The sequence below is a fragment of the Melanotaenia boesemani genome, chromosome 14 (genome assembly GCF_017639745.1).
Source record: "Melanotaenia boesemani isolate fMelBoe1 chromosome 14, fMelBoe1.pri, whole genome shotgun sequence".
NCBI classification, from domain to species: domain Eukaryota; kingdom Metazoa; phylum Chordata; class Actinopteri; order Atheriniformes; family Melanotaeniidae; genus Melanotaenia; species Melanotaenia boesemani.
In genome coordinates this window covers 15,529,031-15,817,388 of record NC_055695.1, presented here as the reverse complement: position 1 = coordinate 15,817,388, position 288,358 = coordinate 15,529,031, and the positions used below count along the sequence as shown (strand labels likewise).

General features: G+C 39.3%; 10 protein-coding genes and 1 long non-coding RNA gene across 18 annotated transcripts in view; 4 read left to right on the top strand and 7 right to left on the bottom strand.

Annotated features, from left to right (window-relative positions):
• Positions 1-6,269, bottom strand: part of LOC121653732 — a 12,980-nt gene extending 6,711 nt beyond the window's left edge. Inside the window, exons 1-2 of the long non-coding RNA XR_006012846.1 lie at positions 6,259-6,269; positions 5,140-5,143 (exon numbers count right to left, since the gene is read on the bottom strand). This is a non-coding gene — a long non-coding RNA (uncharacterized LOC121653732). The remainder of the gene's footprint in view (positions 1-5,139; positions 5,144-6,258) is intronic.
• Positions 6,270-28,120: 21,851 nt separating this feature from the next.
• Positions 28,121-31,534, bottom strand: LOC121653052 (zinc finger MYM-type protein 1-like). The gene is made up of 3 exons (XM_042006260.1): positions 31,264-31,534; positions 31,054-31,134; positions 28,121-30,871 (listed from the first exon to the last, which is right to left on the bottom strand). The coding sequence occupies exons 1-3, from the start codon at positions 31,298-31,300 to the stop codon at positions 28,599-28,601; spliced, it is 2,391 nt and encodes a 796-aa protein (XP_041862194.1). The 5' UTR covers positions 31,301-31,534; the 3' UTR covers positions 28,121-28,598.
• A 4,400-nt stretch (positions 31,535-35,934) lies between these two features.
• Positions 35,935-37,718, top strand: her6 (hairy-related 6). Its single transcript, XM_042005240.1, has 4 exons — positions 35,935-36,271; positions 36,420-36,515; positions 36,626-36,713; positions 36,865-37,718. Exons 1-4 carry the CDS (start codon positions 36,164-36,166, stop codon positions 37,404-37,406), a joined length of 834 nt encoding a protein of 277 aa, XP_041861174.1. The 5' UTR covers positions 35,935-36,163; the 3' UTR covers positions 37,407-37,718.
• Positions 37,719-103,986: 66,268 nt separating this feature from the next.
• LOC121653502 lies at positions 103,987-106,727 on the top strand. Its single transcript, XM_042007035.1, has 4 exons — positions 103,987-104,806; positions 105,224-105,330; positions 105,840-105,929; positions 105,963-106,727. The coding sequence occupies exons 1-3, from the start codon at positions 104,077-104,079 to the stop codon at positions 105,873-105,875; spliced, it is 873 nt and encodes a 290-aa protein (XP_041862969.1). The 5' UTR covers positions 103,987-104,076; the 3' UTR covers positions 105,876-105,929; positions 105,963-106,727.
• A 341-nt stretch (positions 106,728-107,068) lies between these two features.
• On the top strand, positions 107,069-141,815 carry psmd1 (proteasome 26S subunit, non-ATPase 1). The gene is made up of 25 exons (XM_042005903.1): positions 107,069-107,256; positions 108,233-108,276; positions 108,886-108,959; positions 109,247-109,416; positions 109,611-109,819; positions 110,374-110,517; positions 111,359-111,585; positions 112,079-112,139; positions 112,250-112,378; positions 112,522-112,610; positions 112,721-112,799; positions 112,892-113,065; positions 113,218-113,329; positions 113,491-113,687; positions 114,095-114,190; positions 114,573-114,637; positions 128,576-128,690; positions 131,257-131,373; positions 132,028-132,130; positions 136,873-137,042; positions 138,288-138,380; positions 138,731-138,817; positions 139,834-140,001; positions 140,707-140,872; positions 141,636-141,815. The coding sequence occupies exons 1-24, from the start codon at positions 107,241-107,243 to the stop codon at positions 140,851-140,853; spliced, it is 2,886 nt and encodes a 961-aa protein (XP_041861837.1). The 5' UTR covers positions 107,069-107,240; the 3' UTR covers positions 140,854-140,872; positions 141,636-141,815.
• Positions 115,961-128,251, bottom strand: htr2b (5-hydroxytryptamine (serotonin) receptor 2B, G protein-coupled). Of its 2 annotated transcripts, none has more exons than XM_042005905.1 (4): positions 128,074-128,251; positions 122,402-123,019; positions 118,961-119,161; positions 115,961-117,700 (listed from the first exon to the last, which is right to left on the bottom strand). In XM_042005905.1, the coding sequence occupies exons 2-4, from the start codon at positions 122,661-122,663 to the stop codon at positions 116,748-116,750; spliced, it is 1,416 nt and encodes a 471-aa protein (XP_041861839.1). In that variant the 5' UTR covers positions 122,664-123,019; positions 128,074-128,251; the 3' UTR covers positions 115,961-116,747. The 2 variants fall into 2 exon arrangements, with proteins under 2 accessions (XP_041861839.1, XP_041861838.1); XM_042005904.1 differs by lacking the exon at positions 128,074-128,251 and adding an exon at positions 123,471-123,916.
• Positions 141,816-158,612: 16,797 nt separating the features above from the next.
• Positions 158,613-202,398, bottom strand: LOC121652866 (arf-GAP with coiled-coil, ANK repeat and PH domain-containing protein 2-like). 4 transcript variants are annotated; one of them, XM_042005938.1, is made up of 26 exons: positions 201,985-202,398; positions 191,424-191,481; positions 188,675-188,794; positions 188,042-188,095; positions 184,272-184,330; positions 182,660-182,843; positions 180,537-180,581; positions 180,344-180,439; positions 176,098-176,172; positions 174,914-174,925; positions 172,164-172,226; positions 169,726-169,838; positions 168,967-169,018; positions 168,422-168,522; positions 168,151-168,256; positions 167,594-167,802; positions 166,231-166,300; positions 166,005-166,099; positions 165,589-165,791; positions 164,757-164,858; positions 164,091-164,183; positions 163,383-163,609; positions 163,062-163,171; positions 162,861-162,971; positions 162,606-162,667; positions 158,613-159,251 (listed from the first exon to the last, which is right to left on the bottom strand). In XM_042005938.1, exons 1-26 carry the CDS (start codon positions 202,035-202,037, stop codon positions 159,148-159,150), a joined length of 2,577 nt encoding a protein of 858 aa, XP_041861872.1. In that variant the 5' UTR covers positions 202,038-202,398; the 3' UTR covers positions 158,613-159,147. The 4 variants fall into 4 exon arrangements, with proteins under 4 accessions (XP_041861872.1, XP_041861875.1, XP_041861873.1 ...); XM_042005941.1 differs by lacking the exon at positions 164,757-164,858; XM_042005939.1 differs by lacking the exon at positions 172,164-172,226.
• Positions 202,399-207,175: 4,777 nt separating this feature from the next.
• On the bottom strand, positions 207,176-220,837 carry ppp1r2 (protein phosphatase 1, regulatory (inhibitor) subunit 2). The gene is made up of 6 exons (XM_042006644.1): positions 220,457-220,837; positions 213,782-213,889; positions 213,451-213,534; positions 211,618-211,727; positions 210,399-210,566; positions 207,176-208,831 (listed from the first exon to the last, which is right to left on the bottom strand). The coding sequence occupies exons 1-6, from the start codon at positions 220,585-220,587 to the stop codon at positions 208,812-208,814; spliced, it is 621 nt and encodes a 206-aa protein (XP_041862578.1). The 5' UTR covers positions 220,588-220,837; the 3' UTR covers positions 207,176-208,811.
• A 643-nt stretch (positions 220,838-221,480) lies between these two features.
• Positions 221,481-228,199, bottom strand: LOC121653258 (protein ANKUB1-like). 3 transcript variants are annotated; one of them, XM_042006602.1, is made up of 7 exons: positions 228,122-228,199; positions 226,263-226,407; positions 225,782-225,925; positions 224,029-224,245; positions 223,697-223,811; positions 222,699-223,592; positions 221,481-222,324 (listed from the first exon to the last, which is right to left on the bottom strand). In XM_042006602.1, the coding sequence occupies exons 2-7, from the start codon at positions 226,365-226,367 to the stop codon at positions 222,171-222,173; spliced, it is 1,629 nt and encodes a 542-aa protein (XP_041862536.1). In that variant the 5' UTR covers positions 226,368-226,407; positions 228,122-228,199; the 3' UTR covers positions 221,481-222,170. The 3 variants fall into 3 exon arrangements, with proteins under 3 accessions (XP_041862536.1, XP_041862535.1, XP_041862537.1); XM_042006601.1 differs by having other exon boundaries at positions 226,263-226,467; positions 228,122-228,196; XM_042006603.1 differs by having other exon boundaries at positions 222,176-222,329; positions 226,263-226,467; positions 228,122-228,196.
• Positions 228,200-228,345: 146 nt separating this feature from the next.
• Positions 228,346-265,080, top strand: rnf13 (ring finger protein 13). The gene is made up of 10 exons (XM_042005552.1): positions 228,346-228,550; positions 231,453-231,689; positions 231,965-232,045; positions 239,766-239,888; positions 255,125-255,212; positions 255,933-256,023; positions 256,692-256,797; positions 257,136-257,229; positions 262,803-262,883; positions 263,121-265,080. The coding sequence occupies exons 2-10, from the start codon at positions 231,576-231,578 to the stop codon at positions 263,495-263,497; spliced, it is 1,155 nt and encodes a 384-aa protein (XP_041861486.1). The 5' UTR covers positions 228,346-228,550; positions 231,453-231,575; the 3' UTR covers positions 263,498-265,080.
• On the bottom strand, positions 264,956-272,164 carry LOC121652667 (profilin-2-like). Of its 2 annotated transcripts, none has more exons than XM_042005554.1 (3): positions 271,804-272,159; positions 269,254-269,446; positions 264,956-266,957 (listed from the first exon to the last, which is right to left on the bottom strand). In XM_042005554.1, the coding sequence occupies exons 1-3, from the start codon at positions 271,930-271,932 to the stop codon at positions 266,860-266,862; spliced, it is 420 nt and encodes a 139-aa protein (XP_041861488.1). In that variant the 5' UTR covers positions 271,933-272,159; the 3' UTR covers positions 264,956-266,859. The 2 variants fall into 2 exon arrangements, with proteins under 2 accessions (XP_041861488.1, XP_041861489.1); XM_042005555.1 differs by lacking the exon at positions 264,956-266,957 and adding an exon at positions 267,174-267,349 and having other exon boundaries at positions 271,804-272,164.
• Between the last annotated feature and the right edge of the window lie 16,194 nt (positions 272,165-288,358).

Below are 288,358 nucleotides of genomic sequence, written 5' to 3'. Positions count from 1 at the left end.
AAAATGACTTTCTGGAAATAATGAACAAAAAGTGCTCTGATGCAGCATCTTTTAAAGAAAACACAATGAATGCAACTGAAGTTTATACACACATACATCTTTAAAGTGTCATGTGAAACATTGCCTGAAATAGTGGACTTTCTTGCGCAACATAGTAGACTTTATGCCAATCCTTTCATTATCACATCTAAATGGCTAAGTTAAGGGGATATCAGTGGTTTTTGTGTTGGGGAAGATGAGGACTAGGAGATTATACAACCGATTGAAATGTAAAATAGCTATTGCAATTACCCATAACCTCAGTGCGAACCTTGCCTGAAACAATGCATCTAGTTTCAAAGGCTAAGAGGCAGGCGCATCTCTGAGAGGCCCAGCTAGATAACAAGGAGGCATCATTAAAGGTAAAGAATAGGAACAGATATTGCAATGATATGGGGGAACAGAGGAGCTCCCTCCTTCAATCCCTCTTTTGAATCTACTTTAAGTCATTTAGAGTAAAATATGAAGCCAGGTAAGTTCGGGATTTATTCATTTTAACATCAAGGTGGAAAATGGGACTTATTCGGTAAATAAAGAACGGGTTTAATTCTCTTAGCCAGTGAAGTGATACTTATGAAAGAACCTAACAGCAAGTGTGGGATTTATCTGACAAATAGTGTGGAGAAAGCTGATCAAAGTAGGTCTGTCATTTTGGGAGGAGGAGGAGGGTGTCTGGTTTTGCTTTGTGTGGTTTCAAATTATTCTTTTTATTGGTGGTATCAGCTGTGCGTGAAATACCTCTCACTGACCTGTCATGTTCTGCCATTTCATAGAGCTGTGAAAGGTCTGTTTAGTCTCGGACAGAGCTGGATTTAACAGTTATTTGCATGCTAATGTCTCCATTACAATCCAGCCTAGAGAACAGATACGGGATCAGAACAACTGCTACCTTTTAAAAGAGGGCTGTGCCCCTTTTATACCAGGGAGGTCTTTTGACAGTTGAAAGTAGTGGAGCACACTGTTTCAGCCTGTGTGTTGGAGGGGTGGGGGCTGAAACACACAATACAGTACACTGAGGACATCTAATCTCACCCACCTCAATTCAACCAGATGGATGGGTTTCTCTCTCTGTTTTATGTTTGCTGCTGTCCCCTTAATTCCAACTCTTAATCACTCTGCCTGTCGGCGCACTGACCTCAGCTTGCCCTCAACCCACTTGAGAACGACCTCGATCCCTCTTCGAATCTGCTACACCAGCAGCCCCAGTATGAAGGGCAGATGTGGATCATGAGCCAATCTGCTCTCTGATGTGTTTGCAGTCTCCATCCTCTCTGTCAACACATTGCTTTCTCTGCCACTCTGTCACTCTCACAATAAGAGGCAGTGCTCTTTTGTCTAAGAAGAGTTTAGATGAAGAATGCAAACTCCAGATTGAGCTCAGTGGATGGAAAAAGAGTTCGTTTGATGTTTGATCGGCTGATGCCATATGAAAAAGGCCTGACTGTTTGGGTCTGAGTTGTGTCCTAACAAATGTCCTTTGGAACTGTGTTTGCATGGATTTGCATAACAGGCCTGAAGATGAGTTTTAATGAAGAGGTGGGTTTGGGTCTATTTATTTGGAATGAACTGTTCTGCCAATTGATCAGCAGATTTCAAATGTTGAGCCACTTATAGTAAACAAAAATTCTATCTTCAAAATCCATTTTTCCATTTCTTATTTTATTAAAGTGGTCTTATGAGCTGCAGATAACCTGTTAAGGCGGATTTATGCTTGTGCGGCATCTGCGTGTGGCCGGTTACATCATAGCTGATGCTGGTGAGTTTGCTCTTGCACTCGAGCGTAGGGGGTGCGCGTCGTTTTGATGTCATGTTGCAGTTTCTCCTCCTAATCTGAAGGTGGCAGCAGGGGTGATATCGGCCAGTAAACTCACCAGGTCGGAGTTCTTTTGATGGTTCACTTCAGTTCGGTAGGTGTTTTCTGTTTAAAAACAACAATGGAGTTCAGTATGCTTCAGTCTCTTTATTAGCTTATGGAAGAAAACGAAGAAATAATTTGATCAGCCTCTCATCAACTTGATGCATTGGGTGTTGTTTTTAAAAATGGCAGTTACTACATAAATTCAGCAAGAAGATCCAGAAATCCTGAAACTCCTAATCCCACATTGACCAATTATAAGGACTACATCCGTGTAACCATCTACGTAGCTGGGGTTCATGTCAGGTCTGGAAAAGGTGGGCTTCGGGCTTCCGCGTAGCGCGCTACACAGCGCCTATGGTGGTGACGCAGACGCCACAGAGTATAAATCCGCCTTAATGCTCACATTCACTTCCCAAACTACATATTCCATAACCAGGTCACCCACAAGGCCACTTTCTGAAAGGGGATGTTAATTTGTATAAATATGCCTTTTAAAACATGCACGGCTTTCCAGCAATCTGATGGCACCCTACTTGTTTTCTGTAACATTTTACAATGGTGTTCTTACTTAATCAAACCCATTAAACTTATAACTGTGAGAAAACTGTTAAGCAGCATGTTTTTCCCTCTGGTAGTTACTTGTATCACCTGGAGGCTATTAGGTTGTTATGAGAATACTGTAACTTTATGAGGAATTGCAGAATTTTTGGAGGTGTTGTACTGTCTCACATACAGTGGTGAGAGTGCAGATGGTGTCCTAAATTCATGTAAAAGATCCCATTTTTCTCAAGCTGAAAACAACATTGTCACTGTAAATGTAATTAAATCCTTACAAGTATATTAGGTGTTCAACAAGGGATATTTTTAACTTCTTTCATCCACCACTGCTATATTTCACACAGCCATTATATGCTTCACATAATAATATCTGTTTTTGGAATATCACATGTTTCTAATGAATCCTGTGACTTTATGGAGACTCTAGGGATTTACTCCACTTGACATATGGTTTAATCTCACGCAAATGACAAATATTGCTCACATACTGTACCTCTCTCTATCACTTTCCACAGGTTTTTCTGAGAGGAGCACCAAAACAAAAGTGAATAAAATATGAATGGCTAAAAACCATTGCTTTATCTGACTAATTAAGCTATCAACGTAAAGTAGCTTAGGCTGAAAATGGGTTTATTTTATTCATTCTTTCATTAAGACCTCATTGCAATTCATTGCTAGAAGGCATTCATGGATTACTGAAAACTTCACTTTTGAAGAAATTTTAGTTAAACGCAGTGATGTCTACATCATAAGATCATGGCTATAAATTCTGGTGAAGACAGACAGTCGAGCAAACAACGGTGGATCCTCCCTTTCTGGGCAGCCTGAAGGCCTTTTTGAGGTGAACAATGCCTCACTTGAGGAGATGGGTGCCACTGTTTGCAAAAGGAAGCTGTGACGCAAACCACTGCCTTTAGCTTCAAGGTGTGAAACACATTAACATCTCTTAAGCCCAGTAACACCTTACCTGATGTATTTGAAGTCTATAGAAGCAGCAGGAGCTCTCATTCAGGCCATTCACCATTCAGCTATCTCGCACAGCAACAGCGCATCAGCTGACCTCCATTTTATGGTAACGTGACAGGCAGGGGTTTGTGTGTGATAACATCTGCGATAATGAGCGTTTAGATGATGAGCCCAGTCCTGTGACCCATGTGGCTACTTTATGGTCTTCCCCTGGCTATGCTTCAATTTGAGGTTCACTTCAACAATGGCTAAAGGCAATAAGGTCTGGTCATGCGGTTGGGTGTTGTGATGCAGGCAGGCAAGAGGATGGTGGGGGCTGAGATAACAGTAAAAAAGCAATATCACTATAGGGTCCTCTCAAACAAGAGGACTAGTTGTTGAAATTTTATGAACTAAGGGGATGATCATAATACACTTTCATGCCAACATGTTTATTGCAGAGACCAGGTGTGTGTGACAAACAGATGTTAGGAACATAGCTGGTATGAATTCATGCACAGATGTCGGCTGTGTGTCAGTGCAAATAGAAAAAGCCATAAATCTGAAATAAAATTAGAGCATATTGGAACATACAGTAACATGAAGAGGAAACATTCAAGACATTAAAGCAGCAGGATATCAGATCAACAGCTTGATGTGATTGAAGTGTGCTGATGTTTCTTTCATGTTTTAAGTAAGTCCATGTGGTATGAAATGTCATACATAACAAGGGTATTTTATTTTATTTTTCATTTTGGTTGATACAAGGAACACGTATAAGCATCTGATGATCAATACATGCCAGAGTTTTGCTGTATAACATACTTATCTTGTAGAAGTTTTTCCTCAAGTTGACTTTCTGTGTTCATGCCTGGTCAGGGTGCCACATTGCAGTTTTGCCATTTCCACATCTTTAATTGCACCGTTCAGCTTGTGGCTTCCTGTAGCAGGCGTAGGTGTGCCACGTGTTCGTAAGGAAGCTGCAGGAACCAAGGCAATGAGATGCACCTGCAGCAATTAAACCTCACCTAAATACATGGCTGCCACCACATACTGAGTGCATGTGCTTTTTAAACAAGTTGAAAAGATTTCCAACATCCTCAGAATGTACTTACATAGCTAAGGTCAGTCTATCTACGTTTTTAAGTCTTAAATTGCAAATACTTTATTGTTATGAACCTAAAATATCACTATAGAAATGCTGACTATATTTTAGTAGGGAAAGCCAGCAATAGAATTTACTGTACACTGATAAATGTACTTGTAAAGAGCTTTAAAGTTCGTTTCTTACTTACATACACACTATGAATGAGCAATGGTGAACCAATGTGGCTTAACAAAGTAATATTTTCCCCACTCATACAGCATGACTGTTGTTGAGAGCTTACACTTTTACTTCTCTGACCTGTAAAACTGAAGCATCTAGTTTTGGATCATCCTGACAATCTTAAATAACTAATTTATCACACGTTAAGTTGACAGTTGTAGCAATGCACATTTGTCACCTCTTAACTAGACGCGCTCAGTCAGAGCTGCTGTTCATCGTGGTTATGGTTGGTCATTAAAGTGGTGATAAGTACAATTTTATATTGCAGCACATATATACTATTGATGTAATGGCTGTTTAATGTCTGTGTCCACTCCAGGTTTACTGTGTAAATGGGTGCTGATCGCCAAATGCAGGCCAGGTCTCTTCCCCATGGACACATCTAAGGACTAGTCTAACACAAGGTCAAGACCTGGCTGCATATACACCGTCTGTACCCACTTTTTCCTCCCCTGTGACTCTTTTATCTCTTTTCATCCATTTCTTTGTCCTGTCATTATTTTATGAGGTAGTGAGAAAGTGGTCATTTTGGGCGAGAGGTGGTTGGATCACAAGGGGAGTGGAGTGTGCCGTCCATCAGACTGCTCGGCCCTCGCTGTCTCCTAATGATGATATCACTGGAGCCAAGCATGCAGCGCACACACTCATCTTGTGTCGCCTCACCTCGAGCTGCTTGTCTACCAATCTGTGCAGGTGACTCACTGTGGCCCTGATAGAGTATGTCACCACTGAGTCTGGTGCCTGTCGCAGTCTGGGTGTATGTTGCGTCAGTGTGCATAAGCACAGCTGAATGCACTGGTGAAACAGAGCATGATTTACCCGATGACCCCCATGAAGTGCGTCTTCCTTATGAACTCATCTGTGACTCAACTAATAGCTAAACCTGCCATGAATTTAGCTGTGGCCTCATCACCCCTTGACCCTGCTGCAGGTTTATTGAGGCACGGCAGAGTGTGCATCACTTAGCTGGCATCTAGAGAGCAGCAGATGCTGAGTAGGTGGGTGTGGGCATGCACTCATGCACATAGTTGTTGCTGACTTTAGGTGAGCTCAGAGTGGACATCCTTTGAAGGAAGAAAAGCCAGCAGATATGAATGATCACTAATAGTCTGTAACTTTCAGCACATGACATTCCTAATGAGTGATCAGGCTGTTTTACAGCCATCTGGTGACAAGACATTCATATGACTGCAGCTCCCTGTTAGCAATGAGTTTGAGCACCAGGCAATGGAATGGGAGAGATATTAGATTTAATTGGGAAGCACAGAAGCATATTTTACTTTATGGCCTGATATTAACATGTGTATGTGTATGTTAAATGGTCGGTTAGGATTGTGAGGGGTCAAAGTTCTGTCTTATCATCTAGTGTGGGTGAACCCACCCACCTGCTGCTGTTGGATGATGTTTATAGTCCTTATCAGGCTCAGCAGCTAACTGCACACACACACACGCACACACACACACACATACATATGCTCTAAACATACCAGCCTCTGCCCTCTTGATTGCTTTGGTGGCTGAAACTAAGAACCCTCACACACACACACACACTCGTAGCCACTTCACATTCATGCACACAAACCTCTGCCCACTTGATCGCTTTAGTAGCAGAAACTGCATACAAGCTAAACAAACATGTGTTCAGACACGCACACGCATTCACATAAACACACATTTCCTCCGGCCTTCCAGTCTTTTCCCACACTGATAGAGATCAGGAGTATGCCATAAAGCCCAATCTTGCAGTGCAGGGCACAACAGAGGCCCTCCTCTTCTCTCTCAGCCCACTTAGATCACTTGCGGCTCGCAGAGCTGATAAGACCGTGGTGCCTCCCTTAACCCCCTCCAGCACCTCCTCCCTTCTCTGCCTCTCCTCATCCATTCCTCCTCCTTCCAGTGCTGCCTTGTCTTCACCTCAATGCCTCGTCATCCTCTTGAAATATTAGATATTTTCTTTTTACAACTTTGCTATAGCCATCACTGCCCACTAGACATTCAGCTATGCTCTAAAATCACAGCTAAATCAATCACCTGGCCAGACATTATTGTGGTAATTCCATATAAAACTGTGCATCATCAGCTATGACTCTCCTGTTTCCCTCATCTCATTGTGAACTAAATCTGCCATGGCCGCAGCTCCAAGACGAAACTTTCTCCCCACACAATCGTGTGCCCTCCTCCTCAGAGCAGATTTCTACATAGAAACATTTCTATGATGTCATGATTTAATGTCCAATTAATGGATAACACTGGAAACTGAGATTGTTAAAACTTCTGCAAATTATTTACTGGTGTTTGAGCATGTCCAGCCCTTTGCACTTGTAAATCATCTCTCCTCTCTTGACCCTGGCAGAACAGCAAAGTAGGCTTTATGGGAGACTGCAGTTCATGTTTTCACCTGTAGATTAGATTTTTTTTTCTTTTTAGCAACAATTATTATTTGATTTTGAGGACAGGAGGAATGATGAACCGTACAGAAGGAATGCAGGATTTTGTTCATTTTTGTTGGTGGTAGATCCTCCCATGCATGGAGCCCAAGGAAAATAGTCACTTATCTAGTACTGCATGCGCAGATACAGACGCATAAATATTTTTATAGTTTTTGGAAATTTGATTTATTCATTAATTTTAGCTATTTTTAGTTTGGGTTTTGAGAAAAGAAATCTCAGCTGTAAGTTAACCACATTTTTTTTCTCAGAACTGCATAAAACTAATGTGCATTTTGCTTAATTATCAGTAAAAAAAGGAGCAGGTGCAGTTAAAATGGAAAGGATTATATATGTATGTATGTTTTTTTTCATTGGTATGTGGGGTGTATATCATTTTATCAGCGCACACAGCATTCAGTATGCAGGTATAGAGGGAGTAGAAGGGAGTGACTTGTGCAGTTATTCACTACAAATTTTTAGATTTTGACACAACATGCAAAGCTGTCCAACAACTGTCAAACAGTGATGTTTTTGTTTTGTTTTTTTTTTATCCTTTTTTTTACACAATGGTGACTCAAGACAGCGTTTTGTCAAATAAATGACAGTCGTAGTTCTGTACAGTTTTCTCGATTTTATCATCATTTACTGATATCATCACAAGTCTTTTAGTATGCTGTACTTGTAGTTTGGAACACATGGAGAATTCCTTCATTTTTAAAACATGCACAATGTAAGCCAAAGAGCTGCTTTGTAAACCGGCATAGAATGTAAAATTACTGATTTATCAACCTGCATTCTGTAAGCATTCACGTTTTCATATGAATTCCCTTAATTTTATGTGTTTTGTTCTGGAAGTACATTCTATAAGACTAAACTATGTGTACTCATTAGTCTCAAGCCTGTTTTTCCAAAACAAAATTGTAAAGTTCTTGCACCACCACCCCTCTAAACTCCTTATGAATACATTGGTTGGTAGCATCAATTTTTTTCCTACAGCCAGCAGTACCATGTCCCTGCAAGAGAATGACAATTGGTTAGAAAAAGAGATTTTATGCAGATAAAGATCCACCTCTACTTATCTGACAGGTCATAGGAAACTCCAAAGAAACTCAGTCACCCTGTACATTTACATTCATTTCTCTTGTTGAACTTGTAATGATTGGTATGAGACTAGATGAGATAAAAAAGACGGAAAAGACTTGATGAAGAGAAGGGTCAAATAAAGAGAGTTTGTTAGTGACCACCCCAGACTGACTTTGATGAAGGGATGTGTTTGTGTGTGTGAGTGTGTGCCTATGATGATGGGGATTCCCAGCACCAGTCACAGAGCCAGATATGGGAGTGTGGGAATGAGACTGAAGGCTGGCAGGCTAACAAGGTCTTCTACAGGAGGGGGAGGCCCAAACCAGTATAGCACAGAGACTGCTTATTCAACCAGCAGAGAGAGCCAGAATTGTGTGTGTGCGTGCATTTGTGCTTGTGAAACTCTTGGCCACTTATCCTCCCCACTGGTTCAGATAAATTGCACCCATCCAGTGGTATAACATACACACATATACACACATTATTCTGTCTCCTGTCCTTTCCTCTGTCTTTCCCAGGGATATTTGTATTTTATTTCAGCGGGGGTATTTGGCACAATCTGTGTGCTGATGTGCAGCGGGGAAATTTGGACGAGTTGTGGATCTGCATTTGGCGCCTGGCTCAGACCCAGGATTGCTGTAAGAGTTTGTAGCTGACTGCCCAGAGATGGTACTGTGCAGACAGTCAGGAAACCACTTTCAGTAACAATCCTGAATATGCTGATCACACACGTGATGGGATGTGTTTGATGTTTTGTGTTATAATAAGCAGGCCTTAAAATATACAGTTGTCATTTTTTTTCCTATACAGCACTGTTGCTGTTGTTACTACAAGTTAGAGCTGAAATATATACAGAACTTGGATCTATCTCAGCAGTTTCTTCTCTTCCTCTGTCCTTCCTTCATTTGCTAAGTTGATCACCTGATGGATTCTTGAACCTTTTAATTCCCATATGTGTTTGTTTGTCACTCAACTCGAAAGTCAAAAATAATACACAAATGTGATTGTACTGGTGTGTAACCAAAACCTTAAGTGAAATATATTTGGAAAAAAAATTGTTGTGTGGGGGACTTTAATTACATATGTGAGATCCAGAGGTAAATCTGCCTCCTGTCCTCCTCCCTCTCTTTTCTTCCAACACAACCTCCATATATAAGTAAGTAAGTAAACCTTTATTTATACAGCGCCTTTCAAGATAAATAACAAAGTAAAACAACATGAGACTTACTCAGCAGCCACTGATGATGGGCGATCCATTTCACTAAAGTGACATGGGAATGTGTGGTAGTTTGAAAACAGGTTGGGGCAAATGATAGATTTTAAAAAAATCTTTCCCCTTTGCTGTCGTGCGCTATGCCTACCACAAGTGCACACTGAGATCACAGACACATCAGAGGAGGGTATTAAAGATATACTTGACTTGACTGCTGTAAAGGTGAAGAACCTGAAGATCACTGAAGTGTTGAGGTCACCTAAGGTGAATCATCCCTAAGGTCTGATACGCAAGATCTGTGGCTGAAGGAGTTGACCTGAGGTCAACATTTATTTTGTGACACTTTAGATGTCACGCACAGGAAACAGCAGATCTCCTTGTCTTTCTCCAGCTGGAAGAAGGATCAGGAGGGTTGAGGACTGCTCATGTCATCAGCGTAATGTGTCTAAGAGCAAATGTGTGTATCTCTCTTAAATAACATGATTTATGTGGGTAGGCTGGGTGAAGCTCAGCAGGTGTAGGGAGTGTATTTTTAAACCCTGTTGCAGAGGAGAATGGAATCATTGACATACATGCTGTTGTGAAACCTGCTGACCAGAGAAAAAGACAATAACACAGACAAAATTAAAAAAAAAATAAAGACAAAACAGATGTGAAGTCCAAATACCAAAAAGAAATGGGAGTAGTAGCAGATTATTTACTGATGTAAATGTAAATCTTAAAGCATTCATGTGATTTAATGAAAGCAAAAGAGCGGGGAAAGAAGGAATAGGTGATCAGAGGAAAGCCACCATGCAGGATGTAAGGTTGGAGTGTGCAAAAATGTAACTATTTTGTTCTTATGTATTTATTTTTCTTTGGAATATGAACTCCTCACTAAAAGGAAACAGTTGGACGTGTGCTTTTGATATTAAGAAGACTTTTAGTTGTATGCTGAATTAGTCATTTGTAGGAACTCTAATGTTTGTTTTTGGCAAGCAGCAGAGAACTCAGAGAGCAGCACCAGATCCTCAAAGCGATGAAAGCAATGTACACACACAAAGACAAAGATGTCAGTGTTTGTGTTCAAGAGGAAGAGGCAGAGGCAGAACGAGGGAAGCGGGACACAGAGATAAACATGCAGAGCAACAGAGGGTAGGGGCAGCCTTTATCCTTCTGGGGGCATCTTCATGGTTCCTGATGAGGAGTTGAGGCAGTTGCTTGTGTGAGTGTGAATATATGTATGTCTGTGTGTGTTGAGTTGGCAAAGAAACTGTCTGCAGGAAGCGGGAGTTCCATGCCGCTGGCAGACGCTCTCCACTTACTTCCTGTGTGCTGCGAGGCATGCAAGCAGGCACATGCATAAACACACACACATGCATGCACACCCACTCGCACTGGGTTGGAGCAGGTCAGGGCGCTCGCCTGGAGAGTGGACCAACAAACTGAGAGAGCGAGGGAGGGAGGCATGGAGGGAAGAAGAGAGGGAGGGAGGAGGGAGTTCAGCAGAGAGCAGCACTTTCCCACAGTCTGGGGATTTGACACATGGCTCTCACACATTCCTCAGCCCTGCGGCCGGGCGAGCACCAGCACTCAGGGAAGGGAGGGAGAGAAAGAGCAGACTGATAGAGGGAGGCTCCCCCTTCGATGTTTGCAAGCAGTATGGCGTCATGGAAGACAGAGTGTGTGCCCACATGTGTCCTGTGTGTGTGTTTTAACATGTGTTTGCCTCGTGCAGCAGTCAGACAGACACCAGCCGTCTGTTTTACTGACCTACACCTGCTGTGTGGTGTTCAGCCTGTAGCCAGCACTATGAGTGCAAACACGTTAATAACTTTTCAAACTCACTTAGATCTTGTCTGGGTTATTGTTGCAGGGACTGGTGTGCTAATGCATTGTGAGGAAGGGTTTTTGCTTCTGTAAATGCTGAAAAACTTCTGTTCAGGTTGATATAGTGATGCTGTTTAAGATATCAAAAACATGTTTCTTCTTTCTTACAGGTTACAATTCTTTGTACATCTGAGAAAGAAATATACACTGGAGTTGCAAATTTAAGGAAAAACCTGCATTCTTGACTTGTTGTCATATATTCCCCTAGCACATCTGAAGACTCTTTTATACTGCTGCAGACATTTTATTTGCATCATTTGTTTCTATTTAACTCTTTAATCCAGCATTATTCCTAGCATGTTATGCATAGGGTGTAAGAACTGACATTATTGCTGTAGCAGCACATTCTTGTGTTTAATGTGTCCTTGATATCTTTTATCAAATTCTGCTTTTACATTAAAGGTGTCACTGCTCCAAAAACTGTGTTGCTACACTCCTGGAATAGTGAAATGTTACATAATATACAGGAAGTACAAAGCAATCCCTTTGAACAGTTTTCTGTTAAAATGACATCTTTTCCAACTGTTGCAGAGATTTTTCTTCATGAGTTCTGCACCTGACGGAATTGCTATACTCATGGTTGATGGATCCCAGAGACTTGTTCTAGGTTAAAAAAGAAAAAAAAAATCACCTGCAGATGCATGAGCAACTGAAACAGCACCAAGGTGCACCTGACAGTAGCAGTGGTGACATCAGATTTGGATGCCAAACAGTGATCATAAACCAGCTAGTTTGAAGCCTCACTGCAGATCTACACCATATCTTTTACCAAATGGGTTGGCTAGTATGAAAATTATGTGTATCATTGTTTTTGGCTTTTGCATTCACCAGATCTCAGCACAACTGAGCACTTATTGGAGAATGTAAAGTATTATGCTGCGCAGTACTCTTTACTCTTTATCATCTGTCACTTGTCTATACATATTTTTTACAGACTAACATTAAACGTATCTTTTTCTTATAAATGTGGCACAATATTAATCATCATACATACTAATATGTACTGCAAATGCAAACCATTCTTAATAAAAAAGAGTAAATTAGATGTAGCTTATGTCTATTTTTTTTTTTTACCAATTTTAATCATAAATGCTCTCTATAGATTATACATAAACCCAGAGCTGAATTTAAAAAACTAGAAATGTCTTTTATTTGTGGTTCTGTGTCTGTATTGTCTCCGGTCTTTCCCTTGTCTAAATATTTAGCTCTGTGAGACTTTCAAGGGAAGCCAAAGTCACCGTCCTTGACTCGTACAATGCAGGCTGAGAAGAGGTACTTCACAAAGCTGCTTCAGTTGACCACCTGTGCCCACTTATGACTGATTTTGTGCCAATATGTGTGTGTGTGTGTGTGTGTGTGTGTGTGTGTGTGTGTGTGTGTGTGTGTGTGTGTGTGTGTGTGTGTGTGTGTGTGTGTGGGTGGGTGTGTGTGCAACCATCGGAGCTAAAGACCTGACAAGCAGGAAGGAAAATGTTTGCAAGAGAAACCTGTGGTAGAGTGAGGTAGCATGAGGTAAGATAAAAGTACATCTTTTCCTACTTGAGTGCTCATCCGTAATGGAGGATCCCAAATTGCCAATCAGGATGTCCTGTCTCGTTTCTCTTTTCTGCCCCTCCTCTTCTTTTTGTGTTTATACTTAAGATCAAACTAAGCATGCAAGTCTCTCATGACTGTGTTTCTCATTTACAAGACAATCAACACAGTTAGGAGGAAAATGTCTGTGATTCAGGCTGCAAGAACTTTTGATAGTGGGAAAGTGACAACAAAAGCATCCCCTCAAGGAATCAATAGAGGGATGGACCAGCCCTGCTCTTCTGCACTACATGCCTGTGACACCTTGACACTGCAACTTCCTGCTAATTAAGAGCTGGCGGTCTCTTGCCTGTCAGCACATCCTCAGCCTGCCTGTGTTTACGTGTGTGTGAGTGTTTCTGGGGCTGAAGAGGTCAACTGGACTGATGAGCCAGGGGAGTCGAGATAGGAAGGGATGGGTGGGAATGAAAATTTGAGCTTGAGTGTTTGTGTGAGGCAGCAGGTTTCTGTATGACTGTTGTGATGGCTAATCTAGGTGGAGTTTAATCAGCCTCTTATAGTTTGCCAGTTTTTGTGTGTGTTTTTGTCAGTGGAGGCATCAGGGAGCCAGCTGTCAAAAAGCTTAGAGTGTGAATAAAGGGGGAAAAGGAGATAACAGAATAAGTATAAATAAGATCCTGTAAATGCCTTAAAGCACCAAGAAAAAGGACTACAGATGTTGCGGCATAACATAACATACATATTATACACAGACATAAATATTAAAGGTCTTACTGTCACTAAAAAAAATTAAAAGTGAGAGGTGCTCATAAACTGAATAAAGGCTTAGAAAAAAGTGAACTCATTCATGTTTGGACTGTAAAAACTCACACTTCTAATAATCCCATTTTGTGTTGCAGCTTCTCCCTGATTCTTCAAACTGGGAGAATATCCCTCTAAATGCTGTTCCTGTATAGTGTCTACATTTACTGTATGTTCACACTGTGTGCTGAATATTCATTATGACATAAATAGAGAAGACAGTCTTCTCTATGTGAGAAACTTTGCACGCTGGAATGTGATGCTCTTATTCCCATCATGCAAGTTCGGACTTCATAGTGGACTCACTGGGACAGAGTGGCAGCTGCTTCCTGGTAATGTCTGATTTCAGGGGCAGCCCAAAGTGGTCTTTTGTTTCCAGATGACTTGCTGGCAAAGAAAACGTCTGTCCTGCTCAGCCATCACCATGAGCAGATAGCAGTGGCATAATGACTCGCATACACATGAGTTTAAGTTCGAGGGACTTGAACTAGGAGGGCTTTGATGTTTTCTCAAGATGTTTTGTTCGACGTGGCAGACGCCGTGGACCACAAAATCATTCTACCCCCTGTGTGTGAAAGCAAGGGATTAGCAGTTTCTGGAGTCCCCCTAATGAAGCCTGTTTGATGTGAGGGTCCAATTATCGTATGGGAGCTTAGAAAAAGGGCGGGGTGTGTGTTTGTGTTGGAAAGGGTCCATCCACTGTGACAGCTCAGATGACCTCATCATCTATCCATTGACTCACATTTACACCATCCCCCAATGTTAAGGTTTCAAAAAAGATTTGAAAAAAGCCTGAGATATCCGTCCATCCATCCATCCATCCATCCATCCATCCATCCATCCGTCCATCCATCCATCCATCCGTCCATCCATCCATCCGTCCATCCATCCATCCATCAATGATCATAGAAGGCATTCTTCCCACTTTAAAATAACTATAGAAAGAAATCTGATTAAAATCCAGATGACCCGGCTTTCCACCCGTACTTAAACACACCATGTATGTGGTAAACTGTGAGACGTCCAAGAAACATGAATGAAGTCTCAAAATCCCACATGCACTCATAAACTGATTTATGTGTTAATATAATCTTGTCCATGAACATCAATTTGTGCTCACACATTTAACAATTTGCATGAACAGGAGCCTTTTGAACAAGTAAATGATCCCATTTGTGAGGTTGAAGATAAAAAAAAATCTGTGTGTAAAATAATAATGTTTGTGCAGGTTATAATCTATGAATGTGTAAATTTATTTTGTGCTCAGAATGGCTTGATATTTGCATGAGCATTTAAATATGAATTTGCAACATATGGTTGACAAATCATGTATTACACTTGATAATGAGTCAGTTGTTTCCCCCCATATATTACAAGCTGATGGCTTCGAGTGGAAAAACATGACCTACTCACAGCATCAGTCTGCACTGTTAAAAAAAAACTTTTTCATTACCTACATGAAGAATTCTCCTCCAAACACCACAAGCTGAAATACATGGCTTTCAAAGTTGTAGATATTATAATGAAAACCATTCATGATTCTTTAACATCTGCATGTTTCGTGCATATTTTGTCCCCTGTATTGCATGAGGCTCACAGAAAAAAAGATATTGCCACAAAATATTCCTGAAATGGTAAAAATTTGTTTTTCGTATTGCTTGTACTTAAAAAAAGATACATTGTCAAAGATCACTTTCAAGGAATTTGTTTGCATACTAATAACTATAAACAATTGTGTTTATGTAGCCTTTTTAATTATACTTTTACAAGTGTATGAGAATGAACGAGACCAAGAACTAAAAGAAACTGCTCTAGCGCTTTCCCACCATTCAAAAGAAAGAAGAGTACATTCTGAAGAAGAGTAAATATTTGGCTTGTGGGAAGGTAAGCGGTTGAATTTGTTAGTGAACATGGAGCGTGTGAGTGCACCTCGCTATGTGTCTAGCGCCAGTCGTGTTTGTGTAAGAGGAGTGTGTGAATATGAGTGCATGACCAAAAACATGCATATGTTTATGAAAGGTTGTGTGTGAGGATGTACAGTATTTTACTAGAAGAATGAAAGATTACAGCTTCACTGTAGCTGAAGACCAGCCTCACTTTGAGTGTTGAACTTGTGATTAAAACAGCACAGCAAAGCCTTTTAATTTTAATACATTTCAGCACATTTCACCAGCATCAAGCTGGATTAAACTTTGTCTGCCGGCACGGCTGACGCTACTGAAGTGAGCTTGGGCATAGGGTTCGCCGTCGCGTTGTAGTTTCTCTTCCTCTGTGAAAAGCTCCAGAAATCAGGAAACACGTAATCACAAACAGACAAATCACAGGGATGTACTTCATGCACCCCTGCTGGATGAGGTGCATGTCAAGTCTCTGCATTCCTATGGAGCATACGGCAGTAATACTGTAACCAACCGCACGCAAAGGCTGCACAAGTATAAAATCCAGCTTTGATTCAGACCCTGATACATCTGATATATCGAACAATGTCTCAACTCTCCAACTATATCTGGAGCTGTAAAAATCAACTCCAGCTTGATCAACTCTGAGGCATCAGAGACAATCTAAGTAGCATGGCAAGATGTTATTTTGGAGTGCGAGAGATAATCTGTGTCCTAAACACTTTACAGACCACCTTTATGTGAACCATGTGACTACAGCTGTTTCATTTTTGAGTGGGTGGTCTTTGAGGAAGCAAGAATGGCTGAAATGAGCAATCTGTGGCGTGGGTGAATTCATAAACAAAGACGAGAGAGGAAGTGAATGACATGCACTCTGTGGCATGGCTGTACTGGGTCAGTGGGGGTTACAGTGGTCAAAGGAGATATGTGTATCTGTGTGTGTGTATGGATGAAGAAAGGGGGGGCGGTTGTGGTGCGGTGCTGCTGCGTGCCAACAGGGTCCTGTTTGCATCTCGAGAGAGGCCCAGAGAGGCGAGATCTTATCTGGCGCGTGCCTGAGCCGCTGTTTCCCACACTCTGCATGCTCTATTGCCAGGAGGGGGGTGAGAGGGGAGTATTATGATTATGTGTGTGTGCATGCGGTGTCAGCAGGGGTCCCATCCTGTCAACTTTACGCTGTTTTGACTGCCATGACATAATGTGCCTCAATACAGTGACACCCCAACCACCCCACCCTCCACCCCCCCATCTAACACACACACTACCCCCACTCCTTTCCATCTTCTCTCTCACATACACACACTCTTTCTGCTTTTTCTTTCTTCAAAGGTTCCGCACATCAACGAGGGCCTCCTTTTCTGTGAATGTCACATATTTGGCTTTTCACCAGTGCCCCCCCCCCCAAACACTGAGCCCCTCCATGTTTTTTTTTCTCTACTGCCTATGTTTTTCCCCTTTGATTGAGGCTTTGCTATGGATTAAGACCCTCTCAGCTTCCTCACCATTATCGCATGCCTTTCTTATGCTTTGTGCTGTGAATGAGGAGCGATAAACCATTACAGGACATTTTGCAAAGATGTGTTGATGATCTTGGCAGCCTTGCTCCTCTAACCCTCAAACAAACGAGCATGCACACACACATTACCACCTCGTTTTTACAGGTTAGTTTTAAAATATGAACTGAAGCATCCTGTCTTTCGACATTTGTCATGTTGCAAATTGCAGACAGTAAGTAGTAAAATGAGGTTACTACTAATGTCCTTAGTTACAAATAATTAAGTAAATGTTGGTAGTTAAAATGCCAAAATACTATTAAACTGAGAATTATCCATGTTTGTTTTATTAGTTTTACCTATATTTATGTAAAGAACAAAGTGCTCTTTGGATTTTACATTTCAATAAATGCTAAAAAAGTATTTTGTCCCTACCAGGTTTTAAAATGAAGTAAATACTGGTGGCTAACAATGCATGACATAATTCATACCGATTCCTGGTGTACTTATTTGTCAAACACGATTTCTATATTTTGACTTAGTTTTCATTTTGTAAATAATGACAGTGTAATATGTGTTGCTGTTGTTGATCTGATGTTATCTATTTACACAATTATAAGAATTTGTAATAAAACATTTTTATTGTGTGAATATTTTCTGATGCATAAAACTCATTTTCACATAACTTTAGACTAGTTTTGCATAATGGCTGCTCTAAAATTCAGTTTTTAAATTAAAATTCATCATGTTAACGATTCACGATTCAAGGTCAACCATATTCCAATCAAAATGACAGCTATATTTACATCTTTCCAAGTATTCCAGGATTTTTGCATTTGTGCAGTTAAGTGCTTTGGACAGCCCTCCAGAGATTAGGAAAGCTAAGCTTGGCAGATTTCATTGAGTCACACCAGGTGATCCCAAGCCTCCTTACAGTACATTCACTGCCACCACTGCAAGGATAAGCTGATGGGTGTATGTGTTTTTGCAGCCACCCCCACAGCTGGGAAAAGATCGATGCAGCCTCAGCCAGCAGGCTGTTGGCCCCTGGTTGCTACTGTCTGAAAATGAGAGGCAGTGCTGTGTGTGTGTGTGTGTATGTGTGTGTGTGTGTGTGTGTGTGTGTCAGGAAGGTTGTGTGGAATGAAGTATGGAGGGAGTGATTCTGTAGCAAGGGGAGGGATGAGGAAACAGAATGTGAGGGTAGGAGAAAGAGAAGGAGGTTGGGTGGGGTGAGATGATATATGCGTTAGCTGGCTGACTCACTCTCTTCTTACATCCCTCCTTTACTCACAAACACATACGTTCTTTCCCCTCAGTACATACGAACATGCAGAGACACACACTTATGAACACACTTCCTTCTCTTGCCAAGTGCTCCTGTGCCCCTGCTCATCTGCGTGGGGGGCCCTGCAGGCAGTCTGGGCCCTTACGTGCCCTCTCTTTACACACACACAGCTGTATGCACACTCACAAGCACAGAGAGGAGCTGATGTGTAAGACACGCTCTGATCCTGTATGCAGATGATGAAAGACAGGCAGCCAGGATCCTGTTTTAGTGCCAGAGGGCAAGACCTGGTAAGAACGCACTGATTCTTGATCCTCCGCTTCCGCCTCCTCCATCTTCACCACCACTGAATTAATTTGAATTTCACCACTATATTTTTTCAATAGCTATTTACCTCTCTCATCATAAATGGCATCCAGTCACGTTCTGCTATTTTCTTTCTAACTGGTAGATGCTCCAAACAAGCGGGTCCAAAAAAGCTAAAGTTCAGGACTTAAGCTATTTCCATGGAAATAAAAGCTGATGTATTTCCTGTTCAGAAACTGTGCAGTAACTAATGAATATTCCCTGTACATATATGGTTTAGCATAATGCTTCGCCCTGTGTTGTGGAGTGCAGTTCTTCATGTTTTTACGTGCATGGCCCCCAGCCTCACACCTGGCCTGGCAGGAAGTCTGGTTCCACCCCTCCTTTCTTGGCTCCTCCATTAAAACCCCACCCCCCCAGCTCCACCACCCTAAATTCAAGAAAGGTAGGGACAGCAGGACCCCTCTTTGGTTCTTCAACCACACATACCACACTCTCAGGTCTAATTTAAACCTGTTGCGCACAATTAAGTGTCGTTAGAGAATGAACTTCACGTATGTGTACGGTACAGATACGTGATGAAGGTATAAATAACTAGTGAAAGGAAAGGAAATCCCCCATTGTTCTGATGGTTTGCACATATACATGTGCACAAAAGCCCTGTCCATCTGGAACAATCAAGAAGATCACACACTCGCTGTCACAGACTTTCAGATCAGACTGCCCAGAGCTTCCTGTAATCCCTCCTCTGTAACATTAATTATAAACTTGTGCTTTGTGCCCTCCGGACCAACCATGACTTTCTCAGGACAATTAAAGTTACTCAGAAGAAGAAGGGGGATTGGGAAGAAAAGGAGGGAAAGGGGATCAGGGAGTGAGTCAGAGGATTTCACTTGAACTGCATCTAACAGTGCTGAAGTAATTCAGTGGGTGAGATGAGAGTGGGAGTTTTGGGGCAGGGTGTACAGAATGTCTAACTTCAGTCGAAAAAGGGATAAGTCATAGGTACTGGAGTCTTATATTGTTCCGTAAGTGAGGCTTTTAGCATAAGCTTTGGCCTCCGAGTGGAAAGTTGAACAGGGTAGGGTCTGGGTGGGCAAATGCCTGGTGGGGGTGGAGGTAGATTAGCTGCCATCTCAGGGGAGTAATTGGCCAATGTGTGGAAAACATGACCTGGTTATGCTTCTACATCTTAATCATTTATTGGGAAGGTGAAAATTTTTTTAAAGAATTTGTTATTTCTGTGTTTTTTTTAACACTCCTCAACAATTTTTTGTACCATGCCAAAATTACTGCAGCATACTACCTGTTTTTTGGGGGGCTTGCTATAATTGCCTGAGCATTTTTCCCACTGGTCACTGACCTTTAACAGACCACCGAATCCCTAAATCCTATTTGACTGGCTTTTTATTTCCTGCCAAGCGTGACTTACTCTGCTGAGAGCACCTGCAATGCAATGCACATGCCTTCAACAGGTGGCAAAAAAAAAAAAAAAAAAAACTCTAAAAATATGCCGCTGTTACGTGGCAGCAAACTGTGTCCCTGCCCTGCCCTTTGTCTTCCGGTATGAGATGACTGCACTTCTTTGGCTTTCTGTGCCAAAGGCAAACCCTTTTAACTTGCTCCGGATCTCTTTGCGACATGAGGGTTGAATTCTAGATAAGTAGGGCAGAACAGTTTGTCAGGCCAGCCAGTAAAGTGGTTCATTTGACAGATGTTGTTATCCTAAATGGATCTGATAGACTCCTGTTTAATCCTGTTGAGGCACCTTGCTCCAGGATATGAGCTTCCTTAGTGACGCCCTTTTTCTGAACCCTTGACCTCATGCTTGGGCTAACCAGTTGATCTACTCTGAGCTAAAAGGGCCTGTGCATGTGTGATCAATTGTTATTCTACTTATATATGCAACTATTTTGCATTAGAGATCGATGATATCTGGTAAATGATTTATTTACTGACTTCATTGTAAAGACTAAATTTTATTCAGACTGTTTGCAATTGTTGTTTTTGGATAGATGTGGTTGTTTTTGGACAGACATCAACACTTCATTTCCTTTTTAACTAAAAGTGATTCTGTCCAGCTCAGTGTCTTATTAGCATGAGCTTTGATCTTTGAGATCTTTGAGCTTTGAGAAAGATTTACCCTGGAACTAAGTAGGTATAGCCAATGAATGGATGGAGAGAAGGTTGCATGTTAAGCACAGTAACCAGACTTCAGTTGCATTTTCTTCTGAAAAGTTGGTAAGCAGCTCAGTGAACTAAGGCTAATCAGTTGTGTTATCCCAGTATAAATGAGCAAAATGTGGATTGCCACACAATGAAGTCAGAGGACAATACAGCTAACAGAAACCGGGAGTGCATGCGCCTCCTGAAATACACGCCAAGGGTGCCACAGGCAGAATAACTGCTCAACAACAAATGAGAATATCTTCTTACTTGGCTAAAGAGAGCAAGGACAGGTAGCGCCTCTGTCCACGGAAATATTTTAGAATTGTAAACAAGACCTTGGAATAATATTACAGCTTTCTCGCTTGCTTTTGTTGACATACCCAGGATACTTTGCAATACTAGAGGGAAAGTACAATGTTTTTGTGTTTGCCTTCTTTAGCTCCAGAGAAAAAGGCTCTTGGTCATTATTGTTCTTGATATATATTTTTCCTTCACCCAACCGTCTTTTAAGCATCTCATTTTTCAGTGTCTGTGTTAGCATCCAAGGGCTGTTCTGCAAAGAAGCATAATTAAAGGAACAGTCTGCCACAAAAGAAATCTGTTTCAAATAAATATTTTTCATTCTTACCTTCCCAGTGAAATGCCAGTGAATTATCAAAGACAATAAAACAAATGACAGTGTAACCAGATAATACTGGCTGCATTTCTGAAATTTTCAGAAGTTGCTCTAAGTTTTCTTGGACTTAAATTTAATGTCTTATAAATATGTAAAAGGTTGGCATAAGAAGGTCATGTTTATTTGACCACTTATTTTTGCCCTGTGGACAACTAATTAAGTGCTGTCTGTGACCATTATGTTTTAGTTTTTGCTTGTGATTTAGGCAGGTTTTGAGACAAAAAAAACAAAAACAAAATTTTGATTAAGCTTAGAAAGAGTGAATACACTCTTTTACTGCTGTCTGATAGGCTGGCAATATTTAAATTAAATGTTTGGGCACGCTGTTCCTTTTAGAGGGCCTACAACACAATTTTTTGCTGTATTGTAATCAATCGTGTAAATCAATCGTGTAAATCAACTGTTTGATCACGATACAATATTATATCAATTTAATGTTGATTCAGTGTTTGCCAAATTCTCAAATTCAGTCATGATCCAATTTTAATTTGATTTGATTTAGGATCCACCGATTGATATTAAAGGATATCACAGGTTTTTAAAGACAGCCAATTCCATTCTTATAAAAATCACAAAAAGCAACAAGAATATCATTTAACATTTTTATTCCCAAGCTCTGGGATTTAAATTAATCAATTTAAATAGAAAAACAATCTGTTCTTAAAACAAAGACAGACTAGTAAGAAATTCAGCCATTTTTAAAATAAAAGTGTGCTTGATAAATGGTTATTTATGGTATTGATTTTTTAACGATGTTTACATTTTGGATTGATGTCATTGGCCCATTGACCATATGATCAATGTATCGATGTAGACTGATGTATTAATACACCCCTACTGTAATGAGTTAGGTGTAATTGAGCCCTTTAGTTGATGCGTTTAGATGGCGTAAAAGTAATTTATTATTCAGTGTGCTTTATGGATGGTGGAAAAGCTGCGTTGCATAAATAAAGATATCCACACTACATTTTCTAGTTGTTGTTAGTGCTCAGCATAGAAAATAGTCCCTCTTTTGGCTATTGAGGAGCTCTTTTGAACAAGCAACCCCTTTTTAAATAACTGAAATTAACACACACGGATCAGCATTTAAATCCAACCCAACCACTTACATGTCACTGGCTTTTCCTGCACTCTTCTGCCCGCCGTTGAGGGTTCTAGCCTGAAAGAGTAAAGAGTAGAAACTGATTTGTAAAAGCAGTGGCTCAAAATTTGAGGCTACATACTTTCACTCATCTCCTCGTTGAAAGCTGAGACTGAATCTGAGTTGGGTGTGGCAGTGAGCAGGAGGGGGGGGCGGCAAGGTGAATCCTGGAATGTCGTGCTGATGAGGTCATACTTGTCTGTGTTGGTGTGTGTGTTCACATGTGCAGCCTAAGAAAGGATTTAGTTCACAGCCTCTTGAGGCCCCATCAGTAATGATGTCATGGGAAACTATTACAAAGCCCATCTTAGCTGTTTGTAAACTCTCTCCATTTCCTTGCAGAAATGTGCAGGCCTCATGAAAGCCTCTATTCTCAACTCCTGAATAAAAACACAGACTGTCCAAGAGGAATCTACTGTAACATTAACAGACTGAAGAAGAAAAAAGTGAATGAAAAGGTAATCAATCTTGGACATGATGTAAATCATTACTTCTCTTTTTGATCTTCTTCCTGTCTGTTCCTCCCATTTTTTGTCTTCCTCTTGTCTTCATTACTTATCATTTCTCTTGACTATAAACATTGTGAACTGATCCCTGCTGCCATCCTGCGAGACCACGGGGCCCCTCTCAGAGCTGTGCGTTGAAAAACAGATCAACTTAGAGGAGCTGGGAACATGAAAGAAGGGAGCTAACTACAGGGGATAAACACATTCCTCTGCAACCCGACCTGCTACTGCTGCTGCCAACGCTGACTGGTGGCCGTGCAGGGGAGCTCGCAGCGAGACACATTGTTGCCTCAAAGCAAGGTAGAAGGAGGACGGTGGGGAGGAGGGGTATCCCTGAGCTCCCTCAGATCTCACATGCAGCAAGCAGCACTTGACCTTTCCAGCACTAAAGGAATATGACAGCCGTGAAGCCAACAGAGAGAATGGGGAGAGAGGCGAAGGGGGAGAAGTGAGCAGGAGACAAAAGCTGCACAAAGTGCAGGCTGCCACCTAAACAGTTAGTTTGCAATCAACGTCAGTCATCCCGCCTGTCGGGACAGTTTGATTTTCACTTTTCAAATGAGCCGTTTATTTTTGGCCTGATAACAGGGCTGGCTAAATTGAAATTGGCAGCTCCACAATCTACAGATAATAGTCAACTACGCAGGAGATCATGCGAACAGCCCTTTCTTTCACATTGCTGGAGCCCCCACCCTTTTTCTCCTGTCGAAGATGAGAAAGGAGGAAATGAGGGGGGGTTAAGAGAAAAAGGGCTAATCTTAGCAACAATCAGAGAAGGCTGAGAAGGCAAAAAAGGAGTTTAAAAATGGAGAGAGAATAAGGGGTGCAGGATGTAAAAAGAAAAAAAAAGTAATGTGCGAGTGATCAGGAGGGGGTGCTGGAGGGGCGGTGAGGTGGGGTGGGGGTGTACAGGAGAGGTGAGGATAGAAAGAGAAAAGAAGTGAATTTCTTTAATGTTTCTGGCAGCAGACCAGCTGAGGTCTCAAGGTTATCCTGGCTTTGCAAACTCCCACGGGAAAGGTGGAGTGCTAAGGGCCGAGGGAAGGGAGGGGGATGAGGGCTTGAGGTGAAATAGAGGAGGGAGAAAAAGCTGCCCTTTTTCTCCAGGAGGGAGGCTAATGCTCAGGGGGAGAGTAATCCTCAGGCCCTCTTGTCTGATAAGGTTGGCCTTGGCCCAGGTAGGAGGAGAAAAAATGGCTGTGGGGCCTCCCAAGGCATCTTTACAGCACAGGAACAAAACTTAGTGATTTGATGAATTCTAACTTAAGCCATTATAAGCACATTCGAGTGATAACTATACAATTCCTTTGTGATTCTCAATGAGAAAATCTTTCTGGAGCTGCTATTTGGGATGTGGAAAAAGTCTGACGCTGCCTTGCTCTGGGACATCATAGTTGAGCGTGGCCTTGACAGGCTCTACAAACAGAAAAGCTTAATTATATGTTTCTGTGTTGATTTATGAGCATGTTCTTGTTTTAATGCCAGGTGTCCCTTCTCCTCCAACAATTCATTCCAACATGTTCACAAATGGGGTTGCTATTGTACTTTAAACTCATTCTTTAGCCATTTTCCATCTTCATTAATTTCATTTTCAGATGTAAGATGAAATGCATCTTATACGCTGTTACAAATCTCTCCAATCAAATTTCCTCGCACACTTCCACTGTCAGGAAAAAACCTTTTCATCACTAATATTATTCCCTCACCTCTCTGTTAGCCACAACAATATCTTAACTTGCTACCTTCATGCAAATATAATTAAACCCTAAAATTGACATGTTTTAACTTGCTATGATCATAATGGTGTCATTGACTGAATGGGAGATATCTGCATTGATAGTCTGTTTACATTCAACCAGGCCTATTAGAGATAATGATTTACACCAACATGCTGTCAGTTTTGGAGGCATGTGTGTGTGTGTGTGTGTGTGTGTGTGTGTGTGTGTGTGTGTGTGTGTGTGTGTGTGTGTGTGTGTGTGTGTGTGTGTACTGCCTCCTTAAAGGTTCACTTTTGTATCATCAGTCAGAAAAAGTACCTCCTAAGGAGAAAAGGGGGAAGCTTTATTTACTCAAACGCTCCAGTCTGGTCTGTCTACAGGTTCTCAGACAAAAGGAATTTGAATCATTTACACAAATTATTGTTCTGAATAGTCCTGACAAGTAATTTGCACTGAGTAACTATTAACAAATTTATTACAGGAGTTGTGATTCCACTTCAATTACAAACTAATAATATAACTAAAAATTGTTCATTAAACCATGAACACAGGAATCCACTCATCCATCACTTGACCAGAACCTATGAATAAGGTTTGAAACTGAGGCATGAAAAGTGAACAAACAGCTGTGAAGATAATAAACATCTGACCCAAATCTTGACATATCTTTAATATCTTCTTTCAGTTGACAGTGTGAGCTCTCTACACTTGTATATCCAGTAAATGATGGTTCATTTGCATGAGTGGCCTTCGCCTCTACCGGCATCACTAAAAAGCAGCAGAAGCTATATTCCCAGTTTGCTCCAGCCTCAGGCATGCTAACCAGAGACTCAGGCCAACACACTGGTCCTCTCCCTAACCGCTTCCTCTCCACTGCTGCTGGGTTTGACTCACCATGACCTCTCACCTTTAATGCTTCACCACCTCCCCCACACATGCAAATAGAACTAATCTGCTCCAGGATGCATCGAGGAAAAACAGAGAGATGGAGAGAAAGAAGAGAGAGAAGGAGGGAAGTGGATGGATGGATGTAAGCTTGGGGAACCGGTGGTGAGTATGAGCGAGGGAAGGGCAGAGCAAGGGAGAAAAAGTTATCCCTAAAGGAAGCATCTTGGTCTGTAAAGTGCAGGGAGGCAGTGGCAGCTGTCTGGGGAACCTCTGGTCTGCAGCCCAGCACTGAAGCCTGAAAACATCTCTCCGTTTTTACCAAGCCAAAACGGACCCCTGTGTCTGCGAGGCTTACAGTGACCCATGCTGATCTTTCTCTGTGTGTATGTGCATGATTGTATAGGAAAAGGAAAGTGTGTAAGTGTGAGTACATTCACTGTACTCATTGTTTTCCTTGCTCCCAAGCTGCTCCAGGCTCCTCGTTTTGTGTGTGTGAAGGGAGGGAGCGATGTGTGCGGCTGCATCTGGAGAGCCTCCAAAAAACCCTCATCTCCTCTCGTTTCTCCTCCTTCTGTTCTCTCTGCTCGGAGGATCTGTCAGTTCTCCTTCTCTCTCTTTGTCCCTGCTTTGATCCTGCTCTCCAAACCTTGGCTGGCCTCGCTAACAGCAGCTGAGCACAGGTCCTACTCCACTCCCACTAGCAACACACATTCATTCCAGGATGGGATGATGCTTGTGAATACGCACACACACACACACACACATACACACACACACACACACACACATGCTGTACTCTACTTACTCCCCCTCTCTTGCTAGCTTTCTCTCAAATCAGTAATAACAGACTTGGCTATCATTTTCTGTAAGTTGTTGGAGCTAATCGCTTTCACACAGCTCTCTGTAAACTGTAACCCCGGATTCATACTGCGAGCAGCTTGGGTGATGGGTCACTCTGGTCTAACTGATTGAGTGTTTGAGCTTCCAAGCACAAATTCATGATAATTTCCTATATACAGTGTATTGTTTCTTTTTAGGGAAAGTACAAGCAGATTTATTTTGCTCATCTGACTATTTCTTAGCATGCCTTATGCCTGAATCCCTTAAAAGGTGCCATTTTTAATTTCCATGAGATGGAATGATTGTGTTCAGGGTTTTACACCAAAAGTGTACTTTGCGTAATCCAAAGTCTAATTGTTTTTTCATTTGCAGAGCCTGCTAACAAATGGCTTAAAATCTGTATATCTTTAAGTCATCTTTTTTTCTATTGCAGTGCCATTTTTGAGTCTTATTATAACTAATAACAGTTACTGCCCCCTGCAGTCAGCAGAAACATGTAACACATCACATTTGTTCAGGTTTTGTGCCAGTGTAACCTTGTCTACAATGATGTGCATAACAGCACTGCAGAGATCCCAGTAAAACTGTGAACTTTTAGCTTAGAATATATCTACATGTAATGAAAAAGAGAAAAATAAAGCAACAACTGATTAAAGATTCATTAACTAACTTTTTGTGGTGCTTTCTGTTATATTTTTCTGTTATCTGTTATAAGTATCAATAAAGAATGTGGCCATTAATATGTTTAAAAATAAATCAACACTTCTTGTAGTGAAGACGGTGCCATAAGCCACATCATGCTGTAAAATTGAGTATTGGGCAGAGCAAAAACTAAAAAGAAGAAGAAAAATATGCTTAAAGAAGAGAGAAAGGGACAGAAACAGGCATGTTGGACATATTTAATTATTCCTTCACAATTATACAGCACAACTTAGGAAAAGGAAAAGACTTTAGGAAAGGTTTTTGTCTTCACTAATGAACATGAACTGTTGGAACAAAATTACTGATGGAAACACAACACAACAAAAGATAAGACAACTGAGTATCCTGAAAGTAATGGTACATGTAGCCATACACCCCTGCAGCTTGTATAGGAATTAGTGTTTTAACTTTTGCAGTTGCCAAGCAGAGCTGCAGAATTCCCTCAGTCCTGATCGAGTTGTCTGTGCAGACACTGGCCACACACAAGGGAATGAAAGTATACAACAATTTTGACTAATGGATAAGTCAATCAGTCAACCTGTTGCAGCCCATAGGAAAAGCAGTTTGCATCAACACAGTGCCACCCTCAGTTTGACAGTGACAGTCTGTCTGTCAGGGGCGGAGCCAGACCTGTAAAACACCCGGGGCTTAGACCAGAATGGCCGAAGGGGTTAGGGTAAAAAAAAACAGACTGAAAAAAGTACAGTTGCAGAGTACAATTTTAGATTTATTGCCAGCACAATCTACTCTAGAAAAAAAATATCACATTTGTATCACATAAATAATAATAATAATAATAACAATAAGAAGGAGAATGATAATCAATACAAAAGATGCTGAACATTTTTCAAAATGTATGTAACTTTTAACATTTACACAGTAAGTACTTCAATCCAGGATAAAACCACTGAACTGGCATTAAACAACAATGCAGAACTACAAAAAAAGCAAACAAACAAACAAAATAGGGCTGTATCAGGGCAAATTTTGCACTACACCAGGACTAAATCAAGATTCATCCATACTGCACCAGGACTAACTCAGGATTTATGCAGCACTACACTACATCAGGACTAAACCAGGATTTATCCATACTACACCATGACTAAACCAGTACAAAATTTCCTATAAAACAGAACAAAAACCAGGTCCAAAACCCAGACTGATACAGGATTAAACCAGATATAAACCAGAACCAAAACAGTTTAAAATCAGGACAATTGAGGACTAAACCAAGACAAAACCAGAATAAAAACAATACAATAGTAGCACTGAACATCATCATAGATCTTGACCTGCACTACACTGACAAAACCATTTACTTTGGCAATATAAGACTGTATCTTCGAGGCTTGAGTGTTGCGAACCTATCAATGACATTTTCAGGTTCAATGTTATTAAGGTATTCCTTTTCAATAGATAATATGGCCAAATCATTCAGCCTCTCTTGTCCCATGGTTCTCCTTAGCCATGTGTGGAGACGACGCAGGGCACTAAAAGAACGCTCACAGCTGCAGCTACTGACAGGAATGGTTAACGCAATTCTAAAGATGGCCTTCAGAGTTGGAAACATGTCCTCATCCAGCAAGTGGAAGGCTGTTGTAATGTTGTGAATGTCCTCTTTTTCCATTTTTCTTTTTATGAAGTTTTTTGCCACAAGGAGTTCTTCGGGCTTTATGGTCACATGGTAGTGGGCTGCAATGGGTTTTAAGGCATCTTCAGAGAGGAATGTTGGGGAAGATGGATTGCAGGCCTGAATCCCCTCCATTATTTTCTGTCCTGCCCCTGAAAATCTGTCTGCTAGTTCCTTCAACATTCGGTCAAGACAAGGAAAGAATATCTCACACCTAAACTCTGCTGAGCTTGTGAGACTTGGTGTTGCGCCACAGCTGGACTCCACCACAAAGCCATCGAGTCTCCTCTGCTTGTGCCGCGGTCCCTGAGGAATCTGGATGTTGCAGTCCCTGCAAACATCCATGGCCTTCTTGAATATTTCCTCAGCAGCAGCCTCTGTGCGCAGATTTGTGAGTGTATCAACTACTGACATCTTGTACTCCACAGCTTTGCCCATGTCTAGCCTTTCTCCCTGCAGGTAGCGGTGCAGGCCTTCAGTGACGCCAAGTACCTGTGAGAACATAATCAACATATACACAGTCTTGGGCTTTGACAGTTTGGACAAGATCCCTTTTGCAATAGGGGTATTTGTGGCCTCGAGAGTCGCTAAAACAGCAGAAATGTTGTTAAGAAGGGCTGTAACTGATTTTACTTGGCAGGCCCATCTTGTGTTAGAAAGCTGAACAAGCTCAGAAGGAACCAGTCCAAGGTCCTTTTGCAATTCTTTAAACCTTGTGTGGTTTACCAGAGAGGTGTTGAAAAATGTGTACACATTTTCCAAAAGTCCAAAGAAGTCAGAAGCAGCAGGGATAGCTTTACATGTATGGCAAAGGACAAGGTTAAGCTCATGTGCATAGCAGTGAATGTATACTGCTTCAGGGTGTCGCTGTCTAAAACGGGCCTGCACACCGCCCACCGCGCCACTCATGACAGATGCCCCGTCATAAGATTGAGCAACACAAAGTAAGTCATTGAGTGTGTAATACTGCAATAGCTCCTCAATTGTGTCTGTAATGCACTGTGCATCAAACCTTTCAAGTTTCCGTAAACCAAGAAAACACTCTTTGATATGGCCTTCACCTGACACAAAGCGTACACAAACAGCTAGCTGTTCTGTGTGCCCATCTCTAGCCTCATCAGCCATAACAGAATATATCTTTGCTTCCTTCATCTCTTTAACTATGTTTCCTGTTATTTCATGTGAAATACTAGTGATCATCTCATCTTGTGCAAAATGAGAAAGATAAGTGGTATGTGAGGGAGGTGTGTGATTTTGCAAAAAAGGATCAAATTTTTTTAGGAGCTTCATGCACTCAAGGAAGTTTCCCTGATTATGGCTGGACTCCTGCTCAACATGGCCACGGAATGGTATTCCTTGTTTGCCAAGGAAGCTTGTTACAGCTAAGATCCTGTGGAGGTACTGGCGTCTGTCTGAGATCTCTGCTGCATTTGCTGATCTAAGCTGCTCAAGCACATCACCTTGTTTTTTGGTGGTTTTGAAGCTATGCCAGCATATCATTGATGATGCATGGGTGGAACTTGTTTCGTGCTCCCTAAATGTATCCAAAGCCCTTTTCCAGTTAGAGAACCCTGAACGACTGAGGCCATCTTTTTTTATAGTGTTCTGCTTCCCAAAAAGACGACATGAAAAGCAGAAAGCCAAGTTCCTTGCTACAGAATACTCTAGCCATTTAAATTGTTGGAACCAATTGCTATTAAAAGCTCTCTGTTGGCCTCCAAACTGGCTGAGTGGATACTGTTGGAGTAGAGTTTGTCTTGGACCACTTTCTGCAGTTCCTAAGTCATTTCCTGCTATTCCACCTGCTGCTCCTTGCAGTAATTCCTGTTCTTCCCTTGTCTCATTTTGTACCCTTTCAGCTGTCCCTGGATAACTTCCTGTCATTCGACCTGCTGCTTCTTGCTGTAATGCTGCTGTGTTTTGGTGTTCTCTCTCTCCCCTGACTTCTCCTGACCTATCTAAATGATCAGAAAGAGAGTCATTAGATACGTATCTCTATATTGATCTCTCTAATTACTAGTTGGTATTAAACCATAAATCTAGAATTAGCGTAAAATTATAAATCTAAAAGGACACACTAGTCTAACGTGCTAATGAGATTTTGGCAAAGAACTGTCTCGACTAACATTGTCTTTCTCACCTGGATCTTGTTCCGTCTCTGTGCTGCTGTTCTCATTCTGCTCACTCTCTTTGTCTCCCTCTATGTTCCTCTCTCTTTGTGCTAGCAGTCAAACCAAACATCAAGAACATCAATATAAATCTACTGTTGTAATGAAATTTCACTTATTTCACCTACTACTACAAATATAACGAACTACACATAAAGCTTGATTAATATAATAACATTTACCTGTGTTTTTTCTTTGAAAGAAAACCCTGATGTCCATGGTTGGTTGTTTTCATATCAGTACAGAACTAAAACAGATTTAGATGGTACTTAATTTAGCCATGGCAGGTAGCAACTAAAAATATACAATCTATTTAGTAACACGACAATGATTTTATTAGTATATTAATTGTTTATTAACTCCAATTTCATAGACAACACACATGTAAGCTAGAAAACACAGCATCGTTGATGATTAGCCCCGGCAGAGCTAGCAAAGACTTATACAAGTAACGTAATACGTGTCCGGTAAGGTGAGCAGCGTGACATCAATCTCAACACAACTTTGTGATTCCTCATCATATTTGCGTAATACCCACCCGCTGTACTGTAGTAGTACTTTGGAAGTAGAGCGCTCCTCTATCCGACTCATTCAGCAGGTCACCGGTTTGTTTGTTTAAGCAGCGTCTCTGCCCTACGTGCGCGCGCCGTGCACAAACACTCAAGTGGCGCGCCCGGATTCGGATCATACCAAAATTAGGGGTTAGTTAGGGGTAAGGGGTAAGTTACAACTGTGCACTGTGTGCGTTGTGTCGAGTATGGTGTGTAGTTGGTTTTGTTTTATGCAGTTTGTAAGGCATCTAACTAAAAAAAAAATATCCGGGGCTTTTGAAAAAACTACCCGGGCTTAAGCCCCCAAAGCCACCCCCCCGCTCCGCCAATGCTGTCTGTTTGCAAACTTTGCACTTCTCTTCCCAGTCAGTAATGCCATAATAGGCATTTAAGCTTTAACCCAATCTTCCCATGGCTTAACACACACACACTCACACAGCTGTGTCACTCTTGGTGCACCAGGAGTCCCAGTTGGCAGCAGTGCCATTTGCCAATGGCTTACATATTAAGGCACTGGCACTGGCTGACAGCAGGCCACACTGGTTTTGTTAGAACAGTATCTCATACTCTCTCCCACACACACACACAAAGCCTCACAAGCTCCTGGCCTAATTGCATTATTGCAGTGTGGCGGTACATGGACAAAAGAGCCCAATAAAGATATGAGTCCTGGGAAAGACTTGCAGAGGAATGAAAAAAGAGGAAGAGGGAGATAAAGGGCAAGTGGGATGAGAAGTGGTGATACATGAAATAGATAAAAGCAGAAAATGGATAAGGATGTGGTTTTAGTGCAAATTAGTACAGCCTACATTCAGTCGTGGTAAAGAAAGGAAGTAAAACCCTCACTATGTTCTGAGATTCCATGTATCAATTTATTTAATTATGTTGTCCTTATTAGGAATTATTGTTAGGTAAATACAACTTCATGTGTTTTGGTTAAAACCAAACAAAGCATATCAGCTTTGAGCATGCTAACTTTCAAGCATGGTGGTGGTGGTATGATGATTTTGGCATATTTGACAACCACAGGACTTAGGCACCTTAGAGTCATTTAATCAACAACAAATTCTTCTGCATACCAAATAATTCTAGAGTGACATGTGAGACCATGTGTAACAACTCAAGCTTGACCTACATAGAATCATGGATAAGGTGTCTCCATAGTCCAATCAAAGTATAGACCTCAGTGTAATTCTGAATGCTACAATGGGCTCTTAAAAAGACTGCACATTGGCTCACTTTAAACTAAAGCAATTCTGCAAATCAGGATGGAGAGAAATCCCCAACAACCATGAGAGACTGATAACATCATACAGAAATATATTATTCCAAGTTATTGTTTTTAATGATGGTACAAGTTATCACATCATGGGGTGTACTTACTTTTCCATACACTCCTGCAATTTGGTTTTGTTAATGTTAAATAATGATTATTGTTTTCTGTCTGAGATTGTGCACTTTTTTCCCTTAAAGTCTTTTTTAACCAGATATTTTCTCAAAACTTGGAATAGAAATAGGGTGTGCTTTATTTGTTTGTTTGTTTGTTTGTTTGCAACTTAACCGAATTATTAGTCCTCTTCTGCTGCTGTACAGAGAAGTGCCATACAGGGTTTTTTCGTCAGTTATTTATTTATTTATTTATTTATTTATTTATTTTTATTATTATTTATGTGTTTGTGTGTGTGTGTGTGTGTGTGTGTGTGTGTGTGTGTGTGTGTGTGTGTGTGTGTGTGTGTGTGTGTGTGTGTTTTGTTTTTATTTTAAACAAATGACAGCCCAGAAAGCTTTGATTCACCCTGTTTCCCACAGATATTTTTTTTTTGTAATAAGTTGGTTAAACATTGCAACTGGTTACACTCCGGGGACCGACAGAGGCCAGGTGCGCCCGATAAGACGTTCAATTTGCAGGGAAGAGGGAGGGACAGACAGAGCCAGGGCTCCGTGACTCACTTCACCGCCGGAGACCTCTTGCAACATGAGCGTGAGAAAGTCATTCAGGCGGAGAGTGTTTCAAAACCTACACTCTGTTTGCCGACCATCAATACGTTTGTTTTGGAGCTCTGTCAGTGCCATTGTGTGAGAAAAATGACTCAGGTGCGCAGCTGACAACAATAGGTCATGTTAGTGATGTGTTGTTGCATGAGGGATGTGTGGATTATAGCTGGTTTAGGCGCATGTACAGACCAGCCTCTCTCCTGCCAAATGCAAAGTTTGCAGTTACACACAAGACGCGTGTGTGGCTTCGGAGATGTTTCATGCCAGTTTTTCGGCTGATTGTATAGCTGCTGGATTAGAACCAATTGTAACCTAATTTCTTTACGTTAGAACCTTCAGTTAATCAGTTTATTGATGTGGTCGCATGTTTCAAGGCACACAAAGCACATTCGCCTGTGTTTGTGATATTTTGTAGCTTACTAATTATCGCTGCAGCCTGAAGTGCGGGTTTGGAGAAAACCTAAAATCTTTTAGCGTCCTTCGTGTTTACTCGAGGATCTGAATTTCTGCCTTGCCTATCAGATCCGCGATCTCGCGGCCAGCCGCTGGCGACGCCCCGCCGATCCAGGCGGCAAGCCGGCGAGAGGAGCGCCTTCCCCTGGTCGCCTGCGCGCCACGTGTCGCGGTCTCTGCAGCAGCTGGAGGTGTGTGAGCACAGCAGAGAGCTACGCACTCTTAGTTTGCTGCAGAAAGCATTGAGACTATTTTGGGGGTATTTAAACAATATCATACTTTTGTTTAGCTCATTTACTTTTTATGATTTAACCCCTCTTTCCTTTCATGTACACAATCGGATATCTTTAGGTGATGTTTTCTGGACTTAATGGGAAAAGAGTTTTCTTTTTCTTTCTTGTCTTGTTAAAATCTAGAAACTTTTTTTTAACAGCGGAAAAGGTGATTATCACATTACATACTATAAATAGCTACAAGACTCCTAAACTCAGGTTCATAAACTTTCCTGTTTGTGCCAGAATGTGCCTGAAGAATGCAGAGCTGCTGCTTTTCAGTTAACCTCCAAAAAGCAATCATGGCATCATTTCACTCTTTATGTCAGTCTGCTTTTACATCTATCTAGCTGCAATAAAGATAAGTAAATGAAATTATGACCTGATGTCTACAAAAACCTTGAACGCTGTGGGGCGGCTACAGGCGGTAAAGAGAAGGAAAAGGAGGAGGAGGCGGCGGCATCGGTGTGATCGTGTGAGCTCTCCAGGCTCAGAAATATCTCTGTTCTGGCTCACATTCCGATAAGGGAGCCCGATCCAGCTCTCTCTGTAGGCGTGGTTTTCCCAGGCTTTTAAAACAGCAGCTGCTATTTACCTTCCCCTCTAATGTAAACCACCGCCACCGCCACCACATACCCTCCCCATCGCAACACTCACCCTCCTCCCTGGCCCGGCGGCCCCCCGGCAGCCCGGCGGCCAAACCTCCAACCACCGCGCTCATAAAACATCCTGGCACGTGCTTCACATTCACAACACCGACAGATGATTAAGTGGCAAATTTTGTACCACAGAGTTAGGAACTGAACTGTAATGTGGAAATGGAGTGTGTGGGGTTTTTTTCCCTTCTTCTCCCCTCTTAGGGTCAGCCAAATTACTTTCGAGGAAGTCATGACTGTTTTCTTGTGCTGCGTGCGTGTCAGGACTCGAGTTCATCCTCTCATGTGGTCCGCGTGTGTGGTTTTCAGCTTGTCATGAGTTGTCATCTTAGGTTGTCTCCTTTACGAATTTGATTATAACAGTGACTTAAGTTGGGATGAAAAAAACTGTTAATTCCTGCGCCTCTGATGCCACATGACCGAAACTCATATCACCAGATTCCCAGAAACATTTTCAGTTTCTCAGGTTTGTCTTTGTAAGAAGTTGACAAAAATGTTCAAAATCTTGTGCAACACCTGTTGCTTTGGTTTGGTGTAGAAGTATAATGTTTAATTTGTGTGTTTTTGTTTTACTGTTAAGTAGTTTTACTTCATTTTCTGCTATTTGTCTCGTGTCTGGCTGATATTAAACCCCTCTGCCTGCCTCTGGCGAAGGTGCCCAGTCAGCGGCTCCACTGTTAATATGTAAACGCTGCGATGATTGAAGACTGAAGGCAGTTTACCCGGCTGTGCCCTGAACCCGGGCCGCGCGCCATTGGCCGCCAGCTCCAGCGGCCAAACAACCAATGGGAGGGCGCCGACCACGAGCCGTCCTCCCTCGGGCCGCGTGTCCCTCGCCCTGATTGGTGGAAAGTTACTGTGGGAAAGAAAGTTTGGGAAGTTTCACACGAGCCGTTCGCGTGCAGTGCGAGATATAAATACAAGCCACACGCGGAGAGTTCAACAGAGAGTCTGCATCCGCTCCTGGTAGCTACCGCTGCTGCGCATCGCTGTAACGGATTCTAACTTGATACACATCTCAGGATTCTTTTTCTTTTTTTTTACCCCGAGGGAAAAGGGTTTTTGAATATTACCAGCTGCAAATATTCATCTCCCTTTCCCTTCATTAGTGGATCTTAATTTGTTGTGGTTTTGTGGGATATTTCTACTAAAAAGATGCCTGCTGATATGATGGAAAAAACGTCATCCTCCCCTGTCGCTGCCACTCCGGCAAGCATGAACACAACTCCTGATAAACCCAAGACAGCCTCCGAGCACAGAAAGGTTGGTATTCTAAAATATTTTATGTCATGTAATTATAAGCCTTGGTTATTTCAGCGTGGTCAGAGTTTTTGCTAGAGCTCCTTTGAGAACGGATTTCTTTTTACTTTCACGCACTTATCAAGCTTGTTGTTTTTGTTTTCACTTTTAGTCATCAAAGCCAATTATGGAAAAAAGGAGAAGAGCCAGAATCAACGAGAGTTTGGGTCAGCTAAAAACTCTCATTCTGGATGCTCTCAAAAAAGATGTAAGTCCCCAATTGCCATCCTGGTTATCAATAAGATCTCAAAACTATGCTGTTAAACAGCAAGAAAATGCGCGCGTAATTTTAACCAGGTGTGTTTTCCATCTCCCCAGAGCTCCAGACACTCCAAGCTGGAGAAAGCGGACATTCTGGAGATGACGGTGAAGCATCTCCGGAACCTCCAGAGGGCTCAGATGACTGGTAAGTTAAGTTTTCCCAAGCTGATAAATCTCTGTGATTTCAATCACAATCTGGACTAAAACTCAGTTTCCAGATATTTCTTGATATTTCCAGACAACATCCACTGTGCCCATTTGTGCCCCGACATTAAAAACCTGTCTTTTCTCTTCAGCTGCCCTGAACACTGATCCTACTGTCTTGGGGAAATACCGCGCAGGATTCAGTGAATGCATGAATGAAGTCACTCGATTTCTGTCAACTTGCGAGGGTGTCAACACCGAAGTCAGGACGCGGCTCCTCGGTCACTTGGCCAGTTGCATGACCCAGATCAACGCCATGAACTATCCCAGCCAGCATCAGCACCAGCATCAGCTACCTTCCACCGCCGGGCCGACGCACCCCTCTTTCAGTCAGTCGATGGTGCAGATCCCCAGCTCATCCCCGCAGGTCCTGCCAATGAATCCGGTGTCCTGTAAAGGGGGCTCCTCTCCAGCCACCTTACCTTCAGACGCCACCAAAGTGTACGGTGGTTTTCAGATCGTGCCTGCCACAGACGGACAGTTTGCTTTCCTAATACCTAATGCGGCTTTTGCGCCGAACGGCCCCGTCATCCCCGTGTACGCCAACAACGTCAGCACGCCGGTGCCTGTTCCGGCTGCGGTTTCCCCCGGAGCCCCGTCAGGCAACACAGATTCCGTGTGGCGACCGTGGTGAGAAGTGGAAAAGGACCACAAGAAAGACATTGAAATTACACTTATTAGTTCACTCTTTGGTCAATGATAGAAAGTTGTTTTCAGTATGTTTTTTTTTCTTGTAAAATGAAGAGTATGCACTATATTTGTACAGCCAACAAGGGAGTAAAAGTTCATATTGAAATGGGATTTGTATTGTGGAAGTCCGTTCACTGCATTTTTATATATATTTGAGTTGTCTTTTTTTACTTTGTGACGCCAAAGATATGTTCAACGCTCTTATTCTGTTCTTCGTTTTGGAAGACAAATAAATTTGTAAAGATATTAAAAACAAGTTCTCATTCCTGCGTTTTTTCTCGGAGAAATTAAAAACCCGATAAGCTTCTCAATGCATTTTACAATTCCCACTATGTCCATAAAGCCTTCATTTTAGGAACTTGTGCAAGTCTACATTGTAGTTTCTGTGCGTCAAGGCAAAACTGAGTTTGCCATCAGGCTGTGCATAGTTTTCCCAGTTTTACTCATAAAGTCAACAAGTGTCGAAAAAGTAATTTTCAACCATTTTAAAGCAAAAGAAAACTTTTTAAAAAATTACTTGATCAGCAGTATCAGAGATAACATTCTGTTATAAGTACTTAATCAAAACCTGCTGGCTGAGAAACACCAACCAGTAATGTTTTTGTTTAAGTCGTGCAAAATGAAATTTCATCAAAATGCACCAAATATTCACCAAATATTCTATTTTGAAATTTCAGAGCAGAAAACTTGAACCCCCACTCACTTTAGGTAACACACAAGCTGTCAGTAAACTGCAGTATAAATGTAATACCGTTATCTGAATGAGTGAATGAGGTAAAGAGGCATGGGTGCTGTATGTAATGAGACACATAAGCGAGATCATCTGTTGGTGTTTCGAACTGATACTGCAGCTGTTTGGGCTCTTGAAGCTGTTGAGCTTTCCAGAGGTCACTCACGCCATCTAGCAGCAAAGTTGGACATTGCAGTCTGGATCAGTGAAGTTGAGCAGGGATGGGTGCTGGATTGGGGTTGTCTTGAAGAAACTTGAGAAATAATTTAAGAAAATGTAAAGTTGTCTGATTATTGCTTTCAAAATCAGCACATCAAAGCCTTTTTGTTTCAGGTTCTATTTTGAGTTTTGAGTGAAGTAATTTAGAGAACATCACCAAAACTCCTAATATATATATGTATATATATATATATATATATATATATATATATATATATATATATATATATATATATGTATATATATGGTGGGATATTGTGATTATTTTGTATTATAATATGATATGCAAACAGTCACTTAAAAATGCAAAGGCTCCAATAATCAGTGAGCAGTTTGAAGTCATAATGCCCCCTGAAATAAATTTAAAAAATTTATAATTAAGAGGATTTCTGCTATTTAGTCAGCTTTCACTTCAATAACAGTGTGATCCTCCTGACAGTAAGGAACAGAGAGAAGCCTTAGGCTGTGTCTTTAATCAGAGCTGAGGGATTTCCTTGATGCCAAGGGGTTGACAGAAGAAGGACACGTTGAACACATCATGCTGAGCCATGTGGTAGCGGTCTGCTCTGCCCAGGTGTGTTTGCCCCCTCCAGCTATCCGAGTGTGGCCCCTCTTTGAAGGGTGTGTGTGTGTGTGTGGGGGTGGGGGGGGTATGGGGGGGGGGGGGGGGGGGGTATACAGGTGTTTGCAATTATCAGTGTGCTAAGAGGCACAAAGTGTGGATAAGTGCCATCATTTTGAATTTCCATCACACCTTTTTACAGGGGGCCATACATCCCTGTTTGATTCAAGCCATGTGTGTGCCTGTGCACGTGTATGTTTTGTGTGTGTGTGTGTGTGTGTGTGTGTGTGTGAGTTGGGCTAAAGGCTTAACATGCCTGGCTAAAGGGCACAATGGGTGAATCACTGGGAAGTTTAAAGGAATGAGGGAGTTCAAGGAGAGGACTGCCACACAGGGTAACAGTTAGCGTCCTGTGTATTAGAGCGTCTCCATACACAAGCCGTCACACTCACAGACATGCACAGCAACACATGCATGTACAAAACATTCCCATAGCATTCCAGCTGTGCTCACACCAGTGTCGAGCTTCCTGCCTCGAGCCCTGGGGCCACAGCTGGACACGGGACGTCTGGGAGGCACGTGGTGTGACCCGGACAACACCCAGCTGCTGAGCACCTCCCATCCTGCCTCGCCTCAGACCCCCACAACCACCATCACCACCTTCAGTGGTCGCTTCCCCTCCTGAGAGCAGCTTTACGAGCCTCTCCAATTACCCAGTGCAGTGGCCGAGCTGCCGGAGTGACCGCACACATGTCACAACACGACCGGGGGGGGGGGTTAGCCGCCATGCGTGTCCATTAACTTTTCCCACACTCCGCGTGCATGCAGGGAGCGAAAGAGGGGAAAAAAAGTCCCTCTGCTTCCTCCTTGGCTCCATAAGTGCTACCATATGGTCCACTCTCCCTCTCTGCCTCATAGTCCTTCTTTCTCTCTCTGGCTCTCTCTCCCAGCCCATCACTAGGGCCGTCTTTGATTGCAGCCCAGACAAGCAAGAGCTTTATGATTTAAGCCCAGGGCTTGCTGTACCAAGCCCTGGACTCATTTTCAAGCCAACCCCCCCATCCCCCTTGCACCCCCCTGCCTCCTCTTGCAGTTGCAGGGGAAGGCTGTTCTCTGGCAGGAAATGAATAGCTCCCAGATGAGCGCAGGAACCTGAGAGGTCGTGAGAAAGAGGCGAACCCCCCTCCGCAGGCCCGGCTTGCTGCCAGCCGCCGGGGGAATGTGGGAGAGCGCCTCTCTGACACACGCATCAACCCCTCTGCCCTCCACCACACCGCCTGACTGACTGCCTGCCTGCCTCGGCACTGGGCCCTGAGCCTGGAAATAGACTGACAGACAGGACAACCGCCACTGAGTCAGGCAGCATGGCTTGTCACCCAGCTATAGGCAGGGAAAGGGAAAGCTGTGGGAGGGGAGAAAGACATGTTGGATTTATGTGGGCAGAAGTGGATCACTGTGTTTGTGCACACATTCAAGCGTGTGTTACATCGAAAAGCTAGATCTGTAATTTAAGTTTACTTAGTTTCAACTCATTTATGACCCATTTACAGAGATTTTGTATGCAGACAGACACACGTGTGCACACTTGCTCACATGCTCTGCTCCCTTTGTCCCAGAGGCTAACATTCATTCCACAGTATTCACTCACTCAGACAGGTGTTCCTTGTCAAGAGCAAAGGGTTTTCCCTTTGGTTCTCTGTGTGCTGAACTAACATTTATTCCTCCCAAGGTTGACACTGTTATGGTTGGACGTGGTCAAAAGTTTAACCACAGCTGTCCAGGCATATTTTAGGATCTTTTTAAATCATTGTTTTGTATCAGTGTGACATACTGAGATTATCTAATTAGTAAATGAAGGTCAACTGTTTTATTTGCCAAGTGCGACACATGCAGACAATTGTGTCTAATGACCTAAGATTACAACAGCAGATGTTAGATTTTATTTGCTGATGTATTTGACTTGTGATTTAAACTGAAGCAAAATGGATATCTGATGCCTTGTCTTGACCCTGGTTCACATTTAAGTTGTAAGCAGGTGGACCAAAAATACACTGGGCAGTACTATAAAGTATGCTGACTAGCAGTAGATTTCACACTGTAAAGGCAGATGGTCTCTGATTCTAACATGGAAACTTGTGCACTCATAAAAAGCTGTGAATAAACACCATGTACGACTTGGCTCACGTTTGCCACTTATCCATTAGGCTATAATAGTCACAGACAAGTCAAAGGGCTTGAAATGATGTCTGGTTGCTTAGAAAAGGTCATCCAGATCTCATGGTCTTGATCTTCAGTTCCCTATTATTAGTGCATTACTCATCAAAGTTATTATGCACCTAATGACTCAGTACCCAACTAACTCCACACACTGCCCTCCTCTCCCTTATGCTTCAATTTCCCATAGTCCCCCCCCCCCATACCCTGTCTTTGTCTCTTACGAACTCAGTTTTTGCTGGGCTTCTATGGTAACCTGTGGGCCCAGTAAACAGGACAAGCTGTGTGCCCACTTTACTTGGCTCACCCTGCATGACAACAAAACCCCCACCAGAGGCTCCCACCACCAGCCCATTCAGATGTCAGCCACCTTGTTTGAAGTCGCAGACCACTATGTAAATCCATGCTGTTTCTCACCAGCCCAGCCACTCACACACACTCGAAAACAAGAGGTCCAGCAAAGGTGGTCCTGTGATGCTGGATGATTGTTTCTTTTATAGTTTCCAGCCTTTAGAAGTTCCCTTTTCATCCTTTTTGCCTGTCCTCCCAGTTTTACTTCGTAAACATGTTTTTAGAATCACTTTTAAGCGGATGGTTTCAGGACATGATGGCATGAGGAGAGCAAGACATGGCAACCATACACAGCTGTCAATTACAAAGCTGGCACATCCTCCAGCTCGAGCGGTGACAGTGATGACCCCATCACACGGAGCCTTTGTATGACCTGTCCTTGAACTACTGTAGAGCCCAATGCCAATTGAGTGGGAGGACACCCCACCCCCCCAACTTTCAGAGCCCATCACAACAAACAAATAGACCAGGCAAACAAGTTCCCACCACACTAGAGTCCAAACAACTGCCAATGGTGACAGTTTGGTTGGTTTTGATAATACACAAAGAGTTTCTTCATGAAACACTTCACAGTCTCTCTCTTTCATTCTTTGAAGCCAAGCTTCCCAACCTTGGGGCGCAACCCTCAAGATTTTTTTCCCAGATGAAAAACAAAAAGGAAATTAAGATTAAAAACAGAAATTTATAAAATATTATCTCACTTACATATTCTTTTTATTGTTAATTTGTTCTACATATATGTTCATGTAGTTCTTTAAATACAGCATATTACTAATACTGTATGTACAGTAAGATGTATCTTTAAATTAGATAAATGTCCCTTCTCACCTTCTGTCTATTCACGCAATTGTTCCATTGATTTAATTTTTACTTCTGTCTTCTTTTGAATATATTAAACATGTTTGCAATAGAGAAAATTGTCCAGATATTAGGTCTTATCTGGATTTGGACTGTTTAAGTCCTGCTTTAATCTTCTTTTTCAGCCTCATTTCTTTACTACAAAGCTGGAGCCTGTCCCAGCATCTATTAAGTGAGAGACAAGGTATGTCCTGGAGATGTTACCAGTCCACCGCAGAGACAAACAAGACAAGCAAACATGCATGCTTATACTCGCTCAGAGGGTCAACTTAGTATTACCAGTTAACCCAACATGCATATTTCTGGACTGTGGGAAGAAGCCAGAGTACAAAAAAGAATCCACACATGCAAAAGGGAAAACATGCAATCTCCACACAGAAAGACCTCGGCTGAGACTCTAACCAGGAACCTTCTTGCTGCAAGGTGGCAATAGCTTTTTTCTCTCCTGCCACCAATGAAACTAATGGATAAGGATTGCCAAAAGATCACAGTGCTTCCCTATACCTTGAAGATTTCGCTGTTGTAAATGCAGACGCTGGAACTGATTAATTTCCCATTTGTATGTTTTAGAATATGTTGTAATGATTTGTGTGAGAAAGACAAATTACAGTAGATCACAGTTTATAGGTTTGTTTGCTATGTATCCATTCAGATATGGTTAAGTTTTCTTGCATCTTATGAACTGCTACTTGCATACTGTCATCAACAATCTGTTGGTTTTTGTGTTTCTTTGCCCATGTCAGTGAGGCTGAGATGAATTAATGCGGCCCAGGGAGACTTGTGCACCATGACATGGAGGAACAAACCCCGAAAACACTCAGCTTACTCACTGTTTTGCAGTATGATCTATGAGCTCTGCCCTCGCGTGGCTGGTTTTATTTTCCTGCTTTTAATAGCTCCTGCTTGACACTTGGGCCCCTCTGAGATGAAGGGAAAGAGAAAACAGATTTTTTTTGTTTGACCCATGAAAACATCAAACAGGTCCGGATGTCCTGCTCTTTTTCTCTCTGATGGAGGTTGATGTCAGTAAATCAACATACTTGATATTGTTGTAAAGTCACAATAATTGCATTAATGATGTAATGATGACTTCCAGGCCACACACACATACACAGGAGCATGCAATACAAAGGGAGGTGTCGGCACGGAAACTAATGGATCAAGTCTTGACTGTACAAACAGTTTTGTTTGTTTTCTTTGATTTAATGGTTTTCGCTTCAGCACAGGAAATGATGGTAATATGTTCTGAAAGCGGGAACTTCTCCAATAATAGAGAATCCTGTAGAGACACTTGCTTTGCCGTGTTTGACTATTGGGTGTGTCCAACTATTTGAACTTGTAGTACAAGTTGTGTCCATGCATACTCGGTGGACATTGTAGACATGACTTAAACTATCTTCTGCCTTTTTCTGCTTGCAGTTAAATGTGCACATTATATATACCACAAGCTATTTGACCCATGTTAGACTATAACTCCAAATTGTAAAACGCTGAACAATGTGTAAAATGGAAACAAAAACATAATGCAATCATTTGTAAATTTTATAGACCTATATAGCAATTTTAAATACAACATAGAAAACATGTCATATGATACAAATTAGATATTTTACTTTATTGTCTTGAATTTAATGGCAGAAACTCTTCTCAAAAAAGCTGAGACATGGGAAACAAAAAGCTGAAAAAGTGAGAGAATCTAAAAAAAAAGGCTGGAAGAACTTTTTGCTGTTTATCAGGTTAACTGGTAACAGGTCAGTCACATGACTGGGTATAAAAAGAGCACCTTATAGAGAGTCTCTCAGAAGTATGAATGGGCAGAGGTTAAGCAGTCTGCAAAAATTTGTATGTGGACTGATTTCATAATCATGTTTTTTATCAATGTAAAACTCAGAAGAGTTTTACTATTCCAAAATGTATAGTTCAAAGTATTACCAGAAGATTCAGGGAATCCAGACATCTCTTTTCATAAGAGACATGCTGAGAATGACTATTCGATACCAATGATATTCAGGCTTTTAGGCAGCACTGCATTAAAAACAGGCATTGTTCTGTCATGGGAAACACTGCATGAGGTCAAGAACACTTTCAAAAATCATTGTCTGTGAGCACAGTTTACATTGCCATCTGCAAGTGCAAGTTAAAACTTTATCCATATTCTCTGGGCTAAAACTTATTTAAAATAGACTGAGGCAAAGGGAAAAATCTAGATTTTTTTTTGGAATCATGGACATTGTTTCTCAAGACTAAAGCAGAGCGGGACTATCCTGCTTATTATCATCACAGAAGTTCAGATTATTGCATCTCTGACGATATGTGGGTGCTTTAATGCCTATTGAAGTGGCAACTTACACATTTGAAAAGTCAGTGCAGAAAAGTATATACAGGTTTTAGAGCTATATACGCTGCTACCCAGACAACACGTTTTCAGGAAGACCTTGTACACTGCCTGGCAAAAAAATTGTCTCACCAAAACAAAAGGAAAAAAACGCTGTTTCAGCTGTGGCATTTTTTCAATAAGTTTGGCAAGGTCACAGAATTTATTTCCATCCAGTGTTACATTTGTTTTTCACCAAGATCTTGTATTGATGATGGGAGAGTCCGACCTATGTGTAAAGCCATCTCCAGCACATCTCTAAGGCTCTCAGTGGAGTTCATTTCTGGACTCCGTGGTGGCCAAGCCATGTGTGAAAATGATGTCTCATATTCCCTAAACCTCTTTCACAATTTTAGCCCAATCGTGGAATATGCCCATGCCATCAGGGGGGAAAAAAAATCCATTGATGAAATAACCTGGTCATTCAGTATGTTCAGGTAGTCAGCTGACCTCATTCTTTGGACACATAATGTTGCTGAACCTAGACCTGATCAACTGCAGCAACACAGGCTTGTACAGTAGGCACTTGGCATGATGGCTCCATCACTTCATCTGCCTCTCTTCTTACGCTGATGCTCCCATCATTCTGGAACAGAGTAAACCTGGACTCATCAGACCATATGGCTTTCCATTGCTCCAGAGTCCAGTCTTTATGCTCCTTAACAAATTGAAGTCTGTTTCTCTGGTTAGCCTTACTGATTAGTGGTTTTCTTCTGGCTATAGATCTATTCAGTCCCAATCTTTGAGTTCCCTTTGCATTGTGTGTGTGGAAATGTTCAATTACTTTCACTATTAAACATAACCCTGAGTTCTACTGTTGTTTTTCTTTGTTTTGATCTCACCAAATATTTAAGTGATCACTGACACCCATCATTCAGGATTTTCTTCCTACTATATTTTCTCCTCAAGACAGCGGTTCTCCACTATCCTTTTAGTTGCGTTGGACTTAAATAGTTTCTGTAATCTCCTTAGATGTTTTAACTCCTTGATGCATGCCAGTTTCTTAAACAGATTGACATCTTTTCCATGACAACAGGATATGTCTTTCCACATGGTTGCTTAAGAAATAAGAAGCTATTTATTTAATCAGTTGGGGATAAATAACTTGTTGCCAGCTGTAAGATAATTGCCCATGCAGTAATTATTCAATAGGAGGCTTGTACCTATTTGCTTAGTTAAATCCAGGTGGCAATTTTTGTTTGGCCAGGCAGTGTATATTTCAACTAGACAATGATAAACCGCATGCTACATCTGTTGTAATAGTGTGATTTTGCAGCAGAGCCCCAGGACTGGGCTGCCTACAGTCAAGACCTTTTTACTAAACGAAAACATCTGGAGCATTATGAACCAAAAGTTTGTGCTATTAAATTCAAGATGATTCAGCTGTAGAACATGTAATTGTTTTGACTACTGTTTTATTTTAGAAGCATGGTAGCTTTATAGAAAAAAAATAAATAAAGATACAACTCAGGAATGACAGTTTAGTTTAAGTATATTCTGCAAATGTCAAACAACATTATGCAGTTATCTTTGTCTCACTTGCTACATGTGTATGAGACTAGATATTATTACTATGATCCTACAGTCATACATGAACTTAGAAAAACTAAACAAAAAGCATGTTTGAGTGTGGTTTCTTTTATCTAGCTTTATGTGAAGGGGAGGCTTGCTGTCACAGACTAAAGACCCCTGATTTGATAAGACGTATCAAATCAGATTATTGGAATAATGACGATTCCTACTTCCGCTGTTCTGTGATATTAACTAAAGTGTGAATAATTTAAACATTCTAACGCATAGTGCATTCATGCTTCTCACTTTTTTAAACACGTATTGCAACAACGGTAGCCACCGTACCTCAAAAAGCCTCAACAATACAGGTGAAAACAAAGAACTCACGTCTGAAGTTGAACATTAACTTTATTCACTGCCGCCATGTTCACAACAAAGCAGTTCGCCTACTTCCATTTACTTCACAATACCAGCAACCAGACTTCTGCCCCCTTCACAATAACAGTATACATATGTGACCACCATGAAACTAAAACAGAAGTTTGGATTAACCAGCAACAAAGTTACCATATTTCAAACTTAACACACTCAGATGAAGAAGTTCCCTCTGAATCATAATTGGTCAGGGGGGAAACATCTGGTGGATGGAAATTCACTGTCAGGTATCGTTCCTCTGTGTTTAGAAGGAAGAAGAGGTTCTGACAGGGGGACCAGATCTCGACGGGGAAGCTGTCCTCGACACAACACCGGCCTTTTGTCACAGTAAAAGCCAGCTTATAAAGTCTTCCCACCAGCTTTTTGTCTGCCTTTACTCTGGGAATCACCGTGACTATGAAAGTGACTGAAACCACGTAAACATACACTTCTGTACCAACGAAGCTGGTAGCGAGCAACACTGTCTAAGAAAATGAATAAAAAAAGTTTAGCTTTAGGCTTATTTAGGCAGTACCGTTGACTTACTTGTCGAGGAGAATGCTGGCAACTTCAGCATCTCTTGGCTAGCCTGATGTTTTTCCGTTTTGTATTTGTCCTTTTTGTATTGTCTGGTCATGCTGCCATTTAAGTCCCCATTTTTGCTTTTTTGCCAATGGCATGGTTCTGCATTTTTATGAATAACTATTTAACTGATTTTCTAACTTGCCTGGATGGTAAGCTGCTCTCGTTTATGTTTGCAGGCAAAATGCATAGCTAGTGCTATTTGTCCCTTGCTGGTGGCTGTTTTTTCAAGATGGCAGACCATCATGGCGCTGCCCTACTGGCTTACACGTCATATGTATAAACAAATCTAAAATTCTTTGCTCACGACAATGTGTCAGATCATTAGCAGAGGTCATGATACACCAATGATAAAATGTATGTACATGCATATATGTACATTTTTTGCCAGTAAACAACAGAAAATATTACACAATGTCCCTTTAATGTAACCCTCTATACAAAGCTGTCAGAGTAAACATTTCTGTTGGTAGAGGCTATTTGGATACTGTAATGTTTCCACTTGAATGAGTTACACTTCATTACTAAACAAAAGTTTAATATTTTCACACTTCAAAACATTTTGGATAAACTTACAGGGTGTTATGACTATGTGATCATTTGCAAGCATTCATTTTATGACAACTGTACTCATGTGTGTATATATATATATATATATATATATATATATATACACCTTATCGTGGTGGACAGTTTGTTCGTCCTGACGATCCTAGCGGCTATGTTGTCGGGGGCATATGCCCCTGGTAGGGTCACCCATGGCAAACAGGTGTCTAGGGGAGGGACCAGACGAAGTGCGGCTCAACTCACCCCTATGATGATGAGCAAGCAAGGACCAAGGTTTCCCTTGCCCGGACGTGGGTCAACCCACGCCCCCCTCTGGAGCCAGGCCTGGAGGTGGGGCATGGAGGCGAGCGCCTGGTGGCTGGGCCTTTGCCCATCGGGCCCGGTCGGGCTCAGCCCAAAAGGGTGACATGGGCCTCTCCTCCCATGGGCTCACCACCTGCAGGAGGGGCCATAGGGGTCAGGTGCATTGTGAGCTGGGCGGCTGCCAGAGGCGGGGACCCTGGCGGTCTGATCCTCGGCTGCAAAAGCTAGCTCTAGGGATGTGGAATGTCACCTCTGTGGCGGGGAAGGATCCTGAACTGGTGCGCGAGGTTGAGTGGTTCCGGCTAGATATAGTTGGACTCACCTTGACGCACTCCCGGAGTACCCCGGGGAGTACGCAGGCTTTATACCACTGTCCTTGAGAGGGGCTGGACCCTCTTCCATTCTGGAGTTGCTCCCGGTGAAAGGTGCCAAGCAGGTGTGAGCATGCTCATTGCCCCCCGACTTGGCACCTGTACGTTGGGGTTTACCCCGGTGGATGAAAGGGTAGCCTCCCTCCGCCTTCGGGTGGGGGGACGGGTCCTGACTGTTGTTTGTGCTTATGCACCAAATAGCAGTTCAGAGTACCCACCCTCTTTGGAGTCCTTGGAGGGGGTGTTGGAGAGCACTCCTTCCGGGGAGTCCCTCATTCTGCTGGGGGACTTCAGTGCTCACGTGGGCAATGACAGCAAGACCTGGAGGGGCGTGATTGGGAGGAACAGCCCCCCTAATCTAAATCTGAGTGGTGCTTTGTTGTTGGACTTCTGTGCTCGTCATGGACTGTCCATAACGAACACCTTGTTCAGACATAAGAGTGTCCACATGTGCACTTGGCACCAGGACACTCTAGGCCGCAGTTCGATGATCGACTTTGTAGTCGTGTCGCCAGACTTGCGGCCGCATGTCCTGGACACTCGGGTGAAGAGAGGGGCGGAGCTGTCAACTGATCACCACCTGGTGGTGGGTTGGCTCAGATGGTGGGACAGGATGCCGGTCAGGCCTGGCAGACCCAAGCGTGTTGTGAGGGTCTGCTGGGAACGTCTGGCAGAGTCCCCTCTCAGAAAGAGTTTCAACTCCCATCTCTGACAGAGCTTCAACCATGTCCCAGGTGAGGCGAGGGACATTGAGTCCGAATGGGCTGTGTTCCGTGCCTCTATTGTCAAGGCGGCCAGCCACAGCTGTGGCCATAAGGTCGTCGGTGCCTGTCGTGGCTGTAACCCCTGAACCCCCACAGTAAGGGATGCCGTCAAGCTGAAGAAGGAGTCCTATCAGGCCTTTTTGACCTGTGGGACTCCAGGGGCAGCTGATGGGTATCAGCGGGCTAAGCGGAGCGCAGCTTTGGCGGTCGCTAAGGCAAAAACTCGGGCATGGGAGGAGTTTGGAGAGGCCATAGAGAATGACTTCCGGACAGCTTCGAGGAGATTCTGGTCCACCATCCGGCGGCTCAGGAGGGGAAAGCAGTGCTCCGTCAACACAGTGTACAGTGGGGATGGGGGGCTGCTGACCTCGACTCGGGACATTGTCAGGCGGTGGAGGGAATACTTCGAAGACCTCTTCAATCCCACCAACTCGTCTTCCGATGAGGAAGCAGAGTCTGGGGTAGCTGGTGCTGGCTCTCCTATCTCTGGGGCTAAGGTCGCTGAGGTGGTTAAAAAGCTCCTCGGTGGCAAGGCCCCGGGGGTGGATGAGATCCGCCCAGAGTTCCTTAAGGCTCTGGATGCTGTAGGGCTGTCTTGGCTGACACGCCTCTGCAGCATCGCGTGGACATGAGGGACAGTTCCCCTGGACTGGCAGACTGGGGTGGTGGTCCCCCTCTTCAAAAAGGGGGACCGGAGGGTGTGCTCCAACTACAGGGGGATCACACTCCTCAGCCTCCCCGGTAAGGTCTATTCAGAGGTGTTTGAGAGGAGGGTCCGTCGGATAGTTGAACCTCGGATTGAGGAGGAGCAGTGTGGTTTTCATCCCCGTCATGGAACAGTGGACCAGCTCTACACCCTCTTCGGGGCCTTTGAGGGGGCATGGGAGTTTGCCCAACCAATCTACATGTGTTTTGTGGACTTGGAGAAGACATTCGACCGTGTCCCCCGGGGACTTCTGTGGGGGATACTCCGGGAGTATGCAGTGCCGGACGCGCTTGTACGAGCTGTCCGGTCCCTGTACGACCGGTGTCAGAGCTTGGTCTGCATTGCCGGTAGTAAATCTGAATCGTTTCCAGTGCGGGTTGGACTCCGCCAAGGCTGCCCTTTGTCACCGATTCTGTTCATAACCTTTATGGACAGAATTTCTAGGCGCAGCCGAGGTGTTGAGGGGATCCGGTTCGGTGGCCTCAGGATTGGGTCTCTGCTCTTTGCGGATGATGTGGTTCTGTTGGCTTCATCGGGCCATGATCTTCAGCTCTCACTGGAGTGATTCGCAGCCGAGTGTGAAGCGGCTGGGATGAGAATCAGCCCCTCCAAGTCCGAGACCATGGTCCTTAGCTGGAAAAGGGTGGAGTGCTCTCTCTGGGTCTGCAATAGGGTCCTGGCCAAGTGGAGGAGTTTATGTATCTCGGGGTCTTGTTCACAAGTGAGGGAAGGATGGAGCGGAAGATCGACAGGCGGATCGGTGCGGCATCTGCAGTGATGCGGACTCTGCATCGGTCTGTCGTGGTGAAGAGGGAGCTGGGCCAAAAGGCAAAGCTCAGAGTAGAACTCCTCCACATCGAGAGGAGCCAGATGAGGTGGCTCGGCCATCTGGTTAGGATGCCTCCGGACACCTCCCTGGTGAGGTGTTCCGGGCACATCCCACTGGTGAGAGGCCCCGGGGAAGACCTAGGACACACTGGATGGACTACATCTCTCTGCTGGCCTGGGAACGCCTCGGGATCCCTCCGGATGAGCTGGTGAATGTGGCCGGGGAGAGGGAAGTCTGGGTTTCCCTGCTTAGGCAGCTGCCCCCACGGCCCAACTCCGGATAAGTGGCAGAAAATGGATGGATGGATATATATATATATATATATATATATATATATATGCTTTTATCAGGAACGCCTTACATGCAGGACAAGAAACTGATTGAACTCAGACTTGTAAAACTTTTTACTGACTGCTCTTCATTTTCACTCAAGCATTCCTATGATCTCGACTTCTTTTGTTTCTTTTGGTTGGCTTCAGTTCAGCTACTGATTGTTCTTTTTGCACTTTCTGCCATTGAGGTACATTGCATCATGTTTGTATTCAGAGACATGAAATGGCATTATCCCACTTCCCTCTTTTCTGTCCATGCAAAAGCAGTATAAACTGTGACGTGGACCAGCACTTAATCCTCTTTCCCTTTTTGGAGGCAGTGGCGGGAACTGCAGAGGAGCTGGTCGCAGAGATACGACCACAAGACGCTATAGACACAAAGCAGCCCGTGTGCGTGAGTGTTTGAAGGTCTGCACAAAAAAAGAGTTAGTCCATGTTATTTAGAGTGTGAGTGTGTGATGATGAGTGTTTTTGGGTGTTTTTGCCTGTCTATCTTGCCTTCAAATACATTGACAAAGCCAGAGTGTGGATTTATACTAGACTGAGGGTGTTTTTCTTCTGTGTGTGTGTGCTCCATGCCTCCCACTTCATCTGTCTGTGTAACCTCACCTTTGTGAAGCGTGTTTCCAAACACTCCCACAAGACCCTGTTATCTCAGCTTCAGTTTGCATCATGAATAAGACAAATATGTGTGTGTGTGTGTGTGTGTGTGTGTGTGTGTGTGTGTGTGTGTGTGTGTGTGTGTGCATGTGTGTGTGTCAGTGTGTGTAAGTCTGTATGGGCTTGTTTGTTTGAATTGAGTTGAGGTTCTGGCAAGCTTGTCATGCTGTCTGAACTTGTAAACCCATTTTTTAGGGGGGGGGAGTGGGTCCAAAGTGATTATCCCAGAGGCTGTAATGTAGCCACCTAGTGTGGGCAGAGGAAATAAGACCTCAGAAGAATAACTAGCTATGTTTCTGGTGGTATTGTGTTGTCTGGTCAAATGCACAAAGCATTCAGTTATTTGTTTTCCTCAGTTTTATTTTATTATCTTGAGCATCGGAAACTTTTATGTTGTTTTTATGTTTTCAGCCAAGACTCTGTAGCCTGCTCTACAGTTGCTCAGCTCTTTACAAACCCATTGTTACTGGTTGATACAAAACCCATCACTACTGGTGTGCCAGTGCAGGAATGTTGCCAAAGACTCCAGATTTACAATTACTGAGTACAGCAAAATACAGAAATTTGCTTGGTTTTCAGTCAGCAATGTCTGAGGCTGTTTGACAAGGGCTTAAATGCAACTGAAACACAAATTATGTACAAATATGGGTATGTTCTTGGACGCATTTATATGAATATAGTGTAGTGTAGTGTGTTAAGTGCAACACTGACTCAAAGCTGCCTTATCTTGTAATTCATCAGGAGAGTGGAAGATTTTAAATGGTTTAAATGTTTTTTCCAATATTAATGTGATTGTAAATGTTCAAATTGTGTCATATGCTGATCTGGCTATAAGCAGAAAAACACTTAAAGTAACTAATAAGTAATTGTGAAAATAAAGACCTTAAGTCTGTGATCTTACACAATTTCAATTCACATTTATTCTCAATTCTAAGGATACTTACAATAAATAAGAAACACAAAATGGTAAGTGATTAACATGTATGTTACATTATACATTTAGTAACAGCCTTAGTTTTCATAAAGTTGATTAGTGTCTTTATTTCTTCACATTAATTTTTTTCTGAAGTAGCAGCTAAAGGCTTACAAAGACTCTTTGAAGAGGGTTGTATACGATGGCCGGTAAGTGCAAAACAATGTTACATCAAGTGAAACACTTACATTTCCATTAGTGTTGCAGCAATGCCACCGTAGTCATCTTCTTTCACAGTAAATCTCATGTTTGAGAAAGACCAGCAAATTCTCAATAGGAAGTGGTACTTATAAAAGAGGGGGCAAGGCTATTGTTTGGTCATCTGTAAAGCATTTACTTCTGAAGCAAGCCGTGAATTAGTTGGATGCTTGTGATGCAGCATTACGCTGCATTAGTAGCAACACACATTTGAACATTAAGGCCTTCGTAGTTAAAGAGACGATCTCCAGAAACGTCATCTACCTTCAAACTGACAAGTTGCAGGCATCTACCCTTGAAGTTCCCTTCTTCCATATTGTTGATTCCTCATTTAAATAAGTACCTGTGTCATTTTGTGATCCTGCACAGGCCTATCCATCTGTCCCATGAAAAGCCACTGTCACTTCATCTGCTTCTAAAACCTTTAAAAAAAGTACGTCTTTATTGTTGTTTATCTATATTGTTTATTATTGTTTATTTACAAAATCCTGATGCTTAATCTTGAGTTCTTATTCAGAGGCGATATCGTTTTAGCCTTCTTTATCTCTTTGAACTTGACATCTTGTATTATTGGACATTGAATAGATGAAATATGGTGACACAGGCTCCTGGTGCTTTCACATTCATTCTTCATGTATCTTTGTCATGTATTTTTTTCTGATGAATAGTGGTAACAAAAAAAAAATTATAATAAAAAATCCTGTGTTATGGTTCAATCATTTAACTATTTAAACAGTCCATCTTAAACTGAATTGTCAGTTCAATTTCTATTCTGTCTGATCTGATTTTGCCCAAGGTAAGTAAGACTGTAAACTAAAGGCTGAATTTATTCTTTTTATAGTTTTTATAGTTTGAAGTTTCTCCTATTCTGCATTGTAAATCAGAATTGGATTAAATTTTTCATCTGCTTAATTGTCCCAAGTAAAAACTTTTACATCTATCATTATTATCATGTCTTACATAACCATATAATTTGACTGTATAATACTCTAAAGACCGTGTTTCATTCCTCACTTATCCAGTAGACAGTAGTGTAATTAGTATGTGGCATCTGAGGTGGACATTTTAAATATCATAAAATCTCTCTCTCTGGCTCTCTGGCTCTCTTTCTCACACACATACAAACACACACACATACATACACGTACACTGATTTTGATTTTCTCACATGTTCCACAGATTCAGTGGTGAGCACCCTCTCTTTCCTCCTGCAGCGCTGGCCGCATGCGACCCTCCACAGCCGATATCAGGGTAATTGACAGTGACTGGAAATATGCAGCATCATTGAGTCCCTACCCGTGTGACTAACAGGGTTAGGTCCTCCCCCCTTGGAGACCAGCCCCTTCTACGGAGCCATCAGTGATATTCAATTTGTGTTAAACTTCTCTTTGAGGGGCCCTGAGGGGCCTGATTTGATTAACATATTTTTTGGGGAGCCCTTGGATGTTGCTAGAAGCCTCGTATTAATAATAGTCAGAGCCCATTATGGCTGACCAAGTGACGATAGTGACAGTGAGACCTGACAGTGGTTGACGAACGCCTCTGTAGGGAGATGCAAATAGGGAGAGAAGTGAAGGGGTGTTCAATAGGATGAAGATTCCTGATTTTTTGCAAGACCTCTGGGTGATTGTGCAGCTTCATTGATGCCTTAGCCATGCCAGCTTGAGGCTAATCAGAAGTGATTCTCGTAAGCGAGTCACAATGCTGCAGAGGATTGAATTTGTTTCATCTACGGTTCTCCTCATCACTTATCAGCGCAATGAACCCCTCTGCAAATAAATGGTGGGCAGACAATAGAGGCTGTTTGTAAGGGCACTTTTCCCACAGTCCTATCTGTCATGAAAATGGACACACACTGACACACTGACAAAGCGACAGACAGACGCACACTCAAACCCAACTTCCGAGAGTGTCTACAGTAAGGACATTCCTATGCTCCACACGCCTCGATCATTGTCTGCAGTAGCCTTGCAGCAAACAAAAGAGGCGTCCTCTCTGCCTCAATGCCACAGAGCAGTAAAATGTAGCCATGTTACCCCATAAATGAGACTCCTCTCCCCTCAGTTTTTATAGCTGGTTGATGGAATCTATATGCATGAGGAGTCCTTTTCACTGTCTCCTGTTAAAAAAGTTCTTCAATAAATGCTCCCATGACTTAGTTTATTTGAAATAGGCAGGCAAAGGAAACCCCCCTGTAAATCAGGGTTTTTGTTTAAAAGAAAAAAAAAATCTCCAATATCATTCAGCAGCGGCAACTCTTGTGATGCCTGTGCTGAAACTATAAGACCTATAGAATTCTACAAGATAACCCTTTTCTCTGTGTTTTTAATTTCCTTCAAATGAAGACAGACACATAAGAGGCCTCTGAAAAGAGACTGTATAGGTTCCCATACATGAGGCAGTGAGGGAGAAATTGGTAAAAGCTTAGGTTTCGCCCTGGGCCTGTAATGGTTTGAAAGAATGTAAAGCCCATGACAAAAGCAACTACGAGGAGAAACAGAGAACAGGTGGTCATCGCTGGATCCCCCAGTCTCAGCCAAAAGACATGAAATCAGCCAAGGGGTTTAGATTTCAGTGATAAAGACCCCAAGGTTTGTTTGCTCTTTATGTCTGCAAAGATGTGTGAAAAGACGCCAGACCTCTAACCCCTCCACAAGTCTCCCTCCAGCCTTGGGGCTGAGAACAAGAGGGTACAGATTCCAGTGAACAGGAACTCATCCGTCGGCGGTCATTTGGGAAGGACAGATTGGATACGTGGGTGGACGAGGCCTTGACTTCTGTTCTTTTTAGTATCTACAGTGTTTCTGGGAATCTTAATAGTGTGCTTGGGAGGAAATGAATAAACAATCAAGCCCAGTTGTGTGTAGTTGACTAAAAGGCATGCAATGTAAGATTAAATAAAAAGCTAAATGAAATTTAATCTTAATCATCATCGTGGAAGAAATAAGATAAACAAGGAAAGTCTGTTTAATTATTGCAGTGAATCTGATGCTGAAAACATAATAAACATAAACTTTATTCTGCTTTAAATCCTTCTAACATATTCCCAAATCTTATAATCATGATTTTATGACTTACTGTGTTTTGTTTGCTGCAAAATGACTGTGCATGCTTCATCATGGTGTTGCTTTATATGTGAAACCAAAAACAAAGAAGGGTTTAAAAGACACTGAATGAACAAGTAATTACTCTCTAATACCTGCACACATACAGGCTGAGAGCTGCCATGGGAGGCGTGCAGTGTTTAACTAACTGTGCATGTGTTTGACTTTAAGTGTATGTTTGTGTGTTTAATCATGTGTGTCCTCTGATTATCTGCGAGTGTGCATGTGTATGTGTGTGGTTCAGGGTTGTTGTAACCATAGGAGCATGATGATAGACAAGCAGAAAGGAGGGGCTGCTGACTTATGGGGCAGCAGACAAAGCTTGAGGTGTGACATAAGTGAATTTTATAGCAATGTGTGGTGTGTGAGTGTGTAGTGGAGTTCTGCTTGGGTGAGCTTGAAAAATGCCTAAGTAGATCCTGGCAGGGATAAAGGAGCTATCTCAGTATCTCAGTGCCCCAAACCCCACCCAGATTTTCCTGCTCCATCTTCCAATGAAACCTACCCTCCCTTCTTCATTATAGCTCATGTACACCTCCTCATCACTGCAGACAATTAGGAATAATTTAAATTTTCTCTAATACTTCCCACCCTTCTTCCATCTCTGCTGTAGTGTGGGAGCTGTCAGTGGCATTTGCTTTGACCCCCTCTTAGAGCAAGCAGGTCCCTTTGCTGTAAAGGGCAGTGGCTAATTAGCTATAATGGCTTCCATTTTGTTCTGGCCTTGCGTCATGTCTTTGATGCTGTGATTGGGAGCACCCCAGGGGGAATACCAGACAATTTTCCATGTCTGATTTGTTTGAAGGGGCGGTGAATGCAATAATGATGTCAGGGCAAACAGAAACAATGTTAGTGTTTTCCCACAGAGTGATACACAGACCTTATCCTTAAATCTTTGAAGGTTGTAATTACAGTGGAGTGTGAAAAAGTTTTGAGCCACCTTTCAGTTTTTTATACATAATATTGCCAGGAATCTGAGAAATAGCTGCAGAAATTTATTGAAACGTGCACAAACATAAATGGACAAACAGTTTAAGGCAAAAAAGAGGGGTCTGTTCTAACCAGGTTGAACCCTCTTAGACAAGCTTTTGTGTACTTTCTTTAAGTGGTCTTCATGAATATTTCTCCAGGCTTCTTTATGGACATTTAAAAGCTCTCCTATGTGTGTTTTCTGCCTTTTTTTTACGTTTTCTCTGTTGAGATGATCCCACACGGCTTTAATAAAACAGCGGCTTCTTGACATGAGCCCTTCCATGGAGACTATTTCAGATGAAGCTTCAATGATAAATCAACTAAAAGTCAACATGCATGTCTCAGGTCCTGTGGCAGATCTTTGCTGGAATATATTCTGTATTTCAAAGACATTATTATTTATTATCAGGCACTTTTTATTTGCTATAGATAGTTTTTAGGTCTGACATTTCTTCTTTTATCCCCTACTTGTTTAGTTTTCACAGATTTATAAGGACACACATCACACCATGCTAAAACACAAGTTCTCTGTTAATAGCTCTTTGTGAATGACTTTGCTTGTGTAGAAGTTTTGAAGTTCCTTTGCTCATCAAACTGTTTCATCTTTGGCATTTTTCATTGAAGAAATTGATAAGACTTGAAATAAACAACCTTTATTTACTTACCTAGCTCTGTGATTAAAATTTCTTTAACTGCCCAAAGTTAGGTCCATAGATATTTGAAGTTAGGTCCATAGATCTTCATGTGAGAATTTTATCAAAACATGTTAAAGTTCCAGTTTTATAAAACTCAGAACCAAAGTAATTAGTCCCATTTTTTTCCCCCAAAAGGTAACCTTGTGTACAGCAGGAATACAACACATGGAAAACATTCAACACAAATCACACAACAATTAACACAGCTTTAGCCAGAGTTAAAAAAAATGTTAAAAAGTGTTTAAAAGTGTTAAAATCATTGTTCAAAAGCACTCAGAGTTCTGAAGCAGACGGTAACAGCATATATGCAGCATACAGAGGATAAGTGGGGTCTTGGCTAATGTATTTGGCTAACATCTGATTGTAAAAAATGACAGTCAAACTGCTAAATTTTACATCCACTATTTTACTGATCGCATTAGTGTTCCTTAAAAGTGTACTTTTTTTAAAAGTGCAGACTTTAGCTTTAAATTTAGGGCTATGCAGTAACTACTTGAGAGAAAAGTTTAGGATTTACACTGCTTTAAAACACAGAATCTTTTTTAGGAGCTGAAATGTGAGCGGACAAATGGGCATAAACACAAATGAAGGATAAAGAATGGGTACCTCCTCTGAGATACTCTGTCTGGCCTATTCTGCAGCTGCTTTCAGTGTCTTTAGTCTTTGCCAAATCAAATGCAGCTTGAACTGGATGAAATCAAGTTATTGTAGAACATTCTTCCCCTTCAACAATTTCTGTGTTTGTGCATTATGATTTGGGTCCAGGTCCTTCTGTACTCCAAATCAATCTCCATCCATCTATGCTACATTCTTCTGAATATGAGCAGAAACCATATCCCACTTTTCTGAAATGTCATTGTGTGAGTCCAGTGCCCCAGGACCATTATAAACAATGTTACCATCCACATAGTTTACAGGTTGTTGTATACTTCAAATTGTGAAGTTCAGGAGTTCTAAGTCTGTTATAGTATTTTTCTTTTTCTGTCATTCAGCTTGATCTAAGTCTAATCATGCCTTCCTATTCTTGTTTCTTAATCTAAAGGCACCTTGTGGTGAGCTCTCTGTACTTGCCCTTTTAAAGTTGGCTTTTTAAGATAGACTTGAATGATGATATGCTAACGCTAGAGCCTGCAATTTAAGCTCACATTATGATATAAGTGTAGTTTTAATATATTTGATTGATCAATAATATTTGGATCTATCATAGTGAGGCATAAAAGTTATACCACGGTCTGTAACCTCCACTTGGACCCTACAACTGTCCCCAGCTTCCTCAGATCCCTATGGATAAGGTTGAGTAGTCAACAGAATGCTTTGATCCCTCTTGACACACACGGAAAGACAAACAGACATAGCTACAAAAATACACACACCATTGTGGCGCTAATGGTGCTTGAAGTCCAGTGTAACTCAGCTCTCCCTTGGAGCAAGAAAGCAAGAAATGAAGGAGAAGAGGAGGTGGGGGAGCATCAGGTTCCTCCTCCTCGGCATCTCTGAAATAGGTTTATCTCTGCCAGGGAGGTGTCTCTTTGTGTCGCCACGCCGGGGGCTGAAGAAGGAGAGGATGCAGGCAGCCAGGAGACACAAGAAGCGGCAGCGAGCGAGAGAAAAAGCGTGATAGAGGATGGAGGGGGAGGTGAGTCTTCTCAGAGATGGGACCACCTGCGTCGCCTCCTTTGCTGGGAGATTATGCGGGCACACAAAGCGGTGCCGGGGGGAGAGCAGGGGCACTCGGGGAGCCGTGCATCAGGAGAGTGAGCAGCGTGGAAAGTGGAGGTGGCGTGTGTGCCAGGGGTCTGCCACATAATGTACCACCTCCGCAAATCTACCTCTCATGATGCTCCCATTTCCTCCTCTTGTCCTCCCTCTGCCCTGTTCCCTTGTCTCCCACATCGCAGATAAAACAATAGAAACATCAGATGTAGCTGTAGTTTTATTTACTAATATCTTGACTGCAACTACTGATCCACTATTTACTGTGTAAAGTGTGCAGATAAGGAAATTGAGCTTGAAAGTGACAGATTTGGGTCTGTAAGCAAAATTAGTTACGTTTTATTCAAAATGCTGAATTTTATTTTATCAGCATGTAATTAATGAGTATTTGAAAGTAAATTTTACTAAAGTAAGCCACCAACCTGTCTTGAAAATTCATGTGAGCAGATAAAAACAATGCAGATTTTCTTGCTTACGTTCATTTTTGTACGTGCATTTTGAACTTGAATGTATATTAGATGACACCTTACCTGTGAACAATTTATTTGTCTTTTCCCATTTTTTTCATGTCTTGCTGCAAGCAGTGTTTGTGGATATTAGAGCAGCAAATTTGAACATGTATTATTTTAGATATGGATAAATCAACTTTGTTGTGACACCTGCTTTGTCTGTTCACTTTGTGCAATTATACATTTTACAGTACCAGTCCCTACAGACTGGTGCTGTATTTATACATTACTGTATTTGGTACTGTATGTCAAACATTTGGACACACGTTTCCATCAACTTTTGACTGCTTGAGTACATTTAATGTCATTCTTTAGGATCTTCTGAGCCTAGAATCTCTACCAGACAAATAATTAATGTTTTCTGTAATTTGCATTTAATCTATTTATTTACTTACTTGCTTACTTACTTAATAAATTATTCTTTTCTTAACTCAATTTTTCTCAACTATTTCTCACCCAAACCTATAAAAAAGAAAACATAAAAGAAAAATAAAAGAAGAAAAATACCAGGTAAGAAAACATGATAGATAACTTATTAAGTCCTGAGCCTGAGGACTAATGTTTTGGTTCCCAGGCCAGTTCCTGGTCAAAACAAACATGTTTTTGTTCCCATTTTTTCTTGTTATGTTTGTTAAATTCATTAAATACTCTGATTGTCATTTGCTACTAGAGCAAGGAAATTGCTTCGTCAGCAAAACATTCAAGTTAAATCCATCTCTCTGGCTTTGTGAGGTTTGTCTCTTTATGTCCACACAAAGCTGCAATTCATCCATCACTGTACCCTTTTCTCAGTGAAGCTTATTCAGTGAGGTTAAATTTCTTTGGTCTCTGCTCTTCAGTGTTATGGATAGTCCCACAGCTGTGAGCCCAGGTTTCTTAATGATCGGTCAGTCCTCATTGTTTCAGTTGCTGTCATTGGTTAAGATTAATAGCTGGTTTTGGTTAATTATTCCATGCTTGGGTATTGGTTTGTGGATGATCCTTAGCTAACCCCCAACCTCACCATCAGTAACTTCATTTGGAGTTCCCCATTCAAAGAAGCCAGCTCTTAAATCTAATAATTGCAGTTTCTTTTGTCTTTCTGCTGATGTGGCTGTTAGAGTAGCAGCTAGAGCATCTCAGGCCAGGTCTGGGTCGCGCCAGTTTTGACGAGGCTTTTCTGTAAAAGTCTGCCCCCCGTCTTGTCATCCTGTTTTCCATTTCAAAGGGTTCCTCGAGGAAGCTGCAGACCTCAGCAAATTCTCAGCCCAAGGTGAAGAAGAGAACAGAAGGAACGACAGAACAGTGGAGGACCGACCACAGAGCCAACCTGTGTTTCTCAAGGTCTCTCTGAATGGGGGTTTTTAGGTATTCATTATTGCCCTCTCTTTCACCCAGTCTCTATTCTTCAAAGTGCTGTTGGAGCCCTGGCTTGGCGTGGGTTTAAGCTTGCGTCCTTCCCAGTGAGAGCTCTGCAGGCCACACTGACGTTGTAATCGTAACACTGTGGCAGTAGCTTTGTGTGCCGCGCTGGGGGAACTGAGGACTGGCATCCTGCCGCTCACTATTCCTTTGTCCCACTGGAATATGACGCAGCTGAGATTAAAACCAGCTACAATACAGGTCACTCCAAAAATATATCCCCCTCACTCTTATGTGAACAGCTGAACAGGGTGACAACACTATAAACTGAACTTAACATTTGGATACATAATCAAACAGCAATTATTGTCCAACCAGAAAAATACTGTACCATCAAACTCCAAGTTACAGACCAAACTTAGACCATTGCTAAAAGATATATTGAATTCTTCTTGGTATGTTTGGGAATCTACAGAATCCATGCCTGTCAGTTTAAATGCTTATTGCTGTGCACACGTGTGAACGGGTCTGTGTGTGTACTCAGGTTTCAGACTGCAGATTTTGACTCTTCTCCTCTGTGACTACTTGAAATAAATAATCCCCAACTTATTAGCCTGTTGCTAGGCAAATTTAATATTAAAACAATGTTTCCATGGTAACATTCAGTGATGCCTAATAGACCCTCTCTCTCTGATTTGTGTTTTGCAGTGATTGAGTGTAAGAAAATGTCTTTTGAGTTTTAAGAGGCTAAGATTTAGAATTTATCCATTTGTGCCACAGCTGAGAGGATTGGACACTAAAACCACATGAAACTTTGGAGGTCTTCTGATTTGTCAACTTGGATCTTACAGGAGGAGATGACTCCTCTGCATCTGAAAGTTTCACTTACCGCTTGAGGTTCAAAGTTGTTATGGAATAGTTTATGGAATAGTCCCAGTTCGTCTGTATTTAAGAGAAACCTGAAAACTTTTCTGAGGTCCAATCAGGTGTTCAATCATGTTTAATTTGTAACTGCACGAGTAACACAGTATAATTTGTACTGTGGAATTGACCTTTTTTATTGACTGGTGAAATGCATTTTATAATGGTGAATGTGCAATAATAGGAATCAAACATACTTTGTTAATCTATGTAATTATGTTGTACTTTTTAAGACTGTTGTTGTTTCAACTAACCCAGGGTCAATAGATGGAAAATAGCAAATGGTTAAAATCTAACACATTAACACAAATGTGTAAAATTAATTTGTGCTGTCCCTGTTTTAATAAAAATTAAATTAAATAAAAAAACTTGTACACTTTAAATATAGGAACAGCTTCAACTTTCAGCTTCAGTCTCCCTGCACAGCCAGCATCATGCTGGGCCTGGTTAATAAAACAGTTATCAGTAAAATATAGCAAACAAATCCAAACATTTTTGCAACTGTGTGACTGGCCAACAAAAATAAACTGGTGGAGGTTTTCCTTCCTGTTATAAGAAAGTTTTTCCTTTCCACTGTTGCTCCATGCATGCTCAGGATGTAGGATTGAATTATAGAGAAGTTTCAATCTGTTGGCTTACTTAGCTGGGCAATTTTTTATCATAAAAGCAGGTAGACTAAAAACACCGTTCAGGGACAACGACTAAGAAGAAAGTGAAGGAATAAACATGATGGATTTTTTTTTCTCAGCTGAAGTAGCTTGTTTTCTTCTTAACAGGTATTTTAGTCTTCCAGTATAGGAAGCAGTTTTTTTTCTAAAGTCACAGGTGAACAGCTTTTAAGATTGTTGGCATTTCTAGCTTGTCCATATGTCAGTAGTTATTACACACTGTAACTTTAAAACCACCTCTGTATGTCCCCATAGTGTGACCAAAACACCTCTGACCTTGAGGTGGGCCATATTGTACCCGGGCATTTGCAGCGGAGTCGGTTGGTCTGTGTGGATCAAGTTCTGATGCAAGTTAAAGGAGTAATCTTGGTTTATTTGTGGTGTCGTATCAGCTACTCCTCATCCTTTTTTAGTAGAGCTATTTTGGATTTTACCATTATAGTTTTGTTGTTTGTTGTTAAATTTTCCTTAGTATGAATAAAATATCGATCTATAATTTATCAAGCTCCGTGTGCTTGTATCTACAACAGTGCTGAGAATGGTAGGTGGTATCCATTAACATATGAATGCCAAGACTCAAGATATTTCTGCCAAATATGTCACTGGTACCACATAAACAATGAGAAAGTATTAGTGGTTTTAATGTTTTGGGTGATCCATATATGTTAGAATAAAAGTATTAGTCTAATTTACACAAATAAAAATCAGATTTGAAGTATCACCTCTATGATGTCACATATGGCAACAATAATTAAGTTTATCAAGTTGTAAAACCTTTCATTTTCTGAGAAAGATCCTGCAGATAATCTCTTTAATGTGGTATTACATTGCAGTGACACTGACTAATATCTGCTTGTGTGCAGCAGCCTCAGACTGACAAGTGACAGAAAAGCCCTTGAGAATGTCACTGTTCTCCACTCACACTGTCTCTGGTCTCTGTAGAGACATTCAGAGGAGTCTTAAAACATACTGGTTGAAACAGCCTGTGATGACATTATTACATGAGCTGTACTCAAACTTATTATTTTAGAGACAAAAAGTTTATTGAAGAAAGAAACTATTGTGAACATTTCACATCTTTATCATAGAGAAGAGGATTCAGACCTACACTTGTGTTCAAGGCCATAATTTGTAATGCTTATATTTTGTAATTGACACATCAAAAAATAGATAAAAGTTATTAATAACAACAGATTATTACAGTTACAGTTTATAGCTTTATAATGTCTTCTGAAATTAAAATGCCACTGTATTTCTGATGTTTTTAGTTGTGTGTAGTGACACTGAATCTCTACACTTAATGGGACTGAGTAAGTCATCTGTCTTTATCATTTCTCCACATTTTCTACCAGCTCCTCTTCAAAAGGTGTGCGCAGTCTTCATCCCCTGTGATGCTGACAGCGTGTGATTGTAACGATGACCCGAGGATGAGCCCACATTCCTTTCCACAGCACGCTCCCTCTCTTATGCATCTCTACCATGCAGACCCCCAGCTGTCATGTAATAAATGTTCAGTGCCTTAATCAATTTGCAATGCTTGGGGAGCATCTCTCTTGATTTAGCCTGTAAAAAAAGAGGAATGAGTGAGAGAAAAGGATGAGACAGAAAACAGAAGACAAGAAGGGTTCCTCTGAATGTGGTAAGAGTGCGAGGCAAAGGGGGGTGGGGGGGTGGGGGTATTATTAGAGAAAAGGCTTCCTGTGGTGTAAATAGTATTCATGGATGACAGAGTGGTCATGGAGGATAGACAAGGGTCTTCTTCTCTGCGGAGCTGGAGTTGACTCATTCTTTGCTTGGCTTTTCTTCTTCACATGGCACACCAAGGGGCTTCTTTATGCCGTAGCAGCAGGTAGCGATGGAGTGGCAGGTCAAGTCCTGGACCAGCCTCACAACCCCCTTTTTCCACTGACCCCTGCTGATATTTTCTTTGCACAATAGTGAAAGTGAAATTTTATGTAAGGGTGAGTGACGCAGATGGAAAGAACCCCACTATTTATAAAATGGTCATATCAGAAAACCTTTTCATTTAATTTTCTTTTCTTTTTCTTTTTTTTTATTTTTTTATTTGAGAGCCTCAATCTAGTTTGTGTGAAAGTTTCTGGACAATCATCACAGCAACAACTGAATAAACAAATCTGATTTATTAGATTTCTTTTCTAAAATATTGAAAAGCTCTTTTCCTTCCACCATGCATCATCAGTCAGAGTAGCCATTGCTTTCACATTATAGGTCTTTTAACTGATTTGATCCTTTTTTTTAATCTCAGCTGTTTTCTTTTCTTCCCATGGTAACTCTAATAGTTTTCCCAGTGGGTGGTTCACTCAACCACAGGACTGCAGAAAGGAGTTGCCCACACAGCACGCGGCCTAATCGAATAACTACCTCAGCATGGCGCCCCGCATGAGTGCCGTTCCCCAGAGGGGAGCTTGACCGGAGGCTGCAGGTACTTTTCATTGCTGCCTGGCAAGCCGGCTCCTTTCCCCCAGAGTCCCGCTGCTAGAAATTTGTCGGCCCCCTCTGGCTCTCTTTCTGAAAGTGTCATCTGTGGGGCCCCTGATGGGAGATTTGTTGATATGATAACTCGATTAGACTGCAGGATGGATGACACGGTGGCAGCAGGCCAGTCAGCAGCACACAGGGAGGTGATGACTCCTCTCTTTAACCTCTCCTCAGGAGCCTGGCGTTCAACACCTGCCCTTGGCTAATAAGCCTCACTGCACAGGATGGTGGCTGTAGGAAAGGTTGAGGTCAGGGCCTGTTTACATGTGAGGGATAGTGCAACCAACATGCAGCATGCAGTCTCTTAGCCACAGGGTTGTCAGAAGATTTTCATTTAGTTATTGGCTAAAACCATGGTTATTGCAAATGTCTCTTGCTATGTTTTTGACTAAAACTGGTAGAGTAAATACAGTCATCTACTTAGGTCTATTATATAAATTGTTACAGCTGTAATTGTTAACAATGTGAGGATTGCCTCAGTATTTTCATTATCACTAGTATGGAAAAAGATGCAAAGCTTCTAGCTGAGCTCCTTATATAAAGAAATTTCAGTAAATAGATTTGAAAATCATTTTTATACTCTCTTATTGTTTATTATAGATAACCGTCCACAACTCTGGTGATATTCTTCATCTTGTTATCTCTACAATGATCACAACTGCAGTTTGGCTACATATCTTTGATTAAATCAGATGGCATAAATTCTCCAGGGTTTCATTGGCTGGGAATAGAGAGGCCATAAAACTTTCCTCACAGGTTTTCACCACCCTTTGGACAACCAAGGATACTTCACAATACTTTCTCTGTATCTCCTCCAGGTTATTTGCTACATGGTGTACTGGGACCACTCAAGTCAATTAAGTTCACATCCCCACTTTGGTCAAACAAGAGACTGTGGCAAAATGAGGAGCGCTAAAGACCAACAGGAGCCTCCCTTTCCTAGCCCAGGCATTGAGGAGCAGCAAAAAGGACACCAAACAAAGGGCGGCCCCTCTGTGTCTCAATGACTCCTCTCTTTGTTGCCTTCTTGGGCCCCATAAAGGAAGAGGGACGCTCTTGTTTGCCCAGGAGGTGGTTTAATGGCCCCTGGTAGAACAATGGCAACACATTCAAGCCATCCAGAGGGTCTCATTATATGGGGCCGTCCCAAAACGCACGGTCTCTGGATGTTCCCACTGGAGTGCTGGGTGAATGGTCCTGATGGGCGGGGCGGGCCAAGGAGGGCATACAGGGGGGAGAATGGAGACCATTGAGGTGACAAGCAGGTTCCATCTGCCCCCAGAGCCTCCTCACCTTGCATCACGGCAGCTAGGGGCCTCTCTGTGCACAAAGGGCAAATTTAGTGTGTCGAGGTGGTTTAAAACACTCACTTTAGAAAAGACCATTGAGGGAAATATCAACACTGTAGACCACGGAATGGCGCATTCAGTCTCCGCTGCCCCCTTCCCATTGACAAAGTTCCTTTTCCTTTCACTTCTTTTCTCCTCTTTGCTCCATTCAAACCCCACTTCTCTCATCTCCCAAGCTCTTCAGCTTAGGCCATTTTTCCCATACCTTGCAAAGGGGCGGATGACAAGAATTAAGTTAGTTCTGGCCCGGCCCAAAGGTTTTGTCCTTTCTAAGCAGTGGCAGGTAACTGTGGCTATGATGAAACGAATCATTAATCTCAAGGCAATCTTCTCTGCTGATGTGACACAGGCTCTAGGACTGTTGTGCTGTCCTGTCATAACTACTGCTGCACTTTGCACTCTTTCAAAGTTGGTGCAAATGTTGCATATTAAAATAAATCTGTTTCCCTTTTTCACTTCAGATGTCACACTGAAGTGGCCCTAAGTTTTTAGTAACCTTAACTATTCTGTGTTTTATTTATTTATTCTCTTCATTCTGTTTGCTATTATATGACTGCTGATGCTATCGTGAAGCACTTTGGTCAACTTTGGTTCATCAAAAATATTTGAGTTTTGTGGGATGAACAATAAAGAATCATCATTATACAAAGAAACCTAAAAAAATTATTTAATGTTGCATAAGATTTTGCAATGTCCTTTAACTTGCTAAGGCTCTTCGCTTCCATTTAAAAGTTCAGCCTTTACTACAGCTGGTGGCTTTGCTGTGCCAATATGAAAATAGTTTACTTAACAGGACTCATCACAATTTAGTTTGTTGATATTGTCCATTTTAAAAGTATATTGATAATGACCAGAATGGGCATTGTGTCTTTTGTGATGTAATATTAAACTTCTGTCCTAACTTCTTTGCTTCATTTCAAATTCTGTATATATGGGGTGGCAGCAAATGGTGGGATGGTGCTTTTCTGTTGGACACTTGTGCTGCAGCAACTGGTACACTGAAACATACTGGCTCACTTTTTCATGCATTCTGTGTAATCACTAAGATCATTTCATTTCAGGTGACCAAACAAATTTTTCCATTTTTATGTTCACTAACCAACAACAAAGTTTGCACACTATTAATCTGCATTTCATTTTGCTACAATAGTGGGACTTTTTTGTTTTCTACTTCAGCAGTTTGGGGGGACTGTGTATTCAGTTATAGTCTAACCCCCATTTCTGTAGTTCTCTTTGGCTATGCTCACTCTTTTCTATTTTTCTGTTCAGTTTCCTTCCTCAGTACGCTGGCAGGCCATTGCATTCTTTTTTTCTGACATTTTGGGTTTTCTAGGCAGTTAGCAACTAGCTTGGAGGTGCATTACTGCCAACTAGTAGACTAGTGTGCAGAACAGCAAAAGTAAAAACTGCAACCCAAAAACTGAATAAATTGATTGTTTCTCTATTGTTTACTTCTATTTTTATTACAAGCTTTTATTTTATTCTGGCCAATCAGTGAGCCAGATTTTTTCTTCTTTTGTCTTGGTCAGTGGTCATTTTGGGGAATATCACCCCTAGTGGGCTGTTGTTGTAACTGTGTGATGTTGTACAGGCAGTTTGCTTAGCTTGAGTAATGTGCAGTATGCGCAGCAAGCAATCCAAACCAATGGAAGTTAGAAAAATTCTCTGCATTCCCCATTCAAAAAAAACCAAATTTCCTGGACTATCCTGGTGTGAACACACCCTTAACAGGAAGAGCTCTGTACCAGCTGTAAAGCATAGTGGTGGAAGCTTCATGTTATGGAGCTGTTTTGATGCCAGTGGAATCTAGTAGCCTTCCTGAGAATTTTTCAGTGTATCATTAAACCCTCCAGCTTGTCTGTTAAAACCTGAACACAGAAGGATGTTCCAGCATCACAAAGACCCCAAACACACATCAAATCTGATTGCATAATGTTAACAAAGACTGGCATTAAGAAATGACATTCATTAATTACTGAGCTGCAACCCAAAAAGATGGCATGACATACACATTTGGAAACTTTCCAGGTCAGTGCTTCTATATTTGTATTGCTCACAGACAGCCACTAATGATTAGAGGTAAAATGAGAAGCATGTTTTCTTCTTTTAGAGTTAGGCTGAAAACTAGTTGTCTTTTCTTATTGGGAATGTTTTTCATTTTTTAAATTGTATTGTATAAAGAGTTCCATCTCCAAAAAAAGAAAAATATATTCTCCTCAAACACATGCTGCTCAAAAGTTTAACAAAATTCTTCATGAAAGCCTCTCACATCTAATCTTTGGCAGTTTATCATTGGTCACTTTCATTGTTTATTATAATGACATTGTTAGATGTAAAAATATGCAACAGTTGTCATGAAGCAGACCCTTGTACTTAACAGTTTTTTAGGACCTCTATTACCGTGAACTGAAGCACATTATTCAAACTTTCATGGAGATGACACCACTGTCCAGCATTTGCTCATAGACACATATAAAGTCTATTCAGCAATGTTTTTTGTGTGTGTATGTGTGTGTGTGTGTGTGTGTGTGTTTTTGTTTTTTTTCATGGGCCACTAAAGATGAAAACGATGATTAACAGCGTTGAAATAATTTCTCAGGACCCTTTAGCATAAGGCCATGGGAACAGAGGTTGCAAAGAGATCAACACAATCATCCATGTCTAAAAGCACATATCTGTCTCTAAGAAACGTTGTGTCTTTGCAGCCTGTCTGAGGGACAAGGCCTTCATGGTCACAACACCACTTCTAGCTTTATAGTCTCGAGGGCCGCATCTCCTAGACACCCCACTGTGCAGCTAGCAACTAGCTTTGGAGCTCCCACTGGGCAAACTCAGCAGGGGCCACGGGCGTTGGGCAGACTCTCCAGGGGCCAGATTGCACCCATTTTGCGCCAGGCTTTTGTGTTTATGTCTGCATATGTGAGTACACACTCTTAAATGTAGATCTTAATACACATAAACAAGTATTAGAATTTTGGTACCCATAAGTTACTCTGGGTAAAAAGAAGACAATTCCTACCAGTTGTCTTCATTCCCAGAACTCTTAGCGGGGTGCCAGGGAAGTCCCGCTGGGCCAGCACAGTAGGAACACATATCTCGCCGCAGGGAAGGCCATCGGTCCTAATGATGAGACACATCAGTCTTCCTCTCAGCCTGGCCTGACATGCCCATGTGTCTTGTTCATGGTGGCATATCCATGGCGAATGAATGCATATGGTAGGGGTGCTTTATGAAGCCCTGTGGGAACCTATGTTCCCTCTCAGCGGTGTAGAGTATTTAAGCACTGTTCAGCGCAGTTGGGGCAGTTTACTCGCTTGGCAGGAGGTTGTGATCTTACTTCCCTGCACATGGTGTGTTTTTAGTTGTATAATTGCCTTGTTTACCTCTGAAGCAATGTCCTAAACTCATTTGATTTTGATTTTTTTAATTGGATTTCTGGTTGCTTGCAAACTATAAATCAGTTGTCCTTACTCTTGTGGTTTCAGCAAAGCTGAGTTTGAGAGTTTTGTAAGGTTACCAAAAAGTTCTGTGGTTAGAAGGAATAAAACAGCCTGAAGTACTAGAGTGGAGTTTTGGTTTCAGACAGCCTCCAAACGGACAAAACAGGGTGCCAGGTGTACTTTGAAAACGCCTACGAAGGCGTCGCAGTCTTCAAGCCCTCGAACATGGCTGTTTTCGGTATTTTAGTGATGATACCAGTGAGACTGTGCTTCCTTCCAAAAAAGAGAGGAGCACATCTGAGGTCACTCTGCTCTGCCTCCCTAGCATCTCCCTCCCCCACTGTGCTTTCAACAGATCCATCACTGGGAGCTATCCACTGCTGCAGATTATATAATGATAAGCATTTTACTTCGGGAGCAAAAGCACATCATAAAACAAAGCAAAAAGCGAGATGAAGAAGCAGAAGGAAGAGCACAGAATAAAAAGAGTGAGGCCCATGCGTGGCTGAGGATGACTCCAGAGGTTGTTTTTGCATAAAAGACTGTTTTTCACTCACCCGCTTTTTCTTTCTTTGTCTCCCTTTTTTTTTTTTTTTTTTTTTTTCTTGCTTGCTGTGTGAAGAGCAAGTGGTGCTTTGCTTGCCTCCAGCCAGGAGGTAAAACTGAACTGCAGAGCCAGGCTGCCAAATGATGAAAGACTCTGGCATCCAGGGATGCTCTGTGCCTGGACCAAGAGCTCAGAGCGAGAGAAAATGCTCGCTTTTCAACTTAACACTTTTTCCAAATACATTTCTTCTCTCTTGCTTTTGTGCATATGTGTGTGTGTGTGTGTGTGTGTGTGTGTGTGTGTGTATGTGTGTGCGTGTGTGCGTGTGTGTGTGTGTGTGTGTGTGTGTGTGTGTGTGTGTGTGTGTGTGTGTGTGTGTGTGTGTGTGTGAGTGTGTGTGTGTGTGTGTGTATGTGTCAGTTTTTCCATCATCAGGGCAAGCCATTTTTTTCTTTTTTTTCTGTTCTCATGAGCGCTTGCACCACAGCCTTGGAGCAAAAGCTCCTTGTGGGAGAAGGGTGGATGGATGGGTGGATGGGTGGATGGATGGATGGATGGATGGATGGATGGATGGATGGATGGATGGATGGATGGATGAATGGGAGCAGTGAAGAGGAGGCGGGCAAAAGGAGGGGCAGAAAACTGCGTTTTTATGTAGGTCTCTGTGTGTGTTTGTGTATAATTTAATTTTGGGGAAGCTGGGATGCAGCCTAAATGTGGGTGTGCAGTTGCCCTTCCCCCTCCCATTGTTTTAAAATCATCATTTAAATTTTTCAGAGATTTAATAATATATATATATATATATATATATATATATATATATATATATATATATATATATATATATGTATATATATATGTATATATATATATATATTCTGCTTTTCCCCACTTGATAACAAAGTCATCCCATTTATGATGGTGGCTCATGAATGTAATTAATTGAAAATGAACAGAATGAGCCACGATTAATATTTAATAATTATTAATAATTCACTTCCAAGACACAGACAGAATTATCTTATTCAGAAACACTGATACAAAAATTCATCGGTAGGAAACTATCTGAAGCCCCAGACACTAAATATATAAAATATATAAAATAAATACTAAATATATACTATATACGTGTAATTTTGTGTATTTCAAGATATAGTGATGTTCATTTGTGTCTATTTATTTTCTGATTCATCTGCTGCAAAGACAATGTGTTTGTCAGGTAAGGACCACATATATGGGGTGGTTTTTTAGTAACTTGACATAAAAATGTTTTCATCCTTTACATCTCTTACTTTACAAGGCAGCTGAATTCCTTTGAGGTTTCTGTGATTGTCTTCACAGGAGAATCTATATTTGCCTTGTTCAAGCTTTGTGTTTGCGGCAAAAACACAGTTGTTTCTGACTAATCTCTGTTTTATACAGGCAGCTAATGGTGGGCTTTAGGTATGACATCAGTCAGAAGTATTGACTCCTTGGGGGTAAGAGAGCATAGTTGGTCACAATCAAACATTACAAAGATGCAACAACTTTTTTTTGTTTTCTTGGCAGCTGACATGCAACAATTTGGTGCCATATCAACACCAATTTGTAAGGAGTGTGGACCAGACTGAGTGGTTAACTGTGTGATATATCAAACGAGTCATCCTGCAGCCATCTTCTAAATGTAAGGCTTGGAAATTATCATAGTTTTCAAAACAAAACAAAAACAAAAACAAAAAAAAACAAGGATGAGGTGGTTTTTGGTGAATTCTGTTCACCTCAGTGACAAGGCACTTACTGTACCTACCTCATGTTCTGTTTTTTCCTACTTGTGATTCAGAGATCCTACTGGAGATCCAAACTGGGCATGGTGGTGATGCTAATGGGAGATTCCACTCACCTGCTGCTGTCTGGCTCAGCCAGCCTACATAAGAGCCAGTCTGTAGTCCACTCATTGCCAGATCGTTGCCTTACCGTAGTGGTACAACACCGGCCATGCAGAAATTTTTTTTTTATGTGCGTGTACAGTCTGACTCTTAGTGTTCCTGTTTTTGTCTTGTCAACCTACCTTAACAGAAGAGTTCCAATTCCCAGTCTGGAAGACCCACTACAAGCCGTTGTTTGCCCTGCTGCACCACCACCACCTCTACCTCCATTTTTGTTACTCCTTCAGGGACTCTGGATTCACCAAATAAAACTGTTACCGCTTTTCTGAGTCTGCTGTCTGCTCCTTCCTGGTTCCTGTCTGTCTTCCGGCAAACCATAACACCTATATAACCAAAATCAGTTTCTCCCACAGAGGTGATGCTAAATTTGGGTTTTAAAAATAGCATCAGTAATAGCTTTGTTTCTAGACACTTGATGATAAAAATTCTAAATGTAAGATTTGAAAACCACCAGGAGCCTCTCTCCCATAGATAAAAGCAATTACAGATTTTTAACGTGGCAAAAGTGATATCTTTGTTTATGCATTATTGTGTTACTAAAATTACCACATAAGTGTATTCTAGTTTGTGATAAACTACATATTTATCCCAGATTACTAAAATATCAAAATGAAAATCGATTCTAGAACATAAATAGCTGGTATCGATATTTCAGTATCAATCTGTACATCACTACCAGAGATCCAGAGATCTCAGGACTGTGCTGTCTGTTTTACCAGTGTGCTCCTTCCTCATTCTGCCAGTTTTGTTTTGTTTGTTTTGAACCTTAAGATGTCTGGGAGTTCAGTGGGCTGTCAAATGATGAGCCGGACTTATCTGCCAGTTAGTTTTTATGTTATTTTGGACTGTGACCAAACAAAGTTTTGTTCTTTTGTGCCAGTCTGCCATCATGCGATGTGTTTAGATGCACCTATGCAGCACTGAAAGTTGAATTTGAAGAAAATACTCTTTAGTTTTTAGTTATGAAAAATAAGGACTTACAAACTAAACTTAATTTTAAAAAAGGGATTAAAATTATTAGAATATGCCACATTCTTCTGTTGTTCCTGATTTTATGACACATTGAATGTGTCATAAAATGAATGTGTTTCTTGCAGTGTATGTGGGAAAATGTGGGTGTAAATCATAGCCGAATTCAACCACAAACACAGAGGAATCCCCTCTTACTCAGGTCAGGCTGTGAGCACCCTGCAAAGACTCTGGTTCCCCACTGTAATCCTGTCTCAAACAGAGGGGAAATGTGATGCAAGGTGCCGGCAACACCATCAAGATTGTATTTTTCTGTCTGCACTGTAAAGCTACTCCCTTCAATGTTCCATCCAGGGGTGTAATCCTCCATCTTACACCATTCCCTCTATTCATCACTTTTCATTTTTCATCCCTGTGTGAAGAAGTGAAGGTGAGGAAACTGGAGGAAAGACTTCACTGTGTTTGTATGAGCAACAAAGAGGATGTCGCCAGCAACCTAATCATTGGGTGGGGGGCTCACAGAGACTGTGTCTATATCCTCCAATGCAGATGCAGACATTTAGTCTGCAAGGAAGGTTGTCTGTAGCACATATGATGGACTACTTTTTCTCTGTTAGATTAGATCTGCCACAGCTTTTAATATGTACGTATAACAATCATTTTAAAGCATGTGTAAGTGTGTGTGTATTTGATGTATGTGTGCATACAGAGGAAAAGCATGTATGCATGTTATATTTTGTGCATGTGTGAAAAGGGAGAAAAAAGCTCTGAGCAGAGGCCAGTGTACAGATCCAAAACAAAATCAGTCTCATATGTTGAGGTTGGAAGAGGTGGTGATAGAGTGTCTGTATTATATGTGTGTGTGTGTCTTTGTGTGTGTTTGGATGGTGGGGGGCAGTTTGTCTACCACTTTCTGTCGACGTTGAGGCTTTAAATTGAAACCATGCTACAAGGGATTTGGTCTTTACAGCAACAAATATCTGTCTCACCAAGACTACATCTTGTATCCAGTCTGGAGAACCAATAAAAAAAATGCTAGTTTATTTCAGTAGTAGGACCTGAGTGGGTTCCAATAACAATTTAGAGAATCAGTAAAATCTTGAAAAAAATAATCACATTTTAATCAATTAAAGGATAAATTTTCTCTTTTAAAGCAACTCTCAAAGGAAATATGTTGTTTTGGATCCACTTTGAAACAATTTATATTTAAATTAAATATATAGATATTCCCTCTAGCTATAAAGGGGTTTAGAGTCACTTTCTTCATCTATAGTCTTGATTCTCTTGAACAAGGCACTTTACAATGTGGAGCAAATTCTCAGGAAGTATAATGTTAAATTTTTATCTGTCAACCTTCAAAAAAATGATTAATGGTTAACAGGACAATGTAAATGCTAAAGGCTGCTCAAATTTATGTTTTTGTGACCATTTTCTTGCCTCCTTGTCACACACTACTATTTTTCTCATATCTTACCAATAAAATGTTCCAAAAACTATTTTCAGCAGGTTAAATTTTCGACTTGGATGGGGCATTGAGACATATGTAGTGGTAGTTGGCTCAAATGATGTGTTGATTGGGAAACCGGCAGGCAGTCAATCAGCAAGCCAACCAGCCAGCCAGCAGAGGCCGAAAAGGATCACCACAGTCCTCCATGTGTAGCGGATGTTTTCCACAAGCCAAGCAGCCAGCTTGGCCACAGCTGTCCAAACCGCAGGCCCTGGGAGAAGATGATGATGAGGAGGAGGGACGACTGGGGAAGGAGGAAGAAGGCTGGGAGCCGTGGGGAGGGTGGCGGGCTTGGCAAAGGTCAGACGGGCTGAGGTGGCCGGGAGTGTGGGAACCGTCCGGGAAGGCATGTGCGAAATGCTCAGAGAAGAAGTATCATCTTACAGCCAGACCGCCTGAGGGAGTGGAGTGCACCGTGTGTGTGTGCGTGTGTGTGTGTGTGTGTGTGTGTGTGCCTGTCTTTATGTCATCTGCATACCTCTGTGCATGTGAGTATTTGTCTGCTTACAATCGAGAAACTACCAGGATTCTTGGGAAAAAAGGGTAAGCATTATGATATGAAAAGATAAGGAATGAAAAGGGGAAAGATGCGGTGAAGCATGGAGAGGAGGAAATAACTCTGAAACCCCTATTGCACACACACACAAACACACACACACACACACACACAGCTGTGAACATTCCTGCTGTTAAATTGGGTTTTGAACACAAGTCATTTTATCACTAAAGGCTGTAAACAGAAATATGTAGCACATGTGAGTAACATGATTTCATGTCATGGAAGCACTGATACTATTAACTGCTCTGTCATAGGAAAATTAGCCTGCTGCTCCATTAATACTGTTATGGTTTGCAGTAATGTTTTGTGGTGCTGCTAAACTGTCTCTAGATTATAAATTGCTCTGGACGGACTCAGAGAGCTCCTCAAAGCTGCAATATCAGTCAGATTTCCTCATGTTTTAAAGGAAACTATCTTCATAATTGTCTCTGTTTTGTTGCAGCTGAGATGTGTTGATGGTTTTAATAAAATAAAGACATTCTTTTTTTAATTTTCTTTGCACTCAACACATTGACACACAGATGCACAAGTACAAACACTGTGGCAATCGTTGTATGGTGAGCCTGGCTTGGCTTGACTGAGCGTAAGACTAACACAAAAACAGGTGAGGTGAAGCTTGATCCTGCTGTGTAGATGCCTCAACATGCAGTCCTCATTCTACTACATCTTTTTCCAACCAGTACCCTCACACACACACAGCCACCTTCCTGCTAATGTGCTTGATATTCTATCAAAGAAAAAGTCAAAAACAGCTCAACAAACCCACACCTCAGCTAGATGAGCTGTCATACACTATATGAACTTTCTATGTGTGCGTTTGTTTATGTGTGCGTGCACCACTTACTCCCACCTTTGTCTTCTCCTCCTACTCCTATCTTTCACAGGCCCAGGCCTTTGAAGAGGCCTAATCCGGGTTATTTACTTTCTCATGCATGTGTCAGGTCCCAGTCTGAATTGACTGTGGAGAATACACTCTAGTCTGCCGGCCGCTCCTTGTGTCCCTGATTTATCCGAATAGGATGTGGTGGATGGGCGTACATAAAGCAGGCTGAATAGTGGGTAAATATGATCTCACTGCTACTCTTTTTATCCACAAGGCAACACTCTCACTGTTGCTGCAAAACTTTTATGTAGCCTGACATCCATTCAAAGCTTGTTGCATTCAGACTGGTTCAATGAGAGGTCCCCAAGGAGCTCTCCACTCAAAATTGAGCCTTGCTCATTATAGTAAATAACAGTGGCAGCCGTTGCATTGTTTCCACAATGCAGGCTTATTAAGCATGCTTAAATGGTTAATTGTTTTAGGCCCAGTGGTGCTTTCTTTTGAGTTGGAAGCCCATCACAGATGCTGGTGAGGGTGGTGGAGCACATTAACTATCCTTCCTCACTACTGAGGTATGATGGGAGAAGGAAAGAGGGAACCGCTGCAGGGATGTCAATATCAAGCTGCTTTACAGGAACAAAGTTGAGTCTGGAAAGGATGGATGGATGGATGGATGGATGGATGGATGGATGCACCCTATAAATCCAGCATGTTTGTACAAGATCATTATTTGTGACTCATGTGGACATTTATGTTTAGAAAAATGTCTTTTGTTACTAGACAGGTCATCTCTTTGGTATAGATAGAAATTTTCACTGTTTTGGTCGCTGGTGTTTCACACTTGTCATTCTTCTCCCACAATCACGCAATGGCCATGACTTCCCAGGTCTCCGTGGCCTCCTCAAAGCTGTTTGTTTCCCGTTCCCAGGGGCCCTTGGAGCTCCAGCCTGTCTTGCCCCAGCCTGGCCGTGGCACACCGCTTTTATGTCCTGTGTAATTGCAGACCTCAGCCTGAGCAGGAGGCCAACGTCTGTCAAAATAACTGTGTGTTTGGCTCAAGCAAGACCTAAATCAAATCAACTCCTGCAGTCCAACCACACTGCATACAACCCCCTACCGGAGTAGGCTGGGGGCCCCAGGCCTGTTGATTGGATGAAGAGGAAATGACATGAAAGTTCCAGGAAACTTAAAAATAGTCTTCCTGCACACCAAAACTGAAACTACAGTACACTCATAGGTCACAACACCTTGATACTCAAAAATCCCATGTTTAAAAATACATATTATTTCTGTCATGCCCCCGTTCTTTTAACAACTAAGTCTTGGCCCCACACTTGGTCCCACACCTTGAGCAGGCAGGAGTGAAATGGGACCCTGTTGGGGAACTGTAGGCAGCAATGGTGGAAATAGAAAAAGCGTGGTCCTTGTAAGCACAGATGACGCTAGCTAGCTTGTTGTCTCTAGGGAACATGCTTGGCTGCTGCTGCTACTGCCAGGAGGCTGGAAGAGCAACACTGAAACATAACCAGGTCTGAATCCAAAAACATGAGCAGATACAGTTTCCTTTACTACTTAGATCACTGTAAACCCATTGTATTATTGCAAGTTCATGCTCTGATCTGTGCCCAGATTTTTCTTGTTATTTTATTACACTATCAGCAGCTATGGCAAAATTGATTAAGTCAGAGGTTACCCAACCCACTGACCTGTGCTGACCAAGGAGGCCTGACCACATAATTCACTTGATCTCCAGCAAGTCTTTCCCCTCCCACCACCTTCTTCTTCCTCTGTTGGAAAACAGAGACAGATCAAGGGATGGGTGGGTTGATGGGTGTGATACTGACAGGGGAGCAAAAGGAGAAGGGAAAATTCCTGAGTGCTCAAACCCTTTCACATTCACCCTGGAATCAGAGAATCCAACTCACATTCTGCCCACACAAACCCAGCCCCTGTGACACTCCTGGAATGCCAAAGCCTTTTTTTTCCACCAATTTAGGTAATTACCGCAGCGGTCACAGCACTCAGAGCAGAGACCGTGACCCTGGGCGGTGCAAAGTGACAGCCTCTGTAGCTGAGGCAGCACTCTGCTTTGTGCTGGCGAAACCAGACCTGCCGACAAATTCATCATTGACTCCTCTGCAGCAGCCCATATTTGGTACATATAATGCCTACTGACTGATGTATTGTGTCACGTTATGGATACCTAACATTCCCATGGAATGCACGTCACTCTGTGTGTTCAGTGTGAAATATTTTGGTTGACTTTTTGTGAGCGTGTATGTGTGTGTCACAGGATATTTGGAGCAACTGATCCTTGACTGTTTTTTTTTTTATTTGAGCTGAAATTTTCTATAAAACACTGAACCTGACACAAGGAAGCATGCCATTCAAGTAATTCACATAATTGTCAGAACAGCCAATGATTTGAAATTGATTAACCTGATTGTCAGAGAAAATATGGATTGCTTTATTATTTAGGGCCACTGAGATAATCCCAATATGAAGTATAATTTCAAGAAACTTCTGTCATCTGAATTCAACTCAACTCCTGCCAATGATTTTTTTATGAGAGCATTTCTTGCAGAGCTTGTCCTATCCAAAAAAATGGAAAAATCTGTTGTTGAACCAACCTGTTTGTTTTTGCCTACAGCTATGAACTGCCACAGTAGCTGAAGATATCTTTTGCATCTTTGCTTGCTCATCAGATTCTAAATAAGCAAGCGTTTTTTGTTTGTGTATTAACTGAAAGCTTATATCTGATGTTTTGGTTGTTTTTTTTTTCTTTCTCTCTCCCTCTCTCTCTCTTTCTCTTTCTCTAGATGAAAGCAGTTCGTTATCCCTCTAGAATTTGTATGAAATAAGTACTATTTCATGTCCTAGAGATTGCAGTGTTGAAAAGAGACTTGGCTATATAAAGAGAAAACAGAAGACTAGTTTTAAAGGCAAGGCAAGGCAAGTTTATTTGTATAGCACATTTCATGTACAAGACCATTCAAAGTGCTTTACATAAAACATTAAAAACATTACAGTGATGTGAAGGAATCAATAACAAGTGTTTTAGAAGAAGAAGAAAATAAAAGAAATTAAATACAAACAAAAAGAAAAAAAGCTAAAATAAAATAGATAAAATGTAAGAAATATAAATTCCAGTGTGAGGAAGTGACAGTTGTTTTGATGAAAGGCAGCAAATAAAAAAGTTTTTACCCCTGGTTTAAAACTGCGGAGTCAACAGACCTGCAGTTTTTTTGGGATTTTGTTCCACATGTAAGGAGCATAAAAGCTGAACGCTGCCTCTCCACGTTTAGTTCTGACTCTGGGAACAGAAAGTAAACCTGACCCTGATGACCTGAGGGATCTGGTTGTTTTATAACGAACCAGAAGATCCTAAATGCATTTTGGTCCTAAACTATTCAGTGCTTTGTAAACTAACAGCAGGATTTTAGTCAGTATTTTAACAGACAGGAAGCCAGTGTAAAGATCTGAGGACTGGAGTTATATGATCTGCTTTCTTGGTCTTAGTGAGGACTCAAGCAGCAGCGTTCTGGACTAACTGCAGCTGTCTGATGGACTTTTTAGGGAGACCTGTGAGGACAGCATTACAGTAGTCCAGTCTACTAAAGATAAATGGATGGACGTGTTTTTCTAAATCCTGCTGAGTCATCAGTCCTTTAATTCCAGATATATTCTTTAAGTGATAATAGGCTGACTTCACAACTTACTCAATATAACTGCTAAAATTCAGGTCTGAGTCCATAACAACTCCCAGATTTCTGGCTTAGTTATTAGTTTTGACCTTAGATGTTTGAAGCTGAGTACTGACTTTTAATCTTTCTTCTTTGGCTCCAAAAACTATTATTTCAGTTTTGTCTTCATTTAACTGAAGGAATTTCTGGCACATCCAATCTTTAATTTGACCAATGCAGCTGATCAAAGTTTGGATTGTACTGTAGTCTTCTGGTAAGATGGTTATACAGATTTGTGTGTCATCAGCATAACTGTGGTAACATAATTTGTTGTTTTTCATAATTTGAGTGAGTGGCAGCATGTAGATGTTGAACAGCAGGGGCTCCAGGATGGAGCCTTGAGGAACGCCACAGGTTATTTTGGTTTGCTCAGATTTATAGTTACCTATAGACACAAAGTAGTCCCTGTCTTTAAATAGGACTCAAACTAATTAACTGCAGTGTCAGAAAGTCCTACCCAGTTTTTTTTTTTTTGCCAGTCTATTAAGACGTTCTGGTTCTGGTGCATCCTAAAACATTCTTTGTTAAAAAAAAAAAAAAAAAGAGAGCAAGTGGTGGATTTCAGATGGCTAATGATCTCATCTAGGTTTTTAGGACTGAATGGAGAAAAGTGTGCCATGGTGTTCTCTGGGTGGACACAGAGACATGTGTCCTGCCCCTGGCATGGAAGCACTGACTGACTGCCTGATTTAAATTTTGTCAGTAAAGAAAAGCAAACTCATTACAGACCCAGTTGGATAGAAGTTCTGGGGTTACTGACACAGGATGATTAGTTAGCCTTTCAACAGTAATGAACAAGGCACAAGCATTGTTGCTGTTCTTAGCAGTGATGTCATAAAAGAAAGATGGTCTTACATTTCTCAGCTCCAGATTTGATTTTGCCTCCTGGCTGGAACGGCAGTGACTTAAAGCCATCAACCGCTGAGATGACGATGACCAACGTTTCCTAAACCAGTCCGTACTGTACTTCAAACATATTTTTTGTGAAAAAAATATGTGAACAAATGCGATAAATGGCCAGTATGCCACTGACCAATCAGTAAATGATGAGCTTGCAGTAAAAAAAATATATTGTTTGAGCTGTTCTCAAGTTGACTTATTAGAAATCCAGATGAAACCTCAAACAAAAACAGGTCAGACCTAAACCAGATACAGTTGTTACTCAAAGGTGGTGGTATGGAGGAAAGGTACACCATTACATCCGGCACTGAAATCAACATTAAATTACTCATCAGAATCAAAATCAGATGTACTTTATTAATCCCATCTGGGAAATTTCAGTGTTATATCAGCATTATAGAGTAACAGAGAGAAAAAACTGACGACAGCCACCTGTAGTAATCCTCAAAGCCATCAGCTGTGCAATGTCTGGAGTCCATCAGCCATGCCCTCAACCTTGTGATGGGGTTCTGTAACCCTCAATCTGTGCAAGGTTCAGGTTGCATTCAGTCCAGTAAAGATCCCGTTTCATTGCAGGTGTTCCATCAAAGTGGTAGCTAGTGCACCTCTGGACTCTGTTAAATGCCTGACTGGCTGCAAAGAGTCAGTCGGTGATTAAACTAACACGTGTGCCAAGGCACAATGGTGGGGCCTTCTCTTCAGTACGTCTAAGCCTTTTGGCCAGAGGTGTCATCCAGAGGATTCACTCAAACTTCTCCAGGCCCCTCCGCCTTCCTCTCCTCCTCTTCCTTTTAGTTCCCCAGTGCTTGTAATTGAAAATGTATTTAATGCAGGGCCAGAGGCTGGACCAGGACAGGGAGGCACTGCAGCCCATGAAGATGTGGTTGAGGTGATGTCCAGGGGGTTTGGCTCTTCATCAGCACCACCAACACATTCAATTTTTTCTCCCTTCCTTTTTAGGCTAGTCTCTTTGTTTACTGCTCCCTCACGTACTGTACCTCAAACTCTTTTCTTTTTGCTTGTCTTCTCTTTCAAAACCCCGCCTTTTATTGTTGCTCCCCTGCCTCTTTTATTCTTTGTCTCTTTTTATCATTGTTGATTAGACGTGTATAAGGTTCATTTCCAATGCAAGAAGTGCTGCCTGGAGTGATAGAAGTTTTGTGCTGCCAAAAGCACTTTGTTCAAAGGAAGGTTTTGTCCATTTTAAATCCTGTTTTTCAGCCTTGTTGAGTGTCTCTGAAGACTGTCCATAAAGAAATATACATGTTCAGTGAGAAACATAAAATATTTACAGAAAATTGTAAAAGAGAAATTGTAAGATAGGGTTTTTCCAGTACATGGTACGGTTCCGTACAGCATCCTGTTCTTTTAGTTTTCAGATAAAAGTAGCCTTATATCACTGGTTCTAATTCATACATGTATTTACTGTAAGTACTACTACAAGTGAGATTGCAAGTCAGTCAAGTCAATACTAAAAGGTTGTGTGGAAACACTGCAGACTGGTTAGACTTTTCACCTGTGTGCATGAATAACATCTGTGGAGCAGCTAAAAGACAAGGCACATATTTGTTTTTGAAGATATTTCAAAATGGTGGGATGAGCTAAACCATGAGCCTTTTCTTTCAAGATTTCTTACTTTTTCACTGTGTTCTCACACTTATGGTTGGGGTTAGATATTGAAAGTTGGCATTATAATTCATGTGATTGGTTACACAGTCACAAAACTATAAACGGTTATTGTTTACACATTTTGATGTTCATGTGCAGATTCCAGTTATCTCACATGAATATTGCCCAGCAGTTGCCATTTCACAGTGATCAAAGATTAATTCTGTATGTATGTATGTTTTACACATTTCTGTTGAAACTGAGACACAACTGTAAAGACAAAAATTTCATTGTTCCTCTCTCTGCAACATACATCAGATGTCAAGGCTAAATTCAGTTTAGGATGAAGCAAGTGTAGAACTTACTCAAATTGTTTACAGAGAATATCCTTTTCCTATTTTCCTCTGGGCATTCAGACTGTGATCTTTGGTAGCTCAAGCCCTGTAATCTCCTGTTCCCCATCATACTGGAACTAAACTCCGAGACAGAAGTGTCCTTTTTTTTCAACAAACCTCTTGAATGGCCCTCATAAAGTGTGATTATGTTTTACAAGTTCTTCTCTCATGCCCAGATTTGGTTCATTGGGGAAAGTAGTGCAGCCACTGGGCCTCCCTGTTTTATCAGACGTGTGGATTAGGAAGAAGAAGGAGAGCAGGAGGGAAATGAGGTGCTGGGAACTTTCTTTTCAAAATCATCTCAATATTTGTATAGGTGCTACTTAGAAAGACTTAATTCAAACATAAGTCTGTTGGTTCGATGTTCACCTTTTATATTATGTCTTCAGCAGTTTAATTTTACTTAATTTGATATTTTTTAAGATGGAAAATTCTCAAACTACATTTATCACCTGCAGATATTTGTAAGATGGCTGCCACCTTCTGTTCAATAGCCAGGTAGACTATATTAAAGTATTTCTACTACCAGCAGTGTTGTGCTAGTTACTGAAAAAGTACTGAGTTACAGTTTTTACTCCATTCAAAAAGTAACTCAGTTACTTTGTTGATTACTTACACTAAAAAGTAGTGTACTGCTAAAAGTATTTTTTAGTTACTTTTGTCAAAGAACATTCTTAAAAATGCTTCCATTAATATCCTTATAACTTAATTACAGTTTTATACAAAATATAATCTTTCTCCTACTCTTTATTATATATTTTATTTACATATTTTTTAAGTTACACATGGGTATCGTCACTGTTTCTGTCAACTGAAGTTGTGTGGGTGTGTGGGTAGGACTGCTTTCAAATTTTCCGTTCCGGATCCAGGTTATTGTTTTGTAGACACCTGTGAGAGAAACAGGAGGACTTCACAAAGGGAGCAGAGGAAGCCCAAGTAAGCAACTACACTTAAGAAAACATGACCAAAAACCCGCAGCCCACGACTGACAATATCAAAAAGCGACATCAGAGAAAAATCAGCTCAACAAGCGGACTTTACAAAACACTGCCCATGTCGTGCTGCATCACCGCTGTAAACAGGAAGAAGCTCACAGCTGCTGACCAAAATGTATTAATTTAGCTAGTAACGGAGTAACGCACTATAGGTTAATGGTAACTGAGTTACTTTATTTAAAGAGTAATGCATTACAGTATTAGTTACTGTCAAAAGTAATGGCATTACAGTGACACATTACAGTGACGCGTTACTAGTAACGAGTTACTACCCAGTACTGCTTACTAATTAGAAATTAAAATGCATGTTCTTTCAAGGCAATCTAAAGAGATATTCTCCACAATTTAGATTTGTGTTGTTAGCACTAGGAAGGACTACAGGCTAGCTTTACTATGGCTGATTAACTAACCTTTTCTATGTCTGTCCATGCGTTGCCAGGTCTCTCACGTAAGTGTAAATCATTGGCATGTGTGCCTTACTCCTCTTCTATCATGGAAGTGTTTGCACATTTGCAGTGAAGATTGCAAAATGTGTCTCTTTTGTGCAGATGTAGTTGGAGGGTGGATGGTGAAGGATTGCATGTCTTGAAATCAACCACAAAGAGATTGAAGGCGCAGCAGTAGCCTTTGGCTGAGGATGGTTATTGCTTGCTGGCACAGAGAGACACAGGCTTGGAAAAAAAGAAGGAAAAAAAAACACAGCACTCCTGGATACGGTCAAAATGTTGATGAAGATGAGGTAAGAGTAAAAGAACATTAAGAGCACAGTGGCTAATTGAAAATGGAAATCATCTCAGCAGACGGCTGATGGCTGGCAGAGGGTTCACAATCTGGCAATCAGCAGCATGACAATGGCGTTTCTGAAATGAGATCGAGAGCCTGCACTATGAAGAAATGATAGCCGCTAGCATTGTCTGCAAAGCGATTCTTTGACTTCCCTATGACGAATCCCAGTAATACTGACAATTGGCAGACCAAAGTGGGACGCTCTGTGCTATAGAGGGCTCCTGCACATTAGAAGCCAAAGGAAACCTTTAAAAATGAAGCAAGATGTAATGCAGCTTTTTTATGCTCATTTTGGCCCTGTGATAGCTGCGGTGGCATGGATTTGTATCCCGGCTACACTGAAAGGACGGCTGAACTGGATGGAGCTTTAAAGTGAAGCAAGAAAGCTCTGGAAAATCAGCCCTCAAAGGCACATTTCAACTGGAAAGCATTTCTTTTAAGCTGTCACTCCTTGGTAGTTGACAATCCTATTATGGCACCAACTTATTGTAATTAAGAAGGAGAAGAGATATATGGGCACAAGTACATTCATCGCACCATCTAAGAAACAAAGAACCCTGTTGTTGTCCTCTGTTTGGGGGCAAACAAAATGCTGAACAGCCAGATCACCTTATTTGCATTGACATGTGAGAGGTGTAAACGGTATCCAGAAGCCAATTTTCTTTTCTCTCTCTGTCTCACCGCCCCTTCACTTGCAGGCACTGCTTTTAAAAGACGTAATGGAAAATAGGGTTTATGGCTTTTCTTCTCTTTCATTTTTGGAGGTCAGGGAAATAGAGGCTTCAAAGGAAAAATCCTAAGGAGGTAACGATCCCTCACCTCATCAACCCTTCTGCTAAAGTCCAAATACGTTTTGCAATGAAATTATGTCCAAAGCTCAATATAAAGAAGCTAGGAAAGGATTGTGAGTGCCAAGTCCATATGCTGCCATTTATTTGTGCCATCATAAGAGGATTGTGTTTCTTTCTTCTTTCCACAATGGGCAGCTTTCGAAGCAGCGACAGATGATAGTCCTCAAGAGGGCCATCAGCTGCCATTTAGTAACTGAAAGATGTCCTAAAATTTAGGACTGATGACAGTGTTACAAAGCCCTGTGTGCACTGTGAATAAAGAAAGTGTGTTTTATTTTACATGTGTTTTTTTTTTCTAAAAATGTATTAAAGGCTGATCTCTGAACTGTCATGACAAAGCAGTGATTGTAATGTCTGACAAACTGAATTAAATCCAGATTTAACTGTGTTAGAATTATGGCCTATTTGTTTAACATGTAAAAGTAGTTGGCCAATAAGATCAAGGGTCATGGTCTTGCAGACTGCTCATGATTTCTAGTCTACATATCTTTGCATCTGATACTTTCCATTACCTCTTTGATCTCTATTCTCAGCTCCTTTTCTGTATAGACCTGTCCTGTGTTACAAATGAAGGTGCTGAGAGGGTCAAGATATCAAGGGCCAGATTGCTGACATGCAAAAACACAGATATACTCCCTCAGCGCTTCTCTACACCTTCAGCAGTTGTGCTCTAGGCACTCACCCTCTGAGAACCTGTCTACAGAGACTCAGCAGCTGTGTCATGAATGGTAAATAACCTCATTGCTGCTCAGTGGAGATTTCTCAGTAATCATAATTTCATTTATTTCACGTCACTTTTGTTTTAGGTGATTATTCTGGCATTATATTATCTGTTCTAACATGAAAATTAATTTATACAGTATAATGTTATGATTCATGTCAAGTGGCAGATATTGTGTTCCTCTCTTCATATGGCAGTCCTGCGTTCTAGAAATTACATTTATACAAACTTTCTTTTGCCAGTTACGTTTTATGAGGAGACAAAATTATATCTATGGACTAGATAACTGCCTTAATGACTACATGTTTTCATGATTACATACATATAAATGGTGTCAAAAGGTAATAATAATACCAGCTTTACTATGGGGGCTCATAAAAACTTTAAGAGACTCATTGTGTCTGTTCAGAAAAACACACATCCACACGCGCTAAAGCCTGGCATACACTATTTCTCATCTAATGTTAGTTTTGTGCTAAACTAGCCTTTTGGTTTACTCTTTAGCCAGTGAGTCTCAAATGTCTGTTTCTGTCTGAAGGTCCAGAACTTTCTAGCAAGCCTTTGCACATGTGCATGGACTTGCAGTTTAACAGCAGAAACACGGGTAGTATTTCTCACCAGGAGACTGCATAACTGACTTAGCTTCCCCCTTTGCTGGTGAGTTAGGCTTTAGTGATTTACATTGTGTGTGAAAGAGGGTGGCTGGCTCTGTCTTGCTGCAGAACACCACGAGGGAAGTAGAAGTGGCCCGTAATGAATTGGTGTTAATGAGCTGTTAACTCTGCTCCAACACAAAGCACTGCTGTAACCCTTGCTGCCTGGCTACCAAGACAACAGAAATATATATAATCTTACACTATTGCACAGTGTGGAATGCATACGTTCACTGAGAAAGAAAACAGTCCAACTGCACATACAGACATCACATCATCAGCGCAGAGATTTGGACTCTCACACACACTCCCTCATACTCATGTTCACTGTCAAAAACACACGTGCACAAATGCACCCACACACATACACATCCTCAGTCCCAACACATACTCAATCAATCAGCATCTCACTCCTAGGCATAACGGGCCTTTGGCTCAAAGGCAGTAAATCTTCCTCATGCTGACATGTACTTGTGGATGGCGTACACCCAGCTGAGCTGCTGAGCAGATCAGAGTCAAATAACATTTGCAAAGGATTCTCACTGTTTTTCCCTAACGGGGAGAGCCAGGTGCGGGGGTTTACCACATTTCACTTGAGGTCAAGTGTCAGACACCAGCAGAAAAGTATTTAGAGCTTATTTAAAGTTGTTTCCTGCATGCGCTCAATTTAGGTGTACCTGCTGTACTGTCTATGTTTGGGGGCTTTATGAATGATAGCATCCATCTAGGAAAAAAGGACTGGAGTACTCACCTCATTTTTTATAATCATTATTTAACCAGGAAAAATCTCATTGAGATCAAAGATCTCTTTTGAAAGAATATCCTGTACAAGCAGAAGTTTCATTACACTACACAAACAATCATTTGACAGATGCATAAGAATTATACAAAGTTTATATAAGATTAAATGAGAAATGAAAATGCACTAATAAATCATGTGTTTATGTCTGAGCAAACACAATCAAAATAAATTCCTCTACATTATACTCGGTAATTAAATAACTTTGTTGCTGGGAGCCTGTGGCTGTTGAGACAGGATCCTGCCTGTTCTTTGCCAGGAGCACAAAGGCACTCTCTCTGCACCCGCACAAGGCTGACTGTGAGCAAATCATCCCAGTGCTGATGCTGAGCCAGATTAGCCTGCTTTACACTTCCTCACACTGTCTAACACACACACACAGCCCTGCCACCCGCTGCCTGCTTCTGCTGTGAGAAACAGAGTGTGGAAAAAAAAATCTGCTTTTGATGCATTTTACTCACCTGAGGGTGTGTGTATGCTTGTGGTTTTGAATGAGAGTGTGAGAGCATTTTTCAGTTTTGAATGCGCATGTGTACATTGAAATGTGTGCCCCCACTTAAAGCCTGTTGGAGGCCCATTAATGGAGGATGCTGTTAAGTAATTTTGGAAGCTTCGCTGGAGATTGAGGGGAAGGAAGAAAAAAGGTTGCCTGCGAGGTGCTTTAATAGACCCCGACAGCGCTAGTGCTTTATAGCTAGCAGCTGGACCAGGTGTTAGCCTCTGCCGGAGCACACATACACACCAGTGCACATACACCTCCTGCCTCATTAAGGTTGATCCTAACAGGAGGGCTTTTTGCGGTTTCAAACTGACGCAGTGTGTATTTTCAGCTTGCGTGATCACACTCTATACTGTTAGTGTTAGTTAGTGCCCTGGAAGGGGAGGAAAAGAAAAAAGAGGCAGTGATTGGGCTGGTTGTCATGCTCAGGCATTCAAATTGCCATTTGTTGTGGCATATAAAATACCCCCAGAAACAACTGCCTCGTTTATAGTTTTTCTTCCCAGTGCTATGGAGTTTAACAGTCCACCATTTACACTCATCACAAGCACCAAATTTGTGTTCTTGTGTGAGTGACCTTTTCCTGGGCTGTCAGTCCCCCCCCCCCCCCCAAGGCCACAGTGTTTCGAATTAGCATAAGCACGGAGCATGTTTTTACAGTGTGCAGTTTAACACGTGGAATTCCATGCTCTAAATTTCCTGAATAACCAAACTGGGAGGGGGCTGTTGCTGTGTCATGCGGTCATGCTGTGTTTATGCGTTGTCCTTTTTATTAATCTCTTAATTCTGTGAACAACAAAAAAGTCCCAATGAGTCACCTTAATGAAACACAGTTGATCCAGTTCAAAAGAGCACTGATTAGATGTGTATTAGGGGCAAACTTTTTCCAACTCTGATGGTAGGAACACTTGGTGGGGGAGACCTCCACAAGCAATAATTGTAATTTGGCCTTAAGTAGCTTAACCAACGACGAGATGGAAAGGGGGCAACGTACTGGAAATAAAGAGCACCAAGGGGGAAGGAATACAAGAGATTATCAGTTTGGAGACTGCAGTCTCTCCCTCTCTCTTCATCGCCCAGTATGGGGCTCTCTTTCCTTCTCTGAAGCCAACATTCACCTCAGGTCAGCCATATCTAATATAACCAGACCTCCTCTGGCACAGAGTAGCAGAACAAAGGTGCACCTTGGATTGCATGCGCTTCACTCTCTCCCCAGGTGTGCTAATGAACATTACTGACTGGTTCACTGGGAAGCTGAATACACTAGCCACTGGTCCCACCACCTGCAGTTTCCCAGGAGGATAGCTAACCTCATGGAAAGTGTTTTCTTTTACAGGGTTTCACGTTTTGAAGCCCAAGAAACAGGGAGTTATATTGTTTTGTTTTGGTTTGCTTTTTACCCTATTCATCATCAATCTGAGTTTTTATTTTTTTTTGTCAATTCTGAAAGGATAAAAAATTTTTAATTTTAATCCTCACTAAATTTGTGTTGAAAGCATGCAGCATTGTATAGCCTACCTACCTGAAAGTATTGCCATGGTTTATCCTTCAGTGCTGCTTGCTCTCCTGTCACATTTTCCTCTATGTGAAGACAACATACTTTAAGTGAGATAAGGATTAAACAGGAAATAATTTGTCATTTATGGAAAAGGGGAAAGTGCATGTAAAAGAAGAATTGTCATGATTCCGCATTCATTCATGAGTCAGTTTGTGAAATGATTTAAATTGATGTTTTAAATAACAATTTACACCTTGAAAAATCCTCCAACAGTAAAGATGAGTTTACAAAGCAAACATAAGCCCTCTCTGTCTGCTCAGACGTCCACACAGCTCGCGCTTTGATCCCAGCATAAATGTGTCTATTTGTGACACTTCTGAAACATCTAACAGGAAGTCTGACCCGGGTTATACATTTGTTGCGGCAGTGAAATTTCAGGATGTGGCTTTTCTGCAAGATTTAGATCTGAGATGATACAGTGAGCCATAGTCTGTCTTTTGTTTGTCATTAGCCCATTTTCTTTGATGGCTTTTCAAGTGGTATGCACTTTTGCATTTGGATGTAAAACTCTGTGATTTTCTTAGTGAAGTTAAAAGCAGTAGATAATATCCCAATATTATTATAAGCTGATCAAAAGCACATGTAAGAGAAAAAGTAGGCTAGGAGACTGGTGTAACAGCATTCGGTGCAACCTTGGAGTGTAACTTGCACACTCCAAAGATATTTATGTGCTGCTGGACATTTTGGCTCAACAATACTGCAGAAGCTTCACCGCAGGCATGTCTATATGTAACTGCATGTGTGGGCGTGTGTGTCTGGATGCTGTGTACTGGGGAGAAGCATGGTTTGGCGAAGCCCTTGCAGACGTGCAGGAACATGACACATAGTTCCTCCAGCATATCCTCACAAACCACAAAGAGGCAGCATTAATGATAAGCACCTGGATTCCCACAAGCTCCCAGTTAGGTCCAATTGGCAGTAACTGATAAATTGGGATGAGTAGGAGATAGACTGCAGGGCCTCAGTGAATGAACCCTTTTCACATCAGGATGCAAAAGAGAGCCCAAAAAGAGAGATGAAGAGATCCTTTATACTGGCAGTGTGTTCACATGAGAGGAGACCACACGCTTCAGAGGGAATGAGACAGAAGAGCAGAGAGGGGGACAGTGTCTTTCCCAGACAGCCCATGAGAATCCAATACACTCCCACGCGTCTGAGCTGGTGTGTGGCCTCTGCTCATTCACACACATACACACATGCTACACGCTACGTGTGTCCATTTTCATCCCCTCCTTGCAACATCAACCTTTCACTTTTTCAATCTGGGCCACGCTCCTGCCGACTTTGATGCATTTTTTTTACTTTATGTGTTTGACAATAATCTTTTTCACCCCTCCAAAAGCACGGGCCATGGGAAGAAAGGCTCTACTCTAGAGGCTTTGCTTCATCTTTTGCCCTAGCTCTACAGCGAGACAAAATTGCTTCACCCAACCACAGTGTGGTTCAACTGCAGCTGAAAAGAGACAAGGACCAAATCCGTCTCCTACACAACAAAACAACACTGTAGCCTTTTCAGTGTGACTGCCCACAAGGAAAGGCCCTTTTCTGTCCATGGCGGACACAGCTTCTATCTATCTATCCACTCCCCACAGATGTTGACACTGTTTGTTGCGGGTTAAGATGCCCTCTAAAGACCATTGTTTCCCTTGTATCTTCTCTGTTATTGAGTTTTTCCTCTCTTTCTAGGCGACTGCCGGAGGTAGAGAGGGAGAAAAGCAGTGAAAGACTGTCGGATGGGAGTCGGCGCTCCAGGGGGCCTTTCTGCCCAGAGAGACCCCGGCAAAGGGCTTCATTGTGGGTAGCAGCAGGCAGCCACTGAGGGCTGTATGCTGGAAGTATTGTGTTGCTGGATAGACCCGAGTTCCTCTCCAGAACAGGGTCAGAGGTTATCCCCCCTATGGGCTGCTCCATACCTGCCCTACCCTGTCTCCCCCTTCCATACTCACAGGCCCGCAGACACAGGCCCAAACAATGGAAACCAGTCATCACGCTACTAAGGAGACCCTTAAGATTGAGAGGTAGCAGAGCAGAAAGACCAATTCAGTACACTCTCCACTTGTCGATGAATAGCTAATTCAATTAATGAGCCCATGAGAGGGAACAACAAGCGACCAGGTCATTGGCTCCTCTCTGTTATTTACAAGGCCACATCTCAGCACTTAAGCAAGATTAAAATCTTATCATGGTTTCAAAACAAAAACCTTTTGATTGCATCTCAACTATCAGCTTTGTTGATGCAGGTGAGACTCATAAAGGTGATGTGTACAAGTGATTGTGTGTTAGTGCGTACATAAATATGCAAGTAAGTATGCTTGTGGAGAGCCCGATGAGCCAGATATTGCCCGTATCTCCATATTTTGAAATCCCTGTTGATTCAGGGAATGCTTGCTCTTATGCCTCAGTGTTCTGTCAGCACATCAAGGTCAGACATCCAGTACTGTCTGTCAACTAAAATATGGAATATGATATTTCACCTCCCAAAAGTCTACTTGTTATCTTGTTTTTTACATTTGTGTCTGGGTGTTAATGCAATCCCAAACTGGGTTTGGAAATTTCTGTAGTGGATTTTAAATCCTAAATTCTCCCTAGGAGTGAGTGAGAGCGTGAATGATTGTTTGTCCCTATCTGTGTTGGCTCTGCGATGGACTGGTGATCTGTCCAGGGTGTACTCTGCCTCTCACCTGCTAAATGAGGTTCCATGGGTGATGGACCACCTGTAAGGTGCCATCTTAATGGGGGAAAGTGTTACATTCTGTTAAAGCTAATTCTCTTTGGTGGTACTTTCTGATTTATTGTGGTGCTTCCTGTCTCTAGTTTTAGTTGATTTAGCCTTTTTGGGTTCTGTTTTTGTTTTTGTTGTTGTTTTGCTTTTCATTTTATATTATTAATAAACAAAACTTATCAATCTCATCACTGGTCTGGTGTCCGTTGTTATGTTCCATACTTAAGCCAGCAGTAACACTGGGTTAGACTATAGCTACCCTTCATTAGACAAAGCAATATAGATAATGGATGGATGGATTTGAAATAACTTTGTAAACCAGTCCTTGTGTGCTTCTCTTGAGAGAGGTTGGTTCTTGTGAAATATCTAGTAAAAACTAGAACAGTGGATTTTACCACCTGTGGGTGATTTTTTTATGGTTCCCTAGAACAGTGATTTTGTAAAGTTAAACTCCCCCTTCAAGCAGACCTCAGCCGCTTTCTGTCCAGTCTGCTCTGCTTTTTGAGCTTTGGCTCAACACTGCAGAAGCTTCACCATAGACATGTCTATACGTAAGCATGTGTGGGCGTGTGTGTCTGGATGCTGTGTACTGGGGGGAAGCATGGTTTGGCCCTTGCAGCCCTTTGGTTAAATTCTGAGTGTGAAATTACTGTTATTACAGATAAAGCAAAATCCTGTCTTCTACATAACTGGGTGATGAGATTAAACTTTTATAACAAGTCATGTCGCTGTAGAAAACCATATTTAAGTTATTCATTCAAATTCCCTTATCATTTGTTATGACATTTAAGGGATTCAGGGAAGCTGGAAAACTAATACAGCTAAAGTTTGCATAGAGAAAGTCATTCAGCTATACACTACTGTTTTTACACAGCACTGAGACTGATATTTAGTTTTTATGAATAGATGTATATTCATTATGTATTCTAATGTTCTACACATTGTTTTTGTTTCTGCACTATTGACAATGACAAAACAATTTCCTGCAAAAGATTAAAAAGGTAAAAAAAATAAATAAAATAAAAGTTTATGACAAGGAAGATTGGTGCTTGTAGTCTTCAGTGTTTAGTGCTGTCAGTATTGATGTATGAGTGTGAAGAGGCATCTCTGACCCCAGATTAACAGTACATTAACCCACTCTCTAGGCAAGGCCAGCACTGCTCCTAAAACCTGACCCCTGTCCCCTGACACCACCACAGGGGGCCGCATTCACCACTCTCCCTTTTAAACTCTGCAAGATGCCACATTGAATTTCCTCAGCACTTTTGTGTGCAGCCCTAAATTATGTGCATTCTGAACCCCCTTTGTTCCATGCTAACTTCCAGGGCAAATCCAGAGCTGCAGGACTTGAGTGTCCAGTCTGGATGTCATCCCGAAGGGGAACTCAAGCAGGTAGCCTTCATGACTGCTTTCCTCTAGTGTCCTGCTGCTAGAAATTAGTTGTCCCCCTCTGGGTCTCTCTATGGGAGTGTCAAGCATGGGGCCCCTGATGGGAGATTTGTTGATATGATAACTCGATTAGGCTTCAGCATGGATGACATTTTGGCAGAACCAGTCAGCAGCACCCAGGGAGGCACTGCCTCATCTCCTTAACCTCTCCTCAGGAGGCACCAATTAGCTGTAGTAATTGGTGAATTAGCAGCGTTGTTGCATGTTTTTCCTATTTCCTTTCACTTCTGTGCGTTGTTAGCAGACTTGAAGCCAAGCAGCTGTAGATTTGTGCAATTGGCAGCATCTACGGTCAAAGGTTCTCCCTCAGTAAATTATTTTTCCTGTGTTTCATGAAACTATTTCACCCACTATGAAAACAAGAAGTGACCCGCAAAATATTGTTCTGCAAACAGGTTGGTTGGCCATGGTCACTGCCTTTTCTTATTTCTCTCTGTTGCTTTTCTTTATGTGGCTCCGTGCTTGGAGTTCAGAAGAGATAATTCAATTAATGCGGCCAAGGCCTGCAGTTCAAAACCTGGCTTTTTCATCAGAGAGATTTGCATTATAAAACTCCACCACACAGCTGAAGGCCCTCTGGTGTTTTATCCTTTAAAAACCTTAAGATTGCAAAATTTTCAAACAAGGCTGTTACCTTGACAACAAGATGTTGTCCCAGCATTCTCATGGAAATGTTTAATAACTGCACTGCACAATGTCAGCTCGGCACAAAACAGTTTGTTTGTAGGACTTTAGATTTGTTTTCTTTAAAGTTTGGTCCCTGAAATCAGAGGGACAGCTGACAGAAGATGACTTGTGGAAACACAGAGATGGTTTCTCATGTATGCAGCTGATTAAATTTGACATTTTGCTGAAGAAAGATAGCAGACTGTTAAATGAAAGCTACCATAGCTTTGTTTTCTTGCTATGTTACCAAACAGCAATCAGAGATAATTACAGTTTGTTTAAAGTTTTCAGTGTATTCAGCAAAGTTACTTTCACTCAAGAGTCTATGTTCTTATCTTCATGGTTAGTCTGGTTAAATTAAACTCTGAATACAGTTTGGAAATAGACTGACATTTACATTGACATTATTAAGTTTGACAGAAGATGATGTTAACTAATCATAACGTAAATCTTGTAAAGCTCTTATGTGCAGTTATTTCTGCCTTTTTTTTTTTTTTTTTTGCAGCTGCCTTGCAATCAGGCTTTTCCAGACTCTGAAGTTATCTCACATCATTCTCCACTTGGGTCTGTGGAGCTTGTTGTCCCTGGTGACCCCTGCCCTTTCACGCATTGTGGATTTAGTCTGACGTATTCAAGGTGTAACCATCTGTGCCTCAACCTCCGACCCCTTGTTTCTCCACAGACTAGTAGTCTGTGTCCAGACCCACTGGGCTGGAAAAGTTGCTTACAGTGGACTGTTTGTTTGGCATTGTAAATGTCTTAGTGCAGGAGAGAGGTTGGACAGACAAGTAGCAGGACTCCTGGAGGACATTTGTGCTTTCTTGTTTTCTTGTTCTTTCTTTTTGTTTAACATTGCTGCGCAGAGCTGATGTTCTTCAACTACAGCTTAACTGTTAACACAATGACCTTTGGCACTGTATAAACAACCGCTGTTTAAATAGATAGATAGATAGATAGATAGATAGATAGATAGATAGATAGATAGATAGATAGATAGATAGATAGATAGATAGATAGATAGATAGATAGATAGATAGATAGATAGACAGACAGACAGACAGACAGACAGACAGATAGATAGATAGATAGATAGATAGATAGATAGATAAACTTTATTGTTTTTGTTTGTTTTTTTAGAAAATATTTGCTCATTAACTTTGTTGGGGCAGTCATATTTGTTACTATGTAACATTATAAGATGGGGACAAAGATTTGACTGTACATCAACTGATGGAGATTTCCTGTGTAGATTTAAGTAATGGATAATGCCTAAACATTTAGTTGTTATGGTTGAAGGAAAAGTGGCAAGGGATTCTGTGCAATCCATAGGTAATACTGACCCACAGTCAGTAAAGCTTAGACTGTGCAAGTGTGTGTGTGTGTGTGTGTGTGTGTGTGTGTGTGTGTGTGTGTGTGTGTGTGTGTGTGTGTGTGTGTGTGTGTGTGTGTGTGTGTGTGTGCACCTCTGACTGGCATTTTCAAGAGGCCCAAAGTGTCCCAGGTGACATAATACATGTGCACTTGACATAGATAATCCTGCAGCAGAATTTTGAGCAGCTTTACTGCTAACAACCATTTACATACTTAAAGTTCCCCCAAACAGCAACAGCATCAGCCTGCAGACATGTCAGTAACACTTGAGGTAGCCCATAAAATTGAGAAACATCTTTTGAAGGGGAATCAGTGACGTCTGTGTGGTATGAATCCAGTCTTACTATCAGTGTACAAATCAACAGCTTAATCAGCCAAAGCTTGTCCCAAAGCCTTAGCAGATGGTGCTGCGGTGTCCTCACACCCACCCAGGACGTTCTCTGAGAGTTATGTGTCATGCTGTAGTAATGACACCACAAACTAGATGAGCTGGCCCAAACATTGAGTGTGTGTCCATTTAACTCATATTCATGATCTGTCCTCTCAGAAGAACCAGTTTTTTTATTTATTTTTTTTTTAAATTTTTATTCTTGCAAACGCTTATACACACACACATACACACACACACACACACACACACACACACACACACACACACACACACACACACACACACACGCACATGTTTTTGACATACCGTAAGTAGAGAAATTCTACCATCTAGTGGGTAAAGCGCATGCTAAAATATTATAAACTTCAATATTTTTGACAGCACAAGTTACAAACTTCAAGCTGCATTTTTAGTTTAAAATTTGATTAAATGATTGAATTAACATAAAAGAGTGAAAGTCTGGGCAGTAAAACCTGCTTTGGAAAAAACAGCAGTGTACAGGAAATATACAAAGAAAGTGGAATTACAGTTGTTGTTGTTGTTGTTGTTGTTACAGTAAAACTGTGCATCAACCAGTTTACCTTAACATTGTGGAACAGAAGGAAAAGTTTGTCTTCTGATTTGCATTCATGCTAATTAAATGCAAACCTTTGTATGACTGGTGATCATATCAAGGTAATAATTTCAGTGCAAAAATGTTCTTCTTTGGCCCTTGCAAACTTCTTTTAAAGCTATGAGGTGTGTTTTGAGTAATTATCTAGCTGAATTATGTTCCTTTTCCTGCAAAGACGCAAACCAGTGGGTGTGGCATGCCTCTGAAGAATGAATTTGCACATCTTGATGTTCTGTGGTATGATTCTCTCTTGTCCGTTTGTTGCTATAGGACTTCATTCATTCATTCGTTACCTGTGTGTGTTGTCCATTAAGGGTTTGGGAAGCTGGAGGAAGAGGCAGGGTACACCCTGGACAGGTCACCAGTCCATTGCAGTGCTCCAAGACTTTCTTCCAGTTATTCACTGTAAAATGCTGGCATGTCTTAACTAATCCAATGTGTTTTGCCTTTCTTCCCCTCTTGAAAAGTAGTTTAGAGCTGGTTTTCATCCTCTGAGACCCCTGCAAGACATAATTCTTTTGACATGGCATTTGCTGGTTAGGACTTTACATTATTTATTTAGAGAATTCTCTGCCTGTAATGTTTTCAAGCTGAGAAGTTATATTTTTACTGTTTATTGATTGTCTGATGTGGTTCATCCATTTTCAAAAAAATATATTTATGTGTCTCCTGTAATATCTTTTTAGAAACCTCTGGTTAAACCTCACTTTGCTGCTGGGAAATCCTCTCTTTACTCGAATTTAATAATTTGACATCTGACACTTTCATTTAGTCCTGATGTCACACACCTGTCACACTTCCTCATTTAAACTTTTTATGTCCAACATTTTCCCCAAACATGTCTTTTATAATTACATACAACTGAGCACTGAAATAAAATCTTGTCACTTAGATTTTAGAAGGTTTATTCATGTGAGGTAATTTGCTAAGCAACACTTTAAACAGTGCTTGGATTTTATCATTTGGTTCCTAGGAATTATTTGCTACATTATTCAACAGTGCCCTCTTGAGGAGGTACCTTATAATTACATGCATTTTTATGGATTAATCCAGGGGTCTTCAACCTGTGTCTCTGGAGCCACAAGTTGCTCTCTGGACCTTCCACTTTGGCTCCTAATACATGGCTAAAATGCTAAAGAACTAACTAATGCTTTTACATATAAATATAATAACAAATGCAGGTTTTCAGCAAATTTTCAGTTTGTTTTTATAGAATAATTGCACGGAATTTGAACATCATGAAACTAAAATTACCAGCAATATTTTTTATCTATTTTTCTTGTCTTTAGGTTGGAAACTGTGGGCTTTTTTTTTTAACAGAATTTTCCACAAATATCTACATCCTATAGAAGAAAGTCTGTCTATTCTCTTTTTGCAAAAGTTTTATGTTTTTCTTTATTTTAAAACCTAGAAATAGAAATAAAAATTTGGTTATTCAAAAATGACGGCAAATATTCTATAGTAGATATTTATCAAAAATGATAAGTTTTCTTTTTTCAAAAGGTCTCATAACATTGGCGGCTCTAAACAAGTTTCATTTAGATGGGCTGAGAGAAAACGGCTCTTTGGATTGTAAAGGTTGCAGATTCCTGAATTAATCAAATCTGCCTTTCCTTTAGTTAATCCATTTAGTTTGCTGAGTATTTTTGAGCTTTTGTGAGATGAGAGGCAAATATCTACTATTCTGTTCATTTCTAAACTATACCTACAACATTTCAGAGGTGAGCAGTAGGAATCTTATTCTGTGCCAACAATAGTGTTTCATTTCTTAAAACATAGCCCCTTCCTTACATGACATCCTCATATCTACTGATAAGAATTACACTTATTCAAATGTTCGAAATCAAGAAAAACAATTGTTAAAATGCTTAGATTTACTCTCATTCAACGTTTGAAAAGATACATTCAAAGACATATTTCAAAGGACTAAAACTAAAGAAACAGTTCTCAGTTTTTAACTTCAGTACTAAACCTCATTTCCACACACAAATATACACACAATGCAAAAGATCAGTAATGGAATAAGTTTTCTCATCAACTGTGTTTAGTTTGGTTTTGAAATGCACGTTCTCTGCTTGATTGGATTCATTTTCTGCTATTTAATTCTTCTACTTTTCTACATTTTGGACTCTAGTACTTTATTTGTAGTCCACAACTGTAGGTTACACAGTAAAATTAAAATGTGCCCCACAACAACAGCAAAACCAGTGATGGACTCTTACAGTGTCACTTTTTATTGGTTTTCTGTTGTTTAAAGAAATGTGTTTTGATTATAGTTATATAAGGGAAATGGTCTTAAAGTTTGACTTCAGTTTTAATTTAATGGTATACACATCTGCTTTGAACGAGGGGTTTATTAATTATAGCACTTCTTTTTTTTTCTTTTTTTTTTTTAAACAGGTCCAGTCCAGCTTCATAGCAAGTAGAATGATAGTCTGGCTGCTGTGTTGGGCCAAACAAGTTTGCTTTGCCAAGGGGAGGCTTATGGGTATAAGGCTCCTCTTGGTAGCCACTCATTTATTTATTTACTTTAAATCATGGAATCTATGTAATCTTGCTGGACCTGACCGGAGGGGACAGAAGAAGAAGGAAGACAGCAAAAAGAAGCAAAAAGGGAAAGCAGAAAAACGAAAGAGGAGACAAGAACACCACAGACAGAAGGCAACGACCCTTCAATCCACACTATCACCAGACAACAAACTGCTACACTTGTACATAAACACACCAGAAAATTTCCTACGGCTTTTTATAGAAAAACAGAGCTGCCAGTGATTAAGAGTTCTTAAATAATAACCAAATCAAAAAGACATATCACAAAAGTAGTACAACAATGACCAGATACAAACTCACAGAAAAAAAAGAAAAAGTATCTCTTAGTGTATAAACCCACTGGACAACTCAGTGACTGTGTCAGCATGCAGAGGATGGGGAGCAGGGAGTGATCAGTGATGAGGAGTGATGAGTGAGATCATGCAAATGCATGCACGCCTCTACAGAGGCTAGAGGCAGACCAGGGCAGCCCAGAGACCCGGGCCATCAGCAGCAACCCCACAGCACAAACCCAAGCTACCCCACCCTGAAGGTCCCAGTGGGCCAAAATCAGCAGCCGCCGGCCCTGCCAGGGACCAGCCATCCAGGGCAGCCCGAGCGAAGGGTCCAGGGGCCCAGGAGCCTGGGGACAATCCAAGCAGCTGTTTAATAAAATGCAGCTGGTCTGGTTTGATCAGGTGATTGACTTAACTGTTGTTGAATAAGCCACTTTCTTTATTTCAAAAACATGTGGGTTGATTTCAGTTTTCAGTTTTAATTGTACTCTGAACCTGAATCTTTGAGGACATTATATCCCTTTAAACTGCAGGATTCATCCATCTGTTAGTCGCCCACATCATGAATCTAAAAAATTTGATGGCAAACTTTACAACATAAACAGACCTGGACAAAAAGATAACAGAGGTGAATGATTGCAGATTCCTTGCAACATAAAGAAAATTTAATGAATTCACAACTGTCATTTGGCAAAAATTGAGCTAATTTTGATGCAAAAATTTCAGCTATGAACACTAAATAAAAAAGTTTTCACTATTCAGGAACAATACTTGTCCACAGCTCAGCATATATGAGAGCAGCCCAAACCTGTCTGAAATGTTACACCCATTGTTCTCAGGCTGGTCTATTATGTACTGTTTAAAATTGTGTCGTTATAATTTTTCTTCCCAGGATCACCTTTCTAGTCCTTCATTTGCTTTTGTGCTCACTATGACCAACAGCAAGTTTTGTCTTGGGACTCTGCAGAGAGGACTGCTTTTCCTGCTTTTTGCAGTTGTGTTTGTTGGTAAGTTACAATTTCAAATCAACAATCATTTTTAAGACATGTAATATGATGCAGCCTTATCAGAAGTGTGTTTGAGCAAAACACTGACAGGGCAAGAAAACAATGGTCTGTTTCTAAAAGGCATTCAGTTGAAAGGACACGTTTAACTTTTTGTTTGTTTTTAAGAAAACAGCAATATTGGTTAGAGCAAAGATTCTGGTACCCAGTTAGTCAGTACAACCTCCAGTTTGTATGAAACCCCCTAAAGAGTTTTTGTAGTTCTTGGATTGATTATTTTTGTTAATTCAACCTAAAAACAACTTCTGTGATTTTGCATCTGTTGTTATTTAAAGACTATACATAATCTTTGAACAACAGAAATATTTGATGATGTATAACTCAACTCACCTAAAATTTATTTATCAAGCCCTTTAAAACAAGCACTATTGAAACAAAGTGCTTTACATAAATGGACAAAGCAACACAGAAAATACAATAATCAACAGGGAAATAAATAATATAACAAAATATAATAAAATAGTTGTTCATTTTTTTAAAAAGTTTAAAAACAATAAACAATTTTAAAAGAATAAACAGATTAAAAACAAATAAAACCAATAAATAAAACAAACCACAGCACACTAAAACAGGAACAGAGTCTCATGCTGGGCTGAAAGCCAAAGAATAAAAATGGGTTTTAAGATGCGTTTTAAAAATGGACAATGAGGAAGCTTGTCTAGGGAGAGCTCATTCCACAGTTACTTATAAAAATAATAAGTTACTTAAAAAATGAAGGACCAATTACCTGAAAAATAATTTTACATCACCAGGAGGTTAAGTATCTTCATGTTTTTCTTCTGTTGATGCTTTTCTTTTTCTCATTTATTGTATGAAAATGAAAATTGTTCATCTTTCCATCAGGTCGTTTCCAGTTTGCAGTTATCGGAAATGGTAATAATGTCATTTAAAAATAAACCATGTGTTTCAGGTTCCAGGAAAGAAGATGAGCCATGGAGCAAATCTGCCCCCAGGTCATCAGATCAACTGTCCTTCACCACAGGTTATCAGTGTTTCTCATCACCTGTCTAAAGTTAATATTAGGGCGCAGCAATCACACGTTCAGCACAGTTTAATCTGGGTTAAAATTGAATGATCGCAAGTAAATGACCTTTCTTCTTTGTGTTGTGTCCACAGAAATGCTGGCGCCACCGCAGATTCCACATGACTCCAATGTGACAGCATATAACACCCAGAGAACAAGAAGAAGCTCTGTGTTGACTTCCACTAACATTATAAACTCTGTAAAGATCCTGACTCCTTCTCACCTCTCCTCTCTCAGAGATCTGATGTCAGACAAGAAAATCACAGGTTGTGAAACTGCACCACACCCACAGACTCAGCTCACTGCCTCACAATTAAAAAATAAACAATACATATCTATTCCAAACTGAGCTGGAGCTGCTATATTTTTACTATTTCCACATGCACATCATAACTCAACTTTTATATTTTATACAAAGTGATGGTAAGTAAAGGATTTTTAAAAAAAAAAAAAAAAAAAAAGAACTGCTGATGGGAAAATTTTGAGTAATTTTTGAGTTTTTTGTGTCAGGCCTGATTCTGTGGTCAGGTACAATCTTTAACCACAAGATGGCAGCAAAATTTTAGAATTCCAGCTTCTCTTTTAGGATGAGCAATGAGAGTACCTAAATTTGTGTCAGAGGTTGAAAATTTTTCGGCTTCTGACACAATGAAATTACTCTGTACCCGAGCAATATAGGGATTTTATTGGACTGCTCTTTCTCAGAGTAAATGATTTTGTAGTAACAGAGTAACTGATTAAGGATGACAAGAATTAATAGCTATGATATTTTCTGATATTCTAAAACTGATTTCTTTTTTAGTTCATTTAGGTCTCCATGTTTCTGTCAGTGGTCCAAGTGAGCTTATTGATCCTCAGCACCTCCTTTTGCTCAACAAAGAGGTCAGTGTGTTGACAGAGAACTCGCAAGCAATATGTAACACTTGTTAGAAATATAAAGCCCCACAATAGGAAACTATCAACCCCTACTTTGTAAAATACACATTATTTGCATGCATTGGACTTTATATTGATACAGTTAAATTGTGTCATAAAGATTATGTAAGAGCCTGAAATGTTTTTGAATAACGACTCAAGCACCGCCCAACTAATCAATGCTCAACCAGTCTAAAGGTCAATGGTTGGAACCTCTCTATTGGACTTGGACAGACTTTACTGTTTATCATTAATTTATTAGTCAACATGACAAAACACACACAAAGAGACTTAGCAGTAGAGATAGTTTAAGCTAGATTTCAGTAAAAGACCTAGGTGACATTTCAGACTCACAACACCTTTTAATTACCGATCTAGCATGAGTGGATTAAAGGATTAAGAGTCTGGAAGAACTCTGCAGACTTTTGAAGTAGGGGGTTTCAGGGTGAAAGTCTTTTGATTGTATAGTGAAGTGAGTTTGCACATGATCACAATGTCTTCCTGTCTTTGTTTCTTCCTTCTGTTTCTTTTTTTCCCCCCGAGAAGTCAGAAATTTACAACACTGGAGAGAAGTCCGGACTATTTTCCATGCGAATAGTGGGAATAAAGAAAGTGACCTGAGATTCCATCATCTACCTGAGAAAATACAATTTTTTTTGTTTTGTTTTGTTTTAATAAGATATTCATGTACACATAACTGTAAATTTTCTTCTTTTAGTCTATATGTTGTTATGTGATATACTTAAAGAATGAATTATGTCACTATATATTTTTTTTTCTTTGTGTTTAGTTATCTATTAAAGATTAACTTCATCAACTAAGAACAACTTGTGTTATAAACCCTTATTGACTATTAGACCCGCCCACTTAATACATCGCCCAATAGAAACACGCGGAAAGCCTCACTCTCACTCTCCCTATTGGTGTTGCTGTTGACCGTGGGGAAGTTTCTCCTCATTCACACAGAACCCCAGGTTGTAATTGAAACGGCCTTAATTGCGCGAGAATGGCGGAGTCGGAGACGCTACCCGTAGAGGAAAGGGAATTTCAAACGGTTGTTGCTCATATCGGGGGTAAAGAGAGGATTTATCTGGTTAGTGATGCCTGCAAAAGTAATGGCGTAGACGCGGGTGACGCTGGGATATTGCAGGAGTTCGTGGGAGACATGTTTCACAACGACAACCCTGCGATCAGTAAAGACCAGCTCCGTTGCTCTCCTCAAAGTGATACAATGTGTGAAAGTCCTTGCAAATCAGACACTGGAAAATGCAATGAAATTCCTTTGACAAAAGCGACCAGTGACTTGAGGTTGGAAGTGGACAGAGGGAAGGAGCAACGGCCAACGAGCAACAATCAGAGAACAGCCACGAGGAGGGTTAATATTTACAGCACGAAGCGAGCGATAGACTCTCCGGTCATTATATTCATCTTCAGACAGACATTTATCAGTAAAGTTCCAAACCAGGTGTGCTTAAAAGAAATCTTAAAGGACGTAAAGGCGCGCACGAAATGTGCGTCTATCACTCTACCAGCTCTGATTGGATTAATACGCACCACGCAGGAGAGCGACGAAACACGTCAGTGTGCGCAAGTCCTGGAAAGTGAGATGCGCGCGGTGTTCCACAAACATTCACCAGAGACGATATGGGTCGGCTGTTTCATCCCGAAGACAGAGGCCTCAGTGCTCAACATCAAGAAAAATGCTTGCAAAGTTGTTTGCGCATCTCAAACAGCAGGTGTTACAATGAATTAGTTTCATTTCCACGAGCAAAACGTATTGCAGTTCATGCAGTTTGGAAGTAAAACATGAAATTAGCTTTTTTTTTGCCCACTCATGCACGTCTATTGAACACGTTTATTAACAGGAAGTTATAGTCCTTGTAGATCAAATCGTAATGGAAATAATGCCTATTGTAGGCGTCTGATTAAAAATTCTTGCTACTATAGAGCATATAGAGTATAAAAGTAACGTGCCTGGTAATGATCTGTTGTGCACTCAAGTTTGTGATATTCACAAGACCACATATTTTCTTTTTTTTTCATCCCCCAGAAATGCCCTGGGAACAAAAGAGTCTTTCATGAGGCGCTTCACGAGTTTCATCAAGGGCTTAGAAAAGCTGCCAAATTGTTAAATGCTTGTTATTGCCTTTCAGATAATACCAGGGATAGAGGGGACCAGTATTTGTGGTCATTTCATATCATTTTGGTCATATCATTTGTGGCCAGACCAACAACAAATCTTCAAACTGCAAACAAAAAGGTAGCAGCAACCCCCTGCAAAGTTCATTCTGACAGGGCTGGACACAAGCATTTCCTTTCCCATAAGAGATTTCCTTTTAACTATTGTCTTTTACTTCCTTCCCTCTTTTCTTTCACTCTTGTTTTATTTTTTATTTAATTTTTTTCGCCCATTTACATCAGCCGATAATATTAAGGATTGTGTTGGGACAAAAGATATATACAAAAGTAAATGGAGTCACTTTTCACGTCTTTTTGGATTACATGTCATAAAGTGATGTAAGATTTATATCAGAGAAGCAAAAGGAAATATAAATTCACTTATACCTGTTGTTAGCCTTGTCAAATGAAAATGTTTTGGAAATCACACAGTGTAAAGAAAGATATAAAACAAATAGGCAATATTAGGCAGATAGGAATACAAAATAACTTCTTAATAGCTTAATCCAAATTACATCAAATTTTTGATTATGTATTAACTTAAACTTAGTCCAAGTTTTAAACTTGTTTTATGTTTTTTAATTATTTCAGGTGATGCTGGAAGTGCCGAGGAAGGGATCCCTCTGAAAACCAGCATCTTGGCCTCTTAGCTTCATGTAAACGAATAACCTGATTGAATAGACTTCCCCTGCTGGGACATGTGGCCAGCTGCAGGTCTATTACTGTAGACATCCATATTATCACTGTGAAATGGCCTCATGGTGTAATAGAGCCTTACTACATATTACATTACTATTTGGTGCTCCAAATCCCTACACTGAGTCAAGATTGTTTCTGTCCTGAATGTTGCTGCTTTACGCATTGTCCTGAACAGTGCTTGTGTCCGTGTAGCGATTAATTTAACACCACAGTTCATGTTTTTTACTTTGGACAGAACCAGTCAATTACACAAGTGGAAAAAAGGGCAACTGAAGATCTCCTAACGCACTGTATACCTGCTGCTTGATGCTAATTTGAGTGTGCATTTAATGTGAGAGTATATCAATGAAAGATCATATTAACTGACAGTAAAGGCCTTAACCGAACTAAGATTTATTACTGCAACTGAGTGAAAAGCGTCTACTTAATGTCAAAAGTCTCATTTAAAGACTTACAAAATGTTTGCTTCATATAGTTGAATGGTTTGCAATTGCCACTTTTATTTAGTTGAAATACCTGAAACCAGATGTTCTGCTTTAGAGTAGTCTACCTGTTGTACAGAAAACTGGAACACCAAATCATAAGTGGTGTTTTCCCACATTTTTCAAGAAATGTGACTTTTTATTATATATGTTTTTTCTTTCATTAAATATCAGTCTGTCTTAGATGAGGACTGATGAGATATTTGCCACAGGCATGTAACACACAGTTGTTACTTTTGAAGTATTTATGTAGGTTGTTGTTCTGTCCATTTTTATCAATAAACACATTTGAACTCGAGTCAGTGTGTGTGGCTTCATTAAAAAACGAAATAAAAAAATCGAAAATCTTATTGGTATTTGGTCAGAAAAATAAAACATAAATCTGAAAAAAATCAAATGGCAGTTGGTATGCATTTAACTTCATCCACCGTCACAGGTTGACGGCTGCAAAAATGCCTGCCAATTATTTGTTCGAATAATTTATTTTAAATTAGAATTAAATTTCTTAAAATCATTAATACAGGTAATAATTGTTTAGCTGTTAAGTTTAGAACGAATAAAATATTTATATTAAATATTGTATAAAATTATATCTTTTTGAGCAGGCATAAAACAAGTCAGTCAACTTGAGGGTCCTCGTGAAAGGGGCTTGCGGTGTGAACAAAAAGAAGTTAGCAGCGGCTCCGTCTGGTTCGATTGCTGAAAATTTACTACAAATACCGCAATATTTTAATTAGTATTCCACAGAAACCCTACATAATTTCTCCGTAAAGTCAGGACTGTAGGCTTAGGAGAGATTTGAAAACAAAACATGATAACATCAGCTGGTAAGTCATTCAAAGTGTCTATTTTGGTAGCCGTAACTTTAGCTAGCTGCCATTGATTTAGCTGAGTCACAGAGTGGTGGTTTGTAGAGTTTAGCTGTTGCCAGTCAGCCGTTGACAGGAGACACGATATCTACCGTGTTTACAAATTGAATTTACTTTAATTCAGTTAATGTTATAGTTTAATTATAAACTATAAACGATTAGGATGTTGGAGGCTAAAGTAACCTGAGGTGGTAACGGTCCCACATTAGCTACTAATCAATGCTCTGTAGATGACTTAGCTTGACTTAGCTATGATTGAAATAAAAACACTGAGCTCCCTCCTCGTTTTGGAAGTATTTACCATAAATGTGCGTGTTTGAAATAAGATGACCCATCTGCTGCTGTCAGTTTAAGATGATTAAACTATTGTTTAAACACTGATCTGCGTTTATTACTATGAAATGTAATGTTCTGATTTGTTTTTATTTTGGGGATCGACTGTCATTTGTAAGTGCATTATTATAATCTCAGTGTTCAAATAAAGTAGATAAACTTACAATTGCAAACACCTGACATCAGCATTTAAGTCGGTATGTTTCTTTTACTAAATGACCAGTTAAGAACAAGGGGAAACGGTCGCAGGTTTCAGTAATTAGTTATTTTACTCTTCCTGTTAAGTGTAATTTATGTCTTCTATCTTTGTACATTTCAATGTATTTGATAATGTATTTCAATATATTTGATAAAGTGAAAGTTAAAGTGTCCATCTTATAGTTTGAATGCATCTCCTACTATAAATTTCATTGCTTTAAAACAGTCACCACTAGTGAAAAAAATAAAAACAAATTTGTGCCATATGTTAGGTTTGTGAGATTCCCCAGAAATATAGTTGTTTGTTCCTGTCATAGTTTATATCAGAATTTTGAAAAATCTGATTGTTCTCTCTCTCTCTCTCTCTCTCTCTCTCTCTCTCTCTCTCTCTCTCTCTCTTTAGCTGGTATCATTTCACTCCTTGATGAAGAGGAGCCACAGCTCAAGGTATGAAGTGGTTGCAGAATAGTGGAGCAGATTTAGCTGGAAATGTGTTTTCCCTTAAATGCAAAAATCCGACAACTTTTAGAACAGTGGTTTTTCATATCTTTTATAATGAGCGCCAATGTTAAATACTTGGGAATCCATGAGATACCCAAAGTTAATTCTTTAAACAAAACTTTAACTACTTAAGAGATTGTCCTTGACTTCTCTACAGATTTGCATGGTTTTTCGCTTTGCACAAAAAATGAGTCATATCAGAGGAAGTAAAGTACCCCATAGATTTTTGTGAATGTTTGTGTTGAATAATCTGACCTGCAGTGCATTACAGAACCAAAAAACAAAAGAACAAGATACTGTCATCCCTTCTTTACTTGCATATCAGTGTTCAAATTTTGCTATCGTCTTTAGTCCACTCTTTATAGGACTAAGACCTGAGTAATGGCAATGCCAAAGTTGAATTGTAAAACTGACATCATCTTCAACATTGACCTGAAATAAAGGTGATAAATTAAGTTGTGGCCAATCTAAGTGTGCATTTTTGTCACAGTTACCATTTAATGGTTTAAATGTGTCCAAATAAATGTGTTACCAACATCTCTGCTTCATTTGCAGGAATTTGCTCTGCATAAACTAGACTCCATTGTGAATGACTTCTGGGCTGAAATTTCAGGATCTGTAGATAAAATGTAAGTATTGATGAGCTTGAAAACCACAGTCAAGATAGAAATACAGCATAAGACAGCAATAATAGAAAGCAATATTTCAGTTTTGAATATTTAATTTGATTCTTTTGTACGTGAGGGAAAAAAAATTGGTGATTGGCCTGCTTGCAAACTGGTTATATGATAGAATGTATGATAAAACATTTATTTCGATTCAACTGTTTAAATTCAGCTGTAACTAAAAAAATGCACCAGAGCGTTTATTTTATTCTTTTTACAGTCCTATGTAACCTGGTCTTGTCCTCTCACAGTGAGGTCCTGTATGAGGATGAGACTTTTCGGAGCAGAGAATTTGCTGCCCTGGTTGCCTCAAAGGTGTTTTACCACCTTGGAGCCTTTGAAGAATCTCTAAACTATGCTCTTGGTGCTGGAGATCTCTTTAGTGTTACAGATGACTCAGAATATGTGGAGACCATCATTGGTGAGTAATAACAGGGAATGCCGTTTATTTTTTATGCTGCTGTCTTGTAATCTTTAATAGTGTAAAGAAAGCAACACGATGTCACAATTAAATTACCTTAGGTTTTATTGTCAGAGAAAAACAATTGAATATATATATATATATATATACTAAAGAGGTAGATCAAAGAGTTTCGTTTTCTTTGCCTGTTGCAGCCAAATGCATCGACCACTACACCAAGCTGCGGGTAGAGAATGCTGAGCTGCCAGAGGATGAGGAAAAGAAAAGCATTGACCCTCGTCTCGAGGGCATCGTCAATAAGATGTTCCTGCGTTGCCTAGACGATCACAAGTACAAGCAGGCCATAGGCATCGCCCTGGAGACCAGGCGTCTTGACATCTTTGAAAAAACCATATTAGAATCGGTCAGCATCTTTTGTCTTTCACTAATGTGCCTAGTATTGGATTTGTTTTAAATATTCATTGCAAGTTAAATACCCCATTGAATAGCTCCTAGATCAGGGCTACTCAATTCAGTCTTACGAGTGCCGCAATCTAGCAGGTTTTCTTTCACGTATCCCTGCTTTCAACACTTTAATTTGATCTTACACCTGAATCAAATTATATGGATCCAACATCCTATTAAGTTCTGCACAATGACTTATTAATTTGACTCGGGTGTGTTGAAGCAGGGAAAGATGGAAAACTGCTGGATTGCAGCCCTCGTAGAACTGAATTGAGTAGCGCTGCCCTAGATCTTACAGGGGTTATCGTGATAGTTTGAGTTAATCACTCTGAATGAATAATACTTCAAATTTATTTTGGTGACATTGACTTCATTCAGACTGTATAAGATTAAATAATTTATGGCTGCTTTTGATTGTAGTGTTTTTTTTTTTTTTATTATTATTATTATTATTATTAACAGATTTGTCTCAATCTTGATATGTTTTTCCCCTTTTGTCTTTCCCAAACTTAGAATGATGTAAGTGGCCTCCTTGCTTACAGCCTGAAGGTTTGCATGTCCCTGATGCAGAACAAGAAGTTCCGTAATGAGGTGCTGCGGGTGCTGGTTAAACTGTACATGAACTTGGAGAAACCTGATTTCATCAATGTCTGTCAGGTAATCACTGCAACATGAAAACAATTTTGATGCATCACATTCCTAATAATAGTGGTTTTAATCCCATTCATGTACTCATATTTCTATAAGAGAAAAAAGGACAAAAACACAGATTTTTTTATGCAAGTAAGACAAATGTTGAACTGTCATTTGTTTGGGAAAATGATGCAACTTACCTGGTGCAAAAAATTGTTATGTTGGAGTTTTTAAGGTAAGGTAAAATGTGTCAGGTGTTTGCAGTTAAGTTGCTGCCCACCCGTAGTTTGCTAAGGTTCATGTAAACAAGTCACGAGGCTGTTGGAGGGGACAGACAAAACCAGAATACAACTGTTGGGTTTAAATGAGAAGTAAATGTCATTAAAAGGGAAAACATGAGGTGGTAGTCATGGACCGGTCACTTTCTGTCCTGGGTGACATTAAGCAAATATTTGACATACTAAAGAATGGATTTATAACAAAAAAATGCATAATTTGTATTGGCAAAGTCCTAACCTTATTCCAGGAGTTGTGTGAAGACCTTCAATAAGCTCACCATGTGAGGTGGTAGGATTCTTGAAAGAATCTTAAGAGAGTCAGTCCTTCCAGGCTCCAAACTAACCTTTTTATTTGAAGCACTGTTAAATTTTATATTGATTTCCTCTTGGTTGACTGGTTATTAATCAGTTAACTCAGCTCATCTAGGTTAATTTGAGTCATGCTCTTTGTGTGTTTTATGTTGGAGAACAGTTGCGAGTACTACTCTGTACCAGTCAAGGTTATTGTCTTAATTACACAGGATGTGATTTCATTAAACTGCCAGAGCCTAACACTCTTCCCTGGTTTTCTCTCCTTCCCATTGCAGTGCCTGATTTTTCTGGATGACCCACAGGCTGTGAGTGACATTCTGGAGAAGCTGGTGAAGGAAGATAACCTGTTAATGGCATACCAGATTTGCTTTGACCTGTATGAGAGTGCCAGCCAGCAGTTCCTCTCCTCTGTTATTCAGAACTTGCGCACTGTTGGAACACCTATCCCTGCAGTGCCTGGTTCTACAAATACAGGCACTGTTCCCACCCCAGAGAAAGACAGGTAAGAAGGGATGTAGAAAATAATGACATAACTAATGCCAAGGCTTAAGACCGATTCATGAATTTTTTTTACACTTTTTCAATTCATTTTTTACTGTAATTAGCTCTATTTTAAACTTTAGAAACTTGTGACTTTCTGTGAAGCTACAAATTACCAGTAAAGTAAAATTCCAAATATTTAAAACTTAAAGTAAAAGCCTTTTCTTTAAGTTGTCATTACCGTGTAGAGCTTTGATCTAACTTGAAAAAAGTAAACAATATAATGTGATGTAGTCAGCCTTACACCTTAGGTAAACATCTATTTTAAAAGGTACTGTATCAAAAAAACTTGAAAAGAATGTGAGTGAAATAAATGTATACTCATTACTAAATATTAAATAAATAAATGTCTAGTTTTAGCCCATTTTGGAGAATAATCGGTAGACCTGACGATATTAAGTAACTTCATTTTTACTTCAAATTAAATGATGCAGTTGCATGTGTGTGTATTATAGTGATGCAATGGAGACAGATGAAAAGGCTGGCAGCTCCCCTGCTGGAAAGCCAGCAGAAACGGTACGTCGTTTGAGCTTTTATACTGCAGCATTTTGCATTGCCAGTCAGTTTTTTAGTCTTTTCCAGTCTCTATTTGTTGTAATTGTTGTTTCCTCTCTGACTTCTTGTAGAAAGATGAGCCCAAAGACCAGAACACCAAGATGATCAAGATCCTTAGCGGAGAGATGGCCATTGAACTGCATCTGCAGTTTTTAATCCGAAATAACAACACAGATCTAATGATTCTCAAAAACACAAAGGTAGCAATGACATGAATACCTTAGAGAACAGAAATGAGTAAACAACCATTCATATGGTCAGATGGACAGCAGATTGCTGAATGTCACTCAATTTTTCTTAGATTTCTGAGCTTTCTTTTCTTTCTACTTTCTGTATGCTGCAGGATGCAGTCCGAAATTCAGTGTGCCACACAGCCACGGTCATAGCAAACTCTTTCATGCATACAGGAACCACAAGCGATCAGTTCCTCAGGTAACATTGCTGTCAGGATGGTTTATGATAAATATGCCTAAATAGCACAGGGGAATTGAGAAACGTTCATACTCAAAGTGACTAACCAAAGTTTTTCTTTGTTCTGGTAGAGAAAACTTAGAATGGCTTGCAAGAGCCACCAACTGGGCAAAATTCACAGCTACAGCAAGTCTTGGTGTCATCCATAAGGTAAAGTAATTTTACTCTATAACTAATACAAAACATATTTTTAAAGCTTTTTATTCTAGATGGTTTGAATGTAATATGGTGGTGTTTTTCAGGGGCATGAGAAAGAAGCGCTTCAGTTAATGGCCACTTACCTGCCCAAAGACACCTCCCCTGGCTCTGCCTACCAAGAAGGAGGAGGCCTATATGCTCTGGGACTTATTCATGCCAACCACGGCGGGGACATTATTGACTACCTGCTCAGTCAACTAAAAAATGCCAGCAATGATGTGAGTGGCTATAAACATTTCATGTGAAATACCTAGGCTGAGTTAAACTATTTTTATTATTTTGAATCCAACTGCTAGTTTAAGTTATGAAGCCAGTTTTTCCTTCTTTTTTTCTGATGGTGTGTTTTTTTTTTTTTATTATTGGTTCACAGATTGTGCGTCATGGTGGTGCCCTTGGTCTGGGGTTGGCTGCACTGGGCACAGCAAGACAAGATGTTTATGATCTACTCAAGTCAAACCTTTACCAAGATGATGCTGTCACTGGTAGGCCCCCAACTGATCTAAGAGCTTTTCCTAGTTTTAGCGTGGCTGTCTATTTTGTCATTGCTGTATTGCTTACAGACATTTCTTTTTACCAAAATGACAACTCCATTACATGTACTTCTACAAATGGGGTATGCTGATGATTTCATTTGAATTCCTAGGTGAAGCTGCAGGTTTGGCTCTGGGTCTGGTCATGCTGGGTTCCAAGGCAGCGCAAGCGATCGAGGACATGGTGGGCTATGCTCAGGAGACGCAACATGAGAAGATCTTGCGTGGCCTGGCTGTGGGAATTGCTCTGGTCATGTATGGGCGCATGGAGGAGGCGGATGCCCTCATTGAAAGCCTTTGCAGGGACAAGGTATGACTGAGAAGTCAGAGAGCCAATCACCATAAGGACAAAGTTGCTTTTTTTATGCAGTAAATGTTTATAAAATGAAATAAATAAAGCAAGCTTGATTAATCCCCTGAGAGAATTAAGTGGCAAGAGCATTAAAAGAATCTGTGAATCTTAAAAGACCGTCGTTTTTCATTAAGCTATTAAGCTTCCTGTTGCAGTGCAGATGTTTGATCTATTGGGTCCTCAGTAAACTCTTAGAATAGCTTGTTGTATTTATTTCATGTAACATGAGGCTCTTCCTCTTTAACCCGTGCCAGGATTGCATCTACAAGAGCTAGATTTGGGAAATGACTCAGACTATGTTGATCTTAGCTGTGTATCCAGACTTACAGGCTCAATGCTCTGCTTTCTTTCACTGTCTATGATAGGACCCCATCCTGCGCCGATCTGGTATGTACACTGTAGGAATGGCCTACTGTGGCTCCGGGAACAACAAGGCCATCCGACGCCTGCTACATGTCGCTGTGAGTGTTTCCTTTTGTCCCACTTTCACTAAGAGGAGAGCAGGTTTCTCACACTGATGTTAAAGCAAGTGCCAAGATCCAGGACTTTATGACCATTGGTGACCTTGTAATTAATGATGTTTATTTTAGTAATGTTGGATCTTGATTAAAAAGTGGAAGTAAAAGTAGCCTATGCATTTGCCAGTGGCTATCCCTTTATATTGCAGATGTGATTTGTTTGTTGTCCTGTAGGTGGCGCTGTATGCAAGCTGAATTTTAAAAAAGGGTCACATAGTTATGCTTATTCCTTTCACACAGAGATGAGGGGAACTACATTGTTAAAATTAATTAAAGTCTGTGCGTTAGCTAATTTTATATGACTTCTTTGCTTACCTTGATTAAGGTGAGTGATGTGAATGATGATGTCAGAAGAGCTGCTGTCGAGTCCATTGGCTTCATCTTGTTCAGGTAGGATCCAAACTTAATTCCATAAGCTGTGGACACCCTGTTACCAAGATTCACACAAGGCATTTCTCCTTTTAGTTTTGATGTCTTGGACATTTGTCAGAGATCGTAATAACATGCTGAGACTACTTAAGTACCACTATATTTGTGTCATGTGATCATTATGTCAAATAGACAAAAGCAAAAAAAAAAATTTTGTTTTGTTTGTTCTAACTGTGATGAGATGGTCTTTTAATTATCATCATTGCAAATTAATGTGCCTCCTAATGGCATTAGCTTTCCTGGCTGGCTCAGTTTTATGCAGGGGATAAAACAGGATGTTATATATTATAACTATAAATGTAGTGATAGGTGATGCATAAAGCACACTAAGATTTAATCAAGTTCCATATAAGAAGTAGAAGGCACATCCTTGTGAGACCAATAATGAAATGCTTCTAACTGGATTTACTTTTTATTATTTGATATAAAGTAGGGTTGGGATTCAATTTTAAAAAATCTTATTAATTAGAGGTTTTGTAATTAATCTCAATTAATTGCATAACAATATTTGCCCCAAAATTCACCTTTTTTATCTAAATTAATTGGTTGAGGGGAAAACGCCAGGAAAGAACGTTCTTGTCATTTTCACTCATTTATCCCCCAGCTATTTTGGGGGATTTTTTTATGCTTACATCAACTTGAGTTTATCCACCAGAGACCTAAGCATTCTTTAATGGACCACCTAGCTGGTCCACAAATATCAGAGGGTACATGTTTAAAGCCCAAAAAAGGCTGGGATTGTCTGTGTGATCAATTGGCAGCTAGTTAAACCATATGTTTAGAAAGACTTCTTGAACCAGAGTAATTTATTTCCCCAATGCTTTAATAACCCTATTGTCAAAAGGATAATGCCCTGTGTGCTCCCTTTGCATGCACACACAATCAAAAGTTGAACAAATCCAAGTTTGGATCTTTCTTTTCTGATTTTTGTTACAAGTAAATAGAGCTATTGTTTAAGGAGACAGATTTGGGCTAATCAAAATAAAATAACACACTCCAACTTTGCATGCCAAGTTTATGAAGCTTTATCCAAATCTGATATGTCTTTCTTTATGCAATATATTTGTTAATCTGAATTTGATTTAAATGTTTGTGTTTGCCACATTCTTGCCTAAAAATGACACCAAGATTTCATATCCAATCACAGAAAGCTGCTGAACACACAGCCATTGTCCTTGTCTGTGTAGAACATTTCCATTGGCTTTTGCTTGTGCTGTTTGTTTTGTTTCCTAAAATTAAAAATGCATTAGGGCATAGAAAACAATAATGAATAAAAAGGTATGCTAATAGTAGCAGTCATCTCAGGTCTGCAACACATAAAATATTTTATTAAGTACATTTCAGTTCCATTTAATCTGTACTTGTTTTTTGTATGTACAATCTTTTTTCTTTCTAACATGTCAAAGCAGAATGCGATACACATATGAATGCTTTCCAAAGGTTCAGCAGCTGAAATAAGGATAATTTCAAGAGTGAAATGAATTTCTTTTGTAGAAAAAAGTTTGAAAGATAGAGTAGCATTGTCTTAACAAAATGTAAGCATGTGTTCTGAGATGGTTTACAGCATATTTCAACAGTCCAAGTTAAAAAAGATCAGCGGAGGAATATATTATATACAGCACTCAGAAGTTTTCCAGGTTGTCATGCCCATGGCCTGTATTTTGTGGAATAATAACCTGTCATATAGGATATTCTACTGTCTTCATTTCTAAATAGACCTGGTACAGATTATCTAAAAGTCCCCACCAGACGTCTGAAAACAACTCTTTCTTTTGTGCACGTTGTCATTCTCAAACTAAACATTAATATTTCCTGTTTTAAATGCCCTTAGCCACTATATTTCTGAAACAAATTAACATTTACAGCATAAAACAGTAGGTTTAGTTTTGTATTTGTGCTGACCTTAAATGCAGCAGAAGAAAAGGGAAATCTCCAAGTTCTGCATTTTTAGTATGTTTTTTTTTGTTTTGCGTGTGTGTGTGTGTCAAGCCTTGGTCATAAAATTGAATTTGCACCATTAATCTGATCCACTTTAAGAGCGCCATTCAACTGGGTTATTTTTCTGGTATATCTATACACAGCTTACATGTTCTTCCTGTTTAAAATCTTCATTTTCAGTCAGAGGTATTGTGTTCAACACTACACCACCGGAGGACTGTACAAGTCCTTGACGGCATCTCAGTGGACTTTGGTAGCTCACTGCTCCAATGCCATTCTTCATTCCCTGTTTCATGAACAACTTGGAGTTCTCCGCCATGGAAGATTTAAATGAAATGCTTGTAAGCGTCCAGTCTGTAGTAGTTGCCCCTGGAAGTCGTCCTGGTCCTTGGCTTGTAAAGCTTTTGTAATTGCAGGTGATGTAACGTGTGAACGCTTCCCTGAAAGTTTTGTTAAAAAGGGTGTACACCAGTGGATTAATACCTGATGAAACATAACCTACCCATACAAAGATCTCCATCAGGCGGGAAATTATGTTGATATCACAAGTTTTGCACAATGCTGAAGTGATATTTGTTATGAAAAAAGGGCACCACATGACCACAAAGAGTAGGAAGACTATGCCCAGCACCTTTGAGGCACGCTGCTCGTTGCTCAGAGTCTGCATTGACTTCTTGCCCATCGTTGACATTCTGCGAAAAGAAATCTCATCTTCTGTAGGCAAGTTTACTGGTCCCACATTTGGTTTGTCTTGCTTCCTGGGAAGTCTGATATCCAGCATGTTCAGTTGCTCTACTTGAGGTCCAGTCTGTTCCCTTTGAAACACTGTGGGGATTGTTGGGGAGCTAAAGCGTTGAGTCACCTTTGACCTGAGCAAATAAACCTTTTTGCGCAACACCTGCACAGTAAGTAGATAGATGACCATCATGATGGTCAAAGGGATGAAGAATGCTGTCAAGGAGCCAAATATGATAAACTCCCGGAAGGTGTCTGGTTTTAGCAGGCATGTGTGGTTGTTGTTGAAGGTGATGTTGTTGGGAATATGGTAGTTCTCAAGCCCCATTATTGGAATTGGGATTGCAATACCTGAAAAATGACAGAAGCAAGTTAATATATGCAAACAATGGTAGTTGCATTTATATTTATATATCACTGAACTAGGGCTGAACGATAAATTGCATTTGCGATAATATTGCGATAAGACAAAATGAGATTTTCTAACCGCAAAGGCTGCGATTTGAATGGTCGCGAGATCTGGTCACGTGACTTGCGAGCGGAGAGCAGCATGTACTACACGCCGTGTAGGCAGCGAGAGAAGTCAACACTGCAACCTGTTGCGCAATGGCCTCAGGCTCGACAGAAACTGACACTGCACAAAGTTTTGTACCAAAGAGGAACAGCAAGTCAGTTGTGTGGAATTATTTTGGGTTTAAAAAAGAAGATGCTGCGCAACGTCAGATATTGTGCAGAACCTGCCTTGCTACTGTTGCTACCTCAAGAGGTAACACTACGAACCTTTATCAACATTTGAAAAACCATCACAAAGCCATGTACGATAGTTGCATGACTAAAACGCCATCGACCAGTGCTACTTTAAGTAAGCAAAATACAAGGCGACAGGGATCACTGACCAAATTCTTTGAAAGTGTTACTCCTTACGAACATAATTCAAAGCGGCACGCGGAAATAACTCTGGCAATAACGGAGTTCATAGCTAAAGACATGATGCCCATTGGCACGGTGACCAAGCCTGGGTTTACGGCTTTGGTCAATACAATGGATTGTCTTTCATATTCATTCCTATGTCATGTGTCTTTATCTTAACATCAGCCTAATGTATAAGAAAAAACAATTTATTTACAATAACTCGGTTGTTTATTATAGTACAGATTGATTTATTGTGTTTGTTGAAAAGTACATAAGAGGACGTTGAAAATAATTGCAAAGTAATTGCAATTGCAATATTCAGGGGGAAAATCGCAATTAGATAATTTTTCAAAATCGTTCAGCCCTACACTGAACTAATAAATTCTTGGGTCTTTTTTATAAATAGAAAATTCAAACTCCTGTCTCATGAAATTTGGTTAAATTGTGCTCTTGGTTAGTATGACAGTACCACCCCACCCTTCACCCACCCCATCTCGTTCCCATATGCTGTTTATATAGTTTTTCCTCTTACTACATCTGGCAGATATTTCTGAGTCTATAAATCAGGTCTGCTGTGGATCATCTTTCAAAAAGTTTGACTTTTTCTCAGCAAAGGTTTAATCTTTAAAGAAAAGATTCCTGTTTTGTTTGTTAAATAAACTCGTCACAGATTGAAGAAAGCTGAATTGATATGCTTACAAATGGATATGAGCCACACCAGTGCAATCTTGACCTTTGCTTTGGCTCTGGATTTGTACTGGCTATGCTGGATTGGCTTCTTGATGGCAATGTAGCGATCCAGTGAGATGGCACATAGGTGCATGATGGATGCAGTTGAAAAAAGCACATCCAGGAAGAGCCAAATGGGACAAAGGAACTCCGGAAGAGGCCATCCAGAGTCTAAAAAAAAAAAAAAGATGAGATGGAAATTAAGAGAATCAACTTTTGGCATGCGTCTTTATCTCTGATGGTGTTTCTGTAATTAGTTGTATTTTCATGCCAAGAACTTAGTCCTATTCACCACTAGTTATGGGAGATATAGCACAATGGCAAGTGATTAGAAGTAGCACTCTTGCAAAAGATTGGTGTTTGTTTATCTCTGTGAGGAATGGCATTACTGGAAACAGGAGGCTTCGCTGACTGTTTATGGAGCTCTAAGCTCTTTATGTAGATTGTGGCTAAGACTATGCTCAACAGTAGTGTTTATTTTGAGTTCCAGGCAAAAAACTGGCAAGAAATTGTTCTGGCTTTTCTCTCCTTGTCCATTAACATTCGAAAGACTGTTGCTTTAAACTGTCCATATAATTTTCTTTTAATTTGCTCCCTCCTCTTTTACATGCTCCACTTTGTTGCCTCACTTGGAGGAATTTTTGAGTCACAGATTTGATGAGGTTTCATCTGGAAGGATTATTCATTGATCAATACTTCACTCTCCAAGTAGAACTTTTGTACCTTTTTTTTTGTGAAATGTTTATTCAAATTCAATAAACATTGTAGCTCACAGAGTCTAACTGGCTGCAGATGAGGGCATCTTTTCATTTTGTTTAACTCAAATAAACAGAAAAATTTTGAGCTTCTTTTATCCATTTAGCATGCAAATGTAATAGTTTTTAACGTGTACTGTATAGTTTCAGTTTTATTTTACTTATGCATTTTGTCTGATCCACAGTTCTTTAAAAAGCAGTGGAACTGCTGCGGTTGTTGTTTTTTTTTTTTTTTTATAGCTTGCTCTTGACATTATCCTTGTTTTGCCAAATGCTGCCTCATATAAAATGGTCATGAGTGCAATGCATATCCAGCAGTTGCTGGTTACACAATCTGTGGTGAGGACTTTCCATTGTAATTCATCTGAACAATTTAATATGTTTAGCATATAGACGCAGATGAGAAAACACTGGATAAGAACATTTTTAGTGAAAATGACATTAATTTACATTATACTCACAAATATCAGTCTACAGTATCTGAGTGGAGTTTTGACTTTTTGCAAGCATTGCTTACCATTGTCCAAATAAATTCTGTAACTTTATATTTTAAAATCCCAGCCCATTTAGAGCAGCCTTATCCACTTGGAGCTGACTTAGCTCCAGAGATACTCCTTACTTTGATTTTGTAATGTTATGTTTGGAATTGTTTATGTTCAGAGAGTGAAGATGACCTGCAGTTGTTAATGATGTCAGTGTAACCTTTCCTGTACCATATGACTGCAAGTGTTTAATGTCCTTCAGCTTAGGCACGAGGCACTGATCCTCTTTCTGGCTGTTTGTCTGTCCTCATTGTTGGTAGTCGACTCTGTTATGCTTCACACCAGCCTTACGTAGACACTGAATGTGTATATTTATATCTCCCTGACCACCTCCTTCTCATTACAGTACTCTGATCTCCATCTCTCTTAATTGGTGGATAATGGCAGCTGTCTGGGTCTGACAAAGTAGTAGGGATGGGGAAGTAATCCAATCTTAGATGCATCGAGATGCGAACATGGAAGATTCTGAATCGAATCACACATGTCAAAACTCGATTTTGTAAATGTTGATTGATGAGGTAGCGTTGACTGAACACACAAGGACAAACTTGGGACAAAGCAGCAGTAGATTGACGGGGAACTCTATTGCATGGACATTCTGATATCTGACAAGCACCCTTTGTGTTAAAATTAGTTTATGGAAACACTTTGGCTTCTACAAAATTGGACTAAAATATTTTGGAAATGCAGCAATTATGAGAAACCACATTACACATTTCCAGCCAAAGAAGGATGGAAAAACACGCAGTTGGACCATTGAGCAAGTGGAGCCACACCTTTGTCTAACTTGGAAAAGGCAAATTACAAAGTCAGTTGAAACTTTTATTAACAAAGATTTATGTCAGTATTTAGTCTTAGCACAAAGACGTTTGGACTGTTAGAGCAGAGTTTTAACATCCTATTAGAAGATATTTTATTGAGACAGTGATTCCCTACAACAAGACCACAACATGAAATCACTGAAGAAAGCAGGTAGCATAGCTCAAACATGCCACATTACCATCGGATCCTATGTCACTAACTTCACACTTTTTCTCCGATGCTTGGCAGATAGCTTATTCATGTGCTACAAACAAGATCAGTAAATTTGTCATTACATTACTCATTGCACACGATAAGATGGTATTGGTTAAAATTCTGTTTTTTATTTTATTTAGTGATTCAGAATATGCAGTCGTCTATTAAAATAACTATTAATTAATGCATATTCTTTCAAGGTATTTAGTTAAAGTGGATAGATTGTTATTGGAATTCTGAGATAAAAGTGGATCTATTTCTCTAATGAAGAAATTAACTCTTGTTGCACATCCCCTGTGATGCCCCAGGAAGCAACACACCCATTGAAGGGTTGTGAAGCAAAAAAAACCAAACCAAAAAAAAAGGTAGTTGTGCAAATTATGGAGGAATTTCACAGATTTCTTTTTCTCTAATCTGAATTCCTGAAGTAAAGAAATCTACATACTATACTTAAGGTTTACGTTTCAACTCTTTGATCTTTTTTTTAGCCCATCTGAAACTAGAGCTAAACAAGTTAATTTTAATACCAAAGACTTGCCAACTTAGTAGAAACCCAATCCAGTGTGGGCACTATGTATACAGACATTTATCTTGTCAACATAGGTGCATTTTCAGATTAATTTTATGGCTTTAATACACTAAGGTGGATGACAGATTAAAGCATGACCTATGACCTGTAAGACTTTTGCAAGCCTTTTCAGGGACACCTCCAGTTCTTAGATAAACTGTGATGTTGAGTGGGGCAAGACTACAAACAGTGTGTTACACTGTCCTTTGTTCTTGTGTGTCTGTGTGAGAGACATAATTATGATCTGGCTCGTTATCCTCAAATTGAATTATTGGAGAACAGTGACTTCATCTTCACTCTGAATTTCGTAGCTGTATTAAAACCAGAGGAATTGAAGTGTAAGTCAATTCCCCTGGTTTAGTATTTATTTATTATAAATTACTTGTACTAATGATGAAATTTTGTTGTAATTTTATCAAGAAAACTTATCTGGGCAACAAGCAAAGACATATTTCTCTCCACTGTGTTTAGTATTCATTGTTTTTCCATTCCTCCTTTATTTCAATGCAAGGCCTCTTACTAAACTTACTGTAGAGAACGGTGACAAGCGCAATTGGCATCACCAAGAGTCCCACCAGCAGATCTGCCACAGCAAGTGACATCAGAAAGTAGTTGGTGGCATTTTGCAGTTTTCTTTCAAGCGACACAGCAAGAATAACAAGGATGTTTCCTCCTATAGTGGGGATGATGACCATGACGATGAGCAGGGCAGCCCATCTCAGCTGAATCTCAGGCAGTTCGCCTGTTTGTGAGCTGTTATCATCGAGTTGTGCCACGACTGGCTGAGACATGTTGCTGCTGAAATTACAGCGGGCCTGAGCGTGGGTCGGGGCTCTGATCTTTCTGGTGTTAGACACTCGGTCAGCATTGTCGCTGGGTCCCACAGGCAAAGGTTCAGGTTATAGTGCTCAAGGTTGGTGCATAAAATGCGTCATCCCTTGTGCAGTACACAAATCAAAGTGAAAAGCTCACACTCAGTCAAATATTCACTGGTTTAGAAAGAAAAAAAAAAAAAAAAACATAGGTCCGGTGCAGTAAATTCCAATGCTGAAATAATCCCACCACGAATGGTTTGTCCACAGTAACATGTACACAGGGATCTTCACTTTCCCGCGTAGCTGTCATCCACCTCAAATGAGAATAGTGTCTGTTGAAGGAACAGCGATACCTTGTTAACCTTGCTTTAATTTGTCCTAATGATGACACAATAATGAGACGTTTATAGTAACAAATGAAGAGGCTTTTTCCTGTGTGATTACCCTCCTTCTTCATGGAGAATTTATTTGCCATACTTTTGAAATGATGACTTACAAGCTTTTATAGTTTATTTAATTTAATTTTTATCTGTGAGTGTTGAGAAATTTTATTTTTTATTTTTTCCTTGGGAGATATCTATGTACGTGTGTTAAGTTGATGTTTTACATGAAAATAACCAGATAAAGATGTAACATTATGGAGGGATATATTTGAAATTACAGCTAAATTCTAGATACAGAACATAAGTATTAACATGCTGTAGTAACTTACCTTAAATTTTAGAATGAAATGTAATGTAAATCTGTAAAAATGTGTGTTATGGTCTTTGAAAAGTCTCTTACCTTTTTTCCAAAGTAATATCTGCTGAGCTTCTTTTGCAGGTCAGGTCTTAAGTGTCTTTTGACGCTGTTTGTCGTAACTCTCAGATCTTGTTTGGGAAAACGGTGCAACTTAACGCCCAATACATTTCAGTGTTTGTGCTCCAAGTGGATGGTATCTTCTTCCACGTCTTCAATCTCGTTTTTATACTCTGACGCTTCCTGTGTAAGAATTTAACAGAATGGCCTCGCATAGCAACTAAATGTAAATTTCTCTTAGACTGAAGCAATCCATGATGTGGACTCTGATTTGCTTCTACATGCTGGAAAAAAACCCTACTCTTGCTTTGCATCACCTACCGCAATCGCAGTCAAAACTTTCATATGTTGTGGCCCCTCTGCCTCTATCCCATTCCTGCTCGCTGCCTCTTGTTCACAGCCTGGGATCAGTTCGCACTCTCTCCTGTCTCATTCGCTCTCTCATTTTTACCCCCTCCCTCCCCTCCAGCTTGCAAGTGAGTCAGATTCTATACAAAACAGATGAATGTCTTCTTACTGGCCTCATGCCAGTGGTGCAGGGAGGTAATTTCCTTCAACACAGCCGTCCCACTGTTTATATTTGTCACTCTGTTCTCTCCCCCCTTTGAAATTACGAAGAGCAGGGGGAGGTGTTTGGGGATAACCCTTTCGTGTGGTGGTTGTAATGGATAACGTTTCTCTTTTGTACCCAGCAAGCTCACATATTTAGGCTGAGTGTGTCAGACCTAATCCTGTTGTAATATGGATCCTATATGATACCTCCCAGTATTTCTACATTAATCTAGATATTTGTGTCCCCCTCCTTTGATCTTCCTGCCTGAACACGTCAAACTCGCTGTGCACACTCATTCTTTGCTTTGAAAAGCAGATGCAAGGTATTAAAAGACATTGAAATCCTGAAGTTTTTCAAACTTTACCCCCTACATGGATGTACAATATGTCACATGCTTTTTTTTTTTGTTTTTTTTGTTTACTCTTTGTTGAAAGCTGGTTAAACATAAATTAAATTAGACAAAAAAAGTCTCATCAGCTTTCTAACATGAACATTGTTCAGGTGCTTTAATGATGTATCTGGTAAAATGTTTGTCAGACAGGAAGTGATCAAATGAGAGTTGACCTCTTGTAGTTGGAAGGTGTCCTTGATCTACCACTGTCATATTGCATGGGGTGAAATTCCTCCATAATTTACATAACTACCTTTTCTTTTTTTTTTCTTGCTTCATTTACCTTTCAATGGGTGTGTTGCTTCCCGAGGCATCACAGGGGACGTTAAACAAGAGGGAGTCATTAATCTCTATATGAAAGGTCCCTGTACACGGGGCAACATGAGACGCTTACTGTATAAAAGACCTTTGCATACCGTAGGAAGCACTAATCCTAACATGCAGCATATCAGATTGATAGGGAAAAATCAAGCTATCTCTCATCTATCAAGCACTGGCATCCACACAAAACACAATTCAAACCCTAAACGATTATATGAGAATGGAACAAAAAATAGAACAGCACTGTCCACTTTAGCTTCTGCTAATTTCTCCACTTCAAGAAAACCACACAAACAAGGTGTCATATGAAAGCAGACTCTACTGATTACAAAGATGTCCATCTTATCACTGTGTATTTAAAAAAGTAAAAATAAATAAAACTGGAAGCTAGCAGCCAGAGAGTAAAAAACTGAACCAGAAAGCATGTCTTACTGTTTTGTGGTTAATTGTTTTATTCCACCTCAGAAAATACTGCTGATGTGTTCTGCTATGACTTCTTTATGTTTGAAATGATTCATGAATGTCCTGGTTGGTTTAATGATGATGAAGAGGTTTTAAAATGACATATTCAGCTGTACAGGTTCACTTTAACTTGGATTTTTGCACAGCTACTCATCAGCCATTACTAATTCCCTAGATGACGTGGGCTGCTATCAAGTTTTCACTGAAATAATGTGGTTCTCTTTTAAAAGGACATAACCATTTACATTTTCTACTGTTTCAGTAACACATCTCAATTCTGACACTTCTGTAGTAAGCTTTCGTTTCAGCTTTCTTTTAAGACCAATCAATCAACCAAATTTTATTTGAATAGCTCTTCACAATAACCAAAAGGTCCTCAAAGTGCTTTACAACATAACGTTATAAAAAGTACATAAAAATAATTAAAACAACACATAGAAACACAATTGTAAAGTGCTGCAATGCTGCAGGGTATTAAGATCCTTCCAGAAGTGCATAAAATAAAACGGACGAAATGCACCTAAAAACAAGACTGCCCTAGTTGGAAGTAAAAGCCGATCTAAAAAAGTCTCTTGAGCTTCGATTAAAAGAAAAAAACATTTGTAATTTATTTTAGGCAAGTCTTTTTGGACAGGAAGCAGAAAAAAATGGCCTAGTGAAGAAGAGGTTAAATAGCAGCTGTGTCAGCCTTGCATCCCTCACCCTGTGTAATATAAGGAATGAATATGCAGTCATTCATGAGATAATTTCTGCTTTTCCTCTTTTCTTACTATTTCATTCTGAGGTTAAGTTACTCATTTATCAACAGAATACTAAGTTAAACTGAAAAAAAACATCTTTGCTTCACTTCCTTTCATATTTAACAAATTCTGGATATCAGTTTCTTCTTCTACATCTGCCTTCTTTTATTTTGATGGTGTTTGAAAGTAATTGTTCAGTCTTCTGAAAAGGTTGAAAAGGTTTCAACCTATTTTGAAAACTCATAGCAATGCTTTTTTTTTTTTTTTTTTTTTTTGCTTCAGACTGAAGGTTATAAGTAGCTTTTGGAGTCTGACACGTATAAAATCTCTCATACTTGTACCATGTTTGGCATTTCTTCTTGTAATGTATAGACATCACCTTGTGTTTCAGTGGAATAGGCAAAAACCCTAGATCACAACTAAAGCTAATCTCATCAGTTTTACTGATGGAGGCCAAAATTTGCAAAACTATGAGTAAGGACTATGGAATCTGATCTTTATCCAAGTGTAGATTGAAGGATACCATCAGTCTACCAAAATAGACCAAACTTTATTCCTTAGGTGAAAATAAAAGGCCATCTAGATCTCCTAGTGATTGCTATTACAATCTTGTTAGTCCCCATGTTGTGGTTGAGCTGAGCTTTTAATGCCTGACAGGCCAGTGGGGATTATCCATTGAGAACATGCCAATATATTTATGCACAGCTTTAAAGGAAAAGAAAAAAAACAACTTGTATTTATACATTTATTTGTTTAACTTTGTTAACCATGAGGTAACACTTGTAACAGGTGCCTTTTAAAATAAATTTATGAAACATTTTTACACATACTCAGCATTAATTTATTGTGCAAAATCAGTAAATGGAACCAATTTATTAAAATAACCGAAAAGAGTTTTCGTTTCTTCTCAGCCAAAGGTTTAGTTGCAGTCGTGTGCTGCTGGAACATTGGCTTCATTGTGATATAAAAGTGAGAAGAGATGCAACAAACAGAAATCCATGCCCAGTATTATGAAGTTGGTCTGGACTTTGAGCATTTAAAGCTCTGAGATGTCATGGATAGATTTTATTTTTGGTAATTTGAGTGATCCCCCTGATTAAACCCTTCTATTGAATTCACAGGTATGGTGTTATCTCAGCAATCATCTCATCTGTCAGGTCCAAGCAGCGCTGCTGTTATCAACACCCTCTTTCACAAACCAGTTATCAGATAGCACGTTTGTTATATAAGGAATTACTCCAAGGTTTTTTTTGTTTTTTTTTTTTTTTTTTACTCCTCCGCTTTTTAGAAAAAGTTCATTGCACAAATTCCTGCCCTTTTTCAAAAAGCTGTCAACATTTGGCTTTTTACCGGATGATACAAATAGTCAAAAGTCAAAAATTTCAAAATTTTGGTTTAAGACGTTGCTATTGTGCTCATAGCTTTCATTTACGCACACAAAGTTTTTAGTCTCTCACTTCAGACTACTACTTTTTTTTTTTTTTTTAGCTCCAAGTTGACTTGTTAAAACTTGTGCTGTTTTTTTCTTTTAATGCAGGTACACCCACTGAAACAGGTAAACAAATTAAGCCCAGGCTCTAGAGAGATCAATCTCTGAATCTAAACTTGTTTTATGGTCCATAAATAGTTTCTGTCCAGCCTTCGTGTGAAATCTTACGGGCCAGTAAACATGTTTCTGTAGAGAAAAATTAAGCAGCATTATTTTTTTTTCAGCGTCTTAAGTGAAACTTAGTTTGTACATTCATTTTTATTTTAATTGAAGTTAAGCTGGAACAGATTAAAACCCACAGAATAATTGGGTATGGGACTCAAGCTCAATTAAAAACTTTTCCAAATCATTATTATTGAGTGTGAACTGTTTGTTTTTGTTTTTTGTTTTGTTTTTTTATTTTTTTACTAGTGTATTAAAAGTAAAAAAAAAAAAAAAAAGATCGAAGAAATAATAATAAAAATAAAAAAAAACACTAAAATTAAATCAGGTTATTATGAAAAAATATTTTAAAAAGTAAATGTTTCCCTTTTATAGCTTGTGTCCATTAATTTCCTCTTTGTTTAGTGAAGAAATAATTCCTGAAAGCGGTATAAAGACAACATTTGACACATCTTCAGCAAATGACTTACCTTGAATTGCTTGGTTTGGTGATTTCTATTCCATAGTATCTCCATTGTGAGAAAATGTACTTGCAGAGTTTTGGGACATAAATCAATGTATTTAATATCAACTTGTTTTCCTTTTTCTTTCTATTCCCATTTTGTCAAATTCTGTCACAGAAACATAATTCACCATTACAAATGGTTCCCTTTTGACATGAATATTAGAGCACTGGTACTACTGGAAAAATAGCAGTGGGGAGGGAATAGGATCAGGGTTGAGTGCATATGTGGTATTAAAACATCTATTTAATTTAGTTCCTGGCTCTACAAGTTTATGCTTGTAGATAAAAAATCTTTGTAAAATAATCATCATACATTGTGCAACATTCAGACATGAGACACGGTTGGCTTTCATTAATTTAGCTTTGTTCATTGCTGTATGTGTTCATTTATTTTATTATATTTTGCCTTTCTTGCAATAATGGATTCAAGTGCCTCCTTATGATCTATGATCTTCCGGTTATTTCAGAACCCCAGAGCAGTGTCCTAGTGTGGTGTCTCTCCTGTCAGAGAGCTACAACCCTCATGTGCGCTGTGGGGCTGCCATGGCTCTGGGCATCTGCTGTGCTGGTACAGGCAACAAGGTAAGAACCTATTTCTGTAAAGTTACCTTTAAATCAAAACCATTATCTTACCCTGCATTTCTCTCTCTTTTTTTTTTTTTTTTTTTTTTTTGCTGAGCTGCTGTTTATGAAACTCATCTTTCAAAAATAATTTTTAATAGGAAGCACACTAATTTCACCATTTTTGATGTGACAGTGAGATACAGCTAGCAAAATACCTGATAAAGACATGTTTCTGTCTTCATCTGAGACAAATAAATGTACAGCCACAATTAAGAATTTTTCTAGTTTAAAAACTTGGTGTAAAAAGTACTTGCAGTAGCTGCTCTTTTTGGGCTCAGTACAGTAAATGCTTATTTGCTGTCCTTTTTAACCAAGTGCCCAGCATTGACCTTCCTCCCCTCATTTGTCTTGTGTGCTTTTCTTTCCTCTTGACACAACTTGTGCGTCACTGATGCAAAGATTATCTATGCTGAATGAGGGTTTTTCCTTTAAACAGCTAATTGATGGCCCATCTGTCAGACTTATGAGGTAGAGGAGTACAGATTCACCTCCTGTAACCTATGCAGAAACTGAAGTTGAATGATCCAGCTCAGAATTTCGTGCTACAGTTTGAGCCTTATTTATACCCTTTGATCCCTGTATTTATTCATTTTAACATGGAGAAAGATTACCAGACTTGGCTTACTTCTAATCCATTGTCATTTGCTGTAATTATTACAGAGGGTCATCAGATGAGAAAAGTTCATTGCAGATTAGCTGATAAAATTAGCCAAGTTGGCACTCAGTCATCACTCTGCCTTTGTGTTTGAGTTCATTGATGTCCAAAAAGGAGAGTAGAATTCTGAGGTGCTGCCAATTCCTGCATTGTCTAATTATGTGAGCTGATCAGTCTCAGATGACACAATCACAGCAGCAGTTATGGCTCATTTCTCCCTAAGCCTTAAAGCGCCCAAGTGAATATTTTGGAAAAGATCAGCTCCAGTGCTGTGCTGCTTGGTTTCTCTAGAATAAGACCTTGAGGACATTAGGCCCTAAGTAAGACTAATGATGTTGTGGCAAGAGAACTGGGTCACCTATTTAGAGGTAGAACATTTATTTGCTACACCTGGAGCTTCGTCTATGTTTATTGGACTTTTGTTCCTTATCTGGTTTGTGTACCCGAAATAAAAAGCATGTCAGAAAAGTTGCTTTGACCACAGTTGTAACCTGTTTTTTGCTGACGACTTTACGCTGTAGTGAAATTCTTAAACATGTCGGCTTGTTTGTTGAACTGGAAAAAATGTTGACCAGTGAATTCATGTGGAAATGTAATGTTAAACACCAAGCTGACTCACAGTAAACTTTTCATTGTTTCACCACAGTCATATGATACTGTTTTATAAATGTATATTAAAATGGAATTTTTTGTTGTGGTTAAATATGTTCTGGTTTATTTCATTCATTTAAACAAGCATCCAGATGTTTTTTTTAAGAAAAACTGAATTGAATTTAATCTGTGCATACTAGAGAACTTGATGAAAACAGTCCAGTAATTTACTTGGATTAACATGATCTTAAGCAACCATCTTGCTCTGCTGATTAGGTCTGACAGTAATTACCCCCAATTAGCCCCTCTCCTACAACTTATCATGGGCAGGATGTGATAGATGAGCCCTGGCTTTACACTTTGACTTATCATCCCAGAGCTTGTCTGTCTCAGCCAATTTAGCCAAGAACACTGATGAAACAGCGTTTATTTTACCTTCAATGTCATCATCCTAGTTTGTTTCTCTTTTCTCGGTGGAGCTGCCGCCTCCCTCCGAGCCTGCTGATCTTGATTACAGCCATTACTGTTCAAAAGAAATGAAAGTAACAGGGCAGGGATGGACTAACTGGGAACAGGAGAGGGCAGAATAAAATGAGAGGAGGTGGTCCTCCCTCATTCACTCCTTTCACAATAATCATGGGAGGAGAGTCTTTGTTAACTTGGTTGTCATGGACAACCAGATATGGATGACACTAATGTCATTAATTTGTGAGGTCTGTTTGCCTCTGTTGATAATTCCTTTTCCCTATTTAACCAAACAGAAGTGCCACTGTTGCAGTGATCTGTTTGTTGGGAAGAGAAATGACTTAATAACAGAAAAACTGTTTCATTTCACTCTTGCTCTCTTTAATATGTTTGAAAGAGAAACAAATATAGCATTGGTAATATTGCATGTTTGCTGCTCCATTTTGCAACGTGTTATTTTCCATTTTTTTCTGTGTCAGTATTTGGAACTATCTTTATTTACCAGGCAACATGCCCTATTTAATCTGAAATTGGCTCAGTTTCTCACAGTCTGAACGCTGGATCCACGTGCACAGCTCTTATTTTGCAGTGGCAATGTTCCTGCTTTTTAACCAAAAAAATATGCATTAAACTGTCCATAAAGCTATGTGGAAGAGTACTGAATGATCCTTTATGCTGTTTAAATGACAGTAATCCTTTAACTCAATCATGATGTACAATTTAATTAATCTTTTTTCATTAAAGCAAATCTTTGTTTAAACTTTTTTTTTTTTCTTTTTCTTTTCCTTTCTTCTTCTCTCTGTCCCCTCATAGGAGGCAATCAATCTGCTGGAGCCCATGACAAACGACCCAGTGAATTATGTGAGACAAGGTGCCCTCATTGCCTCTGCTCTTATCATGATCCAGCAGACTGAAGTTACCTGTCCCAAGGTAAGTGGATAGTGAAACTGACTTTCAAGCTGTCAGCCTACACCACAGACTTTTGAGTGTCTCCATAAAGAAACAGAGGAATGTCTTTCCTGAAGAAGCTGGAATCACCTTGTGCTTTATTATAGACGGTTATGAAATGCAGACACATTTTCAATGACTCCTCATCTGCAACAGTCCTTTACAGCAAGTTGGAGTGTAGGATTGTAAAAGCGCTTTGTGTGTGTTTATATGTGTGTGTGTCTGGTTTTTTTCCCTTTTTAAAGAAGTGTTAAATACTTGACTTTCCTAAAGCCATTTTAGTTTCTAGTTCAGCCCCACATGTGTAGACAATTTAAGGCTTAATGCTTGGTAGTGGTAAATTATTATACTTTGTTGATAAATAGCACAGCATTTATCACATTTATCCACTTTAACTGTGTCAGTTTATGCTTAAACTTCTACAGACACTTGTCATTACTACGGCATATGCTAAACTCACCATAGCAATGCTCAAGTGGCTGCACTGTAAATGCTCTGCAAACAGTGGGCCAGTTCGCTAGTGTACCTGGAGAGCATCTGTCAAGTTGGCAATATATTTATCATAGTTCAACTGTTTTTCCTTTCAGTTTTCTTTTTCACTAATAAGATTTTTCAAAATTTCTTGTTCATTTTTAGGTGAACCAGTTCAGGCAGCTGTATGCAAAAGTAATCAATGACAAGCATGACGATGTTATGGCCAAGTTCGGCGCCATCCTGGCCCAGGGAATCCTCGATGCAGGTCAGTCTCCAAACAAAGCTGCAGCACGTTTATCCGTGTCTTTCACTGAGCGAGAGATTAAACGAGTATGTGGTCCTGCATGCCCTATGTGACCTCATCCCTCAGGGGGATATGAAAAGATCTGTATTTCTTAAATTACACAGTAAAACAAGTGAACTCCTCTAAATGTTATTTGGGTTTGTGGTTCTTGTGTGTATGTGTGTGCTCAAATTTGAGTTCCTTTACACTCATGAAAACAGAGTAACTCTCTTATGCTGACCACCCGTGAACTCCATCTCTGGAACAGATCATGCTAAGGTGCATTAGTGCCTGGCGGCCTTACCTCGGCTCTGCTCTGCTCTCTGCCATATGGCCCGTTAGCCTCCTGCTGGTGATTACTGTTTGCCTGATAAGTCTTTGTGTTTGTGTGTCTGTGCATGTGTTTGTGGACACAAGCAAGCAGTCTGTGAGTGTGTGTGAGGTCCTAGAGAGCTGTACATCATCACATAGAGGTACATACATAGCACATCATAGAGTACATACATAAGTTTGCACAAACCTTCCCTGGAGGCAGCTGAAGCACCAACACAAAATTCTGTGTTCAGGAAAGGAGTCTTAAGGAGTGTTTAGTAACCACTTCTCTGTGTCATGGTCATAGTTCGTACATTTTAAGGAGGATTTTTTGTTGTTTGTTTGAAAGTACATAAGGAAGGTTCCTCTCCCAGCACAAGGGGAACTGTTGGTGATCTGACAACCTATCAGCTATGCTTTTTAAAGCAATGGCCAATATGCCTGTACTTGTCTGAACTGGCAGTCAATTATCTGAATGCCAGATATTCGAGTCAGGACTTTCTGTTCCATGCTCCAGTCATTGTTTCAATTCAGACACATTTTAAAGAGCAAGTGAGAACCTGAAATACTACCAAATCCTATGCATTTCCACACAAAACCATACATGGAACTAATGTGAAAAAATCAATTCTCTAATGATCAATTCTAAAATTTAGTATCTAGTTAGATATTGATTAGCATGGGTATCGATACTTAAAGGCCATTTTTGCATCTGCTGGTTCACGGAAAGGACCTCTACCCATTTTAAACAGGCAGTACAGCGGGCAGCCCCGCCGCTACAGCATCTCCCACAAGGACCCGTTGTTTAGTGTTGCCAACTTAGCGAGTTTGTGAGTTATAGACCTCTCTAGCATCTCTGTTTTAATTGTATTCTGTTTTTTTAAGCGACTATCGACAAATTTAGCAACCGTTTCTGGTCATTAGAGACTTTGAGACTGCCGTGAAAACGCCTCGCAGACGCTCGTCCTCGCGCAGTAACATCCCAGTTCTGAGCTGCAGGAAGAGCAGGAGATGTTCTTCCCAGGTCTTCTGCTCCATAACCGGCCTGAAAATGAATTGCGTGAAGCTGCTGCTGGCTGATCACGTCCTGGATTACAGTCAGATAATAATAAACCATTCAAAACATTAATCTTGTAAAATGTTTTTTTTTTTATAAATTAATCTAGTTTTTAAAATAGCTGTTTGTTCCATCATTGATCTCTGATCACATTTTGTGAAGAAAAAAGGACACATCTGTGAATAAGTACACTAACCGTTGAAGTTTTTTTTTTAGTTTTGTCATTTTTGCTCCACAGTGAGCAAACGATGTGGAAACACTGTACGAAACTGTATCTCTGCACAAACTAATATAGTTTATAATTATGCATTTGTTTTAAATTATCTTATATCTATTTATATATATTTTTTGTGTGAATTGTGCTGTTATTTTTTAGGTGTTCTGGCTTCGATTAAAAGACCAATAAAAAATCTTTCCTTTCTGTAGTATCGAGCACCCTCCTTAGTATGGATATTAAGTTTAAAATTTTAGTGTAGTGAAAACCCTACATGGAACAACAGCCTTCTAATTCCCTACAAGAGTGCCAGAAAACAGAAGCAGTTTGGTACCAAATACTTCAGACCTCCAGAATATATGCAGATATGTTTATAAATACTGTAAATAAGGTGTGTGATGCAGTTAGTCAAACACAAGAAAAAAGGACCTCGAAACACCAGCAATACAAGAAAACAAGACCTTGTGTAATTTATATTCCTAAAAAGTGTGCAAAAATGATAATTTGCCAACTGACAAGTCACAAATGTTTTTATTTGAGCATCACCAGTACAAACTGTTGGCCAGTGTCAGCATTTCTGTCAGTCCTGCAAAGTCGAAATGGTTGAAGACTGCATACCACCCATTTAAAAAATCCTCAATCCAGATAGATAACATTGTTTATTTACTTAATAATTGGGCCCCACCTCTAGAAATATTTTCATATTCAAACTTTCTGAATAATCCTACTGACAACAAACAATAACAAAAAACAAGGTATAATAATTTGTAAGCAGGTTCACAGCTTGTAATTACTCTCAAGGAGTTCCCAGAACCCCTTTCTTCAACGCTCCGGTTGTGTGAAACAGAGGCCATTATATTAAAGCACTTGAGTGGTTGAAAATCTTGAGTGTTTTTAATTTGTTCAAACACTTTTGATTCCCTTCCTGCAATGCTGTTAAATTATCCTCTTGAGTAGACAAGATATCATGATCCCAGAGAAGACCTCCATTATGTGTCACATCAGTGCATTTGAGACCAACCAGACAAACCCTGATCACTTGTCTTTTCATTTTCTTCTTCTCTTTCCTCCTTCCATCCAATCTTCAGCCCTCTGTGCTTATCTACATGCTATACAAACACATTCAGACAGGATGCATACATACTACTCTTGTTTGAAAGCCAGACATGCTCAAGCTCACACGGGATAAATGTTTAATTATCCTGGTTCTTGTAGGGTGTTAGGAGTGTTGGAGGTGCACGATAATTGTATTTAATTTGACTGGCGGAAGCGATTAAAGCTCAGTTTCATGATCCCTGGTTCTCACTGCACAGGAAATGTCCGTCTGCAGCTCATTCTCTCTCACTCCGAGTCCATGTCTTCTCTTTCTCACCTCAGCATGTTCAGCCTCATTGATACCATCCATTAGTTAACTGCTTCTACTCAGGTTGGTGCAGAAAAATAGTTCCTGACGTTTTGCTTCTTGGGATTCAGTTATTTACTTTTGAAACACAGGCTGGTTGTTTTTACAGTCACACTACACCTCTGAGGGATCACAGATATCCCACCAACCCCCTTCAACAACTCCTTGGAATGAAAATTGGCCCACCAAACTAAGAGTTGGCAAAAACAGTGGTGGGGGTGGGTACTTTTAGTCAAGTGCACTCAACCTCTTAAGTATTTAAGAGACTCTCAAGCATGCGATTGGGATGCAGAAAACTGACCTCGTTAGGCATTCTGGCCAACATCCAATCTGTGGGACTGACAGGGTTTTAGCTCTGGTTCAAATATCAAGACCAGGCTCTTGTGATTAAGTCATCACTGTGTCCTCAGATCAAAGTGGGTGCTATGCAAGATGGCAGCAGATAATTTAAGTAGCATTCATTTTTAGTTGGAAGAGCTACTCCCTTATAACCTTTTCTATGGAAAGAGACTTTTTCTTTTTATCAGTTTACTTCATCCTTTCCTTCTCTTATCTTCCTTCCCCTCCCTTTGTTTTCTCCTGTCCCTTTCTTCTGTTTGGATGGGTGGATACTCTTATACTGTTGTAGATTTGAACCGGTTAATCACATTTCTAGTCACCTCCATAGCCCACCCAGTGACTGGATATACTTACCAGTTTCCCGAGTGTCATCTCACACAGATCTTCCGTAGTTGGAAAATACCTCATTTTTTTCAAATTAATCATTATAAATCTTTTTAATAGTTTTTTTATGTTCCCAAAATATGTCAAGAGAAATCCAAACTGAGATGATATAACTGGGTTAAGTATTTACTCATTTGCTAGATGGCTCAAAAATGAAACTGACTTGGTCTACTTACAGTGACGTAAAATGACTAAATGTATACTTAAACATGATACTCAATATAAGTTAATATAGTTCCATAATTACACATTAAAATACCTTAAACTTTATCGAAATCTGAACTGACTGACTGACTGAGTCTTTCTAATGAAAGTAATAGAATATTCTCTTAGTCTTGCAACATAAAGTTCAGTTGCAAGTTGATTTAAAAACTGATTTACAGCTTCAGATATATTTGCTAAGCATTGAGTTGAAAATGTATCTGATAATAGCTCATCTGGTGTCCGTGTTTTTTAAACCCACCACTTAGTAATTAGGTATGGTTGTAAACTAGAGAAATAAACTTGAACTAATTAGATCAGTTAAAAATGTATTTTGTTTTTCAAAGTTCATGACAATAAATGGGACCAGGTTTATACATTTTTATACAGGATAATGTAGACAAAGCATTTCTGAGTGTAACTGGCTTGTCATCATGTAGCTATAAATTCTGCTTCACAAGAAACAGATCAGACAGGTTGAAACCAAAAGGCAACCTTCTTTTGGGTGGTGAACATCCTGGTCTGTAATTTTTGTTAACCTTCCACTTCTTGTCTTTGTGTTTCTGTAGCAAGTTGCACACACTGTTTTCCAGTCAGTGAAAGGTACTGCCTCAAAGATAACTGCTTCAACCATCAACGTTTCCTTTTTTCACGTTTTTGCTTGAGATCTTTGACTCATTTATTGTAAAACCTCACATCCATTTTTAACTTGTGTGTGTTTCAGGTATCCACCAGATTTACAGATTATACTAACAGGATTTTTCTTTTGTCTGTGCTAGATGTAACTCTGGTTGTGCTTTCTGTTTTCTGTCCAGGTGGACGTAATGTGACCATCTCTCTGCAATCCAGGACTGGTCACACCCACATGCCGTCAGTTGTCGGCCTACTTGTCTTCACTCAGTTCTGGTTCTGGTTTCCCCTGTCCCACTTTCTGTCACTGGCCTTCACACCAACTGCTATAATTGGCCTCAACAAGGACCTTAAGGTACTCAAATATATTTTATTTATAATTAGTCTTTGAATAGTAATTGTAGTGTATGGTCCCTATACAGACTAATGCAGCAGTGATTATTAAAACATACATTTATATATTTTGTTGCTTTTTTGGTGCAGCAAATATGCAGCTTCTTGCTGTGGTAACAACTGTTAGCAGCAGCCTCTGGGCTGTGAACCCATTCTGGATCCCTGCCACTCGCACGCTGTTGCCAAGGGATCATTGTGACATATTGTAGTATTAGACTGGCTTTAGTTGAACTTTATCTCTGCTTTGCTACCTGAACCAGCAGCACCTGACACCAAGGACACCAATGCAGTTTTATTAGCTGTGCATGCCCAGCTTTACAAAGCACCAGAGAATATGCTTGGTGTAAAGCTCCAAATAATACCCCAGTAATGGAGTGTAGAAGAAATGTGTGTGTGTGTTGGGGGGGCAGTAGGATCAAATACACTTGCTGCATCTGGGCAACGTTTGATGCTGGAAAACAGCACAATCCTCCACAAGCCTGAGCTCTTACAGCTGGACAAAGAGCATCCTTATTTTCAACTTTAGAAAAAACAAAAAGTTGTACCTTCACTTCCAGAGTCTTTCGTATACCAAAAACATCTCTCTCCTGCTCATTTTTCAGTTTTTTTTTTTTCTGCAGTGAATCAGCAGAACTACGAGGTGCTGAGAAATCAGCTCCTGCTCAGTCACTGTGTTGCAGTGATGCTCTTGGAGACAGTTAAATCATTTAGTTTCAGTACGCCGTCATAATCTGAAAGCTTACACTAAACAGAAGGCACCTGGTGCTGCTGTAGCTGGAGATCTTCTTTTATGTTTGTCTCGGTGGAGTTGACAGAGCACTTCTTCATTTTTACATAAGACTGCAGCTATGAGAAGAAAGTCACAGGAGCGACTGTTAAAATACAGTCAGGGTAACAGAACTAGAGCGTTGTCAAAAAACAGAATGAAGCACAGTCGTTTTCTCTTGTTGCTTACTACACATTAGAGCAGGTTAAATAAAGACACATTAAGGGCTCAGAAATGTCTGTGTCATCACGGTGATACATAACTCATACTAAATCATCCATATTTAAATTTTATGAAAATATGTCAAGTACTTTAAAAAATGCTTTACTTATCACCAAAGCGTTTGGCGTCACTACATAGTTATTGTTAACAAGAAGACCCGTCTAGCAAAACATCCATTAAAATGGTTGAATTTCAGGTTTAGTCTTTTTTTCTTTTCAGATGCCTAAGGTGCAGTACCGCTCTAACTGTAAGCCCTCCACCTTCGCCTACCCGCCAGCTTTGGAGGTTCCCAAAGAGAAGGAGAAGGAGAAGGTGAGAACTGAGGCGCCACAACACATCAGCTTGTTTTACTTTCTTTTTTCTGAATTTATTACCCAGGAAAGACGATCTGGCTTCATATTAATTTGCAAATAATTTAAAACCCACCTTGTAAGACTCATCATTTTCTTGCCCATCATGTTTATTATTTTAGCATCTCTGGCCTTTTTTTCTCAGATGCTTCACCTCGCAGCCCTAGATGCTCTCAGAGGATGTAACACAAGACGTTTATTTTGTGGTTGACTAGCTTTTGTACATTTAAAGGCGTGTTTGTGTAAGATCTAAATGTCGACAGTATTGTCTTACGTTGTGGAAATTCTTTGCTCTTTTTGTCTGCGTGGCAGGTATCCACTGCTGTTCTCTCCATCACAGCCAAAGCCAAGAAGAAGGAGAAGGAAAAGAAAGAGAAGGAGGAGGAGAAGATGGAAGTAGTGAGTGCCCCCCCCCCCTTCACTTTTGCTAATCTTATTTTATTTCCTTGATTGTTTTGATTTGTTTAATTTTTGAAACGTTGATTCATTTATTTATTGCTTATTTTAATAACTATAAACAGTTTAGAGAGAGCAGTGTTATCTCAAAAAACCAGAAGATGTGATGTAAATTAAATTATTAGCCTTTGTGGGTGGTCTCGTTAAATTAAAACTTTGGGACTGTGTTTTTATCCTACCCCTATTGGTTTGTGTTTGGTTTAAAGTCTCTGTCGACTCGTTTTTGGCTCCAGCTGAAGCAGCGGCTGCTCGAGGCATTTTTAACTTAAACTTATTTCCTTTTTTTTTTTTCTTGCCTTTTGTCGGCTGCTAAAAATGTAATTGCATGCTTTACTGAATACTGCCTGGTATTCAAATAAAGTCAGGGCTAAATGGAAAGTTATTGGGGTATTTGAGACATAAACCCAGTTATCCATTCTCTTAAGCTCTTTGACACCAAACACACACTTACCTTTATTTCTTTTCTGTCTATCTTGATCCCTGCACTCACCCACACCCAGCGTTTGCAAACACACTGTCAGTCCAGAGCCATTATAACTTTCACTGAGATTTTCTTTGGGCATAGGCAGCACATTTGATCCTCCCCACCATGCTGCACCTAGGCTCTGGTGCTGAGAGACGCACCTGGAAATGTCGGGCTCGTTCACATCTCCAGCTTCTGGTTTTTATTTGGCTCAACTTATTCAAATGGTGGTTGAAGGAAAGGAAAGGTATCCACTGAAAACTGTGGTCGGACAGTTCAGACTCAGCTCTGCTGTGGTTGTTTATGTTTCGATCAATCATTTTATCCAAACGCTTTTCTATCAGCGAATCATTTGTGCTTGTTCTTGATTATCTCATTTGGGGCTTTGCTTTTTGTGTTTGCTGAAAAGCCCAAAAACCACATACCATCAAATTACATTTAAAATACAAAAAATGCAGCAGATCTGATGAAGGAAATTCTGATTCTTTCTTCACAGGAAGTCCAGGAAGGTGAGAAGGAGAAAAAGGATGAAGAGAAGGAGAAAGAAAAGAAGAAAGAGGCAGAGCCAAACTTCCAGCTCTTGGAGAACCCGGCCAGAGTGATGCCAGCTCAGCTCAAAGTCCTGATAATGCCGGAGACCTGCCGCTACCAGCCTTTCAAACCGGTAATTCTACCAGATGATAGAACAGAAAACCATAAAAGATCACTCACATTAGGATTCAGCTTCTTGGTTGATTTTGGCCCTTGTCTAGTACCTAAAAGTCCAGAACCTACCCTCTCCAGAACTATAAAGCAGAGCTCTGGGGTCCCGATGTAAATGTTGACAGTGTTGTCACCCAATGAGCACTGGCCTCAGTCCTGTAAAGAGAACGTTTTGTTTGATTTAGAGTCCAGCAAGGAAAGCTCAGGGTATTACATTGTACGGTGGACCCGATGGAGTGCCAAAATCTTGTCTAAAGTTTGGTAATGCTGCCTTCCTTTTAAGGATTTGTTTTTGATTCAGAGGCGAGTTTAGGAAGAGAGGAGATTTTACAGTCTAAAAGTCTAAATCTGTTCATTGTCAAGGAATTTGTAAAAGTATATTTTATGGAGATTATGTTTCCTGTGGAAATGTCTCTGCTTTGTTTTTTTTTTTCTTCTTCTTTTTCTGGTGTGTCTGACATTTGGGTGTAAAGAAAAAAAAAAAAAACTCATTAAGCTTCACATCTTTGTGTGGGGCTTGATTTATACACCTGGATTTATCAATCCCAGATGAACTGTAGAGACGGGGGTGAGTCGTTTCAAGGCCCCGTCTCTGTGGTTGCCCTGATTAACAAGTATACTTGAATTTTGTTCAGCACTGTTACTAATTCTGTCTGTCTGTCACCAGCTGCATACAGGTGGGATCATCATCTTGAAGGACACCAGCGAGGAAGAGGAGGAGCTGGTGGAGCCCGTCTCAGCTCATGGACCCAAAATAGAGGAGGAAGAACAGGAGCCTGAGCCCCCTGAGCCTTTCGAGTACATTGATGAGTAGAAATGCTCCCAGAGCAAAGGTGTGTTCACACAAATCCTTCCTGTCAGCCATCAGATGTCCCCTTCATAGGAAGTTATGTTGCATGATAATACACGTGTTGCCTGTGCTCTTGTTTAAAAGCTTAACTGTGTTTCACTCATCGTTGCCCAAAGAATGTAAACATCCCTGCCATCTCCAAACGGCAGCTCAGAGGGCAAACCCTCCCACTGAACTGGCCACCAGCACTGGGTGCTAAATGGTTCCTGCCTGCTTGTTGTTTGTGTTGGACTGTCGCCGTCTGCCTCCCACGTTGGCTGTTGTACGTTACGAGACCGATGAGGTGCCAATAACCAAATTAGGGCCCCCGTATATAATACGGTATTTAATTTCTTTGTAAGGTTCAAGTGCTGTTTGACAGATTGAACGCTGCAGAAATCACTGCAGACTGACTTCATGGGTTTGGTTTGGATGCTGCAGACAGTGTAAGGGGCCAGTCGGTTGCAGTTACAGAAGGTTCAGCCTCAGGTCTCCAAATATCTCCAGTCACAGTCCTAAATCTGATGTCTGGTCTGTGAGCAACTTCAAGGGCTTCTGCCTGTCTCTGAAGAGCTGGAGTCAAGACTTATGTGATGTCTTCTGACATGACTGATGGTCCTGTTAGCATTTGTGATTCACTTGTTTTATTAGTAGCTTTAAATTCAGAAACTTTTGTTTCCTGATGTCTGTGGACTTTTTGAAGGAATTTGCTTAGATTATTTTGCTAACATATCACTCCTTTCTCCTTTTTTTTCTTTCCTCTTCAGGCATTTGAAGACATGAGATCCCTTCATCTCGGTCCCCTTTGTGTATCTGTGTATCCATCCACCTCCCTGCTTCACCTCCTTTTACACGTTTATTTTCTGCTCATTTGCCACATAGTGAATGTTTTACACTCTCATATTGTATAATTTTCAGTCTGTTCAATAAAAAAAATATATATATTGGAGGCTGGAGAGTGAGTGTTTATTTCAGTGGATATTTCACCAGGCATGGTGAAACTCCCATACAGTGGAACTGGTTTACATTTTCAGCACTCTGCAGCAGCTGCTGCAGTCTGTCTGCTGTACAAATGCTAAACAGCAGCGGGTGGCAGAGAAGTGTGCTTTAAGGCAAATGGTAAAATATTGTCCTACTACAAAAATGTGCGATCTGTTTGAGCAGAGAAGAAAGCTTCCATTGACGATGGTGTTATACTTGCTGTCCCCTGAGGGTATCATTAGTTTATGTAGTTTCTTAAAACTAAAGAAGCTATTAAAACTATTTCCTGCAGCTCTTGCATTGGTTCTAAATATTTTCAAAATCTGCAAGCTGTAACTGATCTTCTTAAACATTTTTGTCACTGACACATTAACACTCCCTTATACACTCGCTGAATGTCAGCTTGGTGTATAAAGGTCCCTAAATCTAAGTAATCAGTTGGCAGATGCTCTGAGCACCTCCTCTTTCTCATCTGAACTCCCCACGCTGGGTGAAAGAGGATGTTTGGCACATAGCTGACCCGCTTATACTCACCAACAAGATGACGCTGTTCAGAGAGGAGTCGACTATGAACGTCTAACAAATTTGAATTATGAACTAACAGCATTTCTGACATATATGTGTATATATTTTCATACAAAACATTAATGGCTCAATAGTTTGGTCGTTTTTGAATTGTAAAAATATACATAAGATTTTAAAATGATCCATTCATGCACTGTCTATACCTGTTAATTTCAGTACTTGGGAGCTGAAGCCTATACCAGCTGCTGTCAGGTACATCTTGGACAGGTCGCCAGTAATGTTAAGATTATAAATGTGTAAAATAGCAACTGCTAAATACAACACTCAGCCACTGGCTGGTAAATCCACCTGTATCTGAACGACTTTGCACAACACTCACACCTCCATAATGATCACAGTACTCCCCTGCAGCAGCCGCCTCCTCCTCCCCCATCAGGACGCCAGTGGGGGCAGGAAAAAAAAATGGTTCAAAGAATCTGAGTTCACCTCCTAATCGCTCAGTTACCAACCTGATGGCATCTGTGGGAAGCGAGCCCGAGTCACAAAGACTCCACAAGGTCCAAAGAATGTGTTACTAACGTCCTGGTACAAAACGCCTCATTACGCTCTCACACGTTTTATCCAGACCTTCACTGGTCCGATTATGTGCACACAGGTGAAATTCAAAATGCCTTCATAGTTTTTGGGGTTTTTTTTCTACTACAGATAAAAATCACTAAAAATAAACTATTAATACAAGCAACAGAAAAATGCAAAGCTACCCCTCTTAAGTTAAAATTCCTGAAGTGGCCAGCAAAATATTACACTATGTTGGGGAACACTTACCCCAACACCACCTTAACCATTAAAATACCAAAACAAGTTGTCAGCTTAATGGAGGAAATTTGAAAGAGTCATCTAGAGCGCAGGATCGAAGCTGCTTCATGAAACTTGAATCAGTCAGCAGAGGCCTGCTCTCCCTTTGCCACATTAAGCATGTGGTTATGATGTTATGGCTGATCGATGAATACACAAATTTCTTTGTTGTGGAGGTTTTTTTTTTCTGTCCTCCTTAATGTCCCTTAAAATCTGCCTTATAGAAACCAAACATTTGAGGGAGAAATATGTCCCAACTCTCTATCATAGGTAAAAACTTCACCTTGTGAAGAGACTATGCTTTAGAGGAATTTGTTTTATTATATTGTGGTTTTTGGTCTTCAGCATAGGATCAATTTTATTGTCTTCAAACGTTTTCCTGACTCTAAGTGTGATGGTTTTTGGTAAATGAAGCTTCCTGTGGAAAAGTGGTTTGGGAATCATTGAGGAAATAACACAGGCAGTTGTTTTCTGCATCACGTGTTGGAATGCCACTCATTTGACTTTCAGTGCGTAAGGCTGGTGGAAAAACATCTGAACTGAGCGGCTGTCAGACATGATTTGCAGCTTGTTCTCTCCAATCACGCAACTAGCCCATGTACATTTTGGCCAGACATATAGTCTAATCAGTTCCTCCCTTCACATTCCCACAAACTTGGTCATGGCCAACTATTTAACAAGGTTACTGACTCCACAGCATTTCCTTTTTTTCCCCTCATCTTTGTTGTCTGGGATCAAAGTTTTGATGTAGAGCACAGAGAGGAAAACACTCCTCTGAGGTCCAACTTTGACCTTAAACACCAAATCTATCATCACTGTTGCTCGGCATGTAGAGCCTGCTCGGTCACATCCAGCACGTCCTAAATATAGAGTTCACAGCTTTCTGTTACAGGACCACATTCCTAAAGGTGCGGTAACGCTGTGTATCCATACAGGAGGGAATCTTTAGTCATGCTTAAAAACCCTTCCCCCCTTCCCGTTTCCATCCTTGTTTCCAGCTAACATGAGTCGAGGTCCGCCTCCGTCTTCACTTCCAGAACATCTCACTAAATCATAGATGGGGTTATCTGAAGATATGTGGAACATCTGCCTCAGTTCAAAGCTGGATTTCATAGTTTTCATACTTCCCCATACTCCCCCTCATTCCTCAGTTTCTCCACCTGGCAGACAAACAGCTGACATGAATCAGTCACTCAGCCAAGAATGTTTAAAAGTTTCTCCATCAGTTTTAGATGATCCTCTCATCATAAGCATCATACTCACCAGTGCATTAATGTTCAGCGCAATTGTCGCCTGTTTTGACACCACAGATACTGAAATTTCTTTGAATCAAAATTAATATTTTCCTCAGAATTTAAGAATTCTGAATTTTTCTTCTTCTCACCTACCTGGATTTCCTGTGAAGATAGAATCAGAATTTAGGAATTTCTCAGTCATGTGCTCATAAAACAGCATCTTTTAGTAATTTTGCACCTCCAAAATCTTTAAATGAGAACTACAAATCCCCATAAAAGGAAAAAATTGGCTCTCTGGATGTGGAGAGAAGGTAAGTCTGTCAGCAAACCAGTGAACCAGCTGTTTAGGAAGCAGAGAAACCGAGCAGACGGAGCGTGTAGTCACCATCTGTGGATGCCGCGATGGTGACTGTGTTGATGAAAAGGATGGAGGGTCAGCAGCACTGTTAAAGCAAACAAGACCCACCAGAGAGCTCATTGGTCAGGTCAGCCAGTGACTTCCTGGCAGGACTCAAGGGCCAGCGAGTGATGTGCTGGTGGTCCATGATGGAGCCCTGGATGTTCCCCATGAACAAACTGGGGAGGTTGTGGATTTTGGCCTCAGTGGCCAGCAGCACAAATTTTCATCAATCTCTGATGGAGACGAGATAGAGGCCTACAACAATACAGTGTGGAGGATATATGATACAAGTTCCTGTCACAGTAGCTCCCAAATGAATTTCAAAAATACATTTATTGGTTTTTCCCTTTATTACCCTTTGCTTCCTTTTTTTTTTTTAGTATAGTTTTATTTACATCGTTTCATCTCTGTCCTCAAAGAACTCAAAGTAATAAATCCATAGTTGGATTAAACAAAGACATCAAGTCCCTTCATTCAGTTTCCTCCTGCTGCTGCAGAGGAAAGAAACCAATTAGTCAATTCACAGAAACCTCACCAACAGTAGTTTGGATTGATGATAACAAAAACAAAAGACGTGAAAGAAAAATGCTGAACACATCAGTTTCCTAAAACAAATTCTGTCTCACAGGTCTGCAGACAATTTCTTGACCTCATCGAGTATCTACTGTGAGCCTTAAACCTACAGCTGTGTATCCTCTACCTTAACCCCAAATGTCGAAATATGGCAGCCCACTGCTCTCTGGTAAACCTAAACAGGGGACAAATACAGAGGCTAGTTTCTTATTTGGGATGACTAAAGTGTAAATAGTTACTATTTCACTAAATTTAGTGTACGTATAGTGTTGGCTGCTAAAAGGGTTTTTGTTGTTAAAGACGTGGATTTGAGGCTGGAGAACCTGGGTTCATGTCCCTGGACTGGCAACACAGAAGAACCACTGTGGGTCCTTGAGCAAAAACACAAACCCAAACTACTCCATTGAAACCAGAATACCAGGCATCACACTCCTCCTGGTGAAAGCTACAGGACAAATTTCCCAGTTGAGATCAATAAAACATATTTTAGATAAAATGTTTTATTGGTGATTTGTCATTTTATTACATGGCATGATGACTAAATACAAGAATCTCCCATAACATTTTATTACAAAACCAATTAACTAACATCAAATTTCTGTCATTATTAGACTAATACTTTTGTATTTTTGCAGTTGTTGATTGTATCGATGGGTCATTTCATTGTTCATTTATGTGCTAATGCCTTTCATTAAACATTAAAGCCAAAATAAAACAAAAGATCTCATGTGTAAGTAAAGGTATCCTCATTGTGGAACTTTATAACTTGGTTTTTCAAAAAATAAAAAAAATTCACAGTACTTCTCTGGCTCCCCAGCTGATGGAATATGACAGATATTTTACTTTTTTTTTTTTTTTTTACAGTCTGTACTGATGCAGCAGACAGCCTGTAAATGTTAAGTTGTAGGAAGCACTCCATGTCGACGCATCACAGGTTGTTTCTGACTCTTGAAGGGCATCTTTGGGAACATACAGCACGTTCTCAGCCTTGCTGCCACATGGCTGCCTGTTTACTAAATCACACCCGGCTCCTGTGACTACAGTTTACAGCGCTGACATTCGCTTGGCCCTTTTGAACCCAAGACAAATGACTGACGTCAAAACAGTTATGAAGAGTTATATATTGTTCCCTATGGTTGCTGGCAACTGTCAGCAGCAGCTGCTGTGCAGGACAAGTGGCAATTCTGAGCTCTACATTTAAGTCCAAAGCAGCACTTCATTGAATAATTACCTTCTTGAAGCCGTTTTCTGTTTTGTTCTGAGCTGCATGAAACTTTGGAGACAAAGGCAGGAATCTCCCCAACAGATAAAAGAAACTATAACCGATGCCAGAAAACCAGGCAAACGTTTGCAAAGTAAAATCTGTTTCAGACTTTTTACATAATCGTGACTTCATCACACCTAAAATATTTAAGTACGTATGGTTATGAGCTGTTAAATGTGATTCACACAAATACTGAAAGGACTGACGGTAAAGTAGTTTTTGTCTGAAAAATGCATGAATTCCTACAGATTTTAGAACATGGTCTCGTGGTTTTAATAGTCGTTAATTAAGATTTGGCTTTTTGGATTTTTTTTTATTTGAATTTAAATTCAGGTTTTAAGACACTGCTTTGGGCAATTAACCATTAACTAATCATTAGTTGTATAAAGATGGTGTTGGAACTTGATCAACTTGCTCTATGGGCAAAATACTTAGTGTAGAGAGAGCTGAAAATGAACTTAAAAAAGGCAAATTCTTCAGAATTTCTGCACCACAAAATTATTAAATGTTGATATAAAATTTAAAGCAGTTAATTTAAAAAAATTGAAAATAAATTGTGCTACAGCATAAAGTAAAGATTGCTTTAACAATTGTAAATGGTACAGGAAATCATTTGAGGGGACTTTTTCCAGCCACAGATTAAAACTTTTTTTTTAGACAAGTGAGTGTTTCCTTATGAGACAGACTCAAACTGTGGACTGAGTTTTTAGTGGTGAAAGAGCACTATACCTGGAGCAACATGGGGCTCATTCAGTTGTCCCCATAAAGATCAAGACAGAGACAGTTCTGTCATGCAGTATAGGGGGAAAGGGAAGATATGATCATGAAATCATTTATTATGACTTTTGAGTCTGTACATGAATCGTATTAAGTGAAAAAATAAACAGCAACTGTTTCTTCAACTATTAATACCACATATTTGTTAATGGGTTGAATTTAAACTGAGAGTCTACATTTTAATTCCATCTTTTATGCTTTCTAAAATCCAGTGATGTGGTGTGCAGACACCAGACTAGAAAAACTGCTTCACTGTCTAAATACTCAGGGATCTGACTGATTACATGTTGTAGCATCTGGATAACAATGGAGTAAGAACATCAGAATTTGATACAAACACAACATGAGACGTTTTGGCTTCATCATGTGATTTGTTGACAGGAAAGAAAAAAGCTTGTTTAACTGTCTCACAACAGTAGCTGTTTATAGAAACTTGTGTGTAATTTACTTTTATACAAATTTGCAGCTGGTTTGGGGAATTTGGCCAGTTCTGGTCTGTCTACAAAGGTCATTAATCTGACCTCTGGGATCTCGCTGCCTGAACAGACTCATAGTGCATTCAGTCCTGTTAATCTTAGCTCCTCTGGGTGTCAGAACAGCTGGACTCCAGACCTGTTTGAGGAGCAGCAGAAGCTGGGAAACCTGTTGGAAAGCCTGACGGATGACTGCTCACCGTGGCGTGGAGCACTGCCCTCTGGGGAAGCTTCACTTGGGAGGAAAAAAAAATCTAGTGGAGGCATCCAGGTCTGGTCATTCAGGGAATACAGGCTGTTGAGACATAAACTAAACAAGCATAATTTCTGGAGAGTGAAGCGTGGATCTGCAGGCTGGTGAAGGTGGTGCATGGTACAACACACTGGTACACGTTGTCTCACACTTTACTGTGAAGATACTGTGGTACAAACAATGTGTACTCATAACACTGCACCTATTCATGCCGTCTGTCCATTCATCATCAGCATTTAGAAAATACAGGCAGGACTGTTTGGATTTTCATCACAAGGCTGCACCAAAATATGAAACCTGAGCCTTTTTGTTCGATGTGAGTGCAGGCGCCGTAAACATCAGAGCTCTTGGCAGAGGATTTAGAGACCACAATTGTTCCGTGTGGAACAAATGTTTAAGGCATTTCTTTAACAGACAGTGGGGTTTGAGGGGACTCGCTCTCCCCCTGCATTGTTCTTCAAACCTTAAACTACTCTTTCATGCAGCTGTGTTGGATCTTGCACACTTAAGGAAAAATTTGAGATGCTTGTAATTCATTTGAAAGTTTCCTTTCATAGTTTTTACAAACCAGAAGATGAGCTTGTAAAATTTATGGCACCAATCTTAATTAAAATCAGCTAAACATCAGGCAGTAACAACATTAAAGGCTTCTTCCTCATGCACGATTCACTTAAAATTTTGCTCTCACTTGTGTGTTTTCATCTAGGTAGCATGTTTCTCAAGATATATTTCTACACATCAAAAACCATAACTAAGCCTGTTATTAATTAAATTAACAAACTAAATGAAAACCTGAACTGGCTGCTAATAGTAGTATGATGTTTTCCTTTTACTCAAACACATTTATCTGCATTTTCACTGCATGATCTTCTAAGTTGATTATCTCAGTCACTCAGTAGCAGCATAACAAAGGAAACATCTGGACAGGAGCCCTGAACTCAAAGTTATGACCCAACTTGCAGATCACACAGTAAAATATTAATATGTCAGCATGTTGATGTGAAGCAAATCCAAACACCTAAGATGAAATCAATAAAATACTTGTGGCATTGGAAGTAAGTGAAATGATCTCATCCCACAACACCAGCCTTTTTATTTGTTTAAAGAAAATGAGTTTTCAGTCATCACTGGACGTGGGGACTTGTTAACATGAATGTGCTCAACAGTTTGGGCCCTGGCAGTCGAAGCAGCATTAATGGGGCTTGGCCCTCTCAGCGTTTGTTCACATGGTGTTTTTATGAAGGGAAACGTCTCCAGCGGCGGCCCTTCATTTCTCCACAGGCGATCAGACCACAGACTTCCTGGAAAAGGCTTGGAGGCTAACTCATAGAGTCCAGAGTGTTCGATGCACAGCCCAGATGGGAAAGGGTGCCACGCATTGCGTGACCTTTAAAGTCTAATCATATGTATAAACCCCATTTCCAGGAAAATTGGAAAAAAATTTAACCTGTAACATTTTAGATCAAAGAGATTATTTTCTGTGTTCACTGACCAACTTCATAGTACTTAAAAAATTAATATATCTAGACTAATTTAAGATTAAATGCCAAAGCAATACTCAAACAAGGTTGGGAGATAAGCAAAGAAATATTTAATTATATACAAGTAACACAGTCCTGGCAGGTTATCCAATCAGTGGATTAAGATATGACAGGTGAGGGTGTCAGGATTGGGTATAAAAGGAGCTGCCACCAAAGGTTTGGACTTTCCAAGCATGGATGGGTCATGGCTTAATACTTTGTGCCAAGCTCAGTCAGAAAATCATCAAAACATTTAGAAAAAAAAGGGCTTAGTGCAAGATTGCAAAGAAAAGTGGTCTTTCAGCATTTACAGCAGATAATAATCTCAGTGTGTAAAGTTTAACAATGGAAATCACTGTTTCAGCCCTCTGGCAGCTCTGTGTGGGAAACTGCCCTTCCATTATCAACAGCCAAAAAGGCCTTGGAAGTTCTTTTGGAAACCATTTTCATTCAACACAGACCTCAGGTTGATCCAAAAATATAATGTGAATCCATATGACAAGTACAAACCCACATATTGATGGGTATTTTGATATGAACTCTGAACTAAGTTTTTTTGGTGCAAAACACCTTGATGGAAAGAAAAACCCAATGGGCTGCACGGTGATGTGGTGATTAGCACTGCAGCCTCACAGCAAGAGGGTTGCTGGTTTGGGCCTTGGCTGGGGATGGGTTTAAACAGTGGAGTTTGCATATTTGGATGTTTGGATAAATTGGTCACCCTAAATTTTCCCAATGAGTGATCACGAGTGGTTGTTTGTTGGCCCTGCAATGAACCAGTGATCTGTGTAGAGTGTACCTTGCTAATTGTTGGGATGTGCTCCAGCTTTCCCGCAACCCTGAAGTAGAATAAGCAGTATAAGAAATGAATGAATTAATAATAACAATAATAATTAAAGGATAGAAAGACAGTGTGTGTTTGTTCTGCAGTCAGACTTTGATTCCACATTTCAGCTGGAAAAGAACCGATGTCTGGTTATACAGTACATGTTAGAGATAAGGCTGATATAAGTAAAAGGATCAGTGTTTACAATCATATGGGGGTATCCATGGCATTAATTGCACTGGGTCACTTGCATAAGCGTGAAGGTATAATTGTTATATAGATGCATGTTGGATTTTGAAGACATATGCCACCATCAAGGAGATGCATTTTTTCTGAAGGTTATTTCAGCAGGATAATGTGAAGTTCTGTAATTAAAAAAATAGTCATCATTGTTTTGTTTTGAATTCTTCTTAACTTTCATTACAGGCTAGCAGCTAGCATCAGTCAGATTCATTTAAGAGCAAAATAAGTAGAACTGACACCTAATGTTTTTAAATCAGAACTGCAACTGTGTCGAAAGAGAAAAACACGGAGAGCGTGTTTCCTCCCTCCACCCTCCCACTTGGAGAGTTTCACGCTTGTTGTCGGTTTGTGAGAGGACGGTTCATTTATATACAGTCTATGGAGGAACGAGAACATAGCACCAGCAAACATCACGATGACGAGCCGAGATGATGCACACACAGTAAGTTGCTATGCTTTGCAATGCTAGCACGTTAGCATAAATTAAGTGTAAACAAAACTGTGGGGAGTCGCATATGATTGGTTAATGAACCAGGAAGTAGGAAAGAGCTACACAGTGCACTCAAGTTATTCCATCACGCAACTCTTACTTTGAAAGAAGAAAAACATGACAAAAACATTGTTAATGTAGGGAGACAGATTCTTTATAGGGAAGCTTCCTTTTATCCCTCGCAACAAATGAGAACATTTTAAATTATTTTTCCAGAAAAAATCCTAATTATTTAGCCTTTAATTTTCAATTGCATCATGCAAAGTGCTCATTCATCATCTAGTTCTCAGTTATTTCAAAACTTAATTTGATTCCAATGGAAAAGAATAACTTGTAACCCTAAAATGTTTTGCAATCTGGAGCTCAGAGATGAAAAACGATCTTTCTTTTCTGACATCATTGCTAAGAACAGCAATAATGTCCCCCACTGTGGGACAAAGAAAGGATTATCTTATCTTATCTTATCTTATCTTATCTTATCTTATCTTATCTTATCTTATTTTATCTGATCTTATCTTAATGTTCACGCTTTGTTCATTACTGTTGACAGACTAACTAATCCTCCCGTGTCAGTAACACCAGAACTTCTATCTAACTGGATCGGTTTTCTCCAATCAGTTCTAAAAATCTGAATGAGATCACTGGCTATCTGAAAACCACCACTTGCTGTCTTGACTGCCTGCCATCTGGGTTTTTTAAGAATGTTTCAGGATGCATGGCCTTAGATATCTTACAGATTGTAAACATGTCTCTGCTTTCAGGTGTTTTGCCTCAGACCCTAAAAACAGCTGTCATTAAGTCACTACTGAAAAAGAAAAAACTAGACTCCTCATAAATGAGCAGCTACAGACCAATATCAAACCTCCTCTTTCTTAGTAAGATTATAGAAACAGCTGTCTTTCAACAGCTACACAACTTCCTGACAATAAATAACTGTTTTGGTGTCCACTAGTCAGGTTTTTTGCCACACCACAGCACTGAGACTGTTCTAGTTAAGGTCTTAAATGACATCCGCCTGAGCACAGATAGTGGAAACATTTCAGTCCTGGTACTGCTGGATCTCAGTGCTGCATTTGACATGGTCGATCATAACATCTTACTAGACTGGCTGAAAAACTGGGTAGGACTTTCTGGCACTGCAATTAATTGGTCTAAGTTCACTTTAAAAGACAGGAACTACTTTGTGTCTATAGGCAACTATAAATCTGAGTGAACCAAAATAACATGTGGGGTTCCTCAAGGCTCCATCCTGGGGCCATTGCTGTTTAACATCTACATGCTGCCACGCTGTTAAGTTATGAAAAACAACTAAATGTGTTACCATAACTATGCTGATGACACAAAAATCTACATAACCATCTCACCAGAAGACTATAGTACGATCCAAACTTAGATCAGCTGCACTGATTAAATTAAAGATTGGATGTGGAAATGAAGACAAAACTGAAATAATAGTTTTTGGAGCCAAAGAAGAAAGATTAAAAGTCAGTACTACAAACAGCAAAGTTCAAAACTAACAACCAAGCCAGAAATCTGGGAGTGGTTATGGACTCAGACCTGAATTTTAGCAGTTATATTAAGACAGTTGTGAAGTCAGCTTATTATCACTTAAAGAACATATCGAGGATTAAAGGACTGATGACTCAGCAGAATTTAGAAAAACATGTCCATGCATTTATCTTTAGTAGACTGGACTACTGCAACACTGTCCTCACAGGTCTCCCTAAAAAGTCCATCAAACAGCTGCAGTTAGTCCAGAACGCTGCTGCTTGAGTCCTCACTAAGACCAGGAAAGTAGATCATATAACTCCAGTCCTCAGATCTTTACACTGGCTTCCTGTCTGTCAAAGAATTGACTTCAAAATCCTGCTGTTAGTTTACAAAGCACTGAATAGTTTAGGACCAAAATACATTCAGGATCTTCTGGTTCGTTATGAACCAACCAGATCCCTCAGGTCATCAGGGTCAGGTTTACTTTCTGTTCCCAGAGTCAGAACTAAACGTGGAGAGGCAGCATTTAGCTTCCATGCTCCTTACATGTGGAACAAAGTCCCAAAAAAAACTGCAGGTCTGCTGACTCAGCAGTTTTAAACCAGGGTTAAAACTTTTCTATTTGCTGCCTTTTACCAAAGCAACTGTTAATTCCTCACACTGGAACTTTTGTTTCTTGCATTTTATTTTTCTGCTTTTATTTACCTTTTTTAATTACTTTTTAAAGGTTGTTTTAATGTACTTTTTTAATGCTTCCTGCACCTCGCTGTAATGCTTTTAATGTTTTATGTAAAGCCTCTTGAATTGTCTTGCACATGATATATGCTATACAAATAAACTTGCCTTGCCTTGCAACATAGATCACACATTTCCAGTATGACTTCCAGGTGGGAATTTGTGAGATGAAGGGCCACCTCTAAACCGAAGTTGTTGATGGTCTTTCTTCTTTCTGAGAATTAAACGCAAGTCTCATAACAGCCTCCATGGGAATAAAGTGCATAAAGAAACGTCTGTTTCAATCTCTTGCAGCCACAGCTGAGCTACACATTTCCATTTGCTCCTTTCTTTACTGCTGTCAGCCCGCCCTACCTTCAGTTAAATGTCAGACTGGAGCTGCAGCACGGACAGGACAGTTGGAGCCGGATGGAGCTGGTAACAGTTAACCTGCACGTTATGTTTCAGAGGTTGTGCTCTCTATTTATCAGAAGTGTGTCCAGTAGTGTTGAGGTGAATTATGATTGTGATTTGTTCTCAGGAACATTAGTTTGCAGCAGACTAAACACATATGTTTGCCTACTGTACACACACACTCACACACGCACATATGCTTTTTAGCTCATTCAGAGTGGTGGGCACTGCTGGCCTGTGTGCCTCCTTTTACACAGCTGCAAAAATAAACACACTGTAATTATTAAAGGTAGAATGAGGCTGGGCAACGAATTAATGGCATAGGAAAGGATTCACGTCATTGATGAGCATGTACGGGCGATTGAGGCAGTATGAATAGATTCTTTATATGCAACAATCTTTTTATCTCAGCTTAGGTCAAATAGACTTGGCTGAACTTATTGAGGCAGCTGTGTAAGTGCACTTAATCTGCTGTGACAGTTAAAAACAGACAGAAAGACGTCGTGGATTATAACAGAAAAAATTCATACAGCCTTCAAACAAGCAAACCCTAAAGGTTTCATGTATCAGGAAGACATGTAAAAATGATCTGATGCTTACCAAGGCTTTACAATTTAGGTAAATAAAGCCCTAGGTGAGTGAAAATACATGGCAGAAAACACTAGTATTTTTTATATGACAAACACTAAGCAAAAATACAGAAGTAATGTGTGAAAACGTGCACTTCATGATTTGAAAGCTTTTGATAAAGTAATTAGGTATTTTTTCTGAATAACATCATCAGTTTCTCACATTATTGGTCCAGTTTTCCTGACAGTGTTGCTTTGGTTTAATGAGGTTTGCAGGAATTTGTTTATTTACGACTAAAGCATTTTAGTCAGGATGAGGTCTGGACTTCGGGCCCCTGCTATATTTCCACTTGTACTTTTTCAGCCACTCTGGTGTAGATTTTCTGCTGTTTGGGATCGTTGTCCACAACACCATAACACCTTTGGAACAAATGCAATTTTTGCAAACTTGAACTAGAGAAAAGACTTTCTCCTTGCAACCCCTACATATTGTACTGGTGTAAAATTTAACATTGAACATGCTGAGGCCTGTTGACTGAGATGTAGCTCTTGGGTTTACGACAAGTACTCTGAGCATTGCAGAGTACTGAAATGAGGCTAAACTTGACTACTTCGAGGATTGTCTTAGATGCTTTCCACTTGTAAATAATATTTCGTAATGTACAATGATGGTCTCCAAAACATTTCAAGCTTAACGCTTCCAAGCAACATTTCTTTTTCTATGATCATTACTGCTTTCCTCCATGGCATAGTGTTAGGGCTAGTGATCCTAACCAAGAGTAGCAAACTGCTCCAACCTTTGCTTTTATACAGATGGTCTTACCTGATGATCATTAATGAATCAAGTGCATTTGATTAGTATCACCTTTCTGCCTTCAGAGGCAGTAAAGACTGTACTGCAAGTTTTTGTAGAATTAGAACAAAACTGTGTAATATGTCATGCTAATGTTCATCTGAAGATGTGTTTATGTAATAACCAAATGATCTTTCATTATTATTATTATGTTCTGATCTGACAAACCTCAGAAAAGACAGAAGATGTACTTTCTTTACTTTCTGTGACATTACCAAAGAGCTCAGGAGAAGTTTATAGCCATCTAGTCTGATTATAATGACTGAAGTGGGGAAAAAAAGAGAAAAAAACTAGATTAACAGAAAGCTTCCTTTCAGGACTCAAACAGCATTTTTAGGCTGTATGAACCAACTTCATTATCACAGTCAAAGCAGGTCTCCCTCTGCTGGACACAGTTTCCACTGCTGTTTGCTGTAAAGTCAGACAACTCAGATTATTTAGAAAATGTCTTCAAGATTTAGTGATATTAAGAAAAAAATGTATCTTAGCTAAAAGAACTCCAAAAGAGTGATACACTGAAAAATAGACATTTATCTACAATTTTAGCCACTTTATTGGGTCAACTTTTCTAGTTCTGAGTTGGACCCCCTTTTTTCTTTCTTCAGAACTGTCTTAATTCTTCATGACAGATTCAACAAGGTGTTGGAAACATTACTCAGAGACTGTGGTCCTTATTGACATAACATCATACAGTTGCTGCAAATGTGTCAGCTGCACATCAAAGATGATAATCTTCTGATCTTTGCTCAAGTAGCTTGAGATCTGGTGACTGTGGACAAGTACAATGAACTCTGTCATTTTCAGGCTACCAGTTTGAGGTGATTTGAGCTTCGTGACATGATCTATTATCCTGCTGGAAGTAGAATTCAAAACATGGGTACACTGTGGTCATAAAGGGATGGACATGGTCACCAACAATACTCCAGTAAGCTGTGACATTTTAACAATGCTCAGGTACTGAAGGGCCCCAAGTGTACCAAGAAAATATCCTCCACGCTATACCACCAGCAGCCTGAACTGCTTATACAAGGCAGGATGGATCCTTGTTGTCATGTTGTTTACACCAAATTATGATCCTACCATTTGAACGTTGCAGCTGAAATGGAGATGCATCGGGTCAGGCAATATTTCCCAAATTTTGGTGAATCTGTGTTAATTGTAGCCTCAGTTTGCTGTTTTTTGCTGCACCTGGTGTGGTCTTCAAGCCTACCTGCTTCATGGCTGGATGTGTTATGCGTTCAGAGATGGTAATCTGCATATTTTGGTTGTAACCAGTGGGTATTTAAGTTACTGCTGCATTTCTATCATCTACAACAATGTCTGCCATTTCTCCTCTGACATCAAGGTATTGTCATTCAGACAGCAACTGCTCACTGGATATTTTCTTTTTCAGATGGTTGTGAGAAAATCCCAGTAGATCACCCATGTGGTACCAACAGCCATGCCATGTCAAAGTCCCTTAAATCTCCTTCCTTCTCCATTCTCATGCTGTTTTAACTTCAGCTACGAGTCATAAAGTGACAAAACCAGCAGCGTAATGGCATGTTTTGTGTAAATCTGTAGTACTTTCAACCAAGCTGTTTTCTCTGTTAGGTACCCAGCTGTAAAGACTTCTCATTTACTCTGACAAACATGCTCCTGCAGAGCAATCCCCCCCCCCCCCCCCCAAAAAAAAACAAAGAATTTAAGTTCAAAGAAGAAAGAGTCCTTTGTGTGTAGCGAAGTCTTTACATATTACAGGTATATTATACAGCACATGTATACTGGTTTACAGAAAGGCAATATAAAATGGACTATAATTATCAAAGGATACAAAGAACAGCATATACAAAAGCTTATTTAATTATTCAAGTACCACTAACTTCATATTCTGTTGTCTTGAGATTTCAAAAGCATCTGTACAAAATGTACAAGAATTGTATCCCATGTTGGATTGGCCAAAGTTTCCCCTTTACGCTGAAAATGTATACTGAAAACTGAAAATCACAGATCCAACAGAACAGTATAAAACGATTTCACTGAATTTGCAGAACTTCATTTTAAATGTAAAGATTTCATTGAAGTCACCTGATGGTTTTTAAACCTGGACATTCTCTCAAACCACACTCCTTTACAGAATTTCCAGACACGTGTGGACACTCTGCAGACCGACACTCTGAAGTATTGGTCAATGGTAAAAACTCCTCAGTTTTGAGCTCAGTGAAATTTCTCAATATTTGTAGCCAACGGGGTTAATGCACTTCCAGCTGATACTTGCACCTCTGCAAAGTGCATGCAAAAATACTATAATACTAACTTTTAAAGAAATAGTATTATTTCAGAACTATATTCACCTTTTAAACTTATGTCTGTCGTTCTTGTTTTTGTCAGGATCCATCATCTCACAGCTGAGTTTAGTTTGCCAATCAGCTTACATGAATAAAGTGGGAACAAAGGGCTCATTAAAGTTTCTGTATCCGTCAACAGAACCTGACATTTATCCTAGAGGGGTGATCCGTTTTAATTTCTGCAAGCAGAATGATGAACAATGAGGATTAGTTGTTCAGTGAAGAGTTGCATGAGACAGCCTGCACAGCAACCAACCACTCAGCTCAATAACTAATGCTGCAGAGCACTGCTGCTGTGTGGAAAAATCTCTCACTGTGCAAAGCACGAGCTAATCCAGCAGCTGCTACAGATATAAAGCAGAGATCACCAGCTCCATCTTCAACAGCCAATGCCCTGCAGGTTTTTGATGTTTCCCTACTGCAGAATTAAGGCTTTGAATCAGGTGTGTTGCAGCACGTAAACTTTTAAAACCTGCAGGACAGAGGCTGTCAAGGACTGGAGTTGGTGATCACTGGTATAAAAGTTTAATTATTATTAATTATTCTTCTGCTCCATTTTTAATACAGAAGCTGCTCAATTTTTCTGCATCTTGTAGCATTAACAGGAGTCACACAAACCAATCTTTTAACTCCACTTAAATAAACATTTTGTCAGGTTTTGATGGAGCCAAATTACAAATCTTTTACACCAGATAACACAGTTCATATCCAGAGATATTTTGAAACCCTCAGACTGTAAGTGAGAATGAAAAGGTCACATATTGTATACTCTGCTGTTCCACATTACTCTTCTCATGAGGCAGAGTCTAAAAAATTATTCACCCAAAGCCTTCTAATGATACAATCTGATACTAACATTTAAAACTCTAATAACTTGTAGGAACATAAAAAACAACAACAAGCATTTAAAAACAGATTCAAATCAGCATTTAAAAATCACATGTAATAACAACAGGTTTTCTTTCATAACCACTGGGCACAAATGGATTTGTGCAAGTAGAAGTATGTGTACACCTGCAGAGATGTCTCTAATGTAAAACTTTTTAACAAAAAGATGCTGATGCCTGTGAAGAGCATCCAACAAGAAAAAGACTAAAGAGTCTTTACGATTATTGTCTTTGCAGCTCTGATGCACCACACTTCACACATTTAAAAGAAACTTGACGTGAAAAATTCTAACATGGCCGCTTTACATTCAGGCTGTTTTCAACCTGACTTGTAACCTGCACACCCTTTCAACGGTTTCAACATGGTACCATTCACTTACTGATATAGGGAGGGGAAGCAGAGTTAAAATAAAAAAAAATAAAAAAAAAAAAAAAAAAGTTGAGTTTTCTCATTCACTTGACAGAAGGAGCTTCGGTGGTTTCAGGTGGCTTTAAAGGCGTTTCTAAATGATGCTAAAGGGAAAACAGACGTCATCTCTATGTGTCATACTGAGAAGATGGAGTCAGTCTGACTGCGGCGGACGGTGGTTTTTTGAGGGGTTTTGGGTGTCAGGGTTTCTGTGGGTCATACTGCTGGTAGCGGTTCAGCTTGTCTGGGTCATTAGAGGCCATGTGGGTGAAATCCTGGAAGATGTCCTGGTAAGTTTCATCTCCTGTAAAAGCAAAGTAAAGAGAAGTGAGCAGCAACAAATGAACAATAAAACAAATAGAAGAAGTGTTCTGTAACATTTGCTACACTTTGCTCTAATTTTTCTTTTTTTCTCCTGGGCATTTTTACCTGATAACTTCTAGAATTTGTTAGAAAAATAGCAGATGTCACTGAACTGATCATAAAGTCACCACAAAAATAGAGAAAAAACAACAATGACAGTGTTATAATAGTGGGAATGTTGATATTCATCCTCTGCTGTATCATTACTACACAACACAATTTGTTATTAAAAGCAGAACACTGAAAAATTTACTGGTCAGACAGAATTCACATAGACTGAAGCACCTCAGCAGGGCAGGTGTACTGCAGGACCCGTATCCACACGAAGTTAAATAAAATACTACAGATTAATGCTTCTGCCAGTGTAATAAACAATATGATTTACCATTATGGAGCAGGACAGAAGCAGGATAAAGAGGTGGGAGGCTCATGCAGAGACATTTTCATTAGACTCAACAAGAATGAGAAAGAAAAAAAGTTGGCCGTACCTGAGAGTGTTGGCGTGGCTCGAAATATGAAACAGAACAATGCAGAGAGAGAAAAGAAGAACAGAAGAGGCAGAAGGAAATGTTTGAAAAGAGAGTCCGCGAGGCTCTTGTTAGCAACTGCAAATCCACTTGGAAAGAAAAAAAAGCCCACAGACATTTGGTTTTTCTTTTTTAAACAACTGTATTGTGATTAAAGTGCAGGAGTTTATGTACAAAACTACAGTTGTGTTGGCCTCAGCACCCCAAAGAAAAGAGAGAACAGAAGAAAGGCACAAACTCTGGGGAGGAGAGTGTGAAAAGAAAAGCAAATACAAAACAGAAAGCGTTTTACACAGAGATGATGAAAGCAAAGAAGAAGAGGGTGTTATAGAGGAAGGGCCTCATCTTCTACAGACCAGTGGTTCTCAATCTGAATTCTGAATGTAAATTCATTCTTTTGGGGTTTTTAAATCAAGTTTTAGAAGACAACATACATCAATTAAAAATATTAGAATAGTAACAAAAACCACAGAGATTAGGAACCGCTGCTCAGCACTTCTTCACACTGACTGGTAGAAACCCTTAAATCCAGGGAAGTGATATTGATGAGGATAGCGCTCCTTCACATTTATTACACCTGAACATCCCTCATCAGTCCCATCATTTATCAGCTGATTTCTGGTGCAGAGGATGGAGTCGCTGCCAGAAACGAGGCGAATCCTTTTGTAAAACAAAACGACACAAACACCGCTCTTTGACTAAAAGCACATGCGACCCTGCTTCTGCTAAACACAAACCTCTGTCTGCTTCTTGCTCTATTGCTGCAAATGTAACTGTTGTGCATCAGCAACACATGCTCAAAGCAAAAAAATCAAGTTCTTGTTCGTCATTTATATTTATATATTACTATTATTTATAAAAAGCAACGCGGGACATTTAATCTTTAAAAAATAAAAGCAGGCATCAGGCTAATAACAGTCCAGCTTCCTGCAGCAGCACACACTTACTCCCTCCTGTGCTCAATACGCGTAAATGCACAAATCCCAAAGAGAAACTCTTCATGACGAACCTCACAGCACAATCAGTAGCGTCTACTCCAACTAACACAAACATCCACAGACATGTCTGTCATTCTTATCATCACATATTGTGCAGCAGGGGGCGCTACGCCTCTTCCAACTGCCATTTAATCAAAGTGCTTTGAAGCCGTGGAGCTGCGAATTTGGGTCAGCATGAAAAAGAGATGAGAAATTAAACTGGGGTACATTTCAGTCATTTGCTAATAAACTCAAATGAGCTGCACACTCATCTCATTCCACAATCTTTGTGAAGATCTAGATTTTTTTTTGTTGTTAATGTAAAGCTTCCACACAGTTCAGATAAATATAATCTAGAAGTAGAAGGACACAGATACTTGTAGATATTTTTCTAGACTACTGCACTCAGTGCTTGAAGATGCACTGCCTATATCGGAGTAGAAATCCAGAACGATTCTAGACGATGGATGCAATTGCACTGAAAAGCCTTTCTTCTTACAATTTTGGATTTCCCCATGATTACGAGCAACGAGCGAGCACACTTAACTGACTACAACATAAAAACACAATATCCTCATAAACAGAAGTAAATCCTAGACAATAAAAGAGCAAACGCAAGGATGTGAACAAGCAGTCCTTGTGGCACTCATTCCTGTGCAGCCACAGTAAATCTAAACTCTTTCTGTCAAACACAGACGGCTATGCATCACCATTTACAACATGTACAGTAAGAACAGCTATTATACACTTTCTAGAGTTATCTTTATAAAAGAAAACTCTTCTAAAATAGATTTCTTTTGCAACTAGGCATGTAAAAACAGCAAGATGCATCGTGTTTGGACAACAAAGAAGTAAGAGGCATTAAAAACAGTTAAGACTTCAAATGAGAACCATACAGTCACAATAAAAAGGTACAGTAGTTGCATAACTAGGAAAAACAGGAATGTGCATAATCATTTCTGATATGTCAGCTAAAAATGAAACTTTATAGACACCATGCCCCTGTAGACCATTCAGGGGATAGAAAATATCATTCAAAAGTCTTGATTATTGCCAGTAAGTGTGGTGCAAACTGCTGTCCTTTTGAGGTCCGAGTGTCACTGAACACTGGTGGCAGTTATTGGGTAATTTTTTGCAAATATAAGGTGACTATTTGATAAATAATACAAGAAAGAATTCAGCCATAAAAGCTCACTTCTTGACAGCTGCTATAGACCACTAAGCACCTCTAAATCAGAGGAAACTAGAGTGGTTTAATCTAAACTTGAGAAAATAAAGACCAATAAATTTAAAGTGATACAGTTTCTTTCAGTTTTGTGCTATTAATTATTTGACATGAGTGACAGTCAAAGAAAAAGCTAGATGTTCCACTTTGGAACAAAACTCATCAGTACAGTTCAGAGTTAATGGCTTTTAGACCTGTCCCAACAACACACTGCAGCATCTGATGCCACACCACGACGTGGTGCAGAGCTGGTGCAGCATCTGACAGGAACAGGGTGATCAAACTGGGTTTTGTTAGAGCGGGACACAGGAGCCCAACTGGCAGAACTGAGTCCTCACTTGGAGGTCATTAAAAAAAACAACTTTATTTGTAATAAAACTGTTGAGAATGAGTTTTCTAGGTTATTATGTCATGATGTATTCTGACCCGCTGCTTACAGTGAAGTGACACCAACTCTGAAACCTGAGCTTCACATCTCTATTCAGATTCATCCAGCTGAAGGCTAATGAACTCCTGCATACACTTCCTGTACTGCATCTCGGTGGGGCTGTTGGAGTTATATTGACCTGACTGACTGTAGGGCCCCTCCGCCTCCCGCATCTCCTCGTTCATCTTGGCCAGTCGCAACCTGAGAAGTGCGCAAAGAAATGGCAAGTTACAGGCAGCCACCATTACCAGGCAGTTAGGGAATTACTTCTTATTAAACTTATTACAGATTTAAACAAAAGGCTTTTAAAAATGTCTATAACTAAGCATCACTATCTGGAGACTGTCTTTGTAATCAAGGAACTTTAAATCCAACATAGAGAAAAGACACTCACAATGTGACAATATCTGCATTAGCTGCCTCCACTGCTATGTTCAGGGGTGTTTTCTCATTGATGTCAGCGGCATTTTGATTTGCTCCTCTTTTCAGGAATAAACAAACTTGCCTGTAACAGAATTAAAATTTGTATAAGCATGTAGACGCATCATTATTTTCTGTGTCAGGTTGGTGTTTTTGTGAGGGACAATGAGCAAACCCTGTATGTCCGAGCATGGTGGCGTGGTGCAGAGGTCCTCGACCCTGAGCGTCCTGCTGGTTCACATTTGCTGCATTTTGGAGCAGAAACTCACAGGTGACCAGGGAGCCCTGAAATGAACAGTTCATATGTTGTTTATATCATAAAAACTTGTTATATATAACCAGTTAATTATGTGACCAAAAGTTCATGTGTATTTGCCTCGAGATTCATGGTGTTAACGACTCTTTATCACCAAAAACAGCAGCAAAATAAAATCTGATAAATTAACTTCAGTGAAGAAAACATGGTATCAGTTGGGTCTTCTGTAGCCATACTGACCCCCTGCACCGCCATGATAAGTGGTGTCCTCTTCTCCTCCTCTGTGTTGACCCAGTTGACTTCACCTCCATGGGCGAGTGCCTCTGCCATGTCCGGCAGGCTGCGGGCACATGAAGCCCAGTACAGCTGTAGACCCGGGCTGTACTCCTTGGGTTCATAGAAAACCATCTCCTTACAGGGCGATGGTGGAGGGAGCTTGGTGGGCATGGGTGGAGACTCAGCAGCTTCTAGAAAATGAGAGGAAAGATGTGTGTTAAGCTTGTTTTCTCATTCAGTACATTTCATGTAGTATCAAACCTTTTGCTGGGGTGAAACAGACTTTATTTAATAGACCAAGACCTTTTGCTGCACTTTACAAACAACAAAAATGCCATTTTATCGATTAGTAGCTTAGCTTAGTAATCCTAGTTACATACAACAAGGCTGGGCATTAACATACTGGCAGGAGTTTAAAAAATGGTTGCTACTGTCAAAAGGCTGTGCTAACACTGACCAGTAACTCTCATTATCATTCAGTAACTAATAAGCTGGTTGGTGGTTTGAGGGCGTGATACTGAGCCCGGGCACCATTAGCCTTGTTTGTTCCCCATCTTGCCATCTCATATTTCGCTCATATTACTCTCCAACATCGCTTTGTCTGTCTCATATTTGTTTAACATGCTTAGACGCCCTGAAGGGTGGGGAAGTGACACCAGTGGTGTCCTTTACCTGCATCCGCTAGGCTGTTGTTGGAAGGGGTGGTGGCCAGCATCTCCCTGCTTCCATCAGCACTGTTCTGAATGCCACTGTCTGCACTTTTCACTGTACAAAAAAAAGTCTGAATCAATGCATGTTGAAGAAACGTGAAGATATCTTTCACTGTGGGCATGAAATAAAAGGAACACCTTCCTGCTGATGTGTTGTGGATTGTTCTACCAAGAAAAAGAACACAATTAATCCCAAAAAGCTTTGAGTGTTTTTGAGAAGCATTAAAAGGTTTCTCCACTCTGATTAACAGACATAGAAGGCACTCCTAATATTTCCCATATTCCAGGCATAAAAGAAGCAAGCAAAACACAACAGAAAGAGACCTAGATGAGAAATCCTCTCCACTGTCTTAAGATCCAGGTCCCTAAAAACCAAAAATATGATAACACAGATATAGGTGCAAATACCAGAGGCTGACCAAAACCATGAATGACAGAAACACTGCCCCTCCCCCAGGAATCACATGACATGGTATGCTGTGCAATGTTAAAATGACCGCATGGCTCTTTATGAAGGTCTGAATTAAAAACTGAGGAGTGATGCAGGGTTGTTAGTCCACAGCCCCAAGTGGTGAATTCAAATGAACAGGGAGGATGGAAAGCAGGCCAGACAGCTTTAAGTACTTACTGCTCCTCAGTTTGTAGGAGGTGTCAAAGTAGGAGAAGAGCGAGTCAAGCTCGTCGGGACAGAAGAGAGAGTCGCGGCGGGCCTCCGCGCCGCTGGCGGCAGCTAGGCAGGGGATGATGGAAGTTTGGAAAGTGAAGGGCGGAGGATGCAAATCAAGTGTTGAGGAAAGGTTTTAGGGTCAGCAATATGAACAGGGGTTAGTCCAGAAGCACAGAACAGCCACAGTAGGAGTGAAAAGAGTAAAAAAAAAGAAATTGAAGGTAAGGAGAAAGAGGAAAGCAGAGTGAAAGCACAGATAATTAGACTAGCTCAGCTAACACTGGAAGACACAGACTACAAAAAGCAATGCGAGGCAGAGTTCAGACATATGCTGTTCACAAAGAACATACAGTATGCCGATGGTTGGACAGCTCTCCACCGAGGTGATAGTATCACAACAATCATTCATGATGTTGGTGTTTTTTTCTACTTGCAGCCTCACAAGTTGTTTGAAACAACCAAACTCTAAAGTGCTATTTATTCCAGCACCAGGTAATTTGGCTTGTGTAGATTTTTTTTTTTTTTTAAAGGAAAACCCTCTTTAAGATAAAATTTATTATTCAGTTCCTGATTCATAAATGTATTCTGGAAAAACAGATTTTCAATCGATGGAAAATCTCTTTGTTTGGATGGATTAACTGATAGTTAACAGCCCTCTAAACCTTTATGTTGTAATTTTATTCTGTGAGCTGCAAGTGAGCAGTTAAATGTGTGTGTGTGTTTTTTGGTTTTTTTTTTTTTGTATTTGACAAAAAAAAAAAGAAAAAGAGAAATGAAATCTTTATGTACTAACCTGACTGTCCCGAGACATTAGAACCAGGGCGAAGTTTAGGTGTGGGTGGAGGTGGTTTTGGTGGCAGATGCTCAGAACTGCTGCTCAGCCTCTTTTCCTGTTTGCTCAGAGAAACCACTTTGTTTCTAAGCTCCTCGTCAGATGGCCGGCGGACAAACCGGCGATCCACATATTTGGCTTTGATGTAGGCCTCTACCTCATGTCTGTGAGAAATCAGAAAATTTCTTTTAGGCATGAAATGAAAGTCAATGCCAACTTTGGCCCTGTAGCTGAAAAATTCTACTTCATTTTAACACCTCAGGTGGAACACTTTGATGTGGAAGCTGCAGAGTAGCTGAGAATAAATGGTTATTTAATCACAACAAAGTCAAGGTTATTGCACTCATATCTAAATATACTGCCTGCTGCTTGTGTACCTGGGGTCTCCTGGCTGTGGTTTTCTGGCTCCCAGCTCCTCACGCCGTGCTTCATAAATCTGGTTGATCTCTTTGTTCCCCAGTTCACACATTAACTGCAAAATAGATGAAATAAAATGAATTCATGGAGCAGCACTCTATACAATAGAGGAGATATTAACAAATATAAACAATATGGAGAAAGTATTTTGACAAATGTTCATGAACTGTACAAAAACTCACTCACCTTAAGCAGTTCTGGCTCCCAAGTATCCAAAGTCAAAGACCGAACCTTAGAGAAATGCACTCCCAGACTCCTGTAGATGAAAGAAGAAATAAAACAGGACCCAATTAGATTTATATTACTCACTAAGTTTTCATCCTAAAAGTGCTAGAAGGCTGAATACTTTGAAGAGTGTTTTTTTTAACTTTGTTTAAAGCCCTGCACACACACAGTTGGACATTTTGTCAGACTTTTCTTAGATGTCATTTTTAGGAGGGAATGAAGAAGGAAAAAACCTTAAGCCTTTAAGTTATTTGTTTTTTCCTCCATTGAACTTGTGACAGTAGCATCAATAGATGTCCATCATAATTTATGCAGAATATTAGAAGCTAAACTCTTTGAGATCAACAATCTGTATTTTGGAACAGTTGCTGAGGAGGAGGGGGGCTTAATGGTGAAATATAGTTCATGAGCTGATTTATTGCTGCACAGATTGAAAAACTTAAAAACCCGTCTCCAATTATTTGGATCTTTTTACTTTGAGGATAAGTGGCAAATAACCTTTTATCATGTTTCTGTTTGAAACCATTATTTTCATTTTTTAATTCATAGATTTCATTTGCATCAATTTCTATATAATTTTTATCTAAAAAGAAAAGTTACATGGAACTTGTGTGATAGCATCAAAAGCTTAAAGATGTCACACATGTTGCCATTTACATCATTAGAGGTCTTAATTCCTGCAACAGAATTTAACTAGAAAATGTAATTACATTTATAGATTTAAGAATATATCCTTTTTTTTATTGTTTTAAATGGATAATGTGGGAAATAACCATGTTCCTTTATTTCATTAACTTTACCCTGACAAATAATTAAAGTAAGTAAGAGCATCTCAAGCAGTCTGCAAGTTTAGACAGCAAGGAGTTTACATTTTACAAATCCCCAAAGCCCGCACACCACAGCTATGACAGAAAAAAAAGCAAACATCGTTTTTATTAATTTAACTTTCTACAGAGAAAACATGAACTCCAAATGAACGGTAGGATTGCAAATGCTGGAAAAATAAATAAAATGTTCCCAAAGTCTTCACCAAGTTTCTAGTTTCTCATTAGCTTCTCAGATTTTCTCTTTTCTGAGTTGTTTAACATATTTTTTTGTTACTTTGTCATTGCTACATTTGCCACTATTTCTGTGTCTAGTTTAAGAGCTCCAGTATTTATAAGCTTGTAATCAATAAATACACATAAGATAAGATCCTTTATTGATCCCACAGTGGGGAAATTTCACTCCTACAGCAGTTCAAACACAAAGTAAAAGAGACATTAAACAGTAGACAATATTATATATATATATATAAATAATATTGATATATATGAAAACACACCTGTGGATGCCGGAGCACTGTATACAGAGGGTGATGCCCAGATTAATGCTGGCCCAGCGGGGATCCGGCTGGCCACAGTCGCAGCAGCAGGCATTGCCAGGGATGGCCAGGACCTTCTGCAGGGCACTCTCTTCTTTCAGTAACCTTTCTTTTGGCTCCCCTCCAGAATCCAGACTCCCTGTTGATGTTGATGACTTCCTGTCCAGCTTCTGACATGAGGGAGGCCAAGAGGGATGGGAAAATGCTTACTTTTAATTGGTGCAATCTTAATAATAATTAAACAAAATGAAATGAAACTAAAGTCCTGAGGAAGAAGCAAAAGGTTGGATGATCCTAAATGGAAAAAAAAAACAAAACCAAACAAACTGAAGAGCAGAGCAAGTTCAGGTTTATATAAGAAGTATGGCACGTTGTTACACAACCAACATAAAACAACATATCAGTTTTTTTCATTTTTTCCAGTATTTAACTCCAAATATTACAGACACACCAGTGAATAGTTCAATAACATATTTGAATTTATCTGCTGCAAAACTGATTCAGGTTTTGGTTTGTACCTCGCCGTCATCTCCCTTGTCGCGGAAGGCGGTGGCGATGCTGTTCTGGACAGCTTTGATCCAAGCCTGTCGCAGCTTCTCCGAGTCTGCCTGCATCATACAGCTCCTAAGGGGGGCACACAGACATCACACAGCTGCCGTCAGCTGGGAGGGTGACATGAGCATGTGGTAGTAGGTGGGTACACCACTGCTCCAGTTTCATTCATTTATTATCTTTGAATAAATCCCAGTTTCCATTACACTGATAGATATTTGAGTTACTCAAACTTACTTGGTGGGTGAAACTACTTCGAAACAGAAACGTCGCTCTATGTCCTCACAGTGTTTGACTGTACATAGCCTCAGATCTTCTACCACTACTGTAGGGTTATCCTGAGGGCACAGAACAGGGACTTTGTTTCAACACCATAAACACAAAAGCAAGAAGCATAAAAAATAGAAAAAGACGTTTCTCACTTCTTTTGCAACAATATTCTTTGTTTCCTTCACAATCAATGAGGGATAACTGTAGAAAGCGCAGTGTGTCTACCAAAGTCATACTTTTAAAATGCAATGAATGTGTATTTACACATGGATTATAAGTGCATGTAAATTACTTTTCCAAAATACAGTGATTGAATTTCAGAACACAAACCCACACAGAAACACATCATACATATTAGAAGTGCACTCTACAGAAAACAACAGCTTACAATGCCTTCTGCCTTTAAATGAGGCTGCATCATTGAGCTGAAAACACATGATTATATTTGTGCTGGAAGTAAAAACACAAGCAGGTTTTAATGTGGCTGGCTTGGACTGAGTCAACTGACTTACCTTAAATTTCTTCTGGTAAACTAGCTGATTGTTTTGGATGGAGAACCAACGCCTGAAAGGAGATTGCAAATTTATTAAGGAACATGATCACATGAAAATGCCAGTGACGCTCCTATAATAACATGCCGTTACATGTTTTTGGGGTGATGTCAGATGTAGGATTGCTTTAGTAAAAACTGCAAAATACAGCTTAAACTTTGGGGTGGGCCACCCTCTCTGAGCACATTTATTAGAAATGTGAAGTTGAAAAAGAACTCAGACCTCAAAGGTGGAGTTTTCTCCCATTAGGTGTCCAGCTTTTAAAACTTTCTAATTTGTGTTATTGTGTTTCTCTTACATCAACAACTGCTGAGTGAAACATGAATATCTGGAATCTACTTCAAGCTTCTGATCTTCTTGTCATATGAAATACTAGAGAAACAGACAATGAAATAACAGCTTATGGGCAAGCTTTATAAATTACTTTTAAACCTGTGGCTATTTAATTATTTCTCTCAATTTAAATTTAACTGATTCACCAATAAATGACTTCTTAAATCTTAAACTTACCCAATTATAATCTTGCAGCTTCACTGAAGACATCCTTATCAGATTATGTTTTAAAGTACTTCCTGAGGTGCTTAAATATAAAGCCCTTTCTCCTTCAATTTTCATGAGAAGGTCTTATCTCTTAAAACCCATAATCAGTCCACAGAAGATATAACTAATTAAGCTAACATTTGAAATATTCATAAACTTGCTAATTAAACTTGGTTTTACCTATTCCATGTCTTGAAGGCATTACTGGCCCTCTTAAATAGATAACCTTCCATTGCAATGCCATTGTCTGCATCCACATTATATTCCAGCTTGGTGTCGTCATTCGAGAAATCCTGAAAAAGACAGTTAGGAAAGGATTAGAGAAATCAAAGATAAGAAGAGATGTCAGGATGAGAAAGCAAACAAGAAAATTGTTAGAATGGTGAAAAACAATCTTTGTGAGCCCTTAAGTTATGCTGATTTTCTTCAGGGTTAGTAGTAGACTACTGTAGTGGACTAAGTCACTGTGCAGAAAGCCTCACACTGACCTAAATGTCTAATAACCAGATAAGACTGAATTAACATCAGTATTTGTGTTGTACCCAATAAACAACAACAAACAAAGAAATTAAAATGTTCCAACATTACAGTCATCATTTAAGATTGGGCCACAAAATGACTATTTATTTATTTACTTAAAGAAATCTACAGAAAAGAAAATGTATGCAAAGCAATAATTAAAGCATTATTTTAGGTTTTGTCATTAATTATTGTTTGTAATTTGCATAACCTCAGTAAACTAGCAAAGTAAGCTCTAAATGACTCAGCAACTTTACTGCAGTTCAGCCTCATGTTGTCATGTGACTGTCCCTGTTGTCTGGTTAGCTTTAACTACCCAGTTGCTGCCAAACTCTCCTAACACCCTGCTCAGTTCAAGTGACATTATGCACCTAGATGTGGAAGCACATACACATGCATGCAAGTGCGCGTGTCCTTGTGGAGTCAATTTACACAACGAGTCAGCGTCTCCACAAGCAATTACCGCTCAATATGTCAAGAGCACTTCTACACTGTCCTTCTGGAAACATCCCGAGTCTCTTTCCAAACTCACTCTGGAAATGAATATATATATATATATATATATATATATATATATATATATATATATATATATATTCTGGAAAAAATATGAGGATATGAGTTAATAAGTTAATATCTAGGAAGGCAAGATTTATGTTTCATTCTCGGTTGTTAATACAGAAATTAATGACCATGCTCTCGTCTATTTTTTACACGTTTACAAAAAACTACAAAATGGTTTTATTTAACGATACACTAAAATTAACACTGTCTCCACCGAGTCTCAGGCTGCAGCCAAAACACTGAACAGACAATAATATTCCACACAGACCCTGCAATAAACTGGGTAAATGAAATATCTCGTTGATAATTCTGTGTAATGACTGGAAATGACCTCATAGATTCAGCAGGTAGTAACAATGACCACTACTTCCTGTTTACTTCCTGGAAAGAAACCATGATAAACAAGAATTTCACAAACCTTCTGCTAGTTAAGAAAAATAAATAAAATAACATTTCAACTAAACCCATGTTCTTTGCTGTTTATACAGATTTAGCTTCTTTTTGCTTCCACACATCTTCTTTAACATACACCAAACATTTCTGACCTGAGGTTCTACCTAACACTGTACTTCTATTTTCCTATCCACCATATTTTTTTATTATCATTTATAAACACTATCTGTTTAATGTAGGATCTTAAAATCATTTAATCTTACATTATCAACTGTCAAAGTCTTCATTTACGTCTAGTGCATGACTGATTACGGTTTGTCTGTGCCTGCAGACTCCTTGTCATTACCAGAATCTATAAATGCAACCAGAGAAAAAGCTGAACGAGTTCAGCTTCTTTTCTCCTGCAGTACTATGGACTGTTGAATGGATTTGAACACACTTACACACAAGACAGTTTTCCAGAACGACATAGACTGGGAAGTCAAGTTACAAAATGTCTCTGTATCAAGTTTCTAAACAGAATGACAATGTAAAGTATCAGCTCAGACACAAATCACTCTTTTCAAGATAAATGCAGACAGCAATAAAGCAATACAACAGCCAAAAAACAAGCAATGTATAGAAATATGACTGTGCTTAGACCAAAGATTAGCACACAGTGCAACACTGTTGCCATTCTGTGAAAAACTCCTTCTTGTTCTCAACTTCTGGTTAAGAAATATCTGACTACTTTGGCTTGAGAAACTGTTTCAACCTTGTATCACAGATGAAAAACAGGTAGTGGTGAAAAACTAAAGCCTCAAGAACTTGTTGCTTGTTCCTAAAACACTGAACATTTAATAAAAACAAGAGACAGCAAAATGACAAACCACTGACAGCAAACCAGCAACCTGAGTTCAATGTAGCAGACACTGACAACACCAACACCAACAAGGCATTTTACATGCTGCATTATCAAGACATCAACATGGATGCATGTGCTGCACTTTAAAATAAAAGAAACAGACAAAGATGAACATATCAACACAAACACTGCAAAGCAGTTCCTTGGAAGCCAAGGAACCTGGAGAGGAGATGAAAGGCTGAGGCTGGCAGGGTTACAACACACAACTCAGATGGAAGTCGATGCATTGACTACGTACAGAGGTCGACCTCCAGGCACAAAAGCTGCGGCAGTCTGGTAAAATGTCAAGCTCTGTCACCTCCTAAAACGTCACACACAGCAAGAGAGCAACACACAGAGAAAAGAAATTTGTATTTCCTGAAGCTGCATAGAAAACTCCATCATGGTGTTGTCAAAAAAAAAAAGAGACTGTCCATACAAGAGAAGATTCAAACTAAAGAGAAAAACAAGCATTCACTTTTACTACAAGCAGTCACTGCCACAGTGAAACTGTCACATGCACTGATGAGAATCTAAGTCCTTATTTATTAGATGCACTCACCAAATACCAAACATAATGAAAGCGGCTGAAAATCTTCATTTTTCACAGCTTTTTGCTCGTGAGCCAACTTGTTTTTTTTTGTGCCCGTATTACCGACAAATGGTCAGAGTCTCACAGCCTCCCTGTGTAGCATCTCATCTTAATGAGTGAAGTCACTACAAGCAGCGTGGCTCATCCCAGACACACACTGCCACCTCGTCCTCTCCTGCGGCAGTGACTATCAAAACATTCACCACAGTCTCAGCTGATGCTCCTCCTCCGCCAGAGGGCTCATGCTCTAAGCAAAGGTCACCTGTGTGTGTGTGTGTGTGTGTGCGCATGTGTGTGAGTTTGAGGCTACTGTGACTGCTGGGGCAGACTAATTAAGTGGGCCACGCAGAAGAACTTGGGCATAAAACATGTATAACGACTGAAGCTGAATGGACGTGCGCTGAGCTTTTCCTCTCCTTTGCTAAACAAGCTGAAAATCTGTAGCATCTGATCCTTTAACACAATGCCTGTTTCTCACAAAAAAGCCAATCAGTGCATTTTTTAAAGATAAGGCAGAAATCTCTTTTAAAGCCACTGTAACACTGCCATTCCCTGTACTCAGTGATTCTGCTGAACAATGCACTCAGGCAGTGTTATACCAAACTAAACACAACTTTTAGGACCCCTTTCGGCTCAGCAATGGGGAAAGGTTTTCGTTCACCTACAAATACACAGACTGTGATGTCACAGCAATAACTTTTCATGATAAAGTCGTCATCGTTTAATTGGAAGATCAGTTGTTTGATCCTCAGTTCCTCCATATGTCAATCCTTGCATAAGAAATCGAACCCCCACATTGATCCTAAAAAGCTCTTCTGTGTGAGAATATAAAGACAAACAGTGCTATAAATATTAATAAGGTGCTCCCTGAAAGTAGACAATTTTTAAAAGGGCAATAACTACATTAAAAATAATGGGGTGCTAATCTGGTCTGTTATCACACTTTCTGGTATGTATCTTCAAGCTGGAAACCAGCATCCAGACTTCTGCCATTTTGTTTAAAATATGACATTATCTAAAGCCAACAACTGACATCAAACAATGCAAATATATTACAAAGGCTACTTATGGGGTGGGATTGAAGCCCTATGAAGTGAAAACCTGTTTTCTATGAGCGCAAAAAAGGAAATTAACCAACGGATTTTCAACTTCCGTTTCCCGGCTTGGAGGCAATGCAGTGATAAGCATATCACAGAGAACAGCGGACTTGGTGATATATAGGACAGTTTGGAGCTTTATATGAGCAGAAATGAAGATCCCTGCATTTACAAAATGTCAGCTAGATGAACGGGGATGATGAGTGAACAGGTAAGGTGGTACACCTGAGAATTCATGTAGAAAAGGTTACTGGCTGCAGAGGCAACAAGTACAGGATTTCAAATGAAACGGTACCTTGACAACACTGTGTTTGCTGTGCTCTGATTAACAGAAGTCCCAGTGTTGTTCTGCCTGACATTCAGTCAAAACATTTGGGACTGTTTTCTGTTTTCAAAGGTTTCAGAGTGGAACTGCCATCAGATCTGCTGGTATATTTATTCATTCATTATCTGTACCTATTTGTCTCAATACAGGTTGCGGGAAGCTGAAGCCAAACCACATTTTATCAGTGGAGAGGCAGGGTACACCCTGGACAGGTCACCAGTCCATCGCAGGACCAACATGGAGAGACAAACAATCATTCACGCTCACACTCACTCCTAGGGAGAGTTTAGAGTGACCAATTAACCTAACATGCATGTCTTTGGACGGTGGGCGGAAGCTGGAGTACCTGTAGAGAACCCACACATACACGGAGGAGTAATGTTTTTCTGCTTCATTTTAAACTAGGGCTGTCAAAAATAACGCGTTAATGGCAGTAACTAATTTATGTAATTAATTGAATTAATATTTTTAACGCAATTAATGCATGCAGTGCATGGCAAGCCCCATACATCTGTCATTTCTCTATTATGATGGTAGGGCATGGAGAAGCAAGATGGAAAAGATGAGCCGGCAGGCTCTATGAATGGATTTGAAAATAAACACAACATTAATGGAACAACCCATTAACGTCGCCCCCGTGGAGAATGAGGGTGTTTTCCCGGTGAGAGGGTTCCACATCCCCACTTTCCCAATATTTATATGTCTGTCTGTCTGTCTCTCTCTATACATATATGATGATAATGATGAAGTACTATCTGGAGGAATTGTTTTATATATATCTTACAGGAACATACATGGGCGACCATCGTGCAAGTTGCTCATTCATTCTTATGTTCTACCAACTCATTTGTGCTTCTCTATCAAGAAAAAACAACTAAGCTCCAGGAATCAAAGTCTGACCTTGGAGAGCCAGCAGTATGGTATATATCCAGCCATGCACACATTACACAGTGACAGAATGACAGTGAGGAGGAAAAAGAAGAAAAACATCTTACCTGCAAAGCAGCCTGGAGAGAGTAGAAGTAGAGAGATTGGAAAAAAGAGCAAAAGCAAAGGAAAAGAGGAGACAGCTGGTTAGGAGTGTGTGTACCAGCAGCCAAACAGAGAACAGAAGGAGAAAGAATACACAAAAATAGCATCTAGATAAACTGGGGAAGGGTAGGTGGAGGATAGGTGCTCAAGGACAGACGGAAGTTAGCACACACACCATGACTGACTCAACAAGACAGAGGAGACAGGATGGGACTGAAGAAAAAAAAAAAAACAAAACAAGAGGAGGCTGAAAAAATGTCACAGGATAATTAATAAATAGGATGCGAATTATCTCACACACATTTGGACACAAAAACGAAAGGCCACTAACAGGCAGAGGAATTGTGAGAAGCCCAGCCAACAATAGCTGGGTTAAAAAAAAAGAAAAAAAAACCCTTAACGATGCTGTGTTTTTTACAGTGAAGTGCAATTTACCAACACCAAATACTGAAACATGGTATTTTAATCTATTAAGGGTTCAACTTCCTCTGAAGAATTTGGAGGAAAACAGAATGGTGGAAATGAATAGCAACAGAAATAAGATGAGAAGCATTGGAACTTACTGGGGAAAAACAAGGTTAGCATAGTTTCTGGACAAAGATGGGAGCACCGTGAAACTAAAACGTGTTTATTTGAAAATGGGTTTCTGTTAGCCGTCAATAATTCATGGGCGTGTAGCTGAGATCATCCTCAGGGATCACCTTATACCTGAGGCTAGAGTACTACCACTATTCACTCAAATGACAAATATACATTAAGATGATGAGAGCAATACTTCAGTATAGGAATGTTTTCTAAAGCAAACTTAACTCATTTTTTTAACTTTATGGAATAAATTCTAGTCAAAAAGGATTTACTGTTTCAGTTGTAAATGGCCAGTTTTGTTAACATTCTGGCTGCTCTAACAGTGTCAGGGCTCTTTAGTTCCAAAAGCCTGTAATATTTTTGCATGATAACCAAAAAGCACATGGTTTGTATTTTCCAGATGAATGCAGAAAGAAAAGTTAATTTCTTGAAATTTGTACCCGACACGCATTATAATTTGTGTGGTGGGTCCTAAATGTATAAATGCTTTTTTAGTTTGTAAGCACCTTAAACATTTTGATTTTAAACTGAGGGAAGATGAGAAAATGCAGTGTGTAAGCACCTTTTGTTGGATGGTGGAGTGTTTCTGCTCCATGTCCCTCTTCTCTTTGGCAGCATCAACCACCAGCTGGTCCAACTGTAAGAGAGAACAGCAGATTAGTCAAGCTCACCAAACCAACTGGTCATACCTATTTTAGTCCATAGCAGCTTATGGTTAAAGAAGGGAAATAATAACTGGATTTTGATTTAACTCACTCTACTGTGATAGAAAATGTCAAGATGTTATAGTTCTGGCCTATTTAAATAGGATTTTATCTCCCTGTTTTATCTAAAGGGTAATGGTGCGTGTGCTCTGAGCTCATTTATTTCAATTTCCAATCTATAAGTAAAAATGACTCCAGGAAATGAACAGTTATTCAGCGGGCCAAACTGAGACAAGACAGGCTGTTTCCTCTAAACAAAATGGACTGCTGTGAAGGTTTCATCATGTGTCAAACTGGATGTGAGATGACTGATTCTCTTCATCCCTGAAAATAACAACTGCATGTAGACAAGAAAGCAATGGCTCTTTTTGAGCACAGGAGAAAGCAAGAAAAAAAGAAAGTATTTCGAATGAGTGCCTAAGGGGGATCATACGATGATACTGAAAATGTGCCAATGTGCCTTAAAGCAGTGACATTCATTACTAGGTCTCTTGATAGTCTTTTGCTGCACTGTGACCTAAATCAGCATGTCTCAATCCTTAAAACACAAAAGAATCAGTATGTGATTAGAGGTCAGTGTTTGAGGGAGGGTCTGTAGGATACATGTGAGTATGTGATGGGAAGGGTTCAAAGTGCTATCAGCAGACTGCATACGCAGACATCTTAAAACGATGAAGCGATTGATCTGCAAGCAACGCAAACATCAAATCACTGACTTCTTTCTCCTCCGAAGTCATGCAGTAAAAAGAGCTGAGGTTTAAAACGAACAGCAATCTGATCCATTTTAAGTTAATCTTATTTAAACAGAATAAAAAAAAAAACGCATTCATACTTTCCCATAACATAACATCATCATTCACAAGACAAAATTGACATTTATCACTTCAGGAAAATGTCATCAACTAAAACAACAACAACAACAAGGAAAAAGTGATAATATTTAAAATCTAATAATGAATTTAATAAGTATTTGTGAGCTGTCAAACAAATATAAGCAGTTAATAGTTGTGCTACTTGTAGATCTGACTGATAAACATGTCTTTCATGTTTCAGTGGAGTTCTGGCTGACCAGGTTTAGCTTCACAGCAGACTACCTAATGGATTCATATTTTAACTACAGATCTATTGCTTGCATTAAAACATTTTTATATTGTAGCTGTTTTGTTGTCAGATCTATTTTTTGACTGCAAACATTTTTTGTGCTTTTTTATGCATGTTAAAACACACAAAAGCAACTTTGTAGATCAAAGATCTTCAACCAGCTCTTAAAAGACTGTCAATGAGACAACCTTTTTCCGTGCAACTTCAAGTCCTTGCTTTTTAAAAGATCTACACAAGTTTTATGGGCACCCAAAATTATGCTTTTTACTTCTTTTCTTACAGTGTAAAACTTTGAATTGTAGCCTATGCATGGCATTTTTTTTTTAGCAAAAGCTATCCTGCCTAATTAAAAAAAGTTAGTGTATGTGTTCACTGTATGAACATGAACCCTGCAACGTGAATATTTCAGAGAAGACAGAATTTCAGGGGCCTTCTGTTTTGTTTAGAACGGAAATGGGTGGACGAGAGAGCGGCAGGCTGATAACATCAGATGGGAAATGTTTTCCCCTGCTGAACCACAACTTCTAGTCCAGTGCAATCAATGCTGTCCCTCTGCTGCTATGTGAAAAATGCAGATGTGTGTTTGTGGATATTTCTCTTCACATACTTTCTGACAGTGACTCATCTTATATTTACCATCATATCAATGCTACTATGCAGTGCCCTTCAACAATGTCAGCAGTGACAATCTTATCAGATGTTTCATTCTGTTTGGCACTTGCAGACCACAACGCCCTTTACTCTCGACTTGTAACTACAAAATGAGCTTTATGATTCATGGAAAAGAGACAGAACAAGTCTTTGACTAGAACATATTGTTCACATGTATTCTGTCATAAGGCTCTTCGTCACAGAAATTATAGCATCAGGAAAGTATCCGTTTCCACCAGGGTTGTCGAAAACATAGCATAATGGGCATGACACGCTGCAACTCAATCATGTAAATCAGAATAAAACATCAGCAGTGTTATTTACAGAATCAAGTAGTTTATATTGCCCTGTCACCAACCCGACTGACTTTCTGTATGAGTTAATGAGCCATTGTCCACCTAACAGCTCAGAAACTCCTTCTCAGACAACCAATGCAACAGTCCTGCTCAAGTTCTTGGTTTTTCTGCTTCTGCTGATTCAAACCCATCTTCCTGTATTTTTTGGCCATCATTCCTTTCACAATTATTTTTTCAGGAGTCTTTGGGTGATGACTTTCCTGTGTCCTGTTTTTAAACGAACCAACCATACGATGCATCACTCTCCCTTTACCTCAGAGGAACAACTTCCCCCAATAAAAACAAACTACTGTTAAAAAGACTAGAATAAAACTATATATTTTAGAATTCCCACCCTTGATACATTTTTAATTGGCTATAAGCACAAAGTTATATTACCAGACCTGTTGACAGCTCCTCCACACCTCCCTGCACAGTCTCTCCACCTTCTTCAGTTTCATGATGGAGGAGAAAAGATATACAGCACAATTCTCTTGTTGCTGCTTCCCACAGCTCGCCCTCTGATCCTCCTCTCCTTTTGGTTTTTCCTCTCCTTCAAATTCAGTGCGACAGGCTTGAAATCCACAGAAGTTATACTCCAGTTTTCATCAGCTTGTAACCAAGCCTTTCTCTTTTTTCCCTCCCTCTTCAGGGTCTGGGTTTTCAAACTGTCTTTTTCAATTCTCTCCCCGTTTCCTCAACAAGCGTTTCTTTTTTTGCCTTCAGTTGTGTCCGTGGTGCAGCCACGGGCTTACAGTCCAGGCTTTTCCCGTCTATTTCAGACACTTTTGCTTTGAGAAGATTAAATTCTTTTCTTTCTTTTTTTAATCCCTTCCTGAAATTTTCCTCTTTAATTTTTCTTTTTTGTCACAGCATATTATTAGCATCAGATGTTTCCAGCTTCAGTAGAAGAGAGTAAGAGACCTCAATCTTCACTTTTCTCCTCAGACGTGCACACTACATCCCACTCTGCAGCTCCTCTCTTTTCTTCCTTGGTCTTGCATGCACAACTGAGGAGCTCTGCCTGTTCCTCCTCTTCAGCCTCTTAGTCGATAGTTTATACTCCACAACCTACGGCATCATTCTTCTGTCCCACTCAGCTGACTATCGACCCTGTGAGTTTGCCTGTGGGAAAACCTTTTTCCAGTCCTCTGACCACTTTCTTCCGCATTCCTGCCAACTGGAACAGCAGTTCCACTGAGATAATAATCTTAAAGTCACATTCGGGCTGTGTTTTTGCTCAGAGGGAAGGATCTGTTTATCTGATGTACACAGATACACACACTGCCAAAAAATAAGTTAACAAAAAGATAGCCACACACACACACGCATATACACACTGATGAGATAGGAAAATAAACAGACTGTGGATTCATCTGGGGCAAAGTTTATGGATGTGTAACTGTGTCACACCTTGATAGCTGCAAGATGGGGGGATTTGTCCCAATTTAAAGTGGCCATAAAGCAGTCTTTAAAATCAAATGAGTGTGTGTATGTTGGGGGGGGGTTTACAGGCATTTCTGTCTTTATAACTTATAGTTGTCATCCAGTGGCACAGCCAAGCTCTACTGCTTTCCTATTATGTCAGTGTTCACCCAGCAACACGTCCGTACAAACTATAAATCTAAACGTTTAATTCAAGTTATCCCCTGAAAATATCTCTAATTTTAAAGTAACAAAAGTGTTTTGTTCAGCTCATCAAATTATATTGTTCTTGCCTACATCACTGTTTACTCATGACTTTGTTATGATAAACTTCAGGAACAGTTATTCTGCTACTCCTCTGAAAATAGCATCACTTTTGTTTCTATTTATATTAAGAGTTTATTTTATCTTACAACAGCACTGTAAGTGATGTCAGCGACCAACTTGTGTGTATTTTTATGAGTGGTATTAAACTAAGAATAGAAAAAGGAATGTAAGCAAGAAGCAAGAGTTCAACATCCTCTGGCCAAAACCCAGAGTGACGACAAACTTGACAAACTCCTGATTTCCGTGTGTTAGATGTAGCCTGTACCTGTCCTCCCAGCTGTTTCATAAGAGGCTGCAGTTCACTGAAGAGGTCATAACCTTGGTGGAAGAACGTCAGATGGGCGTACATGAAGGATAGCATCTACAAAAATAAATAAATAAAAGAGAAGACTGAACATTTGAGGAGAAAAATAAGCATGGCATGCAGGCTGTTTAATGCTAATAAGAGACAAACTTACAGATTTCAGGATTTCTGATCTTCTCTTGGACTGTAGCACATTTATCTGGAAATAACAAAAACACAAATGTGAACATATGCAGCGAAAAACACAAAAAAGGCAAAGAAAACCTAAAAGAAAGACACGTTCAAGAAAAATTAACCAAGACAAACAAACAAGAGAAAAGAAATGGGAGAGGAAGTGGAGATGGAAGAAAAAAAAAGCCAAAAAAGGGAAAATATAAGAAAGCTGACAAGCATGAAACAAATCATACTGAAAAAAGGGGAAAAATATATATATATATATATATATATATATATATATATATATATATATATATATATATATATATATATATATATATATAAACCCATTCCTCCAGATAGTGCTTCAGCATATGAGCACCAGGGGGAGCCCAATGTCTCATGTTAAACGAAGAGATCCAGCTGTCATTTTCACTTTTTATCCCAAATGCCCTGCTGCTTCCTATCTTCTTATTTGTGTGTCTGTATGTGTGTTGGAGGCAGTCTCTGCTTTTTGTCTACTTAAATTACTATTGTGCTGCCTGTCTGGCCTCGGGTAAGGTTATTTTAGTTTAACGTTGTCGCGGAGGGACACATTATGGTGGATTTAAAACACAGATGCTGTTACTCGCCAGCTTCATTTAGTGTGAAGCTGGCAGTGTAAAGAACTGTTTGGCTAAAAGGAGAAACCAGGGCAACTTCTACATTTCACTCTGCACCATATTGTGCTTATAAATTAACCTTGGTTCAGGGGTTTGTTGTTTGTGGCCATGAACGCAGGGTCCCCAAATTCATTGCATCAGAGAACAAAAGTTTAAATCTGTATTTGTGGTCAGCAATAATTTCATGGTTGTGAGTTATAAAGCAGTGCTGACCACACTTGTATTTGTACAGTGATGTTAACTCCCATCCTGGGACCAAAGCTTATTTTTTTATCTCCAAACCACAGCAGCTGATGCATCAAAACTTTTACAAGCCCCCTCCTTTATTACAGGCAGTGAGCAGTTGTGACTGGAGTGGTACCCCTAACGACTGCAATTTAGTCCGCACGGAGCAGTACAGGGTAAAAAAAATATAGCTGCAAGCAAAAGTTACGAGCAATTAGTTGGTAATTGGTTGTTAAGTTGTGGTAATTCACTTCTTGTTAGAAGGAAATGATGCAGACTTTGAGCACGATTAAATAAATTGTCACTTTCTATGCAGGCATTACTTCAGAATTGTTAAGAGTTGTACACCGAAGGATTTAGTTAACACAGATCACTCAAAAGGCATGAAAAGGTTTTGCAAAGGTTACAAAATAAGCACATGAAGCAAAACGCCTTCTTCCTGCTTATTAAGTTCTGCAGACGAGAATTTCTCACTTTTGTCTGTTATGTGTTTAACACGGCTTCTGCTTTTCTGTGTAGTCTCTATTTAAACTTTAGGAATTGGTTTCTATGTTAAGGGTGACTACATATTGGTCAGAGTGAAGTCTGATGACTATACCAACTGCTTTTACAGCTTATGGTATTTCTCTTTTTACGACAGCAACATCATGTTGTTCTACATTTCACCAACGGTCATTCGAGCAAACCCTGAACATAGTTTTATTATCCAACTCTACGTGGCACAGAATGGTAAAAGACATGTGCGCCATCCTTAAAATATCATGAATACAAGTCTAGTTAACAACCTCTCCAGTATATTTTCTTCATCCTCTGTAATTAAGCAAAAATGCCACAAAAACAAAAGAGCAGAAAGGAATGCAGCTAAAATCTGTCTCAAATGTTAGATCCATTCTTTGAAAATGCTGACAGCACAAAGCAAATGTGAATCTTTACAGGAGACAAATTTAAATCAGCTAATTTTAAAGATTTCTGGTAAGCATGTGTTAAAGCCCCCCCCCCCCCCCCCCCCCCCGTTTTCAATGCTTCTGTTAAAAGCTGTGTCAGCAATCTTGCTTATACTGAAAGTGTCTGAAAACTGCATCACTTTCAGAAATGCAGTGTAAGATTTCTGACAGAAATTTCTTTTTAATGGCAAAACAGATAGTTTTTCTATCATGCTATACAAAGATAAAAGTGTCCTCTCTCAGGAAGTGGTCATCTATGAGCTACTCACTTTGAACCCAGTGATTTGTACCTGTAAGACGTAGTCTAGGACGATGTGTCGGAAGCACTTGCGCGTGGCAGTGAGGATGTTGGTGGCCTCCTCCACCTCGTGCTGCTTGTTTCGGGGAGCCTGAGCATTCTTGATCAGTGCTGCCTCCTTCTCCTCACTCACTTTGTCAAATTGTTTCTTGGCTTCTTTGAACTTACGTAGGTCACTGTAAAAGAGAGGAAGAGTCTCTTTGGTGAGGAACGGTGAGGAAGTTTAGACATTACACCCATCAATAAAATTCAACATAGTTATTTATTAGGGTGCAAAAGAATGAAAAATACAAATCAGCCGATACAGGAATTTGGGGGGGAAAAGATAATCTAATATATCAGATGATATTCACATATTTACAAGCTTTAAAGTTTGCCAGATTAATATCAGAAAAAATGGAATCATTACAAATACATTGACAACCTCAGTTAAACTTAACTGTTTCACGGAGTCTTAAACAGTGGAAACTGAATGTCTTCTGGATGACTCAACTACATATTTATAATTCATCCAAATTTCATATCAATGCACAAACTGATACTGATATATCTGTAATAGATCAGTGCTGGCCAGTCATGAGTGTTTTATACATTTAGTTGTTTTGTCACAGTCTCTATGTTAATTATGTTATTCTGATTTTACTTATCTTGTTATCCAAGTTGGGTGGAACTACCTAATAAAGGCTTCAAAGGCTTCAATGTTTTGTGTAAAAAAATCAAAGTCGTGTCACTATGATACAGTGTGTGAGAGTCAGGCCTGCACTTTAGAAGCCTTACAACACAAGCAGTGGAATTCTTACACAACAAAAAGTTCACAGGTTTTCACAAACAATGGGGAGACAGTCATCTAAGATATTTCCCTTATGTTTAACAGTCTTTCAAGGGTCAAGGCAAAGTGGCTGTCTTTAATAAGAACGAATATAAGAGTGGTCGAAGTATAAGCAAAAAAAAAAAAAAACACACACACACACACACAGGTCAGAAGTAATTGTATAAATCTTGGCACTCTGGAAATCCCTGAAGACTAAAACACAGAGGTATTTACGGAAACTACTGGGCCTGACTGCAGTTAAAGTGTGTTCCATATTTTTCTGTGGTATTTAGCAATGTGAGATGAGTTCACATCTGTGTGCTACAGGGACACCACTGAGTAACAGTGAAGGAATATATTCCTCTTGATTAAAACCTTCTCTTAGAAGTAAGAGTGCTGCTGATGTGGTGTAGCCCTGATGAGCTGGGGGCAAAAAAATTATTAATTCTTTTGATGAAAAAACCAGAGCTGAAACAGCCTTCTGTACTTATACAAATAGTCTGAGCTGAAGATAGTACATCTTAAACTGAACAGACATTTTTACAATTTTATGTATTCATATTTAGTCTCTCATACTTTCATCTTCTTCTTTTTGTTGACAATTTCCTCTGTATTTTTTTCTCATTCATATCCATCACATAATCATGTTCAACTATAAACAGTCCAGAGTTTCTGTTCTAGCTATAACATGAGCATATATTTTTATAGGGAAGATACAGGATATCTAAATACGGCCGGTCCTCAAGAGCATAAACTGCTCCATTTTATTCATCTTTTGAAAGCTAATACTTACTCTTTTACAAATGTTTGCAGCTGTGTCTTGATTGATCTCTGGGCCTGATCAAATAATATCTGTGAAGAAAGAAAAAGAATGAATGCTCATTTTTATAGGAATTTTTGTCTAGTCAGGTGAACAAATCAGGCAATAAACATATAGTAATTTCTTGAAGAAAACAGCAAAAATCTGATTAATACATTCCTGTTTCTTTTCCAGGCCACGACTGGCCAGTCAGCATTCAGCTTCACTGTTTATTTGGATGTTTGTTAACATCTCAGGATGCAATTAAGCAGCCAAATTTATACAAACAAGCCGACCCTGTAAACTCCCCTCATAAAGACAAAACACAAGAATGACGTTATTTGTTTATTTTTACTTGTGAGTCATACTTCTGTTATCCTGCAGCTGCAAACTTCCATAAAAACGAGCTTGCAAGCAAAAAAGAAAAACAAAAAACATGCTTATTAAGTAGAGCTTCAACACAATTTCTCTGTGAGACTAGACAATATGAGCAGTGTGGCTGGAAGAGGGTACCACTGACAAACAGATTGAGCACTGTTTGAGTGCATCATGCGCTGAAAAATCGCTGAGTGGCAAAAACCTATCAGTCAGCTGATGTGGTCAAAGTCTCCTGTGATGAGTAACAGTCGCACGCAGGCCTGCACTGTGGCTCTTAGAGGCTTTTGGGGGAGCAGTCTGGAAGGTTAATAAGATGACTTGGTGGGGAAAGACTCCACTGTTGAGTCATTATGGTCTTCTTGTCCCATATTTCTTTTACTGGTTTAAAAGAAATAAAAAATCGCCTTGTGCTTATTCATGATTAAACTTGCCAGTTTGGTTTTCTTTGTTTTAGTCTTGACTTCTTGCTTTAAATGCCAGTTTCAGTGTTAAATTTTTGTTTTTGCACTGTAATCCACCTGAAACGGTGCTTGAAAGGTGCTACATATAAGTAAAGTTCAGTGGAGTTTATTAATGCTGTCCTGGTATCATGGTTTTGAGCTGGAGTTAGTCTTTCCAAGCTGCCTCTGAAGGCATCTAATCTGCTCCTTTCCTGTGCGTATCCAGCTGTTCTCAGTGGGGTTGGTGTTTTTTTTTTTTTTGGGGGGGGGGGGGGGGGCTATTGTGTTTGACCGGTTCTTCTCTCCCTGGATTAATGAACCTATCCAACCAATCCTGAGGCATCTCATTTTCTGTAGGTTCAGTCTGCTGAGGCATTACACCTGGATTAAACTCACTCTCATCACTCTTTTTCACTCATCAGCATTCCAGAGGTTTCCATTTTGATGAGTTATTTTTACTTTACCCACAAAAATCAAGGGAATAAACAGTTTACCCTTCCTCATTTCTCTATTTTCCCCAGGTTCTTATTGCTCCTTAATTAGCTGGTTCCACATTCTCGTTTCACCATAGCTCTTCTTCCTGGCAGATATTAAAAAGTATCAGAATTACCAGCAGAGATGTTGCTGTAAGTTTGGTGGTTTCTTGGTGGAGGTAGAATCAGTAACTACAGGTGTGAATAATTCTTTATTGTGGTATGTTACTTGGTAAAGTAGCAATGAGAAGAGTAACAAAAGCTGACGTGGAGAAAATGAAGGAATAATTGTATGTAACCAAACTTTTCCTGCTTATTTTAGATTAGTTAAAGTATGCTAAAACTAATCTAAGCACACAATACCAAATTGCAAAAAGAAAATACAAGAGCAGGAAACAAAAATCTCATTTATCATATTAGACCTTTGCATGGAGTGAAAGTAACTTTGTTTAGAGCTTACTGTACCTCACTCTACACAGCTCATCTGTGGGTGAACTTTAAAAAATCTAGCCAACAAAGACTGAAAGTTGCCTATAATGATGCTCTGCGGCTTCTGGTAAAAAAGCCCAGATGGACTAGTGCTAGTGAACTGTTTGTGACTCACAGAGTGAACACATTACAAGCCCTTTTAAGGAATCTAATGTTTAAATTTATGTGTCATGTGAATGCATCAGAAAATATGATTTTATTGTTAACAAATATTAAATACAGTGCCATCCACTATTTCTCTGATCTGTGGGGACACTGGTATAAATGCCTTTTAAAAGATTGAGGATCTTTTTATTGGTATTTTTTATGCCCATGTTATACACTGTTATCTATCTATCTATCTATCTATCTATCTATCTATCTATCTATCTATCTATCTATCTAGTAAACAGTTAATCAAGGAGTCAAAGTAAACTATATTGCTATATTTGAAGTTTCCACAAAACATAGGACATATGGGATGGACAGAAAGATGGTCAACACAAAAACATAATCCCTCCAACCAGAAGCCCAATGATGTAAATCTAAAATTTAGCCCTTGTTTTGTATTTCATTGTCAACATGCAAAGCTGCATCCAGCTACATCAACAACATCAGATCAAGCAGTTTCTAAACTTTTGGATTATGAAAAAAAACTGATGGCAATGATCATATTTTGTTTTGGGTTTTTTTTCAACAAATGAATCAACAAATTTATGAATTGTCCAAAACTGTAACAAACAGAGGTGATGTTGTCTACTTTCATTTACTTTACCAACTGTATGAAATATAAAATCCAAAGAAACTGAGATTTTTCTCTCCAGTCCAAGAGCAGCTCTGACTTTCAATGTTTATCTGAACAGTATGTAATACCAATGGCAGAATAATGATGGCTGGAAACTCACTCTGGAGATGATATGCAGTTACCAGAGATAAGACTAGACAAGAGGGATCAAAAGAGGAACATTGGCTGCAGAGCACGAGCCTATCGGGTCATCCTGTGCCTCTTCTTTGCATTTAAGTTAGTTTTAATGAGAGGACAAACACAGGAAAGTAGTGTCTACGTTTTTAAATGTCAGTTTAATGCGTTCCAGAGAATGACAAGAAAGGGGTCTAACAATGGGACTCTGAGAAAACAGTCACATAATCAAATCTGTACAACTGGGTTGCTTGGAGCTTTCAATAACATGGGAAAGAGCATCATCTTTATTACTTGTGGTTGAAAGTTCAGCACATCCAACACGGTCTCTAAAGCCAACAGAACAGTAATATTACTCTAAATTCTTAGATTTTTTTTTTTATTTTAACTGTCTGAAAGATGACAACCACATCAAAGAATATTTGACCATGACCACATTTAGACCAGTGATGCAGAATCTATTCCAGCAGATAAATTCCAAAGCTCCACGACATGGTACCGAGAGATTTGATTTTAAGAGGCAGGAAATTCCTCTTTCCATACAGTTTTGGGTATTTTTATACTGACGAAAGTCATTTTGTTTCTTTTTTTTTTCCACCCCAAAAAAGAAGCCAAAGCTTTTTTATCATTGGAATTATGGTTAGGAGAAAAAAATAGAAATTTTTGCAACAGACCCAAACAGCTTTCCTTTAACCACCTTTTTTTTTTTTTTTTCCTTCTTCTTTTAAGAGAGAGAGAGAGAGAGAAGTGGCACACACTGTTTTTCAGCAACACCCTGGTTTATATTTTTTAATGGGGAAATGAAAGCTATAGAGATACTTTCCTTGTATTCAACTGGAAAAACTTAGTTTTTTTTCAAGTTTCTACTTCTATTTCTCAAGAAATTGGTCTCTCTCTGTAGATGCATTTCCTTTGTCTGGAGGCCTGCTGCTGTGTTTCCCAGCAGTAAATATAATATGTGACAGCTAAAGAGCCGTTTTAGAGCATCAGCCCATCTGGGTTTTGTTATCACCCAGCTGTCCAAAGGGGAAAAATACATAAAAATTATGACTATGCATCCGGTTCTACATGGGAGTGACAGCATACCGTGTGATAGTTGATCATCTCCTGCAAGCTCTCTGCAAACTTCGTGAGACTGGACTGTGAAGAGAGAAGAAGGATATTCAGGTAGGCAGGCAGAGAGAGGATGTGGTCATGTGACTGGTAAGAAAAATGAACAATAAAGCACAAAAATAGCAGAAATGGCATGAAATGTAAACTGCTGTCACATGCTACAACAAAGGAATGTATGTAAAAGGTCTTTAATGGTAATAAAATGGAAACCCTGGTCCAGTTACTTTTTGGCTCAGTTACTTTTTTCCAAACAGATGCAGTAGCTAAAGTTCAAACTTCAAGAGTAAGGCAGGGAGGAAGCTTTGCCAAGTAAATTCATATGAGATGAAGAAAAATTTGACCTCTGCTAAACTCACAACGCAAGTTTAAATTAGTCATATGTTTAATAAAACTCATCAGAATACTAAAGACAGAAAATAAAGTAAATGTATGCAAACAGAGAAGGCGACGCAGACTTCTTTACACTGTACAAATTTAGTATCTATGTTTCTTTATGTTCCTACATTTAGACCTTGTTCAGGTTTTACAGTAAGCTGAAGGAGCTCAGCAGGTGCTAAAGCTGAGTACTTTGATGGTATGGTTCAAGCAAGATTATTTCTTGTTTACCTCAATGACCTCATCTTTGGTGGACTGCTGGGCAAGCTCCCGGATCCCGTTGACAAACTGCTTGTTGGCTGCGTTGTAGGCTTTACCAGCATCAATCATCCCAATACATAACTTCACCAACTTGTATAAGAAAGAGAAAAAGGCAAAGGTAAAACATCAGGGAGGATGGGAGGATAAATAGAAAATAAACAAACACAAGAACCTTTAGTGATATTTTTTTCCAGGGCATTTTCTCTTATTTATAATAATAATTAGCTAAAAACAGATTCGATTTAGTGTGGCTTGTAGATGAAAATGAGCCCGTTATGACCTGGAGTAATTTATGTTTTTTACTTTTTTTTTTTTACATTTACATTTCAAGCCTGGAGTGACATGGAGCAACGTCAAGACATTTAATCTCTTTCAACTTAAAAAAAAAATCCTAATAAGCATGAGAGCAAAATCAATCATTTACAGTTAGAGCTATATTTAATATCTTTCAGAGGCTGAAAATGCAAAGAATTGTAATAATAATTATAATTATATAGTTATAATAATAATAATAATAATACAAAGAATAACTTTGTGTGTTTTAAACAAAGCCTTCAGTCTGTATGGGTGAAAAAACACTGTAAAACAACACCCTTGGTTTTTACTAAATGTCTTGGGTAATTAACACAATTCTTTTCCTTCTGACACATATGAAGCAAAGAGATTTTCAGGTTATGTAATCTCGGGGAAAAGTCTGGCAGCGTTTCATCTATCCACTCCCACAAAGATTACACAGAGCCTGAAAGTGGATCTGCAGCAAATACAAAATTCTTGGCAGCTGCCTTCACTGATTAATACAGTTATATGAGATTTATAATACCACGGCCCTTTTCTACGTTCTGCTACATGAGGTTACACTTATAGTTTACTGTCCAGCGAAATATAAACATATTTCTATTTTACAGAAGGATTTTTTTTTATTTTGTTTTCATTATTTTCTTGTCTAAATTACAAAATACAAAGAAAACGTAAGCATCCTTAAAATCATATTTAATCAGCAGTAAGACACAACAAAGCTACTTATTCATTGTCTCAATCATTTAAACAATATATTTTGAGTACAGGCTTTAAAAGTCAGATTTAGTTTTCACACTTTTAGAAAGAGTGTTTTCTTCTTCATTCAACATTTCTGTGTTTGTACTGGTCAGTCAAATAGCAAGTTCCACAAAAAAAAAAATATGCTGAACTTTGGTCTCTTTAGGCACGACTCCACCCAAGAAGTGGGTGACATATACACTATTACAGCCGTACACATGCACGCAAGCACACCCACTCTCTGGCAGATCCTTCCTCTCCACAGCAAGAGGGGAAATGAGGCCGGGGCTGAGTCACAGAGGTGGGGTGAGGAGGAGGGTGGAACTCCAAGATTGCAAGTCCAGGAACAATGAGGCTGGTTCTTCCAAGCTCAAGGTCTCGCTCTAAGCTTGTGAACATACTCTCAACTCTGCAGGGATCCGTTGGGAGGAGGGACTTTTATGCTGTCAGTACAACGCCAGTTTATCATCCTTAGTTGATTTGGTTATCACTATGCTAGGTTAAACACAAAGTAAGGTTAAATGTAAAGTAGCTCACTGAAGAGTATGATTTAAACAATATACTAGGACTATATATTAGGACTATTATGATTATTTTATTTATTTCTCATAAAAATTATAGCAATAATTGTTAGTATTTCTTCATTTTTATTCTGCTTTTTACTAGCCCACATATTGTTTTTAATTCACCTTAGCCTTACATAGAATAATACTCATAAATGAAAATTATTAAAAAGTAAAAAGAAGTCAGTATCAGTTTGCCTTTTTTTAAGAAAAAATGTCCAGATATGCCATATCCACAGCAAAAGGAGAGGGGTACAATATGATAACGCTGTCACAGAGTGTTAACACTATCAGTTAATCAACTCTAGCATTTCTGTCAGTTTTGCCAAGCTGTTTTTTAACAGGTAAAGAAAATTAGATTAGACTGCCATGATCAAACGATGTCAAATGCAATTAAATGATTAATTGTTCATTTTGACAACCCTACTAGTGATATACGAAAAAATGAATATACTGGAGCTACCAGTACATGTCTGCAAACTTAAATGTAACTTTATATCAGTCGTACCTCGAATTATCCAAATGGTTCAACTTTTTGTAAATAGTCAAGTATAAGTTTAGATTAATACAGCCTAATTTTCTTTCTTCACACAGTCCACATGGTCATGATGTCAGACATGCTTCACTCCATTAGCCTCCCCAACACATATTCTGGGACAGTGATCCATTTAAATGACAAGGTCAAACCCAGTCAGTAGCTTAACCTGTGCATGAACATTATAATAATCAATCACCCTCAATATGGGCTCTTGATCTCCGTTTATCATCACATGCATAAGCAGATATTGTTAGCATAGCCACTCCTAACAAGCTATTTTCTAAACTATGAATAAAACCAGATGTATACAAGTAAGTTTGCCTTAAATTAAACACTAAAATTGTCAAATTACAACACATGCTACTCTGTACTTAAGGTGTTTCTTCCTATATGCTTACAGCACATAAACACACAGTGATTATATTTAAGTCTCTGCTAAGCTGCAGTCTGCAAGGGAATACACTGCGGATGAGGACAGGGACAAGCCTGAATCTTTCCACGTACAGAATAGCCTTTGTAGCTGACAGTTCACACAGTGGAGCAAATGAAGAATTAAGCAATGTTTTTCATGGGTGGTACTCACTTTGTCGAGCTTTGATTCCAACTCGCACACATCCCCCTCCACTTCCTCTATGGTAGCTCTGTGAGGAGAGAAAACACAAAAGGTTTGAAGTTAAGCACCTCAAAAAACTACTGTTGGAGGACACTTGTAGCAAACTGACAAGCATGTGCAGACACATAAACCACTGCAGGCAGCCAAATCCAAGAGTGCCATTTTGGGTCAGGCTGCAGGGCTAGAATTGGGTCTGGTATCTTGCTAGAAGAAGAGGCCCTGATTGGCTCTCCACAGGATCAACAAGCTTCAGAATACCACGGAGGACAGAAGACACTCAAACGGCTCATCCATGCTAAGGATCTGTGAATGGGTCTCCGCTTTAATTAATGTTTATCTACACACTTTAACACACTGCTGTTGCTTTACTTCTGTGTCAGAAAGGTTGATAAGCACTTCGCAGCCCAAAAAATTTTGTAAAAACTGTATATTACATTACTGTACTTTAAAAAAAAAGAGAGAAAGAGTAAGTTACCTTCACTGCCACAGTATTATGTATGGATGCAATTCTTTATTTAAATAAAAAGTTTCTTTATATTCTACTTTTTCTACATTTGTGAAACTGTGACACAGTTTTACTTTGTTGCCTTCTACTACTTTTAATGCCTTCTTTGAACCACGTGTAATGCTTTTAATGTTTAATGTAAAGCACTTTTAATTGTCTTGTAAATTAAATGTGTTATACAAATAAACTTTGCTTGCAAGTCAAATGTGGTCTTTACACATTTCATTATCCAGTGTTCCACATTTACAAATATTTAGTGTTAATAATGATTTTAAAGTAATAATCAAGAAGTCGCCCCTCAAAGCAATGAAAGCATTCACCCTCTCCATTTGTTTCTCCAAAAGGATTTCAGCCCAATAATGCAACATTCATCCATTTTATTTTTTTTTTTACACCTGCTTTATCTTATTCAGGGTGGTGGGGGCTGAAGCCCATGCCAGCAGCTGTTGTGATTGATGGAGACAAACAAGACGCACTTATGCAGGTTCACATTTTCTCCTAGAGGGTCAGTTTAGAATCACAAATTAATCCAACATGCATGGTTTTAAACATGCAAACATCAGCTGAGATTCAAACCAAAAAGCATGTTGCTGTGAGGTGACAGTGCTGACCACCACCATATAACCAAGAACCAAGAACAGATCCTGGTTAAGTTTCCAGAAGAAGGAAATGACTTGATTTTTATTATAAAGTAAATTTTCTTTTGTTAGAACACGGACTTCAACCAAAAACGTGCAAATGTTTCCTGGTATGTTGTGTGGAGATATGAGGATGTGTGTCCATGTGTGTTTAACTGTGCTTCAGAAGGTGGCTGGCAAGATACAACTCAAGTTTTATTTGTGTGATGAAGAGCTTTTTCTGCAACTGGCTGCAGTTTTTCTTACTTAACATGCACCGAATATTTATGCATTACTTTAAGGACAGCACAGTCCTGAGCTGCAGCAGTAGGTTAATTTGACATATGGTCAGTTGTTAGAGGAATCTCAGTGTTTTAGCTGCAGCTAAAGATTTTACTCTCTAATTATACGTCAGTTTCAACTGCTGCTATCATAACGCCATGCTCCTTGTTTGACAGCCTCTTATTAATGTTTATGACAAAACATGTTTATAGCTTCTTATCTCATTAACAGCAATAACAGTGGAGACTGTATCCTCGGGTAAAGCAAACATATTTCTCTTGAGTTCATAACTGTGCTGTTATTTTAGTGCAGTTACACCCTCATAAATGTAGCACTAACTATACATTAAGCATAAATATGTAAAAAAAAATAGAAAAAACTGTTAAACTAGCCCTTTTCACATATTGGTTGTGCCTTATTGTCAGAGAAATTGATAAAATATCCTTGTTTATTCACTGCTATTCCTTCTCTGTAATTCACACAAGCCAAACAAACATACTGTAGGCAGCTTAGACCTCCATCAGTGCACGCTCACAGACATCAAGTCAACATTTTGGAAATCGGCTTTGTGACGACAGCACCCTTGATTAGACTGGCAAGTTCCATAATGCTGGTTTAATTTATGTGAGCAAACAATGAAGCAACCTTGTTATGTCTTTCTTATTACCTCCCTTGCCAAGTGAAACATGCATCAGCAGCAGATCAGCTTCAACCCCCCCCCGGCCACCCCCTACCTCCATGCTGCCCCTGCACTTTTACATGACACCACTTTGCAAAATAGGTGCATCAGTCCCTGATGGAAAAGTGAAAAGACCTTCAGAGGACTTAAAGAGATATAACTCACTTTCAGACATTTCACCTTGGGTTTGACAGGCATTTCTACATGAAGCACAAGAAACATTAATGTAAAAGTGAACATATCAGACTGATTAGGTCATTAATGTTATTTATCCTATGTGTGAAAAAAGTTTTACATTCCCTCAGAACCTTGCTGCCACTGTGCTTTATGACGAAAAAAGAACTTGCCAAAAAAGTGACTTTGTTGTGCTTGTATGCTTTAATATATACCTGAAAATGAACATGCACTAGATTAAGTTTCATTTTTATGTGAAGTTCTTAATTCAACAAGCCCAGTCTAAGAAAAGGTCTTTCAGCTTGGGAACAGCATATTAATCCTCTTTATGAGATGTTGATAGCAACCCAAACAAAGCAGAATGAAGTAAGGACTTTAGTAGACAAGGAGGGCAAGAACAGGGTCAAAAGCAATAAAGAGCTTGCCTCTCTCACACGCGCATTAACCCGGGTCAAAGCTTAAGAACTTGTTACAGCCCCCTTTTTTGGCTTTGTTTATTGCCAAGGGCAAAGTGAACTTCTAAGATGAGTCACCCTGAATCAGAACTGCCCTACTGACTAAATGTTGTGGCTTCAAGAGCATTTGACCTTTTTAATTTTTTTCTATATGAAATATATGAAGTTATCTAATATCTCTTCAATCCTGGCCCTACAAACTCTGAGGTACCTAACCTCTCTGCTAAGGAGTAAGCAGCTGAATGCATGCAGCAATGATATAAGGAACATGAATAAATTGAAAAGCAGAAGGTTGTGGAAAAAGTCAGGTGCATTCAACCATCTCCTCCCTGAAAAATCGATACAGAAAAATTAGCCTTAGAAATCAAGCTTATTCTTATGTCAGTTGCACGCTGACTTTGCATGGAACCACTAAAACAACCATTTTCCTATGATCTTGAAACTTGAGCCTGTAGGCTGGACCTGTGTGAAAGTGCTGACAAGAGAATAAGAAAAAGAGGGGCCCTGGCAAATTATAGTTTGGGCCATTGCTTCACAGATCTGACCTTGGAGTGTGTCCAGTATGAGGCTGGATAATGAGCAAAAAAGGAAAAGAGAAGAGAACAAACAACACTGGCTTTCAATTCCAACACACACATACACACACAGGTTTTTATTTTCTACCCAGGAAACAGTGTTCAGGATGATGCAGTGAGTATTGATGGTAAAGACACAGAAGGAAACTTCAGAAAAAACAAGAGCAGTCCTCAGTTTAGCAACTTCAGCTGATATTCCGCTTATTGAGCAACACCGTGGGCCTGGACTGAATTAAACTGTTGGCTTTAGCATACTAAAAAGTAAAAAATTAGGTTTGTGAATGCAGGGAAAGTTATGCAAGTTAACAGATTATGAGCCATTTGGTATTTGATAGAGTTAAGTTAGTGATGGGCCACCACCTTGGACAAATGTATAAAGAGCAAGTAGATATTATTCCTCATAACATGTTGTAGATTTAAGATAAGTGTGATCACCAAAGAGCACAACACTGGAAATTTTTTTCTCTAATTTGTCTCATTTATTCAATTTATGTATTAGGCTTGTTAAAAATGTTATATTTTGTCCAAAACTTGCTATTTCCTTGTTCTTTAAAATGCTACACGAGCATTTTACTTGTGCAGTCAAACACTCTACAGCCGCATCACATGAAGTATGAATTAGCGATGGTTGTATGTGGTTATACATCATGTATAATATGTGCCCTACCTGCTGACTTTATATCTTCATTCTGGATTGAACTAAGTTTGTTGATCATCTTAGTTTGTTATTGCTCTGCAGATAAAACTACCTTTTTTCTTCTGTATTTAGACTGCCACAATCCCTACAATTAAGAGCATATAAAAAGAAATGACATGCTCTTTATCTTGAGTTTTTAAAACATAACAAGGAGTATAAATAAGAAACTCAGAGATGGATGCACCAGATACATGTACTATGTTTTAAGCTGAAGATAAGCCACTCACAAAATCTTTGTTCTTAATGAAATACAAAGTGCAAACATCACTGACTCATAAGTTTTGAAAAAGTCTAAAGATCTTCTAATGGCCACTATGAAGCTCTTTTAAGTGCCGAAGCAGTTAGATATCATGTAAAAAAGTATTAGTGTGAACAGGGGAACACGTGTTTTTCTACATCACAATCATCTATTTTCTTAACATAACTACAATGCTGTCAAAACACCAGGTTATGGCATCAAGCAACTTGGACCTTCTAAAAGCCCACATGTGAATAATAGACAGGTGATAAGAAGAGCCTGGATGATGCAGGTGCTCTGCTCTTGGTGCAAATTTACATCTGATATCTGACTTCATGCAGTGAAGGAACAAGAAGCAGCAGTGACAGCACCCAAAACAGGGGAGCAAAACAAACTAAAGTGCAGTAGATGTAATCTGGAGACCATCTTATCACAAAGAAGTCGAATGGAGCAAACAACCTTCAGGACATATTTTACCCCTATGTTTTTGCTTCATCTGTCTCTTTCAAATTTGACTTCATAAAGAACACAAAAATATTATGCATTTCTAAATAACCAAACACTGATGTTTATATTCTGCTATTTAACAGTGAAAAAAAAAAAGTATTAAAAAGGAATAAATGAAAAAAAGTTCATGTTAATTTGAAGTGACTACAATGTTTGGTTTTACCAACACAATCTGCTCCAAGTTAAATCAAAATCACCATATTTGATTAATTTTATAGCCAAAAGAGGAATCTCTCTTCCTGATTAAGCTTGGTTGAAAGGCATAAATTCCAGCATAACATTTAAAGTAACTACAACATATGATTACTAGCTTCTTAACTACGTTAAACAACGTAAACTGGGGAACTAGAACATCCTGAGTTAAGTGTTTGGGTGTGAGGGTGAAGCTAAATAAAGAGAAAAGTGTGGTATAAAAGAAGACTACAGCCAATGAAAATGAGGAAGGAACATAAAAACCCGCCATGCAAACCCACATCAGTTAGAAAGAGGCCAATTCAGCACCACGGAGGAAATGTTTGGATCTTGGCTTTCTGTATGATGATTGAGAGCACGCTAAAAGCTTGCCAGACAAAGATCCAGAACACGCCTAGAAGAGATATCACCGGTTTGGATTAAAAATGGTCCAGTGGCTCAAATGTATGCACACTACAAAATCTTAAACTCTGCCTGTTTATATCTTTATACAAGTACTTTCAGATAGAAATCCATCTTCAATGACACAGATTTGCTGAGAATTTAAAATCTGTTGGCTTCTGAATAAAGTTAAAACACTTCAACAGTCTGAAGCATCTATTAATGGAAAGTCTGGCTCAAGTTAAAGTAGTTCTTGTGAGTAAACATCCACATAAAATGGTGTTATTTTTACAGTGGGTGACTAAGATTCACACACTGCCAACAACCAACCAACCAACATAAAGAACATAAATGGACTGAGTCTTGGATTATTACAGTGCTAGCTGCCTTAAAATGTTCTACAAAAACAGATAACTTATCATTCTGCAATGACTCAGTGACCATACTTCAAAACAAAGAGTGCTTCCTCTGGAGCTCTGTGTGGCTGTTGGGAGCTGGCCAGCAGCTCTGCATGCAAAAGTGAGGTGGCTGAACAGGTTTACCATTCACACAGTCAGCTCAATGGAGTCTTCTAGGGACCCGTGGCACAGAGAGCAGCACTTCAAAGACATAAGCCGACACTCTAAGACCATCTGCTCCTCACAGATTATTGCTGTCGTCTAATTGGAGGATTTTCCAATGATGGACTTTGAAATTTCCTTGTTTGGTTTGTACTCTGTATTGGTTGTAGAAATTTGGGAAACATTTATATTTGATTGTCATTAGGTGATAAGACAAGAAGAAGTTGACTACCTTAAAAACAAAGCAGAGATAAATTCTGATGGCCGTTTAGCATGACTATCTCTTAGACAATACACCTAAAATAGAATCAATCCATGAAGAAAATAATCTAAACAAAAAATAAAAGTGAAGTAATCTTTGGTTACAGACCAAGTATATTACTCTGCTCTCAAACTTGTTAGGGCAACATAATTCAGAATCCAACACAACAAATAAAGACATATCAGAAAGCTGAAATACAGGAAGATGATTATATGTTCTTTTTAATATCTGACACAAATGCTGCTAGCTGGGCATAAAAGGGGACTGAAAAAATAGTGGTGGACAAGTAAAAACAATTCAACACTGTGAAGCTGTTGCTGTGGATGGACATGTGAAGAATGGAGTGAGCTTCAGTGCCATGACGTAGATCCTGTAATTGTTACAAAGTGGAGAAGTGGTAACATCGGTTGGGGGGTGTCCTGCTGTGGTAAAAGCCCACCATCTGACACGTGTCAACAACATCAACAAGATGAAGTCATTGCTTCCATTTAAACACTTACCAGCTTTGGGGAATTCACCCCAGTGTCGTAATTAGTGAACATTAAAGCTAATTCTTCATTTGGTATACATCCTCGGGTGTTTCTACGTCAGCTTCATGTTGCAGGAAGGAAACACTGGGGAGAGGGTGGAAACTAAGCATTTTCAGTGTCTACAGAGAAGACTGTGGAGTGAATGGGATTGACAGGCTAATATGTGTTGTTTATGTTGAGAGAAAACAATTTAAAAGAAGTAATCCCAGATCTATAAAAAGTCACCTTTAACAGTGTCAAGTTTAAGCCCTAAATTTTACAGAAGGTGAAATACAAAAATTGCTTTAATTTCCCTTTTCAATAGCATCAGTGTACTACCACTGAAAATAAAATAAGGTACATTTAAACCATAGTTTATCTAACTGTATTTCTGCCCCACACTTGCAGAAATGCAGAGTAAAACCAGGCTGCAGAGCTACACACACAGCAGTGCAATTCCTCACATTTATGAGCCTTTATTAATGGTCATTAAGAGGAAATAAACCACAGCTTAATTAAATCAAACAGCAACAAGCCCAGCATCTTACAGCTGGACTCCCCTGTTGAAATAATCAGGCTGTATCTCAGTTTGAAAGCTCCCATCAGGCTCTGGGATTTGTATAAGACACGTCTGTGATCTGTTGGCTCTGCAGCTGCTGTCATTGACTCAGGGGAAAACAGCAACAGAAGATGTTCAACCACTGACTTCATATGACGGCAGCAGGCCAAGCTGAGTATCAGCTAAACCAATCTGAAACTTGCCATTGTGTTTTAATGGTTAAAATGAAAGTGCAGACAGGAAGAAATGTTACTGCCAATTATAGAAATTAGCTGACATCTGGGCAGATCGTGTCTTGTAAGCTTGAAAAAAAAATGTCCTTTCTGCTCTAATCTCTTGAGGTTGCCCTTCCTTTTTTGCATTGTTGCATGCTGGATCGGCTCATGGAAATTCCAAGTCATCATTATGGTTCTTAAGCTACCAACACAATCAAAACAATTTAATAAGAAAAATACAGCGCAAGTTGTAGGTTTCCTAAATACTCTGTAAGATGGAAAGACATCCACATGTGAGGAGTAAAGCCACAGCAGTATAAAGAGATTTTTCAGCCATCATACTTGAACAGGAACCAGGGAACGCTCTCGAGACCAAGTTCAACGTCATTCTCAAGTGGAAAACTAGGCTACTAGGGTTAATGCCAAAAATACAGTTTTTTGTTTTTATGTGCACTGGTATCTTTCCTCCAAGCTGATCACATGGTTTATAACTGAAGACAGTTTCCCAACTAAAGTGAGGATGAGAGTAGGGAAAAAAAAAAAAAAAACATGCGGGTGTGCCAAATTACCACTTAAAAACAACCCTCTCTACATTTGGGGGCTCCATATTCTGTGGCACAAAGTTAAAAGCAAACACTAAAATGGAAACAGATGTTGAGCAACTGAGAGCGTCTCCATGCTGGTGTATATTCCATGTTTTTATTCATTCTCTCCCGTTCTGTTTTCCTCTCTGACCAAATCTGACACAACTGAGAGTAAAACAAAATAGAAAACGGTGCTGTGACTGTGTCTCTTAACTAAGTTTAAGACAGGAAACACTGACAGATGGTTTTCTGAAAGAACAAAGGTTACAGAAAGCATTAGCTGGACATCATGGGAAGTGGCTTACAATCTGAGACATTATTAACCAGACTGTTCATGGTGTTGACATTCAGGAGGCGCAGTTATATGAAAACCTGATGGTTTTTATAGAAAACTATTGCAAGTTATTATGTGAGGGGATTAATAAAATATTTCTTTTTTTCATTTCAATTTACTGTAAAATAAAACTATGCCTCAGCCTCTGAATACACTGGACTAAAAAATAAAAACCTGTACTGGTGTCTTGACAATGTTAATGTGATGCACATGTCACCTTCAGCTTACTGATGCTTTCACAGATTTCACAGTCATCCCTGCTGTTTGCACAAATTCACCTGCATACCATTAGGATGCTGGCTTTCAAACGAGCAATAGCATCTCTCAGTTTTAATGAAGGAGATGTTGTCTTTTTACTATTTTTAGTTAAATGGAGGGTTTCAAAGAGTTGCAGTTTATTTTTATTCACCTATAATTTTACAAAAAAAAAAAAAAGAAAGAAAAAAAGCCCATCTGGAAATTGTAATAAATGAGTGAAGTTGGCTGGTAGATGGTGGTGACATGTCCTAATTCCAATAAGTTTCAGACCAGATTAGCAATGGCCAGCTTTTTAATTTTTCTATAAAGAGTAACGGAAGATTTTTATACAAATGAATGACTTTCAAAAGGTATGTGAAAATCAAGGCTAGTGTATCATAAATGGAATGAAAGTAATCAGTTAAAAGTGTCAGTTTCAATAAAAACAACATACATTTACCACAGATTCTGTCTGTGGTCTGGCTAAAACCTATAAGTCACTGATAGAGCCAGCGTCAAATTGTCTGCAGTGATGCAGCCCTCGGTTATCCACAAATGTCGAACAAGCATTCATATAATGATGTTAAAGAATGAAGAGAAAGAAGAAGCTAGAGAGATGACTATGTTGTTACAACACTTAAAAGACCAACCATCTGCCACAGTTTAGGTTTGACCGGATACATCAACTGTAACGGTCATGTGGTGGTAGCTTATTTAGAAATGCAACTGACTGGGAACTTAACCTTTCTTAAACCCTCTGAATATGATCCATAAGGAAATACTCCTGGAAAAAAAAACACTAAATTTTTCTACAAACAACTTTCTAACATCTGTTCCTTGTTTTGTTGGGAGAGGATGCTGCAGCAGCAGTGTGGGGGCTGACAGAGGAAGGAGGAGGGAGCAGCTTTCTCAAAACACCAGAGAATGCAAAGCAATTTGAGGGCAGAGAGCTCTGAGGAAACCATTTTTCACCTCTCACACGGCTTGAAGAAGTGAAAGAAAGTAGACATGAGTGATGACGTCAGAAATGACACCCCTCTCGGGGATTACATCATATGACCAATGCTAGAAGCTCACTGGGACTACAAGGGTCCTACCAACCGTGGCTGAAAGATTTGTCAATCAAATACAACAAAAATCTACAAAAAACGGCTTACTAATCATTTAGTTAATGAAGCTTAAGTGCACAAACTCAGCAGATTGATGTTTTTAACACCTAAAAAGCTAAATAATTTTAGTTTTGGTTACATCTAGAAAATCTGAAAACAGAAAATTGCAGATAATAAATCCAACAGTCTAAGGTAGTCAGTTTTATCAACTTTTACCACATTTGGAGTAAGAGGTACACACATTTTCTTATATAACTTCCTATTTAGGGTCATTTGACTTTACAAGCTTTTTGTTTGTTTGGTTTACTTTCTTTTTATTTTTTTATGATAAAATGGGTTATTTAAATAGTTTGGATTTTAGGAATTCTTAGGGTAGGTTATATTTCTTTGCGGGAATCAGATTAGATTACATTGATTTACAACAGCGATATAATTTGTATATAACTAAAACAATTACACATTAAATTTTAAAAACATTAAAATTAAAACAAATCACTTAAATTGTGTCATTCGATGCCATGCCAGTGAAGGCTACTGGCACATCCTATTATTTCCTGTATTCATATTTAATACAGATTCCTATCTTTAAATTAATTATATAAAGACAACAGGCAATTAAGCAACTCTCCTGGCCACATTTGAGATCAAACCATTCAGTGAGTTTGTGTTTGGTTTTCTTGCCCCGCCAGCAGCTCCCTGGCTGGATCCAGCTTTCTTTGAGACAAAAATAGAAAAGTAGCAGGCAACAAACGGCTAGCAGCTTACTGCTGATCAGCGTGCACACAGCTAGCTGCATACTTTTCCCAACGTTAAATAAAATATCCTCAAAACGGGACAAAAGCTTGACTGTCATCACTCACCTGAATCGTGGGGAGTCTTTCAGACATTCCTCAAAATCCACAGTTATCTTCATCTTTGTAGCAGTGGGTGAACCCGCAGACCTGTGTTCTTTCTTGATTAAACACAGTAATCCAGGCTCAGTCTTTCTGGCTAATTAGCTTGTTTGCTAACGTTACTGTTCCCCTGTCCGACCAGCTGGCTCTACTCTGTCACCGCTCCGCTAGCCAGCTAGCCTCAGAGGCCAGCAGTTACGAATAAAAAGTAGCGCGACTGCAGTCATAAACGACGCTTGGTTTTAATGTATACCGGCCAAAATGGTCACAAAACTGTCTGAGACGTAGCGGTCACTGCTGAAAACGGAAAGTGTCGTCCGGTAGCTCGGTCATAGCAGCCAGCGGGAGAGCAGCTTTTCTCCAACTGCTCCAACACAGAGAGATCGTCTATAAATGAAGACAATGCTCATCGCACCTTGCGTGCGCATGAGTCGTTAAAATGCCTCAAGTCACGACTCAAGAAAACAACCTAACTTGCTAAGTTCTTTGTAAAGTCACAATTTGAACTTACATTTCAAACTCTTTTCACTTTGATTGTCATATTAGTCGTAGACGTTTAGTAAGTTGTGGATCAGAACAGATAAACTGAATTTGCCCATAAGACACCAGCTCGGGGGCCAAAGGAGGCTTGGGGGACCAGTTGAGTTTATCTTTTTATTATTTGTCTATTAAAGTGTCATTTCTAATCAAGATGCTAAAAACAACAAAGAATCACACAGTCTCAAACCAGACATAAGAGGCCAAAGACATTCAAATCAGTCAGCTGGGTAAAATGAGATGTGGCTGGCTTTAATTTTTATGCTAGCTGGTAGCTTTTGTTGTTTTGTTTAGTTTTTTTGTTTGTTTGTTGTTGTTGTTGTTGTTGTTTTTTTTTTTTTTTTTTGTTTTGTTTTTTTTTTGCTTTATATTGTTTATTTTTGTTTTTTAATTGCTTTACCTGAAGATGTAAAGTAATTTGTGTTACAAATTTTTTGTATGAAGTGTGCTTTAGAAAAAAAAATTGATTGATTGAACTGCAAAGTGGCCATACAAAACAAGTGTCAATGTTAGTGAAGCTCAAAACACATACAAGTAGAACTACTCAGAATCAAAATAACTACAAAGAAACTTAAAATGACTCAGAACAGCGACTAAGACATTAAAGCTGACCAGAAAGGGACTTTAAAACCACTAAAAACAGACTCAAAATAACACAGCAAAAGTGAGGGCAAGGGGACATGAATCAGAAATTTAAGAGCACAACAACAAATTATATATATATATATATATATAGTGATGGGTGATTATTTCTTTCGTGTCATGCCGTCTCTTTAGTCTTTCTTTCTGCTTCTAAGGTTGCTTTGCTGAAGGTGATCAAACAACGTAAGAGTGAAAGGTCTGTCTTCGGCTACACGATCTTTGTATCAATTGACAGGCGCTTCCTGATCCATTGGACTTAACCCAGCAACCCCGTTTCATACTTTCACAATACTCTCCTGCAGTGTCTGTATCTGTGTTGTGAAACCAAACCAAACCAAACCACACACACACACACACACACACACACACACACACACACACACACACACACACACACACACACACACACACACACACACACACACACGGGGCGTAAAGCGAACAAATGTATTAAACAGTTAACATTTTGTCCGAAGAAAATGACGCAAATCCAATCACCGCTCGTAAAGCTGCTCTGCGGTTGAACGAGACACCAAACGATGATTTCATTATTAGTTGTGAACAAACACCAGACCAAACATGCAGGATAATCTGAGAACACTGACTCAAGCTTTATCCCATTACTGGAAATCCTGCGGGATGGAGACTGTGTTGTGTAACAGAGACATCCGGTGGTAAAGGAGAGGAACTTCCAGTGTTTATTTCACCCAATAAGACAGGTTGCAGATTCTGAGATGGACTATGACCACTCAGAATATAGATATGTGTATACACAGGTGAAACTAATACACACACACACACACACACACACACACACACACACACACACACACACACACACATATGTGTGAAAGTTAAACTGTTATATATATATATATATATATATATATATATATATAATTAAAAAGAAATTATATGCACTGCCTCTAGCACTACATGACAGCACCTGGGTCCAACTGGACTCAAAGCAGTTTGACTATCACTTAATTATGATGTCCCATCTTGTTTGAATTCATGCTTGTGTTGTTCTTACTCTCAAATGTAAGTGCTTTGGATAAAAGCGTCTGCTAAATGACTGTAGAATAGAATAGAATAGAATAGAATATATATATATATATATATATATATATATATATATATATATATATATACTCATTACATACAAAATTTGATATTTCAAGCATTTGTTATAATTTTGATAATTATGGCTTACAGTTTATTTATTTATTTATTTGTTTGTTTGTTTTTTTTACTTGTCCTGTCCAGCATCATAGCAAGCAAAATGATAATCTGGTTGCTGTATCGTGCTGAACAAATTTGCTCTGCCAAGGGGAGGCCTGTGGGTAAGGCTCCTCTTGATAATCTGATTCATTTATTTACTTTGAATCACGGAATCTATGTAATCTTGCTGGACCTGACCGGAGGGGACAGAAAAAGATGGAAAATTGCAAAAAGAGCAAAAGGGAAAGAAGAAAAGAAACAAAAAGATCACAGACAGAAGGAAAAGACCCTTCAATCCACTTACAGTTTATGAAAAGCCAAAAATCAAAATCTCAGAAAATTAAAATTTTACATGAAAAAAATAAAAAAATAAAAAAATAAAATTTTTTTAATAACAATAATAATAATAATAATAATAATAATAATAATAATAATAATGGGGTTTTGAATACAGAAATGTCGACCATCTGAAGAGTATAGTCATGCATTTGAACTCAGTAGTTGGTTTGAGCCCCTTTTGCATGAATTGTCGCCTCAGTGCAGCATAGCATGGATGTTATCAGCCTGTGGCACTGCTGGGGTGTAATGGAAGACCAGGATGCTTTAATAGCAGCCTTCAACTCTTCTGCATTGCTCAGTCTCATGTCTCATTTTTTTTTTTGGCAATGTCCCATACACTTTCTATCGGGTACAGGTCAGGATAGTTTGCTGGCCAATCGAGCACAGTAATCCTTGGTCACTGAACCAGATTTTGGTTCTTTTGACAGTGTGGGCAGGTGCCAAGTCCTGCTGGAAAATAAAGTCAGCATCTCCTGCTGAAGGAAGCATGAAGCGCTCTAAAATCTCCTGGTAGACGGCTGCGTTGACTCTGGACTTTATAAAGCACAGTGGACCAACACCAGAGATGACATGGCTTCCCAAATTAACACATACTGTGGAAACTTCATGGATTGTTTCCTCTCAGTTCTTCCTCCAGACTCTGGGACCTTTATTTCCAAATGAGAAAAGAGCACTTTGGACCACTGCTCAACAGACCAGTTAACGTTTTCTTTAGCCCAGGTAAGACGCTTCTGACATTGTGTTTTGTTCAGGAGCTGCTTGACAAGACGAACACGACATTTAAAGCCCATGTCCAGGATCCATCTGTGCGGAGGCTCTTGAAGGACTGTCCCCCACATTTTTGAATGACCTGACAATCCTCTTCAGGCTGCGGTCATCCCTGCTGGTTGTGCACCTTTTTGTTCCACTTTTCCCTTCATGTCAACTTTTTATTGACGTGCTTTGATGCAGCACTTTGAGAGCACCCAACTTCTTTTACAACTACCTTTTGAGGCTTTCCCCCTTGTGGAGGGTGTCAATGATGGATTTCAGCACAACTGTCAGATCAAAAACCTTCCCCATGATTGTGTATTTTATTGAAAAAGACAGAGACCATTTAAATGTTCTGGAGTCCTTCGCAGGTGTTTCAGATGAATTAAGTGATTAGAGTGTGGAAATTAGAGGCTACAACATAAACCTTTTTCACACGATTCTAATTTTTTGAGATTTACATTTTTGGGTTTCCATAAGCTGTAAGCAAAATGATAACAAATAAATGCTTCAGTATCTCACTTTGCATGAGTCTATATAATAGTTTACCCTTTTAAGTATAATTACTAAAATGTTTTTCACAATATTTAAATTTTTTTATTTCACCTGTAGCTTATACTTGTACACTTGAAAAAATTATTTAAAACTAATGTAAAAGTAGGACTCATATGTCTAAATATTAACCAGGTTTAAGGTAAATTTAAAGTAACTTGTAATTAAACATTTTTAAATAAATTTTTGCACTTTTCCCCGTCACCACCAAGTTATTTAACAATTAGTCAGATAGAAAGTTTTGCCTGCTGTTTGGTATCTGACCATCAGAGACTCTTAGGATCAGCTTGACTTGGATCATTGTTTGTATCAAACATAAGAGGAAACTGGAGCTTCATTAATCTCCAAATAAAACAAACTGACACTCAATTCTAACAATATCTGTTTAATGATGGGAGACAAAAAAAAATAAACAGTGCACACAATCTGATGATTAAGAACATGCAAACAGGAAATAAACAAGGAAAGAAAAATCATGAATGTGACACCATCATTTTGCGACAGAGCAGTCATGGGGCTGCTTAACAGTCTTTTATCCTTAGACAAGAAAAGGAGAAAAGGAAGAGGTGGGGAAAAAGATATGAGGCAATAAAACTGCAAAAAAAGAAAAAAAAACTACCATGGAGCCCGTTCATTTTACACACATATAAATACATTAGAGGCACATTTGACAGGTAATACCCACCGAAGGGATCAGTTTAACTTTCAGCAGTCACTTTTTCTACCAAATTACAAATTCGGTTTCAAACAGAAGACGGCAGCGGTGGGAAAAGTTTAGAGGAGTTTCCTTCCAAACCACAGGGAAAAGAGACATTGTAAGAAGTCATACTGGTAGTTTTGATCTTTTGAATTTCCACAACACAAAGCTCACCACTTGTGATCACCGTGGGGAGTTAAAAGGATGCGAGGAAGTTAAAGAGATGACAACACAAGACAAAATCAAGAGTTCCTGCATGCTTTTTTTTTTTTAACTGTCAGAAATTTGTCACCCTCGTAACACATATCCAAATCCCAATTAGTACGAAAATTCCGTCAAACTCCTCCAATAAACTTCAGTGGTTCAACTCCAACTGCAACATCCTCTTTAACACAAATCAGTAGCATCTGTTTTTTTTCTGCATGATGTTCACAAACTGTCGTGCAAGACTCTTAAAGTAGATCAGCCAGCATGGAAATCTAACCATTGCTCCAAATTCCATCCAGTGAAGCTCAGATGGGGCGACGAGTCAGACAAACGATCAAAGAAAGAGCACAGCGAGTGCTGGTTCCTACATGAGATCCTTAAAGCTGTAACTTGTTAAAGACAGGAGCTGCACATAGTCCTGTTTATCAGTAGCATACGCTAAAACTTCAGCAGCAACATTTCAATACTGTCTCTCCTTCCACCTGCTAAACCCGTCTTTACCTTATTCTGACCAGAAAACATTGAAAACTGACCAGCTTGTCTTGCATAAAACAATCGTAAATATAAAAGCAAAAAGATGAAGAACCATTTTAATCACTTTTACTGACAAAGTTCCACCCAGTGCCAAATTTATTGAAGGGGCTTAATTTGGAAAACGCCTTGAGTTTGGCTCTGAGGTATACATGTTTCTACATTTAAAATGAGGCTGCCTGTGGGGTTTATTGCCACTCCACATAGAAAGCAAATAAGGACTTTAATAGGTCAGCATTATGATGACACTACAGGAAGTAGTTCTCAAACCTCAACTTTTCGGTCATTTCCTTTGTTCAAATGCTGGAAAAGATGCACGATCCTCTCATTCTAAATAAAAAAAATCATTTTAAAACCAATCATTCACTGCAGAAATGTTGAATTGAAGAGGCTTTATCTGGCTGAAAAAAAAAGGTTTTACAAGATATTCCTTTTAGCGTGTGTTTAAGTCCATATATGAAGCCTGCTTTTCACTGTCCCCAAAATTTGAGAACCACCACACTGCAGCATGCACAAGTCGATCACTGTTTAATATTAGCTGTAAGGCATCTTTAAATAAAAATGTTATGGTACAATTAAGACTAATGGGCTACATATGTTCCCAAAATTACCACATCATGCCAATATTAAGTGAAATATTCCTATTTTCTGTGGATCAAAGCTATTGAACTGAAAATAATGTGAAGTGAGAAAACACCAAACAGCTGAACTGGTCGCCTTGAGACTTAATCTCCCTCCACTGTTTTGGTGGAAACGGGATACATCATAGTGCCAGGTCACAAAAAAGCCATGTGAGTTGCAGCCTGTGAAAATGTTGTCACGTCTCAGATATGCCTATAATGAAGCTGTGGGGTTTCCCTTGGCTTCTTCCAGGAATGATGTGCTGACTGGGCCAGGCGGGAATCCTGGTTTACTAACACTTTATTCCTGTTTATTCTATCTTTTTTTTTTTTGGTCTCTCTAAAAAAGCCTTGATCCTCCTTTTAGAGACTAAATTCAGTCTGATGCCTGTCCAGAAGAGGTGGGAGGAGGAAATTCTTGGCAAAACAGGAAGAGGGACAAGCAACAGTCTCCACTTGTATGTTGTACTAATTCCTGGGGTTGGAAAAAAAAAAATCTGCATTTTTGGAGGTTATATTGCACAGTTCTATGGACAAGTTAACAAACAAGTGACCAGAAATTTATTGGCTGTTGAGATGTTACATGGGTGGTGAAGTGGTGTTTGCTGTATGGCTCTGCGCTGAAACAGAGCTCAGTGGCACAGTCTGTCTGCATCTTGTGCTGACACACAGGACTGAAGGTGGGAGACGGTCCTCATCTACGAGTCCAAAGAATCAACTGAAAAGAAGAGGAACAAGAGATTAGACACTAAATATTTCTGCTACATTCTACTGCTTTTCAACTCCATAAATAGAGGAAATGATTGAAACTGGTCAAGTTTGAGGCTCATTTGGTTAATTCAAGTCTTGTTAGAGATAATTAGTAAACAAATATAAGACAGATTGTCTATATTAGGTAAGCATATTCAAAATCAACATTTATAAACAAGGTCCATATCATAGCCACATACAAGAGATGATGTAGCCATTGTGGTGTCACCAGTTAATTTTTGAAGCCTCAAGTCTTCATTTTTGGCCATTGGGATCTTGTTTGTTTGTTTTTTTAATCCCTGTGTAACAGGTAAGGTCAGAGACTTTGCAAACTCCTTTGTTTGCAGGTTGACAATCACAAGAAACCCTGTATTTATTATTAGCTGAAACTAGAATAAACCAAATGAAAACCATGTTGCACTGAAAAAGTAAAGGGAAAATGCAACTGAATCCATAATCATCAGAAAACTGTGTACTCAGCAAATAAATCAGGTAAGAAGACAGGTTTTTGTTCTAATGTCCACACACTCTGCCTTCTGATTGAAACCAGAGAAGTCGCCCTCTGCTGTACACAAGAAAGAATGCAGGTTTAAGGCTCTTCCACATTGACATCACTTCAGACATACTTTATTTTGGCCTTTTTCAGAAGCTGACAGTTTACGGAGGTCTTATTGAAATTTCTGACATGCTTTGGTAAAAACAACAGACAATGCAGATGCTCCATTTTCTTCCACAACTTTACACCACTATTCAAGCAAATCAGTTTAGAGGAAAGGAATGAGTCACTCCTCTACTCTCTACAATCTTCCTCAGGAGCTGCCTCTTTTGAGATCTGTAGTACTTTATAGCCTGCGTACCATGTTATAAATGGTATGAGAGAGAGAGAATATAGTAAATATAGAGCTCAGAGCACAAACCACACTGATCAAAAACAAAATTCCAAGGTTGATTCCAGTTACTAAAAAAAAGGTATGTTTTTTTTTTTTTTTTTTTTTAAAGTCGACTTTTTGTTTGGAGGAGTTAAAAAAAAAAAAAACTTGTTTTTGGAACACACACATATAAATAACACCTCACACACATTTTACAATTTAAATTTGTAGTCTTTCTTCATTTCATAGTTTCACAGGAAAATCTACAAATAGGAAAACAAACAAATGGCAGCACAATCCACACTGATAAAAGCTAAAGCTATTATTTCTTTCCATTTCACAGAGAAGTTGCAGTTTCACCCATTTTTAACGGTAACAAGCCTTTTTCAGAAAGAAACAACTTCCACTAGAATCCGTTTAAGTAATTCAGTGTTGTCCAAGTCTGGTCCTCGAGGTCTACCATCCTGCAACAGACCTGGATCAAATGTCATCTGCATGTTATTTAGCACTGCAGTGGCCTGGTAATGAGCCAGTCATTTGATTCAGGTGTGCTGGAGAAAGGTTGCATCTAAAAGTTGCAGGATGGTAGACCTCGAGGACCGGACTTGGGCCCCCCTGAATGAATTCATCCAGAAGTGTGCAGGAACACGGCCTCCCACTCCTTACCTTCCTGGGGTGGGTCAACACTGATCTCCTCCGTCTCCTCCGTGTCATCCCTCATCTCTTCATCTTCGTCCTCTTCTAGCTCGCTGGCAATAAGCTGACGAGCCAGTTTTATGTTCAGGCCCTCGTTGTAGTGCATCTTCCTCATCATCTGAAAATGCTTCTTTCTGGCTATAAATAAGAGAAGAAAATGACTAGATTATCCACTGGATCTATGCAGAGACTATGGTTTCAAAGTCTAAATATGGCCCATTTACAACCAAACTTGTGAATAGTCATTAAGGATTGGGTCGGGGTTTTAAATGTGTGTGTACGCTTCTGGGACAGAAAATGCTGAACTGAGTTTTATTTAAGCAGCATTTATGTTTCAGACATGTTTATGGAAGGTTAATGACCCTCTGAACCCTGGCAGGACAAAGGAGGAAATAATACTGGCCTTCACACAATTAAAATAATACAAAAACTGTGCATAAAGAAGATTAATAAATAAGACTCTTTTCAGACAATACAGTTTTTTAAACTTCTGAATGAAACACATTTGCAGATTTTAATTTGAAGGTTTAAACAAAAGTAAAGGCAAAGATCAAAACAGATTTTTTTCTTGTTTTTAGTGACCCCACAAAAAGGCTAAAGATGTAAAAAAAAAAAGAAAAAAAAAAAAGAAAATATTTCTTTTGTCTGGTTAAAGAATGTATCTACCGACTGTTCTCCACAATAGTCTGGATCTAAATATGAAATATGAGCAGATAAAGTGAACTCTGTTGTAAATGCGTAGTCAGGGAGTGAATGCATGTGTGTGCGCTATTCAGGTCCAAAGACAACTCTGACCAAAGATAGCAACACATCAGAGAGGCAGTGTGTCTGAGAGTGTTCAGAGAGCAGCAAGGTCAGGAACCGGACAAAAGCAAGATGACACAGTGTGTGTATATCTGTGTGTGTAACTCTGTCTGGAGGAAAGTCAGGAAAAAAGCACTTGAGCCTTTTCAGACCGATTCCTCTCAATACTCCAGAGCGGTGAGGCACTCGGTACCGAGTCGCCCTCACTGCTGCAGAGGGCACTTTGCAGGAAGATGACGGGTATAAACAGACAAATGAAGCGGAATCTTGATAAAATGAGCAACAAGAGCTATTTCTGTTGACACAATACACAGCCTTCACAATATCATGCAACTATCAAGGTAATATTCTGGTTGAAATAAAGAGCCAAACCTAAAAAGCCTACCTTGTTCTTCTGGAGTCAGCTCCTCTTCCTCCTCCTCACTGCTCTCCTCCTCTTCTTCTTCTACTTCTTCTTTCATGAAACGAGGCTCCAAGTCTTCAGCTGCCACCAACCTTAAGAAGAAACAACTGTAGTGTGAGAAATCTCAGCTCATCTCCTTTTTTATTATGACAACATTAAATGATTTCATCACCAAGTAGAAAGAGGAGCTCATCTTCCTCCACTCGCTGCAGACAGAAGGAAGAAAAGACTTGTAAAAAAAAAAAAGACTGACTATAGAAACAGACACAGGATGAGCACAGATGGAGCCGTATTAGGTAAGGTGGAGGAGAGAGTAGGCAGAGTGAACAGTGTGGAAATGTGTGTGTGTGTGTAATAGCTCAATTTCCCCTCTCTCTCCCACACTAAGAGCTTTAACAGCATTGGACAAAATGTATAATGGTTCATGGCTGAATGGATGGTAGTGAATATGTAGAACTGCCCCAGGGAAGCTCCCATTTACTGTACAACTGCTCTCCAACCAACTGGCACGATCCAGCCAGAGAGAAGACTGCACATCTCTCTTCAGTTTCAGCTGATGGATGGTAGAGGGGAGGTAAAAGAGACAGTGAATGAGGAAATAGGGAAGTAAATTTAAGAAAAACAGAGTTTAATAAATGGAACGAGAGACAGGAAAAGAGCAGCTGTTGTATGCTGCTATCTGGAGGGTTCAGTGTAAAACAATGAAAGGCACTCAGTGCAGATGCAAACAAAGCCAATTAATTGACTTGCAGACCTAAAGCTAATCACAGTCCTCTGTGTAAAACACACTTCAGCTGCTTCATGCAATCCCAGCATCAATGTTCTCATGCAAATACGATGGCCAGCAGCAAGAAACACTTCAAGCTCCCATATAACAGCTTAGTGGCAGATAACATTTCTTAATACAGACAGACCTTTAAGACCCGAGTCATCAGAATTAATACATTTTTTGCATTTGTTTCATCTTTTCTGTAACTTCAATATTCTCTGAAAACAGACTCTTTAATTACAAGGGGAAAATCTGCTTTTTTTTTGCTATTAAACCGTTTTATTTGGTCATAACTGATCACACATGAAATGACGTAAACGACTGTTTTCACCATGTAAAATATATTCAGAAATGTTTGTGTAGCCCTAAAAGTCAAACAGATTTAAAGCCTTTTTGTTACAATGTTTCCTTGAAATGCAAAGTTGCTGGGAAACACTCGTAGCCCCATTGTTTACAGATACTGTACTGGTGTGGCTGAACACAAAAACACACAAAAAGAATGAATTTCCATGTAAACAAAGACGAATCCCCTCGCACGATGTGAGACAATGACCTAAGATCCGATCACACAGATGGCTGGAAATAGTGTTGGTGTTACGTGCACATTGCGTAGTATGATCAGTTCAACAAACCGAAACCCATAATATACACATACACAGTGGTTCTATTAAAGTTGCAGAGATTACAGAGAAGCCCTTAACCTTGACCTTAAAAGTTTTATTTGTAAAACTACTGTAAAAGTAGCCAATGAGAGCCTGAAAGACGTCAGCAGCTGTAAACACACCCTTAGAAATTGTTGTTATGCAACAATCTCATTGGAGGACAAGGTTATCAGTGCGTGTCATCAGGTAATCTGGGCTACATCTGAGAGACGTCTTTCATTTCCAGCGTACATTTACCCTTCTTCCTCTTAAAATCATTAAGGTACAAACAGAAGCTCAGCAGTGGCTAGCCTAGCTGTCCACCCCTGGCATTGCCCCCTCTTTCCATATACGTGTGGGTTCATGTATGTGTGCATCAACACACATTCATAATTTGATCCTTACTTTGATGCCAGGTCATCCGCTGCAAGTCCGCTTTGGCCTTCCGAGTCACTCAGCGCCCCCTCATCATCATCATCTCCAACCATCCTGAAGCAAAGGACAGATATGAGGACAATAGAGGTAATACAGAGAAGAAAAGAATGAGAGCAGAGAGTGAAAAAAGGACAGAAAATAAGGCCATGAGGAGTAAAAGAAAGTCGTCTATGAGTACTTAAGACATACAGGATGAAAACCTCCTGAGATGTCGGTCTCAGTAGGTTTAACTAGGACTACTGTTCTATATTTCTGGATCAATATGTGAGATATTATGAATAGTTCATGTGAAGCTTTTCACCTGTTGTAAGGTGTGCTGGGTTCATCTATCTTCATCAGGCCATAATCTTTATCAGGTGGATGGTACGTTGCCAGGATGTTCATCTCATCCCATTTCTGGGATTTCTTCCTGTGTTGATAAAAAAGAAAAAGACCTAACAGTGAGAAGGAAAGGCATGATTGTCTGCACAGTCACTGAATGTGGACCAGCTACCAATCTACCACACGGCCCACAGATTCCTCCAGGGAGAAGAGCAACCAGATATAATCTGGGACTGAGCGTGCTCTAGTTTTCATTCAGACTGCATTATTTCAGGAAGGCCATGGACAAAAGCCCAGAAATGTCATCAGCAACAATGTGACCTCTGATGACTCTCAGAAAGCAACCCTGCACGCAGGAAGGGTTTGAGTGGGTACAAAGGTTGATCAGCTGGAAGTGAATAAGGTCGATGTTAAGCAGGCTAAACTGAAACAATAGCTTTTTTTTCCAAGATTTGATTTTTGTTCCCTTTTCCTCTTGCTCATCTGTCTATAATCCCTAAAATGATTCGATTCACATCTGGGGAATAAAGGTTTCACCTCAAAATGTTCTGCCAGGGGTTTTTGTGTAAAATTACACTAATCCTTCTTAGATGGAGCTCAAAATACCACGTGCAAGTTTGTGCACATAAAAATGGAGCAGTGCACCTAATTTTTGACCGCACATGCACCCATGCAATAAAGGAAAAAGCCGGTAAATTGCAGTGTTGCCAACTTAGTGACTCTGTCACTATACTTAGTGAGTATTCAGACCCCTCAAGCAACTCTTTATTTTTATTTATTTATTTTGTTAAATGATTCCCAGCTGCAGCAGATATTCACCTCTGCACGCAAACTAAAAATGAAACACGCATAAACTTGAAGCTGCCGCTGGCTGATCAGTGTCAGACATCAATGTCCATTAATTTAAACAAGGGCTACTCAATTCAAACCTATGAGGGTCACAATTCATCAGGTTTTCAGGATTTTTTTTAAACAGGATTATAAATTCCTGCTTTAAAAAAAACAATTAAGTCATCCTTTCAGATTGTTAGGAGAAAAAAAATAACCAAGGTGTCACTGAGGCTCACCAGCCTGTAAAGAAGACATAAAAAAAGTTGTAGAACAAGGAGGAAATAAATAAATAATGTTTCACCGACTGCAGGATAACCAGCTTTTTTATGTTATGTGTTTGAAATAAATTAAAAAGCCTTCTTTGACAGATGACAGCTGCAACTTGTACATGACTTATTCAATTAAGCAATGTTTGACAGGCAGGAGTAGCCCAAGGGTTGGGTGCACAGCAGTGTGACACAGGTGAGGTAGAGGGGAGTCAAGTGGAGGAGCAGGGGAGGCAAATGTATATTAAAGAAACATTGGCATCAGTTACAGGCAGAGTGATATTCGGAAGTGGTACGTGTTATAGGGTATGACGCATCTGTGTTAATAAAACAACATCAGTAATAGAGGTATTTGTTATTGTATGTAACCCACTTCACCTAGTTCAACCATTAGTACCACCATGACTACAAACTTTTGTAAGTTTTTTTGTACCAAACAGCTGTTGTCCCTTAATTCACTACAAGCAGTTCACCACAACAACTGCAACACAATGATGGAACACCTGCCTCTGCAACAGAAAAAAACAACAACAAAAAAACAGGACAGCATCATCCACTGGTCCACACTAAATATAGACCTCTACCTCTTACGTGATGGTGACTACCTCTCCAGGGTGGTCAACAGCTGGCAACATAACGCTTCAGGAAAACTCATTAAATAGAGTGACTCATCAGTGAGAGCTGAGCTGAGCTATCAGGTAGCATAGTTAGAGGACAGTGAGGAAAGGTCCAGCTCGTAGCACTACACAAGTGCCCGAACCCACCAACAGAAACTACAGTGGGCATTGCTTTGATGTTGTACATAGGGACTCATTGTGATACGTCACTTCCACATACCGCATGCTGCTACAAAGAAAACCAGTGCCAGCATCCACCACTGCGAAGAGCTCGTCAATTTTACGTGCATGCCTTCCATCTCCCAGCTCAGCTTTGGGTTGAGACAAATGGAACTAATCTTTACAGATTTCTTTGGTACCTCTCATGTCAACTGTAGAGCATGTGGTTTGCTATTGGTAGTCCAAGTAAACTAAAACTATGGCTGATAAAGCAGCACACTCTTGCTGCATTAGATGCCATTATGGTATAATAATTCATTTAAAGAATCCACAACATTGACATTTCCATGGCCCACCTTATAGGAAATAAATAAATAAATAAATAAATAAGGTTGTGTATTCAAATTATTTTTTAACGTTTCATCAGTGCTTTTCTTGCATTTTTAACAGAAATTCAACAAAGATGAATCACTGCTCTCTCAGGGTTGTCATCAGAAAGTGCAGCTAGAAATTACACAAAGTTTGAGAGATGGCAGGCTAGATTTAGAGCTAAACCTGTGTTTTAAGCCCTTGTCATCTGTCCAGGCTTTAGGGGAAAAAAAAAACGCATCTGAGAATAAGTACTGCCATAAAGAGCCAAGAATACAGACTGAATACATGAGTAATGACAACATTAAAACCCTGTTAACAGACATCAGCTGTATGTTTAGTTGTTTTACAGGTAGGAGGACTACAATGTTCAGTTCAATGGTAATCTCAACCGCAAGGCCAAAAAAAGGTTTAATTGTTGTTACTCCAATAAATTAATCTATTAGCTGTGTCAAGAATACAAGAAATAAAGAAGGTAGAGAAAACCACTGCATCACTCTTTGACTTTTTCCTAAAGCTGTCATTCCTCATCTTTAAAGAAATGAAGTTTTCAACACAGAAATTTTCTCCTGATTTGTGTCCACAGCTGACAACATCTAACCTGATGAGGGGAGGATAAAATGTCTGGTTGGTCAAAGCCGTGTTTGTCCAGATTAGATAAAGACAGATTCACTGCCTGTCACTCAAACTGTCCACCACAGTCATGATGAGGCTCACAAGACAGTGAGGGAGAGATTGAGTTTCATGGAAGCATCCATGAATTATGAATGACGAGGTGTGGGGCTCATACATCAATGTTAACTAAATAAAAAGTGGATGATTAACCGGATAACAAACAGTGATGGTGTCAAATGGGTCGAGGAAAATGCCAAAGACATGCTTTGCCCTACAGTGCTTACAGAAGCTAACTGGAGCTACAAGGAGTACAAACAAATTATACATTTGGGTTTTAATGGTTTAAGGCAAATGTCCTAAGTTATGGAACCTGTTTGGATCCTTCATGACCTCATTTACAGAATTTCTATTTCTGTATTTGCAGAGGTAATTTACTTCGAAAGACCATGGCCATCTCATCCAAGAGGAACGAGGAACACATCAGGGGTATCAGAGAGCTTCTGTAAAACACAGCGTCTCACTAGATTGTTGAGTGGAAATTCTTGGTGGGAAGCTGAACTGTGTAAATACAGAGTGGTTGACCTCTGTATTAGTAGGGCTGCTTCAGGATATACTACAGGTACACCACAGCGACCTTGGAGGGCAATTCGATACTTTCTATCCAACAGAGGCTGATGGAAAGGGAAGCATGTTTGAAGTGCTGTCAGAGTCAATCTGAGCACTGCAACCTTAAACTAAAGTGGAAATAAAACAGGCACATTTTTGCTCTCTTGTGAATAAAATACCAGTTTCAATAGTGCAAATTTTTTTGTATGCAGGCTGTCTGAATAATCAAAACCAGACAGGCTCTGGCTACACATCTTTAGCATATTGCACCAATTCTGAAGGTGGATAGGAAAGTACACATGAACAAGGACTTTGAGACTTCAGACTTCAAGAAGAAATCCTAAATCAATACTTAATGTAAGGAATTAAGAGGTTCACACCTTAACATAATGGAAAAAGGCCAGATTTTTAACATTTGCTAGTTGCAGAGATTAATCTTTCCTTGACTCATTAATAATTACATTAAGAGTCACTGATAACTATTATTAAATACTCCAAATTATGTATAATAAATTTTGATATTAGTTACTTTCTCAGAGGTTTATGGCTTCATTATATAGTCAGTACTAAAGCAAAAACATAATAAAAGATCTTTTAATAACTTAATGCATTAATGTTGAAGTTATAAGGCCACTTTCATATGCCCACTTTAATGGCTATTTGCACTTTAAACTTAAAAGCTGAATCTGACAGCATGACATATCTCGGTCAGTCCTTGTGTTCCTTTGAGGCTTTGGTACTTGGCTGCACGCAGGATGCTCCCAATATCTTTTCCCCTCTACTTCCTTGTCACTCAAACAGACACTATTTTTGTAATACCACTGAAAAAAATATATTTTAATATTAGGAAAGGAATTCTCAAATTACCACCATCCTTCAAATGGCCTAATTCTCATGCAGCAGCCTGGAAGACGGCTCCTAATGACTGGACCCTGCTGGCATGACATCAACAAGGAGGGCTATGGATGATATGTTTAAAAAAAAAACAAAAAAACAAACAAAAAAAAAGGTGATCTGCTCTGAATTAGCTGCTCAAACATATGGAAAGAAAAATATATAATTTCATCAGTTTTTAAAATGATTAATTAAATTAGCATTGCAATTTTAAATATCATTTGTATAATTACATAATTATTTCTCATTTGTGTTACTTTTTAAGGATTGAAAACTCAATATGGTTGACCACTGAACCCAGGATGCAGAATTCTCAGCTAGCACCAAAACGTTTGCAGCACTTGGCATGTGGGTGGTGTTATTTCAAGATGTCGGCGGACAAGTTCTCAAAGCATTGCATATGTAAATATAGACTTAATCAGTCTGAGTAATTTTAAGTCACTTGTTGGAAACACACTTTCAAATATATTATTTCCCATTTACCAAAGATGTGCTTTGCTCAAAAAACTTGCTCAAGACTGTGTTGGGTTCAAACTCTCGTGAAATTTAAACCACCAGTGCATAAAACTTGAGACTTAAAACTCAAAATGTACCTGCTGTTTCTTCAGATATACACACCCAGTTAGGCACTGATTTTTATTTACCTCTCAGGTGACAAGCTTGACTAAAATTATCCAAAGAACATTTTGCAGAATTTTTATAAATCATGGCTGCAAATCTCCTTTTAAATATCCTAACTCATAATTTAAATGGGAAATTCACCGTAAGATACATTTAACAGCAGGGCTAAATGGGGTTATTTTAGATAGTGAAAGGTTTATCTTGAATACATGTATTCTTTTCCAGAGTCAGATTGCTGGCAGCAGGAGAGCAAAGCACAGAAATGTACTCATGGGGATTTGTGGCATTAAATCAAGCTGAAACAGTCAGTGTCAAAGTCAGGGATATTAATGCAAACAAGACGAGGCCAAAGACACAGACAAACCTCCAGCTCCTGTCAACTTAACCTTAAAACAAACTACTTGCTGTAAGGCAAGAAAACAGCTGATTTAGCACTTTTAGGCACTGTCTCCATAATATGCATATCATTATGGACACTACTTGTGTTCCCCAAACCGAAAGACAGTTACCCCACTCTAGTTTATTTGCCTTGCAGTGCTCTTTTGACCTAATCTGTATGCCACACCATGACATTGAACTCACTTGATATTTTGGTCCTGCATCGACTACAGGGAGTGGTTATATGAGCTGTCATCCTTGCCAACATCAAGTGGGAGCTAGCCCAAAAATCGTGGAATGCCCTTTGACAAAGTCTTTATGGAGGCTGGACTAAAAGGTAGATTTGATGTGTTCATGGATCGGAGGTTGAAATAAATATTCAAACACAAATAGGATGTAAGATTATGTGACATAGAGTCTCATTTGCCACAACATGTTGCAGTCTGTTGTAGAAAGAAAGTGCAAAGGAAATTCCAAATCTTTTTTTTTTTTTAAATCTATCTATTAACTTATATTAATCTGTGACAACAAAGACACTGAATAGTGTCATTGCAAGGTATGTCACACACTTCAATAGTTTCTTTTTTTTTTTTTTTTTTTTTAGATAATTTAGATTGTGTACGCTAATATTTGTTTGGGGATTTCATTTTTATTAAAAATAGTCTATGGAGTGATTACTAATGTAACGTATAGCAAGCATTTAGAATCATAATTATCAAATGTAGCTACAACCTGCAAAGCTAATCTCAATGGATGCAGCATCTTTGAAATTTCACCTATGACATTGTGAAATACTTTATGTATCAAGCGTCCAAAAAAGTGTTTATGGGTTGTAATCTAGCAACATCGTACTGGTGACAAGTTTAATCAAACTGTCACTGTAAACGACATATCACTTCTTTTATTACCTTGATTCTATCTTCGTAGATATGAAAAGGTATTATTGGTGGGTTGATACCTCTAATCAGCACCACAATTCATTAACAACAGCTACAATCACATTATCTGGCGGTATTCTGTTATAGTTAGCTAACGAAGAGGCTAACCACAATAAATGGTTTTCGGGGGTAAAAAGTTTGCTTTCGGCTACAACTATTCTGAATATTATGTATATTATGAGAGGAGAGATAATTTGATATTCACAAGAAAGACCCAGAAAGTTCTGCTACATGCAGCAGGCGTTGCTGGCTAACATAAACCGCCAAAGAGATGACAGTCAAGCCAGGCTAACAAGTGTTTAGCTATCGTTAGCTGCCTTTACAGGGTACCACCCTCCTCACGGCTGAGCAGAAAACTTACTGATGGTCATCTTCCGAAAGTCCCGGGTCGTGTTCGGTGTTCTCCGGCAGTGGGTCGCCAGACAGCGATTTGACGCTTGACCCGCTGTTCTTATTTTTCAGGATGCCTTTTATCGGTCGGGGAGCTGCCATTCCCGCACACGCTGACGGCCAGACCCGGCTGGCTTGTAACTATCTAGACTCTCCTCAACCGATTGTATGATTCCGTGATTTATGCAGTTAATCTCCTAGAGACAGGTCCTGATTTAAACAAGCACTCCTTCATAACTCAATGCTCCTCCCTAAACTCTGGAGAAAGCTAGTCAAGATCAAGAGCAAGGTATTCTCCTACGGTTTTGCATGTCTGTTCTCCTGTTGTTCACTGACCAGCGAGGAAACGGGACAACAGCGCCACTAGCGGGTAGGCTGAAAGGAAATCATCGCGAGATTTTAGAAACGAAGTTTCATCTGGCCCATTGCTGCCTTCATATGCTCGGAAATTTAAGACAAAATTTCAATATGCCTTTTTCTGAATTAAGATGCACTGTGTTCTGTGTTTTGCTGTTACAATACAAGTTTTACCATGGCATTAATGTGTTAGCTTCATAAATATGATGCACATGTGACTGAAAAATAGTTTTCCAAAAAACATTAAATGCATTTAAATACATACTGTACAATGTAAAAACTGCACAACACTTTAAAAATGGTTCTTTATTTCTTTCTGCAAATAACATAGTTTAAATATAACCTATGAAATAAATAATTATTGCCCCTACCATTGAGCATAATTGCCATTTTGTCTTTTCAGGTAGTCTATTTGAGAGTAGTTTTTAGATACCTCCCAACTTTACATCTGGAAAGAGATAAAACACCTCAAATGCTGTCTCAATATTCATTATAATAAAAAAAAAAACTGTTGCAATAATAAATCATATATGTGCAGATGATATCATACCAGACAATTTTTATTGATTAATTCATGTTCATATAATTTCCATCTTAAATTAGCATCTACATTGAGATATTGTTGGTTCATTCATTAGGATGCAGTGTGCCTATATTTGTTTCACAGCACCTAAAGACACATAAACTGAGTTATATATATATATATAGATAGAGAGAGAGAGAGAGAGAGAGAGAGAGAGAGAGAGAGAGAGAGAGAGAGAGATTTTCAAGTATAGGCAAAGTTGTGCATGGTGGCTCTCATCATTTTGAAATTCATGGCCATCAGTGAACTCGTTGTACAATGCTGTTTTTACTGTATAAGCCTTCTTGGACAACTCAAAGCAAGAAGGTTCTTGGTTCAACCCATAGCTTTTTGTGTGGACTTCCTGTGTGAAGTTTGCATGTTCTCACCATGTATGTGCTGGTTCTCTTTGTGTACTCAGTAGGGATAGAAGTCTAAATTGAAAGTGTGTTCAGAACAGATACTTTGCTGCATGAATAATTAGAAGAAACAGAACATTTGTGCTCTTAGCTTTGAATTTTATCCAAAGTTAAGCAATTGTATCTACAGGCTAAGTCCTTACTTGGACTTGTGTCTTACAAAAATTTGCTTTCATGAACCATTAAATCTAAAGAACATTTTTGACATGTTCATAATCCCCGTCTAATTTTCTGTCAGGCAGAGTCAGAGATTTGACTGAGTACACAGAGGTTGAAAATTATGTTAATTCTATAAGCCTGAGATACATTTCTCAGATGTCAGAGATCTTTATCATCCAGAGAGTGTGTCAGGCAGTCGTGAGATTCATGGCAGCTGGACTGATGAGTGGCAGATGTGGATTGTATCCAGATCCATGAGTATGGTTCCATGAGTGGGCATGCTTCCTGACCAGAGCGCGTGCTATGTTCAGCTGCTTCAACCAAGGTTTCTCTGTGAAGGTGCTGTACTAGCAAAGAAAAATAAAAAGAAAGAAAAAGAAAAATCAAACTTCCATAACATGAAAATATCTCTTAGAATCTTCTCTTAAGTGAAATACTACATTTGCTAAGCAATTAACTTACAATACTGAATATAATATTTAACAACAATACTGAAAATGTCTGTAAAGAACTAAATTAATGACTGCAACTAATAAAATGGAGAATTTACAGAAGAAATGTAATGGTTTGATTTGTGCCTAAATTAGTCATGAACATCACATAAAATGGTAGCTTTTAGACACATCAGGATGTGGTTTTTGATTGTTTTTGCTTTTTAGTATATATTTATTTATTTTATTTTATTTGTGAAGATTTATTATATAAAATGCAGAAACCTGGCTATGGCCAAGCAGCATGCAGCGTTCTCTCTCCGAGTTTGGCCCCAGTGGTAAGAAGACTTCAGATTATGCAAGGATTTTACTGATGTAACAGCAAACGGCCTGGGAATGTTTTCTCTAAGGAGTGATGGGTGAACAATTTCACCTTGGTAAAGTTTGCTGTTTCCATCTTTGATTTGATCCAACAGGCCACTCTCTATGCGCCTCATACACTGAATTTTCTGCAACTCTTTCTCCAACTGCATGCTGGGTAAAGCATGTGTTGTCCTTTCAGAGGGGAGATAGGATTTTGATTGTAATTTACTGATGGGCGGTAAAGGTGGCAAAGCTTTGGCCTTCAAACCATATCTTGATTTGGTCCCAACTTCCTTGGATTTAGAAGACAACCCTCGCTGGTTGAAGCCATCCACCAGTATTTTATTTCCCAACCTGGCTTTGAATGCTGCACCAGTGTATTGGTATTGACTGGATGCAGCTCTCTTTTTTTTCCCCAAACTTACCCAGCGTTTCATCTGGAGGTAGATACGCATGGGCAGAGATATATCAAACACAGATACCACTGAGAATAGCTTGTTGGCTAAGTAGCATGCACATTGTCTGTGACCATGCTCAATGGCAATTTTCAAAAGGTCACGGCCTGCAGGGTCCCTCCTAGCCAAGTTAAACAGGTTCTTAGTGATAAAGAGTTTGAGGATGAGGAGCTGATTGTTCTCTGCAGCTACGTGAATGGGACACTTGTTGGCATCCTGGTGGGCACTCTGTTGGCACCACTGGCGGTATGGATGAACTCCCACTGGTTCCTCAGCAGGTACCCCCATTCCCAGCAGCCAGGTTGCCAGGTCTAGATGGCCTAAAGATGCAGCGATGTACAGTGCCACCTGCAGCTGAAACCTTAAAAAGTAATAAAAGAAAATTTAACCTGGATAAAAATGTTTTGCGTGACTTGACAAATTATTTATGCGTCACAAAACAAAGCGCAAGTATAAGTTTGTCACCCTATTACTGCTTCTTCCTCTGAGAGGTGACTCTGGACGGTCAGTCTGTTGCCTTGAAGGCAACCCTGAAGGAACTCCACCCACCCATCCCACGTGTCCAAAAGGAAAACAGCACCTGCAATTTATTTATTTATTTATTTATTTATTTATTTATTTATGTCTTGCAAATTGAGCAAAGGTGAGACTAGATAATCATTATGTAAGTAATAAAATGCCTTTCAAATTATTACATTGTAACTTTAGGGGAAAGTTTTTGCACTTAATAATGAGCTACATAGCACTTACTACGAAACAATAACAGAAGAGCAGCAGAGAAAGAAAACTGGTCATACCCATTTTAATGCCATAGTCCTTCAGCCAATTGCAGTCGTAGAGTTGAACTCTAGCAGGTGTGCTGAGACTGAATGCGCTGACTGGAAGATTACTTTGCACCGACACCATGGTTTTCAGTTTGGCCACAGACACGTGAAGCCCACATTCATTTCCTACAATTGGTACAGTTTCCCCTGTCACAGTATTGAAAACATGCATCACAGGCCTTGTTTCACTCTGAAAGTAAACAAAATGGCACATGGACTTAATGTGACAAAAGTGCAACAATATTTGAATTATTAGTGCTATGAATACTAACTTCATTACTTATTAACCAGAAGATCAAACTGTTGCGACCAGGTGATGTTTTTAAAGGTTAAAAAAAAAAAAGTTATTAAAACTCCATCAAAGTCCCATTTTTGTGAATATTCATTTGTTTTCTTGTAATTTGCTGTATAAGGAAGATAATAATAATAATAATAATAATAATAATAATAATAATAATAATAATAATAATAATGATGATGATGATGATGATGATGATGATGATGATGATGATGATGATAATAATAATAATAATAATAAAAATAATAATAATAATAATAAAAACTGAATTATGTTGTATGCACTGATCTGTTTAAAGTTTCCTGGTATATATAATATAAAGCTCATTTACTTATAAGTCAGGACGCTAGATGTAAATAAAAACTGAATGCAATAATTATAAATCTCATAAACTGATAGTTTAACAACAGAACATAGAAAACATCAAATGTTGAGAGTGAAAAGTTTGACTATTTTGAATAAATATATACTAGTACATATTTGATGGTGGCAACACACCCCAGTAAAGTTTGGAAGATTTGTAAATCACTGCATACTGTTTTCATTTACATTTCACAAAGTGTCACAGACACCCAACTGTCTGGGATGTGAATTGTAGGTTCATATGTCTTCAAAAACTGCTGTATGTTCCACCATGCTGCATAATAAAGATCTAAAACTTAACACATGCCACGAGGAAGAAGGAGACCAATCAAAGGTGAACAAAAGATGTGAAATGTGACAGCGAAGTGATCCAGACCAATGCATACAGAACCAGGGTCAACTGACAGCTATAAATTAGTTTTGTCCACACTTCTGCTCAGACTGGAGCATCTTATTTTATACTGGTGAGCAAGTCTGATATAAAATTCACTCATTCTGAGACGGGTAAGATCCTAAGTAACCACCGTCTTACTAAATATGTATGCAGTTAGAGACAAATTTTAGCATCCCTGTGGTAAAAGGTTTCAGAACAGTGTGTTTTAAAGTATAATGTCAAGGATAGTATTTGGACTGCAAGTTCTTAAAAAAATAAAGCTCATGTTGAGTTTCTGTATGAAACAGCAAGCATAAGGCCTGCTGAAGGCTTGTTAACAAGACTAAATTCTATGATGTATTATTTCCAGGAGTAGGAGTTGCATAATATGACTTCTTGTCTGTTTGAAAACCAACAACTTTTAGAGAACTCAGAAAAAGAAAATATCATAAAATATCCAAAGTGTTTAAAAAATTGTGGTAACATAATTTCAAAACCTTTCTTTTTTCTTCTCAATTAACATCTATATCATCCCAGTGCTGCAACTACACTTTTAAGTAAAGCATATTAAAAACAGAAAATGAAGCGATAAACCAGCCTTAAAGGAAACATCAACAGTTCTTCTTTATCTGCATCAATAGCTGACAGTCTATCAATGATTCCAATATGGCTTCAACTCTCTCTTTTAATACCTTTATCAAGCAACGAATGGTACTTCCACGTGTGATTCCTACGTCACACAGAGCCCAGCTATCCTGCAGTGCTACGCCACCATAGTTCAGCTCCAGGTACTGTCGGACCAGCTCGTTTTGAGAGAGTTTCACAAGAAAGTTATCCTGCGCAGAACAGAGCACAAAATTATGTTGGAGGACTGACAAAGAAACAAGTATCTTCAAAGCTCCATGCTTTATGTCTACATTTGATTTTATATAAGCTGAATAAAACAATCATCTTTCTTGATACATAAAATAAACAGAGTTATATTCAAATCCCTTAAACCTCAATTCAGTGTTTTAGACTATACATTTTACCTTTACAAACAACATTAACCCAAAGGAATAATAACAGCATCCATCTATTGCACCTTTTGTGCATACAAATCATCAAAACTATTATCAAAATGCATTTGTCTAATAATAATAGAGTCCCTAAGTCACAATTTACTTATATTACCTTCACCATTTGCTTTAAGTTGTCTACAGTCTCATCAGGAGAGACGTAAAAATGCTCACAAAACCCTTCATAGCAGATGAAGATCCTCATTTGTCTTCCATGCATTGGTGCTCCTCTGTTGTGTTCTGGTGGGAGGGAGTATGCACTGAGTGTTTTTGAGGCAAAGCAATCATAGGGAGGGGAAGGTTTTAAAGGGCATGTAACTCTGCAGAGACAAGTTAACGAAAGATTAAACATCTGAAACTGAATTTAAATGTATTACTATATTTGTGTTTTATGTTGAATAAGCTTGGCTTATCTCTTTAGTCTGTTATTTAGGAAAATAAAAACATTTCTTTAACAAATAAGCTTGTTTCCAGACAGGAAAGCACATACTCTTTCAAACTGTCAAGTGTAAATAATGAAATAAACATATATGGGTTAAAATCACATGACTGGAAATGGCTGTAAAATTAAAGTTGTGAGGGATCATAGTACACAGACCTACATCCTGACAGTATCTATATTTCTATGGAGACACCACACCAAAGAAATCTATCTCATGAGACTGGAAGCACTCAGCACATAACATGCTGAGCCACAAAACTAGAGTTTTATTTAGTCTCCTTTCTACCATACACCGTGCTTCTATTTTTATCAGCAATAACACCACACTACACAAGACTCATAATTACAAAATTCAAAGCCAAAGACTTTTGAAGAAAACATGACACAGTATTATGGTACAAGTACAGTGAGTATTGATGGATTTTGCTGACTGTAGATTCAAAGTGCATCATCTTGTACAAGATTTTAGGTTAGGTCTGCTCTGGCATAGCTGCATGAGGTAATCTTGACATTATCATTTATTTGGTAAAACACTGTCCAGATTCACTGCAGTTCAAACTGTATTTTTCGGAGGGAACTTTCACTGGACAAAGACTTTTACAAGTGTACTCAGTTTTATGAGTGAATCTCTTTGGAAACATGGCCCCACCCCCAGCAATCTTACGTCAGCTCTTCACTCAGTCTTTTCTGAAGAAACAAAAAGACAGACTGGGCTCATGCTGTTTTGAGGGTTTCAGTCAATAAAAAAAGATTTTATATATATAGTTTTATAGTTGTACAAGGTTTTATAGGGGTGCCACTCATTTGCATTTGGCCTTTTAAAGTCTGTAGTAGCTCCCAGCCAGCTTTTATTTAGAGCTGGTCTCCATGACTCAGTCTTAAGGTTCTCAGCCCATAACAGTAAGCATATAAAAAAAAAACAATGCTTACAATTTAAAGTCTATTTGTCCAATTTTTCCATTTTACTTATCTTTAGTTTAAGTTTAAGTAAATTATCTACTTGCTAAAATAAGTATCAGTTTATTTATTTTTCTTTAAAAAGAACATTAGTTGTCATTATTTCAACTTGTAATTGTTTACCTGAGATTTTTTTTAAATAGTAATCAATCAGAATTTCTGCTTCAGTGAGACACAATTTGTATAAAAAATAAAACAATTGAAATAAAAAATACTCACATTTACAGTGACATGCAGATATCATAGGTTACTTTAGATGTAAATTTATTGAGTTTGTAATAACTCAATTGTTAGACAACGCTTATTTTGTATGCATTTTCCTAGTTATATTTTAGCCCCTTTTTTGTTTGCATTTACTGTATACTGAAAAAGTCTCAAGCTTGTGGACTGCAACCAAACACAAATCGTAGCATATTCGCCTAGAAAAGATAAGAAAAAAAGATGCGCCCCATTTTCTACAGAGGGTGCTAGAGATTTAAAAGTTAATGTCCGTGGTTTTAACTTCATTTCGGAATTTCTGTATTGCTATCATCCTGGTTATTACACAAGAGATTTTTTTCATCTCAAGTAAATACCTTCATTAAATGGTCTGTTCTGGTGACTATTAATATTCTACTGGTATAGTTCAGTGCAAATAAAGCTGACTCGCTTCGTTCATGTGACTGTAAAAGGCAGCAAACGGTTGTTCGCGCTATCACGTGGATCTGTTTATGTTTGGAGTCATTTCCGGTATAAGAAAATTGACAGAAATATTGACCAATCAGCGACCCAGAGTTAAGATGCGCAGGGGGCGGAAGTTATGACTCTCACATGAAAGAAACAAGCTAGCAAAGGAGATTAAACTGTAACGTTCGTGCTCGCTGACCCCCGTCCAAACGGAATGAACTGCATGCAAATTTCTTGCTGTTGTACATATTTCTTTACATGGCGTGCAGTTAAGGAGAGACATGTCGTTGACAGCAGCTAAAACCCCGAAAAAGACAGCCCTGCCAGCAGTAATTCAGGTAAACACCCAGAACCAGCCTACCTAAGCTAGCCTCAAGCTAACTCACGGATAGGACGCTCTGTTTTGGTCGATAGCTCACACATCTTAAGTGTGTCCACTCTGATGTATGCGTGTATACTATTGTATCATGTGAATTTATCAACTTAAATGTGTGTACATTTTCGCTATAGGTTTTAAATGTAATAACTCATTGGTTGTTGGCCTTTTGACTTAGTTCAATGGTAGGTTTACCCATAGTTGATTAAGTTATTTCTGTGCAATTTTCAGTTTCATTTGCACTAGTAATGTGACTAATTTCTCGGACAGTGTCTTTATAAGGCGGAATTGGTTTGATTTTACTTGTGATATTTACTCATGATCTGGTCACTAGTGTTGTGAAAGATGTTGCTTCCATTTCCTCTTTCTTTCTTTCTTTTTTTCAAAAAGCAGTAAAAATATAAAAAATAAAAGAAAAAAAAGGGGGTGATTCTGTTGTACTTGTCAGTCCTCAAGTTTTTAATCACTGATCAAAATTGCTTTAACAGGGTTCAGATTTTTTTTGTCTCTCAAAATATGAAGCAGGAGTTTGTTTCTAAATACCTACTGTGTAATATATATATAACTTTGTGAGCTTTACCCAATTACAATGATAGCATATGAAACATAAGATTAGAGGAAATGTAATGTATTCAAAGATGTATGTTCATTTGATTTTGATACCAGCAGTATGTTTTTAAAAAAATATCACAAATGGTTTAAATGGGCTATATTTCTGTTGTCCCCAAGCTACCTCTTTAGCTTCCTGAAGTCTGTGATGGTAAGTTGAAACCACCTGAAGAAACTTGTCACAGCTAATAAAGTTAGGTTTATTAGCACGGTTTTATAAAAAGAAATCCAAAAGAAAAAAAAATCTTTCAGAAATAACGAGGGGAGAGTGTGTAAACTAAATGAAGGGTGTTACTAAGATTTAGAATGACATTCCTCACATTACATGTCAAAGATTATGGAGAAATCAAGTTGGTAAGTGCACTGAATTATAAAGCAGCGAAAGCAGAGAATGAGAATCTGTCCTATGCAAAAATCGTTTTAAAACGTACTGCCAGTACGGTATTTTGTATTCAAAATTAGCATAACAAATTAAAAAGGCAACTTTTAACCGGCTACAAACATAAGCCCTTTTTACAGTCAGTTTAAGGTGGGAGAGCTAATTATTTTTTTCAATATCCTGCAACCACTGTGTTTAAAAACAAACAAAAATTAGCCTTTCTTTGTTTTTCAGTGATCATTGAAACCATTGAACTATATTTTTAGATATATATTTTTTTTAATTTGCAAGATTTTCCAAGCATTACTGCCCTAGTCCTGTCGTTTCCTCATATGAGAACTAGGTACACGTTGCCATCTTAATGATAGTCACATCAGCTAAAATGGGAATGACAACGATGCTTAATGATAGAATATAACAAAAACAAAATTCAAAAACACAGTCGTTTCTTTTTCACAAAACTTTGCTGGACATGAATTATAACAAAGGGAGGACAGGATGCAAAAGGTATGCTGGGAAAATGGTGCAGTTAAGGATCAGTGAATGAAGTCCTTTGATGACTGTTTTTGTGCAGTTGTAGTCAACAAGCCAGTGGAAAGCAATGAATATGTCAGCAGACCCGAAGGAAGGAGCAGCATCTGTTATATGCACACATTCTTGACATGGATGCTGCCGTATTCAGACATGGACAAAGACTCGTTACTATGAAATTGGCTGGAATATTTCCATAAGAAGCTCAGAGCAACTAATGTATATTTTTGTGCTGTCACATGCAGCCCCTCGGGCACATATAGAAAATGTGTGCTGTTTTAGTGATGGAGTTAACAAAACCTTTAAGTGAAATGGCCATTACTTGTGTTTGACAAATGTTCTGTCTAAATTTTGGCTTCACTTACCAGAAAACAAATCCAACTGGGGAACAATAATGGAAAAGATTAATGCATAATTTGACTATATCATGGTTCTCATGCTGTGCTGCTAAAGACATCAGCAAAAACATATATCTTTATTTATAAAACAAAACAATAAAAGCCCTTATAAGTGGCTCCATGCTGTAGATGAAATAAACATTTACATATAAGGCCTTTTATAACTAATTTGCCTGAGAATCATGTTAATAGACACAAGTGTTAAAGTTATTCAAGTTCCATTGCTCTCAGGTCAAAATGTTGTCAAAAGTTGTTATTAGGGTGAAATTAACAACTGTAAATGACCAAAAGGGTTAAAAAAAAAAAAGTTAGATTTAGCAAGTTAGATTCTCTAAAGCTTTTCATTTCAAATGGCAGAGGCTTCTAATTTCCAAATCAATAAATGTAATTTTGAGTGACCTGATGTACTGTAAAGACTTTTCTATTGTGTAGGAAACACTGTTAACAGAACACCAAAAGAAAATGTACTGAATACCTTCTTTACTGTTTGACACAGGAACGCTCCAATGACAAGTGATGTACATGAGCTCACAGTTTGTTAAATGTGATTCATTGAGCTATTAGAAAACTATATATTTGGTGTTTAGAGAAGATTGTTTATTAAACATGGACAAAGCCCATTGGACGTAACCCATTGCTTTGTGGAATCCTTTATTTATTTGGGAAACAAGACCTGATAATGAGACAACCAACTTATACAGTGATTATAAGGAATAACCACAAATAATGATTAAAATTAAAAAATTCATTGGGAAAATATTTATTGTCTATTTATTCTGGTAATAAATAGTCTCATGGACTTCTATACAATCTGACATCCTCCAGTCAGAATAGTCCCCACCTGGCTGTGATTGAAGGGAAAGTGTAATAACTTCGAGGCTACACTAATTTTTCATATAGTCTGTGCTAATTAATAATTATTATAAATAAACTGCTGTCTTTTCTAGGTGTGACAACGACAGACGGTAGAAGGAGGTCCAGCTTCAGAGCTGCTTGTGTGGTCATCTGTGTGTGTTTTTATGTTAATGAGTGAGTGGAATAGCAGCTGAGGGTTGTAACGTGATGCCAAGATGCTGCTGTCCCTGGGAATGCTAATGTTGTCGGCCACGCAGATTTACACCATCTTCACCGTTCAGCTCTTCGCCTTCCTCAACCTGCTACCTGTAGAGGCTGACATAGCTGCTGTGAGTAATTTTTATTACAAGTCCTTGTACAGATATAAATGTAGAATTACATTCATTTATATTCAAGGCGCTCCACTGACTGAGAGTTAAACCTCAAATGGGATTATTATGTTGCTTTGTTTACAAAAAAAGCCTGGACAGAATATTAATGCTGTGTTATGTATTTGTAATGTTAACAAAAGGTTAAGAGTTACATATAAAAACTTCTGTATGTTTTAAATGATCAGTACACAGCAACTTTTCTTCTTTTTTCTTTTTTTTTTTTAACGCCCCAGTACTCATTTGACAACAAAACTGAAAACTTTGACGATCTGCCTGCACGGTTTGGCTTCCGGCTCCCCAGCGATGGATTAAAGGTGGGTGCAACAGGGTCGGAGGTTTTTATCAGCTTTGAGTGGGTTGCTTACAAGCAGATTTTACAGTTCAGCTCAATAAAAGTTTAACCACTTACACACGGAAATGAGAGAAACTGGGTGTTATGTTTTCTAATCAAAACAGATAAAAATAGATTTGATCAGAAATTGATCAAAACAGGCATTCTTACATTTATTGTTTGAACAAAGTAGCAATGCTTTCTTACAAGAATACATATTACTACATTGAATTGTTAGATATATGCAATCTTTTATAAAACTGTTTGTATATAAGGAAAAAAAAACAGCTGGAATGCCAGATAGAAAGTGCAGGATATACAAGGTAAAACTTATAAAAGGATATTTATTAAAGTAAACTTATCATTTCTATATTTATTATTTATGTAAAAACACAGAAAGTGTTTATAATTTCCCTGAAGCACTTTGATGAAGCATAGTTGGATATTAATCCGGTGCTACTGTAACATTGCTGTTCTGTGTTAGGGATTTTAATAACGTGTTGTTGCTTTGGAGTTTCTGTATGTCACTCCACACTCAGCGGCCCCCACACACACGGGTTGATCCACAAAGCTCGCAAACAGTGAGGATGATTCATGTCTACCATCTAAGCTGGTCATTGTAGTGTTTCCCACAGTCAAGAGCTTGTTGTTGTACAAAAGCTTTCCACACACAGAGACAAGCCTATAGCAAAATGCTCGGTGCCTTGTTTTGTCTTTATGTGCAAGTTTGGTTCCATGTATTCAGACAGTCACAGTTTGTGTTGAATTTAATGATAATAAATTAAACATCATTATAGCATTATGACAGTGCTACATTATTTTTCATGTGATGTTGCCAAAATCACATGAGTGTGACTCAGTGGTTTGTTCCTGGGTTCAAGGTTGAGCTAATTGGTATCATCTTTCACCATAAAGATTAAAGGATCTAAATTTGGAAACATGTTTTCTGTTTTCTAGACAGAAAGTTGTCCACCAGTTACAGCCCAATTACCTGTAAAGCTGGAAAAAATACATACTGCCCATATCTGTGTCTGGGGTAGTGTGGCAAGAAGCGTTGCCACACTACAGCTGTGATTCTGCAGCTTCACGGAATAACTATTGATGTAAAATATAGTCCTGTTTCAGTAACGAATCAAGGCTGCAGTAGAAAAAAATATTTTTTTATTTTTGTATTTCTGAGTTTATTTCCTGAAAACGTGTTTAGTTATGATATTATGGTCCTTACCAAATGTCTCAAAAAATAAGATGAAACTTAAACTTGTGATCATGCGTGTACTAGAACGCTTTATGTGATGCCATTACTGTAAAGTAAATACAGTATAATTTTTCCTGGTGTTTAGTAAAAAGCATTTTGATCACATCTGATCCCTTCACTGAAAAGATTAAAGCTGGTGTAGAGTTATTACCTCTACCAAGTTGGTTGCGTGTTTGCTAGTTATTCTGCAGATTACTCCAAAAGTTAACAAACTAAATGAAAATTTTACCAAAGAACTAAAGCATGACTCAACTTAAAACTGATCAATTTTAACATGATTTTTACTTGCTTTGCCTTACCCAGAATTTTTCAAGTTTCTCAGAATTACAGATTGTACTGAAACAGTATTGCGGCTTTAAAATGCCCAAAGAAATCTCTGGCATCACAAGGCAGCACAACCCTTCCTTTTATTTTCTCCTGTGGGTTCCCCAAAGGGAAGCGGCTGAAACAGAGCTTTCCCTGTTTTTGTAGTTGCGTAACCTGGGCTGTTTACAGTTACCTCGGCCTGTAAAGAAGGTGGCTGTAAGCCTGTGTGCAGGCAACATGTCTTTCTGTGAGCTCTGAGCTGGTTTGAGGTTGGAGATTATTAACTTCACGTAGACATCCAGCATTATAAACTTTGGATGTAAAATGTATTTCTATTAAATATTTGCAATCATGACATACAGTTTGATTTGGGGAAAAAAAATGATTGTTTCTCTTTAAAATGAATGAATGTAGTTAAAGCAGCTGAAGACATAATCCAAAGGCCAAATTTTTAGTGCCTGAGAAAACTTTGTCTTTGATGGTTAATAAAAATATAAAATAAAATATGTTTAAATACCAAAGTTAAACAGTCACAGTGGTCTTGTTCAGTTCAGTAAGGTGACATTTTATTTTGAGAGTTTTTACAATAGACTGTGGTTGGGAGTCGATACCTGAAATAGAATAATAACTACCTTTTTAGTTGTAAAGTTCCCTTTTCATAGTAAAGTTCTTTGCATCCCTTTCAGGTTTCAGGCTCTTTGTTTCTATTCCATTTTTTACCCACTTTCACTTCCGCAATTATAGCCTGATCTGTTGATACAACCTAAGAGGAACTTTATTGATTTCTATTGGAAAGTCTTTGTGGTTTAGGTTTGTGCAGAAGCATACAGGAGTTTTGAAGCATAGACTATACCCTATAAAATATGTAAAAACAAACAAAAAAAAGATTTCTATCAACATATAGAATACCGTGTGAAGTCTCGAGGCACCTCTCATTTCTTTATATTTTGCCGGTAAAATGAGAATGGAGAGCTGGAATATACTAAAATGTACAAATAAATGAAAATACAGTAGAGCCAAAAACAGTTTAACAGTTTTAACAGACTTGAAAATCAAAAATCGGTACGATCACCAACATAGTCTAAACCCCCTCTTGGATAAGCTTTTGTCACTTTTTCAGGAAAAGTTCTCAGAGCCTCTTGAAAGCTGCAGATGTTGGCTTCCTTTTGTTCTGTTCTCTGTCAAGATGATCCCACACTTTGCTAAATCATTTATATGTTTTTTAATCCACCTGAGCTTTAAATACAGGAACCTTAAAGAGCTTTTGAAGTTTTGTTTATGACCGCTTTCTTTCCTCCCATGTCCTGTCTTGGCTGGTGTGTACTTTCACCATATTGACCCAAAGGACCATTTTGGTGAAAGTACACAAAGAGGCTGCATATCATAGATTAAAGCATAACATGGATAAATTGTTAAACAAAATTGACTATTTTGACAATCAAATGTACATTTTTAAATGTTTTAAATATAAAGCACGACTATACAATTTTTAGTACTAAAAGATGAGAATTTACTGATTTACTGGTTTTGAATTATTGCAAAAAGCACATTTTGGGTTTGGTGAGAAAGTTTAGATACAATCTTGACCTCTAGAATATTTTGATGGAGATTGCTCTGACCTTTAAGAGCATACCTTAAGTGTGTGTATATATAGCATGCAAGGTTACTGGCTTCTGGTTGCTCCAGAACCTTTTTGGTCAGAGGTTAACTCATGAGCATTCTTAGATTTCATCACATATATTGGACTTGATCAGCTATTTTAACTGCTGACATCTTCTGTTACCAGAGATACTGATTTAATGTATTCAGATGTAGTCATGAAACAGTAAGTTCCACTTTAAAATGCCCACATTTGTGCACATCTGTTGTGTCAACAGGGAAAAAAAACTTTCAGAGTTTCATCACTGAGCCACTCACATCAGAGAGCTGGAACTGAGCCACTAATGCAGTCGTGCACCTGCATTTGTCATTTGTCTTGTGCATTAGTCATATGGTTCTGCTAAATGTGTCGTGATTAAGTAATCTGAGCTGTTCCACAGCTCTTATTCCTGTTAAAGGTCTGATGACCTGACAAGCTGCATTCTCCTGCTTAACATCTTGTGTCTTTCTGACACAAGATGGGGGAATGTTTTTGTTACCTTACTTATATGAAACTGATGACCAGACATTCACATCAGTCCCATATGAAAACTGACTCTGAAAGGGTGTGAGAGAGGACTTCTCCCTTTTAGAGAAATACAATGACTGTGCTTCTTTCTCACCCGTTTGCTTCAATTTTCTGAATGTTTTCCACAAGAGCAAACGATAAAACACGAAAAACTTTTATTACCAAGCTACATTTTATAGTCTGCAGCATTCGCAATAGAGCTTCAACACTGATTTTTTAACAAGCCTCCACACACAAACCTGTACTGCACTTCCACTTCCACCACCTACTAGAAATGGTACATAGGATGGAGGGGATCATCAGAACTCAACACCACCACACTGAGACAGTATCCAGCTGAGAGGAAAGAAAGAGCAGATGCAACAATATTATCATTCTGCAAGTGGCCGCAATGCCTGAGACACTTGGAGAGATTTATTCCAAACAAAACATCTCCAACAACCTGATTAGACAAAACATGGGTAACCATGTTAAAAGAAAAACACAAACATAATTCCAGTATGTGCAGCTCAGTGCCGTGACTAATGCACAGGGCTTTGTATTATAGAGACAAAGTCCACAAGTGCATTACTCGGCAAAGGAACGTAATCATATAATAATGAAGTTTTTTTTTTAAATTTTGTCCCATTTATATTAACAGCTTGATTAAACTAATAGAAATATCAGTGTTGTAATTTTGTTTGGTGACTGGTGCCCTTGTTGAAATCACATTGTCTCCTCTCTCTGCTGCAGTTTAGTGGCTCCTTTGTGGAGAAATGGCACCAATAGCTCTTCATTTCAAGGGGCTTAACTTTCTAACATCTTGTTAATATTAATGCATTTTCATTTTAAAGACATTTTATTGATACTAGTGTTTGAGATTTAGCTGCAAACAAACATCACTGCACCACTGTAACTATACATGGTTCTGAACTGAAGGAAAATCGAGAGCTTGGCTATTTCCAGCAAAATGTGGTTACACTGTGGCTCTCTTTTATGTGGGGGTTTAAGTGTTATAATTCAACTATTGGGTTTCCCTTTTCATGCTGACACAAATTGAAAGGTCAGACACAAATTTAAATTAATTATCTATCGATTATCTGCTAAATTGTTAGGATCTTGGTCCTCAATTCTCCTGTCCAGCTGGAACCAAAGGTTATGATTTGGGGAAAGAGGAAGGATCCTGTCTTCTACCCCATTTTATTCCAACACAGAGGGGCTAAACAGAGTTCCTGGGGAGAGCTTATATGCCCAAACTGGAGTCTCTGAAAAATCAACAAAACTGAGTGGAATCCGCTTTAATCTGCTTACAGGAAGCTTCACTCAGGCTTGAGCGAGTTATTAATTCTATTGTTTTGGGGTTTTTTTTCCCTCTCAACTCACAACAAAGCTGAAAACAAGCATTATTGCAAGACAGGATTAAGTGTGATCACTATAATAATTTGGAAGAAATCCCACCCCAATCCACCTTTTTTGATTCCTGCATCAACAGACATTCCACCTGTTTGTCAGCCCTGTGTTTGCACCTGCTATGAAAGTTTACTGTCTAATAACTGGAACAAGAGGAAATTAAACTTTTTTTCCCCTGCTTGACTTAGTGACACTTCATGAACCTGTGCAACAAAATAAGTCCCAAATGCCTCAATGAGTCTTTCTTCTTCTTCCTGGCACACATGGATGTTACATTGTTCAGATTTATTGAAGCCAAGCATGTGAATGGGAATATTTTACAAGAATTCATGCTTGTGATTAGTCCTAATGCACTGTTTTAACCAAGGTTTCTTTAATGCAATAATAGAAAATAAATGATACACATTTCTTTTTAAATTATTGTGCTTACACTCTTGATTTAACAGATATCATGAATGTACTGACAATTCCCCAGTGATGCTTCTTTACAGAAAAGGAACATATTGTACGGTAGTGCTTGTGGGGGTTGTGAATTCATTTTTAGACATATAAGGTCTCAAAATCTCTGTAAATGGGCATCACAGAATGAATGAAATGCTCAGTATGTCACAAAAAAATTGTGACGGTTTACAAATTGTATTACTTGCATTCTGGCAGATTAGGAGGTTTGTATGTCTTGGCTTTAAGGTGGGAATAAACAAGCTGTGTTGCTTAAGATATGCTTGGACAGGAGAGGGGGAAAAAAATCATCTCCTTTCGGTCTGTTTCCAGGATACCGCCTCCTTCCCCAGTTATTTCCTCCCTCTCCACCCGCTGTCGTCGACACTCTGCAGTGCTGGCAGGTGTTTTTCTCATCCGTTTGGAAAATGTTTGTTTTCCACCCAACAGAGGGCGCTATTGTTACTAGTTTCAATGGCAGGATAAGGAATGTGAGGCAGTGGCACAGTGATGTCATTTCACAGCAAGGAAGGGGCTGCGCTGGAGGCACCCAGGGGTGACGGTGGTGTGGGCAGTGGGTGATTCCTCACGTTCCCGCTCTCTGATGTGAGATTCTGTGGATTTCCCTGATTCACGTGTTTGACTCTCCATATGTCAAGTCATACTCATGTTTAACTACAGTCAAACGGTTGAATGAGTCAGCAATTTTAGCAGGGAGGGGAGAATGTTTGCAGATGTGATATATGTCTCAGTAGTCGTTTTCCACATGCAGCTTCAGGACTGTTGGCATCATATCACCGTGGCAACCAACAACATGTGCTTACAGGAAATCGGTTTGCTGCCAGCTGACAACAGCCTTATGTACGTGAGAGAAAGTGCTGACTCTGTAAGATATTTGAAAGCTGTGGGTTGATGAAAGATGGAGGTGCACACAGACATGAAAGTGGCCGCCAAGTCCCAGAGTCCCACAGCAGTCCGCACTTCCTGTCTGGCCCCGTGGCTCACACACATACCCTGGATAAGAGTTGCAGAGGTTTAGAAATATCTAACTGCAGGTCACACCCTCTACACAGTTTTCATTGCCTCTCCATTTATCTATTTTTTTTTTTTTTTACTCAAAGTTTCTTTACGCTTCTGTTTTTGTCTCATTTATTTAATTTCTAACTCATTTGTTTGTAGTTATGTAATTCTCTTTGCCTCTGCATTTGTATATTTTGCAGCTTCTACTTTTGTTCTTGAGCCCTTTATCACTCTGTTAGCCTTCTCTCATCTCTATCTCTTCATCAGTCTCTTCAAAGCTTTAGTTGAAAATGGGCCAGGCAGGAAGCAGCAGAGAGCGACAGAGATGGGAAATGTAAGGGTCAGAGTTCTTCAGGGAAATCTAAAAAACAATAACATCCTTGAAATCTAGTTGACTATAATACATATAATGATCTTAATGAAAAATTCTTGATTTAAAAAGACAGGCATATTTATTTAACTGAGGTGGATTATAGGCGGAGAAAAATAAATTCTTGTGTAGATTTGGATTGCTCTCTTTAAAACTAAAAGCATTTAGCTTGTATATTAATATATGTAGTACATAGATTTTTAGACACAAACTACATTACAATTAAAAGTAACAATTTTTTTTAGTACTTTGAAATTTGCTTAAGTTCAAATATGAAATTAAAAAAATCTAAATATGTTAAAGTTCAAAGTAGCATGACTCAGATAAGAAGCAGTTGTTCCTCTTGTGTTGTTTCCTGTTCATTGACATGAGTCCAGATGCCGTGATACAAAAACAAGTAAAAACTGTGAGGAAAAGGGATTTTTTTTTTGTTTCTAATATAGCAATCAATCCTGGTTGGTGGTTATTAAGATTTTCTTTTTTTTTTAACATATTTATTATTGGTATACAATACAGAACTGGTTTTTTGAGGTTTTTCTGTGTGAGACAAATGATACTTCAAGTGAAAATGACTTTATTTTCTCAACCAGAGATGACGCCGTCTTTTAAGTAATTGTTGTATCAGTGCTTTCTAATAATAATAAAAAAAATCTTTGGATTATGGCTAATTTGATCACTTGATTAAGACATTTGTTAGAATTTGATGAAACAATGTATTTGTATTTGTCTCACCGTATTCGTCATGTCATCCCACGCAGGCCTTTCTGATTGGTGCTCGACCAGAAAATGCGTGCGAGCCAATTGAACCACCTCCACGGGACAACTTGACAGGCGCTTTCGTCGTCCTCATCAAGCGATTTGACTGCAACTTTGACATCAAGGTATCGTGAACATAACCATCACATGTAGATTAACCACCACAGACATATCCAGGTTTTCTCTTAGTAGATTTGAAATCTGGCTACTGCATTGTTGGCACATTAATTATGGCTTTTTTTAATTTTTCTAGCAACTTTCCTGTGTGTGTGGAGCACAAATTTTTTTATGCTAGTTTAATGCACAGCAGTGCTATGAAATGGTAGAAAAAATATTTCTTAACTTGGGAGTTTTTTTTGGAAAATGGAAGCAATAACAATGTGTGTGAAGTAATATACACCATGTGTTACTTTACAGTTAATTTATATCAGCAGGTGGTGTTTCAGAGTTATTCTTTTACTGAAGCTCCTACATCAGCTTGTTGGAACAGAAAAACAGGAAGTAGGCATTTCCCTAAACATAATTTCCTGCATGATCATCCAGCCCATTCTGCTGCCCGTCTGCCTTTTCCTCCAGATTTTCTGAAATGGCACAGTGGCTGTAGTACACAGAAGGGAAGTGTGCTGAAAGAAGCTTCAGTGTGTGTGTGTTAGGATTTCAGCACTGGAGAGGAAACAGTACCGCAGAGTAACAATTGTCCTGTTTGTAAAACATATCCATCAATAAAAAGTCACAATCCTGTAAAACTCTGGACTTGAGTTAGGTCAAACCTGACTGAGCGCATCATGTTTGCATTCACAGTTTTAATGCTTCAGTGCATCTTAAATAAGAACCAAATATAGTCATATAGTTTTTGTTTTAATTTGACTTCTTTTTAATGACTGGCAGAAATCTTCAGTAATTTGCCCTCATCATAGGACAGTCATAAGAGGAGGTACTGACAGAACCACAGACGAGAAGAAATACTCTGCTCACCTGTGGTCTTGGATGCCATTAGTCATATTGTGTTAGCAGTGTGCATTTGGATAAATTACTCAGCTGATGTGCCACCACACAAGCAGGAGCCACCATTTATTTCTTGCCCAGATATTGTAGATTTGAGCTCAGCATGTCTGGTTCTGGAAACTGGTGTTTAATGTAGCACAGACCCTTATGTAGAGTGCCTGAAGGGGCAATGAGCTATGGTAGAAAGATGCACTAGACATTCAAGAGCATTGCAGTCATTTAGATTTTAATTATAATATTTAAATGTGTATTATATTGCATTATATGGCATAATTTATTATCATATTTTTCCAGGTTTTTTTGTCACACTTCTGCAAAGGAACTGGTCCAGAATGGCAACTGTAGAGCTCAAAAGCCTCAGTTTTAATGTCTATAGTCTGCAGGAACGTGTTCACACAGAGAGCTCTGTGTGGTCATTGCCTGTTTAACCTCTGACACATATCCCATCTATTAAGTAATGTAGCCTGTTAAAATGTTTGTCAAATCACCACTCCTAATTGTGACCCCAGGAAGTCTGAAAGAGGTCCATAGCTCAGTCTGTGAAATTGTTGTAAGTCAGGATTTTGAAGAAAAAAAGTATAGACTTACTAATGTCCTCTTGGTTCTACTTATTGGCAGTGTGTGGTGACATACATGTACGTATATTTGCATGTGAAGCAGGTCTACTCCCAAGTCACCTGAGACGCATGTGGGGACACAGCGTAATTCCAGACTGGATCACCTGAGATTTTTCTTTTCAAGATAGATAGGGTTCCCAGCTGTGCACAGAAAAAGAGAAGTGCGAACAGTTTATAAACGTAATTCTAGTTCAGTGATTGTACATTCAAGATCTTATTTCTCTTAAGCCTCCTTTTTATTATGTGTAATGAAGAGAAAATAGAGAAGAGGGAGGATGAAGTAGAGAGGAAGATAAGAGGATGAAGGCAGTGAGCAGGAATGAGAAAAAAGAGGCAGCCATTTGCAATCTTCCTTTCTGCTTCTTTCCATTTCTGTGGCTTACCCTTTTCTCCTTTAGTGTTATATTTCCATCCCTTTTTTTACTCTCTGGGTTTCTCCCTTATTCATTCAATCTCACATTTCCTGTTTTTCAGTGTGTTTTATTTGCTGTGTTGCTCTTTCTGTGTCAGTCTCTCCTTACTCTTTTTTTTCATCTCCGTTGAAACTCAGGAGCAGCCATATAGCCTTATAAGGTCTTACTGCATCACACACACACCAAGAACCATGTTGACAGACCAGGCAGTGATGTGTTTCCTGGGCTGGAGTGTAACCAGACGCCACATAACTGCGTGTCAGACACACACACACACAAAATACACACACTGCTATATTGTGTTCTGATCTCTGTCAGATTTACCATTTAACCTCCTGCATCCCTTTGGCATGATTAAGTTTATTCTCTTTTCTCTTGCCTGGCTTTCGAATCAGTTTTTTGACAGTTGATAGGTTTGTTTTGCTGACTATCAAGTGCCAGACATCTTAAAAAAATGCTGATTACTTTCACTTGCATCACAAGAAGAATATTCATTTCCTTTTGGCTGCTGGTTCGAGGGAGAAATTGATGTGAGAGTTAGTTTTTATTTTTGAGTTGCATCATAGTTCACACCTCCTTCTTATTAAAGGAAAATTATTGTGTTGTTAAGGCTTCTTGAATCTCTGTTGCAAATAGGATGATTATGTTCCAACTTCTTCTTTTTCTTCACATCTCTTCTCCAGTGTTTTTTGTGATTTGGCTTCACAGTTGATGGATATTGGGCAATATATTTTATTTCTTTACACCTTTTTAAATTTCTCAACACTTGTTTAGCTAACTGATAAGAAGAGCATGTTGCAACATCTATGTTTTGTAGTGGCTTTCATTTAAAGTTGTGTGACAGGAATGGTCAACTTTATCATGAGGTAGCTTCAGCCTGTGTACATGGGGGTCCCACTTAGCCAGGTGAGCTACCTGGTGGTTACACAAACGTGTGAGGGAGCTTTTTAAAACTTCACTGATAACATTTCAACAAAGTCAGCGTCCACTAAGCACCCATCATGTCCAATGGTTCAGGGGCTCACTGGAGATTTATGTACTTAATATTTTCTTGCTATTTGATATGTTTTAGTATAAATACATTGGATGAACTGAATAGATCATGTCAACATTATTTGGAGTGACTAATGCAGAGTGTTTAACGAAGAATAATTATTTCCTCCTTGCTCCACTTTGTGCATCTTACCACACACGTCACACCACCTGGCTGTTCCCTGAGTTTACACATTGAGCTTTTTGGGGCAGTGAGAAAGGTTTACAAATTCAAAGTCTTTACTTTAGGTGGCTTGGTCACTGAATGGTGTGGACATATAGTAGTTAACATATTATCCATGTTTTTTTCAAAGCTTTTCCTTTTGTTAAAAGACTAAAGCTCAAATCCAAAATGGTTTCATGTGAAACTTTAGCCAAATGAAGAGAAACTCTTATTTTAATTCTCTGAAGGAAAACGGAAACTGTACTGGTCTGAATAAAAGAGGCTGTCTGTCACTAGAGAACTGTCTATGCAGATGTTTTTGAATGAAAAAGTTGCAAGTAGTAGACGTTTTTATATTAAATCTTTCAAACTTGATCAGCACTAATAATTTCCATAAAAACAAAATGCACTGTTACCTATTGTTCAACAGTCACACAAAAGGTGTTTCTAATAGTGTTTGATTTCTTGGGAAATGGTAAAATAAATTTAAATGCACTTAAGTAAGTTTGCATCTATTGCACGTCTCTGTCAAATTTTTGATCGAGCAGTTTGACTGTGATCTGGAAACATTACCCTGATAATTATTTAGTTTTAAAGAAGGGTCTCTTCCTCCTGTTGTTTTATCGCCTTTCCAATTGTCTATTTTTCCCCCTCCCTTTTTCCTCAATTTGTGTCCCCCATGTCAGTCTGTCTGGGAGGTCTGGCTTCAGCCTCTGCCTTTATGATTGCTCATATCTACAGACATCATCACATGGACACAAATGCAGTTTAATAGCCCTTTTCTCCTACACACACACTTCTTTCTTTTTCCCCATGGCACTCTTTGTTTCTCCATCACTCTTGTTTTTCTTTTTTCTCTTGTCCTGACTCTCTCTCTTTTACTCCCTTTAACCATCTCAGGCACTCACATTGTCGCTGCCATGCAGTCGTCTACCTTTCATCCCTCCCTCCTCTCTCAGCCACACACACGCCACACAAACACTCACCCTTCCTCCCTCCTCCTAGCCGGGGTCCGTTCCCTCCAGAAGCTGCAGGGAAACAAAGGAATAATAGATTCCATCTTCACTGAGAAGAGGCGCTCATATGTGTGTATGTGCATGCTCGTGTGTTATGCAGGGTTGTCACCCCCACACACCTGCTGTGTTGTTCCATTGCCCCCCCCCCCCCCCCCCCCCCCCCCCCCCCCCCCCCCATCTTTCTATTCTTCTGAGCCACCTGCAGCCGTCACATTTAGCCATTACCATCCAATGACCAGCAGCGTATGGGTTGCACTTGATTTGTGGCTGTAATGGCCAGTAAAACACATATTCATCCACTTAACCTTCCTTGGAAGTTGTCAGCATGTTCCCCTGTGGAGTATGGATGTGTGTGTTAGAGAAAAGGCGCGTGCAAGCGAGTGTGTATATGAAGGTTGCGATCAGACATAACAGAGAGGAGGTTGAATGTCGAGAGAGAGTGTTAGAAGAGATGGGAGGGGTGAAGGGATCAAGTGAATGGATGTTAATAAGCATACTTGCTCTTTTGTGTGTGTTTGAGAGAGATGGGGACTGAAGAAAACATTCCTACATGGCTGCTCTTTTTGGGAAATCTCCAGAGAACGAGGGTTTGCATTTCCTGTTCACTGGGATTCTTTGAGGTGGTGGGGGAGCGCCTCATTGGTGACCTTTATGACATTTTGGGGGGGTGAATGGGAAACTCTAGACCCTTTTCCTCCTCTTTCCCTCCCCTTTATCCCCAATAAACACCCCTTGTGCCCCCTTTCCTTTTTTTATTTTTAAATTTTATTTTCTCTCTAAAAGTCTTTACAGATTCTGTGTTCATCCTCCCCTTTTCCTCCACAAAACACATACAAGCAACTTTGATTAAACTTTAATGTGTTATTTAATAAATACTTGGCTATGCACAGATGTGAACCATGTTGTTCTCACGTCTTCTCTTACTAGCAGTCTTTCATTCAGTCTCCCTGTGCTGCCCTCTGTCTGCCACTCTTCCTGTTTTTCATTTTATTTATTTATTTTTTTTAGTAAATTTGTTTATGCATACTTTATGCATTTATGTTACCTTAAAAATTGCAACTCAGTACAAGAACAATTTGTTTTGTTTCTTCTTTCAGGGTGATGTTTGCTTAACAGCGCTATAAGAGCACTGTTCAGTTGTTCTGGTGAAATTTTCCCAGTAAGAGGCCTTGTTCATGCCATAATTCAGTCTGAAAGTTGGGGCAGAGCAGATAACAGATCAGTTTGGTGTGACAGCCTTTGTCCTGTCAGAAAGCTGCACATTTTAGACATAGCATACCAAATATTTTTGTTTCTTAAAAACATTTACCAAAAGAATGTATTGTGGCACTGCATAGTCATGTAAATGACTTAAGATTAAAAGATAAATAGGCCAGGCTGAAGGTAAAACTCAGCTTTACAGTATTGCATAGTGATAGTGCGCACTCTGTTTTATTTCACAAGACAGCTGTAGAAGTGTAGCATTAAAAAAGAAATGTGTTTCCAGGGACATAAAAAAGAGGTTGATGCTCCTCAGGCTGAAAAAAACTCCAAAACTACATTGTGTTGACTCATCTGCATTCGTACATCCATACCAGTGGTCTGTAGAAGTGATTGACCAAAAAAAATATCACTAAGAGCAAGATGGTAATGTTATTGGTCAGTATAGTCATAACAGGTATAAAATCTCAGCAAACAACTCTCACATTGACTAATGTTAGTCATCACAAGTCTATTGTGTATTAATGTAGTGCATGGAAGTGCTGAAAGAAGAAAGCCACTGATCTCCAGAAGCCCATCTGCAGTTTTCTAAAAACTGCTCATTTGCTGACTTATTCATTCATTCACTCATTCTTAAATATTTGGCCAGAATAGCTTTTTACTGTTTATTAAATATAATTATTCTAAGGAACTCTTGAAGAAATTGTCTGAACTAAATTTTCAAGGAAGTAGACCATGCAAGAAGATATCTTCAGGTGGATTCACTGTTTTGTTAAAGTATAGTTAAAGAAGAACTCTACTATAACAGAACAGTTGAAGGAAAATACCTTTTTACAGTATAAACTATTTGTAAAATGTTCTTTGGATTGTGTAGATAGTTCAGAAACTTTACCTATTTATAGACAAATGTTCATCAGTGTGTCTTTTTTTAATACATGAAGCATTTGTCCTTAGGTGGGGGTGTTAGCAGTAGAAATGGGAATAGAATCAAATAACTGAATGTAAAGGCTTGCTCACAGTGTGAGGTAACATATGACACAATATACTGGATATTAGCAAAAAAAGTACTTTAATTTGGGAAATTCTAGCTTTGTTCAGGTGATGAATTGGAAGCCCTTGATATGTTACTTTAACTTGAAGTTTTTTAGGCTGCAAGCCAACAGTTGGCTGAAACTCAAAATAAACAACACATTTAAAAAAATCAGGGACAAAGCTGGTTTGACCAGTTCAAGCAGTGAAACTGTGTAACTAGCTTAATGTTAGCCATGATGTTTTCAATGTCTTCAAACACGTTTAAACTTGTAACTGTTTCTCTAATGAAGCTTTATAAAGGATTTATCTCTGTTGCTTTAATGTCAGTGTAAAGCCTAACCTGCCTGGTAATGAGTCTGCTGCATATAGTGATTTAAATCACAACATATTACAAAGTGCCATTTGCTGCAGAAATCTTAGTGGGGGAGCATAACAAAGATGAAAGTTCCTCAGCTGACTTTGAGGTATAGTGCTGTGAGGCTTCTCCTTCAGCTTATTATCTGAAGATAATAAGCTTTCTATAGAGTTTTCTGTAAAGATATAGATCAGTAGGGAGTGGTCATAAGGCAAGGCCATATTTCTTGGTGTGAATCTTGTATTTATTTATTTATTTATTTTTGGGTGTGAAACCGTTTCATCCGTCAACTTAGAAAAGTCAGCAAATATAACTTTGGTTTTACCAGCCACAGGCAAACTTGGTCAGCATTTGTTCTGGAGGCTGGTAATTCCCCTGCTAACCTTACCTCCCTACCTCTTCTTCACAGTAAATGCTTTTCATCATGTAGACTGTTTGTGCTGCAGTGACCTCATAGCCCCCAAGCTGCACACACACACACACACACACACACACACACACACACACACACACACACACACACACACACACACACACACACACACACACACACACACACACACACTTACACACAGGCTTCAGTCTCCACTCAAACAATGATCTGGCTTCCTGTGCATGCTCTCTCAGTCTTATGACAGGGTATGACTATGGCTGACTGGATGTATGACTACCGCGAGTGTGTGTCTGTGTGAGAGGAGGAGGAAACTAGCCATATCTCATGTGGCTGTATGGTTTTCTGAGCTGGCATTATGTCTTTTGAAATTTATTGTGGCAACAAATGGCTCAGATCACACTCTTTGACCTACACACACACACACACAGTCACACATAAACAAAGGTTATTTAGCACACTGTAGTCCAAAATACACTGGCTTCCTGTTAAAGATAAAACATGCAAACATTTTCTGAGACATCTGACTTTATAAATATTTATCTACAAGAATACAAAAAGTAAAGACTAAGAACAAACTAGAAAAGAAGTATCATAAAAGTGTGTTATCCTTATTGCACCTGTAGTTCCTGTATAGTTTATTTGACACACAGTAAAGCAATGTTTGAATTGCAGCTGTGCTTTGTTGTCAGGATAGGTGGCCCCTCCCTGCAGTTTGCAGCTTTATTGAACTCTTTATCTAATCAGCCGCCTGGACCTTGAAACTTAAACCCAAGTCTGCTCAGTGCGGCATTCCTCTGAAACACCAAGGAGGGAGGGTGGGAGACAGTAAAGGCGGAAGAAGGGGCTGGCCAGATTTCTGAATAAGTTGGTAGTTACAGAGTCATATAACAATGATAATGAAGGAAGAGAGGAAGAGAAGAGGGTTAGTTTCAGATATGGGGTTAGGAGGGAAGAGGAAGAGAAAGAAGTGGGGGTTGGAGAGAAGGGAATGAGAAATACAGAAGGGAGGGTAAGAAGAAGAGGAACAGAGTGGGAGGGGGAAGCTTGTGCAGAGAAAGATGGAAGAGAAGGAAATAGAGGGCGAAAGAAATGCAGACGAAGGGAGAAAAAGAGACAGACATAACATGTGAGTTAGACAAATAGGGGCGGAGAGATGTGGAAATTGGGATTCGATTGAAAGCCGCTGTCCGGTTTAAGTTTTGTGTTTTTAAAAACCAAGCCTCACATTTGCAAAAAATTTTTTTTAGCTTTGCTCAAAGAAGTTACTTAAAACACAAACCAATCGTTTCTTATGGCGCTTAGGATGAGAAACAGATGATGAACTCATCTAAAAGGGATTTGAAGACGAGAACAGGGTGTAGTCTGTTACTAATACTGATTTACACAGAGCTGAGGTCAGGTCTGCTGCATGCAAATGATGCTCAGTGACTGCCTCAAACTTCATGCTGGCCATTAATGTGGCCTGAGCTTCACAAGAAGAGGTAAGCAAAGCAAATAATAGGATGTCATATGTAAAACGACAATAAAGAGGAGAGATCAAGTCAGTGTGTTTTAGCTGCAGTGCTGCATTAAGAGACTGTGCAGTGTTAGCTGCAGATTCACTGACACGAGTGATGATGCTGAAATTATTGACACACACCGAGGAATGATGCAGCAGTAGGTAGTGATACTATCAGGAGTCTTTTTCCGCACCACTTTAAATTAATCCTATTATTGCACAAGAAAGAGGTTAATATGGTCATAGTGTGAAGGCGTATGTAGAAACATTTGCATTCTGTTTGTTTCTGAACGAACACACAGCCTTAATGTAAGTCATCCGTGCAGTGTCAGAGAAAGTCATGACAAACAATAACAACACACAGCTGAAGATCCTCTTTTGTGTCCAATCAAATTCCCTTCCGCTCATCAGTGATCATAACACATAAACATGTGCACACACACGCGCACACACACACATACACACACACACACATATATATATATATATATATATATATATGTATATATATATATATATATATATGTATGTATGTATGTATGTATATATATGTGTGTGTATATATGTATGTATATATATATGTATATATATACATATTAGTTTTTGCGTAAATTAAGCCCTTCAGTGCCACTTTAAAAAGCAAAAAAGGCATTTGTCTGAAACGCAAGGAGCGGGGACCTTACGTTTGTCAACATAAAAGGACAAAAACAGCATGACAACAGATGTGGAGATCTGATAACCTTTAGTAGTAAAATAAAAGAGGTGAAGAACTTCAAGCTAAAACGTGGGAAAAAAATTCTGAAACATGATAGTTAAATGTTAGCAAAAAATGTGACTCGGGAAGAGAACAACAGGATTCCTTATAATCTGTTGCTCAAGGGTACTGGCTATTGAGTGGATTAAAACCAAAGATGATACTGTATGTCAGTATAATGGTCTGTATTTGGTGGAAGAGCAACAGCAATCCTGCAGTTATGCATAATTTGTGTCTATGAGTGGGGTTTTTTGTATGCATTTCTAGTCACACTGTCTTTTACATTATTGATTTTCTTTATTCCTAGAGGTTTTACTTTTCTTTTATTTGGGCTTCTTCCTCTCTAGTTTCTTTCTTCTCATTCGTCTCAGGAATGCATAGAATGTCCTTATCTCTGCCCATCCGTGCACAAGGGTAAGTTAGCAGCAGAGGTTGAATTCCTCAGCAGATCTCCTGCACTGGCATCCAGACAGGCTGTAACAACAAATGGCTCCTCGCTTTCACTGCAAAATTCCTGAAAACGTATCTGTGGAGAAGTTACAGCAGTGTTTAACAACAAAGGGGTGTTTTACCTGGAGATGCACCAGTTGCTGTTTTCACAATTCGCAAGATCCAGTTTCTGGTTCTTGTGAAGTTCCAAGAACGGATTTTGGCTGATTTCAATTATCTTTTCAACGCAATACTCAACAGCATATAGTCACAACATATAATGTAAACTAATATATGCATTTTTTGTTTTTATTTAAAAGTAATCTGTGTGAAAATTATAAAATGCTGACTTTAAATTAATTTTCACATTGAGTGGATTTCACAGCTGTCTCTATAGGAGTGAGTGGGAACAAGAGGGTTTTTTTGTCAGTGTTGGGCCTGTGATGGACTGGCGACCTGTCGAAGGTGTACCCTGCCTCTCGCCTAACGGCTAAAGGAATAAGCTGCAATCTTGCACTGGAATATGGATGGATATTGACACAGAATAATAGAATAAAATCAAGAAAATTATGTGAAATGTAAGACATTTATGCAAAATCAAATATTACTTTTCACACCACATGTTATACTTTAAAGCTATTTGCAGATATGAATAAAGAGGCACATTTGATATAAATACTCCTAAGAGTGCATGCTCACAAAAAACATTTAGCTAAATAAGGTGGAAAGTCTGCTGCAAACATGTGCCAGACAAATTAATAATAATTACTATTAAAATAACATGGGCGCCATGGAAACATGTTCCTCAGTCAGGCTACAATTTCCCCACCTGTAGCTATTCAGAAAACTGATTGATGAATATAAAACAGCATGCACCCACGTGCGTAAATGGCTTTTCTGACACTACTGGAAATATAGCGCAAGGCTCCAGAGTGAGCGGATTTTCAGAGACCAGCAAGTTTTACTGCATGGCTCATGAACCGGTTCCGACTGCCGTGTGCTGTGCTCTCAGACCTCTGTGATGCTTTGGGGCCCGCGTTGCAGAGAGGACCAGAAGTAATAAACTGGTACCAGTCTCAGTTTTATCTGTACATGTTTATTTTTTAAAGACAAAGGACTAGACCACCGGTATGCGGTGCCTCTGGCATGTCTTGCCCTCTGACACGGCGTTGACAGCATCTGTCACCTGCTGCCGCTCCTCTGCCTTTCTGACACTGGTAATGCCCACGCGGTCCCCACCAAATACAACCTTTTTAAGTATTTCAACGTGGTCCATCAGGATCTCAGTCTCACATTCAGAAAAAATCAGCTTCTTCCTTCTTTTTCCGTCCTGAGCCATCATGGAATTATATCAATGAATTTTCACCTGTTCTTTCACCTGACCTTTTATAGCCACCATCAGGACGGGGCAAGGTTCTCCCTCATATGCGCCAACTTTAGAGTTGATTCTGATTTATAAACGGAAACAGGCGTGGGACTTGTGTGCGCACTCTTTTATAAATCTGTAAGCTTTGTGCATCGCATTTCCTTTTTTCCCTATGTACGCCACCTGTAGTCATCTTTGCTACTCACAGTTTTATAAATGAGGCCCCTGGTCTGTAGGCATTTAAGGCAGATAGGCGAAATTACTTTTGGTATCTGATCAATCTTCAAACATCAAAGTTTGTAGAAATCAAGCCTCACATAACAATTCACATTCAGTTCACATCTTGAGGAAATCTAGAGATGGGGTAATCACAGAGGCTAATTTCCCATTTGGGATAAATAAAGTAAATTATTATTTTTATTGTAATGAAATGAGGTTTTACATGTACAAAAGAGGAAAAACACAAGTTGGCTAAATTTCGTTGTATTATCCTAAACTGACCATATTACACATTTTGCATATTCCAAATGTAAATTAATAAGTAATTTATCAACAATTTATAAAATAAAAATGTCTCAAAAATGTTCTTTTTTTCAGATTCATAGCTTTTTCGTACACAAATAATCCTTCATTTGTCAGACTTTTTTCCTCAAAACATCCATGGACACACACCCAGACAGTATATTGTGTGTGTCACTTATCCAGACAGTCAGCCTCTAGACACACACAGTAGCCATTGATACATCCTCACAATGCACCCTCACAGGCAAACACATGGGATCACAATGCTGCGGCTGCCATACACGCTGCTTTACGTATGCCTGTGCATAAAATCACAATGACAAGGAACAAACAAAAGACAGAACTGTTCACTGTTAGCCTCCATGCAGGCTACAATATGCACACTATGTTCACCCTCCCAAGTCTAAATGGATTTCCTTGCATCACAGCAAAGTACAATGCTTGTATCAAGAGGCCTGGTTGAGCTGCTGGGCCGACACACCAACTGATTTACCAGGTTAGTGTGAGCGATCCTCTTCTTTTATTTAACAGGAGACGACACTCTGATTTAAATGTGACTCCAGCTAAACAGATTTTCTTGTTTTACTCTTTTTCTCTACATGCCACAGCCTGCAAGGGCTCACATCATTTTCACTTTCACCGTCTGGTCACAGGTGTTAATTTACACCAGGAAGGTGGCACATGCTCTAATGATTCACAGCATTTCCCCTAAACCTTTCAGGCCATATCAAATTGCCCACATTTTGATATGTATTACAGTGACCTTACAGCAAAATATCAATTTTATGTAAGTTTTCAGACACTTTATAATAAAACATTCAATAAATCTTGGGTGTTTCCTACTTTATCAGAGATTTCTAGAGCTTTACTATCATCCTGAGTCGATGGACATCAACAAGAAAGCATAAACTTGGTCTATAAAAGCTTCACAGGATGTATTATTTGTCAGAATTAAAACCAAGACTCAATATAGGAGGTCAATATAACTGGCCTCAATTGAGAATTGAGATCTGTGCAACAGAACTATGTTAAAACACATAAATGGTGTATAATGCAACAATCATGCCAGTGTGGTCACATGGCCCCACATAAGCTGTTACCCACTGAAACGTACAACTCGACCCAGTTTATGCTGAGGCACTTCAGCCCGTGAGAAGCAAAATCCTGCCATTTCAAAACTAACTGAAGTTCTCATACATGAGAAAAATGAGGAGTTCAGCTACTATGTGTCCTGCATGAAGGGGGGTGTGGGGTTGTTCAGTGACATCTATCCACCTGTGAGGCTGTTTGACCTGATCAAATGTGACAATATAATCATGGAAATGAATCATATTACACAGAGATAAACATGGAATCACAAATGTGTCCTCTGAAATGGAGAAAAGAACAGATCGGTGTTTTATGAAAAAGATAGTGAAGGCTGTGATCTTTCAGTTTATTTCATTGCACTGTTGAAGATCCAACCATTGCCATAGAAATCATAGTAATGACATAAATTGTCACAAAACACCTACACAGCCAATAAAATTGATGGTATTCCATCCTTAAGCATAAACATTAAGCATTATCAATACCTTGAAGCCAAAAACTTTTCATCTTTGTGTGCCACAGCTATAATCTTACATCCTGACCATCACAGTGAAGCTGTGAACATTCAGATTCTCCTCACTGACGCTTCCGGACATAAAAGTGGTATTTGGGACAATCCCATAACCTAAGTATCATTACAGCAAAAGGAACCAGAAATATAATGCAGAGCTGACAAAACTGAAGTCCTTTCAAGTTACCCACATTTAGTAGCTTCAGACTGATCTTAAAATAGATTCAGTTCATATTCTATTTTCTCCTCAATCTACACACAGTGACAAAACACACAGATCTTTTGGATCCACAGGGTTTTTTCAATTACACAAAAATATAAAAAATATTAAACCTTAAAGTTTAATTATACCTTCTCTAAAAGTATGTACAATTGTAAAGTAGCACTGTGTAATTTAAAGGATTGCATTCTTCAATTTCATTGTACTTGTACAATGAGAATAAAGTGGTACTGACTCTATTTATGAGTGAATTGAGACTGTGCTCTTGGTTAAAGTATCAAGTCTTCAAAGGAAAGATCTTACAAGCGTGGGATACTTTTTTTTACCATTTTCCAGCTCCACCAGGTTGGATGGGGGAACATCAGTGTGCAGCAATGACTCATTGTCAGTGGGTCACACCACTAAATCAAATTTTTTTTCTTGGTCTTGCGGTCTCGAGAAGTTCTCACTTCTCATGGAGTAGGTGGCAGTTACTCTGATCTATCCCCTCTTTGCCTTCACTCTGGAGCAAGCCGCAGTAGAGCCAGACAGGACGTTGAGACCAGTTCGTTTCTCAAATGAAGTTTTTTGCAGTGGAGTGTCACATTTCCTGAGTACAATTTCACACAGATTATGGTCCGAAAATGTTTGGACTTTATGATCATATGGAGCCATTCATACAATATAATTTACATTTATAACATCCTTAAAATCATAATTCTGAAGGCATGGCAGCTTTATTTTGCCGTGGTGGTGCGCCACAATCATTTACATGCAGTAGAAACCTGTGTAGTTGTTTATTTAGAGAATGCACGCACTGTCAACGGGTTATAATCTGTTGCTGAAAAGATGGGAGGGATACACATCTCTGATTAATGAGTGTGTGGACATTGCGGCGTGTCTACACAATAGCTTGAACACATTCAACACACACAATCATTAAGACATGCAGGCGATTATACTTTTTGCTATAATGGAAACATGAGGACTGTCTCAGCCAGTCTCCATCTTAATTTGAAGACATACTGCAAAGGACATATATGCCAGATACAAAACACTGGCTAAAAACTGTAAAAAAAGAGAAACAAAGCAGCTTCTAACTTTTGGCAGTTTTTGCCACTAAACTTCAAACTTGTGGCTTTCTTTTTTCATCAGTGTGTCTGAAAGCTTCCTGTTTTATATCTTTAGTTACAGCTCAGTCTGTTGGGTGTTTAACTTGTACAAACAGCTTGTCCAAAACAGGATGCTGAATGCTCCTTTAACACTTCTGTTTCCCCTACGTGCAAGGTGCTACTGTTGCTGAGGTGCAAGCAAAGTGAAATTAAGTTGGAAAAATGTACTGTCTTCATAGCATATTTCAATATAACAATGCCAGGATTCATTAGGCTTAAATTGTGAAAGAGTGGTACAGGAAGCGTGAGACATCCTTGTGGATTTTTTGGATGGGTGGAATTGGTCACCACAGAGATCAGTCCTTAACCCGATCAAGAATCTTTAAGATGAGTTGGAGAAGTTTACGCAGTGGTCTAACTCCATTACTGAAAGCGCCTGGCGAAAAGGGAATGTCACTCTGTCACACTGCTGTAATCAGAGCTAAAGATGGTCCAGCAGAATATCAGTGTGTTCGTAACTTTTGCTTTGATCAGGGAGTGTATAAACCCTCTTTTAATATTTACCACCAGCAGCTTAGTCACATTGTTCTTGCAGATGTTGCTGATTTGAGCCACTAAAGTGTTTCCTCCATCAAATGTTTTGTTTCTTCTTAGGTCCTCAATGCCCAGAAAGCCGGGTACAAGGCAGCGATTGTTCACAATGTGGACTCTGATGACTTAATCAGCATGGGATCCAACGATTGTAAGTTAATGCCCCGCCCTCCTCCTTCACCCCACATACACAAACACACAATAAAACATTTAGTATCTCATCTTTGTGCATGTTCCTATGAAAATAAATTAGGCCGTTTTACTGTCAGAGCTTAATTTTAAGTCTCAACATGTTCTTTAAGGAGGAGGCAGAGTGCTGCTGAAGTACCTTCTGTGAAGCCAAGGCCTTGCTTTATCATTTTTATGATGTGACATTGTTTGAAATTTTCTCACACGTTGTTCTTACTGACAGTCATAAATTTTGTTGTTAGCCTCTTATCTCGTTTGTTATTCATATTAAATGAAATAAATATACTGTTGATCTTTAACCAAAGTGCTGTGTTGGAGTACTCAGTGTCTGAAACTACCATTTTGTTGTCTACCTAAAAACAAAAAAAAAAAAAACGTAAATGGTAAAGCACTGATGAAAACCTGAAGAGAGCTTATTATAGTTGCAGTTAACTTATGATTTATAGTTTAACAATTTAAACGGTGGAACAAAACATCAGCTGGACTTAGCAAAAGGTATAAAAGGAAACTGGGAAATGTGGTTAAAGTTAGCAGAAGCAGAGCATGCTGTACTGTGCTTTTCTCTGAACATAAACTCTATTTTTATATCATGTTTCATGATTTCTAAGTGGAATCAGGCTTTTATGATTATTCATATGATTTATTTATCTACTTTTTTGTTTGTTTTTCTTTCTCTTTTTAGTGGATGTTGTGAAGCAGATCGTCATTCCCTCTGTGTTTGTGAGCGAGGAGACAGCCAACACTCTGAAAGATGACTACATGTTTGATAAAGGGTAGGTCTAAACTCAAATCTCATGTTTGGGGCCATCAGTATAAATAGAAACAGCTTCCTGCTTGGTCCACTCTCCAAATATTTCTTCTATTCAACATGAAGAGCTGGCTCCAAATTCTCCGTAGTTCAGCTATGGGTTACATTTTTTTTGGTATTGCACAATAATGCCTGCACCACATTGCTGAGAGGACTTATCATGTGATGATCTGTCACTTGTGCCGACGTATTAGTTTAAATGTTTCCATGTAGGCTCAGAAATCTTGTTTCTCCACTTTTTAAAGATGTGGCTGTTACTGTATGTGTTCATGTTCAATCACAAAAATACAAGCGTTATTCCCTCATCCGTTGCTGTTAGGGGAATGAACTCCAAACACGGCACCAGCAGAGGTTTTTCAGTGTGGACGAACGTAGCTGCTACAAATTTGACGTTTGAGGGAGGTCTTGTGGAAGTATGTGAGGTGTCATTGATAGAGCAAGCCTGATGTGACTGCTCCACTGTCAAACCGAACAACACCAAAGGCTAAATCCTCCATGTGGCAGCTGTAACGAAAACACTGCTATAATGAGGCTTCTGTGTGGCTCTGTGTCACTGACATAATATCAGCCTGTATTAAACATTAGCATTTACCATGTGTTCTCCACCTGACAATGCTCTGCCTGTTTGACCAGGGGGCACGTGGTCCTCATCCCAGACTTCAGCCTGCCACTGGAATACTACCTGATCCCTTTCCTCATCATTGTGGGGATCTGCCTCATCCTCATTGTTGTTTTTATGGTGGGTATTAATACATCCTCATTCTAACATTTTTAGTCGATGACGAGATGCAGAAAAACACACTCAACTTTAATACCATCTGAAATCTATTCCTGAAACAAAGATGAGTGTGTTTATCCCAAATTGTCTGTTTAGTTTGAGACATTAAGCTGTGATTATACACGTTAATAAGGAATTAAGTTGAAATCTGACATCCAGTCTGGACTTGTAACTTTGCGCCGTCTCTGATTGAACACACTTTAGTACAAAATTGCTGTTAACTTTTTTTTTTTTCCACTGTGTGTATTTTAGTGTCATTTCCAAGGTTTTGACTGTTTTCATTTTCCTGTTGCAACTAGATTACTAAGTTTGTGCAGGATCGACATAGGGCTCGGAGGAGCCGCCTGCGCAAAGATCAACTAAAGAAACTTCCCATCCACAAGTACAAGAAAGGTAATGAAGCGATTTCAGATACTTTAGTTTGTAGTAACAATGAAATGTTAATGATTTCCAGTCAGAAAGGATCACGATCCTCATAGGAACTGCTGAGTGATGCTCCAGTGTTTACTGTGTCATGATGGCTTTAACGAGTGTTGCTGATTTGTGCATCTGCAGAATCTTAATGGTGGAGGTGATTGGTGGGTGATTTGGGGCGGCAGTGGCTCAGGCGGTAGAGCAGGTCGTCCAATGATCGGAAGGTCGGCGGTTCGATTCCCGCTCCCGCAGTCATCTGTCGTTGTGTCCTTGGGCAAGACACTTAACCCTCCTTGCCTCCAGTGTTGGCATCGCTGGTGTATGAATGTGTGGATGAATGTTCGGTGATGGTCGGAGAGGCCGTAGGCGCAGACTGGCAGCCACGTTTCCGTCAGCTTGCCCCAGGGCAGCTGTGGCTACACATGTAGCTTACCATCACCAGGTATGAGTGAGGAGTGGATGAATAGTGGATTCACACAATGTAAAGCGCTTTGGGTGCCTTGAAAAGCGCTATATAAATCTAATCCATTATTATTATTATTATTATACCAGAAATAGCTTACAAAATTAAAAGCAAAACAGAATAGGAGGAAGGTTTTTGGCTGATTTGTTTTGTTTAGGGGAAAAAAAATCTTTTATCTATATGATTTGTTCCTGACTATTGGCGCTTAAGGATCCGGATCAGCAGACGTTGATTCCTCCTGTATTCTGCTGCGTTTTTTTCACATGACCACAGCCATTTATGAATTGTGGCACATCATTCCTCGCCAAAGCTCTGCACCTTGAAGCTAATCGGATTAATATGGACTTGATTTTTTTCTGCAAAGCTCACTGTTGCAGATTAGAGCTCGTCTCTGTTTAGACTGGACACATGACTGATGGTTTGGAATGTAGTGTCGATCATGCCAGAGGCCCGGCTGGGTTGAAAATTAGGTATATTTTGGTTCAGTGTGCATTGCTTGTTTAAAAGAACGCTTAGAGGAGTGGAAAAGACAAGCTGTGGTAATGTGAGATCTCTGCTGTATCTTAGTGTGAATTTGAGCAATTGACTTAAAATGTCTGGAGCTTTTTCAGATTACAGTTCTAACTCTGACTTCCTCTGCCTGAGCATAAAGGCCAGACAGGCTACAGCTATGTTTCGAAATGCAAATCCTCTTTGTTCTATGGTTAAATACGTTTGCCTGTGTATTTAGAGGCTGCGTTTTCTCCAGCAGCTGTACTTTGCAGACTGGAGGGTCCCCTGACTACAGTCAGCTGTAGAGGGGAACACCAGGGAGCTCTGGAGAGAATGGGTGGTGCATAATAAGTATTCCCCTTGCAAAGCTGCAAATTGAGGAGGTTGTTTGCTCCTCCCCATCCGGTGGTGGCAGATGCCTGTGCAGAACACCAGCTAAAAGTGATGTCTGCTGCTCAGATAGCCATGTCTGTCACCTTGAGCTCTGTGGCTTTTTGCACTCTCATTGCTGCGTCTGGGAGCGCTCTGACTCAGGGTTTCCGCAACACACCTCTACAGTAAACCTTGGCTGCCTCTACAAGGAGTTCAGATGTCCAAGAAAAAGCCTCTGGGGAGGTGGAGTGGTCTCTGCACTCCTGTCAGCTGAGTCAGAGGGTTTGGCGACGAAGGAGGGGGACACCAAATCTCTACCTAATCACCTTTTAAACCTTGTACTCTGGAGCAATGTTAACTTGGCAAAAAAACAATGCTCTGATTTTGGGCATAGGCAGGCTGCAACACACAGAGTAACTGCCTCTGTTGTCTTGTTTGTATCGTTATGCTGCATTTACTCCAAGTAAGATGACTAATAACAGGATTTAAAAAAGTATCAGAAAGGGTGAAACTTATCAGACCTGTGCATCCACTCTCTTCAGTTCTGATTTCAGGCCAGGACGCTTAAGTCTGTGTTATCACAGTGAGAATAAAACTCAGATTTTTACTATATACTGCAGCGCCTGTGTCACATCTGACAATGAGCAAAAGTATGTAGGAAATGACTACAGTTAAAATGGCTCTGCAGCATTAGCTTTAACTATGAGAAGCACAATGCCGAATTGCAAATTAACAACACAGACTATTTCAGCCTGCCAGTGGCAAAATAAATTTGTATACAGAAGCTATGACAAGAAACATCTGTACATCAGTATGCATGGGCTCAACACAGGGTGGGAAGGATGCCTAATGGTGGCCTTGGCCTCTGTTATAACAGATAATGCTGAGTTTGGAGTTCAAGGGCTTTAAACAGAGACAGTTATAGAGACCTAGAGCTCTACGATGCTGTGTAGATTTTGATTTAAGCAAATTGATCTGTTAAAAGCCAGTTTCATGATACAAATGTTAAGCCTGATTTTGACTATGTGGACAAAATGTCCAGATCTGAGACATGTCAGTAATCAACTGACAATCACCAGTGGCTGTGTGTGAACCCTTTTAAAGAAGTGATTTAACTAGGAGTTGGATATTTGGAGGAGTCAGCTGGGAGGGTTGCATGACAGCTGAAACTGTTTAGAATGATAAATCAGACTAATTGGGAGATAAATCTGACAAAAATATAGGTGTTTTCCTGCCACCTATCAGTTGTGTAGTATGAACCCACTAGGACTTCAACAAAATGCAACATTATGACATCCCTGACATTTCTGGAGCCTGAACTTGAATTTACCTTCAGCAAAGATCAGTGTGGTGGGGGTGTTTGGGATGGCAGCAGTCAGTAAACCCCAACCCACACAATCCAGTTTCCCATAAGAATTTAGTCATTTACCTGTTTATTTTTCTGCTGCCTATGCAGTGTTTAGGCAATTTACAGGCACGATGAGTTTGAAATGTAGCATCATTTATGCTCTTTTCTGAATAAGCGAAGCTCTTTAGCCAGCTCCTCAGCTGCTGTGCTGGCGGGATGCCTTTCTGCTGATAAGCACACCTGCCCACCTTCTCATTTGTTTTTCATATCATCTTCACATATTTCTTGCTACTGCTGCAGTTATGGTAAATCTGTTTAATTCTTTCAGCAGTTAGAGTGTAATATAATGTAAAATATTTCTGGTAATAAAAGTGGTGAAAATGGGCGTCCACAGTCTGAAATGATGGGCAGACAAACAGAGGGAGAGTCTGAATGGATAGCACACAATGCCCTAATGATTACCACACTACCCATGTAATTGGTCCACAATACCAGTCTGAGCAGGAGCCTATGACATGAGACCTGTGTCAATGTACAGGATTATGTAATAGCAGCTGCCACGGCTGTCAGAGTGCAGCGCTGCGCTGCCGTTAACTTGACTTATGCTCTGGGTTTATTGCAGAGCCTTGCGTCATTCCCACTTAGGCCGCGAGTCTAAAGTGTGACAGTTCAGTTTTGGCCGTTACTTGGACCACTGGCATCTAGCAAACACTTGAGTCAGGAACTTGGACCACACACAATAGTAAACTTCAAACTAACTGAGGACACAAAGCGGTTGTTTTTAAGCCTGAACTCTTCCTCTGACCCCCAACCCCTAGTAAGCTCCTTCCCTCTGCATGATGACTCACTTCATCCTTTGCTGCCTGCTTCCAAACCAAAGGCAGGGAGCGTAGCGCATGCACACACACAGCAGCTGCAGTGTGCCAGCCCTCTGTGTGTGAAGCATGTTGATGTCAGGACAGAGGAGCTCTCTTTGGCCAGTGCCAGTCGGCCTTGTCTGGTCCGCTCAAGCAGAGATGAACTGTGCTGATACTTTTTTTTTTCTTGTTCTTTTAACTCAGTTTTTCTGCCACACTCCCCTTCATTGGCTCGCTGTAGCGCTGCTTCACACATCCATCTCTCATCTGAAGTTCAGTAGGACAGCGTGGTTCCTTTGAGAGCCAGGAATGTTGGCAGGCCAGACGATTAATGAATAAGTAGAGGAGGAAAGTAGCTGCAGCAGCTCTCAGTCCTTTAATATGTGCTACTGGCCCCAAAACATGAATGTTAGGGATTCCCAATGTCTGAAAAGTTTCCAAACATGAGCAACGCATTCTCAGTTGGCCTAGAATCTTAAATATTGTCACAAAACTCAAAAAGAGGCAGGCAGTATTCAAATAGACTTGGCTCTAATTTGAACTCACGCTGCTATTGATTCCCCTGTAGGCCATGTACTCATCAAACTAAATCTCAGCTCACATGTGTAAGTCACAGTAATGTAATTACTGTGACGATTCCTGGTAGGAGACTCTCAAAAGGAGAAGTGAGTGGTGTCCACAGCAGTCTCCTTGATGAGTCCAAGTGGGGTAATTTGTTACGTCACAGTGGATGGCTGTGAATTACATTTCTGCATCTGAGGACTGGGCTGTATGTCTGTCACCGTGAGTACTCGGGTTACATGTGCTCACTTTGAAAAGAATTTAACCGTATCACCTTAAAAAAAAGAAGTGGTATAATGGCATTTGTTTAAAGGATAGCCAGTCCTGATCTTTATCTCCTCATAGCTGTTTGCTGAGTTCACAAAGGCACTGAACACTTTCTGCTTCTCTGAGAATAGCTGTTATTGCCACAGTTAAGCATTTCCTGAGTCTAAACTGGATACTGAATCCATGCCTGCATGGACACTCCCTCCTCTTCACCCTGACTCTGACTCCAGTGTTACTGAGGTCGCTCTTGAAGAAAGAAGATTGGAGTCATAGTTGTTTGGATCTTTGGGAGATGTAAGAACAAAGCTTTAAGTGTTAAGAGAAAGAAAGAGCTGAGTTTATGGCCTGTAGTTGTAGTTGCTGACATTCAGAAAGAAAATGAAGGAGGGTGAGGGCAGGGGGTGTTGATGTGACTCTCCTTCCTTATACGGTCACATGCAACCCTGGCACGAACACAGAAAGTCCAGTTGGGGAAAACATACTCCTTTAAAGCTTACATAAACACACCGACCCACAGCCCTGCTCCCTCCGCCTTCTTTCAGCTTCAACAGGGAAGAGGAAGGGAAGGAAAAAGAAGAATGCTAGGGAATTTGAAAGGGAGTACGTTGATAAATTCCTGAGCTTTCAGTCTGCAGAGAGACTTTGCACCTCTGTTACATCAGGAAATGTGATGCTGGCAGCTTAGAAAGTGCTCTGCCTACAGGCCTAGGACTGGTCTGAATGGGTGGGTTCAGGGACATATTTGAACAAAGAATTGAAGGAAATCAGACTTGTGAGGCAGTTCCCATCAGTTACCTGACCTCAGTGACCAAGAAATGACCATGGAACAACCACACTCTTATGATTTTAGCTATAAATAATATACTACACCCACTTGGATCATAAGAGATTATCTCATATCATTAATAGCATACAAATCAGAATACGCACATTTTTTGGATTGACATTATCTTTGTCTTTTTAATACTGTGACTGGGTTAATCCAGCGCGTGCCATCAGCTGAAATCAGCAGTCGTATGAATTCATAGACCTAGTAATGAGTCCTCTCTCAGTCTCCAGCAGTTATCTGACAGTGATGCTACTTTTCTAGCCAATAGGAATTTAGGATTATCAGCACTTAGCTAAGCACTATATTGCAAATGTGTTGAGTTAAAATTTTAAATTATAACCTTGTCTTGTATTTTTAACCCAGGGGACAACTATGATGTTTGTGCCATCTGCCTGGATGAATATGAAGAAGGAGACAAACTCAGAGTCCTGCCATGTTCTCATGGTGAGTCTACTGCACCAGAAATTGAACACACAAAAGAAATGCAGGTTGAGCTGACAAGGACTAATTGTCCAATTCTAATTCTAAAACAGGAAGATGTTTGATTTGCTGTCAACAAACAGGAAGCTGGAAGCAAGCAGCATTTTGTTTAAAAATGAACAAAACAGCTGATTTGCTGCTAAATTGAGTTTTTCGGTTTGTATCAGAAGGTGATGAAGGCTACTGCTCTTTTGTTTATAGCTTACCACAGCAAGTGTGTGGACCCCTGGCTGACCAAAACTAAAAAGACCTGTCCGGTGTGCAAGCAGAAGGTGGTCCCATCCCAGGGCGACTCAGACTCCGATTCAGAGGAGGGGGACAGCGGCCCAGATGAGAACGAGGAGGTATCTGAGAGCACTCCGTTGCTTCGCTCCTTGGCTTCAACCAGCGCTCACTCCTTCGGCACCATGTCAGGAGCCTCTCGCTCAGAGCAAGACCCAGATTCCTCAGAGTATGACGATGACGAGTTGGACAGCAGCGACAGCGAGGAGGAGGTTACCGTGGAGACTGTGGTGGTGCAGATGCAGAAGCCATGCTCCAGTGGACCAGACCACGAACACGACCTGCCTCGAGCTTGACTGACCAATGCCGTGTTCTCCCGAACCCTCACAGCAGCAGAGACTTTTGTTGGGGGGCGGGTCACAAATAGATTCATCATCAGTTCTCCTGTCACCGCTTACATTGTAATCCTCTCAAAAAGTTCAAATACACGTTTTTACTTGGTAAGTGTGACAGGAAGTCAGTGTTCTCAGAAGAGCTGATGTGTACAGTAGACTGTTATACTGTACTCTGGTCATAAAAGTGGAGAGGGTCTGGAGTTTTCAGACACAATCACACACTCAGTATAAATACTGTCTATGTATTAAATCACTTTAAGTAGCATCTTAACGTTTGATCACCCTCTATCTTCATACATGTTCATGCTGTATGACAACCTGAACCACTATGCAGCACCTGTTTTAAAAATTTTCAGCAAGCCCAACATTTAAAGCCACAGCTAAATTGTTATGCCAACTTATATTTAACCTGTTTGAAAGAGACTATGTGCTCTTGTGTTTTGTGCCACAGTTTGTTAGTGATTCACATGTCAAACTGAAGACAAACTGGTCAGTGGTTCATTAAGAAAAATGTATTCTGAGGCATCACAAAGCGGTGGGTTATGCTAGTTCCATACTGCCTGTGGTGAACTTCTTTTGGCTGCTCCCAACTTTTTGGTTGATCGACCATGTCATGCACATTTAATGGATGTCATTTTAATACTGCTTATTAGGACATTTTTGTAATAAAATAGCTTAACTTCTGTTGACAGATCCTGTTGCCTTTTAAATTGAGGTATTTGTCCTTTTTTCTTGCTCATGCCTGTATTCAAACATTTCAATAAAAATGTCACTTTACGTAACTTTTCACCAATTTGTTTAAATTTGGGGAATCGTCCCATCACTTCAAGCCAGCAATTCCACATTTACTTGAATGTAAACATGCATTTTTTCTGCAGTTATCTTGTAATATCTAAGATCAGGCCATTTACTGATGACCATGTGATGAATGACAAACAAATGCCCCTTGTGTCTTCTTGTGTCTCAAAAAAAAAAACGATTACTTTTGTTGGCCATACTCCAGATTAAACATGTGGTCTATGTGCTTGAGAACAGCCCTTTTAATTGACCCAGGAGTAAGACAATTTCAAAGTAAGATGATCTCAATCCTCCTCTTTACTAGCAGCGAGTACAAGTGGAGCACAAAACATGACCTACTGGCTTGAAATCTAAAACTCAGTTTGATATTAAAGTCAGACTAAGAAAAGGTTTGGCAATATTGGTTAAAATATCAGATTTGGAACTTTGTTACTACCTTGAAAAACACCACATGACCAAACATTTGCCTTTCAGGTAGTGAAGCCAACAATTACCCCAGATGTTAAGCCTACAAGTGAATGTCTCATACTACCCCATCAAATCCCTCAAAGCACATTTCCCAAAATGAAGCCATTCCAGAAAATAAAAGTACTCAACTAAAGAATTGACAGTATACACTTGTCTGGTTGGAATAAATTTATTTGATCTGTCTGTAAACAAGGTGATAAATCAATTTATGGCATTCTTGGTTTATGCATATGAAATCAGATGCATTAAAAGACTGTATCCCAGATGCAACAAAGGGGGGGAAAAAAAAAAAAAAAAAAAAAAAAAAAAAGTGAGGAAAGGAAAAATGAACAAATCGGCAAACAGGACTTGAAACAGCTTTTTTTTTTTTCTTTTTTAAATGAGTACACATATCCCACAAGGCCTAAATAGTGGAGCTGAAGCTTTAAAGAAAACAAAAAAATGTGGATGACTCCTTAGTGAACAGTGGGTAAAATCCATCTTACAACAGATCTCTACATTATGGCACAGGATACACAGGTTCTGTAGTTACGTTTTGACAAGACAACCATGAGCATCATTGTTCCAACTAATCCGTCTCCCATTGAGTGTCATTTCTACTTTAAGTTAGTCATTTATCAGTTGGACATTACAGTTAGCAGTACTGAGCATGGACAGACCATGTGATACCCCAGAGCTCAGCTGACTATAAAGTAGAAGGCAATTTATTCCACAGTTATGTAGTTGTCAACACAGCATGGGTTTGTACAAATGCATTTTTTTCTTCTAGACATGAGGATTTTCTTTAGATACTCCCACCCTTACCTGCCCTGTAGCTTTTTCAGTTCAACCATAGCATTACTGTTAGTTTAATCAGGGGTAGGGGGGGGGGGAAAGGGGAAAAAAAAAAAAAAAAAAAAAAAAAAAAAAAAAGTCATCCTTCCCATAATTTAGAGCAATTGTATAAACACCCAAGCTACGACTACACTTGGTCCTATAGAAGAAGAAAAAAAAAAAAAAAAAAAAAAAAAAAAAAAAAGTTAAACTGGACACACTCCAGGTGGTTATATGCTGGGATATCTACTGTCAAAAGAAATGGCAGGCTTTCAAAAGGGTTTCATTTTTTTTTTTTTATTTATTCATTTTTTTTTTTTTTTTAAACAGGAGCTCGCAAACAAAACAGTATTAAGTGCCTGAGCCATTGTTACTGTGGAATGTCCATGGGTTTAGTGTAGTCACGGAGGTCGTGATGCCAGGGAGAGATGCTACCAGCATCAGAATGACACCATCATTTACAATATTAGTTCATGATGGCTAACCGAACTGATCCCATGCAGAGACTACCCCTCCCCTTTATATAAATGCAATCAGGACATTACAGTGACGAGAGATGGAACTCTGGGGGTAGTGTTAGATAAAATCTATTGGGAAGTTTGTAGTGTCGCCTCGTTTAAGCTAACAAAAATAGGGAGGTACTGAGAAATTTGGCAAGAGACAGCCTAAAACAGGGATGTGTAGTGGTGAGTGTGGGAAATGACAGTGGTCCGAGATATGCACATAGTCTCCCCTCCTGGACGAGGAGGAAATAAAAGGAAGACATGATGAGCTATGTTACTGCTCAAGTGCTCCAAAAGGCATAAGCTGCTCAGGGAAGGAGTGTCTATGACCGGGGTCTGGGAGGATAAAGATAGGTACCATCAAACAAAGAAGAAAGTAAGATCTAGTTCAAATTGACACTGTAGCCCAAATGCTCCGTTTTGCTGGTCTTGTTAATGGATTTGTCATGACATCCTGTTTAGCAACATGCTCATCTTTGTTATGGATCAACTTAATGCTTAAAGGGGGCTTAATACACAGTGCAAGTGAAGGGAACAAGGGAAGGGATGAATATATATATATATATATATATATAAAAAAAAAAGAAAAAAAAAAAAAGTATAATAGGGTGGAGAGAAGGCAGGAAAAAAAAACAAAAAAAACAAAAAAAAAACAAACAAACTACAAACTAGGACAGGAAGTAGTGTGAATTGCAACAGGGTGGTAAGGGTGAGCGGCTAGGTAGCTGGGCACAGGCTGCTTTAGTATCCGGACTTCCTCAGGTACTCAGCCATCTGAAATGCTTTCTTGTTCAGCTGCCCTCCATGGACACCTTCCTTTCCCATGACAAAAACCAATGCTGGAGTACACAAAGGGGAAAAAAAATAAATAAAATGAACAGGCATGATGATAGCAAAGCTGGAAAAGAAAAAACACTTAAGTTTCACTTCAGCTAAATATGGGGCTACATTGTTGGGGCAGAGCATAAACTCTGCACTGTAAGAAACACTCCTGGGATTCTGTTTACCGGGCTTTTGGGGGGTGGGAAGCAGGTTTGACAGCAACTTTTTTTGTCTTTTTTTTTTAGTTTTGTTTTTTGTTTCTTTTATTTTTTTTTCTCTCCCTCTACTACATCACATAAGCTACATTTAAACTAAAACCCTGAATCCCTCAAGTATTTTGCCATCGAGTATGCCTTCTTATTCAATCCGCCTCCATGGACCCCTTCTTTGCCCATTACCAAGACCAAGACTGAAAGAAAAGGAGACAGAGAAGGGACATTTAGAGGATGTGCAGAGATCACACAAGTGAGAAAAGCACAGAGCCAAAGCAGCAGGCAAGACGAAACATATGAAGGTAAACAATGCCACAAGAAGCAGAGTGACGCCTTTTTGTATGAAAGGAGCAAACCTTCATTTTCTTATCAGTGCTGCTGGTGATAAAACAAGTCACATTACAGTTAAGACACTGAGTGCAACAGGAGGATAAATGTAAAGGATATATGTAAAGCCATTTGTGAGTGCACACTCAATGATAACAATAAGCAGATGTGAGACAAGTTCGTGTTGACCACACCAGCAGATGTCCACAGAGACACACCACCTAATTTTCTTTGTACAGTTCTGGTTCCCTTTATGAGAACTACAATTTTCTTTAACAGAAAGCCAACATGATTGTAATGGGATGTTGACTCAACTTCAGAACTACCAATAAAAAGTGAAGGGACATCAAAATTAACGTATGAATAAAATTCCACTTAACTGCTGATTTTATACACATAAAAAAGGGGGGTTATAAAGACTGAATGAAAAGCATTTAGTTCACTTTATTTGCAATTAAGGACAGCTTTTCCACCACACACTGGGCAACTAGAAAGGGGAAAAAAGGGCTGCATCTAATCAGTACCTGTTAGTTGTGTCACTGGCTGATTGTGAACAGCCACAAATGAATGGGCCAGTGTGGACTCCTTTCTACTCCCTTCAGACTATACAGATTACACAAACTGTCTCTTTGGGTTAAACAGTCATGCCAGCAGCAAAGAATAAGAAAGTGAAGCTTCAAGACGAACCATCACTAATGCAACACACATGCAGCAGCATGCTTGGGGTACCTCTCCTCAATACATGTGAGAACCCTGAAGCGCCCAAAAAACATGTGCAGGGAAACGGATTCATATTTTGGAGACAGTGGGTGTGTTAACTAGGAAGAAGAAAGATGCATGCAGTTCAAGGAAGTTTTTAGGGAGATCCTGCTCATTGTAGAAAGAAAAAAAAAGGAATCCCATTTGCTTCGATTCAGTCTCACCTGTGAGCTTTAGGGACTTCTGGGAAGAGTACGGAGGACACGGCATAGGGGCCCATACAGACAACATGAAAACTGGCACAACTCTCAGACGAGCTCCAATTGTAAGTTAAATTGAGTGATATGAAACATGATATAGGCTGCTATAGATTATTAACATTACCTGATTATTTAGACATTTGTTAAAACTGTGTTACTAAAGTGGCTTGAGGAAAAATGCTTCATGTCATGTAGTGCACAAAATGTGCCAGGTTCGTTCTGGCTAAGCTGTTAACTGTCTAAGGCTACTGCTACAGTAAACAGATGTTTTGTTTTTTACACAAATGAGTTTTTCATAAAAAAAAATAAAAAAAACAGGCCCAGTAAAGATTCAAATATTTAAGACTTAATGGCAACTGTATACTAATCTCAGTAGAATGGAACAAGTAGACATAATTTGACCATGAGGGTACAACAAGATACATTACAAGGATGGGAAGAAACTCAAATGCTTTGCTTTTATCAGTCACTATAAAATGGTGTATGCAGCATTGAGCGAAACTTAATACAAAATCAACTTCATGCAGTCATAATAAATCTTAACTTCCTAAGTTTGAAACAAACTAAAAGTTCTTATAGTAATGTTTAAAGTAGTCGCTACCCCATTATAAATCTACTGACACTGAAAGTCAATACCCAGTAACAGACACCTGGTCATATATTGAGGAAAGGCATATTTTAAATCTGTACCACATGCATGCACAACATACAGGCTACAACAATAAACTAATGGCATTACATTAATGCAAGCTACCATGTTACTATGGCACAACTAAAATGTAAGCTACTAAACAACAAAGATGCACTATGCTTACCTTTGCCTGCTCTGCCTACAGAAACATTGTATGTTGGCTCTCCTCCTTGACTCTTTGTCCGGATGTCCATTGTCCAGTCACCGTCAATTTGGAGGCTGTCTCTGATTACTGAGCACTTTTTATTGCCTAAGGTCAGCCCACTGGTGAAGAATCCCTCTCGGTCCTTTCCTATTACCACATCGATTTCATCGGGCTGGCAGGGAAAAGGGGGGGGGGGGGGGGCGCACAGGTATATCAGTAAAGTTCAAAACATGCATATAGTTGTCTTTGTGTCTTAATTTTGAATGCAAAAGTTAAAGTTTGACTGCAAAGGATCAGCGGTAGCATTTCTCATTCTAAAAGATGAAGGTTTTAATTTACTTGAAGCTCATTATGAAGCTATTCAGAGAGGTGAGAGGGAAAAAAAAAAGTACCAACAACAGGGGTGATGCTACAACTTTCATGAAAGGTAGACTGAGACAGTCACTAAAGAATATTTTTTTCCACACATTTGTAACATGTTATACTGCAGTCTTTAAGTTATTCTTTAAATTAAATTATTCAAAAACAGAAGGTGACATTTAAAAATATTCAGTATACTGCAGGATTAGCTGATAACATTAAGCCAGGAAACTGGACAGAAAAAATATGCAGCTACCTGAATCAAACCATAAGTTGCAACCACAATAATTAAGAGAACACTGCTGGGGGTAAAAGATGCACAGATGCCTTTGAGGACGATTTAGATTACATTAAACAAAAACCGTGCCTTTCAAGTAATTGCTTTAAACAAGGCGCTTATTTAAAGCCTTCAGCCAAACAAAAGGCGTAGCCCTTCAACAACAGAAGTGCATAGTCATTGTACACACGAAAGCCTTCTGCAAGAAGAGGGAGGAAAAAAGGAAATTCGGGATTTCTACAGGCTCAGATAATGTTAGCATGGCGGCTTGCCACACGCCCAGGCCCGGCTAAGTATAAAAGAGCGTTTCATTACTGAAAAAGCCATTTCAAGACCCCAAACTAAACCCACCTCGCCGGTATTGATATTTGGCGTCACCTTGCTGCACTCTGCTGAAAAGCGACGGAATTTTGCTCGTTTAAAATGAGCCTGGATCAAACATGCGTTGTTGGCGCCAGTTAAGGGTCAGACAACGTTATCCCAATTGTTATCTTTAACGTAATTTCGAAGAGACAAAATCCTGCCATTTACTGATTTTTTGTTTACCTTTGCTATAATACACTAAGTGCTATATAAATCACGCAACATCTATGCAGGAAGACAACATATGTCGTCTTCCTGCATATTATGCAGCTGAAAATCCGTAACAGGTCGGAATTGTTCCATACCGTTAAGGAGGCACAGATCTGGTTTTAAGTTAAATTTACAAGGTCAAGAAACGACGTTTACAGCCATGTAAACCTTTTAATCTGATATTTATATGTGGATAGCATGCCGAGTGGACACTCCCAAACAGCCTTAAGCTGAAGGTGGCACACGTACTTGGTTTGTAGCATGACCCGACTTTAGTAAAGTTAACAAACTCTTCATAAAACGATCGAACTATTGTTAAAGTTTTAATACAACTCTCATTCCTCTTAAAAATAGTCAAGCTATTGGCTAACGCAATTGACAAAATGGAGGCTCAAGAAAACGCCAGAGAAGAATGTATAACAAAGCCAATTCAAATTTAATTCAAATACACGATGCAGGGTTTTTTTAAATAAAGTTATGTGGCATTTAGGAAAGCTGTACATCAATAATACAGTGTTTGGGCCAAACGTTTTGATAAGTTTCTATGAACAAAATGAATTGGAATCTGGGAGCGTATCCGCCATCTTGGAGAAAAAAAAGGGGCGGTAGCGGCAGTGTGATTCACAGAAGCCGAACTGTGGGGGGAAAAAAAGACCAACGGCACGCCTGTACGTCAAGAGCGCGTGTGAGCGCCGCTAGCTTTGAGCTTGTAGCGCTAGCTTCTAATGGTTTCCCAATGAGAATGGCCGGCTGACTAATGCTAACGGCGAGCTTTGGCTTGCTAAACGCCGCGAACATGTACTTCTTCTGCACAGAAATGCTAAAAGTGTAGCTTATTGTTCAGTTGCTAGCCATTTTTCCGCAAACACCACGTTTCTAATATCATGTTAAGTATTTGTTTAACAGACAATCGAGTGTGGTTATATGGTGACTAACTTGACACTTCTTAATTGACCGGTATGACGAGCAAACATGGCTTGTTACAGTTAGCTAGCGTTGCTAAGTTAGCCACTTTAGCATAATTTCTTGTACCAGTTAGGTGCTATCTTTGCTATCTGTTAGCAATAGTACTTTGTTTTTTTCCTTTCAAGAAACATGGATTTCGTAATAGTTTTACAAATAACAAAATCCACAAATGTAAACGATGGGCTAAAAGGCAATGCTGCATGCCTGCCAATGCATCTTAAGTGTGACCACCGGATACCATGTGTACCGCACTCATTCAACGAGGCCTGGCTATGCAGACAAATACATATGTATGAAAAGCACAATTTTTGCTTCAACAAAACGTTAGATAATGACACACAGAGGATACTAACCGTTATGTTGGCAAAGGTACCGCCGATGTGAGAAGCCCAGACGTATTTGGCGTCCGTGTATCCAACAATGGCCGCGTCCTGGCAGCTGCCATCAGCCATCAGGTTATCCACGTAGCTCTGCCAGGTCATGTTTGTGAAATTGGAAAAGGTAAGCTGGGTTAAGTTAAATCACAATCGTCTCTTGAATGACGAAAAGAAAACTGCTAGGAAGCTGTATTTATCGGTGGTTCACGGGCCTCCAGAAAGCAAAACCCCCCCGGCTCCGTCACGTCCCGGCTTTCTTCTGGTCTAGGCAACGAAGAGAAGCCGCGGCAATCAGACAGGCGCTTGGGTGTAGTCCTAACCGAATCACTCCGCCTGAGGTCGTGGTTCGTCTTCCGCCCTCATTGCATAATATACTACGCGGCGGAGGAATATCACGGTTCCTTAGGATGGATAAACTCTCGACAGCCTATTTTTCTCCAGCACCCCTAATATTTTGCCACTCTTTCTGTACTTTGTTGGGATAACCTGCCATCGTATCTGTTGAAACAGCATTGCTCTTGCAAAACATTACGCACATATAGGTTTATTTATGAAATGATTAACACTGCTCTGACACTTTTTAATCAAAGCCACTTCCACTTTGGCTAATCACTGATCATTTATAGTGCCAATAGCAAAGCACTAACAATACAAACACAATTACAGCATCATTAATTTCCTTCAGGAATGAAAAGCAAAAAAAAAAAAAAAAAACAACATAAACTACTATAAAATTGTACTAAAATACCTACTTTTTCTGCTTTTTTTCCTCATAAATAATTAAAACAACCTCTGTCCTGCTCAAAAACACACACAAAATACAAGCCAAACATTCAATCATTTTGAGAATTTTAACCCTATGAATTACTGCCTCATTCGTTTAAAAAAAATCCATATAATGGTTGGTAGTGATTGGACCCTTGTATATGTCAAAGATCAGCAAAAAAGAAAAAAAAATGGATTTGATTCTATTAGTTTTTGTATGTAGCATCAGAAATTCGCTGTGGGACTCTCATGGCAAAAATGTACATGCCCAAAAAATTGCCATAAAACCATGTATATATATATATATTTTTTTTTTTAATTACTTGAACACCTTCAGACCTGCTCAAAACCCAACATTTTTAACCCTTTAAGTGTTAGCTTAATTATTCAAATTCATAATTATTCATTAAGACAATGATGGGGCTGTGGTGGCCCGTCTTGGATATGTTAAAGATTAACTGTAATAGTGATCCAGTATATGAAGCTTGAAGGTAAGTGAGCCACATCATTATTGTCCTAATACATGATGGGGTCAAGAGAGTGACTGTCCTTCCAGCAGAAGGGGTGCAGCAGTCAAAGGTTAAGGTGCCATAGTCAGTGTGAGCCATCACATCAGTTAATAATCACAGGGACACAGGGATTTTCTCAGCAGGACACACACCTGCCGATGATGTCAGTTATGGAATCAAACCTTTGACTTCTACAGGACAACCCCAGCCCATCAGGCCACAGTGTTCTGCATATGCTTATGTTTGTGTTTGCTCCATGGAAACCATTAATCAAGCAATCACATGATTCTTGTGATCTTGCTATTTTTCCTCCTCTTCTCCTCTAACTGTAAAAAGATAATCTGGCTACCGTATTCTGCTGAATAAATTTACTTTGCCAAGATGAGCCTTTTGGATATGTGGCTCTCCTTGAATATTAAATATTATTCTTTATTATTATGTTAAAAGATATTTTTGCCAAAAAAAAAAAGAAATAAAGAAAAAAAAGGATAATCTGAAAATGGATATGTTTATACAGATTATCTCATATATTGGAAAAGATTTTCTACATGCATTATTTGGGTTCAGGTCTGTAATGTTCATCCCAGGAAATTACAAAAATGTCCAACTCTTTGTTTTTCTTTTTAATAATTCTCAGCACAGTGCACATTGGTTTAAAATTAAAAAGAGTTACACCTGTGGGGAAATGATCCAAAGCAGTCATTCATAGGCCTTGAGCAATGACCGTGACTATCAAGATCAACCTGACTATCATGAACTGACAAAGGTACAGAAATAGTTTGAACTTCTCAGAGGGATTAAATTTATTCTAATCGTATGAAATGTTTGGAAAAGTACTACATATCTTAGGTACATCCACAGATGTTAACAATGCCACACACATACAGAAGTGAATTTCCAGTAAAATAGAAATAGGTAAACCGCTTGACATTTCAGGGTTTACATTTTATGGTCTTTTAGACAGCCTTCTTCATTTGTGCCTCTTGCAGCATGTAACAGTTCTATTTTGATCTGGAAACTTCCTATAAATTCTTCCTGTCTGTACTTTCAGAGGATTGAGTGCAGAAAAAGTTATTCATTCACCAGAAAGAAGTGAGCCTGTCAGTCAGTCAGCCACACCCATATCCTGCTCTCTCATTGGATGCCAACAGTTTCCATGGTCACCCGTGTTTTGCACTTGTACTGGGTCAATTTAATACAACTTGCAGCTTTGCCACTCAGCCTGTGCATGAGTCACATAGATACAGAAAAGAGCTAACTTATTCATTGTAGAACAGGCTTGGTTTTGACAGAGGCCATTAGTACAGTGTGTTGTCATTACATCAGCTAGATGTGACAGACTGCCTCAGCCTTTTCCTTATTGTGGACACATGTATTCCTTATGTTTCACTGTAGTGATGTTTAAAATGTTCAGGTTATGCATGCTTGCAAGTCACTGTCATGCAAGTTATCACAGTATCAAGAATCACTTAAAACTATCTAGTTTTAAAATAATAAAATAAAAAATAAAAAAATAAAAGTTTCTAGTGCAAGTGGCTAGAAAATCAAATTTGAGAAAAGTTAGTAAAAAAAAAAAAAAAAATCTGAATGATGTGTATTTCAAACCTCAATATTGAAGTTCAATATGTTGAATTTTTTTCAGTGTTTAGATATTGTCAGTGAAATATTTGGTGAGTTTTATGGCTTTATTTGTAGGTAAGACCAGTTTAAAATAAGTTGCACTGAAATGCACATGAAGACATATGTCACCAAGTTGTGTCTTCAACTGTCTTTGGCTGCAAAATCAACAGTCTATGATGCAGAACAAAAACTTCTTTACACTGGAAATTTCCAATTTGAGTTTTACACTAAACCTGTCAACAAATGATCATTACCATATCTGTCTTTTGGAATATTTTGCACTAAAATTAGTCAGTTTTAAGTAATCTGTCCGTCAGTTTGGGGGGGATAAAAAATGTCCTAATCATGTAATGTAAAAAAAATTGAGATTTTATTTTTTCTTTTTATTCTGCCAATGGCTCTGCTTTGTCTTATGTACCCTGAGCTAAACACAATTTAGGACATTTTTCTCCACAGATTGGCAAAATTATTTATTCATGACCCTAGTTCACTTATCGTCTTGCAAAGCAATGGAAAAATGTTCACGGCATGCAGATGCTATTGTAAGATGTGTTTTCAAAACCCATTATTATAAAAACAAAACAAATTCTGCCTTTCTTTGTTTTTCCTGGAGCAGCTTAGGTGCAGTGTATTAAATATTGAGCAGCATCAGGTAGAAAAGATGAAGCACTGGTGATGCTGTTTTCCCAAGAAATGTCTTGAAACCCCTCACTAGATCCCAGTTTGTCACAAAGAAAATCATAATAGCAGCCAAGGCTGGAGGTGCATGTGGTGCATTACCACTTAAGAGATACAGTTCAAAGCTTTAACAGATAAGTTCAAAGATAGGCTTCTTTAGAACACACATGTAATGAGGGCCCCTTCATAAGTGGTTGTGACTAATATTTACAACAAGATCGGGGAGGGATGGATAAATCCTATAATCACTCAAAACTTGTTTATAGCACCTTAAAGCATGTGACGCCATCTCACATAGCTGCACTAACCTTTGCCCCTTAAGAGATCAACAGAGGAGATCAAAAGTGATCTATTTGCACTGCAAGTGGTGTTAGACACAGCAGGATGTACAATGAGGCAGTCTTTTCAGAAGAATGCACCCCGCCCTTCTGTGGAATGCATCTGACCTGATAGGTGATCATTATATTGATTTATTTTATCTTACAAAAACCTGCCTGCATGTTAGTATTAATGAATCTGCTCCACCCAATTGTTTAAATTTTCATGTTTCTAGAAATGCAGGCTTAGGAGGAGGTGTGGCAGCTATCATTGAATCCTGGTTATTGAGCAGTCCTAGATCTAAGATTAATTAGGATTCCTTTGAATAGCCCAAAAATGGAAATCAGAGAATCCACTTCTGCTGGCAGTAGTATATCATCCATCCTGGACCTAACTTACAGTTTCTGACTGATTTTTCAGACCTCTTATCAGTCTTAGTGATGAATCCTAATAAAATTTTGTACTGGGTGACTTTAACATTCATGTTGATGATGAAAACGACAGCTTAAATATAGCTTTTAACTCTATATAAAATTCAGTTGGTTTTTCACTAAATATCCAAAGACCTACTCAACTAACAGTTTTTCCTCAGAACCCTGTTCTGTCTGATCATTTCTTAATATCGCTGGCACTGTAGCCAGGCTGACTTAAGAGTCATAGTGTATTCCTTTAACTCTCAGCTATAATGACTTCATGAGTTTCTTCATAAACAAAAATGTTCTGTTAGGGAGAAAATCCATGATATCCTTCCCACTATTGATGATCTCTCATCCACAGCAGCTTTAGAGACATCTGCAGAAGCTGATTTATGTTTGGACTGTTTCTGTCCTGTAATAGGACTGTAATAGCTTCATCTAAACCTTCAGTTTGTATTTTAGACCCCATCCTAACCAGACTATTTAAGGAAGTTTTTCCCTAGCCTAATACATTTGTACTTTTATTGACAGGGTATGTACTTCAATCTTTTGTCAAATCTTTACTTAAAAAACAACTCTCGATCCGGGAGTGTTAGCTAATGATAGACCTACAGTATATCCAACCTCCCCTTTATGTCTAAAATTCTTGAGAACAAAGTTTCAACTCAACTATGTGCCCATTTGAGCAGAAATAATCTTTCTGAGGAATTTCAGTCAGGATTTTGAGCTCATCATAGCACAGAGACAGCACTAGTGAAAGTTACCAGTGATCTTCTCATGGCCTCAGAAAAAAGAACTCCTGTCTGCACTTCTTTTGTTAGACCTCAGTGCTGCATTCGACACCACTGAATGTTGCTTGAACATTTTATTGGGATTAAAATAAAAGCATGAGGCTGGTTTAGGTAATATCATTAGGCAGCATGGTACAAACTTTCATTGCTATGCAGATGATACTCCGATTTACTTATCCATTCAGTTTGTTAGATTACAAAAATGTCTTAAAGACATAAAGACCTGGATAACTCTAAATTTTCTTCTTCTAAATTCAGACAAGGTTGTTGAGGTTGTTGTCTTTTGGACCTGAATAACTCAGAATAACTAGCTATGCCATTAATGTGGATGACATTAATTTGGCTTCCAGTACTTCAGTGAGGAACCTTGGAGTAATTTTTGACCAGGATTTGTCCGTTGACTTGCATATAAAACAGGAGACTAGAACCGCCTCCTTCACCTACGTGATACTTAAAAAAGTAGGCACATCCTATCTCAGAGTGATGAAGAAAAACTAGTCCATGCTTTTGTTTCTTCTAGATTAGCAATTCCTTATAAATGGGCTGTCCAAAATATGTTTTGAAAAGTCTCTGGCTAATCCAAAATAGTTCCATCTTTTCCCAACAAAGCACTTTGCTCTCAGACAGCAGGTTTACTTGTGGTTCCCAGAGTCTCTAAAGGCCCATTTATGCCCCCTTAGGAACGTAAATGCAAAGTTTGTTTCAAAAGTTGTCATACGTCATCATTCTCATACTTTCATGTGTTTTTCGCATGGGCTTTAGAGTACAGTAGGAGGCAGAGCCTTCAGCTATCAGGCCCCTCTCTTATAGAACCAGCCCCCAGTTTAGGTTCAGGTGGCAGATACCCTCTCTATATTTAAAATTAGGCTTAAAACCTTCCTTTTTGATATATCTTATAGTTAGGGATGGTCAGCCAATCCTTAGTTATACTGCCATAGGCTTAGACAGCTGAGGGATGTTCCATGATACACTGACCTTTTCATCTCTCTGCTCCTCATCTTCCATGTATTGGCCCTCCCTAAACTGGTTTCTGCCAGAGATTTTTCCTTCCTGTTAAAATGGTGTTTTTCCTTACCACTGTTGCCTGTTGCATGCTCAGGATGGGGGATTGGACTGAAGTCAAGATCCGATGCAATCTGTGGGTTTTCTCTAGCTAGGCTATTATTTATTATGAATTGACTCTAAGTGGTCTGTCTGTAAAGTGCCCAGAGTTGACATTGTTGTGAAGTGGAGCTATACATATAAAGTTAAGTTGAACTGAATCTACATCACCACTGAGGATGTCTCACAGATGCAAACTAACCCTGAAAAGCATACACCCACATTTTCCCATATGAACAGACTTGTAAAATGCGAGTATGCAAATTAACAAGACACGCAGTCGGCACACACGTGTAAGAGGTAAATTTCCATAAACCCCTCTGGCCTCGAATGGCGGAGGGTTTGTTTGGATTTGAATAGCGATGATGCGGCCAGAAGACTTCACAAGCAGCACATAGCAGAAGACAAAGTGAAGAAATTCGTCATCTTATCTGATCTTTGTTATGCATTTGTTATGCACGGACAAGTTTTTCTTTTAAAGAATAACAGCATTACAGTAGTCAAGTCTACTGAAGATAAATGAATAACAAGTTTTACTTTTCAGTAAAAACTTGCTATGCATTTATCTTTAGTAGACTTGACTACTGTAATGCTGTCTCCACAGGTCTCCCAAATAAGTCCATCAGACAGCTGCAGTTTGTTCAGAATGCTGCTGCACATTTTACAGCTTCCTGCACCCCTCTGTAATGCTTTTAATGTCTTATGTAAAGCATCTTGAATTTTCTTGTACATGAAATGTGTGATATAAATAAACTTGCCTTGCCTTTGTTTACAGCAATTGTTTTTATTTGGCTGCTCATCAATTTAATAAAATGGAGAAGCTTATAGAGTTAAACATACTTGTTAAACGTTAGAAACTGATCAAATCTTAAAAACACACACATGTGGTTTCCTGATTCACCAGTGTGAATACAGATCATACCAAACTGTGTTTTAACTAAAAGCCCATGATAGTAAAGAACACAACTGAGATTATCTGGCTTGTCTGAATAAAATTATTTAAATATTTAACCCATTAAAATCCTTTAATTTGGTATGTTAGTATCATGCTAAAGAGAAACTTTTAGTAGAAGTAATATAAAAAGGTCTTTAAGCCTGTTCAGAAGGATACTGTTGTTGTTCTCCAGGGTATGTTACTGTACATCCAGTCCTAGGTTGTGGCATGATAATGCACAGAGCGAGTATAAAGCCCTACTGTTCTGTACAGATGAATAGTCATGATTCATAAGAGAAGGATGAAGTGAGTCTGGATGGTTATTTTCATACTTGGATGTCAGTTTCTCTGTTTCAGAGTCTTTACTGCAGCTCTTGTCATGATTTTAACTTCCCAAGGGATTTGTAAATCAAATAATTTCTTCATCCCAGTGATCTGTGACCATATTTGATCATAAATAAGACTTCAAGACATCTATAGTCTTTTGTCTAAGTCTAACATATATACCCAAATCAGAATCAATGACATACAAGAAGATCGGGTAGTTCATATTAACTATATATTAATGAACCCATTTCCGTATGTTGGCAATAAGATCTTTAAATGAAAAGTATGAATAAAAAATATCCCAGTTTTCCCTGAACTAGACAGATTTATTCCAGAGGTGTGACTGTAGCTTGTACTGCAACACACTGTATAACTTTGGCGAGTGCAATGGCATGTGGTCATCTCTGAGATTCAGATTCTTTCTTTTTGTGCTCATTTTCTGTGATCAAGAGCTTGCTGCTTTGAAATTTCTGCTCTTTAGTTTCTGTAGGTGGTGCTCTTCTTTCTGCCCACTGCCTCAACTGTTCATTAAATACAGCTTGAAAAGACAAACTGAGTCACAGTTTCTAGAAATGATTTACTGTGTGTGATGATCAACAAGCACAAAGTTTAATTCCCTGTTAGTGGTTTCCAAGCTGGGGTCCAGGACCCCCCCATGGAGTCCACCAAAGAGTACAGGAGTCCCAGAGGCTTTGAACTTTCTGAGCCATTGTGATTAATGTCCACACATTCTCCCTATTTTAAGAAATAAATAAATAAATACAGCTATATGTTGTTAATTTAACTTTTGTATTGCTGAAGGACAGGACTCAACCAGAGTACATTATTTATGGTGAGAATCTCACTTTTGAAAGCATAAAACCGAGCATGGTTTTAGCCCTGGGTGGGACAAGTCCATGGCTTTTCCATGAAGGAGGTCCCCAAGAAAGACCGATTGGATACCACTGGTCTAGAACATTTTCTTTTTAATGACCATTTCTTTATATTTTATTTTAGACCCAGGGTGATCCATATCACAAAAAAACAACAACAACAACAACAAAAAAACCAAACAAACTGCAAACAAAAGCTAAAAAATTAAACAGACAAAAATGACTAAACATACAACGCCTTTCACAATGTTCAATGTCTAACACACAGACAAGTTCACCAGTCTGGAAGAAAATCTAACAGAACTGTGTACAGGGTTAGCCAAAACAGCGATTAGCTCATTAAAGAGCTGCTTTTGTGACAAATTGTCACAGGAACACAAGGTAAGATTATTCAATTTTATGATCTTATTAAATATGACACAAAATGCTAGTAAATATATCTATTTATTTGGACTTATTTTAGTTAGCATGTTCAAGAATTCTGTTTTTCTTTTTATGTTAATGCATGAGACTTTCTTGGTTTTAACACATTTTGAGTTGGATGGGAATAAAGACAAAATTGTGAGCATTTTCGTTCACCATTTTTAATGATTTCACCACCTTTACTGCATTTGACTGAGATTACATCAGTACCTTTTTATACCCACTACTGTGTCCAGGTGTTGAAACATGACAGGCCACTGCTCTTTAGTACATCTAGAAATGGGTTATATGCAGAGCTGAATTTACATTGCTAAAGTAAAAATTATTATTATTATTATTATTATTATTATCATCATCTAATTGGTTTCAGGGTTCTTAAACCTGGAGTCCAGCGCGTCTGCTGTACTGTGTGCAGCTTCTGTGGTTGAACAGATAAACCGCACAGGGTTTTTTTCTTATGTATTCCACATAAATTTTTAAAACTCAAGCACTGTTTATATTTTCAAGTGTAATAAAACTTCTGACCTTTAGATTTTTTTCAGCACACTTTAGAGCAACTCTCAAGCATTGAAAATATGAAAACGTGTTCATCTGTGTAAGCCAAAGCCTGCTCACTTTATTACTATAGTAGTAAACATATATGTACAAAAGTTTTTAGTTAAGTATGGGTAATCGAAGTTGTGACTATTCTTATGAGTGCCTGGACAGAGGTTGTGTTTATTTTTCCATCAGCTGCCTCAGTGATCACCTCTACTTGGACGGACTGAGTCAACATTTCAACACCTGCTTAGTCCTTTGAACACCCCACCCACTGATATGGAGATGTGGTTACAGGCCATTTATGAAATACCCACAGGAAAAACCTGAAAAGCTACTTGCAAACCACCATCAAAACACACAGAATCATACACACGGACACATACACTTCCCTATGACAAAGGTCTCCTTAAAAAAGCAGCGGTCATTTGCAAGTCAAACAAATAATAAATATGGTATGTACCAATCCAGCATGCACCACAGTATTTGGGGTTTGGTTGACTCACATCAAGTTTGATTTAATTATCTTTACAATGTTGTAATTATGCAAACATGAAAACAAACAAACAAAACAAAAACAAAACATTTTTCAGTCTTCTCTTATACTTATAGGTTTTTAACCTATATCATATTTCTGGGGTATTCAGCTAAAGTCTTAAGAGGTCATATATATATATATATATATATATATATATATATATAAAAACCATACAGTCTGTTTAATTATTTAATTAAAATAGGACATACATGACTCGTCTCAAAAAGACCTGTCTTCTCATATTATGAGACAATGAAACTGGTGTCCATTAACTTCACGTATAAGAAGGTTTTGAGAGGGGCTGCATGTCGAGCCCTCCTATACACGTTTAACTATTTTTATACTTTTCTTTTATACATATTATACATATTTCTTATTTGACACTACTTCTGCAAAAAAAAAACCCGGACTGTTGTGTTCACGTTTCCAGTTCCGCACCCATGGCTAATTCCTTTATTGTGGACAGCTGTGAGAGAATCAGGGAGCTTCCTTACAGGAGCAGGGCAAGCCCAAATAAGCAATACACTCAAGAAAACAAGCCCCAAAACCCGCAAGCGATTTTATAGAAAAACAAGCCCAAAGTCTCTTATAACAGGCGGGCTTGGCAACACTGCTGCCTTTCTCTGGCGCATTGGTCTGTATCTCTCCCGTTATTTTATCTAGCTGCTTTCTTTTTTACTTCTACCACCTTGTTTCCTCTTAAGCTCTCGTCTGTCTGCGCTGTAGTACTGCAAAGCTTACCGCCCGCAGCTTCACCGACTTCATTGGCTGAGGGGATCACGTGGGATGGCTTAGCTCAAACGCAGTTGGTCTGCGTGTTTCCTGACTACTTCCGTGAAGACCGCAAAAGCTGAGCCAGTTAAAATAAAAGCACACCGTCAGATTTTATGTTTTATGCTCAGGTCCATATAAGACAGTGCTCAGCTTGTTAGTGTTGTTCTGCCATGTACAGTTACCCTTAAAGGTTTGGTGACCTTTTAACACTATTTCTGTAATAGTGAAATGCTTGAAACCTGATCTTTTGGTACATTTTCATTAAACATTCCGTCCCTTTTGACGAAGTCTGGGTGATGAAGACAACTTTCTAAGAGACAACAGCTTGATTGCTACAAAGGCAAAGATGAGGCTGAATGGGTGATACATTATGTGCAGCAAGACTGGAACCAATATTATCTGCAAGTCGTCCTTCAGAAGACTGCTAAAAAATCAATGTCAGAACTGTGCAAATTCAACAAGAAGCCTACTTCAGAACAAGTTCTGTCTGTAGATCAATCACAGGGAGGCTTATGTTGCGTCCAGGGACATGGGAAACATTTCGTCTGCAAACTGCAGAAGAAAGAAACGTCACACTGTCAACATGACACGTCCTAATAACAGGAATGACTTCAACAAGACAATAGTCCTAAACACACCTTGAAACCCACATGCTGGAGGGGATTTCTGTGTCTATCCAGATACACTATTTAAAAACGAAAATCCTTGTCCTTAAATGAGATGTATCCAAACTTTTTCCTGAGCATTTTGTTAATTTCCCTACTGTGTGTCAATAACTTGTTTTTCTTTGATCATTATATACAATATTAATTTTATTATATTACAACTAATTTTCCATTTTATATATATATATATATATATATATATATATATATATATATATATATATATATATATATAGCGTGTGTGTGTGATTTGTTTTAGATCTTTCCTGAAAATAAGGTTATATTTACTTTATTAATCCACTGCAGACTAAACGTCTCTGCAGTATTCCTTCACTGCTCAGTGATGCCACCTCGTGGCTGCAAGTTGTTATTGCAGCATTTGTTCACTGCTGAGGCACGTGTAGACATAAAGTGACACAAAATGAATAAACATTCTGCTAAACCATCTTTGAAAATTTTCCAGAACCTTACAGATACTTAACTACCTTGAAACTGATACAATATGCGTCACTCAGGGTTGTGAGACAACAAACGAGTGGAATGTGGAATTATAGTGTAGAAATAACAAGAGATTAGAGCCATTTTTAGTGACCATTGTCTTTAAACTGAGAAGTAAAGAATTATTTCATTTAAACAATTTATATACAGCACCAGTCAAACGTTTTAAATGATACTGTACCTCTCAAGAGTTTAGAAAAAAAGATTTAGAAAAAAAGGTCAAATAAAAATAACCAAGTTGAGTATTTAGTTTGATTAAAAACCCCCCAAAAAACTTGTGTATTATTTAAAAGATAAATAACACAACACTATCACTGAAGAGTATCTGAAAAGGGCTTTACAGGGATATTGTACTTTTTTCTGTTGTGTTTTTTAAGAAGTCAACAAATCACTAACAAATGCCAACAGGTGAATCAATGCTAAAAGTTACTCAGGATGGAGCCATGACAACATCTAATTTCCCCTGTAAATGTTTCATAGCTGTTATATTGCTATATGGTGGATTTTTACACTGCATCACATTTGCTGTTGCTTACCTTGTCATTACAGTTTCTTAACAGCAGAACATCTGTGATCTCATACAATCCAGGTTTCAACACTATGAGGAAACTTGGGCCAGGTTGCACAGAGCCAGTCTGTGAAAAGTTTAAATCCACAATAAAGCATTCCCACAAACTGACAATGAAAATTGTAAAGTTTAAATTCTTTTAAAAACTAAACAAATACTCCTTTCATGGCATTCTTCTAAGTATTTTACTGTCTAAGCAAGACAAGTTTATCTGTATAGCACATTTAATGTACAAGTCAATTTAAATTGCTTTTTACAAACCATTAAAAGCATTACAGCGGGGCGCAGATGAATCATTAAAACAAACTTTAAACAGAAAAATATAAGAACTTAAAGACAATAAGCTGAAGCAAAATAAGATAAAATGCAAGAAATAAAAGTTGTGTGAGGAATTCACAGTTGCTTTGACAAAAGGCAGCAAATAGAATTTTTGTTTTATCCCCAATTTGAAACTGCTGACAGTTTTAGCAGACCTGCTAAAATTCAGGTCTTTTTTCATGACAGATTTCTGGCTTAGTTATTAGTTTTGAACTTAGATGTTTGAAGCTGAGTACTGACTTTTAATCATTCTTCTTTGGTTCCAAAAACTATTATTTCAGTTTTGTCTTCATTTAACTGAAGGACTTTCTGGCACATCCAATCTTTAATTTGATCGATGCAACTGATCAGAGTTTGGATTGGACTATAGTCTAATGGTGAGATGGTTATGTAGATTTGTGTGTCATCAGCATAGCTGTGGCAACACATTTTGTTGTTTTCCATAATTTGAGCGAGTGGCAGCATGTAGATGTTGAACAGCAGTGGCCCCAGGATGGAGCTTTGAGGAACTCCACAGGTTATTTTAGTGTGCTCACATTAATAGTTTCCTATAGACACAAAATAGTTCCTGTCTTCAATAGGAGTCGAACTAATTAATTGCAGTGCAGAAAGTCCTACCCAATTTTTCAGCTGGTCTAGTAAGATGTTCTGGTCGACCGTGTCAAATGCAGCACTGAGATCCAGCAGTACCAGGACTGAAATGTTTCCACTGCGTACTCAAGCACAGACGTCATTTAAAACCTTAACTAGAACAGTTTCAGTGCTGTGGTGTGGCCGACAACCTAACTGGTAGACATCAAAACAGTTATTTAGTGTCCGGAAGTTGTGTAGCTGTTGAAATACAACTTTTTCTATAATCTTTGATATTGGTCTATAGCTGCTCATGAATGACTAAAGTTTTCCTTTTTCAGTAGTGATAGTAGTGATGACGGCTGTTTTTAGGGTTTGTAGAAAGACACCTGAAAGCAGAGATGTGCTTACAATCTGTAAGATATATAAGGCCATGCATCCTGAAACATTTTTAAATCAAGTAGTGGTAGAATCAAGTGGTAGAATTCAGAAGGGTAGTTTCTATAGTGCCACAGATGAAATTCAGCTATTTTCACAGGCTGAATGGCGTGCTTCATGCCATATAAACTGACCTTATAAAGTTGTTGGAATGCCCCTTTAACCTGAAGGAAGCCCAGCTATAAACAGAAAAGCATGAGAGAACATGCTTGAGCTTGCACAAACTCACACTCACTTGAAACTGTGTTAATCTCTCGATCTGTCTGTCTTCTTGTGTTCTGACCACATTGTGCTCATCTCACCCGTTCGGGTTTGGTACCACCGCTTGAACGCTCTAACCCTACACCCACTTCTTACCCTACACTAAGCCTCCTGATGGCCCTGCTGGCCTCTGAAACACAAAAATCTCCTTCAAGCCAAAGCAATTAAGAAATTAAGTCGCACAGGATTTTGAATACAATAGGAAAATTAAAGTTGGAAGCTCACCTGCTTGAACTAACAGTAGAGGATGTTATTGCCTGTCAAGTCGAAGGTCATTCATTGGCTTCTTTTTTTGAGAAAATACTTTCTAGAGAAATCACCATTATCAGCACCCTTACGATGGGCAGTAGATCAAAGAGGAAGGTTTAGGTTAACAAAAGGTTCAATGGGTGCGACATCATGAACCCAGCTTTAGAGGGAAAGGTCTCAGAAAACCCATACAATTTCTGAGTGTCTTTTCTGTGAACCACATCGTTCATTGATGAGTTTATGGAAATTATATGAGTCACACTCTCCAGATTTCGCCTGGGATCTAACTAAAACTCATTCTAGTAATTTATTATATAATAAATTATATATTTTATAACTTATTTATTAAATAATAATTAATAATTCATTTAGAGCAATTGTCAACACCTCACCCTAGTAATCACATACTTCAATACAACTGTCGAGTGCCTAGAAAACGTTTTTATAGTCTATGTAGTACATTTCACATGTAATCCAGATTTCACCTGAAAACATGAAAGATCATAAACACACATGTGCACTAACATATGCATATTCTGCATGAATAGATTATATTTGCAGATTAAGATTGGTTGATTTTAACATAAAATGTGCCCATGTGGGAGATTTGCAAGGGGAATAAAGACTATTTTTCCATTGTTTTTCCTGTATTATTATTTTTTTTATTTATAATATGAATTTAGATCATTTTGCCAAAACTAACAGAGCAAAATGGGGAAATCTGTTGAATAATCAACAAAACCATCTGACCACAAACAGAGATAGAGATCATTTCTGCAAAATTTCCACCTAAAAGATTAATCTTTTTCCTCATAAATGCATGTTTATACCTGCTTTGCTTGGGTAACACATCTTTCATCACAGTACCTATGAAACGATAAAATGCCAGAAATTGGCATTAGTTTTATTTCCGTAAACATATGCTCATTCAGAGTGATTCAGTCATGTATGTGTCATAAGTGTAAGCAGGCCATGCTCAGTAACACGTATCCAGATTCATGAATCTTTCTCACATCTTTTAAAGACAGTCCCTTAGAATAAACTGTAAAATAAAGATTTATGATTTCTGCTGTATTTTGTCAGAACTGCAAGATTTGAAGATGACAAAATTATCTTGAGATCTTTATCAAAAAGCATTCTCATTCAGGAATGTTGTTTTGCCTTCTTTGTACCAATTTAGCCCAGTTTTCAATGTAACAGGTATTATTCTTTGTTTTGTAATAGTTTTAAGTCTCAGAGGCCTTGAACTTTGTACTCACTGTTTTGTGAGATTTGTGCATATCCTCATTATTAAATCTCCTTCTAATTATCCCAGGATATGTCTTAGCCATGAATGAAAAGGGCATTTTTTAAATTCTCAGACTGAAGACAAGAGATGGGTCTGAAAAAGCTTGAAGCCTTTGAAAGTTAGTGAGCAGGGGCTCCGTGTGTGCATGAAATTGCACAATAAGAATTTTAAGGCTTTAAGATCTTAAAATGTCTAAACATGATGCAACATACACAGGTAGAAGGGTAAACATAAACTCATGGAGTAAGGTGATGCCTGGTCCAAAATAACAGACACCTGCACAACTACACATACATGGGAAGCACAAACAGTGGGGATTAACAAAGGCAGGGCAGCAGGTGGGAAAAATAGACAAACTGACAAAAGGCTGAGAGGGACACCAAACTATAGGCACGCACACAGGCACTTTATCCCATTTCCTAATTTGTGCATCCTTGAGTCTTCTCATTATCCTCTCCTGGTCCGTCCCCATTCTTCCTTTCAGATGTAAGTAGAGAAGGTGAGGCCAGAAACAAGGATAGAAAAGCTGAGGTCACAAAAACTCAAATAAATTTAGATATAGAATGAAAAAATGTTGCATCTCAAAAATCTTTCACCTGATTATTTGTCTGATCATGCACTAAGTCTTAATGAAATTTGCTCAAGATTGCAAGGCCTGTGAGCTCCTGTATGTTTATCAACATGTCATGTGAACCATATAGCCAAAGAAGAGGGTGAGTAGGTTTTTAGATGTCCTTCCTTCTTCTGCCTCTCCGTTCAAACACAATGTCCATTCGGGCAAACACTTAATATATTTTCTGGATTAACTTATATAAAGTATTATATAACATGCATGGTAAGTGAACTATTAGTCCTCCCAAAGGCTGCTTCTGAGAAAACCTAAGAGAAAGGGAAAAATGATGAATATGCATACCCAAACAGAAATGTATAACAGATGATCTCCAAAAACACGACACACTTAAACTCATGGCTTGCTCTGAGTGTTTTAGATATTTGTGACTTACAGGCAGCTGATGTGACTGAGACAGAGCTTCAGCTAAAGGAAAACATACCTGTGTTGGCAGCTTAGCTTT

Coding starts and splice junctions, on each gene's coding strand:
- LOC121653052 (XM_042006260.1), bottom strand. CDS start 31,300: ATGGACATCAGGGTTTTCTTTCAAAGAAAAAACACAG. Junction 31,135..31,263: donor CTTTCAAAGAAAAAACACAG/GTAAATGTTATT, acceptor TTTGACTGCTAG/CACAAAGAGAGAGGAACATA. Junction 30,872..31,053: donor AGAGACGGAACAAGATCCAG/GTGAGAAAGACA, acceptor CTGATCATTTAG/ATAGGTCAGGAGAAGTCAGG.
- her6 (XM_042005240.1), top strand. CDS start 36,164: ATGCCTGCTGATATGATGGAAAAAACGTCATCCTCCCCTGTCGCTGCC. Junction 36,272..36,419: donor CAGCCTCCGAGCACAGAAAG/GTTGGTATTCTA, acceptor TTTCACTTTTAG/TCATCAAAGCCAATTATGGA. Junction 36,714..36,864: donor CCAGAGGGCTCAGATGACTG/GTAAGTTAAGTT, acceptor TTTTCTCTTCAG/CTGCCCTGAACACTGATCCT.
- LOC121653502 (XM_042007035.1), top strand. CDS start 104,077: ATGGCGGAGTCGGAGACGCTACCCGTAGAGGAAAGGGAATTTCAAACG. Junction 104,807..105,223: donor TTGCGCATCTCAAACAGCAG/GTGTTACAATGA, acceptor ATTGCCTTTCAG/ATAATACCAGGGATAGAGGG. Junction 105,331..105,839: donor TTCAAACTGCAAACAAAAAG/GTAGCAGCAACC, acceptor TAATTATTTCAG/GTGATGCTGGAAGTGCCGAG.
- psmd1 (XM_042005903.1), top strand. Junction 113,330..113,490: donor CCAAGATGATGCTGTCACTG/GTAGGCCCCCAA, acceptor TTGAATTCCTAG/GTGAAGCTGCAGGTTTGGCT. Junction 132,131..136,872: donor CCAGGGAATCCTCGATGCAG/GTCAGTCTCCAA, acceptor TTTTCTGTCCAG/GTGGACGTAATGTGACCATC.
- htr2b (XM_042005905.1), bottom strand. CDS start 122,663: ATGTCTCAGCCAGTCGTGGCACAACTCGATGATAACAGCTCACAAACA. Junction 119,162..122,401: donor GCTTGTCACCGTTCTCTACA/GTAAGTTTAGTA, acceptor TTTTTTTTTTAG/ACTCTGGATGGCCTCTTCCG. Junction 117,701..118,960: donor GGTGTGGCTCATATCCATTT/GTAAGCATATCA, acceptor GTCATTTTTCAG/GTATTGCAATCCCAATTCCA.
- LOC121652866 (XM_042005938.1), bottom strand. CDS start 202,037: ATGAAGATAACTGTGGATTTTGAGGAATGTCTGAAAGACTCCCCACGA. Junction 188,795..191,423: donor TGGAATCAAAGCTCGACAAA/GTGAGTACCACC, acceptor TTCTTATACAAG/TTGGTGAAGTTATGTATTGG. Junction 184,331..188,041: donor AGATGATCAACTATCACACG/GTATGCTGTCAC, acceptor CTTTCTTCACAG/ATATTATTTGATCAGGCCCA.
- ppp1r2 (XM_042006644.1), bottom strand. CDS start 220,587: ATGGCAGCTCCCCGACCGATAAAAGGCATCCTGAAAAATAAGAACAGC. Junction 213,890..220,456: donor CTTTCGGAAGATGACCATCA/GTAAGTTTTCTG, acceptor TTATCAACACAG/GAAGAAATCCCAGAAATGGG. Junction 213,535..213,781: donor CCCAGCACACCTTACAACAG/GTGAAAAGCTTC, acceptor CCTTTGCTTCAG/GATGGTTGGAGATGATGATG.
- LOC121653258 (XM_042006602.1), bottom strand. CDS start 226,367: ATGCATGGAAGACAAATGAGGATCTTCATCTGCTATGAAGGGTTTTGT. Junction 224,246..225,781: donor CCATTCGTTGCTTGATAAAG/GTATTAAAAGAG, acceptor GTTTACTTTCAG/AGTGAAACAAGGCCTGTGAT. Junction 222,325..222,698: donor TGCTGCTTGGCCATAGCCAG/GTTTCTGCATTT, acceptor TTGCTAGTACAG/CACCTTCACAGAGAAACCTT.
- rnf13 (XM_042005552.1), top strand. CDS start 231,576: ATGCTGCTGTCCCTGGGAATGCTAATGTTGTCGGCCACGCAGATTTAC. Junction 231,690..231,964: donor TAGAGGCTGACATAGCTGCT/GTGAGTAATTTT, acceptor TTAACGCCCCAG/TACTCATTTGACAACAAAAC. Junction 239,889..255,124: donor ACTGCAACTTTGACATCAAG/GTATCGTGAACA, acceptor GTTTCTTCTTAG/GTCCTCAATGCCCAGAAAGC.
- LOC121652667 (XM_042005555.1), bottom strand. CDS start 271,932: ATGACCTGGCAGAGCTACGTGGATAACCTGATGGCTGATGGCAGCTGC. Junction 269,447..271,803: donor GTACCTTTGCCAACATAACG/GTTAGTATCCTC, acceptor TTTCCCTGCCAG/CCCGATGAAATCGATGTGGT. Junction 267,350..269,253: donor TGTAGGCAGAGCAGGCAAAG/GTAAGCATAGTG, acceptor CTTTTCTTTCAG/TCTTGGTCTTGGTAATGGGC.